Here is a 252,286-nt window from a genome sequence, read left to right on the forward strand (position 1 = left end):
GAAACACCATCTTAGGCCTTGAAAGGCAAATTTCGTGGCTACATGGTACCCTAGAAAGAATTGAATCAGACAATGGGACTCATTTCTGAAATAACCTCATAAACTCCTGGGCAAAGAAATACAGCATTGACTGGGTGTATCACATCCCCTATCACCCACAAGCCTCTGGAAAGACTGAGAGATATAATGTTGAGAGAGAGATACTATGTTGAGAGCATTGGGCAATGGGGCATGGAAGCACTGGGATACAAATTTAGCAGAAGCCACTTGGCTGGTTAACACCAGAGGATCTGCTAACCATCCTGGTCCTGCCCAAACAAAACCCCTACATACTGTGGGAGGAGATAAGGTCCCCATAGTGCACATAGGGAAATGGCTGGGGAAGGCAGTGTGGATTGCTCCTCCCATGGGAAAAAGCAAACCCATTTGAGGGACTGTTTTCACTCAAGGACCTGGGTGTACTTGGTGGGTAATGCGGAAGGTTGGGAAGACCCGGTGTGTGCCTCAAGCAGGTTTAACCTTGGGGGGAAAATAATCTGTGATGTGAGTTGTATGTTGTAGGAAGTAATGTAGCAGGAATGACCTGAACCAATGAAGAGTGAGTTTCACAAGGAACCAGGCGAGTGCAACGATGACCCAAACCAAGCCGGTGTTGGTGCCCAACAATCAAATTATGTGGGACCTGAGCATGGTGCAAATGGTATGGACTAAGGGGTGGAGATTATATTGGGTCTGGCTGGGATGGAGTTAACTTTCCCCATAGCAGCCCTCATAGTGCTGAGTTTTGTAGTTGTAGCTAGAAGGGTGTTGATAACACACCAGTGTTTTGGCTGCTGCTGAGCAGTGCTCCCACAGCATCAGGGCTGTCTCTCCAACCCCCCCTGCCCCAAAGGCCAGTAGGCTGGGGGTGGGCAAGAGGTTGGGAGGGGACAGAGCCAGGACAGCTGACCCAAAGTGACCAAAGGGATATTCCATACTATATGAAGTCGTGCTCAGCAATAAAAGCTAAGAGAAGGGGGGGGGGGGCATTCGTTATTAAGGCATTTGTCTTCTGGAGCAACAGCTACGCATACTGAAGCCCTGCTTCCCAGGAAGTGGCTGGACATTGCCTGCTGATGGGAAGTAGAGAAAGTAGAGAATAAACCTTTTTGTTTCCTTTGCTTCCGTGCATGGCCTTTGCTTTTCTTTACTAAACTGCCTTTATCTTGACCCATGGCTTTTTTTCATCTTATTTTCTCCCCCATCCTGCTGAGAAGGGGGAGTGATAGAGCAGTTTGGTGGGCACCTGGTGGGCAGCCAAGGTCAACCCACCACAAACCCCAACTCTCTGAGCCTTTCTTCAAAGGAGAGGTGTCCCATCCCTCTGATTATCTTTGTGGCCCTCCTCTGGACCCGCTCCAACAGGTCCATGTCTTTTCTGTGCTCAGGACTCCAGAGCTGGATGCAGTACTCCAGGTGGGGTCTCACCAGAGCAGAGGGGCAGAATCACCTCCCTCGACCTGCTGGCCACGCTTCTTTTTATGCAGCCCAGGATACGGTTGGCTTTCTGGGCTGCAAATGCACATTGCCGGCTCATGTCCAATTTTTCGTCCACCAGTATCCCGAAGTCCTTCACAGGGCTGCTCTCAATCCCTTCATCCCCAGAGAAGTCCAGGAAGACCCTGGCTATGCACTTGTGTTGCCAACTCAAGATGAAATCCAGGGTGATGCATCTTTGCTGCCTAGCCCTTAGCCTTGTTTTTAATTTTTATGATGTGTGTCAACCAGCTCCTGCGGAGCCCCTGCAGCTCACTGCCGCTGCTGCCATTGCTCCCCTGGTGTGGGGGGTGCAGGGAGAAGAGCCTGGCCTGGGGAGCCTGGCAGTGCTCGGAGGGAAAGGCACCCGTGAGGGGCCTGTTTGTGCTGGTGGCTCTGAGAGACAGGTACTGCTGAGGAGGTAAGAGAGCTCCTTATGGGTGTGTACGTGCTGCCCGAGGAGTTGGTGGCCCTTCACACTAGCGCCTCTTTGAGGGAGGCAGTGGCGGGTCAGGAGAAAGGGGACTGTGTGTGGGTGCCCCTGAGGGGGGCAAATGTCGCCCCCGTCCCCAGGCAGGAGGCAGTGCCTGGGCGTGAGGCCTGTGTGCATGTGTCTGCAGCAGCGAGCCGTGCGGAAGCAGGGAGCCAGCAGGGAGAAGCGGCTCTGTGCATGGGAGCCCGGGAGAGGCCGAGGGCGGGGCCGGGCGGCCATTTCACTGCCGTCTCTATCACACCCGAAGCCACGGACACAAGACGAGGCCGCCGTTGACAGAGTGACCGGCTAGTGGCGCCCCCGCCCTCCCCCGCTCGCCGAGCCCCGCCCCCCCCGGCCAATCGGAGAGGTGGTGGCAGCGGAGCGAGGTTCCCTTTGTTCAGCCATTTCAGGGGCCGGAGCGGGTTCGGGTACGGAGTCGTGGAGGGAGAGGGCGGGCTGCTCCCTCGTCACTCCTCTGCTGCCGGGTTCTGGGATGGTGTGGGTAGGTGTTCGGGCTGCGAGGGGCGGGTTGGGACGTCCCATCTCCGGCAGCCGTTGCCTGCGGGCGGGGGCCGGGCCGGGCGGGCGAGCGAGTGAGCGAGCGGGCGGGCGGCCAGGCAGCCAGCCGCGGGCCCGGCTGCTGTTAGGGGTTTTCGCGCTGCCGCTGGGAGGGGAGCCGTGCGGGCCCGGCCGTGGGCTGCCCCTTCCCCTCCCGCTGTCGCCGTGGGCTCTGCCGCATTGTGCCTGTGGATGGATGGATGGATGGATGGATGGATGGATGGATCAATGGATGGGGGCGGTGGGGGTGGCCGGTGCATGAGGGGTGTCCGGGGCCTGAGGGTTCGCGGTCGGAGGACCCCCCTCGGCTCCTGGTGCTACAGCTGGTGCCGTCCCCGCAGCCGGGCCGCAAACTCTGCCCTTGCAGCGAGCCGGAAAGTGAAAGTCGTCTTCGGATATAAGAAAGTGGCCATATTTCCTGCCTTTTTTCTGGGGTGTGTAGGGTACCTGCTGTCCAGATCTGGCTAGGTGGGATTTCTTTACATTTTTTTTCTAAGAAATATTCGAGAGGAGTGAAATCCCGTGTTTGTCTTGTACTTTTGTTTGTTTGCTTGCTTGGGGAGATTTTTAATTTAGGTGCTCAATGGAGATAGCCGATGGAACTTGTAAAGCGTTTGTGGGGTGACTGTACAAAGGGTTCAAACGGTTTTTGGGTTGGTATAAATGGCTTGCTCAGTCTTTGAGCTCTTTATCTCCTTGCTGTGAAGGTAACAGTTACTCTCCCTTGAATTTATGCTCAGGACCCGAGAGATCCTCCTACTGTGAGGTGTGTTCTGCTATGCACTCTGGCTACCATAGGTTCATAACTTGTTTGCTTGCCTTCTTGCATGTTTAAGTAGTCCTTAATGTGGTATTTGAATACTTCACAGATATTGTTCAATCCTTACAACACTCATTGAACAAAAAGTTAACTTGTGTCCCTTCAGTACATGAGTAATTAAACAGAAAAAAAAATTGCATGCCCAAGATCATACAAGGAGCCTTTGGTAGAATTGGAAACTGAGCCCATATTTCTAATCCAGAGTCTCAGCTATGTTTAAAAATGACAGTATATGGTCTGTTTCTAAAAGTCCTTGCTTTGCATCTGCTGTGTGAACTGTAGTTATTTTTGCATTATATGTGGGAGGGTGGAGGAAAGCTGCCCACATTTGGGAAGAATAGTTTCTTTATAATCAGAATTAGCAGTATAATACAAAGGGATAACTATGATCCTGCAAAAACAGTGTTAAAAAGCAGTTTACTCTCTGTCTTAAAGGAGGAAGGCTCTGGTTAGAATTGATATTGACTCATCACGGATGGATTGAGAGTGCACTTCACTCGTAAGAGAGAAGCAACAATATACTTTATTGATATAAAGCAGTGAGTTAACAAGGTTCAATGGTAAATGCGACAGTGGTTTAACAAGATTTGATGGCAAGGTACACTTGATTATTTACTGCATAGAGGACAGGGTCAGACGAGACTGTCAGGGAGACCCTCCCGTTGAGTTATGAGGTTCAGAAAGGACCCCCTTGCTTTCTAAACTCCTTCTCAGAGAGGAGGCTAGGTGTGGCTGGATCCAATCCCAGTCCCAGACTTGGTTGATGGTTTATGTCTAAAGGATTATATATGCGCAATCAATCCTTTATATCACTTAGCTAAGATTTCAAAGTTTAGCATGCTATTAGTCACTTACTGAGGATCTGTTGTGGTAAGGAATCTCTCAACCTCGAGGAATAACCTTCCCTTCTCAAGGGGAGATCTTGGCATGCAGCCTGCTGCCGTGCAGGAGAGCTCAAGGGGCCCTGGGCTGTCCACTATTTATAGAGTAAGATGATTGACTCATAGTCATATTTGTGTACCAGCAAGACCTTTAGATTGCTGCTCCAGACATCCCTTGGCTACTATGTTGCTATCCATCCCCAAAGTCCAGCATAAGCTGGATGCAGCCATCACAACCCCCACTGGTGGTTATTGCTTATGCGGGGGAGGGGGGGGGGGAAGCACACCGCCACATGGCTAAGAACCATGTTTACCATTGGATATAGGCAGTGACACAGACTTCAGTGACTTCTGAAATTGATATAGATGTAAGCACAGCTGCTAAATTGAGCTAAGCATGCCTTGTGGCAGGAAGGTGAAAATAACATTAATGATGGGTTTATGTATGTAGGCTATTATTGGATTATCTGACATAGATTTTTCTAGTATAATCATTTAGATTCCAGTTTAGGAGTGCTTGTATGCAGATATTCAAGAGAACAGATATATGTGCTTAATTTTAGGTTCATGGTGTAAATAGGAGCAACCCCAGGGACTGAGCTACCTTATAATCAGGTGATAGGTACACACAGAGCTGTCCAGCAGACTGGCAGAGCTAGAGTAGAGTTTAATTCAATCAACTTTCCTTCCTACTCCTGCTTCGGGCACACCATGATGCTATAGCTACAAAGGAGGGTGTCAGAAGGCCAAGTATAATCCTCCTTCATTAAAGCTGATATTCAGAATCTGTACAGTTTAAAGATCAGGGCTGAAATCAATACTGGGATTTTATTTTTGAAATGTTTCATTGTTAGAGATCTCCTTTTGTAGACTCAGTGTTGTTCTGTCATATAAAAATTTGGACCACAGGTTTGTGAAACTTATGCACTGATCAGTGCATTATTGTCAATGGAGTTGTGCCAGTGATATGCAACAGGGGGAGGATTTTTCTTTGTTTTTGAAAGGGCTAGGACTGTTTTTTCCTATTATTTTCATGTCTTAATTATGTTGCAACTTTCATTAGTTTTGACCACAGAAATGAATTTTACCAGTTAATTCAGTTCCAGATTCTATGAACATTTAAATACGTGTAACAGTAGTACGTTTTGATCACCTATTCCACTTCTTTAAACTGTTTTATAGTATTGATTTGGATAGCTTGGATAGGTTTTCTATATCTTTTGATAGATTTCATATCTATATGATAGTTGAAAAAAAAGAAAAAATATGTGTTTTTATATACACATACATATGTATATATGTATGTATAATATGCAGAAGCTATAGGGGCCCAAGATCAAGACTGCAATTCATACCAAAATTTTATTTTTAAAATATCTCATTGGTAGATATATACTTGTGTAGATTCAGTGTTGTTGGGTTTATGTATGTGATCTATCATATACATGATAAATCAGTGTACATAATCTGTTTATGCATGTACATATGGATGCTATGGAATGTGGCATCTTTTAATGATATAGAAATAAACTTCCAAACATCACTTTTAGCCTCCAGAAGGCTTTCCTTTCCAAACCAGACTCCAGAGTGTAATTTAAACAATTAAAAAATTCACTGTTAATTTCCAGTGTACTGAATGCTTTTGAAATTTTGAGTTTGTGTATATATATATTTTTTGAGTCAAATGTGAGATGAGGCCTAAATTAAAAAAAAATCATGTGTAAAGAAAACTTATGGGTTTTAAGCCTTGAGTATAGAATATAAAGTTTCTGTTAAATTATCCTCCTATTAAATAATTTAATTTTATATAGCATTTTCTACAAGCCATTGTGAAATCCCTTAAACATTCAAAATATGCTGCTTATGAAGAACCTGCCATTAAGGGCATTGATTTAAATAATTGATCAATGCTAAATATAAAAGCAGAGGGAAAGGCAAGACAAAATGTTTTTGGCAGAAAATAGAAAATAGTAGGTGAGTAGGTACAAAGATGCAAGAAAATTGTTACTCTATTAGAACCTGAAAAGGAAATACTTGCAGAAGTGATGGTGAAGTAGCACAGACCAGGGGTTTCCAAACCTAGTTAGTGGGTATATGATAATCATTGGTAACTTCTGGCATCCAGGGTCACATGTTTTTCTAACCATGCAAAACCAGAGCCTCATCTATGGCTCTTCTCCTCCCAGCTTTCTTACTGCATTGTCATGGTTTAACCCCAGCCAGCAACTAAGCACCACGCAGCCGCTCACTCACTCCCCACCAGTGGGATGGGGGAGAGAATCAGAAGGGTAAAAGGGAGAAAACTCGTGGGCTGAGATAAGAACAGTTTAATAACTGAAGTAAAATAAATTAGAACAGTTAAATAAGCAAAGTAAAAACCGTGCACGCAAACAAAGCAAAGCAAGGAATTCATTCACTACTTCCCATCGGCAGGCAGGTGTTCAGCCATCCCCAGGAAAGCAGGGCTCCATCATGCGTAACGGTTACTTGGGAAGACAAACGCCATCACACCCAATGTCGTCATCCCCCCCCCCCCCTTCCTTCTTCCTCCCCCAGCTTATATACTGAGCATGACGTCACATGGTATGGAATAGCCCTTTGGCCAGTCTGGGTCAGCACCCCCCCCCCCCGGCTGTGCCCCCTCCCAGCTTCTTGTGCCCCTGGCAGAGCAGGGGAAGCTGAAAAGTCCTTGACCAGTGAGAGCGCCACTTAGCACCTATTTAGCAACAGCTTAGCACTACTTAGCAAGAACCAAAGCATCAGTGCATCATCGACATTGTTCTCATCCTAAACCCAAAACACAGCCCCATACCGGCTACCAAGAAGAAAATTAACTCTATCCCAGCTGAAACCAGGACATGCATGTTCCTGTCTTCCAAGCTAGGATTGCAGTCCAATGCTCACACTCACCTTCCCCATCCATTCACGCACCCACAGAAGTTTACTCTAATTTTGCACTTCAGCCACATCCTTTCCCCTGCACACATCCAAATCATGAATCTTCACTTCCAGCAAGTACAAAGTGGAATCGTAGCTTCTCCTGTGTGCATGCCATCACCCTAATCCTGGTCTTTCTATTTCACCACGTGTTGGTCCTCTTCCTATATCCTGAACCAGAAGTGCAGGTCTGCCTGGGGGCAGCAGAGCTGTCCATTATTGTTAGATGCAGGTGGTGGCTGCAGTAGTTCCTAACTGTGTTTACAGAGGCTTTACAGGACCTAGTAGGCAGTTAATCTGCTGCCTGTGTAAGAGCAGTGAGAGCCAGGAGCTGTGGCTCAGTTCAGCATTGAGCATATCACAAAAGCAGACATGAGTGGTATGTGCACTACAGTTTGGCCACCTCTTTTCTAGAGAAACAAGGAAAGTCAGTAGCAGACAAGTGTGGAGAGACAAGAGTCTAATTCTCATCGGAGAATAAAAAGCACAGATCTGCTTTTTAAACCAAATAAGCTAAATCAATGTGAAAGTCCAAATAGATGCCTGTATTTCAGTCTGGTTTACATCAGTTGAGCTTGAGTCCTTTCCTTAAAAACAAACAAACAAACAAAAACCAGACAAAAAGAACCCCACCCATAAGCCAGACTTAAATTTAAATACATTGTTTCACACGGGATTTTGCAAATTGATGTATAGGCAATTTTAAGCTAAATTGGTATAACGTACTTGTGCAGTCAAGCCCTGAGCTATGTGTTTGGAAATCAGGAGGGACTTCACTGCACTCCGTTAGGTGTAATGTAGGTAAGTGGAATTGGTAAAAGAGGTGAAAGCTTCAGTTGTTGAATCAGGTCCATAAGTAGTTAAAAACAAACAAGATCAGGTTTGAATGGACCTTTTGAACAAATGGGAACCAGTTGCATTAACAAGAACACTAGAATCATGTAATTACATTCTTCACTCGTGTGTGAGAAACTAGTCAGCACTATGTTGAAAACACTGGAGTCTGAAGCAGAGATGCTTTTGGAGCCCAATGGAAAAGGAATTAAAGTAGACAAACTGATGAGAGGAAATGATTGGGTTTTGTTTTGTTGGTTTTTGTTGTTTTTTTTTTTTTAATCTATGGTTGTTTTATGTTTCTCTCTAACACAGAAGTATATACACTAGTGCAAGTATGTGTGTGTTTGTGTGTCACATCTTCAGATATCTGCTTATCTTAAAATCTTTTAACCTTTGATATGTAAAAATTGAGTTGGTCATTTGGTCACATTACCAAACATCTTCAGACAGCTTCCCTTCCAAAATCCTCCTCTCTATAGAAGACTTTCTATAGCCTTTCTCTGTTTCTTGACTAAAAACTGGGTAACGCACTGTAATTTCACACAATGTTTTGCTTCTGGAGAATACCCTATTACAGTTGTTCTCTGAGCCAATGAGTACTTGTGATATATTTTACAATTTACGATGGTAATATATCTTTCAGTTTAGCAAGGAAGCATATTTTAGGTTAGGCACTGTCCATTCTAGTGATTCTTTTAATTTCTCGGTGATTGCACAGAATCAAAATAGCAAACAAAAATTAAATAAAGCACAATTGGCAGCATTTTCACAGCTTCCTTCATTTGGAGTGTACATTTCAAGGTGTGCTTTGTTTTGTTTGCTACTTACATTTGCAGTCCTTTAAAATGTGGATTGGAAAAGATGATACTGATAAGGGAATTTTATGAAACAGAGGTGAATCTTGCATGTAACCACCACAGAGTTCAGTCTCTTTTTCATTAATAGTTGTACAATGTGCTTGAAAGATGAGATAGGTTTCTTTTAGATAAGAAAAAAATGAATATAATATATGGACTTTTATATCTGCGCATGAGAGAGAGAATCAGCAGACACTGAGATTATTGTCAGTGCTTTGTTTCTTTTATGCTAGGTAACAGAGCTAATGGAGCATAGTGAGGCTTTGATAACCTCAGCTCCACTGGGGTGGAACTCTCCTTGTTTTTTAAAAAAAATAAACAAATAAAATAATAGAGGCTGCCTTTTGAGGATCTTCTTGTAGGTCTTGCTTTGGATAAGCATGTTTCAGGATGTTTCTAAATTCAGAAGTAATGCAGATTTGATTGGACATAAGGATGATTTAAAACTTTCTTTACCACACTTATTTCTTGAAGCTTTGGAGAAAGAGTATACCCTTGAAAACAAATAACTATCCTAAATTATCTGAGGTCATACAAGTTGAGCTTATACTATGATAGAAATTTTAAAAGTTGACCTGTGAGTTATTAGTAATCTGAGTTGCTATTTTCACAAATAACAGATGATACTTAGATTTTTTTACATTAGAACCAAATATTTCTACACGTAGGGAAAATAATAATAGAAAATAACATTTATCAATTTGGCAGCGGTAAGAATTAATTTATATTTTTCATCCAGTTTTCTTGATGCTCTTGTTTTATCAAAGAAAATAGCAGAAATCATAATGAAGTGTTAGAATTGAGAGATTTGGTGATAAAGTGATAAATAAGGAAGTGAGGTGTTCATTTTAGAAGTTACCCAGTATAGAAGAACTTGATATCTGTGATAAAACATTACATCTGTCAGAAGAAATTCTACAAAAGATGCTATAGTATGTGCTTTTGAACTCTGGAACATCTATTGTAGCATCTTCTGGGGAGATTACAAGAGATAACTCAAGTTCGGAGGAAATTCAACAAAGTGGTCATATACAGTGTAATATTTTCAATGCAATTTAATCCTTGGGTCCTCCAGAAGATGATGTTAATTTAAGATAATAAAATTCATAACACTGTTGTCACAGTATTGTATAGGAAGACCTGAATGAAGGCAAGAAAATGTATCTTTTCTTTTTTTTCTTTTTTTCTTTTTTTCTTTCTTTTTTCTTTTTCTTTTTTCTTTTTTCTTTTTCTTTTTTCTTTTTTCTTTTTCTTTTTCTTTTTCTTTTTCTTTTTTCTTTTTCTCTTTTTTCTTTTTTTCTTTTTCTCTTTTTTCTTTTTCCTTTTCTCTTTTCTCTTTTCTCTTTTCTCTTTTCTCTTTTCTCTTTTCTCTTTTCTCTTTTTTCTTATTTTTCTGTTTTCTTTTTCTTTTTTCTTTTTTTCTTTTTCTCTTTTTCTTTTTCTCTTTTTTCTTTTCTTTTCTTTTCTTTTCTTTTCTTTTCTTTTCTTTTCTTTTCTTTTCTTTTCTTTTCTTTTCTTTTCTTTTCACTTGACTGAAGTTTAGCTGTCCTGTCTACACTTTAGGTAAGTGTATATTAGGGAAAGCTGGTTATTATACAGATGTCCATTGAGATTATGTTAATTTAGTCACAAGTATGTGTGGGACTGAACTCTGCTTTCCTCAGCTGGACTTTGAAGTTCAATTTTGAAATTCTGAAGAAATACTTAAAATTAGCGTTGGTTTTATCCATGCTGTGCAACTTCCATAGAATCATAGAATCATTTAGGTTGGAAAAGACCCTTAAGATCATCGAGTCCAACCGTTAACCTATCACTGCCAAGTCCACCACTAAAACATGTCCATAAGCACCACATCTACCCGTCTTTTAAATACCTCCAGGGATGGGGACTCAACCACTTCCCTGGGCAGCCTGTTCCAGTGCCTGACTACCCTTTCGGTGAAGAAGTTTTTCCTAATATCCAATCTAAACCTCCCCTGGGGCAAATTGAAGCCATTTCCTCTTGTCCTATCGCTTGTTACTAGGGAGAAGAGACTGACCCCCACCTCGCTACAACCTCCTTTCAGGTAGTTGTAGAGAGCAATAAGGTCTCCCCTCAGCCTCCTCTTCTCCAGGCTAAACAACCCCAGTTCCCTCAGCTGCTCCTCATAAGACTTGTGCTCTAGATCCTTCACCAGCTTCATTGCCCTTCTTTGGACACGCTCCAGCACCTCAATGTCCTTCTTGTAGTGAGGGGCCCAAAAATGAACACAGTACTCGAGGTGTAGCCTCACCACTGCTGAGTACAGGAGGACCATCACTTCCCTAGTCCTGCTGGCCACACTATTCCTGATACAAGCCAGAATGCCATTTGTCTTCTTGGCCACCTGAGCACACTGCCAGCTCGTATTCAGCCAGCTGTTGATCAACACCCCCAGGTCCTTTTCCCCCAGGAAGCTTTCCAGCCACTCTTCCCCAAGCCTATAGCATTGCATGGGGTTGTTGTGACCCAAGTGCAGGACCCGGCACTTAGCCTTGTTGAACCTCATACAGTTGGCCTCGGCCCATCCATCCAGCCTGTCCAGGTCCCTCTGTAGGGCCTTTCTACCCTCCAGTGGATCGACACTTCCACCCAACTTGGTGTCATCTGCAAACTTCCTGAGGGTGCACTCAATCCCCTCATCCAGATCATTGATAAAGTTATTAACCAGAACTGGCCCTGAGGCTGTTTGAGCCCTGGGGAACAAATAGGGAGTTGAATATGGTTCATGTGTACCTGACACTAATCTTGGTGTGCTTGAAAGACTTTTAAGCTGGCAAAATCCACACACTGAATTACAGTGACTCAAGAATGAGTCCAGTCCTGCCTTTGAATACCTGCTTACCCCCTTGGAATAGATTTGGCCTGTTACAATGAGTGGGGCTTGTTACCCAGGGCAGTGCATTCCGCTTTGACCTCCCAATCCATAATTATCCTTTGTTTTCCATGTCTTCCAAAATCCCTCTCATGTTAGGCAATTAAAGAGGTTCATATGCTTCATGTACGAGATCTAAGTAAAGTAGTCTAGAATTTGGAGAAAGAAGCTTATGTCCTGGGGGGGAGTGAAGGGAAGATTTTGCTATTTTAGACTTCAGCTGATAGATCTAATATCTTCTGTCACAAATTCAGGAGTTGATGATTTTCTCAAACAGCTCTCCATTCAGTTTCAGAATGTTTTATGACTGTCAGCATTAAGAATATGTACTACCATTTTAATAACTAGCATGTGTGATTACAGTGGGGCAAAGCATTAGCAATGCAAGAACTTTCCATTTGGTATCTTTATTTGTGGAAATGAAATAACGGCACATTTGAAGAGATGATGCATCCAAATGTATCCTTGTCCAGAAGATTAGTTCATCAGCGGCATTTTAAATCAAGAGATCTTTGCAGGTTTGCATTATACCTACCACTTGTTCAGTCAGCTGGACTTTTTAATGAATTATAAGTGTTTCATCCTATCAAAATAGAATTCAAAGCATTCCTGATGATTTCCAAATTGGTGAAAGCTTAACAGGTTTCTGTCTCTGCAGCTGACTGTATTATGTATCTAATTGAACCCAACAACTGCAATAGACTTGGTTTTCAGTTCTGACTTGTATGTAAGCCTGTACTATGTGTTGATGTTTATAAACCTAATTTGCATTAAGTCTTAAGTAATTATTGTACAAAAGATCAAATGTTTGTGCATGCTGTGGCCCATCATCCATTTAATCTGCAATGGCGTGGTGGTTTTGCACCTTTGTATGTATGGAAACTATATTGCTCTACAGCAATACTGGAGGCAGCCTGGGCTGCAGTGATCATGCAGTGATCACTGGTGGAGTTTGCAGTCCTGAGGGATATGGGACAGGTGAAGAGTAAAGTCAGGACCCTGAATTATAGGAAAGCAAACTTCCAGCTGTTCAAGGAGTTAGTGGGACCCCCTGGGAAACTGCCCTCAGGGACAAGGGAGCAGAACAGAGCTGTCAGAGCTTTAAGGATGCTTTCCATAGAGCGCAAGAGCTCTCGATCCCCAGGTATGAGAAATCAAGAAAGGAAGGCAAGAGACCAGCATGGCTGAGTCAAGACCTGCTGGTCAAACTAAAGGGCAAGAAGGAAATGCACAGGCAGTGGAAGCAGGGACAGGTATCCTGGGATGTCGTGGTTTAACCCCAGCCGGCAACTAAGCACCATATGGCCGCTCGCTCAGACCCCCTGGTGGGATGGGGGAGAGAATCGGAAGAGTAAAAGTGAGAAAACTCATGGGTTGAGATAAAGACAGTTTAATAGGTAAAGCAAAAGCCGCGCGCACAAGCAAAGCAAAGCAAGGAATTCATTCAATACTTCCCATTGGCAGGCAGGTGTTCAGCCATCTCCAGGAAAGCAGGGCTCCATCACGTGTAATGGTTACTTGGGAAGACAAACGCCATCACTCCGAATGTCCCCCCCTTCCTTCTTCTCACCCCAGCTTATATACTGAGCATGATGTCATATGGTATGGAATAGCCCTTTGGCCATTCTGGGTCAGCTGTCCTGGCTGTGCCCCCTTCCCAGCTTCTTGTGCACCTGGCAGAGCACAAGAAGCTGAAAAGTCCTTGACTAGTGTAAACTCTGCTCAGCAAGAACCAAAACATCAGTGTGTTATCAACATTATTCTCATCCTAAATCCAAAACACCAGCTACTAGGAAGAAAATTAACTCTATCCCAGCTGAAACCAGGACATGAGAAGAGTATAGGAACGTTGCCCGGTTGTGTAGGGATGGGGTCAGGAAGGCTAAGGCGCAGCTGGAGCTGAACTTGGCAAGGGACACAAAGAACAATAAGAAGGGCTCCTATAGGTATGTCAGCCAGAAAAGGAAGGTCAAAGAAAGCGTACCCCCCTGATGAACACGACTGACAAACTGGTAACAACAGATGAGGAGAAGGCTGAGGTACTCAACAACATTTTGCCTTAGTCTTCACTAGCAACCTCTCTTCCCACACCTCTCGAGTGGATGGACTGCAAGACAGGGACTGGGGGAGCAAAGTCCTTCCCACTGTAAGAGAAGATCAGGTTCGCGACCACCTGAGGAACCTGAACATACATAAGTTGATGAGTCCCGATGAGATGCATCCCAGAGTCCTGAGGGAACTGGCTGATGTAGTTGCCAAGCCACTCTCCATGATATTTGAAAAGTCATGGCAGTCAGGTGAAGTCCCTGGGGACTGGAAAAAGGGAAATATTGCACCCATTTTTAAAAAGGGTAGAAAGGAGGACCCTGGGAACTACCGACCTGGCAGCCTCACCTCTGTGCCTGGGAAGATCATGGAACAGATCCTCCTAGAAGCTATGCTAAGGCACATGGAGGACAGGGAGGTGATTCGAGACAGCCAGCATGGCTTCACCAAGGGCAAGTCTTGCCTGACCAACCTAGTGGCCTTCTGTGATGGAGTGACTACATCAGTGGACAAGGGAAGAGCTACGCATGTCATCTATCTGGACTTCTATAAGGCCTTTGACACGGTCCCCCACAACATCCTCCTCTCTAAATTGGAAGGATATGGATTTGATGGGCAGACTGTTCAGTGGATAGCTAACTGGCTGGATGATCACATCCAGAGGGTAGTGGTCAATGGCTCGATGTCCAGATGGAGAACAGTGATGAGTGGTGTCCCTCAGGGGTCCGTTCTGGGGCCAGTGCTGTTCAATATCTTCATCAATGACATAGACAGCGGGATCGAGTGCACCCTCAGCAAGTTTGCAGATGACACCAAGCTGAGTGGTGCGGTTGACACGCCTGAGGGACGGAATGCCACCCAGAGGGACCTGGAAAAGCTGGAGAAATGGGCCTGTGTAAACCTCATGCGGTTCAACAAGGCCAAGTGCAAGGCCCTGCACCTGGGTCGGGGCAACCCCCAGTATCAATACAGGCTGGGGGATGAAGGGATTGAGTGCAGCCCTGAGGAGAAGGACTTGGGGGTACTGGTAGATGAAAAGCTGGACATGAGCCGGCAATGTGCACTTGCAGCCCAGAAAGCCAACCGTATCCTGGGCTGCATCAAAAGAAGTGTGGCCAGCAGGTCGAGGGAGGTGATTCTGCCCCTCTATTCTGCTCTCGTGAGACCCCACCTGGAGTACTGCATCCAGCTCTGGAATCCTCAGCACAGGAAGGACATGGATCTGTTGGAGTGGGTCCAGAGGAGGGCCAGAACAATGATCAGAGGGCTGGACCACCTCTGCTATGAGGAAAGGCTGAGAGAGCTGGGGTTGTTCAGCCTGGAGAAGAGAAGGCTGCAGGGAGACCTTATTGCACCCTTTCAGTACTTAAAGGGTGAAGGGAATGAGACACGGACTCCGCATATGAGTTCAGGTGAAGACAAGCGAAGACCCTTTATTTTTACAATCTATCCCTTTTATAATATGATCTAGTGTTCACGAGCAAGCAAAACCCATTTCATTGGCTACTGTCTTACGTCCACGCATCTCTTCAGCGTTACTTATTGCTTCTTCAAGCTGGTGTATGCAAATTCCTCTTTCAGGGATGTATCCAATCTCATCCTTATTTTTCTGCCTCTAAGTTTCACAAACTTGTTTGTAACAAGCCTCAAAGCCACAGCTGCATTCCTGTGAACCTGTAACAAGCCTCAAGGGCACAGCTGCATCTCGTCAAAGTAAAACACAATCTCACTTATTCCTACAAATCCTCCTTTTTGTTTTTTTTAACACAAAAGCTTGTTTAATCATATTCTGTAGCATTTTCTATACCCAAGACACTAGACAAGAAACTATCATTATTATAGTGCAAAATATTAGTAACAAGAAAAAAACCATTTTGATTAGAGACATTATCCACCCGCCAGTTCCACAACTTGTTAGTAAGTAATTAAGCCAATCAAATCCATCACTGACTTGTAATTTGCTAACTTCAAATCTTTGATTGCTTTATGGATTAATTTGGAGTTATCTGATAAGTCATTCCCCATCAGTCTTCTCAGAGTTCAGCGTCTTCTGCTGCTCGTTCTTGTTATCCAATGCAAGAGCCGGTCTTATGCACCTTGCGGGTACCCACTTAGGTCCTACATCTGTTGAGACACAAGCATACCCTCGACCCCAAGTTAGTAGCCGATATGGCCCTTCCCAACACCCAGTATTTAAATTTTTCATCATTACCATCGCCTTCTCCTGTGATATATGTGCCATTCCCGACTCCATAGCTTTAAAATGTTTGACTATGGGTGTGACATCTTCATGTTGAAAAGGCAGCGATAAATGGTTTAGTACATATATAGCTTTTCCTAATCTGTTTTGGGAAGATTCCTGAGCTTCCCCCTCTTTTTGTTTTTGCAATAGAGTTTTTAAGGTTCTCTGTGCACGTTCTATAATAGCTTGCCCTGTGGGGGAATGGGGTATCCCTGTTTTATGAGTGATACCCCATGTGTGGAAAAACTTTTGTGTCGCATGGCTGACATATGCCGGGCCATTATCTGTTTTTATTTCTTTTGGAATACCAAGCGCTGCAAAGGCAGCTCGGAAGTGGCTTTGTACGTGCCGGCTAGTTTCACCTGTCATTGCAGTGGCCCAGATTGCATGGGAGTAGGTATCTATGGAAACGTGAACATATCTCTGCTGACCAAAGTCGGGTACATGAGTCACGTCAGTTTGCCAGAGCTGAAGGGAGGAGAGTCCCCTAGGGTTTGTCGCAAACAATGGGTGAGATGGTTGTTGTTGACAGTCTGGACATGTTTGCACAACGAGTTTTGCATCCCCCATAGAGATTGCAAATTGTTTCACAAGAGCTTTGGCAGATTGGTGGAAAAATTGATGCGATAATTGAGCTTGAGAAAGTGTGTTTGGTACTGGGGTATGTAATGCAATGTTCGTTAGTTAATCGGCTCGTGCATTTCCTTCTGTAAAGAACCCGGGTAAGTTTGTATGGCTTCTAATGTGGATTACACAATAGGGATGTTTTCGTTGTTCTATTAAGAATAATAGCTCCTTAAACTTCAAAACCAAGGCTTCTTTCAGTATATGTTTTAGTTGTGCCCTTTCAATGCGTTGCACAATTCCTACAGCATATAGTGAGTCTGACACAATATTTAGTGGAGTTAGAGGCCATTCTCTAAAAGCCATGGTAATGGCGTGCAACTCGACTAATTGAGGTGAACCCTCAATTTGTTCTATTTTGTGTTGCCATTGACCTTCTTTTTGCCATGTGATGACGGCTTTTCCTGTTTTCCCTGAGCCATCGGTGAACACCGTTTGACCCTTAACCGGTTGCCACTGGTATAGTGGCGCCTCTTCAATTTTTACATCATTATTGTAAAAGGTGAACATTTTATGGGGGGGTGATGAGTATCAATTCTTCCACTAAACCCTGCTAAGGCCATTTGAAGTTCTAGACTATTTTGTAAGCACCAATCTAAGTAGTCCTTTACGACAGGAAGGACAATGAGATGAGGCTCTTCTCCAGCCATTTCTACAATTCGTTCTCTGCCCTTTTTTATCAAGGCGGCGAACATTTCAATACGAGTAGCCAGGGTTTTCGCAGGTTGATGTGGCAAAAACACCCATTCCAACATTATGAGAGGGTCTATTCCTTTGTTCTCCCATTGTCCGATGATTGCTAGAGGCTGTTGTTTTTGGTTGCAGATATATAATTGTATGGGTAAATTTTCAAGTCGTCGGTGACATTGTTGCAGTGAGAGTTTTTCATTTATGATTCTCAGTGCGTTTTTTGCTTCGGTCGTCCATTGGCGTGGTGCGTTAATATCGGTATCTCCTTTAAGTAGCTCAAATAAGGGTGTTAATGTGTAGTTATCAATACCACACTGTGCTCTAATCCAATTTATGTTTCCCAGTAGTTTTTGTACATCATTCAAGGTTTTTGTCTCTGCTGAAATGATCACATTTTGGGGTTGGATACTTTGTTGTAAGATTTTCCACCCAAGATATTTCCATGGTGCTTCCATTTGAATTTTTTCTGGTGCGATTTGCAGTCCTTTGCTTTGCAATGCATATTTTAAAACAGGTAGTGCTTCACGCACCATGGTGTTCGTGGGGCCTGCTAGTAAAATGTCGTCCATATAGTGATAGATATACATTTCCGGGAATTTTAGTCGTACAGGACGTATGGCTTTAGCCACATATGTTTGACAGATTGTTGGAGAATTCTTCATTCCTTGAGGCAGGACAGTCCAGTGGTATCTATCCATTGGCTCGCCTCGGTTAATTTTTGGTACCGAAAACGCAAAACGCGGTGCATCCGTAGGATGTAGTGGGATAGTAAAGAAGCAGTCTTTTAAGTCTACTATGATTATGTCCCAATTTCGGGGTATCATTGTTGGCGAGGGCAAGCCGGGTTGGAGCGCTCCCATTTCTTCCATAGCTTCGTTTATTTGTCTCAAGTCAGGTAGCAGTCGCCATTTTCCACTCTTCTTTTTTATAACAAATACAGGAGAATTCCAGGGGCTGGTTGTAGGAGTGATATGTCCTTGTTGCAGTTGTTCTTTGACCAGTTCTTGAAGGGCAGCGACCTTTTCTTTGGGGAGCGGCCATTGATCTATCCAAATGGGTGTTTCTTTTTTCCAAATAAGTTTCATTGTCGGTCGCTCATCAATGGCCGCTACTGAAAATTTTCAGGGCAATTTAAGGTGAAGCCGCATTGGGACATTACGTCTCGCCCCAACAGGCTCATGGGCAAATTTGTCACATATGGCCGTACAGTAAATGTAGACCCTTCTTGGGTATTGATATTGAGCAGGTGGGTGCTTTGAAAGGTTTGAGAAAGGCCGCCGTCTCCAATCAAGCCCTCTGTGGGGGTGGCTATTAAATCTTCTGATTGAAGAGACAGAAAATGAGAGATAATAACAGGAATATTATTTTCAGACATATTCAGGTAGTTTAACACATACACGGCTTTGCTTAGTCTGTCTGCTGGAGTGGCTCCTGGCATTCCCCCTTTTTGTTTTTGCAGGTTCAATTGTTTGTTGCAAGATTTTCCAGCCCAGATATTTCCAAGGCTCAGTTTTTTGCACTTTTTCAGGGGCTATTTCAAGTCCATATCTGTTTAGAGCTCGTCGTATCTCTTTTTCTTAGTTGTGGGCAATCTCTTTTAAAATGTCCAGTTTTACCACAGGAGAAACATGATTTCTGTACTTTCATTGCGGCGGCAAAAGCTGTAGCTAATGTTTCCATATGATGGGGCATTGACCCCACCTTTTGGGTAGCTTCTATCATATCCATTAAGGAGGGATTTTTTAGAGGCAAAAGCACTTTTTTACAGTCCGTATTCGCATTTTCAAAGGCTAATTTTAAGAGTAGGACCTCTCTTGCTTCTGCATTTTCGATTTGTTTTTCCAAAGCCTCTTTAAGACGATCTAAGAATGAGATATATCCCTCTCCTCTTCCTTGCTTTATTAATGTAAATGATTTTGTCGCTCTTCTGGCATCCGGCACTTTTAGTAATGCCTGTAAAGCAAGGTCTCTGCCTTGTGCTAATATCCCTGGTCGTAATCGTGCCTGTAACGTTGGGTGATTTAACAGCGGATCCCCCATAAGCTGTGGGAGTCCTGCCCCTTGTAAAGGGTCGCCTTGTTGTCGCTGCATATTGATAATTGTGGTGTTTTGGCAGGCGGTACGCCAGGTGCTTTCAAAGATCACCTTTTGCATTGGGGTCAATATAAGATTAGTAAGCGTGCATATATCAAATGGTACTATTTCATTTGTAAATATTCCCCATAGCAGGGATTGTGTAAAAGGAGAACCCAGTCCATGCGCGGCAACTGTTTGTCGTAGATCTTTTAAAACATTACAGCCAAAAGGTTCATGCTCATCGGGGACATTTGCATTGCTGCGTATGATGGGACACGCTATCGCTGAACAAAAAGCTGTATCTCCCGCTTTCAATGCTTGGTGTCTAATCTTTTGCCACCTCGCAGCAGCGGCTGACGCCCCCCATTCCTCGGGCGGCAATTGATTATGGGTTTGTGGAGTATCGGCATTAGAAGCAGTAGAGAAAGGCGGTAAGAGTGCCGACGTGGCAGGGTCTGGGGCAGGTGGGCGGGGAAGTGGAGGGGTACTGATTGCAGGGATCGGAAGGTCTAGCGGAGGTGTTGAAGGCATAGGAGCAGGTGAAGGAGAAAACGGCGCAGAGGGTAGCGGCGGCGCAGGGGGGGTGGCTGCTATTATCTTGTATGCGCACCGGAAACGCGAACCCCGCGGTTTCTCCATCTTTCAGCGCTTCCCTACGGAGCTGCTCCCACCGATCCCGGGGGTCGAAGGCTCGCTCAGGCTGTGGTACAGCCTGCGGCACGGGCGGCTGCATCGGACACGGGGGACAGGACGGAGTGGGTTTCATTGGAATGGAACTTGGGGGAGGCGGTCTGAGTCCTGTTCCCTTGCTTGTTTCACCCAAGTTCTCATTCTTTTCTTTTTCCCCCAAGTCTATAAGAGCTTCCTTGTCTTGGGGCTTGCTTTCACTCAGTTCATCATTCCCTATCTGCGCCGCTTGAGCAACTGCGTTTTGTACCTTTTTTTTTCTTTTTCTTTTTTTTTCTTTTCTTTTTTTTTTTCCAGCTTGCCATTAGCACAAGGTCTCAGTCACTAATCGCCAAGTGGTCATGACTTCGGTGGCGGTGGTGTCCCCTCTGGATGCCGCCTCCCAAATCGTCTACCCTCCTGTTCCCAAGTTTTCACATCAAATACTGCAGAGACTGTAGAGGGAGCCCCTTGTGTTTGTACGAACTTCATTAATAATTTTATTTTATATGCGTCATACTTCACTCCTCGTTTCGCTAATAGCTGCATTAAAAGTTTAACTATAGCTTCTTCTTCAGCTGATATGTTAGCTCCCATGATTACTGCCCAGCTGCTCACCTGTTTCTTAAGGTGATGTGCAGGGATTAAAGCCGCGGTCCTGCCGTCAGCTTGAGTCGTTCAGCTGGGGTTCCCTCCGGACGCTACTTGCAGCGCTGCCTCCTCCGAATCACGTCGGGGTCACCATTTGAAGGGAATGAGACACGGACTCTGCATATGAGTTCAGGCAAAGACAAGCGAAGACCCTTTATTTTTACAATCTATCCCTTTTATAATATGATCTAGTGTTCACGAGCAAGCAAAACCCATTTCATTGGCTACTGTCTTTTGTCCACGCGTCTCTTCAGCGTTACTTATTGGTTCTTCAAGCTGGTGCACGCGAATTCCTCTTTCAGGGATGTATCCAATCTCATCCTTATTTTTCTGCCTCTAAGTTTCACAAACTTGTTTGTAACAAGCCTCAAGGCCACAGCTGCATTCCTGCGAACCTGTAACAAGCCTCAAGGGCACAGCTGCATCTCGTCAAAGTAAAACACAATCTCACGTATTCCTACAAAAGGGGGCTTATAAGAAAGATGGGGACAGACTTTTTAGTAGGGCCAGTAGCTATAGGACAAGGGGTAATGGTTTTAAACTAAAAGAGGGTAGATTCAGACTAGATATAAGGAAGAAATTTTTTACAATGAGGGTAGTGAAACACTGGAACGGGTTGCCCAGAGAGGTCGTAGATGCCCCATCCTTGGAAACACTCAAGGCCAGGCTGGATGGGGCTCTGAGCAACCTGATCTAGTTGTAGATGTCCCTGCCAATTGCAGGGGGGATGGACTAGATGGCCTTTAAAGGTCCTTTCTAACCCAACCCATTCTATAATGATTCTATGATGATTCTGTCTTCTATGATTGTTGGATACATGAGGAGCAGAGCTATTCATTAAATAAAGAAGGAACATACTTCTCTCTGAAGACTGGAATTACAAGCTGTCATGTTATCATGAGTACTATTTTGTCTGCTCAATGGGATTCCACAGTGCAGGCTTTTATGGACATTATCTGCAAAAATATATACTGGTCTTTCACCTTTGGGAAAAGAAACCATGAAACTGTGGACAGTGATGCCGCAACAATGATGAGCCAGAACAGCTCTCTGTTTCTCACAAGCAACAGTCTAGCAGATTTCCTGAGCAGGTGCATTATCATAACTGTAGGTACTCTCAGAAAAACTCCATCATCAAGTTGATATTCCATGAAGAGCAAATCATATTACAGATTTATTTGCGTCTGACATTGAAATGTCCAGTGTTCCAGGAAATTTGAGTTCAGATTCATTACAAGATGTCATACTATGGGATCAATTGCACATGTACACAATTTCTAGTATGATATGCAACATAAGTCAAAACCAATTATAGAGAAAGTTAACATAATTTCTCTTAGTTTCTTCAGATTCTTATTCTACTTGTAGACCTACCAGCCGTAAGGAATGAATGAGAATAGGAAATGAAGGTCAAATAACTGTACCCAAATCTGAAATTATATTATCTGAAAGCCCATACATTTCCTGCTTTGAATGTTGCTAACAAATTGCTCCTTACTGTATTTGGTTTGTGTGGCAAGGTTTTGGTAGTGGGGGGGCTACAGGAGTGGCTTCTGTGCGAAGATGCCAGAAGCCTCCTCCGTGTCCGATGGAGCCAATGCCAGCCAGCTCCAAGACAGACCCGCCACTGGCCAAGACTGAGACAATCAGCAATGGTGGTAGCACCTCTGTGATAACATATTTAAGAAGGGGGAAAAAAAAACCCCACCTGCACACAATTGCAGCTGGAGAGAGGAGCGAGAATATGTGAGAGGAACAACTCTGCAGACACCAAGGACAGTGAAGAAGGAAGGGGAGGAGGTGCTCCAGGAACTGGAGCAGAGATTCCCCTGCAGCCTGTGGTGAAGACCACGGTGAGGCAGGCTGTCCCCCTGCAGCCCGTGGAGGTTAATGGTGGAGCAGATATCCACCTGCAGCCCGTGGAGGACCCCACGCTGGAGCAGGTAGATGCGCCCAAAGGAGGTTGTGACCCTGTGGGAAGCCCGTGCTGGAGTAGGCTCCTGGCAGGACCTGTGGACCCGTGGAGAGAGGGGCCCATGCTGGAGCAGGTTTGCTGGCAGGACTTGTGACCCTGTGGGGGACCCATGCTGGAGCAGTCTGTTCCTGAAGAAGGACTGCACCCCGTGGAAGGGACCCACGTTGGAGCAGTTCATGAAGAACTGTAGCCCGTGGGAAGGACTCACGATGGAGAAGTTTGTGGAGGACTGTCTCCTGTGGGAGGGACCCCATGCTAGAGCAGGGGAAAGAGTGTGAGGAGTCCTCCCCCTGAGGAAGAAGGAGCAGCAGAAACAATGTGTGATGAACTGACCGCAACCCCCATTCCCCATCCCCCTGTGCTGCTCAGGGGGGAGGAGGTGGAGAAATCAGGAGTAAAGTTGAGCCCAGGAAGAAGGGAGGGGTGGGGGGAAGGTGTTTTAGGATTTAGGTTTTATTTTCTCATTACCTTACTCTGGTTGGATTGGTAATAAATTAAACTAATTTCCCCGAGTCGAGTCTGTTTTGCCCGTGATGGTAATTGGTGAATGATCTCTCCCTGTCCTTATCTCGACCCACGAACCTTCAGTTATATTTTCTCTCCCCCTGTCCAGCTGAGGAGGGGGAGTGATAGAGTGGCTTTGGTGGGCACCTGGCATCCAGCCAGGGTCAATCCACCACAGGAAATGAAGGTCAAATAACTGTACCCAAATCTGAAATTATATTATCTGAAAACCCATACATTTGCTGCTTTGAATGTTGCTAACAAATTGCTCCTTACAGGTAGAACAAATTCTTCTATAAAACAAAGTTCTTTTTTAAGATAATCTTAACCATACCAATGAAGCAGATTCTTAGTTTGGTACATTCCACAAAACTTTTTATTTGAGCCCAAGGCTTACCATTGTACATTAGATCATGTCAGATTTGTCTTACATTCCATTAGGTGGATTTCCTGTTGGTACTGTCTTAGTCAGCCTTTTGTCATCCTCTGACATCGAAGAACTCTTAAAAATATTTTTTGTATCCTTAGTTACCAGAAGAGATCCCACTCCTGCATATGGGAACTTAATACTATTTGTGCAAATCTTACGATGAAGTCCTGTGTTCTACTTTTGGGGAATATTCTTTACATAATTTCACTTTTTCAACAGTGAAATTAGTTACTGTTGCATTAGCCAGAAAATAGTAAGCTTACAGCCTCTTATGGATAATATTTTTATATAATTCTCCACAAATATAAAGTAATGTTGAAATCCCATCTTAAAAATATTTTTATAAAGTTTCCTCAGACTTCTGTTTAAAACAATCCATCAATTTACTTGTGTTCTATCATAATAACTAATCAGTTCTGGAAAAGTAGAAAATTAACTTCATAGATGTTTCAGTCATGGACTGAAAAAAAAAAAAAGGAAAATCCTTTCAGACCGTCTTTCCATCTGACTCCTCAGTAACCTCTCCCGTGCTTCACAGGGTCAAACTATCTTCTTCTAAAGACTATTCAAATAAATCATTGTGTAATAAATATTAATCTTGTATTATATGGCTGAACTCAGGAAGACCGCACTAAATGTTTTAGAATGGATTCTTGTTTGATGTGCTGGGTGTGAGGACTACCAGTATTTTTTTAAGTGAAAGCTTAGGGCATGTCTCCAGGCAGAATGCATTGCAAAATAATGCAGTGATAGCTATTCTGCATGAGCTCCTTCGCGTAGACACATTTATTCTGTGTTATAAGAGCTTTTTTCTTCTGATTAGCTTAATGCACATCTCTCAGCCTGAAATAAGAGAGTTTACACAGAGAGCTTACACAGCAGAGGACTTTGGGCTGTTCGGGAGTCTGGTTAACAGAGTCCCTTGGGAAGCAGTCCTGAAGGGCAAAGGAGTCCAGGAAGGCTGGACGTTATTCAAGGAGGAAATCTTAAAGGCGCAGGAGCAGGCCGTCCCCATGTGCCGCAAGTCGAGCAGGCGGGGGAGAAGACCGGCCTGGCTGGACGGAGAGCTTTGGCTAGAACTCAGGAAAAAAAGGAGAGCCTACCGACTTTGGAAGAAGGGGCAGGCGACTCAGGGGGACTACAAGGATGTTGTGAGGATATGCAGGGAGAAGATCAGAAAGGCGAAGGCCCAGCTAGAACTTAAACTGGCCACCGCCGTTAAAGACAACAAAAAAAGTTTTTATAAATATGTCAGTGACAAAAGGAGGGCCAGGGAGAATCTCCCTCCTTTGTTGGATGCAGAAGGTAACCTGGCCACGAAGGATGAGGAGAAGGCAGAGGTACTTAATGCCTTCTTTGCCTCAGTCTTTAATAGTCAAGCTAGTCATCCTCGGATTTTTCAGGCCCCTGAGCTGGGAGATGGAGATAGGACTCAGAGTGAAGTCCCAGTTGTCGAAGAGGTGGCAGTCACTGACCTGCTCCTCCACCTGGATGCGCACAAGTCCATGGGGCCAGATGGGATCCACCCGAGGATACTGAGGGAGCTGGCAGAGGAGCTGGCCAGGCCACTCTCCATTATTTATCAGCAGTCCTGGTCAACTGGGGAGGTCCCGGATGACTGGAAGCTAGCAAACGTGACACCCCTCTACAAGAAGGGTCGGAAGGAGGATCCCAGGAACTACAGGCCTGTCAGCATGACATCGGTGCTGGGGAAGGTCATGGAGCAGGTCATCTTGAGTGCCATTATGCAGCAAGTGTGGGACAACCGAGGGATCAGGCTCAGCCAGCATGGGTTTATGAAAGGGAGATCCTGTTTCACTAACCTGGTCTCCTTCTATGACAAGGTGACCCGCTTAGTGGATGAGGGGAAGGCTGTGGATGTTGTCTGCTTGGACGTTAGTAAGGCCTTTGACACTGTCTCCCACAGCATTCTCCTGGAGAAGCTGGCTGCACACGGCTTGGATGGGTGCACTCTCTGTTGGGTTAAAAACTGGCTGGACGGCTGAGCCCAGAGAGTGGTGGTGAATGGAGCCAAATCCAGTTCGCGACCGGTCACGAGTTGTGTTCCCCAGGGCTCAGTGTTGGGGCCGGTCCTGTTCAACATCTTCATTGATGATCTGGATGAGGGGATCGAGTGCACCCTCAGTAAGTTTGCAGATGACACCAAGTTGGGTGGAAGTGTAAAACTGCTGGAGGGCAGGAATGCCCTGAAGAGGGATCTGGACAGGCTGGATCGATGGGCCGGGGCCAACTGTATGAGATTCAACAAGGCTAAGTGCCGGGTCCTGCACTTGGGTCACAACAACCCCATGCAACGCTACAGGCTGGGGGAGGAGTGGCTGGAGAGCTGCCTGGCGGAAAAGGACCTGGGGGTGTTGGTTGACAGCCACCTGAACATGAGCCAGCAGTGTGCTCAGGTGGCCAAGAAGGCCAATGGCATCCTGGCTTGTATCAAGAATAGTGTGGCCAGCAGGACCAGGGAGGTGATAGTGTCCCTGTATTCGGCACTGGTGAGGCTGCACCTTGAGTACTGTGTTCATTTTTGGGCCCCTCACTACAAGAAGGACATCGAGGTGCTGGAGCGTGTCCAGAGGATGGCAACGAAGTTGGTGAAGGGTCTAGAGCACATGTCTTATGAGGAGCGGCTGAGGGAATTGGGGTTGTTTAGCCTGGAGAAGAGGAGGCTGAGGGGAGACCTTATTGCTCTCTACAACTACCTGAAAGGATGTTGTAGCGAGGTGGGGGTCGGTTTCTTCTCCCTAGTAATGAGTGATAGGACGAGAGGAAACAGCCTCAAGCTGCGCCAGGGGAGGTTTAGGTTAGACATTAGGGAAAAGTTCTTCACCGAGAGGGTGGTCAAGCATTGGAACAGGCTGCCCAGGGAAGTGGTTGAGTCTCCATCCCTGGAGGTATTTAAAGAACGGATAGATACGGTGCTTGAAGACATGGTATAGATGGACTTGGCAGTGATTGATAGGTTAACTGTTGGACTCGATGATCTTAAGGGTCTTTTCCAACCTTGACGATTCTATGATTCTATGATTCTGTTATGGAATATCAGTTATTTCCTCTGTGCATACAAACCTTCTATAATAGAGGTACAGACACACTATAAGCAATCTGCATGGAAACTTGGAAGCCTGGATCTTAGCAGTGGATTGGATGATTGATTCCCGTTATAAAATACCAATATTACAGATAGCAGTGCCTGAATTTTGTGACAAGAAGGAAGGTAGCTCATTAGAATTCTCTCTAAAAGAAAAAAAAATAAATCCAATATTACCAATGTAGTAAAACTAAAGACAGGGGAAAAGTTTCTAAATGAAACTTCAGTGGCTGAAACTGTCTAAAATTCTGAATTTAGAACAAATTTGAGAATTAATTTTGATTAGAGAATAATTATTTGAAATTAGTTTCAAAACTGCTAGCAGTGAGAAGTTGTACTTCCCAAAGGTACAGCTTGGAGGCTATGGCATTTGAGGGATGGGACATCTTCCTACTAGTTCAGATCTCTTTTCTGGCTGGGTGTTGGCAGGGATTTGCACCAGAGTCTCCTGTTTCTCTTTTCAGTGCACTGGAGGGATGGGGAGGGTATTCTGTTATAAGTCTCCTAACTATTTGTGCTGTCTACATTTGTCTTTTAGCTGTCAATTATTATACAGGATGCTGATTAGGAAACAGTTTCTAATCCAAGTTCCTGTTAATATCTGTTTATAATATAATGGAAAACAACTTAACAGGAGAGATTAAAAGACCTAGCACCAAGTACACTGTAATGTGATGGTAAGGATACTTTCCAGAAAAAAATTGGGTTCATCACCCTAGGAAGAAGCAAGAATTGAAGCCTGCCTCGTGCATTCAGAGCTACTGCTCTAACTACTGGATTTTGAATGAGATAGCAGTGCTATATATTTTAGCCATTCCTTGTGTTTCCTTGTATGAAAAATGCCAGAAATGCGTCATTTCAGCCTGATCTAATGGGACATTCTGAGAGAGAAAGGGAAGAGAGTATTGGCAACAAAAACAAAGATAAAAAATTTACTTGTGGGCTCTTTGTGGATACTTGAGTAGAACAAGGCAAGGTTTGTGGAGAAAGAAATAAAGATATAGATTAGTGTGTTTGCTGGGGTTTTTGATAATCTTTTAATATTACGCACTGTTGTGATACCAGTGGATTCTGGATAGTTTGTGACATTTGAAGCTTGGATAATAGAGAAATCAAAGATTAGCCTCAGCAATTTGTACAAGACTCCTGTCTTCAGTCAACATTTGTCTTCTTAACATTTATAGGTACAGTGTTTCAAATTTATTTCTGGTCCATTCTACTGATTGAGTGGGATGAACTAGGCCATCATATGTTTTGATGAGTATCTTTCCTGCTTCTGCCTGGTACTTAGTTTAACATTGATTCCTAATTCCTTTTTACACAAGAAGATTCTTGCTTGAGGGAAACAGGTACTAAGAAACAAAGACAAAGGATATGGAAAGAAAGAATTTCCTCATTTTTTTCAATAATGTTCTTTGCTTTCAATCTGAATTTTTTTCTTGACTCAGTTAAATTTTTTTCCCCTCTCCTGCTTCCTCACAGAATTTAAAGGATTAGAGATGGGTAAGAATAACTTCAAAGTAATGATCAAAAAGAGAAGGTATCCAGCAAGATGAGGTACCTGCTTTGATTTCTATATATGCTAAGTAGTTCCCAGTGGCAAAGGATCCTGTATGGAATCTAAGGAGGAATCTACCCTGGAGGACAATCATCTAAAGCTTTTAGATGTCCCCACTAATTGTAGAGGCTCCCATTCATACTCTGATTTGTAGGCCTTTTTCTCTCTTTTCCACTGCAGAAAGATCTTACCGGGATTTAATTCTGGTCATGTTCATGGAAAGGAAACCTAAGTCACTTTTTCTTTAGTTATGGATCCACGGCCTGCTTCTCTTCCTGCTTTTTCCTGTTCTGTCTCTCAACCTTCCTTTCTTGTTTTCCATATTTAATTTTATTTTTGTCTTATGCACTTGGTTTCCTGATAAAATTAGACAGATGTAATCCTTGTGTCATAATTTCTGAATAGTAACTGTTGAAGCTCTAATCAATTTCAACCAAATTTGACAGTGGGCCAAAAGTCTCAAAGATAATCAAATTTCTACAACCTTCCTGGCAAGGCAGCAGTTAGAGTAATGAGACCAAAATCAGCACTTCCTTGATTTGTCGGACCTCACCTTTCATCTGCTCCATCTGTGCAAGCATCACTATGGAGAGCTCTCCTGCCCATATGGTTGTGAGCCATGAACATAGGTTTTAATGGCCTGGGTCTGGCTAACCCAGATCCTTTGCTTGACACTTTTCTGTACTAGAGGGAAACTAGTGGAGATTCCCACTGCTCACAAAAATCTCATATAAACCTTTGTGCCGGTCCTTTCCTACTAACTGGTGGCAAGCCTTTACTCTCCTACCTTCCTGACTCCATCTTGTAGGTATTTCAGTACGATAAGCTCTCAAGAGGTGTGCTGCATTAGCTGTCTGTCTTCCAAACAGCCCTGTGATAACTATGGCAATTGCTTAAACAGAAGAGGTTAAGAAACATGTCCCGTTTCTTGGCTGTTTTTTTTAAAGCTGGTTTTGTTCTCTCATGTGCTGTGCTGCATACTTCTCTGCTATGTAGCTGTTTCCTGCTTCTTATTCTGGTGTGCATGCTTTCCTGATTCATCAAGTACCCTCTTTCACTGTCCTCATTATCCAGATATGTAGATATTATAAGTACAGTGCCCATCTTACTAGTTGCCTATGATGGTTCCCTTTGCTGTTTTGCTGGAGACTGTGTTGTGGGTACTAGTTCTGGCTCCTTCAAGAGTGGTGGCTCACAGTAATAGAAGGAAAGTTGGCTCAGGACATTTCTTAGCACCTGAGACTGGACAGCTGACTAACTTAAATACTGATTTAATTGAAAACATTGGGGAGGCGAGATGAAGAGCCACACAGCAAATTCCCTGGGCCACACCATTAGGAACCACTAATGTTCCCTGTCCTCGATGCCTCTGAACAGTTGTTAAGGCTGTGATGTGCAGCATGTGCGTGGCACTCATATTGAGTACTGTGCTGCAGCAGAGGAAGCAGAAAGTGAAACTAGTTTTCGGTTAAATTGAGATGTAAGCAGGATGATTACAAACACAATGACTAAAAATAAGATTGTAAAAAGCTAAGGAATTACTGTTTTTCATTTTCATATTTTAGACCAGTTTTAAGCAGTGTATGTTCTTATTTTGCCCAGTAGCATATATATAATATATATAAAATAGCTATATATATATAATATGTATGTAATGCATGTGTATTTATATATATAAAAGCATTAATGGCATGAAGTGTAACAAGAACGAATGCTGGATTCTGAACCTGGGATGGAGTAACACCGGGCACAAATATAGACCGGGAGAGGAGTGGCTGGAGAGCAGCCCTGCAGAAAGGGATCTGGGGATGTTGGTTGGCAGCAGGCTCAATAGGAGTCAGCAGCGTGCCCTGGCAGCCAAGAGGGCAAACTGCATCCTGGGGTGCATCAAACACAGTATAACCAGCCGGTCAAAAGAGGTGATGGTCCCGCTGTATTCAGCGTTGGTGCGGCCTCACCTAGAGTACTGTGTGCAGTTCTGGGCCCCACCATTTAAGAAGGATGTGAAGGTCCTTGAATGCATCCAGAGGAGGGCAACAAAGCCAGTGAAAGGGCTGGAAGGCATGTCCTATGAGGAGCAGCTAAGGACTCTGGGTTTGTCTAGTTTGGAGAAAAGGAGGCTGAGGGGCGACCTCATTGCTCTCTACAGCTTCCTGAGGAGGGGAAGTGGAGAGGGAGGTGCTGATCTCTTCTCCCTGGGATCCAGTGACAGGGCGCATGGGAATGGTTCAAAGCTGCATCAGGGGAGGTTCAGACTGGACATTAGGAAGCATTTCTTTACCAAGAGGGTGGTCGAACACTGGAACAGGCTTCCTAGAGAGGTGGTCGATGCCCCATGCCTGTCAGTGTTTAAGAGGCATTTGGACAGTGCCCTTAATAACATGCTTTAACTTTTGGTCAGCCCTGAATTGGTCAGGCAGTTGGACTAGATGATCGTTGTAGGTCCCTTCCAACTGAACTATTCTATTCTATTCTATATACACAAAAATTCCTAATTTTGACCTGAGATTTCCTCTGATATATTTTGCAGCTAAGGATAAGATACACCAGGTATTCAAAGTAGTTTCTTTTGAGTTTCTTTCCCTCCTTCTTGTATAGTTGGTCCTATTTCCTCTTTACACGTGAAATTGAGAACTTATGAAATCTATACAGCATTAAAACAAATCACATAGAAGTAAAGCAGACGGCAAAGCAGGTACCCCGTTCCTAACTCCTGGGTCTGCATTCGCATCCCGGCTTTTGCTCCGTGGGCAGCAGCCTCCTAGGTCGCTGCCAGACACTGCGGGTGCGCGGCCGCAGCTGTCCCGAGGAGGCCGGGCTGGGGCTCCGCTTCGCCCCTCGCTTGTCGGAGCTGCTGGAGCTTTCTCTCTGTTTTCCGGTGTTGGGGGGGAGGGGCTGTTGAGGAGGCGCTCCGTTTTCCGCCGCCTGGGATTGAGGGGCTCGTGTTTTGTCGCCCCCAGGTTCCTGACGGTGTGGGACGCACTGGGGAAAGGCTGACAGCAGCGCCGGCGGGCCCGAGGCGGCTCGGGCGAGCGGAGGCGTGCCCGGCGCTAGGACCCAGGAAGACGCGAGGCGGCTCTTAGGGCCAGATTGCAAATTCGCTGTGACTCAGTCCGCTTGGTGCGGTGTACAGCGGGTGGCGGCAGGAGCAGGTCAGTGTTGTCCGTCTGTGGGGTCGGGCTTGGTGGGGTGCGTGGGTGAGAGCGGGTCGTGCGCAGCTCCTTTGCTCGCTTCCCCCCGCCTGGGGCCTGCTACGTCGCTAACCGAGGCCGCTTGTTTGGTTTTTTTGCAGCAAGCCAAGATGGAGTATGAGTGGAAGCCTGATGAACAGGGGCTTCAGCAGATCCTGCAGCTGCTCAAGGAGTCCCAGTCCCCGGACACCATCACGCAGAGAGCCGTGCAACAAGTATCCTTGGTCGAGGCCTACGCCGCGCGGGCGGGTGGGGCGCGCAGGCAGAGCGGGGCCGCGGCGGCCCGGGCGAACGTGGGGGAGGCCGGGGGCGCCGGGTGGGGGCAGCGCAGCCACAGGCCGGCGCTGCGGCAGGCGGCGGCTGCCGGGTCTGCCCGGGGAGACGCCACAGCGAGCGCTGTGGGCCGAGCCTCCGCCAGAGCGGGTGGCTGTGGCGCGGCATTTGAACCGCCGAGGCGGCCTGTGGGCCGCGGGGCCGCCTTCCCCTGCCGGGAGCCCGGGCACCTGTTGCGAGCCTGGAGCCAAGGTTCGTTTTTTTTCTTTTTAAAGCCCTGGCGTGGCTGCTTCGGTATCTGCTGCTTTCCCAGGTTACCCCACGCTGGGCCGCTGCCAGCGCCCAGCCCTCAGCCGCGGCAGGAGTGCAACCCTCGCCGTGGTGGATCCTGCCGAGAGGGCTGGAGCGGGGGGGCCGCTGCCTGCCGGGCTGAGTTAGCGGTGCGGTGCAGGGTACCCGTCGCTCCTGCGGCAAAGCGGGGGTGAGCAGGAGCTTCCTAAACTAATCCGGCGCTGGGATTCAAGGCGAAAGCTGTAGCTGATGGGAGGAGTGTCCCTGGTGGAGCCGCATGTTCTCGTTGGCCTGTTGGCTCTGACACTGCATTTTGCTACGTTGTGAGGATGTTTCTGCTTGCCTAGAATCCTGAGCCTGAAATACTGCTCGTTACACTCTTTGCATTTCACGAGAAGGGGGAAATCTACCATATATGGCTTCTTGTGCAGCTTTGCAGTGCATTTTATGTTAGTGTTGTGGATTGATGGTTTGTTGTTTGGGTATCGTGTGGTTGTGTCTGTCCTGTGTCCCGTCCGTTCCCCCCCCCCCCCCCCCCAGTCTCTCTTGATCGCAGAAGTGATGAAATAGCAAGGTTTTAAGACTGAGAGAGGAAAATTTTACATTAAGACTAATAGAAGCATAAGTCTTGAAAAATAAAGCTCTCGTCTACTGTCTTCTATTCTTTGAGCTAACTATATAAGTGCTTTAAAATATCTAGAAGTCCTGAAAGGATATCCTCCTATGAAGGATATGAGTTTAGCATCTTGATCCCTTTTTATTTAAGGCATTTGCTTGAAGGTCTTCACAGAAAGAAACAGAATTCATTTATGTAGGTAAGAAAATATATATATATATATATATATATATATGTTATTTTAGGAGTTTAGCTTGAAGGCAAGTTTGCTTGGCTTCTAGGCTTTCCTAACAGATGCGGTCAAACTTTGGAAGGCTTCTGTTCTTATTTGAAAGGGGAAGGTAGTTTTCATCTTGTTCTTGTAGCCATATTTCAGATTCTTAAGATGCTATTGCTTCCTTTGAAAAATACTATACAGAAGTAGCTAAGTGTTCTGATAATGCCCCAAACTTAAACAGGTGCTCTTCTTCAGTATTTCAAATACAAAAGTGTTTATAGCAACAGTGTTTATAGTGTAGCTTTCATGTAAAATTACATTTTAAAGCTCTGCTTCAAATAACTTAATGGCATCTGGTTTGTTTTTTGAAAAATAGCAGTGTATGTGCAGGATGGGCAATATAAGTGATGCTGTCTGTCTTGAAGATGAGTAGAAATTTACTGAACAAAACTGCTGTTAACTGATGTTTGAAATTCTTCTAAAATGGCAGTGGTAACTTCCTGCTGTGCTGAAATACCTGTGCTTGCAAGGAGGTCCTCATATGTTGGCCTGTAAAGGTTAGATAAGCAGCACATTTTTACCATTGTATTATCAGTTTGGGAAAATGTTCTAATACAACTGGACAGGCCATGTCCTATAATTAAAACAAAAAAGTGTCCTTTGAGACTGTTTCCACAAAAATTTGTGATGGCTGTTGTAGTGAGGAATACTACTTAGTAGCATGTCCAAGTAGGATGGTGATTAATGGTTTCAAATTTAAAGTACTCTCAGTCCATAATTTTTTAAATAAGATTATCAGTGGATTGACTCTCTCATGCTCTTTATGACACGGTTTTGGCATATTTAGGCGTTTAGAACTCAAACATAACAAAGTGAGGAGCACAGGTTAGCCAAAACCCTTTATTAACAAAGTTATGAATTAGTAAGGCTTTCAAACATTTTTAAAATGAAGATATAGATGTTTCTTGGAGTAAAAAAGAAAAAATTAAAGTGGGTGAAGAAATTTATAAGAAAATATGGCCTATAAGCTATTCTTTGATTCCTAGACTGATTAGGTGTTTTCTAATTAATTTTATATTTAATACTGCTCTTTCAGTTCTTTCTGCTTGCTTCTGCTGCTGCTTAGTTCAGCCATTGGAATTCACAGTTGTTAGTAATGTTCGGCTGACTGTTTTGGTGATTATGTTTCTGAAGCTTAGAGAAGAAGAAAAAAATTTTGAAATGTGCTACCCTACTTCTTGGCTGTTCCTGAAAGAGCTCTTTGGCATGGCACCTTTGACAACAATCTTTGGATGTGTGTTAGTTTCTAGGGGCCATGTAGAATGTTCTGTATTACTTTCACTTGCTGTGACCATCTTCATGTTTACATTTCATCTCCTGTGTATTTCACAGCAAAGGAGCTTGTGGCTGTGATAAGTACACTTTGCTCTCTTATTAAGTGGAAAGAGGGCAAGTTTCTCTAGCAAAGTTACTAGTTGATGCAAGCAGCCTAGAAAACTTGATTTTTAGATGCTTAAGTTTGTGACTGAGACACCAGCTGTTGGTCATTGGAAGGACCATCAATGTCCTAACATAGAGACATTTGGCTAAGTTTTAGTGACTTTGAATATTTAGAGATTTAGCTATACAGCAAGTAAAGTAACTGCCTATGAAGCAAATAATCTTACTTCTGAAAATCTTTTTTTGTTAAATGTCCTGATTGTTTCTGTTGTGGTTTAACCCCAGCCAGCAACTAAGCACCACGCAGCCGCTCACTCACTCCCCCTTCCCCGGTGGGAAGGGGGAGAGAATCGGAAGAGTAAAAGTGAGAAAACTCGTGGGTTGAGATAAGAACAGTTTAATAATTGAACTAAAATAAAGTAAAATAATAGTAGTAGTAATAATAATAATATACAAAGCAAGTGATGCACGATGCAATTGCTCACCACCTGCTGATTAATGCCCAGCCTGTCCCCGAGCAGTGGTCCCCCCTTCCTGGCCAACTCCCCCCAGCTTATTTACTGAGCATGATGTCATATGGTATGGAATAGCCCTTTGGCCAGTCTGGGTCAGCTGTCCTGGCTGTGCCCCCTCCCCAGCTTCTTGTGTACTTGGCAGAGCATGGGAAGCTGAAAAGTCCTTGACTACAATAAACAGTGCTCAGCAACAACTAAAACATCAGTGTGTTATCAACATTATTCTCATCCTAAATCCAAACCACAGCAGTATACCAGCTACTGAGAAGAAAATTAACTCTATCCCAGCTGAAACCAGGACAGCATCCACCCCTTATTCTGTACCATCTATGTCATGCCCAGGTCTTACACTTTCCAGTACATTCCAATTAATCACCACCACTTTTCCTGTCTTTTGATATATACACACAGATATAATTCCCTTAGTCAATGGGCCATCCCTCTAGAAAGTCCATTGAGTTCATTTAGTCCATGACTTTGGGCTTCATCTGTCATAACAGTCTTTCAGGGCAGGAGAGATGGTGTGTGGTGCTGGACTGTTGCATGCTGAAGCCAGTTCTGGTTCCATCACCTCTGCACTTTGCTCGGTTTCATCAAAGTTCATTCTTCATTAATCTGGGTGATTCCTACTGTAATATCATTAATATGGCATATAGCCACCATAAAAGTGATAATATACAGTACTATATAGCAATTTACTTCATAAAATTCAGTTCATTGGCTATTTTCACCCAAAATCAAATCTCCTTGAGGTACACATCGGATTTCCCCATCTTTCCGCATCACCCACCAAAAGCACACAGGTCCTTGAGCAAAAGCAATCCCATGGATGAGTTTGCCTTTGCCCAAGGCAGAAGTAACCCAGACTGTCTTCCCCATCATATTTTTTGTGTGCACTACAGGGACTTTATCCCCCTCTACAGCATTGTAAAAGTCTTGATTGGGCAGAGCCAGCTCAACTGGCAGATCCTCTACTGTTGACTAACCAGGTGGCCTTTGCTAAATGTGTATCCCAATGTTTGAATGTCCCAGCACCCACTGCTCTCAGTGTAGTCTTTAACAGTCCATTGTATCGTTCTATTTTCCCGGAGGCTGGTGCGTGATAGGGGATGTGATATACCCACTCAATGCCATGCTCTTTGGCCCAGGTGTCTATGAGGCTGTTTTGGAAATGAGTTCCGTTGTCTGACTCAGTTCTTTCTGGGGTGCCATGTCGCCATAGGACTTGCTTTTCAAGACCCAGGATAGTGTTCCGGGCGGTGGCATGGGGCATGGGATATGTTTCCAGCCATCCGGTGGTTGCTTCCACCATTGTAAGCACATGGCGCTTGCCTTGGTGGGTTTGTGGGCGTGTGATATAATCAATCTGCCAGGCCTCCCCATATTGATATTTCAGCCATCGTCCTCCATACCAGAGAGGCTTGAACCACTTGGCTCGCTTGATTGCAGCGCATGTTTCGCATTCATGGATGACTTGTGCAATAGTGTCCATGGTCAAGTCCACCCCTCGATGACGAGCCCATCTCTGTGTTGCATCTCTTCCTTGATGGCCTGAGGTGTCATGGGCCCACTGAGCTAGAAATAATTCACCCTTATGTTGCCAGTCCAGATCCACCTGAGCCACTTCAATCTTAGCAGCCTGATCCACCTGCTGATTGTTTTGATGTTCTTCAGTGGCCCGACTCTTGGGTACGTGAGCATCTACGTGGCGTACTTTTACAACCAGGTTCTCTATGTGGGCGGCAATATCTTGCCACAGTGCGGCAGCCCAGATGGGTTTGCCTCTGCGCTGCCAGTTGCTCTGCTTCCATTGCTGTAGCCACCCCCACAGGGCATTTGCCACCATCCATGAGTCAGTATAGAGATAGAGCATTGGCCACTTTTCTCATTCAGCAATATCTAAAGCCAGCTGGATGGCTTTCACCTCTGCAAACTGACTCAATTCACCTTCTCCTTCAGCAGTTTCTGCAACTTGTCGTATAGGACTCCATGCAGCAGCCTTCCACCTCTGATGCTTCCCCACAAGACGACAGGACCCATCAGTGAACAGGGCATATTGCTTCTCATTTTCATAGAATCATAGCATCGTCAAGGTTGGAAAAGACCCTTAAGATCATCGAGTCCAACTGTTAACCTATCACTGCCAAGTCCATCTATACCATGTCCTCGAGCACGACATCTATCCGTTCTTTAAATACCTCCAGGGATGGAGACTCAACCACTTCCCTGGGTAGCCTGTTCCAATGCTTGACCACCCTTTCGGTGAAGAAGTTTTTCCTAATATCTAACCTAAACCTCCCCTGGCACAGCTTGAGGCCATTTCCTCTCGTCCTGTCTCTTGTTACTAGGGAGAAGAGACCGACCCCCACCTCGCTACAACCTCCTTTCAGGTAGTTGGAGAGAGCAATAAGGTCTCCCCTCAGCCTCCTCTTCTCCAGACTAAACAACCCCAGTTCCCTCAGCCGCTCCTCATAAGACTTGTGCTCTAGACCCTTCACCAGCTTCGTTGCCCTTCTTTGGACACGCTCCAGCACCTCGATGTCCTTCTTGTAGTGAGGGGCCCAAAAATGAACACAGTACTCGAGGTGCAGCCTCACCAGGGCCGAGTACAGGGGCACTATTACCTCCCTGGTCCTGCTGGCCAAACTATTTCTGATACAAGCCAGGGTGCCATTGGCCCTCTTGGCCACCTGAGCACACTGCTGGCTCATGTTCAGGTGGCTGTCAACCAACACCCCCAGGTCCTTTTCTGCCAGGCAGCTCTCCAGCCACTCTTCCCCAAGCCTGTAGCGTTGCATGGGGTTGTTGTGACCCAAGTGCAGGACCTGGCACTTAGCCTTGTTGAACCTCATACAGTTGGCCCCGGCCCATCGATCCAGCCTGTCCAGGTCCCTCTGCAGGGCCTTCCTACCCTCCAGCAGTTTTACACTTCCACCCAACTTGGTGTCATCTGCAAACTTCCTGAGGGTGCACTCGATCCCCTCATCCAGATCATCAATGAAGATGTTGAACAGGACCGGCCCCAGTACTGAGCCCTGGGGAACACCACTCGTGACCGGTCGCCAACTGGATTTGACTCCATTTACCACCACTCTCTGGGCAGTTTATTATACAGTGGGGCCTCTTCAGTATGCATCACCTCCTCCTCTGGCGATATTCCGAAATCTTTGCCTTCTGGCCATTCCATGATCACTTCCAAGATTCCTGGGCGACTGGGGTTTCCTATTCGAGGCTGTTGTGTGATTAGTGCGACCCACTTACTCCAATGAGCATCAGTTGCATGATGCGTAGAGGGGATCCTCCCTTTGAACATCCAGGCCAGCACTGGCAGTCGGGGTGCCAGGAGGAGCTGTGCTTCACTACCAACCACTTCCAAAGCAGCTCGAACCCCTTCATATGCTGCCAATAGCTCTTTTTCAGTTGGAGTATAGCGGGCCTCGGATCCTCTGTATCCCCGACTCCAAAACCTCAGGGGTTGACCTTGAGTCTCCCCCAGTGCTTTCTGCCAGAGGCTCCAGGTAGGGCCATTCTCCCCGGCTGTGGTGTAGAGCACATTTTTTACATCTTGTCTTGCCCGGACTGGCCCAAGGGCTACTGCATGGACTGTCTCCTGTTTAATTTGTTCAAAGGCTTGTCGTTGCTCAGGGCCCCATTTGAAATTGTTCTTCTTCCGGGTCACTTGATAGAGAGGGCTTAGGATCAGACTGTAATTTGGAATATGCATTCTCCAAAAACCCACAACACCCAAGAAAGCTTGTGCTTCATTTTGCTGGTTGGTGGAGACATGGCTGTCATTTTGTTGATTACATCCATTGGGATCTGATGACGCCCATCTTGCCATTTTTTTTCCTAAAAACTGGATCTCCTGTGCAGGTCCCTTGACCTTACTTTGTTTCATGGCAAAGCCGGCTGTCAGAAGGATTTGGACTATTTTCTTCCGTTTCTCAAAAACAACTTTTGCTGCTGTGTTGCCCCACACGATGATGTCATCAATGTATTGCAGGTGTTCTGGAGCCCCACCCTGTTCCAATGCAGTCTGGATCAGTCCATGGCAAATGGTGGGGCTGTGTTTCCACCCCTGGGGCAGTCGATTCCAGGTGTACTGGATGCCCCTCCAAGTGAAAGCAAACTGTGGCCTGCACTCTGCTGCCAAAGGGACTGAGAAAAATGCATTAGCGATGTCAGTTGTGGCATACCACTTGGCTGCCTTTGACTCCAGTTCATATTGGAGTTCTAGCATGTCTGGCACGGCAGCGCTCAGCAGCATTGTGACTTCGTTCAGGCCCCGAGAGTCTACAGTTAGTCTCCACTCCATTAGACTTTTGCACTGGCCATATGGGACTGTTAAACGGTGAGCGTATTTTGCTGATCACTCCTTGGCTCTCCAGTCAACGAATCAACTTATGGATGGGAATCAGGGCGTCTCTGTTGGTGCGATATTGCCGCTGGTGCACTGTTGTGGTAGCAATTGGTACCTGTTGTTCTTTGACCCTCAGCAACCCCACAATAGACGGGTCCTCCGAAAGACCGGGCAGGGTAGACAGCTGTTTAATTTCCTCGATCTCCAAGGCAGCTATACCAAAAGCCCACCGGTACCCTTTTGGGTCCTTGAAATACCCTCTCCTGAGGTAGTCTATGCCAAGGATGCACGGGGCCTCTGGGCCAGTCACAATGGGGTGCTTCTGCCACTCCTTCCCAGTTAGGCTCACTTTGGCCTCCAATACAGTCAGCTCTTGGGATCTCCCTGTCACTCCAGAAATACAGATGGGTTCTGCCCCTTTATAGCTTGACGGCATGAGGGTACACTGTGCACCGGTGTCTACCAAAGCCTTATACTCCTGTGGGGCTGATGTGCCAGGCCATCAAATCCACACAGTCCAGTACACCCGATTGTCCCTTTCCTCCACCTGGCTGGAGGCAGGGCCCCTCTAGTCCTGGTCATAGTATTCGTTACTCACTTCTTGTAAATGCGAATCAAAAATCCCTTTATTAAGACCGGAAACAAAATCAGCCCTTCTACCCTGTCTGGGGAACTGCCCGCTGGAAACTGGAGCCGCAACTCTCTTGGGAGAACCACCTTTTGTAGTTGTTTTTCCTTGCAACTCACGTACCCGTGCCTCTAGGGTCAAGGCAGGTTTTCCATCCCACTTCATAGAATCGTAGAATGCTTTGGGATGGAAGGGACCTTTAAAGGTCATCTAGTCCAACCCCCCTGCCATTGGCAGGGACATCTACAACTAGATCAGGTTGCTCAGAGCCCCATCTAGCCTGGCCTTGAATGTTTCCAAGGATGGGGCATCTACGACCTCTCTGGGCAACCCATTCCAGTGTTTTACCATCCCCACTGTAAAAAATTTCTTCCTTATATCTAGTCTGAATCTACCCTCTTTTAGTTTAAAACCATTACCCCTTGTAGTCTGTCCCCATCTTTCTTGTAGGCCCCCTTTAAGTATTGAAAGGCCGCAAGAAGGTCTCCCTGCAGCCTTCTCTTCTCCAGGCTGAACAACCCCAGCTCTTTCAGCCTTTCCTCATAGGAGAGGTGTTCCAGCCCTCTGATCATTTTTGTGGCCCTCCTCTGGACCCAATCCAACAAGTCCTGTACTGAGGACCCCAGAGCTGGATGCAGTACTCCAGGTGGGGTCTCACCAGAGCAGAGTAGAGGGTCAGAATCACCTCCCTTGACCTGCTGGCCACGCTGCTTTGGATGCAGCCCAGGATACGGTTGGCTTTCTGGGCTGCAAGTGCACATTGCTGGCTCATGTCCGGCTTTTCATCTACCAGTACCCCCAAGTCCTTCTCCTCAGGGCTGCACTCAATCCCTTCATCCCCCAGCCTGTATTGATACTGGGGGTTGCTTCGACCCAGGTGCAGGGCCTTGCACTTGTCCTTGTTGAACCTCATGAGGTTCACACAGGCCCATTTCTCCAGCTTTTCCAGGTCCCTCTGGATGGCATCCCGTCCCTCAGGTGTGTCGACTGCACTACTCAGCTTGATGTCGTTTGCAAACTTGCTGAGGGTGCACTCGATCCCACTGTCTATGTCATTGATGAAGATATTGAACAGCACTGGCCCCAGTACGGACCCCTGAGGGACACCACTCGTCACTGTTCTCCATCTGGACATCGAGTCGTTGACCACTACCCTCTGGATGCGACCATCCAGCCAATTCCTTATCCACTGAACAGTCCACCCATCAAATCCATATCCTTCCAATTTAGAGAGGAGGATGTTGTGGGGGACCGTGTCAAAGGCCTTATAGAAGTCCAGATAGATGACATGCATAGCTCTTCCCTTGTCCACTGATGCAGTCACTCCATCACAGAAGGCCACTAGGTTGGTCAGGCAGGACTTGCCCTTGGTGAAGCCATGCTGGCTGTCTCGAATCACCTCCCTGTCCTCCATGTGCCTTAGCATAGCTTCTAGGAGGATCTGTTCCATGATCTTCCCAGGCACAGAGGTGAGGCTGCCAGGTCGGTAGTTCCCAGGGTCCTCCTTTTTACCCTTTTTAAAAATGGGTGCAATGTTTCCCTTTTTCCAGTCCCCAGGGACTTCACCTGACTGCAAGGACTTTTTGAATATCATGGAGAGTGGCTTGGCAACTACATCAGCCAGTTCCCTCAGGACTCTGGGACGCATCTCATCAGGACCCATAGACTTATGTATGTTCAGGTGCCTCAGGTGGCCGCAAACCTGATCTTCATGGACAGTGGGAGGACCTCTTCCCCCCGATCCCCATCAAATGGCCCATTGACTCAGGAGGTGTGATGAGAGAGGTTGCCAGTGAGGACTGAGGCAAAGAAGTCGTTGAGTACCTCAGCCTTCCCCTCGTCTGTTGTTATCAGCTCTCCACTTCTGCTCATCAGAGGGAGTATGCTTTCCTTAACCTTCCTTTTCTGGTTGATGTACCTGTAGAAGCCCTTCTTATTATTCTTTGTATCCCTCGCCAGGTTCAGCTCCAGCTGAGCCTTGGCCATCCTGATCCCATCCTTACACAACCAGGCAGTGTCCCTGTACTCTTCCCAAGATACCAGTCCCTTTTTCCACTGCCTGTGCAATCTCTTCTTGCCCTTTAGTTTGACCCACAGGTCATGGCTCAGCCATGCTGGCCTCTTCCCTTTCTTTCCTGTTTTCTTACACCTGGGGATGAAGAGCTCTTGTGCCCTATGGAAAGCATCCTTGAAGACCTGCCAGCTCTGTTCTGCTCCCTTGTCCCTGAGGGCCATTTCCCAGGGGGTCCTGTTGATTAACTCCCTAAAGAGCTGCAAGTTTGCTTTCCTAAAATTCAGGGTCCTGACTATACTCTTCACCTGACCCTTACCTCTCTGGACTGTGAACTCTACCAGTGTGTGATCACTGCAGCCGAGGCTGCCTCCAATCCTGACATCACCAATGAGCTCACTTGCATTGGTGACGACCAGGTCCAGTGCTGCTTCCCCTCTGGTAAGGCTATTACCTGGCTTAGGAAGTTGTCCTCCATGCACTCCAGGAGTCTCCTAGATTGCCTACCGCCTGCCGTGTTACTTTCCCAGCAGATGTCAGGGTGGTTGAAATCCCCCATCAGGACAAGAGCCTGTGAGCGTGAAGCTTTCTGTAGTTGAAGAAAAAAGGCTTCATCGGTAGGCTCCCCTTGATCAGGTATCCTGTAGTTGACCCCAACCACGAGGTTCCCTTTGTTGCCTCGGTCTTTAATTCTTACCCATAAGCTTTCAGCCTTCTCGTGGCTATTCTTCAGGGATACTTCTTCACACACTATCCATTTCTTGAGGTAGAGGGCAATGCCTCCGCCCCTCCTACCTCGCCTGTCCCTTCTGAACAGCCTGTAGCCTTCGATAGCTGCACTCCAGTCATGGGATTCGTCTCACTAAGTTTCAGCAATGGTAACTAGGTCATAACTGACTAGCATAACTTCCTCATGTCCTCTCCATGGTCACGCAGGTAAAACCACAGGGTGGCCTGTGGTGCGTATCCACTATATCTTCTCTCTTGAGCAGAAGAACGCTAACTCCTAATGGCTGAGATACTGGTCCATACAGGTGGGGAGTAGGACCTATCCTCTTTGAGTTGCTGTAACTTCTGGGACAGTTTTTCAGACAGTTTTTCCACAGCTGAGATGCAGGCCCACAGGATGGAAGAGACACTTTCTTCGTATTCCTGGAGTTGGCCAGCCAATTCATCCACCATCTGTTCCTCTCCATCGTTCCATGTCATTAGTGCTAATGGGTTTGCGTACGATGATGGTGCGCTCCGTACAGACCTCCGCCACATGGGTCGTGCGCTTGACTTCATCTGGATCTGTGGATAACTGCTCGTTGTTCAGGTCACCATAAATCACCTTCAGCACGGCTAATTCCCTCAGGTACTGGATACCTCTCTCCATGGTGGTCCACTTGCCTGGGTGACATATAACATCTTCCTTGAAGGGATACCTTTCCTTCACACCTGACAGGAGTCGCCTCCAGAGGCTGAGGGCTTGTGCCCCTTTTCCAATCGCTTTGTCAATGCCCCCTTCCCTAGAAAGGGATCCCAGCTGCTTGGCTTCCCTACCCTCTAATTCCAGGCTACTGGCCCCATTATCCCAACATCGGAGCAGCCAGGTGATGATGTGCTCACCTGGACGATGACCAAAATCTTTTTGCATATCTCGCAGCTCACTCAGGGACAGGGATCGGGTGGTTACCATCTCATTTATGGGTTCTGCCTCTTCCTCCTCCTGTTCTCGTGATGGCCCTGGCTCGTCATCATCCCTTACTAAACGAGCTGATTTTCTTGTGTGATTTTACTTGTGTATAGGGGTGACTGATTCTGGCACAGGCTGGTTCTCTGGTTCAGCTGCAGTACCTGTCACTGGGATTGGCGTAGCTGCAGTGCCTGTCGTTTTGTTGTCAGATCCAGAGACCTTCTCTTCCCCTTGAGGGTTCTGAATAGTGTTGAATAGGGCTTGGTAGGCATGAGCCAGGCCCCAGCACGTTGCAGTGATTTGTGTCTCTCTGGAGTTGCCAGGATGACAGCATACTTTTTCCAAATACTTTACTAGTTTTTCAGGATTCTGCACCTTTTCAGGGGTAAAGTTCCAAAATACTGGAGGGGCCCACTGTCCTAGGTACTTGCCCGTACTATCCCACACACCCTGCCACTCATAACTATCCAGCCTTGGGGCAGATCTCTGGATGGTGTTCTTAAACTGCTTATTAACCTTAGAACCAAAACAATATTCCCAAGACATATCAATAGATGTATCTTAACTACCCAAGGATGTTCAGGATACTGAAAAGTTGTGGTAATGAAGTAGGAAACATCATAGAAGAAAGCAATGAAGGTTCCATTCTGTATTTCCTCCATAAAAAACCTCTCAGAGGAAGAGGTATAATTGCTAATTGTCTCCATGAGGTGGTACCCGAAGTACAGTAATGGCTTCACTACAGAACCCAAATATAAGATAAAGCTCAGGGTCATTGTTTTGAAAACAAATCTCCCAGGCAAAACATCACTAATCACAGCAGAGCACAGCAAACTGCAACACCCAACACCAGTCTTTAACACGTACTGCAAAAACAAGAGCATGGTGCAGATCAGGTAGACTAATATCGAGAACAGAGGAATCAATATTGTGACCGGCAACTGTTAACAGATACAAATTCCTTAATACACTCTGGTTAATCTGTTATTATCTCAAACCCTTCGTGCCCCACATTGGGTGCCAAAAAGGACTGTTGTGGTTTAACCCCAGCCAGCAACTAAGCACCACGCAGCCGCTCGCTCACTCCCCCCTCCCCGGTGGGATGGGGGAGAGAATCGGAAGAGTAAAAGTGAGAAAACTCGTGGGTTGAGATAAGAACAGTTTAATAATTAAAATAAAATAAAATAAAACGGTAGTAGTAGTAGTAATAATAATATACAAAGCAAGTGATGCATGATGCAGTTGCTCACCACCCACTGACCAATGCCCAGCCCGTCCCCAAGCAGTGGTCCCCCCTTCCTGGCCGACTCCTCCCAGTTTATATAGTGAGCCATCATTATGGTATGGAATAGCCCTTTGGCCAGTCTGGGTCAGCTGTCCTGGCTGTGCCCCCTCCCAGCTTCTTGTGCACCTGGCAGAGCATGGGAAGCTGAAAAGTCCTTGACCAGTGTGAGCGCTACTTAGCAACAACCAAAACATCAGTGTGTTATCAACATTATTCTCATCCTAAATCCAAAACACAGCACTATACCAGCTACTAGGAAGAAAATTAACTCTGTCCCATTTGAAACCAGGACACTTTGCCATACCAATGATATCTAGTAGGTTTAGTAACTTAAAGATGACACTGCATGCTTATTTTCACGTCCCACCTGTGGGAAGGGGGAGGTGACTAAGATTCGCAAATCCTCTCGGTGTGGATTAAGGTGGACCAACACTCAAGGTCCGTACGCAAATACCAGCTTTAATAGAAAGCTTCTATAGAGACAAATATTGAGTACAAATATTTGATACCTGCCAACCCTCTCACGATTATATCTACCCCAACTATGCGGCTTTATGGAAAATCAAGGTAGACCGTGCAGTACTTGACTACAATTTAACAACTTTAACAACTTAATAACCTTAGAAGAAGTGAGAGAGAGAAAGAGAGAGGAAAGAAAAAGAGAATCACCAGTCCTGGATCCAGCATTGGACCTGCCAACAGGGGTATCCAGTGGGGAAAAAAAGAGAGAGAGAGGAAGTAAGAGTCCCTATTTATAGATTTCAGTCTCTGGAATTCTGGAATCTTCTCTCTTCCCAGTTCCAGGAGTGGTAGAGATACCAGTTGAGTTAAGAGGGGTGACCAGTCAAACCAAGAGAAGTGATACCAGGACCCTCCCCCAGGGAGTACGTGTTGGGGGGATAAGGTGCCTTATCATGGTTTCATAGACCGCGGGGGATGGGGCTGAGGCACGGCCTTCCTGTCTTCACCGGACTCCTTCCTTCACCCTCACTCCAGGTACTGTCCAGTCCTGGGTCCTAGCGACTGTCGCTCTGCATTGTGATTTTAGCACCAAGGCTGTTTGAGACATCTCATTGTTTGGCACTAGCAGTTTTCTACACTTATGACTTAAAATATTATTGAGCATAATACTAATTAATACCATGGTATGAGAACAGGATACGAGGAGAATGCCAGATCACTTTCTAGCCAAGCAGTGGCAGAAGTAATGACAAATTTGAGAAAATCAACTACATGCTTCTAGCTATTCAGAAACATAATCATTCTTCCTGCAGTTTCCCCAGGGACATAATGAAGAGGCTGGTATTGCTAGTAAGATACTTATTCAGAGAAGCGTCACTTTAGAAAATCGGTTTGTGTACAGAAGGGGTTTTATTGTTTGTGGGGTTTTTTTGTTTGGTGGTTTGTTTTTTTTTTAAAGAGACCATGGATAAGCATGAACTTCTTGGTACAAATATCTGGGCATTTACAATTAAACATTCTCACTGCTGAAAGCTCAGGCTGTGGCTAGTTAGCATCATAAAAAAGCATATGACTAATATTAAGGTGAGTAGCTTATCAAAATCATAATAGCTGTTGTATTTTAATGCTGAAATGCTTTTATTTATTGTGGAGAAAAAAAATTGCGTATTATGGGATTGTGTCTCAGTGGATTCCTTAGGTTTGGCTGGCTTTGAAGTATAAATATTGAAATCTAAAACTGTACAGAGGAAGGTGGGGGGTTTGTTTTTTTGGGGGGAGGAGGGTGCTTTAAAATATTTTTAAGGATTTATTAATTTCTGTGTCTCTCCCTGGATTCTTTTTTCAGATTTCAACATAACTAAAAGCTACTGCTTCAGTATGAAAATTACAGAAACTGTTTTCAGATTGTTCATACTCTGTATGTTGTGAGCTTATAGTCACAGCTGTTTGAAATGATGCAGTAGTACATAACTCAATAATCATAGTCTCCGGAGAGCTATAAATGCTGTGTGTGAAGATTCAAATTTCCTTAACAGTTTCTCTCTTCAGAAACTAGAACAACTCAATCAGTATCCAGATTTCAACAACTACCTGATTTTTGTTCTTACAAAGTTGAAGTCTGAAGGTAAGTTCTTGAGATATTGACTGTTTTATTCTATTTTTTAATTTTTTTAATTTATTTTATTTAGCTTGAAAGAAATAGGAAGCTGATTTCTATAGTTAGTTTGCTGGTTGGTTGATCTCCATAGCCATGTAGAACTCTATCCTCTCAGGAGTCTTTGTGGAAAAAGATCTGATAACATATTGGTGCTTGTAGTTTCAGTCTTGGAATAGATTCCATTCTAAATGTCCTATGAAATCTTCCCAGAAATGTAGGAGCATCATACTTTTATCAGACTACAGTGAAATTGTGGAATAACTTTGCACTTCATGGTGATGAATGACAACTATACACATTATAAAACGTGCTGCTAAATCCAGTTGTGATTGTGATCTCCCTAGTAATCAACCCATTAAATATTTTGAAGATAACATATTAGAGTTGTCCAAAGATTATGTCTGTCAGAATCTTCATTCTTTGATCAGGGTGTGTGAAAGACTTTCTTTCCAGTGTACTACAGCTACTGATTTGTGAGGTCTTTGCCAGTGAAAGAGACTTATTTCAATATCTGTTTTGGCACATCTTCTGTCTTCTTTACATTTGTTTGTACTTAATGTGTTTGATTTCTACCAGTGCTTTTTCTGCCTTCTAATGCTTCACCTCTGAGTTTTTGAATGCTTGCTTTTTTCACTTTGAATTAGATTTTACTTACATGTGGCCCTGTAACATTCAAAGCATCAGCAAGAACATTTATATTACGTTTGAACTAGTGTTTTGGTTGTGCTGTCAACTTACTTCAGGAGGAAGGAAAGAGAGAGGAGGAGGAAAGTATATTTTCATATTTGAAGGCTGGAGTATATCCAAATGTTTTTGTGTGTTCTATGTAGGAAATCTCCTGATAATCTTTAAGGCCTTGGGGGAATACCTCAAGTTTGAGAGCGAGCGCACTTTCAAGACCTGAATCGGCCAGGATATTAAAATTTTGAGCAAGGTACTAGTGTAGATATAAAGTATTCAATACTTACTTGTTAATGAGTATGCTATCATACTTTAATTGTTCATGTGCTTTATACCATTAACAGAAAAATGAAAAATGGAATAAGTCTAGTAGTGGGATTTGGAGTTTGTACAAAGGATATGGTGAGAGGGTTGCTTCATATCTCTCCCCCCCCAAATATATTTTCTAACATTGCCTTACTTGCCAATTTCCCTTTCTTCATTCTGTTCACCACTTGAGCTTGAGGTTCTAGATACTGATGTGTGTTTAGTGATGTGTCAGAATCTCTTTCCAACAGATCTCCTTAGATTATCCGATAGTCTTTTTTTCCCCTTCTTAATGTTTACACGCATCAGTCTGTTTGGAATGGAATGAAGGGTAGGAGATGCTAACCATTGCAAAATGTTTGTTTTAAAGTATTAAATCTGGGGGGGGGGGGGGGGAATTAGGATCTGGCAGGTTGAGCAAGCAAGCTGGGCAGAAGTAGCAAGTTAACCTCTGAGAAGAGGTGTTTGGGATCAGACTGCACTGATATCTCTCATAGGTACATTAAGTAAGTCTTCTGTGAGACTGCTGAGAAGCAGCTGTTGCTTCAGAGAAGCTCTTGTCCTGCATAAGTAATTTTTAGTCATAATCTTTTGTCCTAGGCAGCTGTTTTTAACTTTGTATTTCTAGTTCAGGAAACTTGCAGACTTTTGAAGGTGCCATAATTGAGTCCAGTGTTGGTGCTTTTCATAGTACTTGTCAAGTTCCAAATATCCTGTTACCTTGCTTGGGTAGGACTAATGAGGGATGACAGAAGACTTGGTTGGATTTGCTTTGAATCCAGCCGACAGCCCTCTGTTGTCCCTCATTAGTCCTGCTTAAGCAAGGTGAAGAGACCTTTAGAACTGCTATTCAGTAGTTACAATATTCTTGCATCCTCTTTTGGACCAGTAGGGGAAAATGTGATGGACTCATCAGGTAGATAACTGTCTTCAGTACGACTGGGAAAGTATTCTTTCCTCTTCCCTCCTGAAGAGGGTTCTGTTGGCAGTCTGTCCTACAGCCTTGCCAAGGTTGTTGGCTAGGGGAAAGAGCTAGTGTGCTTTACACTGCAGTCCAAAGTAGAGATATTCGTACTGTTGGAAGTTCACACTTTTGTTATGGCCATACTATCCCAGAAGAAGGAGTCATGGAAATAAGCTTCCAACATCACTGACAGCTTATTCAATGGAACTTAAGGTGGTTTGATAGCTAGTGCATGAGAAAGAGCTTGATTTGATAGCAGGTGTGACTAACCTTTGATTCAGTTTTTGCCACTGTTGAAACAGCTGAGAAACCTGTGCTTAAAGAACCATTTAGGTGACAGCTCCCGAATGTGGGAATTCTGTATTAAAATGTGTGTTAAGACTCTTATTTTACTGCAATGGAGCTTCTACCAAATTGCCTGCAGAGGCATAAGACTCAGGCTAAAGACAAATAACTTTGCAAGGAAACTTTTATTTGCAAACAAATAACTTCGCTTGCAAAGCTGGCTGTTTCACTGAGGCCTTGCCTCTAAGATATCTTATGGGTAGGTTAGGGATTTGCTTTGTTTTAGCACCAGAGGTATTACTTTTCAGTTGCAAAAAGTATAACTGTCGTGGTTTAACCCCAGCTGGCAACTAAACACAACACAGCAGCTTGCTCACTCCCCCTCCAGTGGGATGGGGGAGAGAATCAGAAGAGTAAAAGTGAGAAAACTCATGGGTTGAGATAAAGACAGTTTAATGGGTAAAGCAAAAGCTGCACGTGCAAGCAAAGCGAAACAAGGACTTCATTCACTACTTCCCATCGGCAGGCAGGTGTTCAGCCATCTCCAGGAAAGCAGGGCTCCATCACGTGTAACGGTTACTTGGGAAGACAAACGCCATCACTCCGAACATCCCCCCCTTCCTTCTTCTTCCCCCAGCTTATATACTGAGCATGATGTCATATGGTCTGGGATATCCCTTTGGTCAGTTGGGGTCAGTTGTCCCAGCTGTGTCCCCTCCCAACTTATTGTGCAGCCCCAGCCTGCTCGGTGGTGGGGTGGGGTGAGAAGCAGAAAAGGCCTTGACTCTGTGTAAGCAGTGCTCAGCAGTAACTAAAACATCCCTGTATTATCAACAGTTTTCAGCACAAATCTAAAACATAGTCCCATACTAGCTACTATGAAGAAAATTAACTCTATCCCAGCCCAAAACAGCAAAAACTTTTTTTTTTCCTCCAGTGTTAGCTTTGTCAGGCTCCTGTGTCTGAATGCTTATGACTTGCTGGATTTAGGTCTGTTGTGGTACTCCTATACATGTATGTGGTGTTTTTTTCTGTTTTTAAACTTCTGTGGGCCTTGTTAAGCTGTCAAAACTTGTTAAGCTTGGGTCTTCCTGGAAACAGGTGTTGCCCTGCTATGATTTCATCAGTGGAAATATATGCCCTGGCTTGCAGCTATGGCATATGCATGCCCTAGCTTTAAGCACTTCCTTTCTCTTTCTTTAAACTCCTGTGCATTTCTAAAGACAAACCCTGACATTAGAAATATCACAATATAAAAAATATTGAGGAAAGAGCATGCAGTCCTGGAAGTCAGACAGTAGGCAAGCTGATGGAATAAAATATGATCCCAAGCCATTAAAGATTGACGTATAGGACTCTAGAAAGTACTGCCCAGGAGGCATGGTGCTCAGAGATGTTCCTTAGTTGGGCGAGATGGCGTCCAGATTAACTGAAAAATATCTGAATGAAAGAACTTTGTTTTTACTAATTTGTTTGTAAATGAAAATTATCATTTCATAGAATCATAGAATATCCTGAGTTGGAAAGGACCCACAAGGATCATCGAGTCCAACTCCTGTCCCTGCATAGGACAACCCCAAAATTCACACCATATGTCTGAGGGCGTTGTCCAAATGCTTCTTAAATGTTGTCAGGCTTGGCCCCGTGACTACCTCCTGGGGGAGCTTGTTCCAGTGCTCCACTACCCTTTGGGTGAAGAACCTTTTCCTAATGTCCAACGTAAATCTCCCCTGGCATATCTTCCTGCCATTCCCTCGAGTCCTATCATTGGTTGTCAGGGAGAAGAGATCAGCGCCTGCCCCTCCTCCTTCCCTCGTGAGGAAGCTGTAGACTGCGATGAGGTCTCCCCTCAGTCTCCTCTTCTCCTGGCTGAACAGACCAAGTGACTTCAGCCGTTCCTAGTATGGCTTCCCCTCTAAACCCTTCACCATCTTTGTGGCTCTCCTCTGGACACTCTCTAGTAGCTTCATATCCTTTTTGTACTGTGGTGCCCAAAACTGCACACAGTCCTCAAGATGAGGCCGCACCAGTGCAGAGTAGAGCGGGACAATCACCTCCCTCGACTGGCTAGCAATACAGTGCTTGATGCACCCCAGGACACGGTTGGCCCTCCTGGCTGCCAGGGCACGCTGTTGGCTCATGTTCAACTTGCCATCGACCAGAACCCCCAGATCCCTCTCTGCGGGGCTGCCCTCCAGCCTCTCGTTCCCCAGTCTGTATGTACATCCAGGGTTGCCCTGTCCCAGGTGCAAAATCCGGCACTTGCCCTTGTTAAACTTAGAATCATAGAATCGTTAAGGTTGGAAAAGACCCTTAAGATCATCGAGTCCAACCGTTAACCTATGACTGCCAAGTCCACTGCTAAACCATGTCCTCAAGCACCACGTCTGCCCGTCTTTTAAATACCTCCAGGGATGGAGACTCAACCTCTTCCCTGGGCAGCCTGTTCCAGTGCCTGACTACCCTTTCGGTGAAGTTTTTCCTAATATCCAACCTAAACTTCCCCTGGTGCAGCTTGAGGCCATTTCCTCTTGTCCTGTCCCTTGTTCCTTGGGAGAAGAGACTGACCCCCACCTCGCTACAACCTCCTTTCAGGTAGTTGGAGAGAGCAATAAGGTCTCCCCTCAGCCTCCTTTTCTCCAGGCTAAACAGCCCCAGTTCCCTCAGCCGCTCCTCATAAGACTTGTGCTCTAGACCCTTCACCAACCTCATTGCCCTTCTTTGGACATGCTCCAGCACCTCAATGTCCTTCTTGTAGTGAGGGGCCCAAAAATGAACACAGTACTCGAGGTGCAGCCTCACCAGTGCCGAGTACAGGGGCACTATTACCTCCCTGGTCCTGCTGGCCACACTATTCCTGATACAAGCCAGGATGCCATTGGCCCTTTTGGCCACCTGAGCACACTGCTGGCTCATGTTCAGGTGGCTGTCGACCAACACCCCCAGGTCCTTTTCCGACAGGCAGCTCTTCAGCCACTCCTCCCCAAGCCTGTAGCGTTGCATGGGGTTGTTGTGACCAAAATGCAGGACCCGGCACTTAGCCTTGCTGAATCTCATGCAGTTGGTCTCGGCCCATCGATCCAGCCTGTCCAGATCCCTCTGTAGGGCCTTCCTGCCCTCCAGCAGATCAGCACTCCCACCCAACTTGGTGTCGTCTGCAAACTTACTGAGGGTGCACTCAATCCCCTCATCCAGATCATCAATGAAGATGTTGAACAGGACCGGCCCCAACACTGAGCCCTGGGGAACACCACTCGTGACCGGCCGCCAACTGGATTTGGCTCCATTCACCACCACTCTCTGGGCTCGGCCATCCAGCCAGTTTTTAACCCAGCGCAGAGTGCACCCATCCAAGCCATGAGCAGCCAGTTTCTCCAGGTGAATGCTGTGGGAAATGGTGTCAAAGGCTTTACTAAAGTCCAGGTAGACAACATGCACAGCCGACCTCTCATCCACTAAGCGGGTCACCTTGTCATAGGAGGAGATCAGGTTAGTCAAGCAGGACCTGCCTTTCATAAACCCATGCTGGCTGGGCCTGATTCCCCGGTTGTCCCGCACATGCCGTGTAATGGCACTCAAGATGATCTGCTCCATGACCTTCCCCAGCACCGAGGTCAGGCTGACAGGCCTGTAGTTCCCCGGATCCTCCTTCCAGCCCTTCTTGTAGATGGGTGTCACATTTGCTAACTTCCAGTCATCTGGGACCTCCCCGGTTGACCAGGACTGCTGATAGATGATGGGAAGTGGCTTGGCAAGCTTCATATGGTTGGTGATTGCCCAGCTCTCTAATTTGTCCAGATCTCTCTGCAGGGCCTCTCTGCCCTCGAGAGTGTCAACGGCTCCTCCCAATTTTGTGTCGTCGGCAAACTTTGATAACAAACGTTCAAGTCCTGCATCCAAGTCATTTATGAAGATATTGAAGAGCACTGGCCCCAAGATGGATCCCTGCGGAACTCTTCTAGTGACTGGTCGCCAGCCCGATGTAACCCCATTTACTATAACCCTTTGAGCCCGACCCATCAGGCAATTGCTCACCCATTGCATTATGTGTTTATCCAGCTGTATGCTGGACATTTTGTCCAGGAGGATACTGTGAGAGACAGTATCGAAGGCTTTACTGAAGTCCAAAAAGATTACATTGACTGGCTTCCCTTGGTCATCTAGGTGGGTAACCTTGTCATAGAAAGAAATCAAGTTTGTTAAGCAGGACTTTCTCCTCGTGAACCCGTGCTGGCTGGAACCAATGACTGCGTTGTCTTTCAGGTGTTTTTCAACAACTCCCAGAATAATCTTCTCCATAATTTTGCCAGGCACAGAGGTGAGACTGACAGGCCTGTGGTTACCAGGGTCATCCCTGTTGCCCTTCTTGAAGACTGGGACAATGTTTGCCAGCTTCCAGTCAACTGGGACCTCCCCAGATTCCCAAGAGCATTGAAAAATCATTGAGAGAGGTCTCGCCATGACATTAGCTAGCTCTCTTTGAGTACCCTCAGATGAATCCCATGGGGCCCCATTGACTTATAGGGATCCAGCTGGAGCAGCAAATCCCGCGCAAGTTCGGGGTTGGTTGGGAGTTTGTTGTTCTCGCAGTCATGGTTCTCTAGCCCAGGGCTCTGGGGGTCCCAGAGCCCATCATCGGTGTTGAAGACCGAGGTGAAGAAATCATTAAACGCTTCTGCTTTGTCTATGTCCCTGTTTGTGAGGTGACCATGCTCGTCAAGTAATGGGCCAATGTTATTTCTGGCCTGCCTTTTGCTATTTACATATTTTAAAAAGCCCTTTTTATTGTCCTTCACAGTACTGGCCAGCTTCAGCTCTAGTTGAGCTTTGGCCACGCGTATTTCCTTCCTACAGTGGCGAACGGCGTCCCTGTAGTCCTCCCATGTCGCCTGACCTTGCTTCCACTGGCCATACATTTTCTTTTTTCATCTTAGTTCTAGCATAAGATCCCTGCTCAGCCAAGCCGGCCTTCTACCTCGCCTGCTTGACTTCCGACATTTTGGAATTGCCTGCTCCTGTGCTGTTAGGAGGTGGTACTTAAAAAGTGACCAGCACTGATGGACCCCAGCACCTTCAAAAGCTTTTTCCCAGGGGACCTTACGAAGTAGTTCCCTGAGCAGCCTGAAGTCAGCTCTCCTCATATCCAGAGTTGAGGTCTTGCTGGCAGTTTTCTTCCTGTTACCATAGAGTTTAAACTTGACTGCTTCGTGGTCGCTGTGGCCAAGGCAGCCACCAATCGCCACTTCACCCGTGAGACCCTCTCTGTCAGTAAGCAGCAAGTCGAGGAAGGCACCTTTCCTGGTCGGTTCCCTTAGTACCTGTACGAAGAAGTTATCATCCAGATGGTTTAGGAATCTTCTGGACCTGCTTGTACCAGCTGTGTGGTATTCCCAGTTGACATCTGGCAAGTAGATGCTCTATTAGTGTAGCTGTTCATTCTTGGTTTGGCAGGCATAAAACCTGGCAGATAATGTAGTAGCTCTGCCCTGCCTTAGTTTTTTGGGTTTTTTATTTTGGTTTTGGGTTTTGAATTTTGTTTTTTGTTTTTTTTTTCTGTCCTCTGAGCTGAGCTCAGAATCCTATAGGCCTCTCTTCTGTTAATGAGTTGTTTTCTAGAGTGTGTGCATGTTGGTGCTGCTGCTTCTCAGATCACTTTATTTTATATGTGTGTGGTGGGTTGACCTTGGCTGGCTGCCAGTTGCCCACCAAGCCGCTCTTTCACTTCCCCATCTCAACTGGACAGGGGAGAGAAAACACGAGAAAAGGCTCGTGGGTCGAGATAAGGACAGGGAGAGATCACTCACCAGTTACAGTCATGGGCAAAACAGACTCGACTTGGGGAAAAATTAATTTAATTTATTGCCGGTTAACACCAGAGCAGGATAATGAGAAATAAGAACAAATCTTAAAACACTTTCCCCCCACTCCTTCCTTCTTCCCAGGCTTGGCTTCACTCCTGACTTCCCTACCTCCTCCCCCTGGCAAAGGGGGATGGGGAATGGGGGGGTGCGGTCAGTTCCTAATGCTTTGTCTCTGCCGCTCCTTCCTCCTCACGCTCTTCCCCTTTTGCAGCATGGGGTCCCACCCATGGGAGACAGTCTTCTATGAACTTCTCCATCGTGGGTCCTTCCCACAGGCTGCAGTTCTTCACAAACTGCTCCAGCATGGGTCCACATGAATCCACGGGATTCAGTCCTTCAGGAACAGACTTCAGGAACAGACTGCTCCAGCATGGGTCCCACACAGGGTCACAGGTCCTGCCAGAAAACCTGCTCCAGCGTGGGCTTCTCTCCCCATGGGGTCACAGGTCCTTCCAGGAACCTGCTCCAGCATGGGCTCTCCATGGGGTCATAGCCTTCTTCAGGGCACATCCACCCACTCCGGTGTGGGGTCCTCCACAGGCTGCAGGTGGATATCTGCTCCACCATTAACCTCCATGGGCTGCAGGGGGACAGCCCGCGTCACCATGGTCTTCACCACAGGCTGCAAGGGAATCTCTGCTCTGGCGCCTGGAGCGCCTCCTCCCCCTCCTTCTTCACCGTCCTTGGTGTCTGCAGGGTTGTTTCTCTCACATATTCTCACTCCTCTCTGTTCTGGCTGCTGTTGCACAGGAGTTTCTACCCCTTCTTAAATATGTTATCACAGAGGCGCTACCACTGTTGCAGATTGGCTCAGACTTGGCCAGTGGTGGGTCTGTCTTGGAGTCAGCTGGAGCTGTCTCTGTCAGACATGGGGGCAGCTTCTGGCAGCTTCTCGCAGAAGCCACCCCTGCAGCCCACCTGCTACCAAAGACCTTGCCACGAAAACCCGCTACAGTAGGGCAATTCTGTCAATTCCCTGGGTCTTTCTTCTTATTATTTTTAACCTGGAATTACACCTTGCTTTATCTCGTACAGCATCCTGAACCTTGTGAATGAGAGGTGGATCTGGTGTACGCTAAATTATCAAAAGATGATGGCCATTGTCATTCACCAAGAATACTCTCCAATCTTCAGAAATTCAACTTGTTGGTTAGGGAGTATTGGGTGTGATGACTCTATCATAATCTTGCCATAATATTTTGTTGATGCAAGGTTGTATCAGCATACACTGAGATGATGCTGTCTACTTGCATCAGCAGAGACTACTGTGTTGCCTCTTGGTAACATTTCTCTATTGAACTCTAAGGATAAACTATATGGAGACTTTGTAATCTCTGCAGACTATTCCTACTATGTTTATGCCTGTATCCGTTCCTTGAATGTGGTCTTCACACCTCTGAGAGAGCAGAAAAGGAAGCTGTCTTTATATGGTGTCAGAATTGATGTGGCATTCTACTTAGCCTAATATGGCCTTCATGTTGGTGGATGTTTTATATGAAAATTGCAAGAACAGAAATGGTGTCAAAGCTTACTGCTTCTTAGGTAAGATATGACATACCTAATGCCTCTCTATGTGATTAAAATAGAACAGAACTACTGATGAGAGGATCTATTCTAGTTAAGATTCAGACTGTCCATCCTTATTGCCAAAACATATATGTCTTTTCTCAGATCTACCTTTTATCCTTCTTAGGCAAGAGATAGAGGACATGGTTAGTTTGCACACAGTTTCTGTTAAGTTTTGAGTTTGGCTTCTTTTTCCCTGTCCTTTAGGAGTGTTGCTGGGCTCTTGGCAAGAACCAGTCTAATGGGAACATATATTGAGACAAATGCATGATGTTCCTGGTCACTTTCTGCTGGCCCATATAGCCACAGTTATCTATCTTGTTACAGCTATACAAAAGCCTTGTGATCCTGATCTTAGATCGTGTTTTAGTGACTGATTCTTCACCCAATCCTAATGTGGGAACTCTAGTCTTTGGTCTTACTAGAGTGTTATCTCAGTGGATTGATCATGGCCTGGTGTGAGGCTATCACACTCAAAGATCAGAATCCTCAAGATAAACTTTTAGTCTGAAGGTGGATGAGCTGGGATTGAGAATACTGCTTGAGTACTGCCTTTGTCGTTAGCTTTAAGGATGGTCTTTTAAGTTTATTTCCAAAATGCTTTGGATTTTTAAAACCAATTGAAGATAGAGCAGTGTCTCTGCAACTCTTGATCTTGTTCATATGATGACTTAATCATTCAGAGTACCTTACTTTGACATAAAATATTACCATGGAGGAAGGTCCTGTTCCCATCCTCCCCCAGGTTTTTATTTCAATAGAAGTCACCACAGATGGTAATTTATTTTCTGGTAATAATGACACTAACAATTCATCTAGCTCTGCGAGCAGAATTTTAAATGGCTTTTTATAAACTATTACTGGGATCCAAAGCGGTCTTGTGAGTTTGATGTGAATGGTTTCTGATGAGTGGTGGAATTTAAATTTGCTCTGGACAGCAGTTTTCATGAGTCCATTCCATTATGAACTTTCTTGGTGTGTTGGTGTTGAAAGATCTTTGAAGCTGAGCAAGAAAAAGACCATTGTGTGAGGTCAGGTGTTGATTAACCAGCTTCCAGTTTCAGGAAGGTATTTTTGATAAGCAGGATTAATCCTGAAAAGTGGTTCAGCAGCTTTAACTGTTTAACTAAAACAAATACCCCCCCTACTACCACCACCACCCCACCCCCAATACCATCATCCCAGATAATGTCATTCTTAAATAGACTAAAATAACTGCCAAGGAGTGAATCTGATCAGATTACAATTCAGAAGTCAAGTCAGATTAATGTACTCTTACAGTTTAAAATGCTGCATAAAATATGTAGTGTCCTACTTAAACAACAGCGAAACATTTATTTTCCTCTTAAATTCAGATACGTTAAGAATTACAAAAAGAAATTAAGTCCAACTGAGTTTTAGTAATCAATGCATAAAGTAATTGAGGTGTATAAATATCTTAAGGGAAACCAAGTTATGAGATAATGAATTTTGTCAGATCAGACTACTAAAAATTCCATGTGTTTTTTTTTCTCCCTTATGATAGCTAATTCTTCCTTTCCATGCTTCTGTATAGATATTGTAATGCAGATTTAAGGAAAATGCTTCTCCGAAGTAGTTCTATGGCATACATACCATGTGTGAGAAGTGACAGATTTTTATTTCTTCATTGAAGAGTCTTGAAAGAAACTTTGAAGTTATCCAGTGGATTGTGTTATGTGATTCAATGCTTCAGGAATACTTTATTGAAACTCCTTATTCTGAGCATCCAGAATGAGTGGAGTATGGGACCTCTATTATCTCTTTCCCTATACCTGAAGCCCATAAAGGGAAAGCATTGAAAAAGGAACAGGTACAATAACAAGGTTCTTGATCATAGTACCTGTTTTACTAGCCTAGTTCCTTCATGTACTTAATCATATTGGTTTAGGTTCTTCAAAGGTGCTGTTCACTGTAAGCAAAGTCATTTTGGGGGTGAGTCTTGAAATATGTTTTCTCTCAAGTGGCTTGTGGACAGAAAGGACAGAAGTTTTCAGGCTTTCCCTTGATTCTTAAGGTTATCAGACTTTTTTTTTTTTGTTTTGTTTGCTGTGCCGCCTTCTGAAGTTCAGGTAGTCTTGGGTAAGGTCTGTTTTGGCCCCACAATGAAGGTGTGTCTCTTCTTTTTTTGGGGGTGGGGTGGGGTGGTGTTGGGGTTTTTTTGGGGTTTTTTTGTTAAGTTGGAGGTATTTAGCCACCTCTTTGAAGCCTTTCCTTAGTATAACTTAAGAGCTGAACATAGTCTGCTGTAAGGGGTATTTCTTTGTATACTTTTGTTAAGTCAAACTCTCCTGCTCAGTGATGTTTGCTTTGTTGTTTCTCATGTCAGATCTAAGTGTACTTAAAATGCCAATATCAAGCATCCCTGTGTGGTGTTTCCCCAGAGAAAGGGAAGATGTTGCTAGTGTTTATCCATTCACAGATTGTGATTATGAGCATGGCTCATATTTTGCCCTGTTACTCTTGTGATATTGGCAAATTTAAATGTTAGGGCAAAACTCTTTTTAAAGCAAAACTTCTCTGTCTGCTGATTTCAGTCTCAAAGCTGTTAAATCTTTTTTTTAGAAATAAGCTGTCATTTTGTGTGTTTTAACTAGTGATATGGATTTAATATGTACAGGTGCAAAATGTGACAAAAATCATAACTAGGGTCACTGTTGTGCATGAAGATTTCTGATCTGTTAATGAGAAACTGTCTGTCTCTTTTAAGAGCTAAAACCAAAACATAAGGATCCCACCAGAGCAGTGTCATATGAGAAGCAGATGAATATCTTCTTCTGTCCTAATGTATAAGAATACAGTACAGAGACACCTTCATGAGTTTCCTAGCAGAAAAAGACCCTACTTTTTTTTTTTTTTTCTTTTTGATGCTGGGCTTTTAAGTAGCCTTAAGTATAACACTTTCAGCTTAAACTGGTATGGTTTACTACCACGTCAGAAGCAAGAATGAGGATGTTTCAAAATATTCGGTATATCTTAATATAAAAATGACCTTGAAATGTGGTGGCTAGTCTGAAATTAATCAGTGCTTAATTGACTCATGTGAGTAATGGAAAATTATTTGACACAACTGCCTAAGTTTAGGAATGTCTGTAAGACACCAAAACAAAGCTGGAAATGTTCTGCTGATGCTGAGTGTTGCATATTTATTGAATAATAAGTAGCAACAGCTATGCTTTTGAAGACAGCGCTGTAAATAAAACTGAGCTGTGGAGAACGTGGGAAGGGTGTTGAACAGCTGACCAACAATTAGTTTGGTTAGTTATGCAAGTTTTTGCATTCTAACTAATAATGACCACAGGTCAATCAGAATGCCAAAATCTGTACATCTCTACAGGCTTGCAAAAACACAAAAAGTTTAAAGAACTAATCCTCTGGTTTCACTCGTGCTTTCAGCTTCTCTGTCATATCCCCATAAACTGGTTGTCTCAGCTCTTTTCCTCTCTAATGCCATTTTATGTATCACCTCCTGATCCTGCAGTTAAATCAGTGCTAGAATTCTATCAAAAGCAGAAGAATCCTTAATAAGAAATGGAAAATCACTGTACTGATAGTATGACTCGCTACAAGATCCCAAACTATGGAATGAATGCAGGTTATTGTTGCAGTTTGAGAACATCTAAAAAGTAGTGTCATCTCTCTTTGGTATTTGTATGTTGGGGGGCAGGGCGGGGCGGGCAGGACGGGGACGATGGGACACAAGTACCTTAACACTGTCAAGTGTATAGGGAAACGAAATTATGAGCTTCCCAATGGAAGTTGCTTAGACAGCATTTGGCAATAAATGAATTAGGAGTTAGAGTAATTATTCTTATCTGAAGAAATTACATGGTTAGATGAATAGAAGTTTGGTCACTCTGAATAGATCAAAGGTGAATGTTATATATTAAAATGTGACAATGTCATGCGAATAGCTGTTGGAACACAAGGATTTCATGAAAAGAGGCAGTGTTATCAAATTTAGTAATTAAGAATACTGTTCAGACTGCTAAGTGAGTACTGGGAAGCACAAGATACAGGGCACTCACCAATGCTGGTGTTGCATAGGGTGCTATACATTGGAAGTTTCTTCTCCTGTCTACGTCCTATAGGTGTAGCTTAACAGAAAGTTGGATGTTGGCATGCATGTATAGGTCTTGTTATAAAGCCAGGCTGCTTTGTTTCTCTAACTGGTACGCTTCCTTGCCAGTAAGGCTTCCTCCCCTATAATACACAATTAATTCATCAAGACAAAAACCTTTTCTCATTATTTCCTAAGCCTGTACTCAGTGTGTTTCTCTCTCTCTCTTTTTTTTTTTTTTCTCCTTCCTTTTCTGGCTGACTTTTCTCTACACTATAACCAGATTTTCAATTAGCAATAGTAGGTTGCACTCTAACGAATGGCAGAGTAGAGTTTTGGCACTAGTGGAGGTGTTCTTCCTAAACAGCTGTGCATCAAGCTACAATAAGAAAATAGAGAACGTGTACCTGCTTTTAATTCAATATACAATTTATACAATTTCATCTTTTATTATTATTTTAGAAATTTAACTTTTTTCTAGTATTTTGCTACATAAGAGTTCTTACTAGGAGAAAAGTGACTGATCCTCTGCTATTCAGAGTACCAATGAAAATGAGACTATGTCTAAGAAGCTTTGGTGTGTGATTGTGCTGCTCTTCCTCTTCAGAGTTGTTTGAAATCCATCTTCAGTCTCTTTATTTTTCAGTTTCTACCTAAGACTTCATCGGTCTCTTTTCCTTGGGGAGGGAGGAAAATGAGGGGAAACTGTGAGTGCCTGCCATTTTGGAATGCTTAAAATTCCTGAGACTTAAAGCTTCCCAGTCAGAATTGCCTCTGATCAATAGCAGATATTTTGGTTCAGAGAACATCCACCCTGATCACTTGAAGTTACATAAATACTTTTTGCCTTGGAGATACCAAAATAAAAATTTGTACTGTTGAATCTGTACTTGCTTGAACAGTGTGTGCCACTTCAGATGAAGCAGGCAACCTCACTAGGAAGGAATGGCGTTGCCCAGTCCAGTGCTGCAGGGCTATACGCTGTTATAAGCTGCCTATACTGAGCTGCAGTCATTATTGGTATTAATGACCCTGTCATGACACTGTCACACTTGAATATCTCTTGAAAGCAGAAGGCACAGCTGAGTAAAATCTTCATGCAGTTCTGAAGAGTGAGAATTATGTCATTATAGAAGAAAGAGAAAGGAGTTTAAAATGCTTTGCAAAAGCAGTAGTAATGCTTAGTCAGTTATTGATGTTAGCATCTGGTATCTTGACTGTGGGATCAAGACACACTTTTATATGGCTCTTTAGGTTGCCTTCAGGAAAGATACTCTGTTCTGGAGCTGGCAAAAAATGCTGTGGGTACTGTTATTGGTGGTATAAAAAATATTTGTGTTTTTTCTGGGTTCTACTCCCTCTTGGCCTTAAATGAAAGGCATTTTTATTTGCACGTGACAAATGTGAGAAGTGGTACATTCCTTTTACAAGGCTAGACTTGGCTTCATGAAAGTGATGAGCTAACCAGTTGCACCTGCCCCAGCACTGCAAGATAACACACTGAAACTGTTCTGACATCATCCTAATGTCTCACAGCAAGTCTGCTTTCTGAAAAATCTAGAAAGGAGTGGTGATGTTGCTTCCTAGGAGCCATCGCAGCCTAGATCAGACACCAGCATGTAGCCTCATGGGTAGGAGATGCCATTTTTCAGCTGTTACTCTATAAAGAGTAATAAATGCTTTTTAATACCTAGCTGTGTGACATCTTGTCCTCTCAGATAGGATGCTACTCTAATTCATGTCTACTTCTATGGATATTTTACTGATCAGGGTAAGAGACTATGCATTACTTCATACAGTGATATACTTCATACATTTTCTGTATTCTAGCCCTTTTCTTAGCTCACCTGGACTTCTGGGTGAGCTACAAAAACCTTGTTGCTGTCACATATGCACCCTATATCATACAAGCCCTGATTAGGGGAAATATGGCTGTTTGAGGACACACTCTAGTTCTTAAGTAGCAGCCTCATGTTCACAAGCCCTGGTCCTCATGGGGGACTTCAACCACCCCGACATCTGTTGGAGGGACAACACAGCAGGGCATAAGCAATCCAGGAGGTTCCTGGAATGCACTGATGATAACTTCCTTCTCCAAGTGATAGAGGAGCCAACAAGGAGAGGTGCTATGCTGGACCTTGTTCTCACCAACAAGGAGGGGCTGGTGGGGAATGTGAAGCTCAAGGGCAGCCTTGGCTGCAGTGACCATGAAATGGTGGAGTTCAAGATCCTTAGGGCACTGAGGAGGGTGCACAGCAAGCTCACTACCCTGGACTTCAGGAGAGCAGACTTTGACCTCTTCAGGGATCTGCTTGGTAGAGTACCATGGGATAAAGCCCTGGAGGGAAGAGGGGCCCAAGAAAGCTGGTTAATATTCAAGGATCCCCTCCTCCAAGCTCAGGAGTGATGCATCCCAACAAAGAGGAAGTCAGGCAAAAATGCCAGGAGGCCTGCATGGATGAACAAGGAGCTCCTGGACAAACTCAAACACAAAAAGGAAGCCTACAGAGGGTGGAAGCAAGGACAGGTAGCCTGGGAGGAATACAGAGAAATTGTCTGAGCAGCCAGGGATCAAGTTAGGAAAGCTAAAGCCCTGATAGAATTAAATCTGGCCAGGGATGTTAAGGGCAGCAAGAAAAGCTTCTATAGGTACGTTGGTGATAAAAGGAAGACTAGGGAAAATGTGGGCCCTCTCTGGAAGGAAACGGGAGACCTGGTTACCTGGGATATGGAGAATGCTGAGGTACTCAATGACTTTTTTGCCTCAGTCTTCACCGGTAAGTGCTCTAGCCACACCACCCAACTCACAGAATCCAAAGGCAGGGACTGGGAGAATGAAGAACCGCCCACCGTAGGAGAAGATCAGGTTTGAGACCATCTAAGGAACCTGAAGGTGCACAAGTCCATGGGACCTGATGAGATGCATTCGCGGGTCCCGAGGGAACTGGCAGATGAAGTTGCTAAGCCACTATCCATCATATTTGAGAAGTTGTGGTGGTCTGGTGAAGTTCCTGCTGACTGGAAAAGGGGAAACATAACCCCCATTTTTAAAAAGGGAAAAAAGGAAGACCCGGGGAACTACAGGCCAGTCAGTCTCACCTCTGTGCCTGGGAAGATCATGGAGCAGATCCTCCTGGAAACTGTGCTAAGGCACATGGAAAACAGAGAGGTGATTGGTGACAGCCAACATGGCTTCACTAAGGGCAAATCGTGCCTGACAAATTTGGTGGCCTTCTATGATGGGGTTACAGCATTGGTGGATAAGGGAAGAGCAACTGACATCATCTACCTGGACTTGTGCAAAGCATTTGACACTGTCCCGCACGACATCCTTGTCTCTAACTTGGAGAGACATGGATTTGACAGATGGACCACTTGGTGGATGAGGAATTGGGTGGATGGTTGCACTCAAAGAGTTGTGGTCAACGGCTCGATGTCCAAGTGGAGATCAGTGACGAGTGGCGTTCCTCAGGGGTCAGTATTGGGATGGGTACTGTTTAACATCTTTGTCGGGGACATGGACAGTGGGACTGAGTGCACCCTCACCAAGTTTACCAACAACACCAAGCTGTGTGGTGCGGTCGACATGCTGGAGGGTAGGGATGCCATCCAGAGGGACCTTGACAGGCTGGAGAGGTGGGCCCATGCGAACCTCATGAAGTTCAACAAGGCCAAGTGCAAGGTCCTGCACCTGGGTCAGGGCAATCCCAAGCACAAATACAGGCTGGGTGAAGAATGGATAGAGAGCAGCCCTGAGGAGGAGGACTTGGGGGTGTTGGCTGATGAGAAGCTCAACATGACCTGGCAATGTGTGTTTGCAGCCCAGAAAGCCAACCATATCCTGGGCTGCATCAAAAGAAGTATAACCAGCAGGTCCAGGGAGGTGATTCTGCCCCTCTACTCTGCTCTCATGAGACCCCACTTGGAGTACTGAGTCCAGCTCTGGGACCTCCAACATAAGAAGAACATGGACCTGTTGGAGTGAGTCCAGAGGAGGGCCACGAAGATGATCAGAGAGTTGGAGCACCTCTCCTATGAGGACAGGCTGAGAGAGTTGGGGTTGTTCAGCCTGGAGAAGAGAAGGCTGCGGGGAGACCTTACAGTAGCCTTCCAGTACCTGAAGGGGGCCTACAAGAAAGCTGGAGAGGGACTTTTTACAAGGGCACGTAGTGATAAGACAAGGGGTAATGGCTTTAAGCTGAAAGAGGGTACATTTAGATTAGATAGAAGGAAGAAATTCTTTACTATGAGGGTGGTGAGGCACTGGAACAGGTTGCCCAGAGAAGTTGTGGATGCCCCATCCCTGGAAGTATTCAAGGCCAGGTTGGATGGGGCTTTGAGCAACCTGGTCTAGTGGAAGTTGTCCCTGCCCATGGCAGGGGAGTTGGAACTGGATGATCTTTAAGGTCCCTTCCAGCCCAAACCATTCTATGATTCTATGATTTAAAGCACTACAGTAGCCTTAAAATAATTGATATCTGTTTAATACAGGTATGTGTCCTTTTGCTTTGTCTGTAAACCATTAAAATCTGGAACTAGCATTAGTCTTGCAACAATTGTAAACTTATCGAGGACCAAATGATATTTGCATGATATGGTTTTATTATAAAGTGAGGCAACGCAAGAGGGGAATCTTCCACTGAACTTATTTGGCACCAAAGATATCAAATCCCAGAGGTCATCTTCACTTTCCTTCGTTTTCTTGTACTATACGTTCTTGTCAACTCTACTTCCAGGTTGACTGAGATAGGAGGCAAGACTGTGATCTCTTTTGATAGCTGAAGCATATGGCTGACAGTGTGTCTCACAGAATCTATGAAGACTAAAGAGTGTCTTACTCGGCTCCTAGACCATCTGCCTGTAATCTTGGTGTTACAGCAAGAACTCCATTCAGACCTATATTACTGTCTTCTGACAGTGTAGCTGTTAAGTTGTTAAACACCTCGATTCCATAAATATCTTTGTGCAGTCAGAAAAAATTTTCTCAAACTAAGATCTTTGACTATGGTGTGGTTTTTAAAAAATGCCCAAGTATCAGATTCTGTGCTGCTTCTCAAGCTCAATGGTTAGTGTCCATCGTTGTGATATCTGCTTGTCACCTCTCAATATGGTGATAATTGGTTTTGCTTTTTGTTTTTAATATTTCTTCTTTTTCTTGCTTCTTTAATTCTTTTTCATTTGGCAGAGATGTGACTTTCACTATGAATCCCTTGGAATCTCTGCTGCAAGTTTGTGGGATATGAAGAATAGTCTTTCTTTTCTTATTTTGGTTAAAGGAATGGATTTAAGATGTTTCATACCACAGTGTCCCATAGGATAGTCCATAAAGAAAAAACAGTGCTCAAGTTTCGCCTTAATATGCCCTTGACTTTTATCTAAACCAGCTGGCTAATCTGGCTATTTCTGACACAATGAGCTTCATAGTATCTGTATCTCTGCTTGGTTAAATTGAAGCTTAGTTTTAAAATACTTTATATTTTAAAGTTATATCTCATTTTGCTTATATTTCTGTTGGGATGTTAAATGTTTTGAAGGCCTAGAATAGGTCTGTGTGTAAACTGTAACTCTTGGTGCAAAGGAACTTTGAACATCCTTACTTCTTGCCCAAATCAGGGCTTCTGTTCTGGTTTTGGCTGGGATAGAGATAATTTTCTTCATCGTAGCTTGTATGGGGCTATGTTTTGGATTTGTGCTGAAAACAGTGTTGATAATACAGGGGTGTTTTAGTTACTGCTGAGCAGTGCTTACACAGAGTCAAGGCCTTTTCTGCTCCTCACACCACCCCACCACTGAGCAGGCTAGGGCTGCACAAGAAGTTGGGAGGGGACACAGCTGGGACAGCTGACCCCAACTGACCAAAGGGATATCCCAGACCATATGACGTCATGCTCAGCAATAAAAGCTGAGGGAAGGAGGAGGAAGGGGGGGACGTTCGGAGCGATGGTGTTTTGTCTTCCCAAGTAACCGTTACACGTGATGGAGCCCTGGTTTCCTGGAGATGGCTGAACACCTGCCTGCCGATGGGAAGTAGTGAATGAATTCCTTGTTTTGCTTTGCTTGCGTGCATGGCTTTTGCTTTCCCTGTTAAACTGTCTTTATCTCAACCCATGAGTTTTCTCACTTTTACTCTTCCAATTCTCTTCCCCCATCTCACCGTGTGGGGAGTGAGTGGCTGTGTGGTACTTAGCTAAGCCTACCGAGGTTAAACAACATCAGCTTCATACAAAGAAAATTAAAATAAGTGGCTAAAATGCTAATTAAAATTAGCTTCATGTGCTGATTAGGATTGCTGTAAACTGTAAATTTAAATTTTCTTATACTGTAAACTAATCCTTTCTGTGTAGAACATCCAGATCTCACTTTCAGCATGTTTCAGAAGTAATACCAAGTTACTCATGCCCTTGGTTGAAGAACTAAACATGAGCCTGCTCCAGTATAACTGAAAAATCTAGGCTGTTCTTTTTCCGCTCCTCTACTTGTCCCAATAACTTAGAGGGATTTGCAGGCAAAAAGAGCTCAGTGAAGAGAACTCAAACTGTTGCCTAAACTTAAATTATTACTCTGTTTGGGTCAAGTCTGGTGGCTTTTTTCTTCTGGTTCGCACTATATAACACTTACCTGTTAACATTGTTTAAAGCCTTTTTTTGTTCTCCCTCTAATTATTAATTTAATAGATTAATAGAACAGCTGGTATCTGAAGGGAGTACAATATTTTATAGGAAAACTGAACACTGTATTTTTGTGTGAGTAGGGGGCGACAGACTTACTGCATAGTCCCTACCTCATTTCTAGGTTTTACTGTGGTGAAAGCTGGGTTGTCATCTGTTTCGTACAGTAATAGTGCTGCAGCAAGCCTGTCAGTATAATCAGAATGTCTGAATGTCTTTGGTTGACTAATGTCTTTCATGAGTCTCCTATATCCCGTGAGTTCAATCTATTCCTTGCTTATATCTATACAAAACTCTTAAATTAAATGTGGAATTTGCAATACTGATATTCTAATTTTGAATAAATAGAAATAGTGAACTCTGAAACGAAAAAAACTTTGCTATGTGAATTGATGGGTGTATTTGGAAGGAGAGGTAAGGAAATAAACATTAATATCTCTCACTATAAGCTTTGATCTTGTTGCATTGTTCTGGAAATCTGCTTTATCCTATGAGCTGATCGAAGTTTGAATGTGATTATTTTCTTTTGCAGATGAACCAACACGTTCCTTGAGTGGTCTCATCTTGAAGAATAATGTAAAAGCGCATTTTCGCAACTTTCCAAATGGGGTAACTGACTTCATTAAAAGTGAATGCCTGAACAACATTGGTGATTCCTCCCCCTTAATTAGAGCTACTGTAGGTAAGTTTACTCTTGTTGCTGTCTTCTGCACACTGAAAATGTTACTGATATAAGTGAGAGCTGTACTAGTGAGAGTTATTAAACTCCTAAAACTGTTTGCTTCTGATAATTGTCACAACTACATCATGTTTTGATGCTGATGTTAATCTTCAGTGTGACTATATGAAAGTCACACTTATTTTTGCTTCCTATTCTCTTAAAACTGATTTAGCAATTCAGTTCATATCTCTTGAAATGTGACTGAACCTAAGTTTACTTGAATCTACTGAAATTCAGCTTGCTGCCAATTTTTGTACCTAAAACCAGGAACAAGGTAAAGGTCTGACTTCAGAACTATTTCAGCACTCCACTTGCAGCAATGAAACACTTCTGTTAGCTGATTTCCTCCCTGCCCCTCCCATATGCACACCCCTTCAGGGGATCATTATACCATGCATGGCACACATTAGCATAATGAGTTTCTGTTTTTTAAATACCTTCTGTCAGAAAACAGTAGATAAAGTGTGGTGATCAGAACATCAGATAGAAGTGTGTTTGTTGCATGGATTTCTGATTTCCTAAATACTGTGTTTTAGTACACCTCTTCCATAACATGCATATTTGTGTTATTTTTACTTATTTCTAGGTAATGTTGCTTTTCTGTCTGCTCTTTGAGGATGTGATTTCCCCCAATTACTACAATCATAGTAATTTTCCTCGTCTACTACAAAAACTAGAAAAAAATAAAATAAATGTATATTTAAGTACAGTAGAAAAAAACAGGGGCGAGTGCAAGTTCAGAAAGGAATTCAGCTTGTATCAGCTGATTTCTGTTATAAAATAATCTACCAGTTATTGCTCCTTTAGAGTCCTTTGCTTTTTCTATAGGATTCCTTCTCCAGATATCTGGGTTAAGGACTTTGGACTAGAGAAAAATGTCTCTCTCTGCTTTTTCCTGCTGTCTCATCCCTTGTGAAGCTGCTTTACTGTGAATTTTATTAATGCCCCATTTCCTTAATGACAGTAGAAACAAGTCTTTGAGTGGCAGGTACTTTTGTGATTTCAGGTTGTAGAAGAGTTGTGCTTGCTTGTTTGTTCATACAAGTTGTCAATGGAGTACAATGGAGCTGACTAAAGAATATAAGACTATATTACAGTTCTGTTTGGATTGCTGTCTTAGGGTGGTTTGATGGTGGTGGTGGCAGTGGCGGCTGGGGGTGTGTGTGTGGCCTGTTGTTTGTTTGGTTTTGAGCAGTTTATTCTTTCATTTTTCCTAGTAGGAAACATTTGTGGATTAGTAGCTCAATTACTGTTGAGCTTTAAGTGGTCCTTGCAGGGATTATTCAAGCATATATGAACTCTGAAGATGCGTACCAACTGATGAACTGTATGCTTACATAATAAGAGTTGCTATTTATAATGTGTTTTGCACTCTGTTGTGTGAAGTAATTAAATGTTGAATCCTTGTAGGCTTCTGTCTTAATAGTGAGGTTGGTCCAGTACTCACTGGTCTCTTGATACTAGCCAGGTGTAAATATATTGCTACCTGCCTAAGCTGCCTTGTTAGCATATGAGTTGGCACGTGCTAGTCATAGCTGCTCTTTGAGATGTGCACATGTTTTTGCTGTTCAAGTGCTATCAATTTAATGAGCCAACCGCAAATAAGATCTCTCGAATTCTGAGAGGAAGATGAGCAAGTACATCAAAATAGCATCAGGGAAGAAGTAATGCAGCCTTTGTGGTCTTTGGCATCTGGTTCTAACCAGACAAAAGCTAATACCTTTTGACCAAGATGGAGGCAAGCTGATTAATCACATTCTCAGAGGTCACCTCACTGAGGACAATGAAGATGGCAATAAGAGTCTATTTTAGAACTGTGATTCAGGGCCGAATGGTAACTACACATCGTTGTATCCTTACTTAGCTTTTCCATGTTTTAACCCCCAAATGAGTAAGTGTGGAACTTCTCTGTGCTGTGTGGTACAGGTTTTAAAAACCCTTGTGCCAACATTGAAATATGGATTTAAGTTCAAAAAAGACGGCTGCATGTGTTGAGGACCCACAAACTTACCAGGAAATAAATGCATCTATTTAGGTGTCTGTGACTGTTCTTAAAACTTTCTGGGGATTCTAGTCTAGGCAGGACCTTAGTGTAGCTCCCTGCTTAAAAGCAAGCAGGGGAAATAGTTTGAGTGTTTAAGAGTAGTGGCAGGACTGAAGAGCTTCATTGCAGAAGGAAAGTGAAAGTTAATGATTGCCTTATGAGGGGGGAATTTTGTCATGAAGTTCAACTTTTTAGAATTGAGGAGTTCAGAAATCAACTTTAGGAGCTACAGAGGCAAAACACCACCCCAAACCCCCCAACCTTTCCCCTGCCCTGTTATTGGCATGAAAGTACTGAAGCACAGTTGCTTTTTCTTTACGTTCAAATTTTTTATTGTAGAGTTGATGCCATAAACTGGGGTTGCATGTAATTGGAATAGTGACATAAAAGATGCTGTCATGACAATTACACTTCTGTTTTTAACAATTTCTGACATCCCTCTGGAGTCTGTTCTCTCATGTGTTTACTGCTCAATTAGCTCAACTGCTGTACTTGTTAGATTGCACATTTGTCAAGTGAAATATGAACAGATTCTGTAATACTGATTTGTAATTAAGTTCATTACAAATCAAAGACCACCTTTATAAAGATTTTCAGTTTCCAGTTTCTAACCTTGCAGCTTAGTATGTTGGTCAGAAGGAAAGGCCTCATTTAACTGTCAACTCTAGCCCAAGCCTGTCAAAACGCTGCAAGCTACTAAACTGATTATTTCTTTACTTTGATTATTCTTCTGATGTCCTTATTTCTGTGTTTGTGTTGCAGAGAAAGCCACAAAGGCAAACCTCTGGTGTCTTCTGTTCCCTGCTGGCTAACTAAAGCAGCAGGCGGGTGGGAACTATTTCACATTTGAAAGGAGATGAAGCTCATTAGAAGCCTATGTAGATTTCTTTTAACATGAACATAAGTGCCTAAAACTTTATTTTATATGGCTGCTTCCTCATTGTTCTTAAAACCTTTTGCAAAGCTTCAAATGCTATGCCTGTTGCCTCTTTAAGTTCTTGATAGTTTGTTATTTATTTATTTATTTATTTTTGTCCCCACCAAAGTGTCTCTTCATCATTTAAAACAAAACAAAACCAAACAGAACCCACATTAAAAGCACAACATTAAATGGCTTCTCTGCAGACCTTTACAGAAAGCTTGTGATGACATGTATGGTCTGAACTGCATGCGTCTCTGTTGCAAGGGGACGATGTCCTTGAGTCGTTTCTTGCCTACACATCTGGAAGTGTTTCCTCCTAGGTTATCCTGTTGCTGTCTAGGATAAGCCTTTTTGAAGAACGCTTAAAGTAGTTTTCAAATAGTCTTTCCTTTAGCTGTGAAAGCTTGCACATATTACAAGTACAGACAGACCATTTGTCATCTTCTGAAAACTTCTATGATCTTGAAAATATTTTAAACCAACTCTTTTCCAAAACTACCAACCCCTTTAAGACTTATGACTTCTCTCACATGTTGGTCCAGAGGAGTTCCAGGAATTTCATTCTTAAGTTTGTTTCTCAATTCGTGTTAATTCTACAAACCTGTGCCAGATCTAAGTCAGGGAGACAATTTTGCAATTTAAGTACTTTGTCTAGGAGACAAGAACATTCATTTATTTTGTATGTATTTTCTATTTTCTATTAATGCATCTGATATTCTTTGCAGGAGCATAATATTCAGGAGAAATAGTCTTTAAGACTCCATAGATCTCCATAGGCTTTTGGGAATCTTTTCTACTCAGTTGCAATTATGAAGACAGCTGGATGCAAGCTACTTCTGGAGCTGTAAAATTGTGTTTTACCTCTGTCTTCATTTTTGCCCTTTGTCCTCTTGGGTTCTCCAGCCTTATTGCATCAAAGGAAACACAATGCAAAATATCTTTGTGCCTCGCCCAGAATGTCCTTTGCTCCGTAATGTTGTCCTGTTATTCTTGTATATTTAATAAGAATTTTAACATTTTACTCCAAAGAAAAAGGCTATATGGCGATTAGCTCAATGAAAAAGCTTAGGAAAGCTTTTTTTCATCACTTGTCACTTGGGAGATTACTAGTTGAGGCAAAATGGACTCATAGTTGGTCCTAGTTTATAAGCAGCCTTTCCCATTCCTGTCACCTAATTGGTTTTTCCTGGGATTTCTGTATGTGCTGGAAATGGAATTAGTGACTCTTTGGGCCATCCTATCTGTTTCCTGGATCTGAATCAGCCAACCCCTACAGCTGATCACTGGATGACCTGCCATAGTGTGTAAGCTCTTAGTAGGTATCTCAGTCTTAGAATGTGTCCTTAATGTTTTGTGTAAACATAGTAAAGTTGTGAACACATAATTTACCATTGGGTTATAAGTTTATTGAATGACAGCTTCCCATGTTCATGCTTTTGTATCATAATAAAGAGGAGGTGACTTGAGATGGATACTCTATGTTTACTGGAGGTCAAGATTTGTACAGTTTTTAGTAAACTTAGAGCAGAACCTGCCCTGGAGTGTTTGGGCATGATTATTGCCTTAACTGGAATTACTTTGTGCTTGACTTGTCACATCTGAGCCCTTCATGGTAGCAGGAAGGAACAACCTGCCTTTGTATTTCAAAGCCCTTCAAATACCATTTGTAATTAAATGTACTTCCTCTTTTTATGCTTGCCAGCTCTTAATAAAACAAGAAATTTCTTAACTCCTTAGATCTTTGAGAGGAGTAAAATGAGAAAAATTAGTGTGGAACCTGTGAAGATATATGAGATCTCATTTCCTTTATTCTTCTGATTCGCTTAGGCATTCTGATAACAACCATTGCTTCAAAAGGGGAATTACAGAATTGGCCTGAACTCTTACCAAAGCTTTGCAGCCTGTTGGATTCTGAAGATTACAATACCTGTGAGGTAAGGAGACTTATTTTGAAATGGATTATCATCTAAATTTGATTATTTTTTATCTCTCTTCATAGATACTATACATATGTATAGTATTTTGTGTGTGTGTATATGCATGTATATAATCTCTTCAGAGAACAGTGGCTCAAATGTGATACTTTTTATTCTACCTGCATTCCATGTTCTTAGTGTTCATTCAGATGAATTTGTTTTCTTTCTTTGCATAAAAGCAGAATAAGACTGTAGATGGGTAGTCATAGCATCTCAGCTGAGAAGTGTCCTGAAGTTACCACTTTGTGATGCCCAATCTTTTAGGCATCATCAAGTTGACCCTGAATTTTCTCTTACTTAAAAGTAGTGTTGTTCATTCTTCTTATAACTTAATCTGGAAACGTGATCTGTCACTGCTATATCAGGCTAGTGTGAAATGAACTTTTTTTGTTCGGTGTTTATGAAGGAAAATAAATAAATATCAGCTCAGCTGTTTTAAGCTATGAGGAGAAAAGTCTTGTCTGATTTTTAAAAAATAAAAATCTGCGATCACACAATTTTAATTACACTTGAAAATGAAACTCAAATTGACCATCATGTCCAGAGTTCTGTTTTGCCCTATAACAAACCATTAAACAAAATAAAATTGTATATGAAATTAAATTGGATGCTTCTGCAACTTGCCATTTATTTTTTCAAATAAGATCTTGCTTTTAAGCATTTTTAAAAATATGATTGAATAAATGAGCATTGAATGCTAAAATTAAAATTACCACTTCTCTAGTATAGACTCATCCAGCTTGAGAGTTTACAAATAACAGTATAAAGTGCTTAAATAAAAAGCCTTTAAGGATGTTTTAATTTAACTCCATATTTAGTTAGCTACATTTACTTTGTTAATTAGCTACATTTACTGTGGTGTTGCGCTAAAATTACCTGTTCTGTACAAAATCTGAAATGTTGCTTTCTTCAAAATGTCAAAGAACAGATTTTTTTTTTTTTTTAAACAGGGTGCATTTGGCGCTCTTCAGAAGATATGTGAAGATTCTGCTGAAATTTTAGATAGTGATGTATTGGACCGACCACTCAATATCATGATACCTAAATTCTTGCAGTTCTTCAAGCACAGCAGTCCAAAAATAAGGTAGGTTTAGGTGTTGTACTGAAGTTACCTGTTAAAAATTTGTTTACATGAGCAGCGAGGTTGATATTTTGTAGATCAGTTTAAAACATGCTTAGTTTTTTTAAATGATCCTGCATGTGCAAATGTGAGAAGGCACAGAGATTTCATGCATCAGTAATTCCCATGCTTATCTGCTTATTTAATAGATCAGCCTCACCTCTTTATACATCTTCCAAATCTAGAATATGAATTTGAAAATCAAACTGTTCCTTTTAAGATTTTGCATATTATTATGCAATAACAATAATATCTTATTTCAATGCTGTGGTTAGAATTTCATATTCTGATTATAAAGAACTATCTTGCATTCATTTTGTAATGACTGCAGCAATGGGAGAGTAAAAAATCGTTTGCTGATAACAGTTTCTGAGTTCTTGCAGAAAAATATTTTTCTGCTTTTTTAACTGCACCAAAACTTAGGAAGTTCTTTATCTTTCAGCTGGTTCAAATTAAATGGGTTCAACATCTTCTTACTTTAATACAGTATTAATCTCTCCAAAGTAGCAGAAGTATAGGATAGAAGAAAAATTTCAGAATTAACTTGTTATTGCTAATATTTATCAACAAGAACAGTAGCTTTTACCCTGAAATGAGCCAGCAATGTGCCCTTGCCACAAAGGTGAATGGTGTCTTGGGCTGGACTGTTGCCAGCAGGGGAGATGATCCTTCCCCTCACCCTCCAGGTGAGGCCACACCTGGAGTACCATATCCAGTTCTGGGCTCCCCAGTACAAGAGAGATGGGGAGCTACTGGAGAGAGTCTAGCGAAGGGCCACAAAAATGATAAAGGGTCTGGAGCCTCTCTCCTATGAGGAGAGGCTGAGAGAGCTGGACTGTTCAGCCCGGAGAAGAGAAGGCTCAGGGGAGATCTCATCAATGTATATAAATACCTGAAGGGAGGATGCAAAGAAGATGGAGCCAGGCTCTTTCCAGTGGTGCCCAGTGACAGGACAAGAGGCAGTGGGCACAAACTGAACCACAGGATGTTTTACCTTAACATCAGGAAACACTTTTTCTTACTGTGAGGGTGATCAAGTGCTGGAACAGGTTGTCCAGAGAGGTGGTGGAGTCCCCATTCTTGGGGATATTCAAAAGCTGTTGGGATGTGGTCCTGTGCAACCAGCTCTAGGTGGCCCTACATGAGCAGGGGCATTGGACCAGATGACCTCCAGAAGTCCCTTCCAACCTCAGCCATTCTGCGTGATTCTATGAAATGCGTTTTTGAACTCCTGTTTGAAAAATATATTGAAAGACTTGGAGGCGGCAATTATTGCCAACAGTAGTAGATGGTGAAGACTAAAAGGAAGAGTATAACTAGGAATATATCATGATGGGATTTAAATAAGATTTAGAAACTCACCTAAAATAGATGCACACTAAGAAAAATATATAACAAAACATGAACTTGCACTTATGGAAAGATAAGCTTAATATTTCATTGGAGCTGGGAAAGATGGAGAAAAACCTCCTTTTTTCCTTATCCCATTAAACAGTCTTTCACTTTTTGTATGCTGTGATGTTTGTGGCTTTGAGATAGTTAAAACCAGTTTCAACTTTAAAGCAGATCACCTGCTGACCCACGGCTTGGTTTCAGTACATAGTGCTGAAGTATGAAGAATATTAATAGTGTCAGTAAAATACTTTATATTTAAATCTGTCAAGACAACTTTTGAACACTCTTTTATGAGACTGTCTTCCAAGAAATGTCTGAACAGACTAGACGTTTGTAGTTACATTAGTAAAAATACTTGAATGAATCTTCAAAGGCTTTTAAAGGTAGCTTTGCCTTGTGCCTTTACTTGCGTAATTTGGCTTTTGTATCTCTGAGAATGAAAAAGACTTGTAAGTAATGGCTGCATGAAGTGGAATAGAAGAACCAATTCTTCACTTTTAGCATGTTTCTACCACAAGTGTTTTAGTATGTATCCTAATGCAAGTGTGTATTTGTTCTAAGCTACAACTATATTACTGATGCATATTGGTCTCATTAAATACTAAAAATATTGCAAAGGCAGTTGGATACTTAGCAATGAAGAAGGGTGTGCTAAAATTTCACCATGTTGACTTGTATGGAATTGTTAATATCAGAGAAGATCAATAATCATAATATACTGAAAAAGAACATCCTTACGTACTTTTCGGAACAAATGTACCAGGTATAGTTATCCTGCTCTGTTTTTTATTTACTGAATACTTTATTTTAAATTATTTATTAGATATATCAGAGTATAAGGTGGTACTTAAAAATGTGGTTTAGTAATTTTTCTTGGTAATAATATAGATGTGCAGATTTGTTCCCTCTTGCCTCTAGAAGATGCTTGGACAATGTGATTTGCTTCCTAATGTTTTTGATGCCCATGTACAGTTTAGAAAATGTTTAATTCATGAAAAACGTGTATTTTAACTGTTCCATTTGTAGGTCTCATGCTGTTGCATGCGTCAATCAATTTATCATCAGCAGAACTCAAGCTCTTATGTTGCACATAGATTCTTTTATTGAGGTGAGTGTGCATTCTTGGTTGGGGGAGTTAAGTTAAATTACATATCTGATTTATCAAGAGCTTTGAATAATGTTTTACAACCACCACTACCCCCAAACTCCCCATTGCTGGCTTCCCATTCTTAGCTTCAATCCTCATGGACTGAAGTTCATTCTGTATGCTTATGCTCAGATTAGTCTAAGCACTATCCCAGCCCAAGAAATAGTATTTTGAAAGATGCTTCCTTTTCATAAATAGAGGAAACTCTTGTTGCATAAAGGTACTGGCAGCAGTCTGTCACTTACCTGTGATGGAGAGTTAAGTACGGGGATCATCATGTCACTGAGTCTGGATGATGAGTCTCTCTGAATATTACTACTGAATGTGGATTAGAAGGGTGATATTTTGGGTTATCTAGAGTATTTTATTTGCTGCTGTTATGTACTGAAGGAGTTTCCTAGCTTCAGAACTTCATTAATGTTTAGGGGAAAAAAAATAATTCAGGAAATAATGTTCTTGTATCTAATGTACATATGACCAAAACACTGGGTAACAATACACATTGAGAGTCTGAGAGTTCATTTGCTAAACCATATGTCTTTAAGAAATAATACGGTATTCTGAGGTGTGGGGTGGGAGGGTACAGAAGTACATGTTTGCATACTTTAGTTTGCCTATAATGACAATTTAAATACAAGTTCAGCTAGATGAATTGAGACTTTTCAACTGGTATTACGTTCCAACAGAATCTTTTTGCACTGGCTGGTGATGAGGAGCCTGAAGTACGTAAAAATGTTTGCCGTGCTCTGGTAATGTTGCTGGAAGTTCGAATGGATCGCCTGCTTCCTCATATGATTAGTATAGTTGAGGTGAGTCTCATTTCCCAGATTGCATGCTGAAACATGTGAAAGTTTCTTTTTAGCTAATTGCCAACTTGACATTGTATTTGACAGACAAGACGTATGGCAGTTGTTCATTCTTCGTTAAGTTAATTGATCCTGAAATGGCCAGGATCAGCTATACCATGGAGCAGCCAGGCATTGTCTGACCACAAGTGAGAAGATCATGTTAAAAATCTTAGTTCTAGGGCTGATACTGCTACAGTTTACACATTGAAGCTGTCACCTTTTTTGGATCTTTTGACCACAACAAGGATAAGGAATGTTGTTTTATATAGCTGAGATGCTCTTTGAGCTACTAACGAAGCTGCCTGCCATTGCATTCAGTTGTAGATATTAGTGTCATTTGATAGTTCCTTTATCATTCTAGATTAGTGCAGACTTGCCTGCCAGAGGACCAATCAGCTGATTTTTGTCTGCTCAACTGTTTAAGTTGTAATTTCCATGTTTCTGGGAAATACTGGAAGTTTCTAGGTAGCCTTTACATATACTACTTGCTAGACTGGAAATATAGCTAAGATCAGTATGTTTCTTATGCAGATTTCATATGAACAAGTAGGTCATAACCCAGTGTCAAATTCCATAAGGGCTAGGTCCAGACAACACGAAGAAGGTGTTAAGTTTTTTTTGCTCCTGAACAAAGGCATTAGAGAGGCATAAAATTGAAGTGACCTGTGACAGTCTTGGCCTACTGTCTAGTCTTCCTATGTGTTGTCTGGAATTCCATGACACCAACCCTGGCAGACATGTTCTCATGTAACACAGGAAAAGTAGGGATTGTTGGTACTTGAGGTGTTTTTTTCCTTTTGTTTGGTTGGGTTTGGGGTTTTTTTAAGAGAGAGAGAGAGAGAGAGAATAAAGCTTTGGAGATTATATTGTCAACAAGTGATAACTTATCTGGCTCTTCACCCTCCTAAGATCAGTAAGGAACTTCTGGACTTTGCAGGTAGAAATGATGTCACCAACCAGAAGAAGATCCAAGATTGTATTCTCATACATTGTATCTGGTATTTTGGTTTTGGGAAAACTATTACTAAGCTGCTTCTTTACAAAAGGCAGTAGTAGTGAATTTTTGTTCTATAACAAAGTTTAGACTTCCCCCCCAGTTTTGGGACTGCTGTGTACTGTTACTGATTTCCCCAGTTCTGTATACATATTGGTATGTGCAAATGTAATATCCCAGAACTGACTATTGTTCAACATTCAAATGAGTCGGTTTTGCCCCTTTGAAGCTTGAATTACCTCCAAGCTGAATGCTGCTGATGGTGGCTGCTCTAACTGAAGGAAGTCTTAAAAAGAGAGAAACTTGTGTCCACATGATGTTTTTTTTTATGCTTATGGAGAATCACTTCTAAAGTAGTTAAGAATATTAATGATCCAGTAGTGATTCTAAGACAGAAGGTCTTGGCCAGCATCATGCTTTTGAAGCAGACAGGTTTAGTATTAACTTTCTTGCCAAGTTCCTGGAGCATACAGGAATGGTTGAGTTTGGATTTCAGTGGATTTTTTGAGCATGTACTTCCAGGTGAGCAGATGTGTATTTTTTTTTGTGGTGGGTTTTTTGGGTTTTTTTTTCCTCCTTCCTTTGTCTGAGAACATGACAACAGGATATGTCAGGAGTAAACTGACCTAACAGATTTCAGTTATTAGATTGCACTTGTATGTTCATAGAGCATATTTAGCCAAACACATGACTCCTAAGATCTTTCTCAATAGAAGTCCTGACTTTTTATTATACAGTGCATAATGAGATTACTTGTAATGAATGAATAGCGTATTGATGTTATGAAGTTATAACACACAAACTCAGCTTGTTGCTGAAGTCATAAGATTGTGTGTATCCTGTCGCTTTCTTCAGATAAAGACGTCTGTTACTGCTCAAAGGATGCGTTCTTAATGCTTCGTGCATCATGCTCTTCTTTTCTTGATGGCTTGACATAACAAAACTAACACAACACTCTTTGTTACAGAGTACGCAAACCAGTTTTGAATAATCTTCCTATGCTATTTTGTAATTTATTGTTATGAAGCAGCTATTTCCATTGCCTAAAGTCAATAGAACTTTATAGCTTATCATTAAAAGTACTTATTATAATTTGGCATGATAATTTAAAAAAAAAAAGCCTTCAAATACTCTTCCCACACTTTACTTTGTTACTAGTATCACTGTTCTTACTATGGGGGCCTACAGGAAAGATGAGGAGGGACTCTGTCAGGAGTGTAGTGATAGGACGAGGGGTAATGGTTTTAAACTGAAAGAGGGTAGATTTAGATTAGATATTAGGAAGAAATTCTTTACTGTGAGGGTGGTGAGACACTAGAACAAGTTGCCCAGAGAAGTTGTGGATGCCCCATCATTGGAAGTGTTCAAGGCCAGGCTGGATGGGGCTTTGAGCAACCTGGTCTAGTGGAAGGTGTCCCTGCCCATGGCAGGGGGGTTGGAACTAGATGATCTTTAAGGTCCCTTCCAGCCCAAAGCATTCTATGATTTCCAGGCTGTGTATATGGCTGTCTTATACCACTGAGTGTAAGTAGCCTTATCAATCTACTGCTAACTTCATGATGCATATACTATAATACATACTTAAAGAGGAAGTGACAGTATGAGGAGCACCTTCAAACAGAGATTACTTTTTGTCATTCTGTTTTTGTCTTTGTGACAAATAACTGGATACAACAAAATAGTGGATTTTCAAGCCCTCTGGGGAAAAATGCCAAATCACTTCAGATGCATTAATGAAGCCTTGCTTGCAATGGGTAGGACATTTTTCAAATTTTCCAAGCTGTAATCTGTTGACAATTCAAAATAGAGCAGTATTTCTGTTACTGTGAGTTCTTAATCACAGTAGTGACCCTTTAGGAAACACTTGCAATTTAGTGCAGTTCTGTAAGAAGGGGTGTGTTCGTGGCAAATCTTGCATCCCTGAAATGCGTAAGGATAATATAGGTCACCCCATTCTTTTTAACTTTGAGAATAAAGTGGTATTCTGAAGAAGGATTTCTTTTACTCATTTTAAATCCATGTGTGAGGAAAGGTAGCCGCATGACTTCCACGCAGCTTCTAAAATGAGTGGAAGAACCAACTGTTTCAGAAATAAGGGCTGGCATGGAAGAATGCAGAAATTACTATCTTGGAAGTTGCAAGCATCTTCCCTGAATTGTTTTGGCAGTTGTGTATAAGAAACTGATGTAGCTGTGGTATACTTAGACGTTCTGTTTATGCAGGTATTTGATTATTTTTTGTTTAAGGGGGATTAAATTTTAACAGCGACCTTAAGGATTTGATACTGAATCTCTGAATTACCATTCATGCTAGAAAAAAGTGAGACTTTTTTTCCCTGTTATGGGTTCTGCTTAATTGCATCCTGTCAGGTAATCGAGATTTGAAAGGGAAGCTTTTTTATGGTACTGGATATAAAAAGTATTTCCATCTTACTAAGTGTATAGTTGTACCTTTTTATTCAAAAGGGCAAAGGGGGGGTGGTAAAATAATTTACAAAAAAAAACTTCTCAGGAAACTGCAGTTTATTATCTTGGGTCTCTGTCTATAGTTTCTTGGTAATAATGTTCTCACTTAAGCAGTGAAGAAACTTAGAATCTGAATCATCTAGCATTAAGAATAAGTCTCTTGGCTTATTCTCACCATAGCCTTAAGTAGTCTCTTATATCTGTTTCTTCCCCTCGCTCCAAAGAGACAAAATTACTCTGGTAGCATAGTCTGTTTTTGCAAACACACTTTGCAATGTTGATAGCTTCTTCTGGGCACTTAAAACTTATATCTTATACAAGTAATTTTTTTTATATTGTGTAGTATATGCTTCAAAGGACCCAGGACCAAGATGAAAATGTGGCTTTGGAGGCTTGTGAGTTTTGGCTGACTTTGGCTGAACAGCCAATTTGTAAAGATGTATTATGTCGGCATCTTACTAAGTAAGTATTAAGAATTACAACTCCTAGTTATTTTGAAATAGTCATCTTTAAACTTCAGTTGACTTGTTCCTGGTTACTCTTATAGAGACTGTATCTAGCTTGCTGTATGCTTAGAAGGGGTTTCCTGTAGCTAGTTCTTGTGCATATTAAAAATGGCTGTAGCACAGAGGTCCCTGAAAAGACTTCTGAGGATTTCAGACTCAGCTCCAGAAGCAACCTAAACTGTGTCACTGGTGCTTTACCTCGAGCTTAACAGCCTGTTAAGCATCAGATGGATGCAAAGGTATACTAACGTGCACTTAAGCTTAAACAAACATCTCCATGTGACATTACCTGTAATATCTGGTGTACCGTGAACACGTTGTCTTGACAACTGCTATTGTGAGCATCTCTGTGCAATGCTTCTATGTGCATAGTCATGCCAAGGGTTCCCCATCTTTATGAACATAACAAAATGACAAGATCATTTAGATTTAGGAATCAATTTCATGTCAGTTGCCACTGCAATTTAAACTTGAAGAAAGCATGTATAATGTGTTTCTTCATACTTCTTCAGACTGACAGTAGTTTTTTAAGTTTCAAAAATGTTTTTTTTTGTAAATTTCAAAAAGTTATCCTAAGCCTTAAAATGTAGATCCTTGATTGAATGGGAATGAATAACCATGTTTGAGATTTAAACATCTGCATGACCGCAACAGTGCTTGTAACTTTTTTCCAGACCAATCTGAAGACTTTCACAATAGGAAACCAATTCTTCAGTGTTCCCAGGAAATGGAAACTCTGTTTTTGACATATGCATGGAAGGTTTTTGAAAATACTAGAGCAGTTCTGTCTGTAATTCTGTTCTTCCAGTCAAGATGTTGAGAGGAGATGCATTCTTTTCAGCAAATATGACCATTTTAGATGTAAAGCAATTTAAAAAAAAAAAAGGGGTGTGTCAAAATTTCAGTTTTCATAAGCAATTATAAAGCAGAGAATTGAGATTAAAACACCTACTGTAGCAGTACAGGAATAGGAGTTAAAAACAGGAGAACCAATATTATGAGAAATGATTTCTAAGTTTTAAAATGTTTTTACTTAACTCCTACACTTATAGCTCGAAAGACAAAACAATGATAGCACAGTTCTTGATTCTACCTACCCCCTTCCCAACACACATATTAATACTAGTCACCTTCTCAGTATAAAACTTAAACCTCTTCTGGCCTGCATGAACATTGACATTGCAACAGCTTCATCCTCAGCTGTTGTGTTTTTTTAAGAAGCTTTTAAACTTCTAGAAAAACAGATAAGAGTAACATTACATATCTCTCATCTTTCAATGTCATATTTGTTGAAAGCAACTTGTTGGTGAGTCATTTTTGACTAGGGAGCTATATAAATTTACCAATACTTGATGAGAATCTTAAATTTTTTATATTAGATTAAATGGGACAAGATCTTCTAAAAACCTGTTTGTTTAATATCTTGTTCCATTTTGCTCCTGTAGGCTTTCTTATAAAATACATAGCTCCTGCATACTTCATGAAGTATGCTGCAGAAATGCCAATGAATGGATGTTAATCAGAATACTTACTATTCTTTCATTAAAAGTTCAGAAGGTAACGTGCCATTGAGATGCATGAATATTATTGCTGGCCTGAGTACCTTCAGAAACAATACTTCTCAGCTGCAGAATATACAGGGATTGAGTCTGTCACTGGTGCTGGGTCAGTCCATGGTGATTTCAGTAGCTTGATTTGGTTTATAATATATTTTTATTTTTATGGATTTATTTTTGTAGTGAATGTGGTTTTATGTGAAGTATTTGACTTTTTTCCCCCTAGTACTTTTTTTTTTTTTGCCATACATCAGTACTGTTGGAGTCCCATGGCCATAACCAGTTTAATAACTAAGTAAAGTTCTAATATAGATTAATGACTTGACTAATGTCAAGATCTCTGCAATGTTGGGGTCTTGTCTTAAGGGGTGATACTTGAAGTAATCACAAAAGGATAGGAGCGCTTAATGTAGTTAGACTTCCATCCTTAGGAGTAGTGAGGTAGAGTCTTCAGCCACAGGTAAATAAAGTGACAAATACTACTTGTGAGAGCCAACTTAATAACTTGTTTATCAAGCATATTTTGGGAGTTTGAATTCTTACTGAAAAGCTTTAGACTTAATTCCTGAAAGGTGCTTCAGAATAAATTTCATCATGTGGAAGAATATCCTGTTTTTAAAGTGTAAAACTCGGTTGCGCCATCTGGCTACCTCTAGTTAGAAATTAACACTTTTTCAGATTACAAATTACTGATGAACCTCATGAAATGAAGTATGGTTAAGGTACTAGCTTTTGTTATCAGGCTGTTTTTGGTGGTTGTTGTTGTTTGGAGGGGGTGGTTACAACGAAAATTATGGCCCAGGTAACTGAAAACCAGCTTGCTTTTATTTATGTGTTATTTCGACATAGAATCATAGAATATCTCAAGTTGGAAGGGACCCATAAGGATCATTGTGTCCAACTCCCTGTTTCTCGCAGGACTACCTAACACTAAACCATATGACTAAGAGCATTGTCCAGATGCTCCTTGAACTCTGACAGGCTTGGTGCTGTGACCACTTCCCTGGGGAGCCTGTTCCAGTGACTGACCACCCTCTCAGTGAAGAACCTTTTCCTAAGGTCCAATCTGAACTTCCCCTGATGCAGCTTCATTCCATTTCCTCGTGTCCTATCACTGGTCACCAGAGAGAGGAGATCAGCACCTCCCCCTCCGCTGCTCCTCTTGAGGAAGTTGTAGACTGCGATGAGGTCACCCCTCAGCCTTCTCTTCTCCAAGCTGAACAAGCCAAGTGACCTCAGCTGCTCCTCATAAGTCTTGCCTTCAAGACCTTTCACCATCTTGGTCGCCCTCCTCTGGACACACTCTTAATAGTTTGAGGTGGGGCCGCACCAGTGCAGTGTAGAGTGGGACAATCGCCTCCCTCGACCGGCTAGCTATGCTGTGCCTGATGCACCCCAGGACACGGTTGGCCCTTTTGGCTGCCAGGGCACGCTGTTGGCTCATATTCAACTTGCCATCAATCCAAACCCCCAGATCTCTTTCCATGGGGCTGTTCTCCAGCCTCTCCTCCCCCAGTTTGTATGTATAACCAGGATTACCCCATCCTGGGTGGAGAATCCAGCACTTGCTCTTGTTAAATTTCATACAGTTGGTGATTGCCCAGCTCTCTAGTCTATCCAGATCTCTCTGTAAGGCCTCTCTACCCTCGAGGGAGTCCACAGTTCCTCCTAGTTTAGTATTGTTTGCAAACTTACTTAATGCACATTCAATTCCTGCATCCAGATCATTTATAAAAACATTAAAGAGCACAAGCCGCCAGCCTGATGTAACCCCATTTACTAGAACTCTTTGAGTCTGACCCATCAGCCAATTGCTCACCCAACGTATTATGGACTTGTCTAGCTGTATGCCGGATATTTTGTCCAGAAGGATACTGTGAGAGACAGTATCAAAAGCTTTGCTAAAATCCAGAAAAACCCACATCTACTGGCTTCCCTTGGTCAACTAGATGGGTGACCTTGTCATAAAAGGAAATTAAGTTGATTAAGCAGGACCTTCCCCTCGTGAACCTGTGCTGGCTATGACCAATGACTGCGTTGTCTCTTGAGTTTTTTTTCAATAACTCCCAGAATGACCTTCTCCATAATTTTACCAGGCACTGAAGTGAGACTGACAGGCCTGTAATTACCAGGGTCTTCCTTCTTGACATGTATCAATATTTCTTTGTAGGCTGATACCTGTGCTGGTAAATGGTATGAAATATTCAGAGATCGATATTATTCTGTTGAAGGTAAGCATTGAGTTCTTTTATACTCAGTAAGAATATCTGGTTAGCTTCTGACTTGTAAATCAGAATGATTGAGCTGGTAGGCCAGATCTGGTCTGCCATCTGTTCAATGGAGATTTAGCTTTCTGGGGCAAGGTGTGCTGTTCCAAAAACTAAATGCGACTGCTGCCATATTTGTTTGCTCCCACCCATCTTTGGCAGAGCTGTGATACTTTTACCCATGAATTACTGCAGCAATGCAGCCTAAAAAAATGTTCAGAATTAATTCTAATGCCCTTCTAGCTTGAACTACACAGCTTTTTCCATCAGATTTTAGAATTTGTCTGTGTACTAGAATTTCTCTCTCTCTCTTCTGCCTTCTAATTCATTCCCGTCAAGAGTAATTTCTTAACAAGAAGGATACTTTGTGCTTTTGTGTGAGCTTACCTCTCTTGCTTCTATTTTCCTGTCATTTTTCTGGTAAATACTGTAGCAGAATGCAGGAACAATGGCATTTTTAGTTAGCTGGGCAGCACAAGTGGGATGTGAATCTTTCATATGCTTATAAAATCTTGAACTAAAATTTACACTACATTCTTAACTTCCTTGAGCAATATAGTTGCACTAGTTTATCTGATAAAACATTTTGATGACAGGGGGATGTTGAAGAAGATGAAGCTATTCCAGATAGTGAACAGGACATAAGACCTCGTTTTCATCGTTCACGGACAGTAGCTCAGCAACATGAAGAAGATGGTATTGAAGATGATGACGATGATGATGATGATCTTGATGATGATGATGATACTATTTCTGACTGGAATTTAAGTATGTCAAAGTAATGTGTAAAATGTTTTAAAATATAGCTATTTGCATAATACAAGAACCACAGCAAAAAGGGGAGTTTGTATATAGGAATACTGAGGCTTTGCTTTTGAATAGAAAAAGAACTATCTGCTGATATAATCGGTGGTTGGGGCAGAGGGGGAGTCTTTCAGGTGGCGTTTTGGCTATATAACTGTATTGACAAAAGCTAGCCATCTGTAAGTTTATTTCTTATTTCGAATATGGTCGGTAGAGCTGCAAACATCTACTGGATGCAATTCAATGGAAGCTTTGGATTTTGAATTTTAATTCTACAAGATAATACAAATCATGGATCACCTATTTACTTTATTAAAAAAAAAAAGTCTTACACTTTGTGCTTTACTTGAGGAAGCTTAATGCTTTCTTTTACTTCAGTCTTTCCTCTAAATCTGGTTTGTATGTTTGATTCCCCCCCCCCCATTTGAACATGCTACTACTGACAGCCATTACCAGTAGTTCAGATGTAGTACAGTAGTACAGATGAATGTACCTTGAAGCTTATGGATCAAACAACTTTGAGACATATCTAAACTTTTAAAATTATTATTTTAGAAGAAAATAAGCACAAATATGCTTGCTTTTGTAAAGTATCTTTTTTTATAGTTTTAAATTCATAATGCTGTTCTTGTAGTCATTGTTGTGTGTCGAGATTGCAGAATTAAATACATATTTTTCAGAAAAATATAGCTGAAATGACAGAGGGCGCCCTGTGGTCCACAGTTTTGGTTAAGATGGTGAGGAAGCTAAAGCTGACTAGGAAAGAGAGAGAATAGAACAGTTAAGAAATCTGTTTTGATGTATGTCACCTGGACTTGAGAGTATTTGGATTATCTGAAATTCAGAATTGTGTGCCCTATTTCTTATCCAGTGTTCTATATTTGACTTCTAATTTGAACAGAGAGGAAACATCAGCACAGCCTGACAATTAGCGGCATTGCTTACTAATGAGACCTGGTAACTAAATATGGGAGCCTGCCTTTTTTTCCTCTAGTAGAAAGCTGAAACAGTCTTAGCTGAAAGCAGCAGGTGCTGGTCTTGGGGAGTCTGTGCTGTTTATTATTGCTTTGCAGTGGAGATCTGCTCTGAGTTGAGGGCTTATGTTTTGTTTTATTCAAACCTGTTGGACATCATCTAGGAGCAGAGCAGAAAAAGTTTTGTATTTATTATCTATTCTAGTAGTTGCTACCTCCCAGCTGAAAACTTACCTGTGTCCTGTTTGGGCCCACTAGCAGTTTAGGCCCAGTTTAGGATTTTTGCATGTTACATTTGCTACATATTTTTTGCCTGATTACCTGTCTTGTATATACTTTTGTTCTAGTTGGATAATTTCTGACAGATTAAGAAGGAACTGAGATCATAATAAGCAAAAAAAGTGAAGTATAAATACTGTAATACAAGCATTCTTTATAAATCCATCTTATTATTTTTCTAGACATGACAACACCACAGCAGAAAACCAGAGTAAGGATTTCTGAATCATGTTTTGAAGTTGTTCTTTTATGAACTTTTGTGTGCTAAAAATGAGATTAAAAACTTTCAAACAAATTTTGAGGTGGTATTCTTTGTATTGGTGCATCACAGAATTAGGAGTAAGATATAAAAGCTGAGCAAAGGCCAGCAAATTTCTTTCAGTCTCTAGAGACTGATGATTTTGTCTTTCTTTGCTTTGACATATGGATCATGTTTGAACATTTTCTTTTTAATCAATGGCTAATATTTTTATGCTATTTCTCCTTTCTCCTTAGTTTCTCTAGTATGTTACATTCACGTCACAGACCTTCCCTCTTCCGTAGTGTTACACCATCCTGAAATTATGTAGTGTATTTATATTGCAACATTATTGGTGTGGTTCCTGTCAGTGAGTGTTTTAATATCCCCAGTGTATAAGTCCTTTTAACAGCTATAAAAATGCCGCAAAATTGGATTTGTAAGAGCCGGCTTTGTACCAGAGCACAGTGGATCCCTGTGTATTGTAATGAAATGGAAGTTCCTTTTCTTTCCTCCTAATGCCCTGGCAGCTCAAAGTTAAAATGAGGATTATACTGTCTAACTACAACTGCTTGTATAATAAGCAGAGATTAACACTGTTAATTCCCCTCAGGGAAATGTTCTGCTGCTGCTCTAGATGTCCTGGCTAATGTATTTCGTGATGAACTTCTGCCACACATCTTGCCCCTTTTGAAGGAATTGCTCTTCCATCCCGAATGGGTTGTTAAAGAATCTGGTATCCTTGTTCTTGGAGCAATTGCTGAAGGTAAGGCAACAGTGCATATCAGGTTGCTGAATTTTGATTGGTTCTAAAGCAGCTCTGTGATTCCTTCTAGGTGAATTTACTTGTGCAAACAAGTATATGTCCTTAGCTGATTGGGTTTTGGTGATTAATCACTACATCTACTAGTTGGTGACTGCAGTTATTTGTTTTTCATTTTCAAATCTATGCATGTTTTGGAGGCTAAATAACTTGGATAATTTCTTTTATTCCTTCCTTTCTTAACTCTGCAGCATATATTTATTGGTCTCTCATGAAGTACTATCTTGATTTGATATAAGAGGAATATTTAATAAATTTGAGCCCTACATTTCATTCAGTGTTTTCAGAAATGGAGAAGACCGGTCCTGTGACTTCAGTGCCCTGAGCTGCTTTCCGTAGATGGTTCTCTGATTTAAATGTGATAACTTCCATTTCTTTGTATTTACTCACAGGCTTGGCTTTTTGCCTGTATTTCCAGCATCTCCGTCCATTTTGCAAACTGAAGGAATATGTTTGGGTCCATGCCTGGATTATCTATCTTTCCCTACAGTGCCTAGTGAACATACTTTGTTGCTAGAAAACTTTTTTGTTGGTTTTGATTGCAAGTCAAGCAAGGTAAAAGTTAGTAATTCTGGCAAATCTCAGTATAATACTGCCCTTGCTGACTTGAAGTGTGTAGCTTTTATTGCTGGTCAGTATTTGTGTGATATTAGAAGAAAACAAGAAGAAAATTAAATTTCTTAAGGAATTCTTTTTAATGATATGATGATTTGTTATCAAGGCCTAACTAATCTTTCTCTACTTGTTGTCTTGGTCACTCTGAGTAGACTAGCATAAGACTTCCAAGCTTTATAAATGTGCTGGTTTTGGCTGGGATAGAGTTAAATCTTCACAGTAGCTTGTATGGGGCTATGTTTTGGATTGGTGCTGAAAACAGTGTTGATAACACAGGGGTGTTTTAGTTACTGCTGAGCAGTGCTTACACAGAGTCAGGGCCTTTTCTGCTTCTCACCCCAGCACCGAGCAGGCTGGGGGTGCCCAAGAAGTTGGGAGGGGACACAGCTGGGACAGCTGACCCCAACTGACCAAAGGGATATTCCATACCATATGACGTCATGCTCAGCAATAAAAGCTGGGGGAAGAAGAAGGAAGGGGGGGAAGTTTGGAGTTATGGCATTTTGTCTTCCCAAGTAACCGTTATGCGTGATGGAGCCCTGGTTTCCTGGAGATGGCTGAACACCTGCCTGCTGATGGGAAGTAGTGAATGAATTCCTTGTTTTGCTTTGCTTTTGTGTGCGTGGCTTTTGCTTTCCCTGTTAAACTGTCTTTATCTCAACCCATGAGTTTTCTCACTTTTACTCTTCCGATTCTCTCCCCCATCCCACCAGGAGGGAGTGAGCGAGCGGCTGTGTGGTGCTTAGTTGCTGGCTGGGGTTAAACCATGACAATAAACTAATTTTATTTGGATGTTCTTGCTATACTCCATTTAATAAAGCAGAATTTCTGGGGATCAGGGAAGCACTGAACTAGAAATGTAGTTGAAATGAATGTAAATTTTATTGGGGATTTTAATTATTGTTTATGGTGAGGTTTCTTTTTAGGACTTAACATAAATTAGGTAGACTTGCTTTGTATTTTGTTAAAAAATTTTACTACATGATAGAGGATGAAAATATGTCCCTTCTAGGAAATAACAAAAAATTCTATTACGTTTTCTACTTCTTGTACTGTAATAGCTATATTTTTCCTTCTAGGCTGCATGCAGGGTATGATTCCATATCTTCCTGAGCTGATCCCTCACCTTATTCAGTGCCTCTCTAACAAAAAGGCTCTTGTGCGCTCCATTACATGCTGGACTCTTAGTCGCTATGCACACTGGGTAGTTAGTCAACCCCCAGACACATACTTGAAGCCATTAATGACTGAGTTGCTAAAACGTATTCTGGATAGCAACAAGAGAGTACAAGAAGCTGCCTGCAGGTGAGCCAAAGCTTAAACAAAAAGGACTGTCCATGACACTGCTTTTTCATGGGAAACTATTTTAATGCCTTTATTGATGAATGCATGACTCCATTTCTAGCTCTTAATGTATTTTATTTTTTTTCCTTTTAAATTGGAGTAGGTTCAGCTTCTTCTGAAGTAGTCACAAATTCCTGAGAGTTGTAATAAAATGAAAAAAGTTAATTTGTATTTCTCTTGTCCAGTTTGTTTTCAGAGTATATAAATCACCAAACTAAACAATCTATTGCAGTAAAAGACGTTATCTTTATGTAACAACTGTTTATTTTCATTATTTGAAGTTTCATTGATCAGAAATCTGGCTTTTATATGCCTATGAACAAGGTCAATACTGACGACAAAGGAAAACTATCCAATCATTGCATTAGTGATGTTTTTTATGTTTAGCTCAGGATTACCAAAACATTTGGGTTACAGTTATTTCAAGGGATATTCCCTTTCTCTTGAAAGGAGATCCTTGGAGGTAAGATTCCCTTCTCCCCCTTGTCTGCTAATATTAAAAAAAAATAATAATAACGGACACACCATTGGGTACATTTCTTGTGCAGGAAACTCGGCAAATAAAGCTTTTACATGTCAGTTTGCGTGGGGCAGGAGTGTACACAGCAGACTGCCAAGAAAGTTTCTTCATAAAGCAGAATTAGATCTAGATTAGGAATATTTTTAAATTTTGCTCATCACGATGTAAGAGCTGAATCTTTGTGTTCAATCAAAATAGATTGAGTTTATCTCAGTAATACCATTTTGAAAACATACCTTGGATGAATTTGAGGACTAATTACAGTTCTGTGTTTAAACAAAAATGGGTAGTGTGGGGTGTTTTGGGGTGGTTTTGTTTTGGTTTTTTTCCAATATACTGACTGATCTGTTTGGGGTGGGTTTTTTGTCATTCAGTGCCTTTGCTACTCTAGAAGAGGAGGCTTGTACAGAGCTTGTACCTTATCTTGCGTATATACTTGACACTTTGGTCTTCGCATTTAGTAAATACCAGCATAAAAACCTGCTCATTCTTTATGATGCTATAGGAACTCTAGCAGATTCTGTAGGACATCATCTAAATAAACCAGTGAGTATACCTTATATTCTGTAGAAGCACTTGTCATATATTGAAAAACTGGTTTGGTGGTTTTTGTAGTGTGCTTTACATGTTATAAAACAGAAATGCTGACCTTTCTGTGTAGGCTTCAATAATAATAAATATTTACATGTAAAATACATAGACTGCATGTAATTTTCCCACTACACAAATATTCCTCATTTTGAATAAACAATTGGGTGTGTGGTGGCTTGTGAAATGTGCTTCTCATTATCATGACTTTTTTTTCCTCATTCTCAGAATTTTTCAGCTCAGAGGAGATACATATATCAATATAGATATGAAATGGGACTTTAAAGAAATTGGTGGAATGTGTGTGCTAATTTCTAATGACTGATTTTTTTTTTTTTTTGGTAACCACTTTCAGTATAGCTAAGCTGCTCTGTGTGTCTTTCCATCATCATTAGAAATTGCTTTATCTGAGAGTGGGACAGACGTGCATTTTATATATAAAAACACAGAATCCTTTGGACAAAGCACAGATACACAGGGAAATATAGTGGAGTTTTTGTAGTGTATATATGTTCATTAATAGGATAGGCATACATGTCACATGCATCTTATGATGGCTATTGAAATTTGCTTTATTTCTCTATGGTGCTTCACATGACATAGACACACTAGAATAAAACAATTTGGGTTGTTGCCATGGCATTTTACTTGCCGTCCAAGACTCCACACCATCAAAGGACATCTTTTTCAATCTCTCTCTGGCCCTGGCCAGCTTGGCATTTGACAGCACCAGGAGGAAGCTAAATGAGAGCTCCTGGTGATGGTGGGACTTTCTTCAGTCACTTAGAATATTGTATCTTTGGACATAGCATTAGCTGGCAGCATCTGTTGGCTCTTTGGATACTTTCTGGGAACAACAGTACTACAGGGATGCCTTGCTTAATGTCCTTGTGACTGTGACAGCAGTGGCAGGGAAGATGCAACATCTTTATACAGAATTGGTAAGTGCGCCCTTCTGGAGGAATAGAAAATTACTTTCTTCGTGGATGGGTAGTTGCTTGAGGAAGAGGTTTCAGGAACTTGGGGGGATAGGGTTGTAGCATCAGGGCAATGGGAAATGGTTGAGAAAAGCAGGTGGCAGATGCACAGCCAGATTGCATTGCTGGTAAAAACATTTTCTGTAGGCCCTGAGGCAATCCTATAGATTTGTAACAACCCAGGCAGCTATTAAAAGTTGCTAGACTGAAGCCAAACCTGGAGATTCATTTTGAAAAGGTACTTATGTGCCTCAGCAAAAAAACTTAAGACATAAATTGTAAATTCTAATGTTAAACTACTACTATATATCGCAACAATGATTGAATTACAGTATATCAATTTTCTTTTGCTGAAAGAGTAGAATATATCAATTCTTAATATATCAATTTTCTAGCTTTGAAATAAACTAGTATGCAATGAAGTGTTTCAGTAGCTGATACATTTTCATCCTAAACAGGAATATATTCAGATGCTAATGCCTCCATTAATCCAGAAGTGGAACATGTTGAAGGATGAAGATAAAGATCTTTTCCCTTTATTAGAGGTAAATGTTAAAATTTGAATATGTTTTATCAACTTCTTTTAGGAATTACCCCTTTTACTAAAGATGCTCCTACTAGGAAGTGTGGCTGTAAAAGCTGACAGTGTTAGGTATTTCCCATTATGGAGAAAATATGACTGTAGTGAGAAAATCTTGTGACTCATGAAATGTCATTAGGTTTAGCAGAAATCTTTTAGATTTTTTTTTTCTGCCATTCTTGAGTGTTTTCTTTGGGATTCTTTTTTTAAAAAAAATACTTCATTCCCCTGTTGTTCTTGTCTTCTCTCTGTCCTTGCTCTCCCTTCATCCCTCCATTAAAACTATTATCAGACAGGCTGAAGGTATGAACCAGACCATGTAGTCTATTCTCTGTGCTTTCCAAGTGTGAAGCAGGAAAACACTTCTAGAGAAATTAGTTTCATAACTCTTGGGTAATGTTACGACTTGTACATTGTCAAGATACTGAAGTTTAGTCTAAGTGCTAGCTGAATTATAGTAACTGTCTTCATATGAACTTTCTTAGCCACCTCTAAGAAGATGCTGCTTCTGAGAAATTTTCTCAGCTGACATATGTAGGAGAGAGTAACAATTAGCTGACAGTTGCCTTGGCTTAGCTAATTGGTACTGCATTTCTAGGTTGTTTTTACTTAATCAGTTACTTGTGGGTATACTTAAAATGCTTTTAATTTACCTCTCCTAAGTAAAAGGTATTTCGGGGAGGTGAGGAAAGTTAGTGTGTGTGTCTCTCACTCCTTTTTTTATTATTTATTTATTTTTATTTTATTCCAGTGCCTGTCGTCAGTTGCTACTGCCTTGCAATCTGGCTTTCTTCCGTACTGTGAACCTGTGTACCAGCGTTGTGTAAATCTGGTGCAGAAGACTCTTGCACAAGCCATGGTATTTTTCTATTGCTATTCCAATGATTTCAGAATATCTTCTTAAACCAATGTATTAACTATGTAAAGTTACGGGTTTGCAGGGAGATTTGTAGTATTAACCATTGAATATTTAAATGAAGCTGCAGTTCTGAAATTAATTTTTTTTTTTGTTTGGTTTGTTTTGATTTTACTTTTATGCATACCCCTGAGAAAATCTAATACTCATTTTGAAAATGTGTACTTATTTGTTGCAGTTGCACAATGCTCAGCCAGACCAATATGAGGCTCCAGATAAAGATTTCATGATTGTGGCTCTTGATTTACTCAGTGGTTTAGCTGAAGGACTTGGAGGCAACATTGAACAGCTAGTGGCTCGCAGCAATATCCTGACACTAATGTACCAATGCATGCAGGTGAGATGAGTAACCTGTTTAATCCTGTATTAGGTCTGGCTGGGATGGAGTTAACTTTCCCCATAGCAGCCCTCATAGTGCTGAGCTTTGTATTGGTAGCTAGAAAGGTGTTGATAACACACCAGTGTTTTGGCTGCTGCTGAGCAGTGCTCCCACAGCATCAGGGCTGTCTCTCCAACCCCCCTGCCCCAAAGGCCAGTAGGCTGGGGGTGGGCAAGAGGTTGGGAGGGGACAGAGCCAGGACAGCTGACCCAAAGTGACCAAAGGGATATTCCATACCATATGAAGTTGTGCTCAGCAATAAAAGCTAAGAGAAAGGAGGAGGAAGGGGGGGCATTCGTTATTAAGGTGCTTGTCTTCTGGAGCAACCACTACGCGTACCGAGGCCCTACTTCCCAGGAAGTGGCTGGACATTCCCTGCTGATGGGAAGTAGAGAATAAACCTTTTTGTTTCCTTTGCTTCCGTGCATGGCCTTTGCTTTTCTTTACTAAACTGCCTTTATCTCAACCCATGAGTTTTTCCATCTCATTTTCTCCCCCCCCACCTTGTCCTGCTGAGGAGGGGGAGTGAGAGACCGGCTTGGTGGGTACCTGGTGGCCAGCCAAGGTCAACCCACCACAAATCCAAGGATTTTCTTTCTTAAGAGAATCAGAAACACTTCTAGAATTGTCAGGTTTTCTTCTTTCTCTCTTTAGGATAAAATGCCTGAGGTACGGCAGAGTTCTTTTGCATTGTTAGGTGATCTGACAAAGGCGTGTTTTCAGCATGTTAAGCCTTGCATCGGTATGTTTCTTTTACATATTAAATAATTAACATGTTTTACAAACTGATAAGAGACTGGTTTAGCCATTGTTAAGTTCCATTTTCTGTGGCTTGCCTTGTCATGGTGGTGTAATTTTTCGTTTTCCTTTATCAGCAAAGTCTTTTGCTTTTCCTTTATCAGTAGTCTTTTCTCCTTTGAACTGTGTGTTTAAGACATGTTCTTCTTTTTGTAGACAGTGCAATAGTTCATTTTGCTGCTTGATTTTTATAATGTAACATGCTTCCTGTTATGCTGGAATATAGCAAAACAGATGTACTTAGACTTCAATTAGAACAGTTGCTTTCTTTGATAAATTCTTGAATTTGTAGCTTTTTTGTTCTACTAGAATCTATTGTTACATATAATTTATATATATTGAAATTAGAAAACTTGGCTAGAGGGTAGGTTTTGGGTTTTTTGTTTTGTTTTTAATTTCAGTAGGGAAGTAACATCAGTTATACACTTCCACGATATTCACTGTCTCTTCCATCAGATACTCTTGAGATACACTTAACTTGACAAATGAATGCTTGGATAGGCTTGGAATTTAAAATTTATTTGGCAGATGTTATAATCTATCTTTGTGACTAATATTTTATTAAAATTTAATCAAGGCTGTGATTTGCCTTCTAGGCTTCATTGTTGTTGGCTGTTGTTTTGGGGGGGGGGGTGTATTTGGTGTTTTGTTTTGTTGTTGTTGGGTTTGAGGGGGGGTGTTTTGGTTTGGTTTGGGTGTTTTTAGCACAGCTGAATACATAGCTATCCAGGTGTGTTTTTTCTTCCCCCACCCCCAGGAAGGGGAGAAAAAAAGTTTCTAGAGTTACATAACAGTAAAGCCTATTTAGAAATATTTTTAAATCATAGTTTGAAAAGATTTGCATTGATCTGCTTAGATTGTAAAATCCAGGTTAATCTGATATATAGCAGAAATACAGCTCTTGTTAATTCAGGTGTAATGCTTTACAATAATTTAAATATGCTTACATGATTTTTTAAAAACTCCCCCTCCCCCGTGATCTTACAGTAATGGGACAAGATGGTTGTATTGTGTGATGAGATTTTAAAATGTTTTTCTTTCTAGCTGATTTCATGCCCGTTTTGGGAACTAACCTAAACCCTGAATTCATTTCTGTGTGTAACAATGCCACCTGGGCAATTGGAGAAATCTCCATCCAGATGGGTAAGATTTTTAAATTTTTCTTTTTTCTTTGAATCTTTGCACATTTAGAATGGATTGTCTGTTGTTGGGGTTTTTTTATTTTTATTTTTAGTGATACTTTCATGTTAAAAATTAAATTAAATTTAATATTCTTGTCCTTGACAGTAAGTTCAGTGTACCAGATCATGTATGTTAATGGTCATTTTCTTCTGAATGTTTCTTTTTGGCTGTTTCAGGTATAGAGATGCAGCCTTATGTTCCAATGGTGTTGCACCAGCTTGTAGAAATAATTAATAGACCCAACACACCAAAGACATTGTTAGAGAACACAGGTACCCAAAACTGAACCATTCATGATGAAGGGAATTAGAGATTATTTTTTTATATAATGATTTAAAAAACTGCATAGAACTTATTTTATTGCTATGTATTTGTCTTTTATAAGCAAAAACTACTATTTTGCAGAAGCTCTTACAAGTCTCAGTCTTGCAGCAAGACATCTATCATATATCTAGATTATTAAAGTTATTGCTTTCTCACCTTTATACCATTTTATATTTATTTATCATCTGTTTAAGTATTCTTCCAATTTTATTTATGTATACAATATGACAAATGTATGCAGTAACGCTTAAAGACTTAGTGGCTTTACACTGGCTTTAATATATGCATGTCCTTACACATGTGTACTATATATATATGTCTAGTGTTTGAAACAAATGTAATTGGCATATATAAAACAACTAATGAACTCTTTGAATTTACAAAAAATGCACTTTTTTTTAAGATTAATTTGTAGTAATATGCTCAAAAATTTAGATCTGTAATGGCAGTTTTACCACAACATAACTGAAATTACACATAACTTCTATTACCTGGTCACTTAATAACAAATTTCTGAAAAGAAGTCTAAAACAGTGGCATGCACGTTTCTATGTTCTGGCCAGCAGCTTTGCCTTCCAAATTGGGAGCAGTCCCCCAATGCCTTATTGAATCAGAATTTCTGAGGCTTGTTTCTTTTGCATTTATAGAGGGCATGTTCTGGTATGAAGAGCACCTTCCATACTTCAGCAAAACTTTATTAATAATTTAACAGGGTTCTGGTTTACTATTTTACTAATTGAGAATCTTTTGACTTTTTTCTGTTTGAAAACTGTCTTGTAAGAAAAATGATAGTTTAGTCATTATACCTGACATAATTGAAAGTGATGCAAATTCAGTGCTACAGTTACTTTTTTTTCAGCTAAGTATGAGATAAATTGGAGAGAGATTTTTTTTTCAGTACATATTTTTCCTCCAGTATTCTCTACACCCCACCCCCTCGTTTAGTATGGAAGGTGAACTTGAAGGAAAAATTGCCTAGTTGTCTGGCATATTATAGGTACTACTTTTTGAAAAGATAATTTTGGAGCAAATAACTACTTGTTATAAAATGCACCATGGAATAGTATAGAAATATAAATTTTCTTTCCCCCTGCCCCATCCCCCTTCGTCTGCACTGATGGATGTGCAACACCTGTAACTGAGAAGCATCCAGTACTTAAATGTTTGCTTCCATCACTGCTAGAGAATTTTTTGAAGCATACAAACACTGACTTTATTTTTTTAGTATCTTAATAGTTACTTTAAATGTGGATGCATAACTGCAAATAAATGTTGAGTGTGGTGTACTTATTATAATTTTGTTGTGGGATGTTGTGCTGCATGCCATTGGTACCTGCAAGAGTATTACTGTTTTCTGCTTTAGGTTGTTATGTAATGAGCTATGAAAACACTTCTATGGAAACATACGAGACCACCTTAAGTAAAAGTAGTTGCATAGAAAATAATGAGTACATGCCAAAAAGTTAAGCTTTGACAGAAATTACTATTCCTTGTACAGACTGTAGCTGTGAGAACTTACAGATGAACCTCAAAAAGTGTATTTTCATTTGAAAGTAGCATTTCAAATGCAGTTTTATAAGTTAGATCTGCTGAAACTTTGAGGCAGTGCATATTGAAATTGAGTAATGTCTGGGCAAAATAGTACATTACCACTTTGCTGCAGCTTTCATGGAATGAGTACGTTTCAAAATGCTAGTGTATCCTACACTAAACTTTTATTGGAGAAAGCATCATCTGCTTTATTGCATGTTTCATGAAACTGTTCACAAATGCCTGTTAATTAGTGTTGCATAGTATGTCCCTTGAACATAGGTTTCCTTTCTCTGCTTCATATAAATCTGCTGGATTTTAGTATTATTCATGTATTTTGCTTCAAGTAATCCTGATACGTTATTCCCCACCTTCTCCTTTTTCTAAAGATTAATCTTTTGTGAGTTGAGCAAACACCATTAAAACACATTTGCATGATGATATTTTCTTCAGTCTGTCCCTCAGAACAAAGGACCACACTACCTAACCATCCAAAGAAGTGGTTTTGCTTTTCATGTATCCTTATGCTTTTGTATCAGAAGTCAGATTCTTATACAACTTTTATGAGGAAGCCTTTTCTGAACAGGAGGAGAAATACTGGGATTAAAGAATTAATTTTCTGCAGTCAGTTGCTGTGAGTTAGCAACCACTTTAAATTCTCTACAAGATTATGAAGAAAAATATTTGGTACTCTTTGAGAAGTGTTTAATCTATTTAGCATTTATTAGATAGACCACAATATATTCAATGTAAAAGTATTTATAAATGTATTTTTACTGATAGATAGTAGGCCTATTAAAATCTTGAATTCAAAATATTGAAAAAATAAAATGTTTAGGACTACTTGATACTAAAACTGAAAATGGTTAATTCCTTTCTGTCAAGAATATCCATAATAGTTCTTTTTATTAAAAACTTTGAAGTGTATGTTAGGTAAATTTACTGTAAGAGATGATTCTGAAGAGGGCAGAATGACTGCTTACATCAGAAAGCCTTTGGATTTTAAATTGTGTTTTTTGGTGTTCTCTCATTTTCTTCTTTAATTTTTCTTTTACCCTGGAGAGTATACCATATATGTTGCTGCCTCTTATTTAGGGGGTGGTAATAAACAGCACTGGTGAAATCTTATGTTTACTATCATACACAAATTCTGTTGGCTTCTGTTTCTGAGTTATTTGTTGTTTTTTCTTTATTTTTTCTCCTCCCCCCTCATTTGCTCATGTCTTGGTTGGCGTTTGGTGGTGTATAACCGTGATTGCATTACCTTAGCAATAACAATTGGTCGTCTTGGTTACGTTTGTCCTCAAGAGGTGGCCCCCATGCTACAGCAGTTTATAAGACCCTGGTGTGTATTATTCAATCTTTTTTTTTTTAATTCATTTTTCTTCACTCTCTTTCTTTCTTTCTTCTATCTCACTTTTAGATATATTTTCAGTTGGTTACAAAATCTCAATCCTTAATCATTGCCAACCATGTGACTAATCTTGTCCTATCAGGTTTGTGAGTTTTTAGTAGCACCGTCATGTATTCTTTATGTTGTGGCTAACGACTAATTTATGCATGGGATAAGATTGTCACATGCTTGCGTGTTAAAGCTTGACTACGAAAGAGCATTTTAAAATCCACCAGAATGATAATACAATGCATGCAAATACTGTAAAATTTAAACTGTATTACTTTACTTAAAATTCAGTCTGAGGCTTGAATTGCTCTAAGGAATATGTTTCTAGACTTTTTATGTATAAAATAGCTTGCTTGCTGCTGTAAAAGTTAAATAACTGATCTGTAAGTGGTATCTGACATAATTCATACTGCAATAGTATTATATGTTCTGCTTCTAATAATGATAGTTTCTATAAATATTTCATATACATGTTTCTTTTGTATTTAATGGAATACAGGTCACACTTTCCGACTGTATATAGTGCAACAGGAAAGCAAGATTCTGGAGATGATGCCTAATGGGAATATACTAGCAAAGACTGTGTGCAACAAGTATCTTTCTAAGTATTCAAAATAGTGTTTCAGTTAATCTTATCAGTGTGACTTATTCCATCAAATACTGTCATCTAGTTCTGACTTGACTGAATATAAAAGTAGTAGAATTAGCTAAGTTTTGCTCTCCAACTTACTAGGTGCACCTCTCTGCGAAACATAAGAGACAATGAGGAAAAGGATTCAGCATTCCGTGGGATATGTACCATGATCTCGGTCAACCCCAGTGGAGTAGTCCAAGTAAGATACATAAATAGATCTTAACGTTTTTTTCTTTACTCATGTGAAATTTAGTGAAAGCCATATATGGAGTATGAAAAAATTTAGCTTGATGTTGATTCCCTGTAGTACATGCTGTAGCTGCTTTTTTGACATCAAGGAGGCCAAAATGTTTATATTTCAAATGATACATATCATGATACATCAGCATTTCTGCTTCAGTAATTATCACTTATGGAAAGGAAAGGACAGTATTGTTAAATTCATTTTTTATCTTTTACTTATAAAGACTATGTAAATAATGAACTTTGATTAACTGTATTTTGATACTTCTGTCAGTCTTTTTTATGTTGAGGATATGTATGAAAATATAAGACAAAAGTTGACATACTAAAACCTATTTTTCAGATGCAATCTAGGCTTTTAAAAAAAGAAACAGAACAAAAACAATAACCACCCCTTCATTCTTAAAACTTGAGTAGGGAAGATTATGTTTCAACTTTGGATATATTGCTTAAATAGTCAATATGACAAGGAAGATGCATCTCTTTAAAATAAATGGTACATCTCAAGAATAGAATATGACTTGCTCTTTAGTCTCCGCCGTTCCAAAGTAAAGCTGTACCAATGTAATATTTTTGAAGAGGAAAATGAAGGTGAATTTCCCTCTCCTCTGCCTGGAATCCTTCTCTCCGAAACACAAGAATTGAGCCTCTATCTTGTTTTGAATTTTTCAGTTCGTTTCACTTATCCCTTATTCTGTACTTAGCATTTCCCTCTTCTGCTGTCCATTTGTTCTTTCACACAGCTTAAAGGGAGGGAGTAATTAAGGACTCTTCATTATCCCAGCTCTCCTCCTGTGTAGTTGTTATCCTCGGTTCCTATCCAAAACCATGTGCATTATCAACTTAATCATTAAGACTGATACTTTAATGGTGTAATAGGAGGAAATGCATGGCAACAGATGAACTAAATGTAGGGATTTTGGGATGGCTTTAATTTTGAACTTGTATGATAAACATTCTGTGTATCCCAGAAACAACTTCTGGCTCTGCTTAAAGAAATACAGCAGCTTTTTTCCCAACTGGAAATATGTGAGAGTGAGTTGCAAGTGTGGTCTTCAGTTTGTCAATTGTTATTAAGATGATTGGTTCTCAAACTCGGTATGTGTACTGAAAGAATTAGTTAGACAAGTGTGGTGTGGGAGGGGAGGAGGTGTTTGTTTGTTGGTTTTGTTTGGGTTTTTTTTCTGTGGTTTTATTTAATCAAAAACCTGATTAAACAAAGCTATTCCTACACTCAGCTATTTCTATTTCCATACACTTAAGCATACAATAAGTTACCATTATTGTCTGAATTAACTGGAAAATAAAGACATAAAACCAAAAGCACTTGTGAATTAGGATCAAATACCCTGCACAATTCCTAGAACGAACATCAAGCATTGTTTTCAGACCTATAAATTGAGGCTTCTAACCTATGTGATTGTTTAATCTTATAGGACTTTATTTTTTTTTGTGATGCTGTTGCATCATGGATTAGCCCAAAAGATGATCTTCGAGACATGTTCTGTAAGGTAATGTTTCTAGTATGACAGTATATCTGAACTGTGGTTGTTTTGGATCCTCTGTTTATTTCTTGCTTTCTGTTTCCACTGTTAGCACTTACTGTATTTGTGGTCATGAAGGCTTTCTTGCAAAGTCATAAACTTTCAGACAAAACATCATAAAAATCTGAAGTTTTTTTACCTATATTTTCTTACATGCTTTCAGGTTATTCCAAAATTCTTTTTAACAGTGTTGAAAAGCTCACTTGAGATCTTATTTGAAAGGATAATCATCCTCAAAGAGCTTTTCATAATGTCTAGCCTACTACGTTTTGACTGCATTTGGAAGAACAGGGTTTTTTTTTTTATACCACATATAAGACTTTTTTTTTTTCTTTTCTAGAAAATGAGATCTGTGTGGTTTAAAATGTCTCCCCTTCCCCCCCCCCCCCCCCCCCAAGATGCCTACGTTTTTTTGAGAAATATCTAGGAAATTGCAAATGAAAAATCTTCCAGTGGTATCCTGATCTGTTTATCTTGCTTCAGCTGAAAATAAGTTTTTGGGATTGCTTAATCGTCTTCAGAATCCCCCTTGGATAAGCAAGTCTTCAAGAAACTAATGTACAGTGATAGCCAAGAATGCATCCCTAGACAAAGTGTCAATAGAATTTAAGCAAAAGGACTGTTTGCCTTGTGTAAAATAAACAAGCAGGGGAAAAAAAAAAGCAAAAAAACCCAGAAAATAATATATTGTGTTTTGGCACTAGTGTCTTAGGTTAAAAGCCAGAACAAAATAAACTTATTTCAGTTTCATGAACACATGTTGTTACTGTTCAGTAGTGTGGCTCCCCTTGTATGTTCTAAAGTGAAATCTCTGGTTTTAGGAAGGATGTATGTCAAAAGTTAATGATCCTCTTAAAGCTAAAATAGAGCATATTTCTAAGTACGTACTTGGATCATGGGTTAGTATTGGCACTTTCTCTTCAAGTAATGCCAAGTGTGAACATCAGAACAGAATCTAGAACTTCTGAATCCCATCTTGAGGAGCAAAGACAAAAATCTCACTGTCCTAGTTAGGAGACCAGTTATCTGAGAGGCTTCAAAGGAATATGGAAGGATATGGATTTGATGGGCAGACTGGTCAGTGGATAGCAAACTGGCTGGATGGTCGCATCCAGAGCGTAATGGTCAATGGCTCAATGTCCAGATGGAGATCGGTGACAAGTGGTGTCCCTCAGGGGTCTGTATTGGGACCAGTGCTGTTCAATATCTTCATCAATGACATAGACAGAGGGATCGAGTGCACCCTCAGCAAGTTTGCAGATGACACCAAGCTGAGTGGTGCAGTCGACACACCTGAGGGATGGGATGCCACCCAGAGGGACCTGGACAAGCTGGAGAAGTGGGCCCATGGGAACCTCATGAGGTTCAACAAGGCCAAGTGCAAGGCCCTGCACCTGGGTCGAAGCAACCCCCAGTATCAATACAGGCTGGGGGATGAAGGGATTGAGTGCAGCCCTGAGGAGAAGGACTTGGGGGTACTGGTAGATGAAAAGCTGGATGTGAGCCAGCAATGTGTGCTTGCAGCCCAGAAAGCCAACCGTATCCTGGGCTGCATCAAAAGAAGCGTGGCCAGCAGGTCGAGGGAGGTGATTCTGCCCCTCTCCTCTGCTCTGGTGAGACTCCACCTGGAGTACTGTGTCCAGCTCTGGAGTCCTCAGTATGAAAAAGACATGGACCTGTTGGATTGGGTCCAGAGGAGGGCCACAAAAATGATCAGAGGGCTGGTTTTAAAGTAAAGGAGGGTAGATTTAGACTAAACACAAGGAAAAAATTTTTCACGATGAGGGTGGTGAAACACTGGAACGGGTTGCCCAGAGAGGTGGCAGATGCCCCATCCTTGGAAACATTCAAGGACAGGCTGGATGGGGCTCTGAGCAACCTGATCTAGTTGTAGATGTCCCTACCCATTGCAGGGGGGATGGACTAGATGACCTTTAAAGGTCCCTTCCATCCCAAAGCATTCTATGATTCTAATATCAGGGTCAGGAAATGCATGGCTGTGAGTATTCTAGCATCAGCCGAAGGAAACGGCAAATACAAGCTTAAAAGAAAGTCCAGGATGCTGTTTGTGATGATTGTCCAAAGCAGTTTCAGTACATGTTTCTGTCCTGGTTCTTCAGCATTCAGTACTTGCTTCAATAAGCTATGCTCCTCTTTTTCAGATTCTTTCCAGGATATCCATGTGGGATCTAATGCATTCAAACTAGATACAATGTTTCTTGGTCACTTCGCATAAGGATATCCTTGCTTTTTAAAGTGTATTCTTTTGTGCTTTTTGCCATGCAAGAAAGGAGACAAAGCTTTCTTCAAGTGATGGCATGCAATTTTTTTAGATTACTTCCTCATTGGAGTGAGTTTTTATGCTAGCTGAATACACGATTACTGTAGTCCAGTTACAAGTTTTTCCAACAATAATTGTGCCTTTTAGGAACAATGCAGAAAAGCTTTTTGTAGTCCTATAAGGTCTTTCTCTTGCTAGTGGATTGTCCAAGTGTTTGGTTTTTGGGCTGGGTGGGTTGGTTGGTTGGTTTGTTGTTTTTGGAGCACTAGAGCTGAGAGAGGAAATACCCCTTCCAAGAGCACAGGTAGATGAGCTGACAGTGGTGAGATCTGATACATACCCTAAGAATTGTATCACATTTTATAAAAGCAAGATATCTGAAGACTGTAGCTGAAGCTCACTTGCTGTACTGGAAGATGATTTTTAAAAAGTGTTCCTTTTGTTGTACCTGAACATTCTTAGATTTTTCGGTAATTTCTTAGCAGCTGGCTAATCAGTCTCTTTGGGTTAGGAAAGAGAGGTGAATCTGCCTGTGGAAGGTCTCTTTCAGGAAGAAAAGCAGTAAATTAACTGTTGACACTGTAATGTTGTTATTGCTACGTGCTGTTTAAGAACAGCTCTGCTTGAGAAAGTTGTGTTGAGGGTGAACTCAGTACCATGAGCTTTAACTTTGACATTTCCTTTTTTGTGAGGATGTTTTCATGACAGACTGTTCCACAATTTAAAAAAAAAAAAAAAAAAACAAAAAACACCAAAAAAACCCAAAACTTTATAGATGCTCTGCATTATTTTCTATTAAGAGGAGCCATTTCATCTGCTTTTGTTCTTTTGCCTTTTAACCTGCTGTTTTCAAGCTAAAATACTAAGACATTTTTGACACTATCATTCAGGTTTTGTAGTTTTCAGTTAATTTATTACATTGGAGGGTCCAGACTGAAACCTGTAGATTTTTTTTTTTTTTTCTTCCCCTCTTATGCTGGCTTTTGACTGCTGTGGATCCCTGTTCTTTCAAAACACAAAAGATTTTAATAACTTCCTTTTTAGTAATAGTTGTCTACAGGTTCCATGATAAAAACACAGCTCTCACAGAATGCTTTTGTATTTGTGCTAGAAACTGACAGGCATTCATTCTGTCAAATGCTGGCGGTGGTTCTGGCTCAGCTTTCCTCCTAGAACATATTATATATTTAAAAAAATAAACGTGAATACAGTAATCTTAACATATAAACTGTGTCAATTGACAAAATGTTTAGCATTCTGAAATGGCTTAACTCTAGGTTTAAGTCACCATAGTCATTAAAAATACATACGCACATATATGTATATTTATATTTATATAGAATATATATTTATATATTTTATGCTAATTTGTGTGGGTAGCTATATTCTATATGTCACCCTTAACCGAAATGTTTTTTTCTTTTAAGGAAGCCATTACTAGACTTCCTTTGTTTCTTAGTAACATTTAAATATTAAACTGGGAAATTCTAATGGACAGATGCACAATCTAGCAGTTTGTGGCTTACTGCGTATGTTGCTAGTAAATAATGATCGGGTATCTGCTGTTTAATGATTATCTTGACTTCCCCCCCCTCATTTGTAGATTCTTCATGGATTTAAAAATCAAGTTGGGGATGAGAATTGGAGGCGTTTCTCTGACCAGTTTCCTCTTCCCTTAAAAGAGCGCCTTGCAGCTTACTATGGAGTTTAACCTTATGCACTGTAGCTGCAGTCCCATAATTGGAGGTAAGCACACAAATCTTCCTTGCTAAGCAGAGCTGTATAACAGACTTCCTCCCTGTTTACATTATATGAAGCATAATTAATTCACTAGACTAAATTTTTTCAGTTACACTGGAACAGATATCTTTCCTTCCTATAAGAAGAAAAAAAAAATAAACTGATGATAGTGTACCTAAATGGTGGTAGCTGTAGCAAAAGCAGTTGTCTGACTCTGTTCTTTTATTTTGGGGGAGAGAGAGAGAACAATATGCACGGTAGTGTATCAAGATAAGGTTGGAAGTGTAGGTGTAACAAAGTGCCTGTTCAGGTTTAATAAGCAAAATGATGATTATAATCCTCAAGCCATCATACTAAAGTCACAGGCTCCCTTATGTCTTATGAATTAGTAGATGGTAGATGTGGTCTAAGCAGGAATATTTCCCTAGGATAGGAAAGCAAGTTTGTTAAGACACTTTAGCCATGAGAAGTCCAATACATTCCTAACAACATACTAGATGATCTTTGCACTGAATAAAGGGTGTTATGCTAACCTGTAACTCTACTGACTGTAGAGCTTGATGTTTTGGGGAGGCTGATGTGTTTATTATTGCCGTGTTCCACTTCAAGCACCAATTCAGAATTGTTACAGTTCTGTCTGGGGAATGATTCAACTTCAGCAAAGAACAGTGATTGTGCATTCTAGAATACTTGTATTATTATACCACCTTGCTTTGTATGCTGTTTTGTGCACACTGTATAAAGCAAAGTTCCTGCATGTAAAGTAGTGTGATACTGTGAAGAGATTATTATACTACCCAAAAAAGAGGGAAAATTAAGTTTATTCATTCAATCTTTATATAAATTTGATACTTCCTCTAGAAAATTATGGGAGTGAATCATGCAATTCTGTTTTATTGTTGAATGGACAACGATTTAAAAGTCAGCCTAAGATTTGTCAGTCAGTGACATAAGAAATTGTTTGAATTACATGTTTGATCTGAACAATGGATTAAAAATAAACCAATTTCAAACATTTACGTATTTATAAGGGCATTTTAGTTCTGAAATAAGTGGTTTTTTTTCATCCTAATGAAGAGGAATCCAAAGTGGTAAAATTGTCAATTATTCTGTTTGTACTGAGGAGACACTATGGCTATCTTGTTTAATTCATCTAAAAGTGAAATTGTTAAGTCAGTAGAAAGTACATTTAATATTCTTTCTCAATGTCATAACTACCTCATAATCTTGTACTAAAAAGGCAAAAGCTTGTTAGAATATATAGGACTGCTTTTATCTTATATCTAAGCTTAGCCACAATAGTGGAACTGTCAGTGTAGCTTTAAAGTATATGGTGTTGTTTCATGAATAATAATTTATCTGGTATAAATGGGCTCTTTTCTTAAACAGACTTAAAAGGGAAAATCTAGGCATAAATTTGTGTTTAAGTTAAAGGTTGGCACCTACTGCTTAAAAAAGCTCTTTGTTTATGCACTGATCTGTCAGTTAAGGTTCAATATAAGATTTAACTATACCTCTATCTTTTCTTTTACAGGTCCTTCAGTCTGGGAGACTATGAGGGAGCCTCTGCACCCAGGGAAAATGTTACCCTTTACTGGGGGGAAGGGTAAACCAGTAGGGAATACAGTACAATCCTAACCCTACTGGGAGGGGTGGGAGGGAGGTGTTGCCGTCACTGTATTAAGTCGATGTTGGGAAATGTTTTAACATCTGGAGCCTTTGTGGGTGGAAATCTGTCTCCTATTACAACTCTGCACTGGATGTGAAGAAGAAAAAAAAAAACCTATTAACAAAACAGCACATTCTGGACTATTGTGGGGAATTGTAAAAAAATAAGAAACATATAATTGAACCATAGGGATATGTAAAGAGGAAAACTATTTTGCGCACAGTAAAGGAAACCTAAGAATGGGGGTCACAAACAGTAAAAGGCTTTCTTTTTTCTTTTATGCTTATTTTTAAGTAAGGGTTTTCTACATTATTTCATCCTGCTTGATGGGATTCATAGGTAATTTGCATGTTAATGAATAACTAAACAAATTAAGTTAGTACAGTTAAAATGCAGCTTGTGTCTGTATTAGGAGCAGGCACTTGCAGTGTACAATATAGAAACTCCGTTGTAAATTAATAAAGGTTAACTTGGACAAAATGAAGCAACCTGCAAGCTGCCAAATGAGTCACTCCTTTCATTTTTGGGGTAAGGGGAGGGACACTTCAAAGGAAAGATTGAAATCTTAATTTTTTCATTTAAAAAAAATTAAAGTAGTGGATATGATTTGGTTATTGTACTTCATTAGATTTCATTCCTAGAGTAAGGCATTATTCTTAACGTGCAGTTTAAGGTTCAGGCATGCATTCTGGCTCATAGTGATCAGAAGTAATTTAAATTAGTGGGAAAGTAGCATGCTTGCATCACATAGAGTGAAATTGGTATACATTTCCCTATGTTGCGCCAGTCTTGTGTTGCAGTTTAGCAATTCAATATAGCCCTGCATTTAAAATTCCTTTTCTAAGATTCTGTGGATCTTATTTTTATTAAGAATATGGATATAAAGTACTGTAGTTAACAATTAGGCCTTGAAATACCTTTTTAGGATCTGTTAAGATTAAGATTGATATTGTATTGTGTGTAACCTGCACAATGTGGAAAGCTGATATAACTGTGCAAAATATTTGCCTCTGTGCTGTCAATGTGATGTGCTTTCTGCATGGTTATATACTAGTGATTTTTAGCAGAATCTCTAAAAATGAGTTACATGGTAAGACCTGTTAAAGGCTGCATAAATGTTAGTTGGCACATAAAGACAATTGTATAAGTTGATGACGATTGCTATATTTGTGTTTATTCCCACTCAACGTATTACCTTTTATGCTTTCTTTTTGTTCACAGCATGATCTTAGAGATGGTTAAGTTAACGGATGTAATGCAGGGTATCTACAATGTATGGGCGCATGTTGGTGGCCCTTTGTGATGTAGTTAAATACACAGGGGTGCAAGTTCAAAGCTACAGAGTGAAAGTTGGTTTGGATCCTCTTCATTTCATTTGTTTAGCTTTTCTGTTGATGTTTTGGGGTTTGTTTTTGGTTTTTTTTCCCTCTACTTACATGTATTCCTGTGAATAAATCCTTGTTAAGTTAACCCTTTACTTTTCTTTCCATGTGTATTTTCTTATGTACTGTGAATGTGAAATCCGAACTGGTACACTTGATCTTGTGTTCATCTGAAAGTGGCAAGTCTTTATTAATTTAGATTGCCTAAAGAGTATCCCATGATGATAAAGGATAATGGAGAGATTTTTAACTCTGCTGGTCAGAGGTGAAGCCACAGCTTTCCATTTTTCAAGTGCTGCATAATTAACCTGCAAAACAAAACAAAGCCATAACAGCTTTTTTATAGATTTAGTTTCTCACCTTTGCATTGCAGAATTGGATATTGGATAACAGTTTGGGGAGTTTTTTGGTGTTTTTTTGTTTTTGTTTATTTGTGTGGTTTGGGTTTTGGTTTTGTTTGTTTTTTTTTTTTTAAGAACTTGCTGCTCTTTGCATGGTTCTGTTCTTTGAGCGTTAAATGATTTAGCCATTGCACTGAAGTTTGAGCTGTATGAGTGTGGACTTATAAATGCTGTTTAAAGAGTTTTGGGGTTTTTTTGATGCATGATAGGATGCATGTTTTAAATGTGTCCCGTTCTCCCCCCTGCCAATTTATTCAAATTGGTCAAAATTGCATGTGATAACTTGCTTTCAAATTACATTGCTTTGGTAGCAAATACAAAATTCCTTCTTAACTAATAACACTGAAGTAAATTAGTAATAGTTTTAGTCACTAAAAACATTTTAAAAACAAATTCTGGAAGAAAAAAAACAACTTTAAAATTTAGCAAGGTAGGATATTATTTTAGACGCAAACTTGCTTTAATTTTGAGTGTGTTTGAACATTAGGGAAGAGTTTCAGAGAAATTACATTAAAAAATTTGTAGAATAGAAAACCTACCCAAATAATACTGTAGCATTACAGCTAGAATCTGAGTTTAGCTAAACTTTTTAAATTTCAGAAAGCCCTTTTAACCAAATAAAATGACTCCACCTCAGATTAGCTTAGGATGCCACTTTTGTACATAGTATTTTAATAGGTATTTGTACAGATGTGAACTGATCTGGTATAACAGCAAGGAAAATAATTAAGGCAGAAATAAACAGTAGGGACAAAATAGTCTTTTGTATCAGTAAGTTCTCTCATGGTATATTTTAAAGCAAAGAAACCATGTTCCTAATGCATAATATAGTGCAGAGATTTGCAGAAGCCATTTAGGGTTTAATCTGAGGTAAGAAAAGTTCTGAATCAGCATTAACAGTTATAATTCCATTATTGCATCATGGGATATATAAAAAGTATTTTAATTCTTGTGGTGTAGTCTTGACAGTTCTTGAATGTTGACTGAATGTTTATACTAGTAGAATTGTGAGTTTGTTACATTCCAGTGTTTCTGCCTCTTAGCATGCTAAAAGCACAGCTTCATTTGCTCCTTACACACTGAATAAAGTGCTGTTAGTCTGCTAAACTACAGAAATAGCTGCTGCTAAGTAATGGTGTAGATTTTCTACTTGAATATTTTTGTTGTAGGAACCTCAGGAGGTCAGTGTTTACTGTTTTTATATATGCCTTTTTCCTGTTTTGAGTTTCCCTTTTTGAAGGATTCAGAGAGTGAAGAAAAGCTGCTGATCAACCTAAGTTGGTAACAGAAAGGGTATTTAAAATCCTTATAAAATGCATCTTTTTGGCAGTTCTAAATTGCTGTTAAATTAGAAGTTCAATACTAAATTTTTTTCATTACACATTCAGGAAACAGCTCTTTTCATTTAGGAAAAAAGACTAGAATAGTTCATTATTTTAAGCAGTACAAGCAAAAATAATCAATTTTGTAAAGTTTTTCCAAAGCTTGATTATTTTCTAAATTGGTGAATATGTATATATTTAAATTGTAATAAGCTAATTCTTATGCTTTAGTTTATTGCTCCTTAAAGCTTGTACTCAAAAGATCAGTTTTGGAAGAATGGGTTTAAAATTTATAATCATTATAATTTGTAAAAGTTATGAAGTAGCATAAATTTTGTAACTAACAATATTGATACACTGTGATTTTTTTTTTTTATTTTAGGACTTTTATGTTAGCATCAATCTTAATTACTTAAACTGCATATATTGTATAATAGTAAAACGTGTATTTTAAAGCTTCAAGTGGCTTTCCTCAAGTGAAACTCATTGCTACTTAGAAATATTCAAATACTAGCTTTATCTCAGGTGAATACTCTTGTACCCTTTTTGTTCAGAACACATGCTTATAAAAATGTGTCTTAATTATATCAGTTTATGTATTTCATATTAGGCAGCTCCTCTGTCTTAAGCTTACTCTAAATTAACCTTCTACTGTTGGACAATAATGACTTTTGCTTCACCTATTTTATTCATATTGAATGTATTAACAGATAAAGGTGCAAAAACATTCTTCCCTTGAGGAGAATGCATCCATATTCAAACAACTGAAATATTTCTTGAAAAATGCGTTAAATGTAACATTGTATTGGAAATCTTTTGTTTCAGATTTTGTCAAGGAAAGAAGTTGCAACTTAACACTAATTGCTTCAATACTATCTTTCATGAGGATAAATGCATAAAGCTTCTATATAGGGTCTAAAGAGTAACTTTTTATCTTAGATAAAGGTTAAGCTCTACAGTGAAATGACTGCTGTAAATTGCAAAACATCCTGCAGTTATTTCAGATAGATACTGATGTAGTTTGCATATGTATTTGTGATATATTATGTATTTCCAGTAACCTCATCTTGAGTAAATAAAGCTTGATCAGTAGCTGTGTATTTCACTCACCTATGCATTTGCCAGAATGACTTGCATCCATCAGTCTACTAAGTATTCTTCTCCAATAGAAACTTGTTTTTGTCTGCCGCTAATGCTTGCTCTTTGCACTTAATGGTTGGAGCAGGCCAGATAATTAGTTTAAATGGGAAACTCTGAGGTGAGTACTCTTGTTGCTTGCCTTGTAGAGTATATTCTGCTAAAATAATGATACTTACTTGAATGTATTTATGTGAGGGAAGTTAAAATGGCTCTATAAAAGATGAATCCCTGTGTGGTGTTACAGTATACTTTTTAAGTAAGCCAAATCCACATCTCAAAGAATTCAGCGCTTATAGTATAGTATCATTTTTCTATAAGCTGGTTCTATTGTGCTACTTTTGCCTTGGGTACCTAATTCCTTATTTTGGGTGAGCAACAAAATTGAGAAGGCCTGGGTGATTTTTGCGGGGATGGTGATTAGAAAAAAAGATGAGTATAAGCAGGTTTATTTGGCTGTTGAAATCTCCAGTGTAATACTGTCTTTTTTCATGGGAAAAGATAGGTAGCTATGTATGTCTGATTTACTAATACTAAACACTTCTAAAGCTTTTAATTGGATACAGTATATAAAATAGTTTAAAATGAAAGATGACTGATCTTTCTGCTGACAACTTAGGTTGTATGAGTTTTGCTTGAAAGCTTTAAAACTGATGTTTCTGTGTCTGCCACAATGTTGGAATGTTTCCTTCAAACATATCCTCCTGCAACCTCTCAAACTGTACTAAATTGAGTGATATTTCTTGAAGTCTGCATATTGCTAACAGAACTTCATTTTAAATAGAATATGGTTTTAATTTTTGATAAGCTGCTGAATTTTAAAGAGTTTTTGGGGCCACCAAATATTTTGGATCATGCAGAGAATATATATTGTACTGTAGTAATTTTGTATTTACATTTGTATGATGTGACATAATAGATGTGAATGTTAATCACTGCTTGACTATGTTAATAAAGTTGTTTAAATATAGATGTTGCATTCCAGTTTTTAATGAAAGATGAAAATTTCATGTTCAGTTTGTGTTTAGCCTGACTCAGTAGGGCACTCTTCTGGTTCACACATGTAAGTTCTGGAGTCTCCTGAATAAGGAGGATTTTCATTTTTTCTGAACAAAAATGATCTTTGGATAAGTTATTCAATTGAGTTTAGATGTTTCATGCTGCTTGGGGGCAGATAATCAGTGCAAAGGATTGTCCTTTCAACATGTCATGCTATTACTTTTTCTTTTTTTAAAAAAAAAGCATCTCATTTAAAGATGTACTGTGCCAGGGGAGGTTTAGGTTGGATATTAGGAAAAACTTCTTCACCGAAAGGGTAGTCAGGCATTAGAACAGGCTGCCCAGGGAAGTGGTTGAGTCTCCATCCCTGGAGGTATTTAAAAGAAGGGTAGACGTGGTGCTTGACAGGTTAACGGTTGGACTAGATGGTCTTAAGGGTATTTTCCAACCTAAACAATTCTATGATTCTATGAATGAAAAATAAAGCATTTCAATTGGAATATTGTGTGCATAAATTAATTTTTATATATGTTAAATGCTTACAGAATAGATGTTGGTAGCTTTTGTTATCCTGGAATGACTCATAATGAAACATACTGATTATATAAAGTATTAATATGTAAAATGCACTTCTTTCAGAGGCATTTGCCCTTGTTTTGCGTAAAATGAGCAATATTATACCATTGAAACCTTCCAAAAGACACCCAAATATTAATCTGATTAATGGCAGGCTTAAAATGAAGTGGTTTTCCAATAATCAGTCTACTTTTTAAGGAAAACATGCAATTATGCTGCACATTTATTAACATATATATGTATAAGTGATGGCATATAAGGAATTACTTTTGAATCATACAGTTTTTCAGGGGTTTTTATGACACTAATTCTTTTTTGCCAGACCTTCATTTGAATCATAAAAGTAAAAACTGAGGTATTTATTTTGTAGCTTCAGGTATAAATAATTTTTGTCAAATCTTAATTTATATTTAAAATATAAAAATAAACTCTCAGTGTTACGCTGACAGTCTTACCCATTTTTCCTTTTCTTATTGCCCCTTGGCAAAATGGATAGTCATAACTTTCCTTTATTAAACATACAGGGGAACTTAGTCTTCCCCTGGGTTTACAGCATACAGGTTAGTTTGGATGCATAACTACTGCAGTATTACTATCACAGATATTGATATTTTTTAATTGTCCATTATTTCTCTCTGTTCCCCCAGCGCTTAATACAAATGCTAAATAGAATTTTGTTTCTCTGATAAAGTACTGTACACAATGAGAAGCAATGTAATTTGCCAGTCCTTTTACCTTGAAATGATTGTCGAGGAATGCCCTACATGCAGGACGTATTTAATTTGCAGTTTTCTCAAGTTATCTTTCAGATTTACATTCATGTTCACTACTTCAGGGGATTCTGTGGCTTGCAAATATAGAAACTGAAGGGTTCCTTAGTTTGAAAACTCAAACAGTAAATGAGACCATAAAAAAAACTGAAAAAGAGGGATTTGATTTAAAACCAACAAAAAAAAAAGCCAAAATGTTTTACAACTACATTCCGAAGTGGTATTTTTCTTCCCAGAACTGCATCTTGACACAAGGCATCTTTCAGTGCCTTCCTTTAACTTGATCATATCTCAAAAGGAAATTTTGAGTCATCTTGCATATTAATTTTTTTTTCTCCTTAGCACAATGATGGTCATGGTCTTGCATATACATTTTTCATTCTGAAATGTACTTGCTCAAATAAACATTTTGGAGCCATGTCCAAAATAACCCCAGGCCTGTAAATGTGTGCACCTTTTCCTTCGAGCATTGGAAATACTTTGGAAGAACAGATGAATCGCATGACAAAGTAAGAATTCAAGTATCCATTTTCTTTAATTCTTTACATACCTTAGCATAAGGGAGTAAGATAGTTGCATCACTTCCTCCAGTACTCTGCCATAAGATGATGTAGCTAATTTTAGTTTTGCTTACACACCACAACTGTTGTCTTCGGGCCAAAACCAGATGGAAGCTAACTGGAACCTTGGACCACAGCTCTCACTTGTTGCAAACATTCACTTAGCTGTGTAACTGTTTCTCAATCCATAAAATGGCAGCATTTAACAGAGGGTTATTAGTGAAATAATTGCCCAATGGTACAATTCAGAGCTTTGTTTGTCTAATTAAGAACCATAGGCATCTTGACTACTTTTATTTCTTTAAAAAAAACCCTCATTATCTTAATTTCAAATTTGGCAAAAATAACAGGATGTTACTCAATGTGTGTGGAGACAGGAGGTCCTCTAAATCATTACTAATACAAGTCTGCACGCCTCCATAAGCACTTAGGCTTTAAGATTTTTATCAAGGTAATAAGGATACTATGAAGTTCATGTCTTCCAGCTGCTCAAGCTGGTGGCTGCCATTTGTAAGCACTAGTATGTATAGTATGTATACCTATGGATGTTGTGAAGAATCAAAGGTTAGAATTATTTTCACATAGCATGACTTCTGCCCAAATGTGACCCTATCCTGTCCGTACTGCCATTCTGATTTTTAATGTGCAATCCTACTTCAGTACCTGTATAAGCAAATTGTTTTACCTCTTTTGCAGCATTTCAAATGGCAGCTTCTTACTTAGCTAAAATTTCTCTCCAGGCTAATATCTTTTTTCATTATTTCAACTCACTCCTGAGCCTTTGCATTTCCTTTTTGTTAGTACAGTAATAATTAAAGGCTCTATTTCATAGCTGAAGTTGTGCCTTATGAGCCTTGTGTAGATTGTTCACGTTTTTCAAATAATAGTGCTAACAAGGGAAATAGTGGGTGCCTGTAAATGGCCTGCTTGTCTGCATCCATTGGAGTCTGAGATTCTACAGGGGCAGGACTCACCCCTTCTGATCAGTTTCAGAGCAGTTGGGATCTTGTTCAGTTTTTAACTCTGTTACTACTTGCATCTGTTATCCATCTTGATAGTTGTCTATACTTAACGTCTGTGTTGCCATCATGGTTAATAAAACGTTACTTATGTCAAATCATCATAAGTATGAACAAATATTCCCTTTCCTTCAATGGGTTGAAGATGACATTATTTTGTTCCAGCAGAGTGAACCATTATTTGGTTCAATTAAAAACACAAGCACCATTTATTCCGCTATGCTGTACTAAGAATACCTTCCTGAGATACCATGTAATCTTACTAGTATAGCTTCAGGCCTTTCTACCACAAGTTACCTTTTCTGTTTCTGTTGTATATTATAACCAGACTGGAGAAGATCTTTGCTATCTGGACACTACATCTTGCTTGTGTAGTATTTACTATGGAGCACTTTGGTACTAAGTGAAGTTATACAATTGGAGCTTGCTCTTCTGAACAATTCAGGTTTGTTTGCTTTTCATTTAATTCAAATCCTTTAAACACTTAAGTCTTTTTCATTTAGGTTATTTTTTTATTAGTTGACTGCAAATAAGCTGCTTCAAGTTCATTGATTGACATATTTCAAGGTAAGTGCCTAAAACATACGTACGCAACGTCAAATATATTGATACATCAACAATATAAATTCAGCTAGCCATTGAATGGGTTGTCAGGGTCCATTTGGATCTCTCAAATTTACAGGACAACATACTCTGTAAATTAAACTTTATTTTATGAGTTCAACTAAGAAATATAACAAACGCAACAAACAAGGGCTCAGTCCCCTTTTCCCAGACTAGTCTATCACATGAATTAAGTTATTCACCACTCAAGTCATGAGGTTTCTCACATGCAAGTTCTCTAATTCATAACTCGCAACTCATAACCCATAACTCTTAACTCATGCACCTATGAGCAAAATTAGTTCCCTAGCCAACGGTGAGAGTGCTCATCCTTCCTCCTCTGTCATGGTGTGGGTGTCCCCTGTATCACACCGGGAAGCATGAAAGCCTCAGCAGTCCAGCTGCTGTTGGATCCATTTCAAAACCTTTTTGGGTAAGCTGATGTTTTATACCCTCCAGTTGGAGGTTTGGTCTATGCCATTTCCATGAGCTAGCAGATTCTGAAGAAACTGCCAGACAATCAATATGCAAAGATGATGGCTGCAGGAGACAGCAATCTGCAGGTGATAATGGCTGCATAATGGCCCATTAGCTCTTTTTGACCACTGGTCCTGCCCTTGCTTTGACCTAATGGCGCTGCTCCCAGCATGCATCAGGCCTTAGCATGAGCTGTTAGCCAAACTGAGCAGGAGTTAAGTGAACAGTCACAGGGGTACCTGACATTATTACATGTAGCGTTCGTTACATATCAAGGCTATACCGGCGGATCTCCAGCCGACCCGGGCTGGGGAAGGAACAGTCAGCACACACAGTGTGGGTGTTCAGCTTCCTCGTTTATTGCGCAGTAGTTTACCTTTATGCTCCCAGCAGTAGGCGTGTTATGTTATAAGGGGCGGAGGCAAGGGAGGGTCAACCCTTAACTCTTTCTGTACAGCGCGTGATCTTCCGGTCGCCAGCCCTTATCTTTACTACATTTCCCCCTCCCTTAGCTCCAGTAGCTCTGGATCTCGCTGGGGAAGCTGCGTGTAAAATAATCGATACGTGGTAAGACTTCTTAATATACGACTCATAGAACGCATAATTAAGCGTAATAGACAGGGTAATAGCATAGCAAGGACAAGAATAAGTAATAAGATTATGAGCCCGGTTATTAAAAGTTTGGGAATATTGGTAAACCAGTTGCCTATGTTAGCTATAGCTCCTAAATTAAGGGAGTTTACTTGTATTGCATCAGATAGTTGGTCAAGCGCGTTGGTGTGGCTCTTAGAAATATTCAATGTATCGTTGCCTATTATGACGTTATTAACATTCCAGTTTTGTAAGCCTGGGATAGTGGAGCTCTGGTTTGACTTGTGGCAGCAACTGTCCTCCTTATCGCTAGTGAAGTAGGGGGTGAACAATAGACAGGAAGAGGCTTGTCCAATAGCCAGCATATACAGACATGCATCCGTTACGTTCATGGATTTTGCCCAATCCAGCCAGTAGTTCGTCGCAGCTCCCTCATTGCTCCCCCACACCATCAGGACGCATGGGGAAATGGTAACCTGTCAAGATAAGACTCAATAAATTGATTAATGTTTATGCGGTCGAATATTTTGACTTGGTACCCATTCTAGCGTCCCTTTCTCGGTTTGCACACACGCATACCCACGTCCCAGGCAATGGAGGGAATAAGGGCCCCTCCATTCACGGGTTTGCAGGTCCCGTACTTGAACCAAAGGGTAAGGCCCTTCGTTCTCATCGAGCCGGAAATGTGCCTGGGTTGCAGTCTGGGTTTTATAGGTGTTCCCTCGAATGGTATGATTTAAGGTAATTAGTGCCGTTGTCAACAGATGCTGTGCCCGAAATAAGGGAGGGTCAAGGGGAGGGGGAACCCCTGTTCCTGGGCTTATATTTTCCCCCTCCCTTAGTCGGTCGAGTAACCCTTTTAATGTGCGATGCGCGCGTTCTACAATGCTTTGGCCCGTACTGTTGTAGGGAATACCATGACTCAACTGAATATCCCAGCGCACGCAAAAGTCCTTTGTGTTCTTGCTGGCGTATGCCGCTCCATTATCTGTTTTAATTTTTTGTGGAATGCCAAGTTGCGCCATACAGTCCTGCCAATGTAAAATAAGTGGATTAAAGGGTTCATAAATCGTAACATCAGACTGCCATATTTGGTTGGGTTGCAACCCTCGAGGGTTTACCCCTGCCTCCCAGAGGGGACCTTTGGAACACACAGGATAAGCAACAATCGAGGATCCCTCGTCGCCCCCTCCGTCCTCACTGCTATCAGAGCTCATGGGGTAATCGTGTACAGGCTCCCTCCACTGTGAGGGAATACCAGTTCGCTTTCCCACTGCCCCAGGGGTAGGGGGTCCCTCTGGTAGCTCAGGTATCACTGGCAGTGCCGGGGGAGCCCTACCACCCCCACCCCCCCCCCCCCCAAGATGTTCTCAGCCGTGACGCTGGTTCTCCTTGTTCCTCAGATCCTTTCCTGCGCTCCGCTCTCTGTGTGTCCAGCACCCGTCGATCACTAGGATGCAACGGGGCATCCTCAGAAGGTGATGGTGTCTTGCCCTCCTTTTCTCCTTCCCGCCATCTTCCTTCATGTAGTTCGCGATACCGCTGGGATCCTGCATCAGCCCCCGGGACCCAATCCAGCAACCTATCAGTCAGCTCCCTTTCCACACGTTGTTGCAACTCGCCCCAGGGGTATTGAGGAGGTGGCGGATCCGCCGGTGCAGAAGGTGCCGAAGGTTCCGTGGGCGGCTGCTCTAGACTCCCCACTCGTAACGGGAACACCTTTCCCGACTCCTTTGTTCCCGCTGCGCCATAGCCTCCCTGCGCCTCCCCTTCCTCCGTTGGCTCAGTCCCCAGTAACGATGGCCCCGTCTGTGTCCCACAGGCCACCCCTTCAACTCAAGTTCACACTGGAGTTCCAGCCTGTCCAGTACAGCAATACAGAAAAACAGCAGAGATGCCCTGGCCATTTGCCAGCCCAGGCACATAGCCATTGCTGTTATCAAAATGTTCCCAGGCACAGCGGAGTAAGATGATAAGCAGTTCAGCAGTACAGCAAGCAGCGAAAGCAAAAAGCAGCTACTAACGAGCAGTAGACTCTAATATACAGTAAGGCAAGCCAGCCCCGTGGCAAGCACAGAAACCTGCCGATTAATAGCTAAACAGCAATACCAGCTATAACTTCGATCTAGCACATTCCAATTAAATCTGTCGTTATCTCAAACCCTTCGAGCCCCACGTTGGGCGCCAAAAAAAAACTGTCGTGGTTTAACCCCAGCCAGCAACTAAGCACCACACAGCAGCTCGCTCACTCCCCCTTGGTGGGACGGGGGAGAGAATCAGAAGAGTAAAAGTGAGAAAACTCACGGGTTGAGATAAAGACAGTTTAATGGGTAAAGCAAAAGCCACGCGCGCAAGCAAAGCAAAGCAAAGCAAGGAATTCATTCACTACTTCCCATGGGCAGGCAGGTGTTCAGCCATCCTCAGGAAAGCAGGGCTCCATCATGCGTAACGGTTACTTGGGAAGACAAACGCCATCACTCCAAACGTCCCCCCCTTCCTTCTTCTTCCCCCAGCTTTATATGCTGAGCATGATGTCATATGGTATGGCATAGCCCTTTGGCCAGTCTGGGTCAGCCCCCCCGGCTGTGCTCCCTCCCAGCCAACCTGTGTCCCCTCCGAGACTAAACCCGTTGGCTTTTCATCCCCAGGAACTTCATGCCCCATCAGCGCGCTACGTGCAGCAAGCCAGCACCACTTTGCCGCAAACCCCTTCTTGAGCACCCTTTCTACTGTTCCCCAGGTGTGAAGCCGGTCACTGGCTCCTCCAACATTGCTTATGATCGCTTCTGTCCAGCTCGTTGCGTATTTTCCCCCAATATGAGGTGTCCAAAACTTCTATGGGAGCACCGAGCACTCCCCGGCGTAGCATCCATTGGATGCAGTCGCCCGTGGGCCTTTTCCTTATTGCCCCATCCTCGCCCACCTCCGTCGCTACCGACTTTAGTACCTTTACGAGTTCCGCGAGCTCCATCGCTGCTACCTGCAGCCGATCACGTCGGGGTCACCACTATGTAGCGTTCGTTACATATCAAGGCTATACCGGCGGATCTCCAGCCGACCCGGGCTGGGGAAGGAACAGTCAGCACACACAGTGTGGGTGTTCAACTCCCATGTTTATTGTGCAGTAGTTTACCATTATACCCCCAGCAGTAGGCGTGTCATGTTATAAGGGGCGGAGGCAAGGGAGGGTCGACACTTAACTCTTTCCGTACAGCGCGTGATCTTCCGGTCGCCAGCCCTTATCTTTACTACAATTACAGCATAATAATTTATCATGTTATTTCCCCATCTTTCTTACATAGAATTTAGATGAGAAAACTTAGTATGGTGTACCTGTAGTAATGAATCTACTGAATATATTAGAAATCACAAAGGATTTTTCATGCAGGGCTGAAGTGTGACTGGAAAGAGTCAAAATGAAATTTACAACCATTAAACTATTGCAGTTTGTAGTTACTAATGTTAACTAATGCTTTCTAATCCTTCCATTTGATTTAAGGTTGATTTGATGAAACATGCTTTTGGCAGCAAAAGAGCAGAAGAGTAATAGAGGTGGAGTATTGGTACCAAGTGACTCTGAACCAATGCTGTTGGGTTCATAATTTAAGTAACTGAAGTAATAAATGACTGTATTGGGTTTGCATGGCAAGGTTACAGGAGGGGGGCAGGGGGGTTACAGGAGTGGTTTCTGTGAGAAGATGCCAGAAGCTTCCCCTATGGCCAACAGAGCCAGTGCCAGCTGACTCCAAGACGGACCCACTGCTTGCCAAAGCTGAGCCCATCAGCGATGGTGGTAGCGCCTCTGTGATAACATATTTAAGAAGGGGGTAGAAACTGCTGGGCAACAGCAGCTGGAACAGAGAGGAATGAGAATATGTGAGAGAAACAGCCCTGAAGACACCAAGGACAGTGAAGAAGGAGGGGGAGGAGGTGATCCAGGTGCCGGAGCAGAGATTCCCCTGCAGCCTGTGGTGAAGACCATGGTGAGGCAGGCTGTCCCCCTGCAGCCCATGGAGGTTAACAGTGGAGCAGATATCCACCTGCAGCCCATGGAGGACCCCACGCCGGAGCAGGTGGATGCCCGAAGGAAGCTGTGACCCTGTGGAGAGCCCGCGCTGGAGCAGGCTCCTGGCAGGACCTGTGACCCCATGGAGAGGATCCCATGCTGGAGCAGGTATTCTGGTAGGACTTTGGCCCCATGGGGGACCCATGGTGGAGCAGTCTGTTCCTGAAGGACTGCAACCCTATGGAAAGGACCCATGCTGGAGCAGTTCGTGAAGGACTGACTCCTGTGGGTGGGACCCCACGCTGGAGTAGGGGAAAGAGTGTGTGGAGGAAGGAGCGGCAGAGACAAAGCGTTAGGAACTGACCACAACCCCCCATTCCCATCCCCCTGCGCCATTCAGGGGGAGGAGGTAGAGAAATCAGGAGTGAAGTTGAGCCCAGGAAGAAGGGAGGGGTGGGGGGAAGGTGTTTTAAAATTTGGTTTTATTTCTCATTATCTTACTCTGTTGTTAATTGGCAATAAATTGCCCCATCCCTGGAAGTGTTCAAGGCCAGGTTGGATGGGGCTTTGAGCAACCTGGTCTAGTGGAAGGTGTCCCTGCCCATGGCAGGGGGGTTGGAACTAGATGATCTTTAAGGTCCCTTCAAAGCCAAACCATTCCATGATTCTATGATGATTCTATGATAAATTAAATTAATTTCCCCGAGTCGAGTCTGGTTTGCCTGTGATGGTAATTGCTGAGTGATCTCCCTGTCCTTTTCTCGACTCACGAGCCTTTCGTCACATTTTCATTCCCCTGTCCAGCTGAGGAAGGGAGTGAGAGAGGGACTGGATCAGCACCTGGTGGCCAGCCAGGGTCTACCCACCACTATGGGATGCAATCAAGCTTGGTGGCTAGATCAATAGAAGTGTGCATTGAAGTATACAGCGAGCCAGATGATGCAGCCTGATGGAATACATCATTCCAGGGATGTTGAAAACAATGCAGTTAAACCTTGCTAGTAAATGCTTCAATAAAATACAAACATCATTAGTAGCTTTGAAAGAACTTTGATGAGGTATTACACAAAACTGGAAAAAAAAATCAGCTGACTTCTTACTGTAATAAATGTAGCTATCTATAACTGTGTACACAACTATTTTTGTTTATCTTAAATTCAGAAAAGACATTAAAAACATTCATCCTACCCAGAAGTGTACTGTAGGCCATCATCTCACCAGTGATCTCTCATCAGACCATAATTTCAGTTTGTTTATATGTCACTGAAATCAGGAATAAACCTCTTAACACCAATGTAGCATTAAGAAGCAAGCATTCTCTTTATTGCAGCGCTGGATGCACGGGGGATAGTTCCACCTAACGTGCATGCCATATGTTGCATCAGTCCAAGCTTATATCCCCGTTACATATATATGCACTGGATTTCCCGGAATTACTATACATATTCATTCTATTTCCTGGAACTAATTATCATATTTGCATAGTCTTTACACATGCGGCCTGAGTCTCCGAGGGCTTCCATGGGGGGGCTTCGGTGGTCCCTAGTGGTTATTAAAGAGGTGTCTCTTAGTGTTCTTTTCATGAACTCTGAGTCTTTCTTCCAGATGTGGTCTTGTCTTAGCTCATCTCTTTGTTTGTAGAGTTCTCAGTTTCCTTATCTTGATTTCAATGGGTTTATCTGCACTCCCCCAGGATATGCCAGTCACAGTTGGAAAGTCATGTCCTTGAGTACTTTCTTGTCTGAGGCCCCTGATAACAATCTGCATTCTTGTCTGAGGCCCCTGATAACATATATATTTCAGAAAAGGGCATAGCCTGTCTTAAGATTGTGTTGGAGAATTCCCAATACCCTTTGAATAAATTATTTCAAATTAGCTGTATTCACTGCTAGTTTTTATAATCTCTTACTCTAACCAGATATTTTTTTTTCTAAGCTTTTCTAGCTTTAACTTCTGTCTATGGGCTTTCATTACACTTTTTGTATGAAAAACAGGCTGTGATAAATCTCTAGTCATGAAGGTAATGTGTAGGTCATAAGCAAGTGAATTTTTAAACTTCTGGATAATGTCTGCAGGTATTCAGGTACAATTGCTTGGTTAGAACATACTCCTGATGATGTTGCAATCCTACAATGTAACCTGATAGTACTTATCAAAGTTAAATGACTCTTGAAAGGGATTTACCTAACAATTCACTCTGTCTTCTTTCCCCATCTTCTGTTCTCCACCACAGTGGTAAACAGCTCTGGCTTTTTATATCTTCTGGTGCTCATAATCTTTTGGAACCAATGTCAAATGGTAGTATAAATTCCTGTTTACCTATCAAGATTCTTTGTGTAGTTCTTTTAACAAGGACAGTAAAGAAAATGCATTTTTTCAAGGCATATCCTCAATCTGGTATATAAAATGGCTCCACCTCCATCTGCTTCTTCAGGTTCTCTTTAAAGTGCAGTGTTAGATTATGTATTTTACCTGAATTGGTTTCTTACTAATTTTTTTACTTAAAAAGAGCTTTAAATATTGACTGGCTCTTTGGCAGTTCATTATGACATTAAATAATGTAATAATTGCCAAATATAATTCTGATTGTTTGGATTATCTTCATTCTTTATTTGTCTTAAAATATTACTGTGTTCAGTTGTAGGTTCATGTATCAAGAGTTTTACTAATAATTGTATGCAGTTATTTTACCTAGAGCTCATAATCCATTTTCAAATGGCTTAGACATAAGGCAAATTAACTTAATTACTGTAGGTAAAAATACAATATACAATCCTTATTTTTCAATCGTATTAATGTCTGTAGTCTAGATGCACTGTATCTTTAGTATCATATTTGGCAAATTCTTTCATGTAGCAACTTAGTGTATATAATGCTACATCTCAGATAATCTACACCCTTTAAAAGAACTGATTGTTAAAAATGAGTTAGTATTAACACTTATAAAACCAGAAGCTGAAAATATGGGAGGATGGGTAAATGGAGATGCAGAGAGCAAACTGTGCAATCAGGGATGCTTTTCTGAGAGGGGAACTCTGAGCTAAATACTTCCTTTCACACATACGCAATCCACATTAATGTCAAATGGCATCACTTTTCAAAATTAGGATTGTATTTGTGAAATATAACTGTTAACTAGTATAGCCAAGAAGTCTCTGTAGTTCTTCATACTCTTACTGTGAGGTATATTGTTGTGGTTCTTTGTATATTGTTGTACTTTTGCAAATTATTCCCACAGGCTTCACTAAGTTGCAAATCAGGGAAATTCAGAATAAGTAGTATTCATAGAATGGTTTGGGTTGGAAGGGACTTTTGAAAACCATCTAGTCCAACCCTGCTGCTGTGGGCAGGAACATCTTTCACTAGATCAGGTTGCTCAAAGCCCCATCCAACCTGACCTTGAACATTTCCAAGGATGGGGCATCCACAACTTCTCTGGGCAACCTGTTTCAGTGTCTCACCACCCTCATCGTAAAGATTTTCTTCCTTATGTCCAATCTAAATCTACCCTCTTTCAGTTTAAAACCATTACCCTTTCTCCTGTCGCAGCAGGCCCTGGCAAAAAGTCTCTCTTCCCCCTTTAAGTATTGAAAGGCAGCAATAAGGTCTCCCCCCAGCCTTCTCTTCTCCAGGCTGAACAACCCCAGCTCTTTCAGCCTTTCCTCATAGCAGAGGTGTTCCATCCCTCTGATCATTGTTGTGATCCTCCTCTGGACCCAATCCAACAGGTCCATGTCCTTCCTGTGCTGAGGACCGCAGAGCTGGACACAGTACTCCAGGTGGGGTCTCACCAGAGCAGAGTAGAGGGGCAGAATCACCTCCCTCGACCTGCTGGCCACACTTCTTTTGATGCAGCCCAGGATACAGTTGGCTTTCTGGGCTGCAAAAGCACATTGCTGGCTCATGTCCAGCTTTTCATCTACCAGTACCCCCAAGTCCTTCTCCTCAGGGCTGCACACAATCCCTTCATCCCCCAGCCTGTATTGATACCAGGGATTGCCCCGACCCAGGTGCAGGGCCTTGCACTTGGCCTTGTTGAACCTCATGAGGTTCCCATGGGCCCACCTCTCCAGCTTGTCCAGGTCCCTCTGGATGGCATCCCTTCCCTCAGGTGTGTCGACTGCACCACTCAGCTTGGTGTCATCTGCAAACTTGCTGAGGGTGCACTCGATCCCTCTGTCTATGTCGTTGATGAAGATATTAAATAGTATTGGTCCCAGTACGGACTCTTGAGGGACACCACTTGTTACTGGTTTCCACTTGGACATTGAGCCCTTGACTCTAACTCTTTGGACGTGGCCATCCAGCCAATTCCTTATCCATGTTACAGTCCATCCATCAAACCCATATCTCTCCAATTCATAGGCAAGAATATTGTGGGGGACTGTATCAAAGGCCTTACAGAAGTTCAGGTAGATGACATCCATAGCTCTTCCCTTATCCGCTGATGCAGTCACTCCATCGTAAAAGGCCACTACATTAGTCAGGCACAATTTGCCCTTGGTGAATCCATGCTGTCTCCAATCACCTCCCTGCCTTCCATGTGTTTCGGCATGTCTTCCAGGAAAATCTGCTCCGTGATCTTCCCAGGCACAGAGGTGAGGCTGACTGGTTAGTAGTTTCTAGGGTCCTTCTTTCTACCCTTTTTAAAAATGGGTGTGATGTTTCCCTTTTTCCATTCACTGGGGACTTTGCCTGATTGCCACGACTTTTCAAATATGGTGGAGATTGGCTTGGCAACTACATCTGCCAATTCCCTCAGAACCCTGGAATGCATCTCATTGGGTCCCATGGACTTATGTATGTTCAGGTTCCTCAACCCATTACAGATTTTTACTATGGATCTAGAGAAACCTAGAAACTTTGTCCAGTTTCCCCTGTCTTCCAGCTTGACTGAATTCCTTGCTTGTGCTTTTATTAAAATGAGTTCAAATTTAAAAATACATCTTCTCTATTCCTACTCATGAGTTTTCTTTATATCTTATTCTTTCTCAGTCATTTCTTTTCCAGCCTGAAGAATTCTAGTTTACTTGGTAGATGTTTGTTTCCATATCATGGATTGTTTTTTGTTGCTTTTTTTTCAATCTTCTGGATTTTTTTTTTGTTTTGTGTTCGGTATTTTTTGTTGTTGTTCGTTTGTTTTTTAAGATAAGGGGTACTAGTACTGTGCACAGCATTCATGGTGCAGGTGCCCACACAAACAGGTTTTATACACTGGATGAATTAGGTTCTCTGTTCCTTTCCTAATACATCTAACAATTTGTTCTGAATGTGACTGAGCATCAATCTCTGCTTTTAAGTACTGTATTTCTCAGTCTGCCTTCTGCAAGTATATTCATATTTTTTTAGAGATCAGGGTTTCTTCACTTCTGAGATAGCACTTCTCAGCTGCGGTGGGGCCGGCGCTCTGGGCATGCGCGCCGCTCCTCGCCCGGGGGGGCGGGGAATGCGGCGCGCTTGCGCAGGAGCCGCAGCGCCCGGCGGCAGCTGGGCACATGCGCAGAGTCGGAGGTGGTGAAGTTCTGTGGAAGGTGGTTGTATCGTAACGGGAAGGGTGGTGTGTCGTGACGGTGCTCGTTTCCTCTGTTGTGTCTCGGCGGCTGAGGCGGCGGGGGCCGGGCTCGGGCTCGGGCTCGGGCTCGGGCTCGGGCTCGGGCTCGCTGAGGGCCGGGCCGGCGGCGTGATGATGGCGTACTTCGTGGAGAACTTCTGGGTAGGGAAGTGCCGCGGGCCGGTTCCTCTGTATCGCGGGTGGGACGGGCAGGGTGCGGTGCAGCGCAGCGCAGCTGGCGTACTCTCCGCGGGAGCAGCCTTGACTCTTACTCCACCCTGGGAACTGGGCTTGGGCCTTGCCGTGGGGAGTGCGGTGGAGGGATGGTGGCCGCCGTCCCTTCCGTGGCACTCTGTGCCTCTTGCGGTGACCTCCTGCGCCTGCCGCGGCTTGCCTCGCCTCTGCTGGGCTGGGCCGTGGGGGAAGCGCCCTGCCTCGCGCAGTGCTCGGTGGTCTGTTAGGGAGAAACGATGGAGGAGAGGGTTTGCTGGGCCAAGGGATGTGCAGATACGAGCGGGAGACCCTTTGCTAGGGGGTCTTACTCTTGCAGCCACTGTGGTGCATAGATGGGGCTTCTACTGCAGTCTGTTCTCTTTTCGTTAGGCCTACCATACAACGCAGTTGTTTGGGGGAATGGCACTAACTGTAACAACTTACAGTTGTATCATGCAAAAGCAAAACTGCATCTCAGAACTTTATGCTTTTGTCCTGACAACTTATTTCTATCTGCATGATAGAAGGTACAGCCTGAACAGCAGCCAGCTAGAGAAACAACAGACTTTCCAGTCTGTTTTAAAAACATAATTTGTTAGTCTTCTCCGTGCAGATATTTATATTTTTAATTGGGTAGTTATACATGGAGAAAAACTGAAAATTTGGATTTGGATTATTGAGCCTTGCATGAAACGAAACTTTTCATTGTGACTGTAGCTTATTTGTAAAAGTTTATCTCCAAATTTGGGCACAGTAACAACTTTGGAGTAGTTAAATAACAGGGTTTTTTGTATTCTAATTGAAAATATTAGTAAGGTCTTAATTACATAGTTATTCTGGTGGTTTTGTAATGCAGTGGTATTCAGGGTTTATATTGAGTAAATATAGAAAGTTAATAAGGTACCTGTTAGTGCACCAGTATTCAAAATTATTCTGAGCCTCAAACCGGCTAGATAGGAGTGAAATTGTTTACTTTTTGCATTTTCAGTTATCTTATTTTTAGTAAAAGTGGATCTGGCTTCCTCAAACCTAATTTGCTAGTTATTAGTTCTTAATTGCATTCCCTGTACACCAAGTGTTTAAAAACATGTTTGTATAGCATCATATTTGTTGTTATTAACTACTCCAAACAGTTTATTGAACTGTTGTGATTAGACTGGTACTTGGAATAGTAAGACTATGTTTAAAAAAAAACACCAACAAACAAACAAAAAACCCAAAACATTTCTTACTAGTTGGTGTTCTTATCCTTCTTTTATTTTTCAAAATAAAAGGATATTATTTTTTTTATTTTCCTTTTAAAGTTTGCTGTATTTTGGTGTATTCAATTTAGTTCTGCTTGTACTTTTTACAGACCTTTCTGTAATTGCACTTATGCTAAACTAATCTGCATTTTGATGACCTTTTTCAGGTTACAACTTACTGCAGTCTTAGGAACAGTCATTTTATAGGTGTCTGTCCTTTTGTTTGTTTGGGGTTTTTTTTGTTGTTTTTTTTTTTCTTCCCCCAATGCTTGGAAGAAGTAAAGCAAATAATCCTAGTGCAGTTAACACTTCACAGAAGTGGGCCTACTACTGTGACTGCTGTGAGGTTCCTCCATCCACCTGTGGCTGCTTCCACTTAAGCTGGTGGATCCCTGCTGTCTCCTCCTTGCTCACATCTCTTTTGCTGAGCAATGCAGCTGTTTGTGTCGTCATAGTGATCTGAATCATTGATCTTTATTTTTATTTGCTAGCTTTATTTTTCAGCTGTATAATTTCCCTCATTGGGTGTACCTTATGGATGCACAGACAAACTTTTACAGAACAAAAAGGACAGAAATGATTGGAGTGGTGTCTGACCAAATCCTCAGGCGTCTTTCACTGGAGATGTAGAGCTGCCATTGTGAAAAGTCCAGGATTCTGCTTCCCATCCTTCTTTCCCTCCTAACATGAACATGCACGTGATTTTTCTGAGGGTGTGCTTCTGTGTCTTTAGCAGCAGCAGTGTTATGGATCTGAAGCTTTTGGAAGGCAGGAGGGGAATGGATAGTTTGATAGGAGAACTCTTATAGTAGCAGTGTTGTTATGCCATGCCTTGCCTCGCCTTCTTTTCATTTATTGTTGCTTTCTCATGTTCGGGGGAAGTTCACCGTGGTGCCAGAGGTGATAAGCTGGCTGAGTTTATTAATTGGTTTTTAGGGCAGTGTCTCAGTTTTAACGGTGAGATATGCCTTACTGATTGGAAAATGTTTTAAGTTTTAAAACTAAACTTAAGAATAGACAAAGGGAAGTTACCTGTGAGAAGGAAGAAGTTAGTGATTTTTACCAATTTTACAAAAAACAGAGAAATATCCATGAAGTATGAAGAACTGGGGAGGTGGGATATCCAGTGATCCCAAAGTGTGAATTTTAGTTCATGGGGAAATAATGAAAGATATGAGAGAATGAAGAGGGAATGCAGTATTAAGTATGTGTTTAATAAGATGGGAAGTGAAAGAATACAAGACCCGTAGAAATCTAGAAAATAAAGGGCTTTAAATATAGTCTAGAAATATGTAATATAAGAGTTGTCATTCAAAGGGTAGTAGTGGCTGCTGAGGTGATTTTTAGTTTGTTTTACATATAAGGGATTGAAGGGAACTAACAGCAATTGGTAAAAAGCTGAAGCATTAGAAATCATTCACTTCATGAAACTTGATCAGTTATTAAAATGCATAGGTTCTATACTTTGTTCTGTAATTGTTTTAGCATGTTGTGTTTCATAGTTCTAATTTCTTTTTATTATTAATCTTTAGGGAGAAAGGAACAATGGTTTTGATGTCCTCTATCACAACATGAAACATGGACATTTGTCAACAAAAGACTTAGCAGACTTTATAAGAGAAAGGTAAGTATTCATCCTTGCTAATCCTGGCTCTTTAATATACTGTTTGTAGTTTTTATTTAAGTTTATCGTTATGTTTTACAGTAACATGCAAAATATATAAAAATCAACGAGCATTTTAAAATATCTCTCATATCATACAAGAACATTAAGTTTATTCCATTCGCTTAAACTGAATAGTGAGTCTTAAGTATTAATTAATAACAAGCTTCTAATTTTTAGGCTTGAATTAAAAAAAAAAATAAAAAGCTAGAAATGTCACATTAGGTGTCCAGCAGTTTATTTAAATTAATCCCAATTTTTTGTCGTGTTTGGAAGAAAAGCAATAATTTCGGTAGTAAAAATTATCAGTCTTTCAAAGTTTTTGACCATAGATTTAGAATTAGGGTGTTAGCAACTTCTAAAAGTATAATTTTTTTAAGATCATACTAGATTAAGATGTTGAGAAACTAGGTTGGTTAAAGAAAATGGAGTGATATGTATGGGCAAGAAAATAATACGCAGAAAATAACCCAGGTAGTTCTTTATGGGATGGAAGGGACAGAACTGAAATCTGCAAATGTGACAACTTCCTAAACAGATGTTCTTTATAAAAGACGACTGCTGCTGCTACTTTGAACATAAGAATTTCCATTCTGGATGAAATTAATGATATGTCTGCTTCAGAATTTTGTCTTGTTCAGTTACTGACACCAGATGACGCATGGAAAAAACTTACAGGAGGCTAATTGAGGACCTATTTCAGTGAAGGTTTCTTGCAGTAAAAGTTATCCAAAAAACTAGCCTTTGTTTTCTGGATTTTTTTCATCAGAATTTCAATTTTGGCCTGAAATAGACCTCAACAAAGAACTTTTAAAAAAATTTCCACAAAATGTAACCATGATGGATCTAGCAGGTACTCAGTGATACTGACATTTGCATAGTTTCAAAGTGAGTTGAAGTGGAGAAAATGACAAAAATCTTTCAACTAAGTGAAACAGGTGAATTCCAGAGTTCATATGTGATGGGCAGTCTCCTGTTGGAAGGACTGCACAAACCAAGGAATGTTGTGTTTCAAGAATCCCTGATCCCAGAAAACACATTATGAAGCCAGACAGGGTTCCAGTGAAATTCTGCTTTGGATTTAGTGGGGGGATATCACGCTGTTGATGTTTAGTCTGAAATATTTAGGGCTTTACAAGCTGCTAAAAAAAAATATATATATTTAATTTCAAAACTGCTTAACTGCTTTTAATATTGACTGTTATGAAAGTTTGCCTTGTGTTATCTTTGTGAGTGCCTGGATCTTTCCTTTGAAACCTGCTTTAATTCTTGGAATCAGTCTTTTTTTTTTAATAGTAGTAAGTCATAGACCTAAGCTGTACATCACTTGGACGCATATTTAATTTTATTAGTTTTAAATCTGTTGTGTTTTTATTTATCTCCATATTTAGATCAGAAGCTTCCTCGCTCATTCTGCTTATCTCCTTTATGTTGTATTCTTTGGGCACGCTCCATTTTATTCATACTGATCCTAAGGTGAAAGGTCTTACATAAATGGGTAAAAATAACTTGATGCTATATTTGTCTTGGATTCTTTGCTTTATTATGGTGACATAAATAAAACTTGACAGTTCATTCTACACAAAATTACCAGTAAAAAGAATGTGGCATTCTAGTTTTATTTTTCACTCTTAGATCCTTCAAATGAAATTTTAAAGATGTGCCTTTACAATCAATAAATAAAATATTTGGACCTTTCTCCACATATTAAAAATGTTTTAGCTGAAGTTTCTGCTAATTAATTCTAGTGATTTCGCAAGAAGGAGGCAATATTTCTTTTCCAAGTAAACAAGTTTAAATAACATTTAAGACTAAAGATTAATGACTGTCTAGGAACACATGAGGATCTACGTGAGCATGTTGTCCTCAATGAGAGATCAAGAAATGTAGTTTCTCTTGTGAATAGATCAGGACATGCCAAAGAGATGTGCAGTCATCTTACCTACAGCATTTTTGGTAAAATATATGGAAAAACTTCAGTTCAAGTTAACACACTGATATTCACTAGAATCTTAGCACTACGTTTTAATTTATTTGACAAGACTTCAATATACTTCCTTAAGAACAACTTGCCCTGGGATTGGAAAAATCTGTCAGTTATGCAGATCAGCAGCAACTAAGTTCAGTCCTTTCCAGTGATCTTCTCCCTGTCAAATATTAAACCTGGTATCCTAACTGTTCCATTGTGTTTTCTTCAGCTCTGCTTTATTGATCCATCTGGGTATGTCAGGCTGCCATTAAAAAAAAAAAGTTGAATGCTAAATAGATGCTTCTTTTCAAGTCAAGGGTGCATCACTGATCAATTTCAGTCTAAGCTAGTGGTAGTTTGTGGCATATAGTTTGTAATTTCAAAGAAATAGATGGACTTTAAATATTTGGTGTCCTCGCTTTAGTAAAAATGTTTGAGTGTCCATATCTAGGCAGTGAAGCCCTTCCACTACCATTGTGAGGTTATTGCAGTATGTCAGTCTATTTCCCAGGAAATAAATATGGTTCAGTAGCACACATTTATTCATGTGGGTCAAATTCTTGATCTCAAAAGAAATTGTATTGGGAAGTACTTCAACAGTATTTTACAACAGTCTGTCTTGACTATATTCTGTTTTGCATCTTTGTTTATTGCAAGAAATTAAGAGGTGTTTCACACAATTATCTTTCCCCTCCTTTCTCCACAGTATAGTCTGAATATTATTTTGCAGTACTCTTTTCTGCTAGAAGTATGTAAGTGGATGAGCAAGATTGATTAGGAGGCTCCTAGATCGAGTGTTTTTATGCCCTGCTTACACCTGATTTTCTGAGCTGTTCCCTATGAAAACTAAACTTAATATATTTGCAATTTCTTCACATCTGCCCTTCCATTCCTTCTGAACATATTGGCCAGTTTTATTCAGATGCGGAGATATAGGAGCGTGAAAACTGCTAGCTAGGTAGGAGAGACACATCTGAGTTGGTGATAGTACTTACAAAAAGTTAGAGTACTGTCAAACAGTATATACAGTTGTCGTCAGCTGTGAATGGGAAAGACTTGCTCAGTCAGTAGTTATTGCTTTCTAGGAGGTTCAGATATATGTCTCCTGAAAGAGTGAATTTTGTGGCAGGCAATCTGCTCAATGTTGGTAAATCTTGGGTGGAGCAGGATATCTGTCTGCTGAAAGATAGGTATCTTTGTTCTATTCTTGATAAAGCACGTAGAAATTACATTTTTAAAGAAGTTAAAATAGAAGAAGATTGGGCTGCCCCTGCAATGTTGTGTTGTTCTGGTTTTTTTTTTTTTTTTTTTCTTTAAATACTAGGAAGATTTTGTAGGTGAACTGTCTTGTGTTTGTGTGTGTTTAACACCTAAAATGTTTACGTGTAAGAAACCACTGTGCTCAGCTAGGAACTGAATAGATATTGTTGACTTTTCTCCAGAAGTCTTTAAAACATTTTTATGTACCAGTTGTCTGTAAGTGTCATAAAAAAGAAACTCCTTGATCAGAAGAAACTGGCAATGCACATATTCCCATTTCAGTTTAAATGTTTAACAGATTACAATCTGTCCTGGTTTCGGCTGGGATAGAGTTAATTTTCTTCCTAGTGGCTGGTATAGTGCTCTATTTTGGATTTAGTATGAGAATAATGTTGATAGCAACAACTAAAACATCAGGGTGTTAAGTAGTGCTTACACTAGTCAAGGACTTTTTAAGCTTCCCATGCTCTCTTGGACAGACAAATAAAGTGGATGTCGTTGTGGGAGTCTACTATAGGCCACCCAGCCAGGATGACGACACGGAAGCATCCCTTAGTTCCTTAAAGAATAACTCATCCAAGTCATCTGCCCTTGTCCTTATGGGGGACTTCAACTTGCCAGATGTCAACTGGGAACACCACACAGCTGGTACAAGCAGGTCCAGAAGATTCCTAAACCATCTGGATGATAACTTCTTGGTACAGGTACTAAGGGAACCGACCAGGAAAGGTGCCTTGCTCGACTTGCTGCTTACTGACAGAGAGGGTCTCGTGGGTGAAGTGGCGATTGGTGGCTGCCTTGGCCACAGCGACCATGAAGCAGTCAAGTTTAAACTCTATGGTAACAGGAGGAAAACTGCCAGCAGGACCCCCAGAGCCCTGGGCTAGAGAACCATGACTGCGAGAACAACAAACTCCCAACCAACCCCGAGCTTGTGTGATATTTGCTGCTCCAGCTGGATCCCTATAAGTCAATGGGGCCCATGGGATTCATCCGAGGGTACTGAAAGAGCTGGCTGATGTCATAGCGAGACCTCTCTCAATGATTTTTCAATGCTCTTGGGAATCTGGGGAGGTCCCAGTCGACTGGAAGCTGGCAAACGTTGTCCCAGTCTTCAAGAAGGGCAACAGGGATGACCCCGGTAACTACAGGCCTGTCAGTCTCACCTCTGTGCCTGGCAAAATTATGGAGAAGATTATTCTGGGAGTTATTGAAAAACACCTGAAAGACAACGCAGTCATTGGTCCCAGCCAGCACGGATTCACGAGGGGAAAGTCCTGCTTAACAAACCTAATTTCTTTCTATGACAAGGTTATCCACCTACATGACCAAGGGAAGCCAGTCAATGTAATCTTTTTGGATTTCAGTAAAGCCTTCGATACTGTCTCTCACAGTATCCTCCTGGACAAAATGTGTTTATCCAGCTGTATGCTGCACATAATTCAATGGGTGAGCAATTGGCTGATTGGTCGGCTCGAAGGGTTATAGTAAACGGGGTTACATCGGGCTGGCGATGGGCTATTCCATACCATATGATGTCATGCTTAGTATATAAACTGGGGGGAGTTGGCTGGGGGGGGGGGGGGCAGCGATCGCTGCTCAGGATCTGGCTGGGCATCGTTCAGCAGGTGGTGAGCAATTGCATTGTACATCACTTGTTTACTTGTTTGTATATTCTTTTATCATCATTATTATTATGTTACCTTCCTTTTCTGTCCTGTTGTTGCGAATGGGAGAAGGGTGATTTATAATGCTTAAGGAATCACTGAGAGGTATTAGCAAAAGTGGTTTTAATGTGATGTTGTGGAAGTGTGACTTAACAAAGTTTGATGGCAAGGTTCACTCTATTAATTACTGCATGGAAAAATCATACAAAGGGAAATTGAGTTACACTTGAGTTAGAATGATTTACAGAGAGATTGAAGATGCAGAGAGTAAGGAGGACCCGCCTGTTGAGTTATGAGGTTCAGAAAGGACCCCCTTGCTTTCTAAACTCCTTCCTCAGAGAGGAGTCTAGGTGCGGCCGGATCCAATCCTAGTCCCTGACTTGGTCAACAGTTTATGTCTAAAGGATTATATATGCAAAGCTTATATAATGTTTCATTAGCATCAATTCAGCATGCAATCAAAGTTACCAAGAAAAAAGGTTATGTGCGATATCAGTTGCTTGCCAACGATCTGTTGTCAGAAAAAGGTCTCTCTGCCTCAAGGAGCAGCCTTGAGAGGTGTCGGGGTGGTGGTGGTGGTGGTGTGGGGGTGTGTGTGTGTGACCGCCATGCAGCCACACTGCCTAGCGGGGAGAGCTACAAAAAAATGCTCACTTAGGCTGTCATATTTATAGGATAAAGTGGTTGACTTGTAGTCAAAATAAGAGAGAGAGTAAAGGTATGCAGGAGACTCCTTGTACCCACAGCTTTCTTTGTTCCTTGATAAAGGAGTCAGTCTTTTCTTTTGTGGGTTTTCAGAAAATAGATTGAAAATAGAGGCTACAACTCAGTCCTTTATCTCTTTTGGAGCCTGCACCAAGCCACTGCCAGTCTCTTCAAGGGGTTGAGCCTATTAAATTGTCTTTATGTCAACCTGTGAGTTTTGCCTTTTTTTTTTTTTCCTGATTCTCTCCCCATCCCACTGGGAGGAGTTAGCAAATGGCTGTCTGGTGTTTAGCTGCCTGCTGGGTTAAACCATAACACAATCAAAGACCGATTTTCAAATCGGTGAAAATTAATTTCCTCAAATGTTCATAGTGTGCTACCAGTGCATCAGAATGCTCTGGGAAGTCAGTTGACAAAACAAACGTAGATATGCATGCCCAACTGGTCAGCAACAGCATATTTGGTTGTTAGTGTTTGTAACTGTTTTATGTTGATAATGTGTAGTAAGTTGGGGAACTCCAGTTTTGTGGCGATTGCTCATGTAAGTATTTTGTTTTGGTCAGAAATCTTGTGCTTAAAAAGAAAAAAGCATTGAGGTCTTAAATCTAGAAAACTTTGATAGAAGCTGTTGATAATTATCAAAACATATTGTTCATCATGGTAATTAAAAAAAATCCGTCTCTCTTCTGGGTGTCTGTACATATGTGCTTGTTGCTGTGCAGTGAGCAAGAATTCCAAACCTTGGAAACTTAAACTTTTTCAGATCACCAAGAATACTTACATATGGGGAAGGAGGAGAAAGTTTTGATTTTTTTTTTATGGTGAATAACTTTGTAGTTGTTTGTAGGTGAGATTTAAAATGTAATTGAATTACTGCATTTTACAACTTAATCCCCTTCTCCAAATTGATTGTGTAACTGACTGGATTGTTATTTTTGGAAGTTCAGTAGGTTTAAATACGTGCTCCTCTGTCAAAGTTTCAGGTGACTGCTACTACTTTGTTTCATATTTTCATAAGAAAATTCTTTTTGCTTGGAAAGTGTTGCTGTGAAGGAGAAATAAAAACATCTGCCTCAGCAGTAAGTGCTTATAGTCATGGTAACTTGAGAAGGGTGAATTTGTCATCTCCCTTTTTTCCTCTTCTGCCCCTGAATAAAGGTATTACGAAACAGGAAAGAAATTGCTTCAAGCTTTTGGATTTTCACGAAAGACAATTACAGCATTTGCTCAAATCCAGGATTCTTCTAAATCTAAGTTGACGCTACACATTGAGTATTGATTTAGGGTGGAAAATTAAAATAGTGTGTATCTTAAGGTTAATAATAGGAGGGTGAGGAAGATTGATGGGGGAAGGACTTCCAGGGGAGTCACTGCCATGATATGTTGTGTGTGACTGCTGTTCCAATGCAATTGCCCCAGCACAGGCTCTAAGGAGGAAATCTATGTGGACCCTTGGATTTTGAATCTCCAAAAGACAAGTAAAAATGTGGGTTTGAGTGCAGGAAAATATAATGAAACTTTATGTAGGGAAGAGTTTATCCAAAAGAAATCAGAATGTATTGAGAGAAACTTCTTTAAAAATAATTATAAACAGTAGAACAGAATACATTTCATTGCGTGTTATTTGATTGTGTTTTCCAAACTGAAACATCACTATGCAAAGAACTTAAAAACAAAAAAAAACACCACAAAAAAAAAAACCAACAAAAATATAGACAAGACCCCATTTTATTTAATGTGAACAAATGTAATTGCTCAGTAAGCATTCAGTTTATTTTTTTTAATGTTTTCATTACAAATATATTTGATTTTGTTACTTTGTAAATCTCTGGTATTTAGACAGTGTTAGGTGGGTGATTGTTATGTCGCTGTGTTCTGACTCTTACCTAAAGAATGTTAAAGGGGGAGGGGAACAGCAGAGAGTATAGGAAGGAATCATCTTTTGCAAGTCTTGAGCCCTTGGGTGTTACTTGTTTCTGTTCCCTGCAACTTTCTGTCACAGTGTTCTTAGATTATTTTTTTTTTTAAATATTCTTCTGTGGTTTTGCATATAGTTTTTGAGGGGCCATTAAAATGGAGTAATTTTCAGCTGAAGTAAAAAGTCCTGTGCTTTGCACCTTTAGAATGCATATTCATTTGTCTTCAGATATCTTCAAAATTTTGATTATGCTTTTGATTGCTTTCTTTGACAGGGCTACGATAGAGGAGGCATATTCAAGGTCAATGACAAAACTAGCCAAATCAGCAAGCAATTACACACAACTTGGGTAAGTAAGTGTGTATAAGACAGAAATAATTAACTGCATACATGTTAAGAATCAAGTTTGATTCTGAATATTTTATTGATGATGTTGAAGGTAGCAAAACTTTGCCACCTTTAAAAATTATTTTTAGTTCTTCAGTTACTATACAGCTATGCAAAATATCATACAGCTATGCAAAATATCATACAGCTATGCAAAATATCATACAGCTATGCAAAATATCATACAGCTATGCAAAATATCATACAGTACAATTCTTTATTTACAGTTTTTAAAAAACAAAAAGCCCCAACACCATGGAGGAATTGTCTGTTCCTCTGTGTTTAAGGTTGAGTTTTTTTCAGACATAATAAAGAATGTGACTTTCTATTCCGTGCTCCCAAGCCTATGGTAATTATTTTGAAAAGAGAACATGGAGTCTGCAAATGTGGCAGTGAATTTATTTACTTCTATTATTTCTACTTTCTCAAGTGTTATCTCTGCCCTCAGACATATTAAGAATGAGAGTTTTCAATAGATTTATTCCATATTTTAATTAAAATTTTATACGTGGGATACATTTGAAAAAAAATGGAATGATTAATGGATGTTGTTTTCATTAGAAAGATTCAACAGCTCAGACTTCTTAGATGAGGCTAAAGATTATTTTTATTTGAAGTAATCACAGCTAGAAATGTGGAGAGCTTTCATCAGTGGATAATTTGATACCAGTTTTTGCTGCTCTTCAAAGGTTCTGTATCTGCATGTTAGTTTGAACATCAGTGCTTTAAAGGCTATGCATGATATTGGTTTTTCAGCAGTATTGACCTGGAAACTGAGGTAGGAATGTATCTTTAGAATAGCTGGAGAAGTCCATTCAGTATAGAAATCTGGATCTGAGGAATGACCTGTCCCCCACCTTCCTTTACCATATGGTTAATCTCGTGGCTGTAATGATGTAAGACAACTGGAAACGTAACTAGCCAGGTAATTTTTGGTTCCTTTTTGCTATTCAAGTATGCACATAAAAATACTTGTACATGTTAATTTTTTTTTGAGCTGCTCTTGCATCATCTTTAGGAATATCATTTGTCATTATTGTGTGTTGATGATGGAGAAGAATAAGTGAATTTTGCTGTGTTTTACTCAGTCAATACAGGTAAAACACTGAAAATACAGGTAAAACACTGAAAATACAGGTAGGATTCCAAGTACGTTTGAAACATTTAATAAGAATATCATTTATAGCAATTGTTGGGTTTTTTGTTTGCTTCAGTTTAAGGAACAGAGCTGAAATTCTGTAAAAATATCAGTTATACTTCAGCACTATTTAAAAAAAAATTGTAGCCAACTGAAAGGAAAAAAAATCCAGATGAGCATTAATTTTTCTTCTTTCCTCAATCTAGGACATTTGCACCAGTTTGGGATGTTTTCAAAACCTCAACAGAAAAACTAGCAAGCTGTCACTTGGACCTTGTGCGGAGATTACAAGAGCTAATAAAAGAAGTTCACAAGTATGGAGATGAACAAATCAAAACTTATAAAAAGGTTATTAATTTTTTTCTTATGTGTGTCCAATGACTTGTTAATGTTAAAATTAAAATGGTTTGGTTTTGACAACTATGTGATATTTGGCAGACTAAAGAAGATGTTTCAGGAACATTGGAAGCAGTGCAAAATATTCAAAGTATCACTCAGGCCTTACAGAAATCAAAGGAAAACTACAATGCAAAGTGTGTCGAACAAGAACGTTTGAAAAAGGAAGGAGCAACACAGAGAGAAGTTGATAAGGTAGTTCTGTGACATCTTACTTAAATTCATTGTGTTATCAATCTGTAACACATTCACCTTGTATTAGTAAGTGAAATGCTCAAAAAGGGCTAAAAGTAGTTGTAGCTATTTCATAATGTGCATGATACTTTGAATGCCTAGTTATGTTTTGTTTACACTTCTTATCTGTTCTAACTGCACTGCAGTTCTAGTTCTTTATTTTGTAATTACCTGGATCATATGATAATTTTGTTCAGTGGCTTTTACAGAAATTGCATATAATTGTTTCAGCTTCTATTATGTTTTCAGATGCATTTTCTATGTAAATATGTAAACAGTCAATCCCTTTGTTATTGAATTAAGGAGTAGGAAGTTTTGTGTTGTCCCCTCAAGTGAGACAAAGTAGACCTTGGGCTGCCTGGTCCCCTGAGTCTGAGGACCGCGAGTGCGGGAACAGTGATTTTTCCATTTGTGGGCACCGAAATCGTAAAGGATTGGCTGTATTAGCTGTATGTTCATAAGTCCGTGGAGCCTGATGGGATTCATCCCAGAGTACTGAAGGAGCTAGCGGATGTTACAGCAGGACTCCTCTCGATCATCTACCAAAGGTCTTGGGAGTCTGGGGAGGTCCCCGCTGACTGGAAGCTAGCCAATGTTATTCCAGTCTACAAGAAGGGTGTGAGGGAAGACCCAGGAAACTACAGACTGGTTAGTCTAACCTCAATACCTGGAAAAATTATGGGGAAGATCATACTGGGTGCTATTGAAAGGCATTTAAAGAACAGTGCAAGCACCAGGCACAGTCAACATGGGTTCACAAAGGGAAAGTCCTGTCGAACTAATTTGATATCCTTCTATGATAAGGTCACCCGCCTAGTGGATGAAGGGAAGGCGATGGATGTAGTTTCTCTGGATTTTAGTAAGGCTTTTGATGCTGTCCCTCACAGCATCCTTCTGGACAAGTTGTCCAACTGTGGGATGAGCAGGTACACGGTGCACTGAGTGAAGAACTGGCTGAAGGGCAGGGCTCAAAGGGTTGTAGTGAATGGGGCTACATCTGGCTGGTGACCAGTCACCAGCGGTGTTCCTCAGGGCTCAATTCTAGGGCCAGTTCTGTTCAATATATTGATCAATGATCTGGAGGCAGTAGTTGAATGCACCCTTAGCAAGTTTGCTGATGATACCAAACCGGGAGGTGCTGTTGACTCTCTTGAGGGACAGGAGGCCTTGCAGAGGGATCTAGATAGATTGGAGCATTGGACAATCATTAATGGCATGAAATTTAACAAGTCCAACACCTGGGATGGAGTAACACCAGGCACAAGTATAGACTGGGAGAGGAGTGGCTGGAGAGCAGCCCTGCAGAAAGGGATCTGGGGATGTTGGTTGGCAGCAAGCTTAATAGGAGTCAGCAGAGTGCCCTGGCAGCCAAGAGGGCAAACTGCATCCTGGGGTGCATCAAACACAGTATAACCAGCCGGTCAAAAGAGGTGATGGTCCCGCTGTATTCAGCGTTGGTGCGGCCTCACCTAGAGTACTGTGTGCAGTTCTGGGCCCCACCATTTAAGAAGGATGTGAAGGTCCTTGAATGCATCCAGAGGAGGGCAACAAAGCCGGTGAAAGGGCTGGAAGGCATGTCCTATGAGGAGCAGCTAAGGACTCTGGGTTTGTCTAGTTTGGAGAAAAGGAGGCTGAGGGGTGACCTCATTGCTCTCTACAGCTTCCTGAGGAGGGGAAGTGGAGAGGGAGGTGCTGATCTTTTCTCCCTGGGATCCAGTGACAGGGTGCATGGGAATGGTTCAAAGCTGCATCAGGGGAGGTTCAGACTGGACATTAGGAAGCATTTCTTTACCAAGAGGGTGGTTAAACCCTGGAACAGGCTTCCTAGAGAGGTGGTCGATGCCCCAAGCCTGTCAGTGTTTGAGGCATTTGGACAATGCCCTTAATAACATGCTTTAACTTTTGGTCAGCCCTGAATTGGTTAGGCAGTTGGACTAGATGATTGTTGTAGGTCCCTTCCAACTGACATTCTGTTCTCTTGTATTTGGGAGCCCAGAACTGGACACAATACTCCAGGTGTGGCTTCAGTAGTGCTGAGTAGAGGGGAAAGATCACCTCCCTCGACCTGGTGCCAACCCTGTGACTTTTTCTGGTTTTCAGGAAACAAAGCAGTAGAGGAAAGAGGTCGTTTCCCTGTCTCTAATGATGTCTTCTCTTCTTAAATCTCGATACCTCTGCCTATTTCCATTTCAGTTATCTGATCTGTGTAGGGCTCTGTTCTTGTTAGAATGGTCTTAGTGCCTTTTGTACTGCTGTCTTGGTGGAGCAGATAGAGTTGGTTATTGTCTTGTCACTGATGACGAAAGTGATCCTGTTGACCATGTTCAGATTCTTTTATCTTTAATATAAATTTAGCTTTTTTCTAGCTTCTGCCTCAAATGACAGTCAGTGTTGGGTTCTAGACATGAATCAGAAGTATGTGGGATGGCAGATGTTTTCCTGCCAGTTCATTCAAAGTATAGTTTCTTCTGAATTCTTGTAAATTGAAATTTTTCAGTAGGAAAAGTTGACTTGATGCAAGGCTTGCTTTTAAGATGTAACTTTGCATTCCCTTGTCCAGTTGGAAACAAAAAAAATCTTCAGTCTGACTAATGTCTACATGCAGAAGGGAGAAAGAAGCAGCACTATAGGCTGAAGGCCATTTTTTTTCTGTTTTATGCATCTTCCCTAGATATTTTTGTTTGAACTATTAGGCCATAGTTGAATGCTCAGCTAATACTTCTAAAATGTTTCCAGTGGGAGCCAGTAACTGTGACCATCACATCTCTTTAGTCATGTCTTTATTCGAATTTACACTTGTAATTTCAGAAATGGTGACAAAGATTGTATTAATTTGTTTTTCTTTTGGCAGAGAATAGGTTTATTACTTTTAGCATAACATAAAATGTTTTTAGCAAAATCAGAATAGCTGCTTTATCAGAAAGCAGGGGATCTGCACCAGTATGCTAAGAGCTTATCACAAAGCCATATATTTGGAGAAATGCTTTATTGAAGAATCTGAGGAGGTATCTGAGAGCTTGCAGTTTTCATTGAAGCTGTAAGTTAGTGTTAACTTGTGTAATAATTTCCTATTGTTCACCGATATGTTAACTTCTCAATAGTGACTTAACAAAAAAAAAAAATTCTTGACTGATACTTATTCTTTTAGTTACTGTAAATCTGCTAAATAGAGTTCTAGCAATTGCTGCACCTGAGAATAGACACATAGTGTTTTCAGAAGAGATTACTAGTTAATCATACAATGTTTGTGTGCTTTATTATTTTGTCTGTCTTGCTGATGAGTTTTTTTTGTAGATGCTTCAGCACATAACACAATTCTGCTCATGGTTAAACATGATTACAAGAGACAGAATGTTTTGTTTGTGTCAATCCCATGCATATGTGGTTCAATTACGTAATGCTTCACAAAAAGACTTATTTTAAGTCTTTTAACTTGACATTTCCTTCCTTTTCAGTGATTAAGTTTGGAATCATCTTATTGCAAAAGCAACCTTAATTCTTTTTAAAACCAGGTGTTCATAGAGCACCTTTTACTTTTAGTATAGTAAATGGTGTTTGGGAATTCCCCTATGTGAATGTGCAAAAGTGAGAATCATGAAGTAAAATTCAGAGTAAGTAACTGATGGGTTTGATACATCCTGTCATGCCATCCTTAATGCCTGAAGGATCCATATTCTTCATACAGTGAAGTATTTTCAGGCTTTGTTATGCTGGGTTTAGAGGACTATATGAGCAAGATCGGCTTAAGCTTTCTCTAACTGGAAAAATGGAACTGTAGCTTTGATTCCTCTTCATTTGAAGTCCTGGTTGACGTTTCCCCAGGTGAACAAGTCCTAATGCTATACTGTTACTCATGATTTTCAGTTATTTTTCTCTTGGAAATCGCAGAATATAACTATATCTTTCCAGAGGGCATCTTTTATATTAATTTGTTTGAAAGTTATAGATAGTGCTCAGCTTTACAAGTCATTGCAAGTGAGAAATAGTTTTCATTTTTACTGTGGGACAGGTGAAATTCATTTGAAAGAGGGGAGGAAAGCTATTCGGATCTAGAACAAATAGTAAATATACAACTGTCTTTACTGATGTCATTAATAATTCAGAAATACTTTTGAGTTACAACTGATGGGAAATTTCAATGAGATAAAGTAGGCATGTTGAACACAAGCTAGAAAAAAGCTGATGTTCAAGGCAAATAATTTTAATTTTAATTGGCTTTTAACTTGGAAATAGCAAGAATATCAAAGTTTTTCAAAACTTCATCTCGTTTGTCATGCTGTAAACTTTGAAAATAACTTTTTATCTACCAAAAACAATCAGTCATTCAGTTTTGTCCGTGTAATATTGGGATTCTCCTGTATTTCTTTTTGTCTTTTAAGACTATTAAGCCCACAAAAAGAACATTTTGGTTTATTAGCAACAAATAATGAAACAAATCAATAAATTATAAAGCCAAAAAGGACTATTATAAACAACTCTGAGCAGCATAAATCTGGCCATCCGTATGTTCTGCATTAACTTCACTTTCAAATATCTCTTAATCTTAAAATTTCCATTGATTTAACACCTGTACTTTTGAATGTGTTTTCCCTTATATTTTTCTTTCGCTTCTAACAGAGAACTGTGCCACCTTTTTTACCATTAACTTTCAGAATTGCGCTAATAACTGTTTGCTCTGTATTCCAACCCTGCTTTCTTCCTGGTTTTCTGTTGCAGATCTAAATATTTGACATGAGCTAATTAGTTGCCTTCAGCAATACAAATCTTAAAATATTTATTTCAAAACAAGTATAAGTTAGTCATTGCTGTTACGGGGAAGGGATTTAAATGAGGTAATTGCTTTGTTACCTTTTTATGTGGTTATATATCTACCTTTAAATAGAAATCTGTAATGGCTTGAAGCAGAGTTATTTGGTGGTGAAATTTTGTTATGACATTTCACTGTTTTGATATGCCCCTGAATATTTTTATAGGTCATCCTAGGCTTTCTTTTAATAGTAACTTTAAAAGCCTTGGATCAGACTGGATGTGTGACATTTGATGCTTTTTTTTTTTTTGTACTTAATCTATAGGCAGCAGTTAAATCAAAAAAAGCTACAGATACCTATAAACTATATGTGGAGAAATATGCTGTGGTTAAATCTGTTTTTGAACAGAAAATGACAGAAACTGCACAGGTAAGTGTTATATTAAATGAGTTACCTTTAAGATAGATTAATATGTTCTATTTTATCTCTATGAAGATATCTGAAATCAAAGCTTTTGAAAAATTGGTTCAAGATAGAATGATCTCCATTGGAAATTGATATGACCAATAATGTCAGAAGTAATATGTTTGAAGGGCAAACATTGGTCATGTATGCTGTGATGGCAGTGTTTTTGAATGACACAGTTGAACACTAGCACTCTAGAAAGACTTTTTGAAGAAATTTTTAGGAAGAAAACAAAATGAACTTTTGGAAGTATTGTAGATGCATTGTTATCGTGCGGGAAATCCTGTGAATTGCTGGATAGCCAGAACTCATTCATAGGAGTTTTAAAACTGGGATCCATCATGGTTTTTTATTATCATTCTGGCAAAACACTTAGTAACAGCTTGTTAAAGTGTCATTCCAGGGTTTATCTGAGGTGGTCAAAAGCCCCTACATCTATTCAAATTTTGTTTTGTTTTTTTTTTTTTAAGATGTTTTAATCTGTATTTCGGAGGATATTAAGTTCTCTGTATGATTACACATGCTGCTGCTTGTTATGTTTTAAAGTTTCTTTTTCAAATGTTGATATCAGACTTTTCCACTGCCCCAGATTTCAAAAAGCAAACCTCGCTGTTTCTGCTTTTAGTAGTAATATTTAGTTGAGGACTGGTTGGCATATTTATTTGTATATGTTTCTTGGTTTAGTAAAGCTTTTACAAGATAGGAATTTACTTTTTGGTTGAAGTCTTTGCTCTCTTCCTTAGTTTCAAAGATTAATTTTTAGGCATAGATGGAATTATTAGGGAGATTCAGTCATACTTGTATTATTAATGTAGAAGTGGAAAAGTGTTAGGGTTTTCCTTAACTCCTTGGAAATTAAGGTTTTACAGTATGGGGATTATGTAGGCTGACATGTAAAAAGCTGCCCTGTCCTAAACTATAAACTGCTTTTCTACTTTGAAAACTTCGTTAGAACTTGATCTAGTTCATCTCTGAATAATACTCAACACAGCTGTTACAGAAAGGGTACCAAATATATCGCATACTAGAACTCTTCCCTCCCACCCACCCCCTCCAGTCCAGGCATTTGTGACAAGGAAGTACTCAGGCATGCTACTGTGAAATTCTGCCTTTAATGTGACTGTTACATTAAGAGTCTTGACATCCTTTTGTTGAGAAGTTCACAGTAGGCATCTTTTTGTGCAAGTATCCTAACTAGGTTCTGGTTGGAGGAGCTGTACTCCCTATGCTTTTCTTTTCAGTTTGAGTTAAATTTAGTTAAGTACATTATTTTTCCCTCATTTAAAAAATATATGACTCTTTAAATGCTTTTTTGTTGTTGTGTAGTGTAAGACAGTGATGACTGCAGTTATTCAGTGGTATAAAAAGGCTTTATTTAAAAAAAAAAATATCACCAAGAAAATTAATGGGTACCATGGTCTGGGTTATAAGGCCTGTTGTACTTCTCTCTGGTGTGTGAAGCTGTATTTTCAATATATGTTTTAAATTAGTATTGTCAAAACCAGCAGTTCTCTTTCCATGTTTCTTCCTTTGTCAAGTATTTGTTCGAGGAACTACCTTGTAGAACTAATCCAACTAAAACTAATGTATTAAGGAAGGTTGGCTTTAACCCAGAAGAGACCTGGGGTCTGGTTTATTGAGAGATCACACAAGCATTTGTGTTGGCGCAAAGGAAGAGGCAATGTGGTACTAAGGGTAGAGACTTGTGTCTTTAAGCTGACTTAGTGTGTGACACCTGGCCTGGGCTTGCTTTAATGTGTGTCCACCTTATACATTTACATCTGTTGCCTTAGCAGTTTGTCTCTCTCGCTGTAACTTAAAATATTTGTGTATCAGTTACCCCTAGGCAATTTGATTGGGATTGGCATTGGCATGTGTGATTCCAGTCACTTGAGAATTTTGGGACTAGGCAACATTTTTAAACTTAAATGTATCTTAAAACAATTCTTAGAAACAAGTATAATAGTAACAAAAGAATCTTTACCATTGAAGTGTAACATTCCTCCTGGAGAGTTTCCACAAATAAGGTGGAAGCAAACCGACATGTAAACACATACTGCTGTTACCCAAAATGGTAACTTTTCTGTAGTGTTCCTGTTAATGTAACTATTGCAGTTGTTCAGTAAATGTTCCATCATTGTGTGGTATGTATAAATTGTAGTGCAAACTGACTTTTGCTGTAGACCCCACCTTTTGATACAAAGAAATCAAGTAATACCAGAAAATACCGAACTGTTCCATTGATTTGTTTCAACCCATATACAAGTGTGGCAGCTCTTCAGTTATTCTAGATAGATCCAGATGTTCCTGCCCTGTTTGTTACTTACCTTGCTCTGGAAGTTACTGAACCCCCACTGAAATAGATCCTGTGAATGCTTCTGATCCACTTCAGAGCAAGTTCAGTCAGGTTGCTTTAAATCTTTATTTAGTCTCACAAAAGCTGTCTGTTGTTTATTCCTTACCTTACAGGAAAGAGACTGTGTTTATAGCAGTTGACTTATTGCTCTCTGAAACAATAAGAAAAAACTTAACAAATATGACTTTAATAAACTGACCTTGCTAAAATTGCACTCCAAACTTGTCTCCAATGATCAAGAAAGCTGTGAGTAATGAAAAGGAGTTCTTGTTTAGAACTGACAGAAGATAAACATGAAGAGTATTTGAAATTGATTTTGTCAGTGAATTAATGAAGGAAAGTGTAGGGGCTTTCAGCAAGAAAATTAGCTGGGCTTTTCATAATATCTTAAAAAAAACTTCATTTGAACAATTCACTACAACAAAAGAATGAAAAACGTAACAGTTATCTTGTATCTAGAGACAGAATATGAAGATGCTTTTTGTTCAGCTTTATTTGTGTTATTAGGTATGCATTAGTTATTTAAACCAGGCTGAGATAGAGGAGAAAAAAAAAAAATTTGCTGTACCAGATGTTACAACTGGGAAAATGCGACCATGCTTTTCTGCTATTTGTTTTGTTTTCAATACAAAAATGATACAAATTTATCTCTCACTACAAACCACACTTGCATAAATAACCTTAGTTCCTTAACTGCAACAGCCCCTTTACTCAAAATTTAAATTTTCACTTAATGTGACAATGGACATCTGGAAACTCTAATACCTTCCACAGCTATCCATATTGGAAATGAAAACTGGAATTCTGCCAGTATAAGTCCTGTCTGTGGAATTTGTTTTAAGTATAATGGTATAGCTGCATCTGCAGTTTGATTCCAGGGGGGCTACTTTAAAGATGATGCGGTAGGGAAAATAACACTCGTGAATATGTGGAAGCCCACTTCTGAATCAATCGCACCCTAGATTATTTTAATTTGGAGTACATTTCACTTGAAATATACTAATTCTGAAGACAAAATAAATGAGCAGTGTGACCATTCTCAGCTGTTTCAGTGCAAAAACAGTTGGCTTAACTTAAATCTGTCTTAGGCTGTTCAGATAAAATTTTTCTGAGGATGTGAACACCTTGAATTGCTGTGGCTTTATTCTAGGTAATCATGTAGTAATGTCCTCACTTAGCTGTCCTCTTTCCTTAGTTAAACTCCACCAATCCTGTTGCATAAATTTTTACATATTTTTCAGGTCTTTTTACATATTTTCAGGTCTTCAGAGAACCCTGCAAAAATTGGAGAGAGGATTAAGTGGTGCTCCAAAGTTTGGACAGTTACAGAAGTAGGAAGAGAACTAGGACAGCAGGAGTAAACACAGATTTCAAGATGACTATGGTTGACTGTTGGGGAGGATGAGGACATGTTTAGTTCTGATCTTTGGCTAGGGAGGGGCCATTAGAGATGTTGGAAATAGTTTTAAAATGGGTGTCAGGTGGAAGCCTGGGTAAGATGGAACAGGAGGACAAATTCCAGACGAACTACAAAGTTTTTATACAGGGAGTTTAAAGATCAAACAAATGAATTGCATTTAAACAAGCAAAGGATGTAGATTTAACTAGAGAAAGAGAAAGCATGTGTATATTGTGAGCAGGAAGAGAGGGTGATGAGGAGGAGGTGCAAAACAGATCCAGAAATAGGATTTCTGGGCTTAGATGGAAAACCAAAACTCTTCAGTTACGGAAAAAAGATATATATATTTTTTTTAAACACCCTCCAACTCTATTTTCTTTTGGTAGAAATAGGTCAGACTTTTTTAAAAAAAAAAATCAAGATAGATGAAGGTTTAAAGAGTAAGTAAAAAAGTTGCATAATGGTTCTAAAAGGATATTATAAAGTAACTCTGAATTCTGCACCTTCCTTTCTTAAACACTAATTACAATGATCAAGATCTGAAAAAAAATTGTTTTTTTGTTTAGTATATTTAATTATTAAAAGGTTTAGTATTTCAAGAATTACTTTCATTATGAATAATTGCTTGTATTGGTTTACAGAAATTTCAAGACATTGAAGAAACACACCTTCTTCATATAAAAGAGATTATAGAATCAATGTCAAATACCATAAAAGAAATTCATTTACAAATAGGAGAGGTAATTTTTATATTATCATTTGTTTGGATCATGCTACGTATTTTTCTTAACTATTAAATGAAAACATTTCTTACTGTGTGTGTGGTAATTACAAGATCACATCTTTCAAATGATGGTAACTTTTTTAAACCAGTATGAGTAGAAGGAGATAAACAGAAATGATCCATAGAATTCAAAAGACTTTCAAGCAGATGTGGTTCTTTTTACCACAGATATCAAACATTATGTGAGTACTGAACTTGTTTGAGATGTTTGAAGGAGATTTGAACATCTACTAAATTGCTGTTTTGCTCTTTTGTGATGTTTCTATATGTGTATTCTCTTGTTATTCAAGCCTCTCTGAAATTTTTTTATTAAATGGATCATCCTCTAATTTTGTTCATTGTATTGGGAATCTTCTTACTATCGAAATTCAACAGAAGCTGAATTTTTTACTGCTTCCTGTTGTATTTATAAGTTCAATATCACAAATTTTACAGAATAAGGCTGAATAATTGTTAAATTTTGTGTTAACAGAAAAGAAAATATTTTGACAATTTGCAGAATTGTTAGTGTATTTCAAAGTTCTGTTCTCTAGATATTAATTAGCACCCATTTCATACATTTCAGGATACTTGTGCTTTTCTTCAACTAAAATTTGAAATTATATCAGTCTGCAAAGCTTTCAAATTTTTGATACACTTGGGTTTTTATGAGCAAAAGACCTTCACTAACAGTGTTAAAAGAAGCTTTTATAGTATCTTTTCTTTAGATGCAAGTTGGTTTAATTAATAATCCTTATAAGAAGTCTTTAATTTTCTGATGTTCTGAAATGTAGTTTTATTTCTATATACTTAATTTGAGTCACTGTTTTCCTCAGTTTTGAGATTTTTCTGCTAATGAATGGTGGTCACAAGGGTCATGCTATTTATTTCTAAAGCATATACATACTGCCTTGTTGGAAAAACTTATTAACAATGTGTGGTTGTTCATTTGTCAGACCAAAAAACGTTACAACAGTAATGCTTTTACTCAAGCAGGTGAGAAATGAGATAATACAGTGGTAACCGTTCACACCCTTAACTGGTGCTGGCTTAAGAGACCACTTGTCTTCCTGACGTTATAGTGGGACACGTTGCTGACAAATTCAGAAAATTATGGATTACAAAAGTGGTTTAGATGGAAGAAATGGAAATAAATCCTAGCCCCATCATCAAGCTGTATTCTTTCATTCCTCATTTGTATCTGTATCGTACACACACTTGCTAATACTGAAGCAAAGAAGGGATTTCCTTGGTAAAATGCCTGTTGATTTTTGGAAGCCCTGTAATATATTTGAGGCAAGTATTTTTGAACTTCAACTCTAGAGAAAAACACTTTTTAAAGTTAATTACATTCTTTCAATTACTGGTTTTAAAATTCCTTGTGTGGTGTGTGTGTGTTTTTTTTGAAGGTGCATGAAGAGTTTATTAATAACATGACAAATACTACAGTTGAGAGTTTAATACAGAAATTTGCTGAGTCAAAAGGAACTGGCAAGGAAAGACCTGGTAAGAGAGAAAAAATAACAGAGTAGGAAATGTTAATTTAAAAGCTGTAGATTTCCACTCCTAATAAAAGGTCAAACCCTATTTGTTAATGTGTTATAGTGGTAATGTACTTACAATTTCAAATTCTCAGTATTCATTAGTTTGGATATTAAATGATTCATAGAAATTTAACAACACAATTTATTATCTAAGTGTAGTATTTGTGTTCATGAAGCATAGCGTTTTATAGCTCTGAGTCCCTCTATGTAGACCTTCAAGGAAGCTCTTAAACTATACTGCTCCTTGGTACATCAGTGAAATTTGTCAAGAAACTGAAGTTCCTTGCACAAACTTACCTCTGCTATGTGCTTCTGCATAAATTATATTTCCAAACTCTATTTAATATAAATTTATGGATATATTCAGAACAAATGTCTGTAAAGCTGCTTATAGAACTGTTGGAACAGTTGCATCAGTTAATTTGGTTAGCTTATTAAATTATGCATTTTAATAGATCACATGTAGATTGTTTCCTTTAATAAGCAGCAAATTGAATAGTACTTTCTGAAAGTACTGCTTGTTGGGTGTGGTGTATAAGACTTTCCTGGACTGGGATAAAAAGTCTCACAGTACTGTGTATCTAACATTATTGGAAAAATATAGAGTTCACTTTAATTTTGGGGCATGAGTACATGGTCACTAGGTGTGTGAGTACAGGAATTCAGTAGTACCATTTCTCTGAGTGTTGGGAGTCCTGGCTAGCATCTCTGCCTTCTAGTACAGAATCACAAAGGTTTTTTCAGAGCAAGGATGTACATAGCAGAGTAGATCTTGAGAATTTATATTAAATTGTTAAATATGGTTACTAGGTGTAGTAGTTCAGTTGCAAATCTTTTAACGGGGGGGGGGGTGGGGGGTGTCACTTAAATGTAAAACATTGAAAAACAGAAAGAGAGGTGGCAGGACCTGCAATAACCAGTCAGGCTTCAGGTCAGAATTTAATTTGCTCTCTGAACTGTTTTATAAAGCCTATATGTTCCTGCTATTAGGTCTAATAGCAGGTTTGATACTATTGGTTGGAAGATGCTTCTGTCACTCGTGGTCCTGCAGTGTTGATCAAAACTATTGTTGGCTACTTCTGAAGAATCAGTTTTCTGTTTCTGATAGGCTTCTGCTCCATGTTCCTTGGAAAATGAGCATGGCAGAAAATGTCTGCTTTTCTTTCACCCAAAGTATATGTTAAATCAATAGTGGAGATGATGTGTATTCCAGTTTAGTGACATATCAATGACTTCTAGCTTTATTTACTTAATCTAATAATAATCTATTAAAAAATTTGGGTTATTCCAGTATGAAAAATTGATGCCGCATGAAATAGAAACTGCTAGGAAGTATGAGCTCGTGTTCTTCTAAAATCTTATGTCTGAAATTGGCAGGGTAATAGATAATGTGTTTAAAGATACTTGTGAATGTCTATATAGCTGTAGTTGGTCATGAATGATTTTCCATTTTTAGCTACTGAATTACTGTGCCCTCTTCTCATGTGGGAAACTGTGTGTGTGTGTTTGTCCTTGTATTAGTTTTTGCCCACTACACAGTTTATCCAGAAGGTACCTTTGAAGGCCAAATGAGAAGACTCAGCTGTGCTGCATTTTCCAAAAAAATCAGGATCAAAAGCTAAATTTAGATGATTGGTTTTCATTAATTTGTCATTGTTAGTGGTTGTTGGTAATTTAAGTTGTTGCTCTTATTTTTGCATTTTTCTTAAAAAATTAATAAAGAAGAAAACAGAATTTTTATTGTAATACAACAATGGAAAGCCAAAATCCTTGCTGTCTCCTTAACCCTCCAATAAAACAGTGATCTGCAGATGGCAATTATTACATATGCTGTGCCATTATTCAGTGTGAGAGGCGCTGGGTCATTTTTTAACTATAATAAATATTTCTTCATTGGTTTTGTGCTAGCTTGATCCATCTTTCACAATCAGAATCAGCCAGAATGTGATTTGCACTGCAACCCTGCATTCTAAACCACACAAGCAGGCAGAGAAAATCTAGCAAAGAGGAATAGTCACATACAAGTTGTCTTCTAAGTGTACCAGTAAAAGCATCTAGAATTTGGGCTGTGAAAACCACAAGCCCATAAAAATACTTCTTGTCTTCTTTCACTATCCATCCAATAAACTTGAACTTTATGGAGGGGCTAGAACTTGTTTGCGTTTGTTAAAACATTGCAAAATTAGTGCCTGCAATCTATCTGCTCTTTGGATTAAATGATAATGGAAGTAGTTGACAATGTTTATTGTCCACAATTGCTATCGATCAGCTGTCACTGGCTCTTGCACATATAGTAAAGCATTTGATGTCTGTCCCCCTTGTCCTTTTAGATATTAGGAATAATAGTATAAGTCCTTTTAATCAAATGGTGCTTCCACAGTTAACAAGATTCAGAAAAGGACAGATATTGTCTCTAATCCTTTTCCTCCTTCCACCAAAGCCAGAAATTGGCAATTTGGTCAGTAATTGATCAGTAATGCTTGGTCTGTTACTTTTTGGAGCTGCTGAAACCTATTTTGCTTTATTTGCCCATGCAGAAAAAATCGTCTCAAGGGTCCTGGTAACTCCAGTCATGGGAGAGTTTAAGGTCATGGATGTCAAATGGAGACATAAGTTCAGGATTATTTTTTTATCATGTTGAAATTCTTCTTTCTGGGAAGTCTAGAGTTGAGAAATTTATCAGTGACTTAGGACAGCTATAATGTCAAGATCTTCACTTCAGGTAGCACATGTCAGAAAACTATGTCCTGGCATCCTTGTCAACATGCTGATGATCCTTGTTTGTTCTGAGGGAATGCACCTGGGAGCTCTGTTTCTGGAGTGCCAACACAGTTTATATTTTGAAGTCTTAAAAAATAATGGTTTATCTAGGTATGGCGTTCCTGCTGAAAGTAATGTGGAGTCTTCACAGGCTGCAAAACTGTTGATAAACCATTATGTTTAGTATTTGGATGGCAATCAAAACAGTTTAATCTGAATTCCTTACAAGTTCATTAATGCTGCCGGCATTGCCTGTTACCAGAATCATAAAGCATCAGTGCTTCAATTTAGTAAACATTTAAAAACCCCAAATTTTACCTAGGCTTTAATTCAGCTGACTTATGATTTAGTGAACTCAACTGAATTATTGTTCATTGATGAGAATAATGTTTTATGTGGCTGTCTGTTGGTGGCAGTGGGGGGTTAGTGCAAAGTTCAGTGTGAATTTGACATGCTATCAGGTCTTTTCTAATCGTTTACATGGGCATTTTAGTCCTAAATGCCTGTGGAGCACTGCTTATGTGGTGTGTGTGTGTTTGGGTGTTTTTTGGTGTTTTTTTTTCTTTCCCCAAAGTGAATGCAAGAGCCTTGAAGTGAGCTGCACCACGACTAGGAAGCTAGTGCAAAGTAACTAGCATACTGTAAATGCATAGTTTTTCTCACTCCATGTTAATCCTATTTAAGTTAGTGTGTTGTGTTAAACTGTGTTGAAGAAATGTACAAGATGAACAAGGCTTCAGAAGAGTATTCTTTGTAAAGGAAGGCAGTTCATTGCTATATTTCAGAAGTTAATGGGAGAAAATAAATGTGGATATCTTGGAGGATTTTTATAAAATGCTGGGCTTGAGACAAATGTTGTTTGTTTTTTTTTTTAATTATTTAAGGGTGCTGTGCTGTAGAGCTCTGCTTTCAAAGAGGAGGTGCAAACTCAAGAGCTGTACCAACAAATGTATCTTAGTTCCTGTCCTAGACCTCTATTTGATTTTGCCTGCAAAAGTTGGGTCCCTTCACAGATAAACCTGCCAGAGCTGGTGTAGACTTTAGGAAGTCTCATCTGCCAACATAGACTTTAAATAATTACATACACCTAATTTGCAATTTTTTTTTTTTTTTGTCGAGAGCTATAACTGTACAGATTTTGCTCCAAAAGTTTCTTAATGCAAGTGTGTTGTGGTTTAACCCTGGTTGGCAACTAAGCACCACACAGTCACTTGCTCACCCTCCTCCCTGCCAGTGGGAGGGGGGAGATAATCAGAAGAAGAAGAAAAAAAAAAAAGGAAAACCCATGGGTTGAGATAAAGACAATTGAATAGGACAGCGGAGGAGGAGGAGGAAATAATAATAGTAATAATAATAATAAAAGAATATACAAAACCAGCAAATAACAATGCAATTGTTCACCACCCACTAACCCATGTTTAGCCTGTCCCTGAGCAATGATTGCTGGCCCTGGCCAACTCCCCCCAGCTTATATACTGAGCATGATGTAGAATCGTTAATGGCACTTAGCCTTGTTGAACCTCATACAGTTTAATATAAAGATGTTAATCCAACTGGATTTGACTCCATTCACCACCACTCTCTGGGCTCGGCTATTCAGCCAGTTTTTTGCCCAGCGGAGAGTGCACTTATCCAAGCCATGAGCAGTCAGTTTCTCCAGGAGAATGCTGTGGGAAAATATCATATGGTCATGTGGGAAAATGTCATACGGTAGAGAATAGCCCTTTGGGCAGTCTGGGTCAGCTGTCCTGCCTGTGCTCCTTCCCAGCACCTGGCAGAGTATGGGAAGCTGAAAAGTCCTTGACTACAACAAACAGTGCTTAGCAACAACTAAAACATCAGTGTGTTATCAACATTATTCTCATCCTAAATCCAAAAAACAGCACTACACCAGCTACTAGGAAGAAAATTAACTCTGTCCCATTTGAAACGAGGACAGTATCCACCCCTTATTCCATACCACATATGTCATGCTCAGGTCTTACACTTTCCAGTACATTCCAATTAATCACCACCACTTTTCCTGTCTTTTGATATATACACACAGATATCATTCCCTTAGTCTATGGGCCATCCCTCTAGAAAGTCCATTGAGTTCATTCAGTCCATGACTTTGGCCTCCATCTGTCATAACAGTCTTTCAGGGCAGGAGAGATGGTGTGTGGTGTTGGATTGTTGCATGCTGAAGCCAATTCTGGTTCCATCACTGCTGTACTTGTCCAGTTCTATCATTGCTGCACTTTGCTCGGTTTCATCAAAGTTCATTCTTCATTAATCTGGGTGATTCTTACTGTGATACTGTTGATATGGCATATAGCCACCATAAAAGTGATAATATACAGTATTATATAGCAACTAACATTATATAATTCAGTTCATTGGCTATTTTCACCCAAAATCAAATCTCCTTGAGGTACACATTGGACTTCCCCATCCTTCTGCATCACCCACCAAAAGCAAACAGGTCCTTGAGCAAAAGCAATCCCACAAATGCGTTTACCTTTGCTTAAGGCGGGAGTAACCCAGACTGTCTTCCCCATCATATGTTTTATGTGCTCTACAGGGACTTTATCCCCCTCTACAGCATGTAAAAGTCTTGATTGGGCAGGGCCAGCTTGATTGGCAGATCCCCTAGTGTTGACTAACCAGGTGGCCTTTGCTAAATGTGTATCCCAATGTTTGAATGTCCCGCCACCCACTGCTCTCAGTGTAGTCTTTAACAGTCCATTGTATCGTTCTATTTTCCCGGAGGCTGGTGCGTGATAGGGGATGTGATATACCCACTCAATGCCATGCTCTTTGGCCCAGGTGTCTATGAGGCTGTTTTGGAAATGAGTTCCGTTGTCTGACTCAATTCTTTCTGGGGTGCCACAGGACTTGCTTTTCAAGACCCAGGATAGTGTTCCGGGTGGTGGCATGGGGCACGGGATATGTTTCCAGCCATCCGGTGGTTGCTTCCACCATTGTAAGCACATGGCGCTTGCCTTGGCGGGTTTGTGGGCGTGTGATATAATCAGTCTGCCAGGCTTCCCCATATTGATATTTCAGCCATCGTCCTCCATACCAGAGAGGCTTGAACCGCTTGGCTTGCTTGATTGCAGCGCATGTCTCGCGTTCATGGATGACTTGTGCAATAGTGTCCATGGTCAAGTCCACCCCTCGATGACGAGCCCATCTCTGTGTTGCATCTCTTCCTTGATGGCCTGAGGTGTCATGGGCCCACTGAGCTGGAAATAATTCACCCTTATGTTGCCAGTCCAGGTCCACCTGAGCCACTTCAATCTTAGCAGCCTGATCCACCTGCTGATTGTTTTGATGTTCTTCAGTGGCCCGACTCTTGGGTACGTGAGCATCTACGTGGCGTACTTTTACAACCAGGTTCTCTATCTGGGCAGCAATATCTTGCCACAGTGCAGCAGCCCAGATGGGTTTGCCTCTGCGCTGCCAGTTGCTCTGCTTCCATTGCTGTAGCCACCCCCACAGGGCATTTGCCACCATCCATGAGTCAGTACAGAGATAGAGCATTGGCCACTTTTCTCGTTCGGCAATATCTAAAGCCAGCTGGATGGCTTTCACCTCTGCAAACTGACTCAATTCACCTTCTCCTTCAGCAGTTTCTGCAACTTGTCGTATAGGACTCCATGCAGCAGCCTTCCACCTCTGATGCTTCCCCACAAGACGGCAGGACCCATCAGTGAACAGGGCATATTCCTTCCCATTTTCTGGCAGTTTATTATACAGCGGGGCCTCCTCAGCACGCGTCACCTCCTCCTCTGGCGATATTCCGAAATCTTTGCCTTCTGGCCAGTCCATGATCACTTCCAAGATTCCTGGGCGACTGGGGTTTCCTATTCGAGGCCGTTGTGTGATCAGTGCAACCCACTTACTCCACGTAGTATCAGTTGCATGATGCGTAGAGGGGAACCTCCCTTTGAACATCCAGGCCAGCACTGGCAGTCGAGGTGCCAGGAGGAGCTGTGCTTCAGTACCAACCACTTCTGAAGCGGCTCAAACCCCTTCATATGCTGCCAATAGCTCTTTTTCAGTTGGAGTATAGCAGGCCTCGGATCCTCTGTATCCCCGACTCCAAAACCCTAGGGGTCGACCTCGAATCTCCCCTGGTGCTTTCTGCCAGAGGCTCCAGGTAGGGCCATTCTCCCCGGCTGCAGTGTAGAGCACATTTTTTACATCTTGTCCTGCCCGGACTGGCCCAAGGGCTACTGCATGGACTGTCTCCTGTTTAATTTGTTCAAAGGCTTGTTGTTGCTCAGGGCAATTTTGTTGATTACATCCATTGGGATCTGATGACGCCCATCTTGCCATTTTATTCCTAAAAACTGGATCTCCTGTGCAGGTCCCTTGACCTTACTTTGTTTCATGGCAAAGCCGGCCTCCAGAAGGATTTGGACTATTTGCTTCCCTTTCTCAAAAACCTGTTCTGCTGTGTTACCCCATACGATGATGTCATCAATGTATTGCAGGTGTTCCAGAGCCTCACCCTGTTCCAGTGCAGTCTGGATCTGTCCATGGCAAATGGTGGGGCTGTGTTTCCACCCTGGGGCAGTCCATTCCAGGTGTACTGGACCCCCCTCCAAGTGAAAGCAAACTGTGGCCTGCACTCTGCTGCCAAAGGGACTGAGAAAAATGCATTAGCGATGTCAGTTGTGGCATACCACTTGGCTGCCTTTGACTCCAGTTCATATTGGAGTTCTAGCATGTCTGGCACGGCAGCGCTCAGCGGCAGCCTGACTTTGTTCAGGCCCCGAGAGTCTACTGTTAGTCTCCACTCTCCATTAGACTTTTGCACTGGCCATATGGGGCTGTTAAACGGTGAGCGAATCTTGCTGATCGCTCCTTGGCTCTCCAGTCGACGAATCAACTTATGGATGGGGATCAGGGCATCTCGGTTGGTGCGATATTGCTTCTGGTGCACTGTTGTGGTAGCAATTGGTACCCGTTGTTCTTTGACCCTCAGCAACCCCACAGTAGACGGGTCCTCTGAGAGACCGGGTAAGGTGGACAGCTGTTTAATTTCCTCCATCTCCGAGGCAGCTATGCCAAAAGCCCACCGGTACCCTTTTGGGTCCTTGAAATACCCTCTCCTGAGGTAGTCTATGCCAAGGATGCACGGAGCCTCTGGGCCAGTCACAATGGGGTGCTTCTGCCACTCCTTCCCAGTTAGGCTCACTTTGGCCTCCAATACAGTCAGCTCTTGGGATCCCCTTGTCACTCCAGAAATACGGATGGGTTCTGCCATTTTATAGCTTGATGGCATGAGGGTACACTGTGCACCGGTGCCTACCAAAGCCTTATACTCCTGTGGGGCTGATGTGCCAGGCCATCGAATCCACACAGTCCAGTACACCCGGTTGTCCCTTTCCTCCACCTGGCTGGAGGCAGGGCCCCTCTAGTCCTGGTCATAGCATTCGCTACTCACTTGTAAATACGAGTCAGGGGTTCCTTCAGTATAAGCAGGAGTGAGAGTCAGCCCTTCTACTCTGTCTGGGGAACTGCTCACCAGAAACTGGAGCAGCAATTTTCCTGGAAGAACCCCCTTGCGTGATTGTTTTTCCTTGCAACTCACGTACCTGTGCCTCTAGGGTCGAGGTAGATTTTCCATCCCACCTCCTCATGTCCTCTCCGTGGTCATACAAATCAAACCACAGCGTGGCCCGTGGTGTGTATCCACTATATCTTCTCTCTTGAGCAGAGGGGGGCTTACTCCTAATGGCTGAGATACTGGTCCATACAGGTGGGGAGTAGGACCTATCCTCTTTGAGTTGTTTAACCCTAAACAAGACCTGAACCACATTCGGGAGACATAGCAATGGGACCATGCTGGTTTGAACATCCCAAGGATATTCAGAATTCTCAAGAGCTGTTGTAACTAGCCTGAATGAGAAACGGAAGGTGAAGGAGCAGGGGTAGGTGTCCGCCCGTCTCCCCCATAGATTGGTTCTCTTGAGAAGAGGTAAAAAGTGTAATTATTAATAGTTTCTGAGAGGTGGCTCCCGAAGTATGGGGATGACGGCAGCACTGAGTACAATCTTGTGACCGATAATTTTAATCATACCATAAGCCAGTGTTACACAGCACAGCAAAGCGATAATTTTAATCCAACTCCCAGAGGTGATAAGCAGCACCACAGGGAGCGCATACGGCAAGTAAGGTGTTACATAACACAACTCTCAGAGCAAATAAATCAGCATTGCAACCAGCGACTATTAAACTAATATAATGAATGCTTATCACAAATTTGTTTTAACATGCTCTGGTCAGATCTGTCGTTATCTCGAACCCTTCGAGCCCCACATTGGGTGCCAAAAAGGACTGTTGTGGTTTAACCCCAGTCAGCAACTAAGCACCACACAGGTGCTCGCTCATCCTCCCTCCTGCCAGTGGGATGGGGAGAGAATCGGAAGAGTAAAAGGGAGACAACTCATGGCTTGAGATAAGAACAGTTTAATAACTGAAATAAAAAAAGGTGTAGTAGTAGTAGTAGTAGTAGTAACAGTAGTAGTAGTAATAATAATAATAATATACAAAGCAAGTGATGCACGATACAATTACGTGCCGACCGATGCCCAGCCTGTCCCCAAGCAGCAGTCACTGCCCCCTGGCCAACTCCCCCCAGTTTATATACTGAGCATGACATCATATGGTATGAAATAGCCCTTTGGCCAGTCTGGGTCAGCTGTCCTGGCTGTGCCCCCTCCCAGCTTCTTGTGCACCTGGCAGAGCATGGGAAGCTGAAAAGTCCTTGACTAGTGTAAGCACTGCTTAGCAACAACAACTAAAACATCAGTGTGTTATCAACATTATTCTCATCCTAAATCCCAAACACAGCACTATACCAGCTACTAGGAAGAAAATTAACTCTATCTCAGCCGAAACCAGGACAAAGCGGAAGGCTGGTAGCATTGCACTGCCAATATTAGCTGAATATGCCAGCCAACTGGGAATTTAACATTATTTGGCAGGCAGGGCTACAAATGTGATACTCTGAGGAAGCCAATTAAGCTTTTCCTTTTAGCGTGATTGTGTTTTAAGCAGTAACAAGGAAAATTCATATTGAAAACAAAAAATTATTCTTGCTGTAGCATCCTCATTGAATATATAGTGTTGGAAAGGAAGTTCTTGACATGCACATACATGCACACACACAAGTCCACATATCAATTTGAAAGCTTGGTGATCTTTTCCTAGTGTGTGAAAAATTGTTTGGACTCATTCTGTTTGAGAAGGAAGAGCCCATCCAATTCACAGAATGAATTGGATGAACATCCACTTCCCCTGAAGTACTTGAAGAAATCAAGAGCTGTCTGTGATATCTAGGAAGAAATTTTCTAAAATAACCACCCCAAACTCAACTGCATTCAACCGTTCAACAAAAAGAGAAAACAGCAGAACAGCAGAAAAGAAAAAAGTGTACGTTGTTGATGTGTCAAAAAAAAACCAAACAAAACAATAAAATGTCACATCAACATAATATTTAAGAATGCTTTTGCCACGCCTTCTGGGAACATACAGTTGTTACAGTTTTTTGAAATTCATTATGATTCTGCAGTATATTGGTATGATCTCTTCCACAGAGCTAGCTAAAACACTGAAGTAGAGTATAAATATATTCAGCAGCAAGTGACGGGGGAAAAATGGAAAAAAAAAACCAACAACAAAAAAACCTTAGACAACATTTGTAGATTCAACAGGGCAGAAGCTGGGTTTTGAGTGATTTTTGGACTCAGATGACTGTCAAGTTCTCTTGAATTTTCTTGCTTACAAACAAAAAGAAACAGTTGCAGCCTGAGGCAAATAATTTTTCTGGGCTGTGGGAGCAAAGAAATGTCCATTTCAGTAACTTAAGTAGGAAAAAGATATTAAGTGATAGTCATCAGAAAATGCAGTAGTATGCAGGATGGGTACTACTGTGATAATAAAAAAATTGTGGATGAAGAGTTTTTAAACACCTGAGAACAGAAATAACATCCTGAGGCATGTTTTATGCTAATACATTAAATAAGACTTCTAGTTTACTTGTGTAAAATAGCATAACCTTATATGGAATTAATATTGAGGGAAAAGGGGTTTTGTTTTGGTTTTTTTATTTGTTAGAGACATACTTTTATTTTAAGATAGAAAATGTTCTTTGGACAGAATAAATGTTAACTAAATGGCCTTTTCAAACATGAAATTTTCACAGGAATCGTACTTAGCAAAATTGGAAGGAAGAAGTGTATTTATTTTTTTCTTTCAGAAGATAAAGCTTACAGAAAAACGAAACTTTCTGAAATCTGGAAAGATTTGGAAACGTGTTTATAAACAGCTGTACTGTAGTTCATTCTTAGTAGACTGCAATGTTAGAGAAGAGGAACGTCTTTATTTTTGTAACAAGCTTTTAGAGGAAAAATGGGGTTTTAAACTAGGGAAAGCAAACACAGAAAGCTAAAGTTGGACTTAAAAACAAACTCAAAACCTTGTATCTTGTCTCATATTCTACTTTTCTAATAAAATTGAAATAAATCCTAAACTGTACATATAGTATTCTTATATTGGTCACTGAATTGTGCTGCACAGGGTCCCGCTCCTAATTAACTCATAATTTCATTGACCATAATACTGTAGTGTGGTAGTACTTTATATCAGGGCAAACTACCATTGGACAGCTTCTGCAGTGAATTGACTGTCTGGGTCAACTAGGTCTGTATGTCATACTCTTTCTTGAACAAGAATATTTACTTCAGCATTTGAAAATGAATTCTCACTAGACTTATATTTTACTTTGTGTGTCCATGATGGTTCTCAGGAAGTGCAGGATCTTGTCTGCTTTGTCTTTGGTATCTTTTTATTGTCGTCTTAGTTGTCATAGATCACCTGGGTGGCGTTCTGCATCAGCAATTCCATTTTAAATGATGGTTATCGATTTGTCTGCATTTTGGCAATGGAAGGTACAGTGGGGTGCCCCTTGACCTGTTGCCTGAATAGTATGGGGGTAGGAAAAGAGTTAAATGTCGAAGCAGTAGCTAATTGAGCTAGCTACACAGATATTTTCCATCTTGTTTAGCTATCAGTCTAACTTCATATGCGTGAAATTGTTAAATATTACCAAAAAGCCTAAAATGGAAATTTCTTGATGCTTTCTTACAGGTATATGTGTTTAGCACATACACTTTTCTATCTAGTGCTTGGCTTAAATGATTCTTAGACTTGCATTCTTTGTACCTAAGCCCAAATTTAACCATAACAATAAAATTTCAAATTCCTGTCTTTTATTAATAGCGTTTGTAATTTAAATTTTTTCTGTGTAATGTTGAAATGGATTTGTTTTGAAGAATTTTCTCTATCGGTTGCCCTTTTTGGGGATAGGGGGGTTTCTATAAAAACGGTATAAGAAATGCTGTTACTAGCATTAAACTTCTTCCTAAGCCTTGGGAATTTAGTTTCACAGAGTGCCTCTCTGTTTTATTGTCATAGCTGATACAGTCCAGAGGATGGTGTAATTCTATATAATTTTTGATAGCATGGTTCAGAAAGATCAGACAGGAGTAGAAAATTGGGGTCTTGTCACATATGTTTGTCCTTTTTGCAACCACTGACTTGGATACTGGCACATTTACCTTATGTTGCTTAGATGTTTTTAATGTCAAATGCTAGGATCAAAAAATTAATATGCATATTTTGTGTCTTTAAATGGTGAGACATATTTCAAGGTCAAACCTATACTGCCTTGGATTCCAAGTAGCTCTTTGGGCATAAACGGGGGGGAAGGGAGATTTTGTGGTAATCCTTAATAACATTTCTCTCATTTGTTATTTCTGTGGGTTCAACTCCCCCCCCCAAGAAGTGTCTCATGTACTTCTCATGAGCTGCAGAAAAAGCACACCAGGAAGAATTTCACATTGACTTTTTTTGGTTATTGGTGGTGCATGTATGGAAACTGTTATACTCTAATCAGTACTTCCCATTTTACAGGTGGGGTGGAGAGGTATTATTTTCACCCTTTCCCCACAAGCTGAATCTTCTGTACAACAGGAAAGCACTTTCAAAATGCTACAAAGCAAGAAAATGTATAATTCCCATGGAGAGGACTTTTGCCTATCTGAAAAAAGATTTTTCTGTCTGAAAAAAAATTTGGATACTATAAAATGTATTTTTTTCTTTAGGAAACAGGTCCCATTAAAGGTTTTAACCTCCAAAGATTTCATGGGTTTAAATTCAGAACTTCAGTAAGAAACCATACCCCTCTTGGGTTTCAAGGACAATATGTGACTGTTACAAAGATGTGATTCTTTGAAGCAGTCTTTAAAGACTATAAGGGCTATAATTTAATGTATTTACAATGTGTAGTGTTCCAAAATCTTAGCTGACTCTTCTTTAAGAAGAAAACTACTTGAATGTCTCTGTGCATTTCTTTCATCACTGCATACTTGCATGTTCTGCCTTCAGCAGGTGAATCACACACCATACAGTCAGGCAGAGTCGTTTGTTGCAGATACTTATATTTATAGACTAAGCTTATGCAGTCCTGCTGTTTCTTACTATTTTTTCTGCACCCACCCATATAGCTTTCATAAAACTTTGCTACTTTTGACCCAATTTGACGGAAAAGTAGTATTGCAAAGACTTTATAAAAATGAGGAGATAGGTAGAGAAGAAGGACCCGAATTAGTTGTGCCATTTAAGGGAAAGGCAGTTGTAATGATATGAGTTACTCATTTGGAGAGTTAGCAGGCAGCTGAGTATGTGTTTGTATGTATGTGTGTATGTTGGCCAGCCACCTAGCCTGTGGACAGTTCAAAACCAGCTATATCTCATGTCCTGTTGTTTATCCAGCCAGAAAGGAAATATGGGATGAAGTTGAAGTGTAAAGAAGAGTAGGAAAGAATGAGAAAGGGGCTGGGAGTGATGTGGCAGTTGGGACTTTTGAGAACGTAGCATTCTGCAGGTTGGTGTCCTAGCTGACGTTAATTTTGCTGCTCACAAACCTCATGCTTTCATAAATTACGACTGAAACTTCCAGTGTTTGTTGTCATGTTCAGGTGTTGCAGGCTCATTGGATCTCTTAACTTTAAACTTTGCCTTGGGTATGTGTTTAATGTCTCTTGTTGAAAATTCTTGTGTTATCTGAGCAATAAAAATGATTTTCTTTGTAACTGGAGGTGTTTGCCACCTTTTTATTTTAGAGAAAAAAAAATCTGCTCCTGATAAACATCTTAATTGATAATAATTATTTTCAAGCTACTCAGATTATGATCCTTTTCTACTTTGTTTTTCCCTAAGCCACAGGGAAATACTGCCCCTTGAGAGTAGCATGCTTGCTGTATTCACAGAGCTTGTACCCACAGTACCTGAAGAGCCTGAGATGAATAATGTTTCCTTTGATCTAGTGAACTGAGTGCAGGGCCAGAAGCCTAGTAACAGAATCAGGGTTAGAACTGATTGCTTGTTTAGTGGATGCTCTCTTTGTGTGTTAATTTCATCTAAAAAAAGACTTTTCTTGGAAGTGCTACACATGTTGCTACTGATAATTGTAGTTATTTATGCTGCCACTATCACCTCTATCTTTTCTTTTTCAAAAGGAGTACTATCACCATACTATAGTTTTCTTTTTTCAACATGAATTTAAAAAACAGGAGGATTTGGTCAAGTCTTAAGCATCTCTAGAGGCTATATATCAGCTAGGCTGATATATAAGCCTGAGGATGTAACAAAAAGTAGTCAGAAATTCCATGATTATTGTAGTGGAACTGTGTATTTGTAGAATTAGAGTTAAGGATACAATTTTACCAGTGTTATGTTAATATTTTCCCCTCAGATTGGCCTGTTATCAGGCCAGTTGTTATATTTTTTGTCCCTTATCATCTTTTTGGTGAAGTAGTGCTGACCGAATCCACGAACTAATATTTTCTTGACGCAGTCTGGTACTAGCATGATAAATATACCATAAATATGTTATTTACCTCAAAGATGATAGTAGACATTCATCTTTATTCTGCATTCCTACAGATAAGCTATGCTTGAATTTGGTTTTGTTTCTTCTTTTTTAATTCTAGAATAAAAGAAGTCTTTTTCCAGGGAAAAATTAAATTCTCCTTATCTTTTTAGAAAAACACTTCTCTCTCTTGAACAGGCAGTAAAAATGGGAAGTTGGTGTTAGAAACAGTAATGTTGAGAAAATATATTTTGGTTTCCTAGTTTCTAAATTTGAAAGCTTGAAAATTTTTGATAAACATGAAACAGGATCAGATGATAGCAAGAAAAAGATTGCTCATGTGTTTGTGTACTTACAAAATTGACCTTTGTAACGCAGCTTAACATCTAAATGGTAAAAGCAGTCATTTGTTTTGACAGCAGAATTAATTGAGGCTAAACCAGTTGAAATTCCACTTGTATATCAAGCCTGTTCATTAGGAATTGCTGTCTGGCCTTTGTGCTGTCAGAAAAATGACCTGTTCTGCTATGATTAAATAGCAGAATGATGGTTGGTCCACTGAATTTGAGAGAAAGGTTTAATAAACTTTCTACTGCGGAAACAATTCAGAAGTGACACGCTGCAAGGAGGGGGGGCAGAACGTGCATTGATATCCAGCTGAGCTGTCAACCGGCACTGAGCCAGGCACACAGACTTTTGCCATTTGAAGCAGCATGTGAAGCATATGCAGTTTTAAAAAAAATTGTCCTCCTTTCATGCATGATTTACATTCAGAGACAAACTTTTGTTTTTATCAAAAACAAAAATATGGTTTGTTGTTATATTTTTAACTACAAGTACAGATTTATGGATTTTTTTTTAAAAGCTTTTGCTTGAAACAGATATGTTAATGTTTATATGTGTGCATGCGTGTGTGTAAATAGATTCCTTGGGATGGGGGGGAAGGGCAGAATTTTTTTTGAGTGCTTGAGTGTTTCCAGTTATTGAAAATTAAATGTAGTTAATAAAAATATATGCTTGGGTGGGATAATATTTTTCTGTCATACATACCCCCCTTAAACTAGAAAGGAGACAGTTTCCAAAAGCAGATACAAATGTAAAACAGTTTTTAGTTGATTTGTTGACTTTTTGATTTGTTTACCTTCTTAGCTGGGCAGGATTTTTCCAGTTCATTGATATACTTACTGGGGGCTCTTTTTCAGGTTATGACATAATATTATGCTTTTCTTCCTAGTAATAGTAGTTGGCTTTTGTATTTGCCTTGTTTGTTTAAGAATCCAAACAATAAAACTTTTTTCCCTCCATTGAGGAAAGTGCAAATTATTTTATTCTTTTGACCTTAGCAAAACCTTTATCTTCCCAATGACTCCCTCACAGTATACTAGAGATAGGTTTTGTAACTGTTTTCAAGGTAGTTGACAAAGAACTTTACTGTCTTCAAGACAATTAGTGTCACTTTGTAGATAAATTAAGTAGCAGGTGTAATGTTTTTATTTATAAACCCTCTTCTGTAGTTGCCTCACGTGTACTCTGAAAATACTGTTCCCATAGATGTGGGCTAAATATGTAGTAGGTACTGTATTATAATTAAGAGTGCAATTGTATCAGTGTAATTACATTTTCTTCATTCATCTTTGAATAAGATCAGTATCTCCTTATTGCTAGCCATCCACTTTGCCTTTTAGTGTCATGAAAGTCCACATACTCACATGCCTCTTGTAACAAGAAAAACAGTATATATATTTTCTCACAGTCTGAGATGCATCCTGAGCTGCAGACTCTGTTGCTTATTTTATGCCAGTGTCACTTATTGTATGTTGTTAGATTAATTAAAATCAAAATTGTCCATTTATTCTAATTACCTTTCCCCTCTTATGTTCTGGCAAACCAAAGCTTCCTCATTTTCAAAAGCCTAACAACTGCCCCACTTCTGATTTATTTGCTTCAGTCTCTTGTCAAATAGCAGCTGTCTGCTTCCATTATAGACATAAAACCATCATCCATTTGCCTTTTCTTCATGTCCGTATCTGTCCCAACTGGTAGAATGCTGTGAACTGCAGCAGCTTGCCTTGGAAAATGTTTTAGGATGGCGCTTGGTGGGAATTTTTATATACAATTAGAGGAGCTAGCTGATTTTTGAGGCCTGCTTCCTTTGTAGAATACTAAACTCTCGTTAGCATCCTGCTAGCTAGCTATGTATCCTTGAGTGACTGAAATCCCACTAGATATTCATATCTCTTTCTGTTATAAAGGCTAACCTTCATTTACACACTATATTATTTTTTTCTGTCCTGCGTGTGTACCATATCAAATACTTCTTTCAAGTCTATGTACCGATATTTGAGGTATTTAAGCCATAGAGTTACCATTCTATAGCTCAATGTAACAACAGGCAGACCAGACTGTAAAAGTTATCTTGAGCCTGAAACTATCCATGCTTAACACAACAGAACATTAATTCAGAGACTTTTGCAAGGGTTGGACCAGATCTCAGCTATTACTTTTTACTTACCCCAATAAGTGTCTTAAAATTTTTGATTTTCACAGTTCTGCTTTAGTTCTAATATTTGCTTTTATTTTGCGTTCATATGAAAGCTTGAGAAAAGGCTTCCTTCTCAATTCACATTGTTTTCTTGTCTTTTACAAGAACGAACAAAGGAAATCTCAATGCTTTGACTGTAGTACTGCAGATGATGATGATGATGTGATGATTACTATTATTATTATTATTTATTGCAGTGTGGCAACATTTAGATGGTCCTTTTTGGTGCTTTGGGCTATGATGTGGCAGGGACTCTAGAGACTACTTCAGGGAATGACTTCAGTCCCCATCATCAGCAATACCTCTTAAATGTGAAACAACTGCTTTTCTTTCTTTGGACATTGCAATGGACAGTGAATCTGTGTACTTGCTTCAGAAATTTTGGTGGTTAGACTATGCAGCATGAGGTTCTGTAAACAAAAGTATCAGTGCAGTTAAATTAATCTTCCAGATTCTTCCTGAAATCCTTGTTGGAGTTAACCCTTTGTCTATACTTCAGTCATTGAGCATAAGTCTGTTAAGAAAACTTTTCTGCCTCATAGTGAAGAGGTAGTGCATCTACATTAAAATCTCCATGTAACTGTTATGAAAGTTATTGTGATACCAGCACATGAGTTTGCATGCTTTGACTTGCATCTATATATTATACCTGTTTGGCAATCTCCATTAATGCCAACCCACTGGGAGTTTTTGACTGTATCGTCTAATGATTGAGGAAGCAGGAAGCAGAAAGATAGATTATATTAGTGGTTCAGAGAAGAAAGATTTTTGAGATTTGGGTTTGTTTTGTTGTGTTTTGTTTTTTTTCAATGATAGTGCAGATGTTTTTGTTTACAGATGTGCAAGTACAGTGGACAGTGCAGGGGAATTTCTTGAGCAAGCATCCAAATTCCTTATTGATGGTATGCTTCCACAGCAATGTGTGTGCCTAAGGCCTTTTGGCTGGCTAGGAGACTGCAGCTGATTCTAGTGGGAGACAATGTGGTCACAGGACACACTTCTGGCTGGGCCAGAAGTTACCTCTTTGGGCACAAAGCCATTTGCCTGTGGGAGACTCCAGCTATTATGTGGGCTACCAAAAGCTCATCACAGCTATCCTGTTTTCTAAATTGGTTCACCATAGAGTGCCACAGAAAATGTATATTTCTGAAATGGTTTTTTTGGTTTAAAAATTCTACTCCCCAGACAAAAATGTGGTGCTCTCAGCAGGCATATAGGAAACAGAACTGTTGGGAGATCTGAAGTTACAGAACAAAACTCTCAGGAAAATTAAGAACTACTACAAATTTCACTCTGTTCTGCTCAAAAGGGCAAAATGTGTGAATTTGCCTTTGCTACAAGCAAATAGTGCAGCATGTATTGTATTGGTGGGGGTGGGTTAAATACAAATTTTAGAAAAACAGCAAACATCTTTGGGGATTGGAGGAAAATGCTAAACTTAATTTTTTTAGTGTTCGTGGATTCATTAGCAACAGCCACTAGCACCTTAAACTTCTAGGATTCCAAAGGATGAAAGGCCCTTAATTTGAATTAAGTAGGAAAAATAAGTTAGGATCAAAAGATGCTTTAGAATTTTAACTGAATCACACAATTTGTTGTAAGAGAATGCTTTTTTCATGGTTATTTATCTTTCTTGCAGTAAAGCAGCTAGTAGATGCAGGGGAAGGAGAGTGAGCGTGTGGGGAGAAGGGACTTGTCTATTAACTCTGCCCATTTTGGTGAAGCATAAAATAAGCTAATAGGTATCATTAAGAAGAAAGTGTATTTAAAATTTCCAAGTTAACTTCATAGAGAAAAGTGGGACCTGCTTACTGAAATTTTTTGCGCAGCTTCCATCTCATTACTATCTCTGCCAATTCTTCAGTAACTGGGTTTTTCAGATTGTGTTTTATAGTCTTCCCTATGAGAAAAGAATACATTGTTGCAAGAGCGAGGGGGTAAGCTGGCTTCTGTTAAATCAAATTGAAAATACTAATCTGATCATCATATCTGTGTGTGTTTCAGTACTAAGCATGAGTGTTTGTCTCTTATCAAGCTGTAAAAAAAACACCCTCAAAGAGAAGTGTTAGGCAAGTGTAATGGACAAAATACAGAAACTTGGTGCTGTTACAGAAAATCTTTGCTTTCTGCTTGTGTTAGAAGTGAAGGTTAAAGATACTAATCTGAAATAAGGATGAGTTTTACTTGAGCCTTGAATATTTATATATTTTAATCATTAGTGTAAAAGTCTTAAAAGTCTGGGGATCAGTCTTAGTAGCTGGGAAGGGTAAAGAAAAAGACGGTATTCTGAAAAAGCTTGAATATTGTTTTGCTCTAAAAATATGTTTAAGTCTCTGTTGTTTACAGTTTTTTCCTTCTGTTTTTGTTTTGGGGATGAGTGTTTATGGTTGGTTTGGCTTTTGTTTTTTTCCTGGCCAAATGGGAATATGTGTAGAAGCAAGAAACAGAAGTAGTTCAATCCTTAGCAAACTGATGAAAAATGCATTGTCTGAAGTGTAGTGCTGAAGAAGTAATTGATTTGTTCTTCAGCTTCTATGTTTTATGGTATTTTTTGCTCAATATATTTTGAACAATAGAGTTTAAATACCTGAAATAAAATGTTGATTAAATCAGTTTGAGGATGTAGACATCTGCAGTTCCCTGAATCAGTTTTTCTGGGTTATTTTTGTTATTGCTTTTTGTTTTGTAAGACACCTAGATTTGATGACTTGTGGAGTATGCTGACTTTGTTTTACTGTGAATTTAATGGAGAGCAAAGGAGAAGGGATTGGAAGAGCAGCTTAAAATGTCCATGTATTTACAATATGTAGTAGAATGGGATCGCTGTTAGGAATTTGTATTTCGTCTTGTCATATTGAATAATTAGACTTGCATTTGAAGTTATTTAATAATTGAAACTTAAAGGGCATTTAAGACTGCCGTTTGAGATTGGCCTTTTGATATTCTGCTCTCAAGAGCTTCATTTGGAGGCCAAACAATTACATTATGATAAATGGGATATTGATGGGTTCTATTCCCAGATTCTCATCCTGCTGCTGGTTTTACAAGCACCCAGGGTTTTTTTACTGGCAGGGAAAATTTTGCAGACTCAGTCTTAGTTACAATAAATACAAGTCATTACTTTGAGCATACCTTTTTTTTTTAAAAAAAAATCATTAGATCTCTGCAAATTTTCAAAGAAAATATCTGGTAGATTTTATCTAATGTCTAAAATAATTAAATTTGTTTAACATCAGTGAGTATCAAGTTACATCATCAGATTCTCAATTGTCTTTCTATTTGTTTGACATAAGCATAATTTTTTTCATTTGCAGTTTGAGAAATGCTATCAAAAAATAGTGTTTATACTGAGTTGAACACAGATTTACACTGTAAGAGTTAAATATACATGTTGGGGGTTACATTGCAAATAGAACCATTTGAGGTACTTAATTTGTATTTGATTCATGCAGTTAATCCCAGTTGTGTAATTCACAGATAAATTATTTTGTACTTTCATTGTGGCATCTCTAATTGCAGCACAATGATTTGCTGTGTTGTACTATTTAAAAACAAACTGAAGCTTGTAGTCTCCATGTTTCTTGTATCTAAGATCTGTTTATATCAGCTACTTATTTTAAGACTAAGAGTATGACATATTCATTTTGAAAAGAGTACAAGTGAAAACACTGGAAAATGCTTGCAAGTACACCTTTTATTTTATGTGAAGACACCCTGAAAATTGCACAGCTCTTGGTTTTTGGGGCAGGAGTGAAAGTAGTTTCTGTATTTGAGGTTTCCACAATCTATTTACTTCCAGTTGCTTGTAATTGAAATTTTCAAGATTTCAGTCTCTCACTTGAAATAGTTGCATAAGGTGCAATGGGGAGGGGGAATTTGGCTACCTTAGAGTATAGAATTGGGAACAGTTTTGTGGGTTTTTTTCCTCTGTCTTATCTTTAATGTGTGTATATATAAACTTGTGTATACTCCCTCAAAATGATTACAGAAAGATAAGTAGTAACCCCTGTGTCACAGTGCTAACATGCTAAACTTTTTGTTTTTACTTTTGTTGGTTCAGTTGCAAGTTAACATTTCAAATACGGGCCAAGGGGCTAATTCTTAGTAGGGGCTGAAAGTAATGGTGCTTGTTTGCATGTGCTCTCTGCTTTCTTTGCACTTGCACAAGTGCTGGTGTGATTCTGCCATTTTAACTTCCTGAACAAGGTCTTATGGAAAATCACTGTTTTTCTGCAAGTTTGCTCCCCAAAATGGCTCACAGCAGGGTTAAATAAATTCTAGACCTAGCCAGATTGAAAGAATGAGGGTTAGGACTGCCCTTTGCAATGATAACTGACTGTTACCTTGTGTCAACTTGTTGTGAATCCTGATTTAGGATTCTGCTGACTACACCAATTTGTCACGAATGGGTGATTTAGACCACTTAAAGAACCACTGTCAAAGGTATCAGCAAAAGTGGTTTTATTGAAATATGATGTTGTAAAAGTGCAACTTAACAAAGTTGGCAAGGTTCACTCTATAACTGTACTGCACAAAGGATATAACAATGAATCAAAGTTACCAAGACAAGATCTTAGTGCACTATAATACAAGGTTATGCATGATATTGGTTGCTTACCAAAGACCTGCAGTTGGTAAGAGGACTCTCTGCCTCGAGGAGCAACCTTGAGAGGTGTCCCAGCTCAAGGGGGGATCACTGCCATGCAGCCACGCTGCCTAGCAGGGAGAGCTCAAAGGTGGCTTGCTTAGGCTGTCATATTTATGGAATAAAATGGTTGGCTCGTAGTCAAATTACATGTGATGGGAAAGGTATGCAGGAGACTCCTTGTACCCACAACCTTCTTTGTTCCTTGATAAATGAGTCTTGGAAAAGCCACCTGCTATTCATGTGTCAATCGCATGATCAGTGTTCCAAGCTCATATGCATCGATGCTCACTGTGTCGCTCTTCTCCTTTGTGGGTTTTCAGAGAACAGATTGGAACTAGAGGAGTTCACGGCCTGGCTACAGCTCAGGCCTTTACCTCCTTTGGAGCCTGTACCAAACCATCGCTAGTTTGGTTAAGGAGTCGAGTGCATCCGTCACACAACTATAACAGGAAGCCATAATAATGAATTTATTTAGATACAGCACTTAACCAGTGCTCTCTGCTTTTTTGTCCTGTTTACTCTTAATGATTTTTTAAAAGCTTTTTATCTTCTTTATTGCTATGTTTAAGATTCTGCACATCACTTTTAACTGTCCAGGTAATTGGCTATGAAGAGGAAACAGAGGAACTAACAATACAGAGTTAGAAAAAGTGTGAATCTCAAAATTAGGGCTATAGCTATGTTTTTTTTCCTTTTTGATTTTTCTTTCATAGCTCTTGTTCATTACAAGAAGATAAATCGAAAGCCTTACACTGATAATATATTATAGATGCAATTTTGAATGAGAAGAGTAAACAAATTAGAAATGTTTCACGTGGTTGTAATAACATAGGCAATTAAATTGTATTTAGACAGTGTGCACTAGTATTTTAATTTTTCAGTATGACAGAGTGAAAATATTTAATGATTTGCTGTACATGTATGATTTTGCAATCTGTTTGACCATTGGCAAAGTAATTGTGGTTTTCAGTTACCACCTAAATTTTTAATTAGATTACTTAGTATTTTCAGGAAATATTAATAGTTGTTAAACTATCTTAGGGTTAAACTATCTTAGGGTTTGGCCTTTCATTTGAAATTTAACCTAATGTTTATCTTAATTGTCATTTCTTTAAGGCCCTATTGAATTTGAAGAATGTAACACATCCAGCGCAGCTGAAGGTGAGTTGTTGTAGCAGTTATTTACCTAACAATCCTGTGTATAGGACCTGAAACTGAGGAGAGAAGGATATTCACATGTGAATTTGTATAACTTTAAAGTATTCCAATAGACCAAAAAGCTGTTTTTCTTCTGAGAAACAAACTTCTATGAAAATGAGACCTACAATACTTTATAAGCCTAATGCATGATGGTCAGAGAATTTTAATGTTTCTTATAAATATACTTTGGCTAAGACCCTGTCTTTGCAGAGGTTTGGATTTGGTTCACTTATGACTGTGTAACTTAATTTACAAGTGTCAAAACATGGCCCTGGCTCTTTCCATTGTTGCCATGTTAGTTATAGCAATTGTAATGCAGTGTTATGGTTGCAAAGCCTTCCTTTGTTGGTGTAGCTTATTTTGCTTAGGGGATTGTTTTAAGTGGTTAAGAACTATATAAGCTATATATTACTTTTGGGACAGAGGAGTTGACAGTATAGCTATAGCAGCCGTCAACTTTTAAGTTGCCAAGATTGCAGCTGAGACTTAAAATCTTTTTTGACTGAAGCAGAGAAGATCCATGTTTAGAAACTACTCTCATAATCCATTTGTCATTGTTTTGGGCTGGATAAAGCACAGAAAGGAAATAAATCCCAGACTAGCATTTAAAATAATTTTGGAGCAATTACTGTCTCTATTAAAATATAAGATATGGCTGAGTATATAGCTACCTGATTTGTGAGAAGTTTTGAGTTATTTGACCCTGAAAATTTCTAAAAGTGAAGAGATTCCTTATGTGCTGTGTAATGTATTTCTGTAAAGGGGAATACAGTGGGTTTTTTTAATGATGTGCTTGAATTGTCAGTTGTTAAATTTTGGAAACCAAATTATTTCCAACATTTTGCTCAAAAGCTTCCTGTAGGTAGTATCTTACATCAAAACAAAACTGTAGACTAGTTGGATCAGATGCTTGCACTTGGTCATTTTGTTTAAAGCTTGGCAGTCTACTTTGATTCAGCAAAAATTGGGGAGAGAAGCAGACATGACAGTTTCTGATGGAATATTTAAATGTACTTTAATTTTAGTACATTAAATGGGTATGAAAGCAAACTTTTTTTCTGTACTAAAGCTATATATATCCAGTGCTGAAAACAGGGAAGACAGGGGAGGTATGGCTCCAGACTCGGTGGGAGCCAGCATTAGAGCTGGCTACAGCACTGGGAAATCATGAACTCGGCATCAGCTGGGAAGCCAAGAGATGTTCTTGTTTTTACAGGAACAAAATCCTACTTTTTAGGAGAGACGGGGGCTTGCAGCTACTGGGAACATGCAGGGAAATAAGAACAGGGTGTTGAACTGCAGTAGCTGAGAGAGACAGGGTTCAGTTTCTGATCCAAGTGCATTGGCTATTCAGGATCGGCTGGAGCAATAGCTCCTGTTGAGTTTCTGTGAGCAGAAACTGGCAGTGTACCCATCTCCTATAAAATAAGTGACAGTCTAGCATACCCAGCTTGGAGAGTTGGATGTACAATGCAGATCAGTTTTATAAAGACTTATGTTATTAATGTGTTGCTTGAACCATATTTTAATTTTTTTTTTTTTTTGTATGAAGCTGATATGGTTTAACCCTGGTAGGCAGCTAAGCACCACACAGCCACTCGCTGTGGGATGGGGGAAGAGAATTGGAAGGGTAAAAGTGAGAAAACTCATGGGTTGAGACAGTTTTAATAGGGAAAGCAAAAGTCGCGCACGCAAGCAAAGCAAAACAAGGAATTCCTTCACTACTTCCCATCGGCAGGCAGGTGTTCAGCCATTTCCAGGAAACCAGGGCTCCATCATGCATAACAGTTACCTGGGGAGACAAACGCCATCACTCCCAATGTCCCCCCTTCCTCCTCCTTCCCTCAGCTTTTATTGCTGAGCATGACGTCATATGGTCTGGGATATCCCTTTGGTCAGTTGGGGTCAGCTGTCCCAGCTGTGTCCCCTCCCAACTTCTTGTGCAGCCCTAGCCTGCTCAGTGGTGGGGTGGGGTGAGGAGCAGAAAAGGCCTTGACTCTGTGTAAGCACTGCTCAGCAGTAACTAAAACATCCCTATGTTATCAACACTGTTTCCAGCACAAATCCAAAACATAGCTCCATACTAGCTACTGTGAAGATTTAACTCTATCCCAGCCAAAACCAGCACATTGTGTTGCTGAACAACATATTGGAATAATGTTCCTTTAGTTTGTTCTTGTGTTCCCTTAGTTTGGCTCCATACCTGCCTCCACTATTAGATTTTTGTATCAGTTGTTATGGCAACATTTAAAAGGTATTGGCATTGGTATGCACCAGTGTTTGACATCATTGCTAAATATATACTCATCTCTTTGATCTTTAAATGAAAAGTGTTTGTTCCATAGGGATAAAACCACGGAAGAGGAAGCCTTTTGGTTTATCAGGAATAATGAAAAAAGAAAAAGATACTGAGTCTGTGTAAGTATATTTCCAGCTTGAAGCCTTGTCTTGTATGAAAACTAGTAAATTTATGGAGATAAACATTAGCTGATGTTTAACAAAAAAATGGGTTTATAACAGAAGTTTAGAGGAATGCTATGAATATGAAAACATCACAGCTATTTAAGATTTTTGGAACTAAGTATTTTAAGGAAATAATATAAATGTATTCATAGTAGTCTACTCACGTTTCATTCTTTCCTCTGCATAGGTACGTAGTTCTCCTTTGTTCTACATCTGAACATTGTAGATAATGTGATTCTCATTTGTACTCCTAACAAAATAGTAGCTCTGTATGTGGAAAAAGTACTGTATGTCTGTGTTTGCAGAACTGAAGCTTCAGTTATTCTTTTGTTAGAAAAACTTTTGTGTACTGTATAGAAGGACAGAAAAATTTTTGAATTTTTTTCAGTAAATCATGTGCACATTCATTTCTGAAAGACCATCATTCTAACTCATGATTGATGTCCCAGCTATACCCTTTGTCATATTCACTGCACGCTCTCTGTCTTAGATGGATCGGTAGCATTCTATGTATTAGTAATTATGGTTACTATATTTCAGTGTATTTTGTTCATAATTTCTAGATGTGTTTTCTCAGTAGAAGTATTTGATTTAACAGAAAATTGCTTTCAATTTAACAGAAACTTAGCAATATAGAAATATTATCAGTGGCAACATCTGTATATATTCTTTTTTAAATTGAATTTTTTTTAACCAGCCTTGGTTTTTTAATATAGTGCTGAAAAAATTTCCTGGTTTCGGCTGGGATAGAGTTAATTTTCTTCCTAGTAGCTGGTATAGTGCTGTGGTTTGGATTTAGGATGAGAATAATGTTGATAACACACTGATGTTTTAGTTGTTGCTAAGTAGCGCTCACACTAGTCAGGGACTTTTCAGGTTCCCATGCCCTGCCAGGTGCACAAGAAGCTGGGAGGGGGCACAGCCAGGACAGCTGACCCAGACTGGCCAAAGGGCTATTTCATACTGTAATGACGTCATGCTCAGTATATAAACTGGGGGGAGCTGGCCGGGGGGCAGTGATCGCTGCTTGGGGACAGGCCGGGCATTGGTCAGTGGGTGGTGAGCAATTGCATCGTGCATCACTTTCTTTGTATCTTATTCTTATTCTTATTCTTATTCTTATTCTTATTCTTATTCTTATTCTTATTCTTATTACTACTCTTTTACTTTATTTCAATTATTAAACTGTTCTTATCTCAACCCACGAGTTGTCTCCCTTTTACTCTTCCGATTCTCTCCCCCATCCCACCAGGGAGGGGGGAGTGAGCGAGTGGCTGTGTGGTGCTTAGTTGCTGGCTGGGGTTAAACCATGACAGAAATTAATGACCTAAGATCTGCAGATGCTAATTATTTGCACATACAAATTGCCTTAAAGCTATTTTTCTTTTGGCATTTGATTTTAATAGTGATATGCTTCTAAACAATACTTTTTCTTCTTTCTGTCATGATGCCATTAGGGCTCCAAGGTGTTATTTTTTGAAGTCATTCCTCTCTATTTCTGTTTTTTTCTATGATCTAATCTTTCCCCCACCCTCTCTTCTGTACTTAATTATGGTGAAGTAAATGGTGAGAGAAATGTTGTATATAGCGTGATTTTGGTGAGCAGTAATCTGAGAACACTATTCTGTTTCAAAGAATTATTTTTTATGATGATGATGATTTAAAATATTTAAATTAAAATGTTATAAATATTTGATGTATTAGTATTTTAAATACTTTTAGTCCCCTTTTAAAAAGTAATCCATTCTCTCTGGAAAGTTATTTACTACACTTTTTTTTTTGTGATGCACAACTGTTGCAGTATCAAATAGCTGCAAAAAAGTATATGTTTGATCATTTGCCTTTTGTTTCTTGCATTTACTTAATTGCGAAGTAGTGATTTTGATAGTATTGAGTACTGTTGTATGATTGAGTTCTGTAGCTGTCAGCTTTTCTTGTCCAACAAAAAAAAAGATTTTGCCACCACATGGGTTATTACTCAGGCTAATCTCATGTCATGTTATTTGCCTGCTTGCAAACCAGGCATCTCCTTCCATCCATTCTTTGGCAGATGATGAAATGTAATCTGGCCCCAGCAAAGATACAGGGCTCTTAATAGTAGTTTTCTGGAGACAGTAAAGGCCAGGAAGCTCCAAATTAGCTCTTCCCAGGTGTATCACTCAATGTATCCTTACTCAGAGATCATGTTTTTCCTTGACCTGTAACAGAAAGAAAATTTTCTCAGGCACTGAGGGCTGAAAACTGGCTTCTATACTATGTGAAATGCTTTGTACCTTTGTATGCTTGTCCATTGGATCTGAATACTTTTCTAAATGCTGTCTTTTCCCAAAGACATTTTATTTAATGTTGAAAGATAATACGGATTTCTCTTTGTAGAAGAAATTTTGTTTTTCATGGCACAATGATGTAATCAGAAAATATAAATCAGCGCAGCCACTCTGAAATGGGAAAATAATTTGACTTGCTTTCGACAAGTTGGACTGAAACTTGATTTATATTATATTATTTGTTTCTATATTTATACACAATACAAAAATTAATAGATGCTGAGGTCAGAAAGAATGAAGTATGACTGCATGATATTGACCTCCTATGTAACACATGCCATAGGCTTTTACAGAGATTCTTGCATTAATTCATAACTTCTAAATGAACTAGAACATCACATTTTAATGTAGGGTTTTCAAATAATAGAGGATCCATTATGTGCTTAAGTAAAATATTATAATAGTTATTTATGACCGCTTTAAAAAATTTTATTGCTAGTCTAAATTTTGTCTGATTTCATCTTCAGCTGATGATCTTGTTATAGGCTGTACATGATAGAACTCCATATCATCAGAAACTTCTCTGCACATAAAGGTCAAGTTCTTTCTTGATCTTCTGTTAAATTAGGCTGTAAGCTTGTTTAGTTTGTGTAGGGCAGGCTTTCCACACCTAGAAAAACTCTCATGTTTTGTAGGCTTTTTGGTTTATCAATACAGGTTTTTAAAGTGTTGATATCTAAACTGGATATTGTATCTAGTAATGGTTTTACACAGGGAAATACCATATACAATGTATTCTATTACATATTGCTATACAGGTTCAGTCAAGGATTTCACTTCTTTTTCTAATCACTGCTTTGCATGATTTGGTTGGTTTCGTTTTTAGCTACAGCCCTCAAATTCCCTTACAGAGTCCCCATTTGCCGAAATGTTACCTTATAGTAGAAGCATGACCTAGTTCTTTAATCTTAAAAGAAAGATCATGCATCTAGCAATGTAAAAGCACATCCATCTAAAACCTGATGTCCTCATTTTCCACTTCACCAGCATTTGCAGACTATTGAGTTTTGCTTTGTATCTTGAGAATGGATCCTGTGAGGTACTGTCAATCTTCGGAATGATACTAGATATGCCATTACTTTTTGAGATCTATTAGCTCGCTAATTTTGAAAATCTTCATTATGGGCTAAATTGCTTTCATTGTAGTTTGCCTCAAATCTTTCACATTTCTTAACTTTTATGGACTTCAGGCTGTCTTGTTTGAGTACAGATGCTTTTTAAAAGCAGATGTCATAACATAACCTGGTCTCCTTCTATGACAAGGTGACCCGCTTAGTGGATGAGGGGAAGGCTGTGGATGTTGTCTACCTGGACGTTAGTAAGGCCTTTGACACTGTCTCCCACAGCATTCTCCTGGAGAAGCTGGCTGCTCACGGCTTGGATGGGTGCACTCTACACTGGGTATAAAACTGGCTGGACGGCCAAGCCCAGAGAGTGGTGGTGAATGGAGTCAAATCCAGTTGGCGGCAAGTCACGAGTGGTGTTCCCCAGGGCTCAGTGTTGGGGCCGGTCCTGTTCAATATCTTCATTGATGATCTGGATGAGGGGATTGAGTGCACCCTCAGTAAGTTTGCAGATGACACCAAGTTGGGTGGAAGTGTCGATCTGCTGGAGGGTAGGAAGGCCCTACAGAGGGATCTGGACAGGCTGGACCGATGGGCCAGGGCCAACTGTATGAGATTCAACAAGGCTAAGTGCCGGGTCCTGCACTTGGGTCACAACAACCCCATGCAACGCTACAGGCTTGGGGAGGAGTGGCTGGAGAGCTGCCTGGCGGAAAAGGACCTGGGGGTGTTGGTTGACAGCCGCCTGAACATGAGCCAGCAGTGTGCTCAGGTGGCCAAGAAGGCCAATGGCATCCTGGCGTGTATCAGGAATAGTGTGGCCAGCAGGACCAGGGAGGTAATAGTGCCCCTGTACTTGGCACTGGTGAGGCCCCACCTCGAGTCCTGTGTTCATTTTTGGGCCCCTCACTACAAGAAGGACATTGAGGTGCTGGAGCGTGTCCAAAGAAGGGCAACGAAGTTGGTGAAGGGTCTGGGGCACAAGTCTTATGAGGAGCGGCTGAGGGAACTGGGGTTGTTTAGTCTGGAGAAGAGGAGGCTGAGGGGAGACCTTATTGCTCTCTACAACTACCTGAAAGGAGGTTGTAGCGAGGTGGGCGTTGGTCTCTTCTCCCTAGTAATGAGTGATAGGACGAGAGGAAACATCTTCAAGCTGTGCCAGGGGAGGTTTAGGTGTAGATATTAGGAAAAACTTCTTCGCCGAAAGGGTGGTCAAGCATTGGAACAGGCTACCCAGGGAAGTGGTTGAGTCTCCATCCCTGGAGGTATTTAAAGAACGGATAGATGTGGCGCTTAGGGACATGGTTTAGTGGTGGACTTGGCAGTGATCGGTTAACGGTTGGACTCGATGATCTTAAGGGTCTTTTCCAACCTTGACGATTCTATGATTCTATGAACATCTGTTTGTTATACCTTTTGAAAGAAATCTAATATGTTGTCTCTTTGTTCTGTAAAATAACTTTTAAAATAGCTGTTTCTATTGCTGTGAATTCAGCTTAGCCAGCAGAGGGAGATAAGATGTAAGTCAGTTAGAAACTTGGTCACATGTGTTTTCTTTTGTGTAGGGCTGCCCTTTCAGAGGAGACGGGATCCTTCATATCACTGTCAGTTCCTTAACAGCCTGTACTGAATTCCGTATTAATGCTTCCATGTTAGCACATTTTCATATCTGTTTTTAAAGACATTGTAGTTTTTACATTTAACCTGTTTAGCCTTTCAGAAAAGATGATTTAGTTTGCTACAAATTTGATTTTTTTTTCTCTTTTTTTAATAAGTACACATTTAAGATGTTCAGTTTGACTATATAAAAACTGTTGTTCAGTTACACTGGCATTTATGACATTATTTGTCAGGGTGCAGATTAGAGAGGACCTGTATGCTACTCAAGTATTTCCACATACTGTAAATGTAATTGCTTCTGCTTTTTGCATGCATCAGTGAGAGAGATTCAGTGTGATTAATTTTTTTAAATATTACTCCTTAAATCCAAGTTATAACAGAAAAATATAACACTTGTGAATAACGTGCTTGCAATCACTGCCTTTCTGCTGACAACTTTTTTTTTTTTTTTAAAGTGTGTCTTAACAGGGTATTCTATTATTTTTTCCAGCATCTTCTGGTGCTTGACTGCAACTGTGCTTGACAAACTCAAACTAAGAATGAAATTCCAAAAGAGAGAAGCTCTGAATTCCTTTAAGAATAGTCTTAATTGCTTTAAGAACTGGTTATTGTCCAAAATGTTTTGCAATTGCGTGTGGACTATTTCATTAGGATTGGTGACTTTTATTTATTATGCACATCATCCATAGAGACCTGACTCTTAAAGTATATTCATCCAAAATACAGCATGATACTCCAGACTTCCACTGATTTTTTTTAATTTTGTTTTTCCACTATGAATGTGAGTTTGGTTTTTCACCATTTACTATGAATTTTTCTTCTGCAGTGTTTTTAGCATAAACTTTCAGCTTCTTTTATTTAAATCTCATTCAGTTGAATCTGGATTATTTATAACGAAAATTTTAACAGAGTTTGAGTGGCAAATGGGTCACATGCAATGTTTCAAATTAATTGAAAATATTAAAGGAAGTACCAGAACTGTATGAATAAAATAATTTGTGCATTCTATAATGGTATATTTTCTTTTTTTTTTTTTTTAATAGGGAGTGTCCAGATACAGACTCAGTTGTAAGTAGACTTATTTTCAACACAAATGCATATGCTAACATTGTCAAGCACTACAATCTGATGAAACTTGACTTATATACAGTACCTGCAATGTATTATTTATGTGATAGAGGATTTAATATTTTGATAACATAGTTGAAGTGTTAATAGTGTTAATTTTGCTCAGAACATAATCTTTAGCAGTATATACAAATATGCATCAGTAATACATTTATATTTCCTAACAATCTTAGGTTTTAAACAAGGTGTTTTTACTGCAATTATTTGCTACTTTGTTTTGCAAGTTAATAGTTTAAATTCCTTGACTAATAGATTCTAAGTAAGAAAAAGGTTCAGAGGACCCAACTTTGCATCATCATGTTCCTCTGCTTACTACTGTCTCTTTGGAGAACCCTTCTAATAATAATGGGGTTCTGTGTGATCGCTGGCAATAGTGTGTAGGAATATACTTTTTAAATATGGCTTTAAATGTAGTATCTCAATGCACTTTATTCATAGTTTGTTTTTCATTGCTCTCAGTGTGATCTGTGATATGTCTTACAATTTTATTTATTAAATTCAAATAAGTGACAGTTGCAAATGAAATTGGTATGTTAATGTTTTTTTATTTCCTTAATTGAGCATTTTCTTTTTATTTAAACATGTATGTTGTCTTGAATTATATGTAATGGAGATTGCAGCTCCCTGTAGCTATAGTAGGGAATAATTTACAGAATGATTTAAGTGACTTTATGTAGACTGATTTGTTTTTCAGTTCGTTTATTTAGATGGCAATTATATTAAACAATTTAAGTTTCCAAGCTCACCTGTTTTGTGGATTTTCTTCTTTGCATTTAATATCTGGGAGTTTTAGTACCTAATATTAAAACTTATTTTGAGAAACTTGGTTTAAAAAAATCTAGTAGGACTATTCTTCTAAAGAAGGAAAACTAAGTTTTGCCACATAATAGAACTATATGTGCATGAACAGCCTTATAAGCATCATTTGAGACAGTTATTTTATCCTGTACAGTCATCTTGATTTAGAGCACATTTCTTGGGTACGTTTAAAGTAAAGTAACTTTAGAATCATCCCTATAATTATCAGATTTTTCATGTAAATAATGTCTTTCGACAGTTCACGTTGAGTCATTGGAGTGAAACACAACTGGGTTTGATGTGCAGTGTTTATTTTCTTCCTTGCTTGTTTTGGTTTCTACATTAAAAAAGAAATAATTCAACAAATTCAACTGTAAATGTGTTTGACATTCTGGCTGCATGAGGCACACCATATGATCATTTAATTGTTCTGTCTAGATGTAATTTATATATGGTTAAAAAAAAAAAGACCTAACTTTCATAGTGTCTAACAACAAAACTAATACTTTTGTTGCATTCTCTTTTTTTATGCCCAATGTTTTATGAATGCATTTGGAATTTAAAATGTGGTCTATCATTTCTTCCTGCTTTTCACAAGCAACAGTATTATTCTGAATGGTTGAATGCTTTAATAGCAGAAGCTATTACTGTCCTCCTCATGGAAAATGATGCAGCATACCATAGATGAGATTAATTTCACCCCTTACAAATAAGCACCCCAGAGTGCTTTTACATTTTAAGGCTGGCATCCTCTTCTAGAAGGTCCCATTTCAAATGTTTTTCATTTTTCTTGTCTTTTACTTTAAGATTTCCTTTCTGTTTCATTTTTCAAACTTGATCTAAATAGTTATAGCCATTCATATTTTTATCTCTATGAGGATTTGTTTTGTATGCATCTTTACAATAAATTGCACATTTCAAGAAATTGAACTCGGAAAAGAATTATTGCAAAAAAAAAAATTAAAGCAACTGTCATTTTTGTTTGATTGCTAGAAAATACTGAGAACCAGCCCTCAGAAAATTCAAATTATTTAAGGTGTCCCAATTATGATTTTGGTCAGCTTTGGTCACTCACAGAAAATCTCTACGTCTGGCTTTTATATTATTAATATGATCTTTTTTTAAAATGTGCCTTTTGTTTATTTGTCAAGAATTTTAATTGTTGTTCTCTTGTATGAAAGGAATGTAAGAGAAAACCACTCTACAATTATTTATAGCTATAAGCACTGAGGTAAATATATTGAAACTTTAGAAATTAAGGATTTGGTAAGAACTGAATTCAATACTTTATCTACCAGTTCTATGCGATATTGTGGCTCTTTCAACATACAGTATGTAGCCAATACTATTAGGGCCTTCTCACTAGTCCAAAATGTATAATGCAGTGTGTTCTAACTTGTATTCTCTGTTTTCAGAAAACAAAGCAGTGAGATGGTCCTAAGAAATGTCTTTTGTACCAAAATGGAAGTTCTCAAATTTATCTTTGGCAAGCTATCTGCTTATGTTCAGACAGCTGTGAACTGAGAACTGGTATTTGCTAAAAAGATTGACCTCTTCAATAAGCAGTCTCTGTTTAAATATAGATAACAGTATGTCATGAGATTCAAAATTCCTGTGCTGTTATATGTCTATCTACATATGTAACTTCCATTAAGTTAAGCCTTGATAATTAAGAAAAATAGAAAGTTAACTGTGTGTACACTAGAAAGAGACAGCAACTGAAGTTTGGCTCTGTGTGCGTTTATTGCCTGGCAAATTTCTCTATGGGCAGAACTAATTGTCTTGTATCCCATGGGTTTGCGATGTCTCTAGGGATGGTCTATAGGAAGATATGAGCTCTAGTAGAAACTTTTCTTCTGGGGAAGCATTTACAAGGTTCCACTTGTGTCCAGTAAGATCTGAGTTTGGATTGCAGCCCTTCCCTTGGTTGGAATACTTGCAGATCTCTCTTCTACTTGATTGCCTATTTTCATGAAGACTGTAGTAATGTTGTTATCTTTGAGTCCTCTGTTCTGTCTGTCAAATCAATTTAAAATTGTCCAGTAAGTTCAAAAGTAATTAAGAAGGGAGCCACAGATGCACAGAAAATAATGCTGAACCTTTTTTCATAGGAAACAGGAATGCAAATATATCAAGGCATCCAAAACTTTTCATTAACCTCTTTACATATGAGTGTAGCATAATAAAGGTTATATAGAATTATACACCATTTTTATTGCTAGGGACTGATTGAATTTGGAACTTTCAAACTCTGATTTGTGGAACACAAGTGTAACCTTTAGTTAAATTAAATATTTTTTTATTTATTTACATATTGTAATGTTTAGTTCTGACATATTTTGAATAGCTGCCATTGATACAGGGTACGAGGCTTTGTAGTCACAGTACAAGACAGCAGGAGCACTTTGAATGCCTGATTTTCTTTCTGCAGATCTGGCAATGGAAGAAAGTGACTGGCTGCTCTTTGTTTTTGTGTCTTTCGGGTTAATAGGCACCCTAAGGAGAGGAAACTGAGAATACGTTATACCTCTGTCTTAACCTAAGGATATACTTGAGTCAAGTATCAAATATGTCAAAAGCGGAGAGGCTCTTTTTTCTCCTGTTCAGGTTATGAGTTTCAACTGCTTACTTTGAGTTCGCTTTGATCCTCGTCTGGATGTACAGGAAGTCAGTCCAGTTCAGTAAAATGGTAGAAAGTTCATCTGGCAAAAAAAGAAACAGTGAGCTGTTCAGCTCAGTGGTATCTTGAAGCATACTCTGAGGAAAACTTGATAAGGTGCTCTCATAACCACTGTAGATATCCCGGAAGAAGAGAAAATGGGCAGAAATCAAACTGAAGTGCAGTTAAGATTCTTTGCTTCTTGACCTATTGACCAACCTGTGAGCAGTGCTAACGTTGCTGAGGAAGGGCCAAATGAAGTAGCTAGACTGCAGTATGCTCCATATGTTCCTCTCTTGTCCTTTGTATGTACCTCAGAGGAACCAATGACATGGTTATGGTATGGCTTCTTCCATTGCTTTTTGGATGCCAGATGGAACAGAGCAAGGAAACTGAGTCAAAGTATTGACTGAAACTCTAAAAATAAGTTTTGGGAATAGAATGCTCAGTCCTCATGCTTTTTGTATAGGCAGTTTTACTTAGTTATTTATTATGTCCTTATGTTTTATTTCTTTAAAAAATTATTCACCCCAGAAAGTTTGTAGAACATACTAATGCAAAGGCAGAGTTATAAACGCTAAATTTTTTATGTATATTTAAAACTATATAATACCTTAATCAATAATGTGCTGTATTACATCTGCAAACACAGGGAAAACTCTGTGGTTTTTATAGTTATATGTTTAATTGCTTGATAGAACCTCTGAGAATGTGAAACCTTCTTCCAAGGAAGTCCATCTTTCCAGTGACTTCCAGAGAGTTCAAGTCACATCCATACTGAGCTTATTTCTACTGCAAATACTACAAATAACATGTTTGGGTAGGGGGCTAGACCTTCATCCCCAATCATATTAATAACTACTTTTTACGGAAACCCAAAATTTGCAAAGATCTTCCTCTGTGTTGGTTCAAAAATGACACATGTATACAGGAAAGTTGTGGTTTTTTCCTCCGTTCAGCGTGATAGGCAAATCAGGTCTTGTCTCCATTGTGTGCCTGGTACTTAAAAGATGCACTGTGATCCACCACATAACATATAGTTCTGTCTTTGTAGGAGTGTGGAGAAGGGACTAAGAATTAGTCAAGTAAATGTAAATGCCTTCATTAACATGAGATTTGTGATTATGTATCTATCTCACCCGAAGGGCTGTGTCTTCTACTGCTGTTACAAAATGTAGATTAGTAAATAAAGTTCTGATGTTTCAGAAAACAGAACTGTCCAACTGTTCAAAATGTTGAAAACAATATTTTGAAATTGCTACTTAACTTGTAAGTAAGATTTTGAGGTACCATTTTGCTTGTATGTGACACAATTTGTCTTTGTCAATACAAAGGTTCATTAAGTATCTTTTCCACCCTTTGTCATTTTTATAAGAAATTTATAACTGGTGAAATTTTGAAGACATCTGGGTTGTGTTTTATGTAATAAACTTACTGTAGCATCTCAGCAGTTCACATAGACTAACTATGCATGCAAAGTCACGAGCGGGCTTTCCTTTTTCTGTTTTGAATGGGGAAAGTATCTGTGTATCCAAGTCTATCCCTTTATATATAATATACACAAGTGTGGGTTTTTGCACATTTTTAAAATTTAGATGATCATATTGGAGACTTGTTTCTCTCTGTCCCAAAGCACTTTTATGAAACTAATTGCTTAGCTAAGAATTCTAAATGATTTTAAACATAATTCTCTTGAATTAATATTTAATTGCCTGCAAGAACTGAAAAACTGAACTAGTTTGAAGTTCCCAGATGCTTATTAGCTTTAAAAATCCAGGACGGTGCTGGAGATGCATAAATGAAAACTTTGGAACCTGATTTTGAGCGCTTGTATTTTAAGTTTCATTCATGCATTTTAATTAACGTGGATATTCTTTGCTAAAGCAACAATACAGGCTTGCTGTCTTTTCAAGGGGGAGAGAGGAAGTTGCAACCTGTATAACCTGGAATGCTTTTACTCAAATATTAAAGTACTGACTGAAAGGTTATGCTCCTGCACCATCAGAGCCTTCAGTGGCTTAGCTGAAAGAATTAGAAGTAGAAATTGGGAAAATATTTGGGGCTGAGGATTGTAGGCTTATTTAACACTCAGTAATAAAGTTAAAATGCTTCTGTTGGTTTCTGACCTTTTTGATAGAATACCAGTAAAAGCAGATGCATTAAAACTTGCCAGTTTTCATAGGAAATTTGGAGGTTGTTTTGTTGCATTGTGTTCCTGAGGTATCTTATCTGTCACACTACTTCTGAACTATAGAGCATAACTTAAGATAACTGTAATAATTGATAATGAATAAAAATGACTTTCATGAGGTGTTGTAATCAAATTTTAATTTGTCAATGATATAAAATTGTCTGATGTAAGAAAAACATTTTTTTTTTAGTTATTTGTCAATACCATCATTTTTGTTGGTTTTTTTTTTTTTTTTAGAACATTCCTGATGTAGATGATGAAGGATACAGCATTAAACCAGAAGCATCACAGGATATCCTTTTTGCTATTATTGTGCCAAGTTATGTCCTGTTATTACAATTATTCAGGGAGGGGAAGTACTCATTAAAGTGTTAAGTCAAGGAAGATGAATGACATTCATGCTTATGTTGCAACCTTGTAGTCTTATGTTCATAGCTTCTGCAAAATGCACAAAATTTTGTCTAGCTTAGATTTTGTGTGTGTGTAAATGTTAAAGTTTAGATCAGATGTCTTAGGAACTTTAAGAGGATGTTTTTTGTCTGACAGTAAAAAAAAAAAATCCACCAAAAAAAACCCTGAACAAAAGCTTTAAGGTAACCATGTAGCTCTTTCTCTATGAAAAGCTTTCAGAGAGTTTGTAAAGTAAAGTTTATAAACTCTTTTAAACATACTGAGTGGTTTTCTATTCTATACCTGCGCTCTCCCCACTTTTTAATAACACGATTAAAAAGATTGGGAGCTCCAGCAGTCTAGAAATAGAATTTCTGTTAATTAATGAAGTATCATGCTGTTTCTAATTGGTGCTTCTAGCTTTTATTGTATTTTTAATGATAGTTTTGATATGCTGAATAGGTTTTTTTATGAGTAATTTTTTATGGATTTCATGATTTTCTTTGCTCTTCCTTTGAAGAAAAAGATTCTTGTCCTCTTTTTTTCTTCCATCAGAAATAGAGGGAAGCTCTACTTAAGAGCTGGGAATAATTGCTGTAGATCTAAGCAAGCCTAATATGTTAGCAAGATAGCTAATTTTTGGAAATGTATTCACCGATTTTTCTGGGGACTACAGATAAAATAAAAGGTAAACTTACACTTTACAATTACTTTAAATTGTGAAAACTTTTAACCAGTTGAGAGCACCTTAAAGTGGGCCAGTCTGTCATCATAGCTTCTCTGTTCTCATCAACTTTGCTGAATATGCCTCTGTTGCCCCCAGTGAAGGTTCCTGTACTGATAAAAATAGTTCATGCCATATCTTATTTACATAATTGGTATAAAAGCAAAATACCAGTTGGGGTGTGTGTGTGCATTATTTCATGTTTTGCATATTTTTATGAAATGGAGGCAGGAGTGAATAACATTCATGCTTTGTAAATGATTCACCTTGGCGTCCTTTTCTCCATTATCCTTTTTGTCATGAAGCAATGCAAAAGGCCATAAATCCAGTGAAAAAGCTCAGTGGTTTGCAATTCCTGTCAGCCAGGTAGTACTTCAGCTTCTGAAAATCTTGAACAGATTTATGAAGTCATCAGTTCCCTTCCTCTTTTCCTCCCTTAGCCTCCAAGAGTGTATATTTATTCTGTTGATGGGAACTCTTGAGATGATTTGTTGGACATCATTATTTTACCATAATGGCAGTCAGTCTTAATAAGGCCGGTCTTAAGTGTTGGAAAAACACTTATCCTAAAAATTACTGACTGACCTTTCAGTTTATGGCATTCAGGTCTGAACTGAACTTTGTCAGTAACTGTTTAATAGACATACCTCAGTGGTCAGCTCATACCACTTTACAAGAGCCACCTGATTCGTAGGAAATGAATCTTGAAACTCGGTGATAACTTTCAAGGCAAGAAATCTTTTGGTGAAATGAAAAACGACTTGTCTTTTAAAATTTTCTTTTCCAGATGTGATCCATTTTGGGGGACAGATAGCCTGTAAGATGAAGACGTTTGACTTTTTCCTCACCACATCTCAGGGTTTCTGTCAGTTGAATTGGATTTGGAATGTCTGTAGGGTTCAGGGTTTTAATCTTTGTCAGGGAACAGTTTGAAGAGAATTCATTCAAATGGCTGGCATATTTCCAAGTGAAAATAACAGAAGTCATGTATAGAATATGTATGCTCCCCCTAGGTGGCAAGACACTTCTATGTTTCAGTAGAGGAAAATTTTCAACTTGTTTCTTGTCAAAACAACTGCCACTTTTAAGACTTAGCATAGGCCTTTCAGAGCTTTTGTTGAGTGCAGTTCATAGAATCATAGAATCGTTAAGGTTGGAAAATACCCTTAAGATCATCGAGTCCAACCGTTAACCGATCACTGCCAAGTCCACCACTAAACCATGTCCTTAAGCACCACGTCTACCCATCTTTTAAATATCTCCAGGGATGGAGACTCAACCACTTCCCTGGGCAGCCTGTTCCAGTGCTTGACTACTCTTTCGGTGAAGAAGTTTTGCCTAATATCCAACCTCAACTTCCCCTGGCGCGACTTGAGGCCGTTTCCTCTCGTCCTATCCCTTGTTACTTGGGAAAAGAGACTGACCCCCACCTCACTACAACCTCCTTTCAGGTAGTCGTAGAGAGCAATAAGGGCTCCCCTCAGCCTCCTCTTCTCCAGGCTAAACAACCCCAGTTCCCTCAGCCGCCCCTCATAAGACTTGTGCTCTAGACCCTTCACCAGCTTCATTGCCCTTCTTTGGACACGCTCCAGCACCTCGATGTCCTTCTTGTAGTGAGGGGCCCAAAAATGAACACAGTACTCGAGGTGCGGCCTCACCAATGCCGAGTAGAGGGGCACTATCACCTCCCTGGTCCTGCTGGTCACACTATTCCTGATACAAGCCAGGATGCCATTGGCCCTCTTGGCCACCTGGGCACACTGCTGGCTCATGTTCAGGTGGCTGTCGACCAACACCCCCAGGTCCTTTTACGCCAGGCAGCTCTCCAGCCACTCCTCCCCAAGCCTGTAGCGTTGCATGGGGTTGTTGTGAGTGAAGCGCAGGACCTGGCACTGAGCCTTGTTGAACCTCATACAGTTGGCCTCGGCCCATCGATCCAGCCTGCCCAGGTCCCTCTGTAGGGCCTTCCTACCCTCCAGCAGATCAGCACTCCCACCCAACTTGGTGTCGTCTGCAAACTTACTGAGGGTGCACTCAATCCCCTCATCCAGGTCATCGATAAAGATATTGAACAGGACTGGCCCTAATACTGAGCCCTGGGGAACACAACTTGTGACCAGCCGCCAACTGGATTTGACTCCATTCACCACCACTCTCTGGGCTCGGCCGCCCAGCCGGTTTTTAACCCAGCGCAGAGTGCACCCATCCAAGCCATGAGCACCCAGCTTCTCCAGGAGAATGCTGTGGGAGACAATGTCAAAGGCCTTACTAAAGTCCAGGTAGACAATATCCACAGCCTTCCCCTCATCCACTAAGCCGGTCACCTTGTCATAGAAGGAGATCAGGTTAGTGAAGCAGGACCTCCCTTTCATAAACCCATGCTGACTGGGCCTGATTCCCTGGTTGTCCCGCATGTACCGCGTAATGGCACTCAAGATGATCTGCTCCATGACCTTCCCCAGCACCGAGGTCAGGCTGACAGGCCTGTAGTTCCCCGGATCCTCCTTCCGGCCCTTCTTGTAGATGGGTGTCACATTTGCTAACTTCCAGTCATCTGGGACCTCCCCGGTTGACCAGGACTGCTGGTAAATGATGGAAAGTTCCTGTGCATATAAGGAACCAAGGCTAAATTCATCTGTATATTTTGCTTATTTTGAGGACTGAGTTGTCATTGTGGTTCCTTTTTAGCCAAGGATGACAGTGCTTTAAGCAGCTGATGGGGTTTAGCTTACTGTACAGCCTTCTGTGTAACTGGCATCCTTTATTGCAAAATTTTCAGTGCCTCTGCAAAAAGGGCAATGGTGGCTGCTGCTTCCTCTACTGTTATGCTTGGTACAGGTACCTTGGGCATTTCATTGCTAATTAAAAAGGCTAGGAGTTTCCCTCACTTGGTTTAAAAGGATTTCTACAATGTATACGTTTTTCATACATGCATTAGAATCCTTTGTTTTACAAATCATAAATTTAACATACAGAAGTGTTGCTACTGTAGAATCTTTCATTTATCCTGATGCTTTCAAATATGCAGTTGTTCAGTTATATGACATCATGCCTTTGATAACAGAATACCGTTATGAAGATGAATGGAATATAAAAACTAAATTTGAACTGTGAGTTGTGAATTTTGGACAGTGGATATAATTGAATTGTCTGTATAAGCACAGAAAGAGCTTAGGCAGCATTGTTTATCTGTGGTGTTTACTTAATATGAGCATTTTGTAGAGAGTAATTATGAAACAGATTAAACAGATTAATTTGAAGTATTTCCACCTTAACTGAGAAAAACATACCAAAGAGAACCATTTCTATTCATCCAGTGATTCTGACTCTGAAGATGATGAACCCAAGAGGTTCCATGTAGAAATAAAGCCTGTCCAGTCAAATAATAGCTTGCAATATGCCATGCCTTCCTTGGATGAATTAAAAGTATCTATAGGGAACATTGCTCTTTCTCCAGCAATATCTGTAAGTAATTTTGTTCCTTGTATTTTTAATGAGTAGAGAAGAAAAGTGGTAAGGAATCTTTAGTGTTAACATATATTTTACTGTTCAGAATTTATTCTAGGTTCAAGTTCAATGATGCTTTTTTTCTTGTGCACTTTATTCTTTATTTATATCTTTGATACACTTTATTGCAATGTAATGTTAAGTAATTCTCCCTTTTCAGATTTTAACTTTACTTTGAGTCTTGGGAGTGCTCAGTCCTTGTCTTTCTGCTGTTGCCACCACAAGACATTTGAATATATATGGAGTTAGCTGAGCATGGCTTTTAACATAGTTTACTAATTCGTATTCAATAATATACAGACCTTTAAAACAGATCATATAATGTGGATACATATAACTTTTACAGTGCAGCTTTATTGTATGTATTCTTCCAAACCACAGAATGATCCTTTATACCGTGGGATGATATTACAAATGAATAGTATTGAAGTATGCTAGTACAGTATTCAGATAAGAATACAGATGACTCTGATTTTAAGGAAAATATGCATATTAAAATATTAATGATTATTTTTCTCTTTTTTTCCTCCACGTTTTGAAAGCAGAAACACAGTTCTGTAAGTACAAAATGGCTTTTTATTCATGTTTTTAGATTAAAACCAAGTAAGTGTAGTATGTGAGAAAGTTATTGGGAAAACCTTAGGAATGTTTCTATTCTTACCTGTCAAGCATACCATGTGATATAAAAGCTGTTTAATTTTACTGGCCCAGCCTGTCCAGGGATTTAGTCATACTGTTGCCTCTGTCAGCTCTGCAGTCTTCATTCCTGCCTTTTCTTACCAGTGTGGCGGGCACGCACTAGTTGTTCTGTCCTGGCTCATGTTCTGGTCTTCTGCAAGCTCCAGAATGTTCTGCCTGACATTGAAAGCAAAATATCACATGGAAAGTTGAGTGGAAATAAGAACCCTGGGACTGTTAAGTGGTTTATTTGACAGCTGGTAAAATAATTTATTCTTATGGGTTTGGTTTTTTTCTGTTTCAGGCACAAATGAATCAAAAGTCATCTAGTAAGTGTGAATATTTAACTTTTAGTCTATTTATGTTAGTTTTTTAACATAGCATGAAAATTTTTTTTTATTATTGAAGAAATAAATTTATTAAGTATTTGTATTTTAAGTAGAAAAAATATTTCTCTTGTCAGTTCTAGGTACCTTTATGATATTTGTCTTTGAACTACTCACAGTAAATTCAAAGGGCAAAATTAAGTTATTTGGTCAAAATTTCAAAGCAGTTAGCAGATGCTGCCCAAAGACCTCTTCTTTTTCTGTATACTCAGCTGTTCCCTGTTCTGGGAAACAGATGAGGCTGGCTGTGACAGTGAATGAGGAACAAGTCCAAGAGCCAAAGGGGTGTGTGTGTGGGGAAATACAATGGAAATTACTCTTGTGTAAGTTCTTAAAACCCTTCTACCCGCTCGAGTTGAGTATCATCCACAAAACAGCAAAGCACACTCTCTCTGTTTTATAGTCAAAAACACAAAACATGGCCATGGAGATAGAGGATAGAGCATTAGAGAATTAGTCTCTGTCCTTTAGGGTTTTTCTCAGTGGGAAACCAAGCCAGGTTTCCTGAAGAATAATATTGATGTAAACAGTATAATTTAAGGAAGAAATTTCAAGTGACCAACACTTTCTCCTGAAATGCATTGCTCTGTTTAGTCCTCTCCATTTAGAAGGTATTTCAGGAGCATCTGAATTTATATTGTCAGAGATAATGCATTTTCTCTTCTCTATTTTAATAATTCATAATTAGTTTTGAACTGCAACTATTAACATTTACTATCTTTTTATAATGAAGCTGAAAGATTTTTATTTTAGAGTGGTGATAATACTGTGTCTTTTGCTTAGGTGAAGAGTTAACAAAATCAAAGCTTTCTACTCCAGCTAATGAGTAAGTTCAACTTTTAAAATTATATCAAGTGTAGTTTTGGGGGAATTTGGTCTTATTTTGATTTAAGACTCCGAGACTCATTGGAAATATCAGTCGACTGCTATTTTAACTCAGGCATCTATTGCATCATAAGAGTTAAGGAGTAATTATGTAACAATGGAGATTTCTATTCACTTGTTTTCACCTTCTAATGCATTTGCTTCGTTGTGATCTGTCTCAATTGATATTTATAATTATGTGATTACAAAATATTGTTTTTTATTAAAATTTCAGATTTTAAATAAGATGGGTTTAGTTTCCATCATATAGTGTTCCATTGTAAAGTGTTTAAGATTACAAGCCCCAAATTTGGACAGGTCTATATACATTGCTCATATATATATATACTAAAACAAATTGATTTGTAGACGTATGTCTTGTCGAAAATGAAAAAAATTTACTGACATTAACAAATATGTCCACACACAAACTTGCACCAAGGTATCAGTTCAGATAGTTTCCTTACATGTAAATCAGTTCCTTGACCTGCAATTTGTAAGTACTTTTAATTTTTAGATGCAAAGACTAATACAGAAGATGAATTACCAAAGTTGTAATTTTATTTTTATGAGTATATACATCTTTCATTAATATTCCAATTGTAACTGTTACTATAGAAAGGGGAACAGTGACCTTCTGGCATGGGATCCACTCTTTAGCAGTCCTCTTGAATCTTCCTCTTCAGCCTCCTTGGCATCCTCATCCTCCTCAGGTAAAATATTTGATAGTAGAAAATGTTTTCTGCATATTCTTCAGGATGTTCTGTTGTTGCTTTTTTTAGTCATTGCAAGGGGATGTGCTTTGACTATTGAAATTAAAGAATTTTGTAAAGCAGTATCCTATGTTATGAGTAATACACAACTCAGGGTGCAGTATATCAGGCTTTCAAGCTAGGGAGCAAGGGGGAAGAGGGAACACTAGAAACCTTAGGAAAATTCTATCATGCTTTTGTCTTTTTTTTCTTTCCTTCTCTCCCTTTACAAAAAATGATCATCATCTATGCTGGAGGAAGAATATAATTCTATTTTTTCAGTTGGTAAAGTTGGGAAGTTAAATGGAGGTTGTCACAGCAACTGAGAGATGCTGAGCTTGCACTGTGAACAGGGATGGGTTTCTTCTTTCCAGGAAAGCCTGTTGAGCTATATGTAGTACAAAGCCACTGTGGAGCTTTGCTGTGAGGAACTTGTTTCCTGTAGGAAACCATTAATCTCTTCGGAGATGTGTGGGCATAATCCAAGGGGAGAGGGAGAAAAATGGCAGGACTGAGACTGCAATTAAGGGGGAGTTCCTGGCACCACCTGAGAGCAGGTGTATTGGGAGGAAGAGGGTGGGCTGAGGAGTGTGGGAGGTGAGGGGAGGGGGCAGATACTGCATGGGAATTTTGGGTGCAGGATTTTGGAGGATATTAGTGTGGGCAGAACACTGGCAGGCTTTCGTGAAACTTGGTCTTTGGGGGGAAAAAAAAGTTTACAGAAATAGGCAATATTGATTTTTACATTCAAAATGCAGTGAGGGAGAGAGAGGCAAAATAGCATGTGAATGGGTATGTGTGTTGAAAAGGCTGAGAGCAGGAGATGTTGAGAAACTAGTTCAGAAAGAGGAAGGAGAGAGCAAAACAAAAACAGATATTAGGGCTATGTTAGGACCTGCTTACTAAAAGTATTTATTTCCTTAAATTATTTACGTTGATTATCTCAGGGGATTTAAGGTGGAATCTACTATTTACTAACAGTAGCAGATACGTTGTTTCATAGTTCTCTTCAGTCTAACTACTGCATGTCTATTTTCCAACCCCTACTGTCTTAATGTAGAGACTCTTCACCTCCCATGTGACTGAGAAAGGAAGTGTTCACTGTTTCTTTTAGCTAGGTATTCTTATTCCAAAAATTATAATAGACCTTACTTCTTTGTTTGCGATCATGGCTTTCTAACTGTTTTCATCTGTACTTGATCATACAGGTTGAAGAACAGTAAGAAAGAGTACATATATCAATAGGAGAATTCTGACAACTAGTGCTAATTCTACTTGGCCTTAGTAATGTCCTATTAGCAGCAAGCAGCATTGCTACATAACCCTTAGGGTTTTAAGTGGAACTTATTCCTCCACTACAAATTCATGTTCCTTAAAAGTTATGGTTTATAACAAATCTAGCTTACAGAAATCATTAGATTGTCTCTTCCTCACTTAGGTATCCGGTCAAGATTATTGGCTAGTGGATCCACGTTTGTAACATATTTAAGGATAAATTTTATATATATATATATTTATATATATAATTAATAGTAAGACCAATTGTTCTCAGGGTACCCAGCCCCCCGAGCTGGAAGACAGGGATGGGGAGCAGAATGAAGCCCCCATAATGCCCCCATAGTCCTGGCTAACCGGGGAGCTCCCAGTTGACTGGAGGTTAGCAAATATGACACCCCTCTACAAGAAGGGCCAGAAGGAGGATCTGGGGAACTACAGGCCTGTCAGCCTGACCTCGGTGCCAGGGAAGGTTATGGAGCAGATCAACCTGAGCGCTATCACGCGGCACGTACAGGACACCCAGGGGATGAGGTCCAGTCAGCATGGGTTTATGAAAGGCAGGACCTGCTTGACTAACCTGGTCTCCTTCTACGACAAGGTGACCCGCTTAGTGGAAGAGGGAAAGGCTATGGATGTTGTCTACCTGGACTTTAGTAAGGCCTTTGACACCATTTCCCACAGCGTTCTCCTGGAGAAACTGGCTGCTCATGGCTTGGATGGACGTGCTCTTCGCTGCGTATAAAACTGGCTGGACGGCCGAGCCCAGAGAGTGGTGGTGAATGGAGTCAAATCCAGTTGGCAGCCAGTCACAAGTTGTGTTCCCCAGGGCTCAGTGTTGGGGCCAGTTCTGTTTAATTTCTTTAGCAATGATCTGGAGGAGGAGATCAAGTGCACCCTCAGTAAGTTTGCAGACAACACCAAGTTGGGTGGGAGTGCTGATCTGCTGGAGGGTAGGAAGGCCCTACAGAGGGATCTGGACAGGCTGGATCGATGGGCCGAGGCCAACTGTATGAGGTTCAACAAGGCTCAGTGCCGGGTCCTGCACTTGGGTCATAACAACCCCATGCAACGCTACAGGCTTGGGGAGGAGTGGCTGGAGAGCTGCCTGGCAGAAAAGGACCTGGGGGTGTTGGTCGACAGCCGCCTGAATATGAGCCAGCAGTGTGCTCAGGTGGCCAAGAGGGCCAATGGCATCCTGGCTTGTATCAGAAATAGTGTGGCTAGCAGGACTAGGGAAGTGATGGTCCTCCTGTACTCAGCAGTGGTAAGACCACACCTCGAGTCCTGTGTTCATTTTTGGGCCCCTCACTACAAGAAGGACATTGAGGTGCTGGAGAGTGTCCAAAGAAGGGCAATGAAGCTGGTGAAGGGTCTAGAGCACAAGTCTTATGAGGAGCGGCTGAGGGAACTGGGGTTGTTTAGTCTGGAGAAGAGGAGGCTGAGGGGAGACCTTATTGCTCTCTACAACTACCTGAAAGGAGGTTGTAGTGAGGTGGGGGTCAGTCTCTTCTGCCAAGTAACAAGCGACAGGACAAGAGGAAACTACCTCAAGTTGCGCCAGGGGTGGTTTAGATTGGATATTAGGAAAAATTTCTTCATTGAAAGGGTTGTCAAGCGTTGGAACAGGCTGCCCAGGGAAGTGGTTGAGTCCCCATCCCTGGAGATATTTATAAGATGCATAGATGTGGCGCTTAGGGAAATGGTTTAGTGGTGGACTTGGCAGTATTAGGTTAACGGTTGGACTTGATGATCTTAAAGATCTTGTCCAACCTAAATGATTCTATGATTCTATGAATATGCTGAAAAGAAGTTGTGCTTTCTCAAAATAATGTGTTTTGCTAGCTGCATTATTGCTTCGATCTGGTGTTGGAGTCTGTAGAGGAAGGCAAAGGATACTTAATTTGTTGTACTGATGGTTGTTACTATATCCATTTCTTTATTGCTACACCTGGATAGGAGGCTAAAGCAGGTTAGAATCATAGAATCATAGAATATCCTGAGTTGGAAGGGACCCACAAGGATCATCAAGTCCAACTCCTGTCCCTGCATAGGACAACCCCAAAAATCATAACATATGTCTGAGGGCTGTCCTGGTTTCAGCTGGGATAGAGTTAATTTTCTTCTTGGTAGCCAGTATGGGGCTGTGTTTTGGGTTTAGGATGAGAACAATGTCGATGATACACTGATGTTTTGGTTCTTGCTAAGTAGTGCCAAGTAGTTGCTAAGTGGCGCTCACACTGGTCAAGGACTTTTCAGCTTCCCCTGCTCTGCCGGGTGCACAAGAAGCTGGGAGGGGGCACAGCCAGGACAGCTGACCCAGACTGGCCAAGGGGCTATTCCATATCACATGACTTCATGCTCAGTATATGAGCGGGGGGAGTTGGCCGGGGGGGGGGGGGGGGGCAATGATCGCTGCTTGGGGGACAGGCTGGGCATCGGTCGTCGGGTGGTGAGCAATTGCAGAGTGTATCGCTTGCTTTGTATTACTATTGTACTATTATTACTTGCTTTTATTATTATTGTTATTATTACTATTACTACTGTTCTATTTTTATTTTACTTTAGTTATTAAACTGTTCTTATCTGAACCCACGAGTTTTCCCCTTTTGCCCTTCCGATTCTCTCCCCCATCCCACCGGTGGGGGAGTGAGCGAGCGGCTGCGTGGTGCTTTAGTTGCTAGCTGGGGTTAAACCATGACAGGGTGTTGTCCAATTGCTTCTTGAATGTTGTCAGGCTTGGTGCGATGACTACCTCCCGGGGGGAGCTTGTTCCAATGCTCCACTACCCTTTGGGTGAAGAACCTTTTCCTAATGTCCAGCCTAAAACGCCCCGGCATATCTTCCTGCCGTTCCCTCGAGTCCTGTCATTGGTGGTCAGGGAGAAGAGATCAGTACCTGCCCCCTCCTCCTTCCCTCCTGAGGAAGCTGTAGACTGCGATGAGGTCTCCCCTCAGTCTCCTCTTCTCCTGGCTGAACAGACCAAGTGACTTCAGCCGCTCCTCGTACGGCTTCCCCTCTAAACCCTTCACCATCTTCATGGCTCTCCTCTGGACACTCTCTAGTAGCTTCATATCCTTTTTGTACTGTGGTGCCCAAAACTGCACACAGTCCTCAAGATGAGGCCACACCAGTGCAGAGTAGAGCAGGACAATCACCTCCCTCGACTGGCTAGCAATACAGTGCTTGATGCACCCCAGGACACGGTTGGCCCTCCTGGCTGCCTAACCTGCCAGGTTAGGAAATGTTCATACAGTCCCTCCTGTCAGCAGAACTGTGGAGAGAGTAGCCTCTGGCTGATGAGCAGTGACAGGTAATTGGGATCCGTAACATCCTCTGTAGCCATATCTGGGGGGAGTCATCTGCCGGAGCCCGCATACCTGGAAGTGGCTTATGCAGAGAGCTCTATATTTCATTGAAATTGGTGGAATATAGTGCCCTGTGGGCGTAAGTAGATTTTAGTTATGAAACATCTGTGCCTTGGCAAACTTTATCTGCTAAATAATTATTTAAAGCAGTGTTGTTCTAGGAGTTAACTAAGCTATGTACATTTGTGAAATTATCCATGGAATCCGAGTGTTCTAAAGTATAACAAATTACTAATGCGTTTGGAAAAAAAATACTGAATTGGGGTATTTCATGATGTTGTTTAAATCAAGTTAGCTTCTGATGCTCACTAACCTCCAGCTTAGTTATGAAGACTTTAAAAAATAGACAACTTTGATCTGATTGTATTTTCCTTGAAATCGGTGTTTTATCTTCAACTTGAAGGTCAGTATAGGTAAGCTGATGCTTAAAGCTTTTGAAAATCTCAATCCAAATATTTTGTGTCCAGAATATATACATGTCATGATCTAGCATGTCCCACAGATACTTTTTTTTTCTTTTTACTGTAAAACATTTCTTTAGATATTGTTTTGTAACTCTGAGTTAATCATTGAACACCTAAACTACCATGGTATTTGATCAGACAGTGGTTTATGCAGCATAGAAGTAAACTTTGGTCATCTGTGAATAATCCTGCTTTATTAGAAGTTTAAGCTAACTTTGTTATCTTGAACAAGCACAACAAACATTTTTAGGCAGCTATTGATATTATAAAAATGCTTATTTTTATTTCTCTTCTTCATTTTCATCCATGTGTATTTTTAAAATAGTCTTGCACATTTCCACATTGCTTTTGTATAGGATTTGTAGTAGTATTTCAAAACCTTCAAATTATATTTAAAATACCTGTTAGAAAGGGAAAGCTGTGTTAAATCTGTTTATTTGGGCTTGGAGAATATACTTTTTCATGACAAAAGGACAACTGTAGAGAGGACACCTATACTTTTGATCTGAACTTTTAAATGTGTTGCTCTCTTTTTAATTCTGTATGCCACTCTGCTGTTGTTCCTAGCTTTGCCAATCTGCAAGATGTTGAGAATTTACTAACCTTGCATTTGCTGCTTCTGTTGTCATCTACTGCAACAGGCAATAGCCAAGTGCAGGGAATACTTGTGGAAAAATACCTGTTTTCCAGCAGCCTGAAGACTCTAGGATGAGAGAGGAAATAAACTGGGGCAGATGATGTCTCATACATACAGTTACTCACTAGATACAGATTCATACAGACAGAAGAACATCATACAGGATCTCATGACTGCATTGTCTTCATTCATTCACCGGACAGCAATTTATGTTGGGCCTTCCCATTACAGATGTTAAGGGTAAGAGGATAAAAATGTTTGGAAGGAACAGAGAAGGGTAGGTTTGATTAAATAACTTTGAAAGAAATGAAAAGCAGAAAGCTGTGGAGAGGAAACAAACATGGAGTAGGACACAAGGAGGAAAAGACAAAGATGAGAGAAAGTGAAACCATGACAGGGAAGAAGTTAGAGGAATAAGGAAAGTCATGAGAAGTAGGGCCTTAAGGGGAGAGAAACAGAATAAATTACTTGTCTTATTTAAAAAATGGAAAATGACATGGTTGACAGTATGAATGAAGTACACATGATATGTGGCTGGGGTTTTTTTTCTTTTTTTTGGTAAAATTTTTAACCTAGTAGAGCAGTTATTTTTCATGCTGGCTAGTAATCCTCATGCAGTGGATACTGAATATGTTTTTGAAGTCTGGATTCATATTGAAATTTTTATCATTTCAGTATTGCTCCTAGTTTCAATTCTTCCCTTTTCCTTCAACTACACTGAAAGAGCATAATAGGAGCTCCTCCTCATCTACCACTGATTTGCCTGAGTGTAGAGTATCTCAGTCTTTGCTTGGACACGAGATAGATTCTGGGTCTAGAAGCCCATCTTCACCAGACTTTACCATTAGCACTTAGTGCAAATCTGGTGTTACGGCAGCACCATCAGGGAGCACCAGTACTTTATCCTCTGTTTCATGGTCTCAGAGTCAGTGGATTTCCTTTACTGATGAACTTACAATTAGACACACAAGCACAGACAAGAAGGAGCCCCAAAGATTGCATTTTAAAACTGAAAATGCCTGCCTTGCCTCTTCTGCTTTGCTTGGGAATTCTTCCAACAGCTGTGCTTCTGAGGACCAAAGTGACCTTTTCAGTAATACTCTATGCCACGAACAATTATTCATTGAAGAAACTGGCACTGCTGCTGAAATTTCTTCTGCATCGTCTTCAGCACTCCTGGACTATAGTTGTCATGGTTTAACCCCAGCCAGCAACTAAGCACTACACAGCTGCTCGCTCACTCCCCCCTCCCCGGTGGGATGGGGGAGAGAATCTGAAGGGTAAAAGGGAGAAAACTCATGGGTTGAGATAAAGATAGTTTAACAGGGAAAGCAAAAGCCGCACACACAAGCAAAGTGAAACAAGGAATCCATTCACTACTTCCCATCGGCAGGCAGGTGTTCAGCCATCTCCAGGAAACCAGGGCTCCATCACACGTAACGGTTACTTGGGCAGACAAATGCCATCACTCCAAACGTACTCCCTTCCTTCTTCTTCCCCCAGCTTTATATGCTGAGCATGACATTATATGGCATGGGATATCCCTTTGGTCAGTTGGGGTCATCTGTCCTGGCTGTGTCCCCTCCCAACTTCTTGTGCAGCCCCAGCCTACTCGCTGGTGGAGTGGTGTAAGGAGGAGAAAAGGCCTTGACTCTGTGTAAGCACTGCTCAGCAATAGCTAAAACATCCCTGTGTTATCAACACTGTTTTGGTCACAAATCCAAAGCATAGCCCCATACTAGCTACTATGAAGAAATTTATCTCTATCCCAGCCAAAACCAGCACAATAGTTTAGTGTCTTCTTGTGTTCATACAAATAAGGGTATGGCAAGCATGCATTGTGTACTGCTCTTTGCTAATTGACTCCAAAAAGCAAGCTTTGGACTGATTTTTTTTTTTTTGTTATTATTGCTCACCTTACATTAAAATTAACTCATCTTCTTTCTTAGAATGTACTAAACTGCTTGTTAACACCAACTTCCTTCAAAGTTAGGACAATGAAATAAATATTCAGCTTGAAATAAGAAGAAAAATTCAAATTATTTGATTAAAGGCATTGCTTTTTCTTAACTGTGCAGAGCTTTGCTTTTCTAGAAATAGGAATGTATAGATGTTTTCAGATTAAATACAGTTAGATAAATTGGATTTAAAACTGTTCCTTTTTAACACCCAGTATTTTGAAGCGTGGATGATATCGTGGTAATGCTACATACTAAGAGGGCAAAGGAAAAGTGCATTTGGACAAGTGGGCCATGACTCACTGAATACCTGTGATACTGCAGCAGACTACTTAATGTTTAGCATGCACTATCTTCCTGGGGCATAACAAGAATTTTAAAGGAATGACTGATATTTCAGAAGTGAATTTACTTGGGGACATTTGAGTTTGCAACTCTTAAGGTGGATGTGGTCAGTATTAGCCTAATTTCTTTCTTCCCAAGTCAGTGATGAAACTCCCATACTCCAATGACGGCAGAGTTATGCTGAATGCCTGAGAAAATCCCATACTTAAAAGTTACATTTTTAAATAACATTAACTGATTTAATTAAAAAAGAACCATCCAGAATAATTTGAGGGAGATGATAGGATGTGCTGCAACGACATAGTTTAGGATTTCAGTCTATTTTGAAGTTAATTTTAGATCTGGCATACTCATTGGATGGCATCTCATTTATTTTGAAGTACAGTTCTATTTGGAAGTGACTATGTAAAAGTGGCATCTTTGTACTGCTGCCACCATCTGTTAGTTGTGTCTGTTAGGTTTAGAAGGACATGAGGGCAGTATTTTTTTTAACTGCTTTTTACTTCTCATAGTTTGGTTAAGAGATAATATGGAGTTACTGTGTTCTTGCAATCAACAGAGTAATTTATCTGTTATACTGGTGTATACTTACTGAAGTCAGTGGAATTTCAGAGGGCATAATTTGATGTAAACAGAGTTATGCCATTGTCAGCCAGGACCAAATATGAATTTCCACTGAATTTTCCATTTGTGGTGAGACATAAAGACTGTCCTATATTCTGAATCCATATAGACTATACACAAAAGAGAACTCAGGTAACATCATCTTTTTACATACAAACCTCTGAGAATAGTTAGTATAAAATCACTTGAGAGGAATGAGGAAGCCCATGATGCCATTTTTAGAGTCACTTTTCAGGGTATCACATGGCCCTATTTTAAAAACATTTATGATTAGTGGTAAATCTTACAAAATGGAGATTGAAGCATAACTTCCAGTTATTCTATTTAAGTGAGTACATATTTATGTTCAGTGTGACCTTTCTAATATTGATTTTCTTAAATTTGCTTTCTTTCAGCAAGGCCCACAACTCCTCTTTCTGTAGGCACCATTGTACCCCCTCCAAGGCCTGCTTCAAGACCAAAGTTGTCTACAGGGAAACTTAGTGGAATTAATGAAATAGTATGTATTGATTGTTGGGTTTTTTTTTTTAATTCTCCACTGTAACTTGATTCCAGATATATCATTTATGCTGTTACAATGGAGTTACTTTCCAGCCAATGTTCAAGGAATCACATACTCAGATTTTCACCATTGCCAGATAGGCATGGAAGTTGTTCGTGATAAACATGTTACTATAACAAAATAATTCTTAACTGAACTAAAAAGCTCCAAAACATAAATTTTGCGTCAGCTGAATGTTTTTAATTGAACAAATTAATAACTTGAAAATTAAAGGATAGCATATGTGTGGGATTAAAAGTTTTCAAAATGTGAAATACTAGTGAAGTTAGTGAACTCCATTGATTTAGAGATATCACCAAAGCTTTGGGGAATGACTGGTATTAAGTAGATCTTTATCAGTCATGTGTTGACACAAGTAGCCCTGCTGTGACTTCTCCCTGCCCTTGGTGCTGGTTGGTGGAGAAGGGAGGTGGCAGATTGCAGCAGCTGTCCATTGGGATAGTGACAGGTTGCACGCTGCCTGCATCTCTGCTCACTGCTTGCAGTGCAGGTCCACCTGTTGATAAGGAATGTGGCAAAAAATGGAAATACCCAGACAGGATATCAGACCAAGCCATGCTTAATCTCTTCTATGAATATTATGATTCTTTGGGTTTCATTTGACTTACTGACTTGGAAAAATTTTACCATGTTAAGATTCTCTTACTGTCTTTCAAAGTAGCAAGATACTTTTACCATATTCTTGTTATGGACAAAATTCTGGTCTTATGCTTTAACAAAACTGAAACATTGTTTAACTCTTGCTTTTCTGTTATGTTATAAGGTCAGAATAGGGTTCATTTTGAGATTCTTTTCTTATTCCAATATAAAACTGTAGTAATTGCACTTAGACCAAGAAATCTGTTCTTCATATCATCAGAATTAAAGAGAAGAATTTAGCTGGTACTGTTCTGCTATAAAGTATGATTCTGCACAAAGTTACATGTTTTAGAAATTGACTTTTATCTGGATACAAGAAGATTGTGAGTTGTCTTCATTATATGTCACCTCCTTTTACAATTCCCACAGTCTGTATAAAAGTCATATACTCAGTGACAAGTGTGATAGAACTGAAATAAAAAAACAATTACCCAACCAAAACAGATGCTTCAGGAGTTCCAGTACCTTTTAGATAGGTTAATCCCAAAATGATCATTAGTTATTTTAAACTAATACCTTAACAATTAAATGTATCATAAAACTATCCAAAAATTTAGGGTGGAAGGGACTTTTGAAGATCTCCTCTAGGCCAACCTCCTGTTCAAAGAAGGGCCAACTTCAAAATTGCATCAGATTGCTCAAAACATGCCTCTTTGGGCAACCCAGAGCTTAACCACAAGGTTATAAGAAGGAATTTTTTCCCTATATTCAGCTGAAATTTCCTTTGTTATAGCTCTTGCACCTCTGAATAGAGCCTGACTCCATCTTCTTTGTAGCTAGTGAAAGACTGCTAGTAGATCCCTCCTTAGGCTTCTCTTCTCCAGGCTGAACAAACCCAGGTCCTTCAGCCTCTGCCTCTCTCTCATGTCCTCCAGTCCTCAACTATTTTAGTTGCCCCCTGCCGAACTCACTTCCAGTTTGTTAGTAGCTGTCCTTTAGCTCTGAAAATCCACATTTGCTGCACACATATACAGGGCTATAGGCTTAGGTTCTGCTACTGTGTTATAATGCAATTATTGACAGGCTGTTACATAATCAAATACATTAGACTTAACTACCCAGGCAAAAAATTAATAATGATAAGCTCTGAAATAATGGAATTAATTCCCATAGAAAATGTGGGTTCTGTTTTACACTAAAAACTAGGATACATAAAGCATTAAAAGAAATATGTTGAGAAACACTATGAAATTGATTGGGGAATTAAATGAAGAACTCTTCTATTTACAGTCTTTTTTCATCTTTTTAAAAGCACTTTCTGTCTCTGTAATACTCTTGTGATCTCTTGTGTTTAGCCTAGGCCATTCAGCCCTCCATTGACCTCTAACTCAAGTTCACCACCTGCAGTTCCCTTGGCACATGCAGAGAGCATTTCCTCAATATCCTCTTCTGCTTCCCTCAGTGCAGCAAACACACCTACAGTTGGTAAGTTAAATTAACGATTTTAACTCATTTTAGAAATGGTATAATTCAGCCACTGAGTTCCACCTGTTAGGAAAACCATTCCTTGGAGTTAGTTGTTCCATATGTGAGTCCAGTCTAGGTACTTCAAGTATCCTTTGCAATACCTGCTTCTAAATGACACTGAGAGACAGAACAGTGTCATTTGACTAGATTAGACCATAGATCCAATTATGGCATGTTTTTTAGTGAAATATTTTTCAAAATTAAAATATTCCATGAATTCGTATTTGGTGTGCTTGTATATCCATTCATCAAGCACAACGTTATGTATTTTTTCAGAAGATGTTATTGTATAGGTACAGAAATATTTTGGGATACTGATAAATATGAATTAATATAAATGTTCACAAAATTGAGTTCTTTTTATGTTATTTTAATTTTGTTTGTTTTCCTGTAATTGCAGTTTCCAAAAAAATAAAACCAATGCATCTTTTTCTTCCAGTTAGTGAAGTATATAAGCTAAACAGAGGTGTTTAGTAAAAGCAAAACAACCAACCAAACAATAAAGATGAAGATGAAAAGCAAATCAGTCTTCCTGTGCTGCCACTAATTTCAGAAGGTTTTCTCGTGTTTTTAAAGTCAAGTCCCTCAGTTATGATATTTGATTATAAGAAATAACAAGGAGACTTGGGGGGGGGGGTATTTGTGGGTTTTTTTAAAAGACATTTTAACTTGTTTCTGTAGCAGAATTGAAGTATTTCATTCCTGAACACTATTACCACTTTAGCCCCAAGTTAAATCAGACTCTTGAGTTAACACTCAGTTATCTATGAATGTTACTGATGCCAAGGATTCCTCACTCAGGCTCAGTACCTCAGAAGAGCATCTGCACAGCTTCTAGCGGGAGCTCTGCATTGAAAGCAATGCAGCTGTTTCCACCCTGTGCAGGACCAAAGCTAGTAAGGTCTGCCTAGTCTTAGCTGCTGCAGTAGTGGCACAGTTCAGTGTCCCAAATGCTGAGAAGCATCATAGAAAGATAACTGATATTTTGGTTGCCAGAGTCCATCCAGGCTCACTTCCTCAGGCCTCAGCACTGGTGCCAAGGAACCAGAAGTTGGTGGCAGCAGCATCAATAGCCCCAGCTCTGTGTGTGTGTGTATTACTGGAGACAGTGACAGAGTGAAATCGTGAGGTGAGGGAGGAGGTAAGGAAGTGTGTGCTGACACCAAGGTTTGACATGGTTATTAACCTGGCCTAGCAAAAATAAACAAGGCCAGTTCCATCTGTGCTGATTGTATAAATTAAATAGTCCTGGAGAGCTGGGAAGGGCAGTGCAGACAGCTGAATGATTTTGGGGCATGAGGATATACTCTGCGCTACTGTCTCTATTCTTTTGGCTTTTGCACAATCCAGTGTTTCCCTTACCTCATTTGTTCTAAATAATGGAGAATTGACTGTAATTATCTTGTTCCAAGTGAACTTGTAGGCATGCATAATTGAATTTCTTTTATGCTTTAGCCTTGTTTTCATTTGAAATGTATTTTTTATATATTAAATTGTTTAAGATCTATAACATCTATTTTTGCTTGAAATATTTTGTTTTCTTGCAATGTTTTGTTTCATTTAAACGTAATAGAGGATGATCTTTTGATCGGATCACTTCCTACAATTGAAAAGCTTTGTGAGACACCACCAGGTATTGTATTAGAAGCAGATTTACATGTTAACTAATCATCTTAGTGCACTACAGCTAATAATATTGTATTTCTTTTGAAATAAATTTCTCTAGCTATTTCTGGTGTCTGGCAGATACAAGTAGCTTGAAAGCTCAACTACTTAACAAGTTATATGTTGCTGAAGTCACCAAAACTTGATATAACCACTTTTATGCAACATAATCTTCCATTGATTCCCCCCCCCCCCAAACAAGCTGAAAATTGGTCTTGTTTCTTCAGTTTGTCATTAATACTTTCTTGGAAGAAAAGGGAATATATTTTTACTGTGACAATCCTTATTCTCTTAAGACGAGTAGATAAAACCGTTTCTATATTTCTAAATAATACAAAGCTTTGAAGATACAGATAATAAAGATAATATTTTTTAATACATTTTATTTTTACGACAGCAGTTTAGCCAATATTAAAATTACCTGAACTGGTGTTCCTAAACTGAACTAAAACCATTTGATCAGACTTATTTATTTGCCCTTTTTATGGCCAATGATGCAGTCTTTTATTCTGCAGTTTGGCAACCTCCTCGAGCATGTCAATGCAACTGTTGAGTCAGCACAGCTGAAGGGCTATTAACAGTGGTTAGGGCTGAGGCAGGTGGCAGGGCATCAAAGCCAGATTTGCTGGTGCTGCCAAAGGTCCTAGAACTGGACCCGTGAGCTGGACTGCAGCCTGAGATACAGCGAGTCTGCCTTGGCACAGCTCTGTGACATCCCGTCCCTCTGAGAGCTCACAGCAGGCATGTGATACAGGCTGTTTCAGCAGTGGTACAAAAAATTAGTAAGATGCTCTCCACTACACTACTGCACTAATAAAAAGATAGAACTTCTAGTATTGTCTTTTATATTCGGTACACATATAAAACACTACTGAAAAGTAAAATCCCATGACAACTGGTTTTGTCAATTATACACACACATTTCAAAAAGCCTTAGCTGAGATCTGAGTTGATTTTTATAGCTATGCATTGGAACTTCGTTGCGTAGGCACAGGCATCTGTGAAAGCTGACGCAGGCCTGGTAATTATTGTAAACTGCTATGTATTTCCAGGTACCTCCAAGGTACTCCCAGAATCTTTACTACGTAAACATTAGACAACTTTGCAAAATACTTCTCCAACAATTTCTGCTTGGGAATTGTAATCTTTGTTGGCTGAAACAGTTAAAAGAATGTTCAACAGTTCACTTATGTGTGGTAATATTAATGTATGTGCATTTATGTTCATACATACTGTAACTGAATTCTTTGCATTTTGTGACTCTTTTATCATACATTTTTCCATACTATAAGCATACAATAGGGACTTTTTTAAAGTATTGTAATTAACGTCTAATTTCCTTTGGATCTGTTGACTTCAGTTTCATCAGTAGCCATTTTAATGTAGTGTTCTTCTGTCTCATATGTATTTCCTTGTGTCTGTCCGTTTACAAAATGTCATACTGATAGTCCTGTTTTTTTAGGCTGCTAAGCAGTGTTTTGATGGTGTGATTGTACTGTACTATGTTTATATTTTTCTACACACTTTTCAAGTAATACTTCAGACTCTGCTGTGACCTTGATGGTAGTAACCTCTTGTAAAAATGAGAAGTGTAGTCAACCATTCTGAAATCTATTGCTAAGCTTTTTGAAAATTAAACCTATACACTGTATTCTAGGTGTTTCACGTGGTCCCAGCCCTGTCAGCCTTGGAAACCAGGACACCTTGCCTGTTGCAGTAGCTCTTACTGAATCTGTTAACGCCTACTTTAAAGGAGCAGATCCCACAAAGTTAGTTAAATAGTGAATTGTTTTGAATGTAATAAGTTTCAATAAGAAAATATACTGGTTTTACTTTTAATATTTTTGGGGAAAATGTATATACATTAGAAGGGGGATTCACAGGGTTTTTTCCCTGATATAACGGATGTCATCTATCTGGACTTCTGTAAGGCCTTTGACACAGTCCCCCACAATATCCTTCTCTCTAAATTGGAGAGATATGGATTTGATGGGCGAACTGTTTGGTGGATAAGGAATTGGCTGGATGGTCGCATCCAGAGGGTAGTGGTCAATGGCTCGATGTCCAGATGGAGAACAGTGACAAGTGGTGTCCCTCAGGGGTCCGTACTGGGGCCAGTGCTGTTCAATATCTATCTTCATCAATGACATAGACAGCAGGATCGAGTGCACCCTCAGCAAGTTTGCAGATGACACCAAGCTGAGTGGTGCAGTCGACACACCTGAGGGATGGGATGCCATCCAGAGGGACCTGGACAAGCTGGAGAGGTTGGGCCTGTGTGAACCTCATGAGGTTCAACAAGGCCAAGTGCAAGGCCCTGCACCTGGGTCGGGGCAATCCCCAGTATCAATACAGGCTGGGGGATGAAGGGATTGAGTGCAGCCTTGAGGAGAAGGACTTGGGGGTACTGGTAGATGAAAAGCCGGACATGAGCCAGCAATGTGCTCTCGCAGCCCAGAAAGCCAACCGTATCCTGGGCTGCATCAAAAGAAGCGTGGCCAGCAGGTCAAGGGAGGTGATTCTGCCCCTCTCCTCTGCTCTGGTGAGACCCCACCTGGAGTACTGCGTCCAGCTCTGCGGTCCTCAGCACAGGAAGGACATGGACCTGTTGGAGCGGGTCCAGAGGAGGGCCACAAAAATGATCAGAGGGCTGGACCACCTCTGCTATGAGGAAAGGCTGAAAGAGCTGGGGTTGTTCAGCCTGGAGAAGAGAAGGCTGCGGGGAGACCTTCTTGCGGCCTTTCAATACTTAAAGGGGGCCTACAAGAAAGATGGGGACAGACTCTTTAGCAGGGCCAATAGCGATAGGACAAGGGGTAATGGTTTTAAACTAAAAGAGGGTAGATTCAGACTAGATATAAGGAAGACATTTTTTACAGTGACGGTAGTGAAACACTGGAATGGGTTGTCCAGAGAGGTGGTAGATGCCCCATCCTTGGAAAATTCAAGGCCAGGCTGGATGGGGCTCTGAGCAACCTGATCTAGTTGTAGATGTCCCTGCCAATTGCAGGGGGGATGGACTAGATGACCTTTAAAGGTCCCTTCCATCCCAAAGCATTCTATGATTCTATAAGTGACAGCAGTGGCTTATCACTCTCTATTGGCCTACATCCCTCTAGGAGTTCATATATCCCTGCTTTACAAAAATGTGTTCAATGAAAACACTGAAAATGAGAAGTGTTTTTATTATAGTCAGGTAGGTGCTACATGTAAATTTGGGCAGCTTAAAAGCACCTCATTCCCTCTGTCACATTGCTTGCTATGCTACTTGGGCTTTGCCTTAAGCATAGTTGTGTCATGTTTTCAAAGCCTGAAAAATATCCACCCATACTACTGTATGCTTAACCAGCTAAACTTTTTTTCTTATTTCATCTGACTTCCAAGTTGAAACTGATAGTATGTTGTCATAGTGCCACCTTACCCTCATTTGAAATTGATTTTCTGTTTTGAATTCAGCTCATCAGATTGTAAAAGTACGATTGCTTTAAAATTAGTATTAAAACTAGGCAGTTAATGAGTTGCAATAAAACTGATGTTTTCATTCTCTTCTAGATGTATTGTGAAGATCACTGGTGATATGACAGTATCATTCCCAAGTGGGATTATTAAAGTCTTCACCAGCAACCCATCTCCAGCTGTGCTCTGCTTCAGGGTAAAAAACACAAGCAAACTAGAGCAGATTCTTCCAAATGCACAACTTGTATACAGGTTTTGTATTTTTTTTTTAATATAATAGTAAACTACATGATTTGTAAAATGTGAATTGTTGTATACGTAAATCAGAATTCTCTACAGTCTTGTTGATTTGCTTATACATAATTTAATTTCCTGAACTAATCTTGTTTAGCTCAGTTCCTCTCCACTGCCACCATTAAAAATTTCAGTGATTACTGGACTTGAAACTTATGCTGAATATAACAGGAGCCATTAAAAATAGTTTGCAAATGTAGCTGTGTTTTTACACACATTTTATAAAAGAAATGGTTTAATAAACTATTTAAAAAAAAAACAACATTTTTTTCTAATCAAGCTACATGAACAATATAGTTAATTACAGATACGGAGAAAAATTAGATGTCAAAAATAGGACACATATTGTCATATGGATTTCTTTATACAGTAGTAACAATGGTAAGATTAAATTATGAAACAGTAGCCTTAAATAGAAAACAAGTAGTAAGAGCTATACCTAATCTCATTTGTCAGTTACTAGTGTATTTTTTAAGCTGTATCATTTCTATGGTAGATCAGATCCATTACATAACTGTATCTCTCAAGTGTATAGCAGCATGCTTAGGAGTATTCTTAAGAAAAAAAGCTGCTGGTTGAGTAGGATAATTGTTGAAATCACAGCATTTGGACATCTTTTGCAAAAAAAAAAAAAACAACAAAGAAAACAATTCTAAAAGCAGATATCTGTTTCAGCCGAGCAGTTTCTATTTCATTTATTGGAGAAATTATTTGAAAACCAGTTAAACACTTCTAGATGCTACATTTTTTAAATTACTGAAATAACTTGAAACAATCAAACCACATGCATCCATTCTTTTGTATTTAATTTCATTTTGATCGTTCATACTTAATGTAATGAATGATTCATACAAAATTAAATTTATCATTCTTTGACATGACAGTTTATAACTGAAATGTTAGCAAAGCTGTATCTGACAGTGAATTATACTGAAAAAAATATATTTTGGAAAAAAGTGAAAATGTCTAGTATTCTTGTTTGAGTGCTGTAACATTTCACCTCTAATTAGAAAGGATGCATGTACTGGATATTTATGAAGTTAAACCTGTATGGTAATAATTTGACTTTTAATCATATACTGCAACGACTATCATTTGCTTAGTATTTATAGAGATGGAACTTTTTAATGTGAGTGATATTTGTGGAGACATCAGAATTTCTGTTTTGTATTACACTTGGTTGTGGAGCAGCAAGAAGGATTTTGCTACTGGTTTCATTTGTTTAAATTTTGGAAGGCCTCTGTGATAAGTGTTTATCTATATATTTTACTGAAAATGGAAATTGCATGAATGACAACACTGTATTGAGAACCAAATTCTAAGTAAATTGGACAGGCTACTGGTATGTAAGTCACTGTTCTAGGACGTTCAACCCATTGCAGTCATATTTACTGTGTTCCAGGTGCTCGTTTTCAGCTTTCACTCTGCATGCCTCCTTAGGGATGGATGCAGTTCCTCTATGTATCCACAGATGATCCGCAGAGCTCTTTGATTCTTAAGTGATTTGAATTTTGTTTCTGAATCAGTTTTCTTAAAAGCTTCATCCTTATTAAAAAATAAACCTGATGCAACCAGAGCTGAAAATATTCTTGATCTGCAAAACACCTTTTCGTGCTCCAGTAGCTCCCAACCAGGATTTTGCTTCTGCAGTCATGTGCGCACTTTTACCTACATATAGAAATGATATAATAAATTGTTACTAATATTGAATGTAACTATAAATATCTGAGAAACAATTGTTTATAATAATTTGAAAATCGCTTTTAATTGAAAAAATTTGAAAGCTTACACTCTCTATAAATATGTGAAAGTGTGGTAACATACAGCACAAATCTTAATTCAGTATATTAGTGAACCTGTGTCACAACAATTTTTTTTGTTTTTGATTTTAGGATATATTCCAAATTGGATAACATTCCTTTTCAAAGACTGCTTTCATCCCCACCTCCCACACATTCTCATGGCACCTGATTTAATAAAACACAATTTTAATACAATGCAAAATCCAAATTCAGCATTAGCTCCATCTTGTGATGCAGATCATCAGTGGAGGAAACTCACTGCTCCGCAACCTGGAAGGACAATTTTTACCAGATACAACAAGCAGTTAATTTGTCTTAATATTTAGGAAGGTACAATTATGTGTTATAAAGCATTAGAACAAATTCTTGCTTGAAATAGTGAAGAAGGGGAAAGATCTAGTCTTAATTTTTAGACATCAGAAATAATAAAACTCAGTGTTGCTTTCTGATTCCTACCTTTCTTTTTCTTTGTAGTGATCAGTCACAAAGTGACTCCAGTACTAAGGATTTTTGGATGAACATGCAAGCTATAACTGTCTACCTCAAGAAATTATCAGAGCAGAATCCATCTGCATCCTATTATAATGTGGATGTTTTAAAGTATCAGGTAAACACTTTTTTCCCTTTGGAATTTTAAGGAACTCTGGCAGATTTCATATCTATACAGAAATTATAAGAATTGTTCTTCGCCTGCTTGCATGCATATGAACTGTCATCCCTCATCTAGGCCAATTCTGGGTATGTCATTGTTTCCAATGCAGAGGCTCTGCCCAGGCTGAGTGCATTTGTGTTATGCTTTCATGTCATTCCCTGTTCATTCATGACCTGTTTCAGCTTTCTCACACTCCAATTCATGTGTGCAAGCTTCAAACACTGCTTCTTTAGGTATTTGTTAACAAAGTTAAGTTTTCCTTGAATTTAGGGGTTTTGGTGGGGGTTCCTTTGAGTTTGTAATTATATTGTATTTTGATTTTGCAATTGCATAATTTTTGGATGCTGTAGCTAATCAACTGTAATATATGAGAACACATGATGTTCTCAACTCTCACAGTATAATGGAACAGCTCATCCTGGAAACCATTTACAGGCACGTGAAGGACAAGAAGGTCATCAGGAGTAGTCAGCATGGATTCACCAAGGGGAAGTCATGCTTGACCAACTTGATAAACTTCTATGATGAAATGACTGGCCTTGTAGATGAGGGGAGAGCAGTGGATATTCTCTAGACTTCAGGAAGGCTTTTGACACTGTCTCCCATAGCATCCTGTCATGGTTTAACCCCAGTCGGCAACTAAGCACCACACAGCTGCTTGCTCACCCTCCCCCCTCCACAGTGGGATGGGGGAGAGAATTGGAAAAAAAAAAAGTAAAACCCACAGGTTGAGATAAAGACAGTTTAATAGGACAGCAGAGGAAGAAAAAATAATAGCACTATACCAGCTACTAGGAAGAAAATTAACTCTATCCCAGCCAAAACCAGGACACATCCTCATAGAGAAGCTGATGAAGTATGGGCTGGATGAGCAGACAATGAGGTGGATTGAAAACTCTGAACATCCAGGCCCAGAGGGTGATGGTCAGTAGCATGAGGTCTAGTTGGAGGCCAGTAAGTAGCCAGTGTACCCTGGGGTCAATACTGTGTTCAGTCCTGTTTAACATCTTCATTAAAGATCTGGATGAGAAGGCAAAGTGTACCCTCATCATGTTTGCTGATGATACAAAACTGGGAGCAGTGGCTGATAGGCCAGAGGGTCGTGCTACCATCCAGAGGGACCTGGACAGGCTGGAGAAATGGGCTGGCAGGAACCTCATGCAGTTCAACAAGGGGAAGTGCAAAGTCCTGCCCCTGGGGAGGAACAACCCCAGGCACCAATATATGCTGGAGGCCACCCAGCTAGAAAGCAGCTTTGCAGAAAAGGCCCTGGGGGTCCTGGTGGAAACCAGGTTGAACATGAGCCAGTGTGATGGTTTTGGTTGGGATAGAGTTAATTTTCTTCATAGTAGCTAGTATGGGGCTATGTTTTGGATTTGTGCTGGAAACAGTGTTGATAATACAGGGATGTTTTAGCTATTGCTGAGCAGGGCTTACACAGAGTCAAGGCCTTTTCTGCTTCTCACCCCACCCCACCCCACCAGCGAGTAGGCTGGGGGTGCACAAGAAGTTGGGAGGGGACACAGCTGGGACAGCTGACCCCAACTGACCAAAGGGATATCCCAGACCATATGACGTCATGATCAGCAATAAAAGCTGGGGGAAGGAGGAGGAAGGGGGGACATTGGGAGTGATGGCGTTTGTCTTCCTAAGTAACCGTTATGCGTGATGGAGCCCTGGTTTCCTGGAGATGGCTGAACACCTGCCTGCCGATGGGAAGTAATGAAGGAATTCATTGTTTTGCTTTGCTTGCATGCACAGCTTTTGCTTTCCTATTGAACTGTCTTTATCTCAACCCATGAGTTTTTTCACTTTTACTCTTCTGATTCTCTCCCCCATCCCACTGTGGGGGAGTGAGCGAGCAGCTGTGTGGTGCTTAGTTGCTGGCCGGGGTTAAACCACGACAGCCAGCAATGTGTCCTTGCAGCAAAGAAGGCTAACGGTATCCTGGGCTGCATTAGGCAAAGTATTGTGCATGCATTACCTTGAGGGTGACCGAGCACTGGCACAGATTGTCTAGAGAGGTGGTGGAGTCCCCATCCTTGGAGATATTCAAAAGCCATCTGGACATGGTCCAGGGCAGCCAGCTCTAGGTGGCCCTGCTTGAGCAGAGGGATTGGACCAGATGACCTCCAGAGGTCCCTTCCAACCTCAACCATTCTATGAATCTGTGAGAAGATGTTCTGGCTGTCAACAAAAAATCTTCATGAAAATTCAAGACAGACAGACTCTCCTCAAAAGGGAGAACAGGGATTTGCTAGGCCTGCATTGAGATGGTTGAACATCTGAGCCAACTGTCTCTACATCAAAAAACAAAAGAACCTATCATTTCAGCAATTAATATCATTGTAGCTTTTGACATCCTCCCAATATAGTTTAAAATCTTGGCATACTGAATCTATAAAAAGCATGTTAGGTACACAAAGAATTCCTGAGAAAGATGGAAGGAACAGAACATATCTTTGGATTGCAGAAATGAGTACTGTGGAAGAATGAGATCTATTTAAGATCTTTACTGTTGGGGGGAAAAATGAGGCAGTGGCATGCAGAAGCCCTGGCAGATAGAAAGGGTTCTGGGCTGCCAAGGAAAGGTGAGAAGGGACGCTGGGGCATAGAAGGTTCCTCAAGTAGACTAGGAAGGTGGTAGAGGTGCAACAGGGCAGTAGCACAAGCTCAGCTACAGAAGCAGCAGCATCCAACCCTCCTGCAGCAGGAAAATAATGCATTTAATAGGTAAGAACTGTTTTGCTGGCTGCCTGTCCAATGACAGGTATTGCCCTCTGCTGCTGGCTGTTTGGGCAGCTGAATTGGTACGGCACACAACTGCTAAGGATGAAGTCATTTTGCCACAAGCATTTTTCTTGTGTGAGGCAGAACACAAGATTAAACAAAACTGTTTTGACTTATGAAAGCCAGAACAGGAAGGAGCCTCGGGGGCCAGAGGTGTAGTAAAGATAAGGGCTGGCGACCGGAAGATCACGTGCTGTACGGAAAGAGTTAAGGGTCGACCCTCCCTTGTCTCCGCCCCTTATAACATGACACACCTACTGCTGGGGGTATAAAGCCCGGGTCGGCTGGAGATCTAGTGGGATAACCTTGATGTGTAGTGTTTGCTACACAGTGGTGACCCCGACGTGATCAGGCAACAGCGATGGAGCTCGCGGAACTCATAAAGGTACTAAAGTCGGTAACGACAACGGTGCTCAAGCGGGGGTTTGCGGCAAGGCGGCGCCGACCTGCTGCACGTGGTGTGCTGATGGGGCAGGAATCTCCTGGGAACGAAAAGCCAACAAGTTTAGTTTCGGAGGGGACCCAGGCTGGCTGGGAAGGAGTGGCCTGTGGGACACAGACGGAACCGTGGTTACTGGGGGCTGAGCCAACGGAGGAAGGGGAGGTGCAGGGAGACTATGGTGCAGCGGGAACAAAGGAGTCGGGAAAGGTGTTCCCGATACAAGTGGGGAGTTTAGAGCGGCCGCCCACGGAACCTTCGGCACCTCCTGCACCGGCGGATCTGCCACTTCCTCAATACCCCTGGGGCGAGTTGCAACAATGTGTGGAAAGGGAGCTGACTGATAGGTTGCTGGATTGGGTCCCGGGGGCTGATGTGGGATCCCAGCAGTATCGTGAACTACGTGAAGGAAGATGGCGGGAAGGAGAAAAAGAAGGCAAAACACCTGAGGACGCCCCATTGTATCCCAGTGATCGACGAGTGCTGGACACACAGAGAGCGGAGCGCAGGACATCGAGGGGGGGTGGTAGGGCTCCCCCGGCACTGTCAGTGATACCTGAGCCACCAGAGGGAACCCCTATCCCTAGGGCAATGGGAAATCAAACTGGTATTCCCTCACAGTGGAGGGAGCCTGTACACGATTACCCCATGAGCTCTGATAGCAGTGAGGGCGAAGGGGGTGACGAGGGATCCTCGATTGTTGCTCATCCGCCCCCGCTTCCGAGACGGACTAACGAGGTTTCAAGGGAACTCGAGGCATTGATCAGCCGATTGAGAGGGGTGGTGGCAAATGCGGAAAGTCTTATGCCAGGGGGAATGCCGAAAGAGAGGGCAAACGGGACAGATTGGCAGATGATTGCAAAAAATTGTGTCTTGGAAGGAGTGCGATTCCAGGCCCCTCCGATTCAAGCATTTCCTATCCGAGCAGCCCCAGGTGGAGGATATGAGTGGCAACCGTTAGATGCAAAGTTGGTGAAAGAATTGGTCACAACGGTGAAAAGTCATGGATTAAATTCCCCAGAGACCCAAGTCCTATTAGACTGTGTTTTTGCAACGCCGCTTGCACCTTTTGATATCATTCAGTTGATGCGGGCCGTATTGACCCCCTCGATGATGGTATTGTTTAGGGAGGAGTGGAGGAATCGGTGCACCCAAGTTGTTATTGAGGCGCAACAGGCCAACCATCCCATGGCAGGAGTGACTTTAGAGCAGCTGATGGGTGAAGGGCAGTTCGCAACTCCTCAGGCACAGGCTCAGCGAATGCGGGGCGCGATTTTGCTGCATCTTCGAAAGCTGCCCAGGAAGCAATACGCATCATCGCAGCTCTTGATAAAAGGGAGCCTCCATGGGTCCAAATACGGCAATCGTTAAGTGAGCCCTTCACAAAGTTTTTAGACCGGCTGCAAGCGGCGCTCCAGGTTGCTCGACTTCCTGAGCAGGCTAAGGAGGCAATATTGCTTGACTGTGCACGTACGCAAGCAAACCCACAAACTGCAGTGTTGCTAAGACAGTTACCCATAGGGACCACGCTTTCACAGATGATTCGTTATGTGCTGGAACAGGAACAGGCGCAAAGTATGCAACCGGTAGTGGCCGCAGTCCATGCGGCCTGCCGCGGCGCACGACTTATGTGCCATAGGTGTGGGGGGCAAGGACACATGGCGCGACAATGCCCTTCAAAAATAAACACCCCCGGAACAGGGGAAGGAAAGAGAGACCTACGATGCTGGCGCTGTGGGCGACTAGGCCACAGAGCTCGACAGTGCAAATCGGGGTGTCAGCAAAGGAGACCGGGCTGGGGAAACGAGAAGAGGGGATGGCTGAGGGCCGTGCCATCCCCACCTGCCCCAGTGATCAGCTCAGCAGGCCCGACGACAGCAGCGCAATGTATGGCACAGGGAGTCTCTCCTTCCCCGGGACCAGCACAGTCGCCTGCGGTCCCAATGATGCAATATCCAACTCAGCTGCCTTGGGGAGATGGGAGCGCGCAATAGAGGAGGCTGGGGATAGAGCCTCGCCGTATGTGGCACTCACCCTAAACATGACCACACGACCAGAAGTAGATATTATAGTTACCCCATGGCTCCCAGAGTTGGGGGGAACACCACGCCTCGTGTTAAGAGCCCTTTTAGATACAGGAGCGGATGTTACAGTAATCCCATCACATCTATGGCCAGATGATTGGCCACTCAAACCGAGAGGTTCGCTGCAAGGCGTGGGAGGCATGCAGACCTCGCATCAAAGCAGGAACCCAATGCAAATTATGTTGAAGGATCCGGAATCTGGACAAGCTAGGGTAGCATGGTGTAACCCTGTCATTGCTGAGTTACCCATTGTCATCTTGGGACGATGTTGCTTGCAGAAGATGAATATAGTGCTGCGTACAAATTTATCATAATGGCCACTGCCTGTGTCCGCCCATTAAAACTCACCTGGTTGACAGATAAACCAGTGTGGGTAGAGCAGTGGCCATTGACAGAGGAAAAGAGGGCGGCTGTTCGACAATTGGTACAACGAGAACTTGACGCAGGACACATCGAACCCTCTACAAGTCCCTGGAACACCCCCATTTTCGTGATAAAGAAAAAATCGGGAGCGTGGCGACTGCTACATGATCTACGCGCAGTTAATGCATGTATACAAGACATGGGTCCGCTACAAGCGGGCCTCCCTTCTCCGGCCATGATTCCACCTGACTATCAAATAGTGGTTATAGATATTAGAGATTGCTTTTTTAGTGTTCCCTTGCATGAAGAAGATAGAGTACGCTTTGCCTTTACTGTTCCTGAGCCTAACAATCAACACCCGTGCGCCAGATATCAATGGAAGGTGTTACCCCAGGGCATGAAAAACTCACCAGTCTTGTGTCAAATTGCTGTAGCTGCTGCAATACGCCCTATTCGAGAAAATTTCCCTACGGTCATCATTTTCCATTACATGGATGACGTGTTACTGGCGTCCAACCAAGAGGAGTTACTGGAAAAGGCACGCGTGCAGCTGATAGTCAGTTTGGAGCGACATGGGTTACACATTGAGCCTCGGAAAACACAGGTAGGGCGTGCAGTAAAGTATTTAGGTACTCAACTGAGGCCACGAAGCGTGACAGCACAATCATTTGAAATTCGGACTACAGTGACAACACTCCATGAGGCACAAAAATTAATTGGACAACTATTGTGGCTTAGAAACTTTATTCCAATATCTGAGGCAGAAATGACTACCTTATATCAACTCCTGAAAGGAGGAGATTCCCGCCTAGCTCCAAGGACTCTTTCAAGAAACCATCAGGAGATTCTTAGGACAATTATGGAGCGAGCCCAGCATTGGGGTCTCGCTCGATTTACACCTGAACAACCAGTCACTGCCCTGATTTACATGACCGATACCGCTGGCCATGGTTTACTAATTCAAAATAATGGTGAAAAAGGCTGGCCTTTTGCTTGGTTGTATCAAGGCAAACCAAAGACGGCTTTAATTTCTTGGCCAACATTATTATCTCAGCTTATTCTCCGCTGTCGGAGGCAAACTCAACACTTAACAGGGAAGGACCCGGAGGTCATCGCATTGCCCTGTTCTTTGGCACAGTGGGAGTTGGTACTTCCACAAGTGGGGCTCCTGCAAGCGGCAATAGCTGAATTTACGGGTCGTATTGAAGGTCTAAGACCACACCCCTGTGGGGAGATAATCCAGGTACTCCATTTTTTGCCAGCTAGTGCCATAGTTGAACAACCCACCGGAGGCCGCACAGTTTTTACCGACGCGTCATCGATTACTGGGAAAGCTGTCGTTACATGGCAGGAGGATGGTCAGTGGACCCACATTAGTTATCAAGATCAAGGGCAATCCGTGCAGTATCTTGAGGCCAAAGCGGTATGGATGGCTCTCACTCAATGGCCCGAAGAGGCCTTGGATCTAATCACAGACTCTTGCTATGTATATAAGTTACTGAAGAAGTGCCGATGGGCACTTGGGGCAACGTCAGAGATTGCCGGAATGTTGCTCACCGCACTGCAAATGAGAACCGCTCCTGTCTGTCCTATCCATGTTAATAGTCATAGTTCCATACCGAGTTTTCTTTCTGCTGGGAATGAAATAGCGGACAGCTTAGCAAAGAGCGTACTGGCGGTTGAAGAAACTTCTAACCTAAGGCGAGCTTTCCGCCTGCATGAGCTCCTCCACTGTGGAGCTCGCGGTTTAGCAAGGCTCGCTGGCATTACGTTGCAAGATGCTCGCTCTGTGATTGCTGCTTGTCCTGTGTGTTCCAAAGGTCCCCTCTGGGAGGCAGGGGTAAACCCTCGAGGGTTGCAGCCCAACCAAATATGGCAGTCTGATGTTACGATTTATGAACCCTTTAATCCACGTAAGTATCTGCATGTCACAGTTGATACCTGCAGTGGAGTTATTTTAGCCACTATGCATGCTAAACAAAATGCTCTCTCAGTTATTTTACATTGGCAGGACTGTATGGCGCAACTTGGCATCCCACAAAAAATTAAAACAGATAATGGAGCGGCATATGTCAGCAAGAAGACAAAGGACTTTTGCGCGCGCTGGGATATTCAGTTGAGTCATGGCATTCCCTATAACAGTACGGGCCAAAGCATTGTAGAACGCGCGCACCGCACATTAAAAGAGTTACTCGACCGACTTAGGGAGGGGGAAAAGATAAGCCCAGGAACAGGGGTTCCCCCTCCCCTTGACCCTCCCTTATTTCGGGCACAGCGTCTGTTGACGACGGCACTAATTACCTTAAATCATACCATTCGAGGGAACACCTATAAAACCCAGACTGCAACCCAGGCACATTTCCGGCTCGATGAGAACGAAGGGCCTTACCCTTTGGTTCAAGTACGGGACCTGCAAACCCGTGAATGGGGGGCCCTTATTCCCTCCGTTGCTTGGGACGTGGGTATGCGTGTGTGCAAACCGAGAAAGGGACGCTAGAATGGGTACCCAGTCGAAATATTAGACCGTATAGACATTAATCAATCTATTGAGTCTTATCTTGACAGGTTACCATTTCCCTATGCATCCTGATGGTGTGGGGGAGTAATGAGGGAGCCGCGACGAACTACTGGCTGGACTGGGCAAAATCTATGAACGTAACGGATGCGTGCCTGTATAAGTCTTACCATATATCGATTATTTTACACGCAGCTTCCCCAGCAAGATCCAGAACTACTGGAGCTAAGGGAGGGGGAAATGTAGTAAAGATAAGGGCTGGCGACCGGAAGATCACGTGCTGTACGGAAAGAGTTAAGGGTCGACCCTCCCTTGTCTCCGCCCCTTATAACATGACACACCTACTGCTGGGGGTATAAAGCCCGGGTCGGCTGGAGATCTAGTGGGATAACCTTGATGTGTAGTGTTTGCTACACAGAGGGAGTTTAAACCTTTTTTAAATTATTTTAATTTAAAATTAAAAGAACAGGAATTACTTTAGGCTACAACAGTCTTCAGAATTCTGAGATTAACGGCTCAGAGGTCAATTGTTCTTTTGGTCTTTTGTCAGGATTTAGAGTTATACTCGTTACCATCATTCCCTAATTCTGCCCAAAAGGGGAATATTTCAATTAAGCTGCTTTCAATGATTTATTCTTTTACAGGTATCTTCAAATGGCATCCAGTCCACTCCCTTGAATCTTGCAACTTACTGGAAATGTAATGCTAGCACTACTGATGTGAGAGTGGATTATAAATACAATCCAGAGTCTATGAATGTGCCTAGTATGCTGTCTAATGTCCAGGTTGTAGTACCAGTAGATGGAGGAGTAACAAACATGCAATCACTTCCACCTGCAAAATGGTAATATTAATACCTTTCTTTTTATTATTTCAAATTCATTTCAGTGTATTCATTAGTGTCAGCCTGTCAGGGAGGTATACTAAAACTAACCCAAACAAAGGACAAGCTCAAACAACTTTATTTCACAAAACAGCCAAAACCACATGACAGAAACCAATGAGAAACAGGGGTAAACCAAAATCAATCAACACTCTGATAACATTTAACACATAACAGGTTCGAGGTGTCAGTTGGGGTATTGTTACTACACGTCAGTACACACGAGAATGATGATCCAAAGTGCGCGCACACGCTCACTCACAAGGGGGGGAAACTCTCTCCCTCTCGTGGGTACCCAGAAGATGTAATTGCTCACCTGGGGCGGGGGGGGGAGGGCTCACTCAAGGATATATCCAGAAGAAATCACTCACCAAAAGGAAGTGAGGGCACTCAATACCGGGAAGTTTCCTCAGGCAGTGTCCTAACCCAAGGGGAGAGGTTTCAAACACAGACCCATTGCTCTGAGAAGACCACTCAAAGGGGGTCTCCGGTGGTGCCCCATTTATACCCTGGGTCGGATCTGAGCTGTGGTCGTAATTGGTCATGATCCACAAGCTTCTCTGAGCCAAGGCACCTCATTGGCTGTGGACCCTGTCTGGTGACTGAGGGGCTCCGCTTCTCCTGCTCCCCCTACCAAGGGGTGTATGGCGCCCTGGTGGGTGCATGATGGTCGGCACTTGACCAAGGTGTGTACATGTCGGCAGGCACAGTAGAGCATAAAAGGTGCGAAAAGTCAGTGAACACCATGTTAAAAGCCCTGATCTTCGGGGGGGGGGGGGGGGAAGGCGGCAGAGTGTACCTGTCACACAGTCTGAAAAATTTCACTGGAAGAAACAGCTAATTTTTTTCCTCTTAATAAAATGCATGGTATCAGATGTTTAGGACATTTTCTGGTCCAAAACAGATCATGTACAGCCAATTCACATAAACTGAGACTATATGCACCCATTCCAACTGTGTAATAATACAAACCTTTCTGAATACAAGCCTTTCTGAAATTTCCAATGTTTGCTTTCTTTTGGCCAATAGACAGGAGAGATATTTTTAATAACGTGATTTGAAACCAAAATATCTTAATGGTTAAAAAACATTATATATATATGTGCATGTGTGTGTGTATAAATATATCCATATATATAGATTATATAGAGAGAATAGAAGAAATGCAGTTCTTAAAAAGATTTCTTGATTGTTCTAACTTAAAAATTAGCTTCTAATTTAAATAGTTTTAAAACAAACAAACTTCAGTAACTGAGGAGCTCTTCATAAGCCAGGTAGCATTGTCTCTCAATTCAAGTGTCGTGCTGATTATTATCTGGCTTGCTGCTACCTGCCACCACCTTCTAAGCCTGCAGACCATTTACAGCAGCACTTGAAAGTGAGACGTGTCTGGGATAACTATGTTTCTACAAGTCTGTGAAAACAAGCAGAGGGTAGCAGGGCTAGGCAGAGCGGGACATCCCTGGAGCAAAAGGTGAGCAGAATTCAATCACTGTGCCTGTGGTTTGGCAGCACATAAGTACTTGCCCAGCTGTAATGTAATTCCTGGACTGTTTATTTCCAAGAGGAACAAGAGGGTCTTTTTAACATGAAGGTTAAGAGGGCAAAGAATACCAAGTTGAGGGAAGTCAGGCTTTGTTAACCTTATTACTTATAGATCAGTTTACCTTATAAAGCAGGGTTCAGAAATAAAATAAACCTGGTGTATTTATCAGAAAGGTTCTGATGTTTCTGGAGGCAATACATTTAAATGTGTTAATTAGACAAAGTGGTAATACAGTATCATTTTAAGTGGAAAAAATACTGGCAAGACTGAATCTTTCTTGACTTGGTATTTCAAGGGAGCAATACTTTTAACCAAATCACATTAAGCTTATTGTGAGCAAGGGCAGGTTTGGTATCCTGCCTGCACAACTTGACTAGAACTTTTGGTGAAGCCAGTCTCATTCCTCCCTGCTCAGGCTTCTTCCACAAACCCTTCAGTAATGAAACCTGAGTGAGAGCCGGAATGCCCATCCAGAACACCTAGTGTTAGCTAAGGAAGACTCAAAACTTAGTGACAGTTCCATTGCAGATTCATCAGAGTAAGGGACTCGAGCCCAGGTATTCTTTCACCTAGGCAACTACCCAAGGCCAGAATTTTGAGCCTTGAAAGCTGACAAAAAAAATACAGTCATGTCCCAGGCAGCTCTAGTATGTGTCTCCTGCTATATGTTTGGTCTAGTGGGTTGGGTGGTGGGTTTTGGGTTTTTTTTTTTAAGAATAAATGTTTTATAATTCGACCTCCTGCAAGTAACCACTACCATCTATGCTACTTGTGTGAGCATTTCACTCCTGCTACACCAATACTTCTGCCAACTAGTTTTACTAGAATGGAAATGGAATAAAATTCATACAGCCAGGAGTCTCACATAGGGGAGAGCAATCAATATTGCTCCCCCTCATACCATCGTCATGAAGCATAAAGACCCAGCTTTCAAACTGCTTCCAGCATGTTTGGCCTTTCCTTACCCTTTGAGACCACAGAGGGTTTTGAGCTGTGAAGCGGAGCCATAACCTGGGCATAGGACAGTGTTAACTGTATAAAAAGATGGTATGTACATCTTAGATGTGGTGCTTGAGGACATGGTATAGTGATGGACTTGGCAGTGATAGGTTAATGGTTGGACTTGATGATCTTAAGGGTCTTTTCCAACCTTAATGATTCTATGATTCTATGATTCTATGATCTGAGCTCTGCTGCAAGCTCAGGGGCAATGCAGACATATCCCTCTGTTTTCCTGTTTGCTTTGTATAGTTTTCCACAAACCCACCTTAAAATGATCAAATATTTTTATAAACCTCCATTGAGAGATGTAGGTTATACATGCATGGTCTGTAAGGTTCCAGGGTAAATCTAGGGAAATAATATTCTAAAAATTGGTGCTTATAACTAACCTACCTTTCCCTTACAGGAATGCAGACCAGATGAAAGCTTATTGGAAAATATCTAGCATTTCAGAGAAGTCTGAGAATGGAGGCAAGTTGAACTCTTTTGTTTTGTTTTCTTGTACAGAAAAATGATAACAGTAAAAAAGCCTCAAAAAGGCATTTTAGCTTCTATGTCCTCATGCCTGTTTACACTTTCTGTATCCTGTTTATCAGTTCACCTTCTTCTCAATGAAATTCCTCCTGAGAGATTCCATTAACAGTGAGATGTAAAAATATTAACTAATTATAAAAAGAAAAATAGTGAAGCCTCTTGAAAGCAGCTAGTACCACTAAAATAGAGTTTAGACTGGGCAAGGAAATTATTACATCAATGCTATTTGGAAATGAGCAGTTATTCAAAGTAAAATACGTTTAATATCTGTGTTCTGTTTTTCCACACACTGACAATTGAGATAAAGTAGAAAGAGGTAAGTGGAAGAACTGGGGGGGGGGAATCCAAAAGTCCTGTGCTGAGATAGGCTCAACTATAGATGATTCTTGACCAACATTTTGAGGGTTTCTGTTTTGACCATATATGACTCCAAGAAAAAAATACATCTATGCACATCTGCTCAGAGTGGTAATTTATATAGCATTTTGTAAGGTACCAATAGTTGTCCTCTGCCCAGCTGCCTTTCCCTGAGGTCCAGTTGATGTCACAGCCCTTGCAGCCTTTGCAGATGCAATGTTTTTCTGAAGCAGAAAAACAGGAGCCAAATGGAGGCATCTCATCCAAAAAGCCTCTGTGGAGAAATGGACTTGCAGTGTAATGGCCTTTGGCCCTGTTAAGAATTTAGTAAAGGGAATTATGAAAGCACATATTTGCTTGTAAATATGACTGGTTTCATATAGGAACCACAAGCCTGGGAAGGGAAAACCTCTTCTATTGCTGCAAAGGCTGCAAAGCTGTGGTAGTCGTTCAAACAAAATCAGAGAGAATTTGATCCGATAGAAGTTATTGCTGTAGTCTGGTGTACTTTATCATTCACTGACCTCACAGTTCTTTGCCATCTGTCTTCCATTATGATTATGTAGGGATAGCCTTCTCTTTTTTTCCTTTACCAAACTGCGGAGATTCTTTTAAAAGAAAAAATCATACTAAAACATGAATGCAGCCAGATAAAGAGCTACTGCACACCTGCAGAGCAGCATAAAATGGGCTGCCAGTGATGCAGATCACGTCTTGTGTATGTTCAGTAGACTTGCACATATCCCACTGCTTCTGCTATATTCCCTTCTCTTCCCACCATCTTTCTTCCCCTTTTGTTTGAGTATAAACACTTAGTACTCACAATTCAGTGTTTAAGAGGAAGTAATACTATGCCAGTCTTACGCTTATGGAAACAAAGGGAAAAGTTGCAGAAACACTCTTAATATTAGGACAAATGTCTTGAAGTCCTCCTTATTCTGGTGTACAGAGTGGTAAAATGTTTTGGTTTTTTATGTTCCAGCACATTATGTGAGCTGTCAGTTGCAGACAGAGATAAAACACAGAACAAACTTTGAAAGCACTTGAATATATGAGTTTCCATACTTACAGTGGAAAGAAGTTCCGATTTACCCAAACTGTGACAGACCTACTGAAGAAATGAAATGGACTTTAAGCCAAATTTATCAAGAACAAGCCATTGCATAAAACAATTTCATCAATTCCTGCTTTTACCCTAGTAACATTTCAGTTACTAACTTTCCTCCTCATTTAGCAGTTCCTACTGACTAGTTGTTTTAAAGAAGTAAAAATACTTGACTTTCACTATTCCATTAATTAATTATTTAAATCTCTTTTTTTCCCAACATATTTTGCAAGAACAAGAAAAGACTTGTTTAAGAACTAGAAAAAGAGACCAGCAGTAATGTTGGGGTTTTTTAAAATGCCTTGCATTGACCACAAAGGTGTACTTAAAGTAATTTTGAACTATTGCTACTTTATAATGGCACTGAAGTGAACTTCACCACAGTCTATGAAAAATCAACTCAAGTTTTTGGGGAAATGTATTTAATCAGACCTTGTCTTTATTAGAAAAATAAGAATTTCTTTCCTCTGGGTACATTACCGTTCAGCTGCATTTCTTCCAATGGTTTTGTTCATGTACATTCATCCAGACAGATAGTGACATTTAAATATTCTGATGTACTTTCAAATCTGCTAATGAAAAGTACTACATACAAGATAGACCAGCAAGCATAAATGATGATTATAGGGAACAATCAGGTATTTAATGTAATAAGAGATTACCAGGCTGTCCGATATACACATTCTTCTATGAGTATAATCTTGTAGAAATGTGTATTGCTTCTCTCTAAATCATTCACTAGTCACTGTCTTAAACAGAGTAGTGGAAAAAAAGAGAGTTGTACTCTCATCTCTTCTGAAAATTTATATAGGACTGCCACTAGGAATAGGTCTTAAAGATCACCGTGTTAGTTCTACTCCTTACTACTAAAAATTTTGGGATATCGTCTTGGTCTTGCAAAACAACCAGCCTTTCAGTTTTGTTATTTTTATAGGTTCTGGATCCCTCAGGGCAAAATTTGAACTTTCAGAAGGACCCAGTAAACCAGCAACACTTGCAGTGCTATTCATTAGTGAAGGAAGCACCCTTTCAGGAGTAGATGTAGAGCTAGTAGGCACTGGCTATCGACTTTCCCTCCTTAAGAAGAGATTTGCCACTGGTAAGACACCAACATGCTTATATATTCAAATTAATTTAATATATTCTATAGTGCTAAATTATAAAATATGAAACTGTTAAATAAGTGATGCATAAATACTTTTCCTCAAAAACATGGCTGAAAACTGTTTCACTTCTGTTTTTCCATACTGTTTCACTTTTGGTTTTCCATAGTTAGTCAAACTGCTCCCAAGAAAATACTGACAAAATCTGTTTTATCTACTGAATGCAAAAAACCTACCTTTATTTTTCAGGACGGTATATGGCAGACTGCTGATGAACCTGTGGAAGTCACTGGATCAAAGGAGTGCAAGCAGCTCACTCCGCCCTCTATACTTTTCAAACACTATTTTAGCATGCATTAATTTTTTAAAAATGTTGACCTACTTTGAGGCTGAACTACAGAACAGAAAATGCACTTTTAAAAGTCATTTTGCAAACTTTTTATTACTTTATAATAGCACTGAAGTTAACTTCAACACTGTCTAATATTTGGAAAAATTTATTGAAATTTTAGTAAATTTATATAGATGAAGTCAAAATAATAATCAGTAGTTGTAATGAAAGTATGAAGTTGTATGTTATACTGTAAACATTAAACCTAAAAATGTAGGAAAGCAAGTAAGAAATATTTGAGCTTTCCATAAGTAATATTAATTTTTCAGATTCTTTAATTGCCAGTTTTTAAAGAAAACAGAGGCAAAGTCTCACATAGTTCTTCCATCCACTTGTGCCATAGAACCAGCTGAGTTGGAGATGTATAAAAAAATGTAACTTGATGCCTGTGTATCATACATCATTAACATGTAAGTTGTTTTATATAGTGTTTTTTTCCTAAGTGCAATGTGTTACAAAATTGCAAAAGACAGAAGAGATTTACTTCTGCAGTTAGTAAATTTTATGGGTGTTGTGATTGTTTCAATCAATGCTGTCGATTTAATTTATTTTTATATGAATTGCATAACATTTGTGCCTTTAAAAAAAAACCAAACAAACAACTGTGCCTATCCACTTTGTTATTCACATGCCTCAATTCCTTTTTCAAAGTTTGGCTCTTCATCAAGAAAGCATGGTGTTTGTATAATACATACAACTTGATAAAAATTCCTTCGACTGGGATTTAGAAGGCAGATTTGCAAAACTGGAGATGATTGTTTTAAAACAGGTTTAAAATACTGGTTTACTTCCTCATGGGGTAATTGCAATAAATGCAGCTGTAGTAAAGGGAGATGTATCATGCAGGACTTTGAAACTTTGAGATAGTAACTTTAATGTCACCAAAGATGAAAATCCTGAAATATCACAGAAGATGGTAAAAGCAAACAGCATTTCCTTTCACTTAGACTGCAAGTCTTTGGAATTAAAGTGCTTTGAGGGTTGTGTGATGTGAATGTAAACATAGTACTTTGGGAGGAATAGCATTTTAGAAGAGTATTTTATAGCAGCAGGATGACAAGTACTGCCATTTCTATTAGTTTAAATTTTATCTAAACCCACCAATTTTAATATTTTTATTGTCATCTAATCTGCTTGCCACAACCTTAGCACAGGGAAGTGACACAGTAATAACGTTTTTTAAAGCAAGTCACTAATTTAGAAAATCTTTTATGTATTTGTATTATCAAGTGTTTTTTCAATGCTGAAATCAAAAATATTGGGGCAAAATAATTCAATAGCCTACAAGTGGGAATTTTATGACCATTTTGAATATCAGTATCTATTTCAAATTCTCTACTAAAACAACAAAACTTGCTTGAACTAATTCATTCAAAACCAGTAATGAATTGGACTGCTGAAGCTTTACAATAAATTAAGCTTTGTAGAGGCTATATAGATTCTAATGTATACTACACACTTTTGCAGATGAGAGTTCCATTATTAGCACTAAGCACATACTGTACTGTAGATTTGATTGGAAGAGTATATTTGGCTCTTAACTTGCTAATCTTATTGAATGGTAAATTTCTAACTCATAGAAAATGGTACAGTCTTTTTACTGAAATCTTAATTGTAATCTGCTTTGCAATCAAACCGTGTTTAACATGACAATATTTTATTAATGAAAACCCAAAACTGCATTGCTGTTTTTAATCAAGTGTTACTTTCATTTCTTAGTTAAATTAAGTAGTTATGTTTCAGCACTTTTAAACTAGGTGATTATACATACATTTGTATTGGGTGCAGGTTACAATTTTGAAGCCATACAAGTTTATATAGACTTTTTGTAAAGAAATTAAAAAACAATGTAAAAAGTACATGTGTGTGTCTGATAAGAAAACCATATGTAGCAAGCTGGTTCTTGCTTGTGTATACAGCACTATCCGTTGTAGCTGCCTCCTAAGAAAATTAATTTGTAAACACAACTCTAAAGGATCTGAATTTTTATGGATTGTTACTACATCGGATCGTAAATTAGAACATACAAGTTTATCCTACAAAAATTGTAAATACCTCTGATTTTTCATAAAATATAAATTTTAAAAAAATTTTGCACCCATAATAAACATGTAATGTATAATTTAAATACTGATTTATATTGCTTATCCTTTCGCATTTAGTCCCACAGAGCTTCTAAGCAATTATAGAACAAAACTATGGCTGTATTGAACATTTTTAAAGTGTTAATTGATTTGTAAGTGATAAGTAGTAGAGATAATCAGTACAGGAAAGACATGGACCTGTTGGAATGGGTCCAGAGGAGGGCCACAAAAATGATCAGAGGGCTGGAACACCTCTGCTATGAGGAAAGGCTGAGAGAGTTGGGGTTGTTCAGCCTGGAGAAGAGACGGCTACGGGGAGACCTTCTTGCAGCCTTTCAATACTTAAAGGGGGCTTATAAGAAAGATGGGGACAGACTCTTTAGCAAGGCCTGCTGCGACAGGACAAGGGGTAATGGTTTTAAACTAAAAGAGGGTAGATTCAGACTAGATATAAGGAAGAAATTTTTTACAGTGAGGGTAGTGAAACACTGGAACGGGTTGCCCAGAGAGGCTGTAGATGCCCCATCCCTGGAAACATTCAAGGTCAGGTTGGATGGGGCTCTGAGCAACCTGATCTAGTTGAAGATGTCCCTGCTCATTGCAGGGGGTTGAACTAGATGACCTTTAAAGGTCTCTTCCAACCCAAACCATTCTATGATCCAACCGTTAACCTATCACTGCCAAGTCCACCACTAAACCATGTCCTCAAGCACCACGTCTACCCATCTTTTAAATACCTCCAGGGGTGGAGACTCAACCACTTCCCTGGGCAGCCTGTTCCAGTGCCTGACTACCCTTTCCGTGAAGAAGTTTTTCCTAATATCTAATCTAAATCTCCCCTGGCGCAACTTGAGGCCATTTCCTCTTGTCCTATCACTTGTTCCTTGGGAGAAGAGACTGACCCCCACCTCGCTACAACCTCCTTTCAGGTAGTCATAGAGAGCAATAAGGTCTCCCCTCAGCCTCCTCTTCTCCAGACTAAACAACCCCAGCTCCCTCAGCCGCTCCTCATAAGACTTGTGCTCTAGACCCTTCAGCAGCTTCATTGCCCTTCTTTGGACACGCTCCAGCACCTCAATGTCCTTCTTGTAGTGAGGGGCCCAAAAGTAAACACAGTACTCGAGGTGTGGCCTTACCACTGCTGAGTACAGGAGGACCATCACTTCCCTAGTCCTGCTGGCCAAACTATTTCTGATACAAGCCAGGATGCTATTGGCCCTCTTGGCCACCTGGGCACACTGCTGGCTCATGTTCAGCCAGCTGTCGACCAACACCCCCAGGTGCTTTTCTGCCAGGCAGCTCTCCAGCCACTCCTCCCCAAGCCTGTAGCGTTGCATGGGGTTGTTGTGACCCAAGTGCATCACCTGGCACTGAGCCTTGTTGAACCTCATACAGTTCGCCTTGGCCCATCGATCCAGCCTGTCCAGATCCCTCTATAAAGCCTCAATCCCCTCATCCCAATCATTGATAAAGATATTAAATAGGACCGGCCCCAATACTGAGGAAGAGGCAGAACCCATAAATGAGATGGTAACCACCCGATCCCTGTCCCTGAGTGAGCTGCGAGATATGCAAAAAGATTTTGGTCGTCGTCCAGGAGAGCACATCATCACTTGGCTGCTCTGATGCTGGGATAATGGGGCCAGTAGCCTGGAATTAGAGGGTAGGGAAGCCAAGCAGCTGGGATCCCTTTCTAGGGAAGGGGGCATTGACAAAGCGATTGGAAAAGGGGTAAATGCCCTCAGCCTCTGGAGGCAACTCCTGTCAGGTGTGAAGGAAAGGTATCCCTTCAAGGAAGATGTTATATGTCACCCAGGCAAGTGGACCACCATGGAGAGAGGTATCCAGTACCTGAGGGAATTAGCCGTGCTGGAGGTGATTTATAATGACCTGGACAATGAGCAGTTATCCAATGATCCAGATGAAGTCCAATGCACACGACCCATGTGGCAGAACTTTGTACGGAGCGCACCATCATCACACGCAAACTCATTGGCAATAATGACCTGGAAAGATGAAAAGGGACCAACGGTGGATGAAATGGCTGGCCAACTCCGACAATACGAAGGAATTCTCTCTTTCTCCCTACAGGCCTGCGTCTCAGCTGTGGAAAAACTGTCCCAGAAGGTCGAACAACTCGAAGAGGATATATCCTGCTCCTCACCTGTATGGACCAGTATCTCAGCCATTAGGAGGAAGCGTCCCTCTGTACAAGAGAGAAGATATAGTGGATACACACCACGGGGCACCCTGTGGTTTTATCTGCGTGACCACGGAGAGGACATGAGGAAGTGGGATGGAAAATCTACCTCAACCCTAGAGGCACGGGTACGTGAGTTGCAAGGAAAAACAACTACAAAAGGTGGTTCTCCCAGGAGAGTTGCGGCTCCAGTTTCCAGCGAGCAGTTCCCCAGACAGGGTAGAAGGGCTGATTCTGTTTCCGATCCTAATAAAGGGATTTTTGACTCGCATTTACAAGAAGTGAGTAGCAAATGCTATGACCAGGACTAGAGGGGCCCTGCCTCCAGCCAGGTGGAGGAAAGGGACAATCGGGTGTACTGGACTGTGTGGATTCGATGGCCTGGCACATCAGCCCCACAGGAGTATAAGGCTTTGGTAGACACCGGTGCACAGTGTACCCTCATGCCATCAAGCTGTAAAGGGGCAGAACCCATCCGTATTTCTGGAGTGACAGGGAGATCCCAAGAGCTGACTGTATTGGAGGCCAAAGTGAGCCTAACCGGGAAGGAGTGGCAGAAGCACCCCATTGTGACTGGCCCAGAGGCCCCGTGCATCCTTGGCATAGACTACCTCAGGAGAGGGTATTTCAAGGACCCAAAAGGGTACCGGTGGGCTTTTGGCATAGCTGCCTTGGAGATGGAGGAAATTAAACAGCTGTCTACCCTGCCCGGTCTGTCGGAGGACCCGTCTATTGTGGGGTTGCTGAGGGTCAAAGAACAACAGGTACCAATTGCTACCACAACAGTGCACCAGCAGCAACATCGCACCAACAGAGACGCCCTGATTCCCATCCATGAGTTGATTTGTCGACTGGAGAGCCAAGGAGCGATCAGCAAGATTCGCTCACCGTTTAACAGTCCCATATGGCCAGTGCGAAAGTCTAATGGAGAGTGGAGACTAACAGTAGACTCTCGGGGCCTGAACAAAGGTCAGGCTGCTGCTGAGCCCTGCCGTGCCAGACATGCTAGAACTTCAATATGAACTGGAGTCAAAGGCAGCCAAGTGGTATGCCACAACTGACATCGCTAATGCATTGTTTTCAATCCCTTTGGCAGCAGAGTGCAGGCCACAGTTTGCTTTCACTTGGAGGGGGTCCAGTACACCTGGAATGGACTGCCCCAGGGGTGGAAACACAGCCCCACCATTTGCCATGGACTGATCCAGACTGCATTGGAACAGGGTGGGGCTCCAGAACACCTGCAATACATTGATGACATCATTGTGTGGGGCAACACAGCAGCAGAAGTTTTTGAGAAAGGGAAGCAAATAGTCCAAATCCTTCTGGAGGCCAGCTTTGCCATAAAACAAAGTAAGGTCAAGGGACCTGCACAGGAGATCCAGTCTTTAGGAATAAAATGGCAAGATGGGCGTCATCAGATCCCAATGGATGTAATCAACAAAATGACAGCCATGTCTCCACCAACCAGCAAAAAGGAAGCACAAGCTTTCTTGGGTGTTGTGGGTTTTTGGAGAATGCATATTCCAAATTACAGTCTGATCCTAAGCCCTCTCTATCAAGTGACCCAGAAGAAGAACAATTTCAGATGGGGCCCTGAGCAACGACAAGCCTCTGAACAAATTAAACGGGAGATAGTTCATGCAGTAGCCCTTGGGCCAGTCCGGGCAGGACAAGATGTAAAAAATGTGCTCTACACCGTAGCGGGGAGAATGGCCCTACCTGGAGCCTCTGGCAGAAAGCACCAGGGGAGACTCGAGGTCGACCCCTAGGGTTTTGGAGTCGGGGATACAGAGGATCCGAGGCCTGCTATACTCCAACCGAAAAAGAGCTATTGGCAGCATATGAAGGGGTTTGAGCCGCTTCAGAAGTGGTTGGTACTGAAGCACAGCTCCTCCTGGCACCTCGACTGCCAGTGCTGGCCTGGATGTTCAAAGGGAGGTTCCCCTCTACGCATCATGCAACTGATACTATGTGGAGTAAGTGGGTTGCACTGATCACACAACGGCCTCGAATAGGAAACCCCAGTCGCCCAGGAATCTTGGAAGTGATCATGGACTGGCCAGAAGGCAAAGATTTCGGAATATCGCCAGAGGAGGAGGTGACGCGTGCTGAGGAGGCCCCACTGTATAATAAACTGCCAGAAAATGGGAAGGAATATGCCCTGTTCACTGATGGGTCCTGCCGTCTTGTGGGGAAGCATCAGAGTTGGAAGGCTGCTGCATGGAGTCCTATACGACAAGTTGCAGAAACTGCTGAAGGAGAAGGTGAATTGAGTCAGTTTGCAGAGGTGAAAGCCATCCAGCTGGCTTTAGATATTGCTGAACGAGAAAAGTGGCCAATGCTCTATCTCTGTACTGACTCATGGATGGTGGCAAATGCCCTGTGGGGGTGGCTACAGCAATGGAAGCAGAGCAACTGGCAGCGCAGAGGCAAACCCATCTGGGCTGCTGCACTGTGGCAAGATATTGCTGCCCAGATAGAGAACCTGGTTGTAAAAGTACGCCACGTAGATGCTCACGTACCCAAGAGTCGGGCCACTGAAGAACATCAAAACAATCAGCAGGTGGATCAGGCTGCTAAGATTGAAGTGGCTCAGGTGGACCTGGACTGGCAACATAAGGGTGAATTATTTCCAGCTCAGTGGGCCCATGACACCTCAGGCCATCAAGGAAGAGATGCAACACAGAGATGGGCTCGTCATCGAGGGGTGGACTTGACCATGGACACTATTGCACAAGTCATCCATGAATGCGAGACATGCGCTGCAATCAAGCAAGCCAAGCGGTTCAAGCCTCTCTGGTATGGAGGACGATGGCTGAAATATCAATATGGGGAAGCCTGGCAGACTGATTATATCACACGCCCACAAACCCGCCAAGGCAAGCGCCATGTGCTTACAGTGGTGGAAGCAACCACTGGATGCCTGGAAACATATCCCGTGCCCCATGCCACCACCCGGAACACTATCCTGGGTCTTGAAAAGCAAGTCCTGTGGCACCCCAGAAAGAATTGAGTCAGACAACGGAACTCATTTCCAAAACAGCCTCATAGACACCTGGGCCAAAGAGCATGGCATTGAGTGGGTATATCACATCCCCTATCACGCACCAGCCTCCGGGAAAATAGAACGATACAATGGACTGTTAAAGACTACACTGAGAGCAGTGGGTGGTGGGACATTCAAACATTGGGATACACATTTAGCAAAGGCCACCTGGTTAGTCAACACTAGGGGATCTGCCAATCAAGCTGGCCCTGCCCAATCAAGACTTTTACATGCTGTAGAGGGGGATAAAGTCCCTGTAGAGCACATAAAACATATGATAGGGAAGACAGTCTGGGTTACTCCCGCCTTAGGCAAAGGTAAACGCATTCATGGGATTGCTTTTGCTCAAGGACCTGGGTGCACTTGGTGGGGGATGCGGGAGGATGGGGAAGTCCGATGTGTACCTCAAGGGGATTTGATTTTGGGTGAAAATAGCCAATGAACTGAATTATATAATGTTAGTTGCTATATAATACTGTATGTCATCACTTCTGTGATTACTGTATGACATATCAACAGTATACAGCAGGAATCACCCAAACTAATGAAGAATGAGGAAACCAAGCAAAGTGCAGCAGTGATGGAACTAGAACTGGCTTCAGCATGCTACAGTCCAACATCACACACTACCTCTCCTGCCCTGAAAGACCGTTATGACACATGAATCCCAAAGTCATAAACTAAATGTACTCAACAAACATCCTAGAGGGATAGCATATAGACTAAGGGAATGATACTTGTGTATTGTATCAAAGGAAAGGAAGTGGGTGGTGGTTAATGAGGATGTGTTGGATAATGTGGGACCTGGGCATGATGTAAATGTTATGGAATAAGAGGTGGATACTGTCCTGGTTTCAGCTGGGATAGAGTTAATTTTCTTCTTGGTAGCCAGTATGGGGCTGTGTTTTGGGTTTAGGATGAGAACAATGTCGATGATACACTGATGTTTTGGTTCTTGCTAAGTAGTGCCAAGTAGTTGCTAAGTGGCGCTCACACTGGTCAAGGACTTTTCAGTTTCCCATGCTCTCTGCCAGGTGCACAAGAAGCTGGGAGGGGGCACAGCCAGGACAGCTGACCCAGACTGGCCAAGGGGCTATTCCATACCATGTGACGTCATGCTCAGTATATGAGCGGGGGGAGTTGGCCGGGGGCGGGCAATGATCGCTGCTTGGGGGACGTGCTGGGCATCAGTCAGCACGTGGTGAGCGGTTGTACAGTGTATCGCTTGCTTTGTATTACTATTGTACTATTATTACTTGTTTTTATTATTATTGTTATTATTACTACTGTTCTATTTTTATTTTACTTTAGTTATTAAACTGTTCTTATCTGAACCCACGAGTTTTCCCCTTTTGCCCTTCTGATTCTCTCCCCCATCCCACCGGTGGGGGAGTGAGCGAGCAGCTGCATGGTGCTTAGTTGCTAGCTGGGGTTAAACCATGACATTAAGAAAAGGCAACAGTTGTCACAAGTTGAAAAGAAGCTTTCCAAAAATAACACATCTTTCTTAAACTGGTGACTGTTACCTTGACACCGGTTTTTAAGCAAAAACCATATGGAGTTTTACCCTTAATGAGTCATTCCCAGCACAGGGGAACACAGACTCAGCTATACTCTTATTCAAGTCATCAAGAAAGGTAAATGTGTGTTTGTACCAACACACAGCAGTAGTAGTATCCAGCAGACGTTTCACTAGTTCAACTACTCACAACAGTCTATGAGCCATTATTTCAGCATTTGGATCTAATCTTAAGACCTTGTTCCTATGTCCAGCAGTACCAGTAGCCAGCTATGTCCTCTTCACAGAAGCTGTGAAAAATGCACAGCATACTGTGCTGTATACAATGCAGTTTGAAAGCAAGACCAATTTCTACATTGACCCTGTAAAAGTTAACTGGTAACAATTTGGAATCTCCTGCTATTGTGTTCGAACTCCCGTGATCTCTTCTATTGCTTTTTTTCTAGAATTAAGAAAATAGTAGAATATTTTTAAGAATCATAGAATCATAGAATTGTTAAGGTTGGAAAAGACCCTTAAGATCATCAAGTCCAACAGTTAACCGATCACTGCCAAGTCCACCACTAAACCATGTCCTCAAGCGCCACATCTGCCCATCTTTTAAATACCTCCAGGGGTGGAGACTCAACCACTTCCCTGGGCAGCCTGTTCCAGTGCCTGACTACCCTTTCCGTGAAGAAGTTTTTACTAATATCCAACCTAAACCTCCCCTGGCACAGCTTGAGGCCATTTCCTCTCGTCCTATCACTTGCTGAAGAGACCGACCCCCCACCTCGCTACAACCTCCTTTCAGGTAGTTGTAGAGAGCAATAAGGTCTCCCCTCAGCCTCCTCTTCTCCAGACTAAACCACCCTCAGCTCCCTCAGCCGCTCCTCATAAGACTTGTGCTCTAGACCCTTCAGCAGCTTCATTGCCCTTCTTTGGACACTCTCCAGCACCTCAATGTCCTTCTTGTAGTGAGGGGCCCAAAAATGAACACAGTACTCGAGGTTAGGCCTCACCAGGGCCGAGTACAGGGGCACTATTACCTCCCTGGTCCTGCTGGCCACGCTATTCCTGATACAAGCCAGGATGCCATTGGCCTTCTTGGCCACCTGGGCACACTGCTGGCTCATGTTCAGGCGGCTGTCAACCAACACCCCCAGGTCCTTTTCTGCCAGGCAGCTCTCCAGCCACTCCTCCCCAAGCCTGTAGCATTGCATGGGGTTGTTGTGACCCAAGCACAGGATCCGGCACTTAGTCTTGTTGAACCTCATACAGTTGGCCCTGGCCCATCGATCCAGCCTGTCCAGATCCCTCTGTAGGGCCTTCCTACCCTCCAGCAGATCGACACTTCCACCCAACTTGGTGTCATCTGCAAACTTACTGAGGGTGCACTCGATCCCCTCGTCCAGATCATTGATAAAGGTATTAAACAGGACTGGCCCCAGTACTGAGCCCTAGGGAACACCACTTGTGACCGGCCGCCAACTGGATTTGACTCCGTTCACCACCACTCTCCGGGCTCGGCCGTCCAGCCAGTTTTTAACCCAGCGCAGAGTGCACCCATCCAAGCCGTGTGCAGCCAGCTTCTCCAGGAGAATGCTGTGGGAGACAGTGTCAAAGGCCTTCCAAAAGTCCAAGTAGACAACATCCACAGCCTTCCCCTCATCCACTAAGCGGGTCACCTTGTCATAGAAGGAGACCAGGTTAGTGAAACAGGATCTCCCTTTCATAAACCCATGCTGGCTGGGCCTGATCCCTTGGTTGTCCCGCACTTGCTGCATAATGGCACTCAAGATGACCTGCTCCATGACCTTCCCCGGCACCGAGGTCAGGCTGACAGGCCTGTAGTTCCTGGGATCCTCCTTCCGACCCTTCTTGTAGAGGGGCGTCACGTTTGCTAGCTTCCAGTCATCCGGGACCTCCCCGGTTGACCAGGACTGCTGATAAATAATGGAGAGTGGCCTGGCCAGCTCCTCTGCCAGCTCCCTCAGTATCCTCGGGTGGATCCCATCTGGCCCCATGGACTTGTGCGCATCCAGGTGGAGGAGCAGGTCGGTGACTGCCACCTCTTCAACAACTGGGACTTCACTCTGCGTCCTATCTCCATCTCCCAGCTCAGGGGCCTGAAAAATCCGAGGATGACTAGCTTAACTATTAAAGACTGAGGCAAAGGCGGCATTAAGTACCTCTGCCTTCTCCTCATCCTTCGTGGCCAGGTTACCTTCTGCATCCAACAAAGGAGGGAGATTCTCCCTGGCCCTCCTTTTGTCACTAACATATTTATAAAAACTTTTTTTGTTGTCTTTAACGGCGGTGGCCAGTTTAAGTTCTAGCTGCGCCTTCGCCTTTCTGATCTTCTCCCTGCATATCCTCACAACATCCTTGTAGTCCCCCTGAGTCGCCTGCCCCTTCTTCCAAAGTCGGTAGGCTCTCCTTTTTTTTCTGAGTTCTAGCCAAAGCTCTCCGTCCAGCCAGGCTGGTCTTCTCCCCCGCCTGCTCGACTTGCGGCACATGGGGACGGCCTGCTCCTGTGCCTTTAAGATTTCCTCCTTGAATAACGTCCAGCCTTCCTGGACTCCTTTGCCCTTCAGGACTGCTTCCCAAGGGACTCTGTTAACCAGACTCCCGAACAGCCCAAAGGGAGATAGGAGGATATGTCCAGGAGGATACTGTGAGAGACAGTATCGAAGGCTTTACTGAAATCCAAAAAGATTACATCGACTGGCTTCCCTTGGTCATGTAGGTGGATAACCTTGTCATAGAAAGAAATTAGGTTTGTTAAGCAGGACTTTCCCCTCGTGAATCCGTGCTGGCTGGGACCAATGACTGCGTTGTCTTTCGGGCGTTTTTCAATAACTCCCAGAATAATCTTCTCCATAATTTTGCCAGGCACAGAGGTGAGACTGACAGGCCTGTAGTTACCAGGGTCATCCCTGTTGCCCTTCTTGAAGACTGGGACAACGTTTGCCAGCTTCCAGTCAACTGGGACCTCCCCAGATTCCCAAGAGCACTGAAAAATCATTGAGAGAGGTCTCGCTATGACATCAGCCAGCTCTTTGAGTACCCTCGGATGAATCCCATGGGGCCCCATTGTTTTATAGGGATCCAGCTGGAGCAGCAAATCCCGCACGTTTGGGGTTGGTTGGGAGTTTGTTTTTCTCACAGTCATGGTTCTCTAGCCCAGGGCTCTGGGGGTCCCAGAGCCCATCATCGGTGTTGAAGACCAAGGCAAAGAAAGCATTAAACGCTTCTGCTTTGTCTATGTCCCTGTTTGTGAGGTGACCATGCTCGTCAAGTAATGGGCCAATGTTATTTCTGGCCTGCCTTTTGCTGTTTACATATTTTAAAAAGCCCTTTTTATTGTCCTTCACAGTACTGGCCAGCTTCAGCTCTAGTTGAGCTTTGGCCACGCGCATTTCCTTCCTACAGTGGCGAACGGCGTCCCTGTAGTCCTCCCATGTTGCATGACCTTGCTTCCACTGGCCATACATTTTCTTTTTTCATCTTAGTTCTAGCATAAGATCCCTGCTCAGCCAAGCCGGCCTTCTACCTCACCTGCTTGACTTCCGACATTTTGGAATTGCCTGCTCCTGTGCTGTTAGGAGGTGGTACTTAAAAAGTGACCAGCACTGATGGACCCCAGCACCTTCAAAAGCTTTTTCCCAGGGGACCTTACGAAGTAGTTCCCTGAGCAGCCTGAAGTCAGCTCTCCTCATATCCAGAGTTGAGGTCTTGCTGGCAGTTTTCCTCCTGTTACCATAGAGTTTAAACTTGACTGCTTCGTGGTCGCTGTGGCCAAGGCAGCCACCAATCGCCACTTCACCCACGAGACCCTCTCTGTCAGTAAGCAGCAAGTCGAGGAAGGCACCTTTCCTGGTCGGTTCCCTTAGTACCTGTACCAAGAAGTTATCATCCAGATGGTTTAGGAATCTTCTGGACCTGCTTGTACCAGCTGTGTGGTGTTCCCAGTTGACATCTGGCAAGTTGAAGTCCCCCATAAGGACAAGGGCAGATGACTTGGAAGCATCCCTTAGTTCCTTAAAGAATAACTCATCCGTGTCGTCATCCTGGCTGGGTGGCCTATAGTAGACTTCCACAACGACATCCCACTTTATTTGTCTGTCCCTTAATCCTTACCCAGAGGCTCTCAACTGTGCCATCGCCCACTGCTAGCTCCATGCATTCCAGCCCCTCCACTACATACAATGCCACCCCCCCCCCGCCTCACCTGCCCTGCCTATCCCTCCTGAAGAGCCTGTAACCATCCATCGTGGCACAATAGTCACAGGACTCATCCCACCAGGTTTCACTTATGCCTATGATGTCATATCTCTGGGACTGGGCCAAGGCATCTAGCTCCTCTTGCTTGTGCCTCAGGCTGTGTGCATTTGTGTAGAAACACTTCAATTGCAGTTCATTGTGCCTGTTGCCTCATGGAGCAGTCTGAGGAATTTCACTAGCATGCAGCTCCTCAAATTTTGGCGTGCCATCTCGTTGCTCACCGCTGACTAGCCTGGTATTGTGCCTTTCCCCCTTCCAATCTAGTTTAAAGCTCTGTCAATCAGTCAGCCCTGCTAGCTCCTGAGCAAAAACCCTTTTCCCCTTCTGAGAAAGGTGCATCCCATTGTGAGAGTTTTCTCTCACATATTCTCACTCCTCTCTCCCAGCTGCTGTTGCACAGCAGTTTTTTCCCCTTCTTAAATATGTTATCACAGAGGTGCTACCACCATCGCTGATGGGCTCAGGTTTGGCCAGCAGCGGGCCCGTCTTGGAGTCAGCTGGCACTGGCTCTGTCGGACATGGGGGCAGCTTCTGGCATCTTCTCACAGAAGCCACCCCTGTAACCCCCCCACTACCAAAACCTTGCCACATAAACCCAATACACTGTAGTCATATGACAGGAATCAACATCCACTTAATCCACTGAAAACCCAAATCAGGTTGAGTCAGAATCTCACAAATTGAAGAATGATATTCCTGCAATCCCTTCTTCCATCATTGGTGTCAAATCCTGAAGCCCAAGAAACCCAAGTGGTGGATGGAGGGGAAAAGCTGATGACAAGCTTTGGAGAGAGAAATCATTTGCATGTAGATGCTAACCAATAAACTTGTTTTAATTTTTGTAATGAAGACTGACTTTTTTTTTTTAATTAAAGAAAAAAAAAAGAAAATGAAAAGTGACATTTTGAGACACGTTAGGTTTGGTACAAGAAGTATTTGCATAAAAGAAAAAAAGCATTTACATAAGAGGAAAAGAGAGAGAACATATAGAATCATAGAATATCTCGAGTTGGAAGGGACCCATAAGGATCATTGAGTCCAACTCCCTGCTCCTCGCAGGACAACCGAAAACTAAACCATATGACTAAGAACGTCATCCAAACACTCCTTAAACTCTGACAGGCTTGGTGCTGTGACCACTTCCCTGGGGAGCCTGTTCCAGTGACTGACCACCCTCTCGGTGAAGAACCTTTTCCTAAGGTCCAATCTGAACTTCGCCTGACACAGCTTCATTCCATTTCCTCGTGTCCTATCACTGGTCACCAGAAAGAGGAGATCAGCACCTCCCCCTCCGCTGCCCCCCTTGAGGAAGTTGTAGACTGCGATGAGGTCACCCCCCAGCCTTCGCTTCTCCAAGCTGAACAAGCCAAGTGACCTCAGGCGCTCCTCCTAAATCTTGCCCTCAAGACTTTTCACCATCTTGGTCACCCTCCTCTGGACACACTCTAATAGTCTGATGTCCTTCTTATACTGAGGCGCCCAAAACTGCACACAGCACTCGAGGTGGGGCCGGACCAGTGCAGTGTACAGTGGGACAATCACCTCCCTTGACCGGCTAACTATGCTGTGCTTGATGCACCCCAGGACACGGTTGGCCCTTTTGGCTGCCAGGGCACGCTGTTGACTCATATTCAACTTGCCATCAATCCAAACCCCCAGATCTCTTTCCATGGGGCTGTTCTCCAGCCTCTCCTCCCCCAGTTTGTATGTATAACCAGGATTATCCCATCCTAGGTGCAGAATCCAGCACTTGCTCTTGTTAAATTTCATACGGTTGGTGATTGCCCAGCTCTCTAGTCTATCCAGATCTCTCTGTAAGGCCTCTCTACCCTCGAGGGAGGCCACAGTTCCTCCTAGTTTAGTATCATCAGCAAACTTACTTAATGTACATTCAATTCCTGCATCCAGATCATTTATAAAAACATTAAAGAGCACAAGCTGCCAGCCTGATGTAACCCCATTTACTCTTTGAGCCTGACCCATCAGCCAATTGCTCATCCAACGTATTATGGACTTGTCTAGCTGTGTGCTGAACATTTTGTCCAGAAGGATACTGTGAGAGACAGTATCAAAAGCTTTGCTAAAATCCAGAAAAACCCACATCTACTGGCTTCCCTTGGTCAACTAGATGGGTGACCTTGTCATAAAAGGAAATTAAGTTAGTTAAGCAGGGCTTTCCCCTCATGAACCTGTGCTGGCTATGACCAATGACTGCATTGTCTCTCAAGTGTTTTTCAATAACTCCCAGAATGACCTTCTCCATAATTTTACCAGGCACTGAAGTGAGACTGACAGGCCTGTAATTACCAGGGTCTTCCTTCTTACCCTTCTTGAAAATTGGGACAACGTTTGCCAGCTTCCAGTCAACTGGGACCTCTCCAGGCTCCCAGGACCATTGAAAAATAATGGAGAGAGGTCCCATGATAACATCAGCCAGCTCTTTCAATACCCTGGGATGAAACCCATTGGACCCCATAGACTTATGCACATCCAGCTGGAGGAGCAAGTTTCAAACAAACAAGTTCAGAGTCAGCTCGGAGTTTATCATTCCCCCAGTCACGGTCTTCAGCACATAGCACAGCAGTGGTCCTCTCATTTAATGATACCAGACAACTGAAGAAAATTTAGCCTGACAAGATACTTCATATAGAAATGAGCACCACAGAAATGTTTTTTTTTTATTATTAAAGCTCTGTGTTGGAAGAACAACAGATCCAGAATCAGATAGTAGAAAACTGCCACATAAACATATTAAATCTCCTCCTATCACTCTTGTCACACATGATGAAATAGTCTGATTATACATTTTGATGCTCTTTCTCTCTTTGCAAGACTTCAGCTTCAGCTTGTGTTCATAATAAACAGTGCTCATCTTTTGTTCTCTTCATGCTTTTTTTTTTCCTGCTTTTTTCTTCACTGAAATACTTCACTCTTCACTGAATACAGAAATCATTACTTTCCAGTCTCTCCTTACTGTAAGACTCTTCACAACAGCATGCGAGTGTTTCGCAACTGAAGCCCACCTTCAGGTCAGTAGTAGCTGAGTTGGGACATAAAACCACAGAGGGTCAATAACATCCAGGAATCTACAACTCTAAAAAGCTAGAAGCCTTCTACCCCATCATAAGCTCCTTCCCCCACCCCACATGTATTTTCATGTAGTAAAGATAAGGGCTGGCGACCGGAAGATCACGCGCTGTACAGAAAGAGTTAAGGGTCGACCCTCCCTTGTCTCCGCCCCTTATAACATGACATGCCTACTGCTGGGGGTATAAAGCCCGGGTCAGCTGGAGATCTGGAGGGATAACCTTGATATGTAATGAACGCTACCAAATGCTACATAGTGGTGACCCCGATGTGATCGGCTGCAGGCAGCAGCGATGGAGCTCCCGGAACTCGTAAAGGTATTAGGGCTTTGCGCCTGGGGATCAGTAGAAAGGGTGCTCAAGAAGGGGTTTGCGGCAAAGCGGTGCTGGCTTGCCGCACGTAGCGCGCTGATGGGGCATGAATCTCCTGGGAACGAAAAGCCAACAAGTTTAGTTTCGGAGGGGACACAGGCTGGCTGGGAAGGAGTGGCCTGTGGGAAACAGACGGAAACGTCGTTACTGGGGGCTGAGCCAACGGAGGAAGGGGAGGTGCAGGGAGACTATAGCGAAGCGGGAACAAAGGAGTCGGGAAAGGTGTTCCCGATACAAGTGGGGAGTCTAGAGCAGCCGCCCACGGAACCTTCGGCGCCCCCTGCACTGGCGGATCCGCCACCTCCTTAATACCCCTGGGGCGAGTATGTGGCACTCCGCATTTGCCACCACCCCTCTCAATCGGCTGATCAATGCCTCGAGTTCCCTTGAAACCTCGTTAGTCCATCTCGGAAGCAGGGGAGGATGAGCAACAGTCGAGGATCCCTCATCGCCCCCTTCACCCTCACTGCTATCGGAGCTAGCTCATGGGGTAATCATGTGCAGGCTCCCTCCACTGTGAGGGAATACCAGTTTGCTTTCCCACTGCCCCAGGGATAGGGGGTCCCTCTGGTGGCTCAGGTATCACTGGCAGTGCCAGGGGAGCCCTACCACCCCACCCCCCCTCGATGTCCTGCGCTCCACTCTCTGTGTGTCCAGCACTCGTCGATCACTGGGATACAACGGGGTGTCCTCAGGTGTTTTGCCTTCTTTTTCTCCTTCCCGCCATCTTCCTTCACGTAGTTCGCGATACCGCTGGGATCCCACATCGGCCCCCGGGACCCAATCCAGCAACCTATCAGTCAGCTCCCTTTCCACACATTGTTGCAACTCGCCCCAGGGGTATTGAGGAGGTGGCAGATCCGCCGGTGCAGGAGGTGCCGAAGGTTCCGTGGGCGGCCGCTCTAAACTCCCCACTTGTATCGGGAACACCTTTCCCGACTCCTTTGTTCCCGCTGCGCCATAGTCTCCCTGCACCTCCCCTTCCTCCGTTGGCTCAGCCCCCAGTAACAACGGTTCCGTCTGTGTCCCACAGGCCACTCCTTCCCAGCCAGCCTGGGTCCCCTCCGAGACTAAACTTGTTGGCTTTTCCTTCCCAGGAGATTCATGCCCCATCAGCGCGCCACGCCGGCGCCGCCTTGCCGCAAACCCCCTCTTGAGCACCCTTGTCGTTACCGACTTTAGTACCTTTATGAGTTCCGCGAGCTCCATCGCTGTTACCTGATCACGTCGGAGTCACCACTGTGTAGCAAACACTACACATCAAGGTTATCCTACCAGATCTCCAGCCGACCCGGGCTTTATGCCCCCAGCAGTAGGCGTGTCATGTTATAAGGGGTGGAGACAAGGGAGGGTCGACCCTTAACTCCTTCCGTACAGCGCGTGATCTTCCGGTCGCCAGCCCTTATCTTTACTACAACCTATAAAACCCAGACTACAACCCAGGCACATTTCCGGCTCGATGAGAACGAAGGGCCTTACCCTTTGGTTCAAGTACGGGACCTGCAAACCCGTGAATGGGGGGGCCCTTATTCCCTCCGTTGTCTGGGGCGTGGGTATGCGTGTGTGCAAACCCAGAAAGGGACGCTAGAATGGGTACCAAGTCGAAATATTCAACCGTATAGACATTAATCAATTTATTGAGTCTTATCTTAACAGGTTACCATTTCCCCATGCGTCCTGATGGTGTGGGGGAGCAATGAGGGAGCCGCGACGAACTACTGCCTGGATTGGACAATTTTACGCGCAGCTTCCCCAGCAAGATCCAGAGCTACTGGAGCTAAGGGAGGGGGAAATGTAGTAAAGATAAGGGCTGGCGACCGGAAGATCACGCGCTGTACGGAAAGAGTTAAGGGTCGACCCTCCCTTGTCTCCACCCCTTATAACATGACATGCCTACTGCTGGGAGCATAAAGCCTGGGTCAGCTGGAGATCCGGGGGATAACCTTGATATGTAATGAATGCTACATTTTCATACTTAGTGAGTCCCATCTCTTTGATTTTTCATTCGGTTTCAGGTTTTCCATGGTTCTTTACCCAAATCCAGATCCCCTCCAAAAAAACTACATATCCCACTTTCCCCCAGTCTCATTGTCTAGCCAAACTATCTCCCTGTCAAACTAGACTTTAATCCCCTCCCTTTTCTTCCTGCCATACGTTTCCTGGGCATCACTCTATCTTTCACCCCTGTTCTGGCTCCTCTCACTGACTCACATAAAGCTAAGTATCCTTGTTTCCCTCGCACCTCACCAGCTACCAGTCTGCACCTAACCAGTGGGGCAGCTTTAGTCCCATTGTCATTCAGGTCCCACCACAGCTATATCCACTTACAAGTGGCACATCCTGACTTTCTTCCCCTAGCTCCTTGTTCTCTCGCACAGCTGCTTCTTGCACTTCACGGCAGTGCTCTCTCATCTCTGCTACCAAAGCCAGCTTCCTCCTCCACACTGCCTGCATCTAGGAAGCCAAAGAGAAAGTGTCTTCTCCCATTTCCAGTGGTTGAACTGGCTCACCACTCAAGGAAATCAATAACACCTAGGCTTCGCCCATCTTTAATGCCCAGCAAGTTCTCAAGTGTGCAAAAGTGGGGTTTTTTTTGTTTTGTTTTTTCTTTTTGTTTTGTTGGGTTTTTTAAACTTGTAATTTGTTCAGGTTAGTCTTCCAGACCACAAAAGGGACGAGGGATCTAGCTCAAAATCCAGCATCTCAGGTCAAGGCAATTTGCTTACACAAGTCTATTCGTAAGGCTAAAACGACTAAAACAACCTCCCTGAGATGGGAGGTTCTGCGCAACGTTCCTGAGAAGACTGCTCACCCACCTCACCTATAAACCACCAGTATCTCAGGGGCACACTAGACCTTGGCCATATACACACACCTCCAGAGACACCTGCAACATCCTTGCCCTGCAAGCAGCACCTGCACTCCAGCCCATCAGCTTGGAAATCTCCCAGCCGGGCAGCAAATACCCACACCACCTTGGAGGCGAGTTAAAACCTGTAACCTCTGCGCCTTGAGGGGGGTGACTAACGTGGCGTCGCCTCGCACCTCCTCCTTACCCCGGGCAGCAGGTAGGGCCCCAACACGGAACCGGACAGGGCGGACCTGTTGGCAAGAGGCGACGGAACCGGTCCCGCTGCGGCCGCCCCCTCCCTCAGGGCCGCAGGAGGGCGGGAATCGCCCCGGCTGCGGCGGAGTGGGACCGCCCGGGAAGGGGCAGCTGAGGTGCGACGCCAGCCGGGCCCGCCACCGGGCGGGGCGCTCGACACTGGGAGAGGCTGTGCCGCAGCAGCCACCGCCGCGCCCGTGGCCCTCTGGGGTGGCTCAGCCCTGCCCTGCCCTACGCCGTATCGTTACCGCCCAGGTGGGTGCTGCCTGGTGCAGATGCTTAAATAGCGGCTCCGGCTGCATCACAGTCGTCTTCTACACTGCGGTCGGGTAAGGGGCGAGTGGTAGTAGCCCTTCACCGCTGACTCTTTCCTGTTCCGGTCTGCCCTCCTCACTCACTCCCGAGGGCGGCCGCTGGCCATCGAGGGGCTGGTGTGGCCCTGAGGCCGTGCTGTGGTGCGCGGAGGTCGCCCCGCATCGCTATGGTGGGGCGCTTCCCCTCACCGCCGGGGCTGGCATAGCTCTCGCCGCGGGTTAAAGAAATTAACTGGGCGGGCGCGAAAATGGCGGGTGGTCCCCGGCCGCTCGTCTGGGGGAGGGGGGGGGGAAGCCTGGGAGCGCTAGTGTGAGGGGAGGGAGAGCGAAGCCGGGGGTGGCGGTGAGAAGGGGGTACATCTCTGGCAGGGAGGATTTCTGTCGGGAGGCGGCTGCTGCTGGAGGGCGGCTCGTCCTCTGGCTGCCCTCCGTGAGGGGGCGGCGGCGGGACGGGTGGGCTTGCGCCGTGTGTTGTGCCTCCCGGCGGCAGCCGCTGGTTCTGCCGCTGTCGTTACCGTGTTTTTCACTCCCCGCAAATACTGGGCGAACAGTGGAGATTAGGGCTGTTCTCGTGTGTGTCACTTATCCAGGACATATACGTTTTATGGTGAGAAGAATCCCTGGCACACACGTGTCTGGAGACTGGCAGGATTCATTCTGTTTTCTAGAACTTCATACTGTAGCTGCTTTCCAGCACTTCTCCAGGCATTTATTCCTGCCCCACCTGCAACAGTTATAAATAACAGCATAGTGAGCTGTTCTTCTTATACTGTGAGCAGCTACAATCATTTTGTCAACCCATATAGGCAGAGTCTCTTTTTGTGGCATCCACTCCCTGCTTAGGGGTCTTTTTGCATAGCATCTAAATTTTGGAAATCCTCCTCCTGGGATATCAGAGTTGTATGCTCTGTAAGATGAGAGCAATGTCAGGCACTAATTAGAGACTGCATACACAAGAGGGCAAATTGAATATATTTGGCATCATCAAAACTTGTTAGTGCTTGTAGTCTTAATGGTGCTTGAAAGTAGAAAGCTGAAAGTACATCCTATCAGGCATCCTATCAGCTCTTCATATAAGTGATTAAAAACACGAGGGGGAGGGAGGAGATGTGTGGGGAAGAAGGTGGCAAACTCCAATTTACTTTAGTTTAACCAGCTGTGCTCATGGAAGGATGCTTCTGCTGAGTGTCAAGTTAAGAGTGCAATCCAGGGGAAACCTGTGATATGATTAAGAACAGAAAATGCAATGGATACAGAGGCCAATGTGAATGGAGAATGATATTAGATATAGGGAGTGATAAGAGGAGGAAGTGGAGCGTCATTAGTGTTTTGACATGGAAGTTAAACTGAATGAAGTTGAGAGGACTTTTCCCTCCAGGTAGCTTGTCCTATCAGGAGTCATGGTTTAATTTGAAACCTGGAGGAAGAATCACAGAATGGCAGTGGTAACTTCTCAGTTGTTCAAAAGTTGGAAGTATGAGTGAAAACATTGAAATGGAAAACTCTTGAAAGGGATGGCTTGTGACTTCTAATGGGGTTGCCGTTGTGGACTACAACTGACAGGATATTGTAGTTTTTGAAATAACTGTTGACTATAACTATATGACTGCATGAGGATATCAAATTTTATATGGATAAGGGGGACTAAATTTATAGCCCTGAAGATTCAAATAGAAAGCAGAAAGTTCCAGTTTCATCATTAAAATTTGTATATTTTTTAAATTCTTGCAGTTGTCCATAATGTGAAAGTTGTATTACAAGTCTTACACAAAAATGACAAGAAATTGTGATGTTATTTCCTGTTCTATATACCTGGCATGGGCCAGACTTACAAAAGGATAAAGCACTATATCATTTAAGTTAAGCTCAGCTTGTAACTAGACTTCCTTTACAAGCCATGTTTCCAATTCCTTTTTCCCTCATACTTAACTGCCTCCACACTACTGGATTTTGTTCTAGCAGTTTCTGACCTGCTATTTCCATGTCTGCTCTCAAACTTGGGGTGAATATGAAGGGAAAATTCCCTTATGTCAATGTGCATGTGGAGATATCAGGTCTAATGGAAGTATTTCAAGCACATAGTCAGTATGAGGCTGGCTTCTTTCTTAAAATACTTTTTCTTGAAACACAAGAAATAAAGCTTAGTCTTGCATTGGGTTTA

At 41.2% G+C, this 252,286-nt stretch overlaps 2 protein-coding genes and 1 long non-coding RNA gene across 9 annotated transcripts; all 3 read left to right on the forward strand.

Annotated features, from left to right (window-relative positions):
* Positions 1-2,366: 2,366 nt before the first annotated feature.
* Positions 2,367-112,931, forward strand: LOC104016330 (transportin-1). 7 transcript variants are annotated; one of them, XM_087770734.1, is made up of 26 exons: positions 2,367-2,492; positions 31,302-31,493; positions 31,634-31,747; positions 46,857-46,932; positions 67,907-68,056; positions 72,889-72,995; positions 73,988-74,121; positions 76,579-76,660; positions 77,386-77,508; positions 81,350-81,468; positions 85,239-85,299; positions 85,932-86,103; positions 88,244-88,396; positions 90,148-90,373; positions 91,307-91,478; positions 92,956-93,042; positions 93,829-93,936; positions 94,172-94,330; positions 95,027-95,114; positions 96,215-96,313; positions 96,529-96,624; positions 99,476-99,551; positions 100,342-100,441; positions 101,922-101,996; positions 105,914-106,056; positions 107,585-112,931. In XM_087770734.1, exons 3-25 carry the CDS (start codon positions 31,643-31,645, stop codon positions 106,019-106,021), a joined length of 2,676 nt encoding a protein of 891 aa, XP_087626860.1. In that variant the 5' UTR covers positions 2,367-2,492; positions 31,302-31,493; positions 31,634-31,642; the 3' UTR covers positions 106,022-106,056; positions 107,585-112,931. The 7 variants fall into 7 exon arrangements, 6 of the variants coding, with proteins under 6 accessions (XP_087626860.1, XP_087626863.1, XP_087626864.1 ...); XM_087770735.1 differs by having other exon boundaries at positions 2,404-2,418; XM_087770736.1 differs by lacking the exon at positions 2,367-2,492 and adding an exon at positions 3,002-3,016.
* Positions 112,932-116,699: 3,768 nt separating this feature from the next.
* Positions 116,700-124,818, forward strand: LOC148054206 (uncharacterized). The gene is made up of 3 exons (XR_015707621.1): positions 116,700-117,532; positions 118,960-121,730; positions 122,367-124,818. It is a non-coding gene; the product is annotated as an uncharacterized LOC148054206 (long non-coding RNA).
* A 2,274-nt stretch (positions 124,819-127,092) lies between these two features.
* On the forward strand, positions 127,093-232,260 carry LOC104021663 (F-BAR domain only protein 2). The gene is made up of 26 exons (XM_087770798.1): positions 127,093-127,275; positions 130,103-130,194; positions 138,027-138,101; positions 139,484-139,625; positions 139,716-139,868; positions 144,980-145,084; positions 149,517-149,615; positions 151,048-151,144; positions 174,178-174,222; positions 176,607-176,679; positions 182,779-182,803; positions 188,749-188,803; positions 192,912-193,090; positions 193,678-193,689; positions 194,115-194,139; positions 194,980-195,022; positions 195,679-195,773; positions 204,879-204,982; positions 206,980-207,109; positions 210,474-210,585; positions 212,369-212,524; positions 214,843-214,975; positions 223,856-224,055; positions 227,049-227,113; positions 229,573-229,737; positions 229,991-232,260. Exons 1-26 carry the CDS (start codon positions 127,246-127,248, stop codon positions 230,011-230,013), a joined length of 2,433 nt encoding a protein of 810 aa, XP_087626924.1. The 5' UTR covers positions 127,093-127,245; the 3' UTR covers positions 230,014-232,260.
* The last annotated feature ends 20,026 nt before the right edge of the window (positions 232,261-252,286 follow it).

The sequence above is a fragment of the Nipponia nippon genome, unplaced genomic scaffold (assembly GCF_047370975.1).
Source record: "Nipponia nippon isolate SJK-2023a ecotype South Korea unplaced genomic scaffold, ASM4737097v1 scaffold_33, whole genome shotgun sequence".
Taxonomy (NCBI): domain Eukaryota; kingdom Metazoa; phylum Chordata; class Aves; order Pelecaniformes; family Threskiornithidae; genus Nipponia; species Nipponia nippon.

Coding starts and splice junctions, on each gene's coding strand:
- LOC104016330 (XM_087770734.1), top strand. CDS start 31,643: ATGGAGTATGAGTGGAAGCCTGATGAACAGGGGCTTCAGCAGATCCTG. Junction 81,469..85,238: donor TTATGTCGGCATCTTACTAA/GTAAGTATTAAG, acceptor ATTTCTTTGTAG/GCTGATACCTGTGCTGGTAA. Junction 95,115..96,214: donor GCATGTTAAGCCTTGCATCG/GTATGTTTCTTT, acceptor TTTTCTTTCTAG/CTGATTTCATGCCCGTTTTG.
- LOC104021663 (XM_087770798.1), top strand. CDS start 127,246: ATGATGGCGTACTTCGTGGAGAACTTCTGG. Junction 149,616..151,047: donor TTCATTTACAAATAGGAGAG/GTAATTTTTATA, acceptor TTTTTTTTGAAG/GTGCATGAAGAGTTTATTAA. Junction 195,023..195,678: donor CTTTCTACTCCAGCTAATGA/GTAAGTTCAACT, acceptor CTGTTACTATAG/AAAGGGGAACAGTGACCTTC.